Source organism: Diorhabda sublineata, chromosome X (assembly GCF_026230105.1).
Source record: "Diorhabda sublineata isolate icDioSubl1.1 chromosome X, icDioSubl1.1, whole genome shotgun sequence".
NCBI classification, from domain to species: Eukaryota; Metazoa; Arthropoda; class Insecta; order Coleoptera; family Chrysomelidae; genus Diorhabda; species Diorhabda sublineata.
In genome coordinates this window covers 21,347,386-21,635,743 of record NC_079485.1, presented here as the reverse complement: position 1 = coordinate 21,635,743, position 288,358 = coordinate 21,347,386, and the positions used below count along the sequence as shown (strand labels likewise).

At 30.9% G+C, this 288,358-nt stretch overlaps 7 protein-coding genes and 1 long non-coding RNA gene across 36 annotated transcripts in view; 4 read left to right on the top strand and 4 right to left on the bottom strand.

Moving 5' to 3' along the window:
* Nucleotides 1-18,403, top strand: part of LOC130451421 (neuronal acetylcholine receptor subunit alpha-7) — a 52,076-nt gene extending 33,673 nt beyond the window's left edge. For 5 of the 8 annotated variants that reach the window (XM_056790418.1, XM_056790420.1, XM_056790419.1 and 2 more), the window contains 4 exons: nt 2,612-2,687; nt 4,452-4,843; nt 5,149-5,417; nt 9,463-10,854. In XM_056790418.1, the coding sequence (XP_056646396.1) occupies nt 2,612-2,687; nt 4,452-4,843; nt 5,149-5,417; nt 9,463-9,754 (1,029 nt within the window). In that variant the 3' untranslated portion in view covers nt 9,755-10,854. Of the gene's footprint in view, nt 1-2,611; nt 2,688-4,451; nt 4,844-5,148; nt 5,418-9,462; nt 10,855-18,189 lie in introns of those variants that run through there. The other 3 variants (XM_056790425.1, XM_056790424.1, XM_056790426.1) reach the window with 1 other exon arrangement.
* An 8,465-nt stretch (nt 18,404-26,868) lies between these two features.
* On the top strand, nt 26,869-49,167 carry LOC130451389 (acetylcholine receptor subunit beta-like 1). Its single transcript, XM_056790368.1, has 10 exons — nt 26,869-27,348; nt 33,396-33,532; nt 34,331-34,375; nt 34,430-34,539; nt 35,214-35,304; nt 38,875-39,222; nt 40,556-40,749; nt 45,777-45,938; nt 46,115-46,355; nt 46,978-49,167. The coding sequence occupies exons 1-10, from the start codon at nt 27,273-27,275 to the stop codon at nt 47,140-47,142; spliced, it is 1,569 nt and encodes a 522-aa protein (XP_056646346.1). The 5' UTR covers nt 26,869-27,272; the 3' UTR covers nt 47,143-49,167.
* An 11,966-nt stretch (nt 49,168-61,133) lies between these two features.
* LOC130450773 (putative autophagy-related protein 11) lies at nt 61,134-98,376 on the top strand. The gene is made up of 16 exons (XM_056789396.1): nt 61,134-61,537; nt 61,966-62,231; nt 62,410-62,525; nt 79,065-79,249; nt 79,840-79,937; nt 80,558-80,671; nt 80,997-81,259; nt 81,547-81,973; nt 82,029-82,100; nt 82,180-82,256; nt 84,633-84,718; nt 85,389-85,769; nt 88,211-88,358; nt 90,673-91,230; nt 96,512-97,213; nt 97,622-98,376. The coding sequence occupies exons 1-16, from the start codon at nt 61,337-61,339 to the stop codon at nt 97,798-97,800; spliced, it is 3,873 nt and encodes a 1,290-aa protein (XP_056645374.1). The 5' UTR covers nt 61,134-61,336; the 3' UTR covers nt 97,801-98,376.
* A 2,929-nt stretch (nt 98,377-101,305) lies between these two features.
* Nucleotides 101,306-126,310, bottom strand: LOC130450772 (uncharacterized). Its single transcript, XM_056789394.1, has 3 exons — nt 126,146-126,310; nt 106,016-106,102; nt 101,306-104,584 (listed from the first exon to the last, which is right to left on the bottom strand). Exons 2-3 carry the CDS (start codon nt 106,091-106,093, stop codon nt 102,788-102,790), a joined length of 1,875 nt encoding a protein of 624 aa, XP_056645372.1. The 5' UTR covers nt 106,094-106,102; nt 126,146-126,310; the 3' UTR covers nt 101,306-102,787.
* A 9,424-nt stretch (nt 126,311-135,734) lies between these two features.
* LOC130451375 (actin depolymerising venom protein gelsolin 1-like) lies at nt 135,735-159,168 on the bottom strand. Its single transcript, XM_056790353.1, has 8 exons — nt 159,052-159,168; nt 153,471-153,714; nt 143,448-143,522; nt 143,319-143,387; nt 139,028-139,445; nt 137,414-137,825; nt 136,229-136,475; nt 135,735-136,132 (listed from the first exon to the last, which is right to left on the bottom strand). The coding sequence occupies exons 2-8, from the start codon at nt 153,702-153,704 to the stop codon at nt 135,962-135,964; spliced, it is 1,626 nt and encodes a 541-aa protein (XP_056646331.1). The 5' UTR covers nt 153,705-153,714; nt 159,052-159,168; the 3' UTR covers nt 135,735-135,961.
* Nucleotides 159,169-164,259: 5,091 nt separating this feature from the next.
* LOC130450873 (uncharacterized) lies at nt 164,260-167,134 on the bottom strand. Its single transcript, XR_008910637.1, has 3 exons — nt 167,059-167,134; nt 166,170-166,953; nt 164,260-164,660 (listed from the first exon to the last, which is right to left on the bottom strand). It is a non-coding gene; the product is annotated as an uncharacterized LOC130450873 (long non-coding RNA).
* Nucleotides 167,135-167,557: 423 nt separating this feature from the next.
* On the top strand, nt 167,558-182,048 carry LOC130450872 (polynucleotide 5'-hydroxyl-kinase NOL9-like). 2 transcript variants are annotated; one of them, XM_056789571.1, is made up of 3 exons: nt 167,558-169,055; nt 170,148-170,591; nt 170,649-171,079. In XM_056789571.1, the coding sequence occupies exons 1-3, from the start codon at nt 168,289-168,291 to the stop codon at nt 171,010-171,012; spliced, it is 1,575 nt and encodes a 524-aa protein (XP_056645549.1). In that variant the 5' UTR covers nt 167,558-168,288; the 3' UTR covers nt 171,013-171,079. The 2 variants fall into 2 exon arrangements, with proteins under 2 accessions (XP_056645549.1, XP_056645550.1); XM_056789572.1 differs by lacking the exon at nt 170,649-171,079 and adding an exon at nt 179,623-182,048 and having other exon boundaries at nt 167,568-169,055.
* Nucleotides 182,049-182,199: 151 nt separating this feature from the next.
* LOC130450870 (twitchin) lies at nt 182,200-265,359 on the bottom strand. 21 transcript variants are annotated; one of them, XM_056789570.1, is made up of 60 exons: nt 265,031-265,200; nt 257,382-257,737; nt 255,939-255,960; nt 254,492-254,654; nt 246,950-247,091; nt 245,891-246,029; nt 245,555-245,758; nt 245,198-245,499; nt 244,752-244,975; nt 242,954-243,532; nt 242,673-242,852; nt 241,924-242,205; nt 241,737-241,868; nt 241,506-241,556; nt 241,400-241,447; nt 240,176-240,337; nt 239,307-239,348; nt 238,645-239,223; nt 237,320-237,355; nt 233,466-233,600; nt 232,788-232,961; nt 231,792-232,040; nt 231,619-231,663; nt 229,407-229,445; nt 225,345-225,495; nt 224,964-225,028; nt 223,572-223,743; nt 221,659-221,795; nt 213,815-213,940; nt 212,424-213,474; nt 211,105-211,452; nt 210,752-210,919; nt 205,985-207,181; nt 204,956-205,564; nt 204,593-204,895; nt 203,788-204,536; nt 203,573-203,708; nt 202,628-203,515; nt 201,952-202,533; nt 201,586-201,888; nt 199,747-201,516; nt 198,626-198,907; nt 198,245-198,550; nt 197,888-198,190; nt 196,059-197,831; nt 195,285-196,002; nt 194,487-195,232; nt 194,128-194,430; nt 193,731-194,009; nt 193,423-193,528; nt 192,987-193,192; nt 192,468-192,928; nt 187,767-192,336; nt 186,037-187,510; nt 185,745-185,971; nt 185,258-185,548; nt 184,514-185,182; nt 184,149-184,448; nt 183,103-183,479; nt 182,200-182,915 (listed from the first exon to the last, which is right to left on the bottom strand). In XM_056789570.1, exons 2-60 carry the CDS (start codon nt 257,692-257,694, stop codon nt 182,658-182,660), a joined length of 26,646 nt encoding a protein of 8,881 aa, XP_056645548.1. In that variant the 5' UTR covers nt 257,695-257,737; nt 265,031-265,200; the 3' UTR covers nt 182,200-182,657. The 21 variants fall into 21 exon arrangements, with proteins under 21 accessions (XP_056645548.1, XP_056645528.1, XP_056645527.1 ...); XM_056789550.1 differs by lacking the exon at nt 229,407-229,445 and having other exon boundaries at nt 265,031-265,221; XM_056789549.1 differs by lacking the exon at nt 229,407-229,445 and having other exon boundaries at nt 264,846-265,200.
* Between the last annotated feature and the right edge of the window lie 22,999 nt (nt 265,360-288,358).

Here is a 288,358-nt window from a genome sequence, read left to right as displayed (position 1 = left end):
ATGAGTTGCGTAGATATGGGGGACATTCTTCGATGGCTGTCATGGAACAAGCATATGCAAACTTATTCGACGATAATCACTTGAAAAATTTGTTAGTGTTACAGGTCTTCATAAAGTGACAGCAATACTTCAAATTCCCAAAAACTTTCTCAAATTTTTTGAAGCCCTTGTATGGATACATTGAGATTTCATATATAGCGATTTTATTGTTAATTGGTAATATTTCTCTATTTCTCTTGGCCTGTACCATACAGTATCGATCTCTAGATGACACATCATCCCAATTAATTGAAAAGGTCAGTGAAATAAACAATGTGATCAACCGGTAAACACATTCGTGCAGCTATTTTTCATAATTTTCGATATTGATTATAAGAGTGCATCAATGAATTTAATACATATTGAGGAAGTCCCTTCCTTCATCACAATAAAAACTAGTAAAATCAATTCAAATGCGGGCGATGTTCATTCCTTGCTGTCAAAAATCTGTCGTTGTGCCTGCAAACATCGTTGATATACTCGAATGTATTAAACAAGATCGTCATATTATTGAGCCGTAAAAATTTTTTCTTTGTAGACCCCGCATAGCCTGCATTTTCAAGGAAAGATCGCGTCGTCTAATACATTTGCAAAGGCGCATCAAATTCAGAAAAAAAATATTCCTGTTCTGCTTGCAAAATCAATAATGGGTATGTTCAAGTGACCAACTTGTTACTATGCAAAGTGATCTCAAGAATTTAATATTTTCAAACTTTTCACTACAATTATTTTTAAAAACAATATTTCTATCCTCACAAAGAGACTTACTGATTTTCCAAGCTGAAACAAAGGGCCCTGGTTATAAGTTCGCGTTCTCTATATCAACAAATGTACATTCGCGCGATTATCTTTCTGATGTCATCTCTCTTGACTGCTTTGTTATAAGACGTGTTTGATACTTGTCTTTCATATTCTTTTTAATAAGTAGTTACTAAGAAGAAAAGGAAAATATTTTAATCAATTATTATAATCTATTTATATTATATTCTATCTATTTATATTATATTCATTTTTACTTCTTATTATAAACAAATATGAGATATTTACCCTGTGTAACTAAGTTGAAATTTCTGCAACCGTTGATACTACTCATACTAAAGACTTTGTCTACTCTACCACTATACCAATACTCACAATTACACTGACGCGCCTTTCAATAACCAAATAATCGTTTTTAGAAGGTAAACAGTTTACATTCAATCTCTCAAGACAATAACTTGGTGTGATTGTGTGATGCTGTAGGGGTCACAAAATACACACTAAGGAGAAATGTAAACTTATTTGTTAGTTCTAATTTCCTGGTTTCCTGAATTCACGATAAAAAACATCTTAAAACTAGGACACTTTTATTTACAAAATAATATTTAAATACATTTTCAACTAAATCAAGGAAAATTGGTGGCAAACAATATCAATTTCAAAATGAAGACTGACAAAATACAGATTTTTCTCACAAATAAAATGAAAAATGTAATATGCAAACAAATATTAATCAGAACTAAAACAGTAATTTAAATTGCACATCATAAGAATGGTAAAGTACCATTACTTTGGGATTCAACAAAAAAAATATAGCTTTAAATACAAGTGAGCCCCAGAACATAAAAGAAGTTTGTATATACAATATATATACAATTTACACACCTTATTTATCATCGGAATCTAGACACTCTTTGAGGTTGTCTTCATGCGGAACTCAAGCTCTAATATGGGTTGCTAACCTGCTCTGATGAGACGTAATGACGTCGAAACTAGTCGGTAGTTACAACCTTACCTCAACTGCGAGCCATTGGGGATGTTAATATCTACAAAAGGGTTGATTGACACTCTTCAGAGGAGTTGTAATTCAATATTCGTAGAAGCATTAGTCAGGAAAGTAGTTGTTTTCTCCTTTAAAGAACGGCAGAATTTACTTTCGAAATATTTAAACTTAACTTCTAAACAGTAAAAAAACCTGACTTTTATTTATCAAAACGACTAATTTTCTCTGTAACAATAGAGTCTAAAAATTCACTCACTTGAAAACTCCAATGGCTCTTATGGCACGGTCTATCACCTTGATGCTCTTCGACGATCATATAAGTATCTGTCTACTTTACCTGTATTTGCAGCATATGAATATTATTAGGTTACTAGACGGTCTTAAACTTTGACGTAACTATGATCTTCATAAATGGAAGTAGACAATGTAGGCAGATGAGAGGTAGCAACAGATGGGATAGCTTTATACTTCAAATAGTTTTTATTGAAATTTGTAAAATCACTTTTCAGATCAGATCAGAATGATTTTCACACAAGCAATAATTTGATGTTTAGCATTGAATTTAACAGAATTCTTCCCATTTAGAACACACATTAGGAAACCGTTAGGGAAATTTAAACAAATGATTATTTATCTTGACAATCAAGATTGACAGTAATGACACATTTTATTACACGAGCGCCACGGCTGGTAAGTGGCAGAACTAAATTTGTGCTGCTGAAATTTAGATGCAAGTCGGCCTTCTTATTGGTTTTTTTTTTGTGGTGTGAACAGTGTGCTTAATACATTCACTCAGTATTTTTATTGCAGTTGGATCTTCAACTACAAGATGACGCTGGAGGAGACCTAAGTAGTTTCATAACAAATGGAGAATGGGATCTGCTAGGTGAGTAAATGAATTATTATCATATTTATTCACACGATAATTTTGTTTTGTGCAATTGGTTAAATATTTTTTCCGATCTTTCTATAATTATTTTCTCATATAGCAATAGAATGGCAGCATCAAAAAATCTGTTAAAAAATTTGGGATATAGCCCCAGCATATTGTGAATGATGTACACCATGATTTAAATTCCATTGGAATCCGTTCTATCAGTTTCCATGCAAAAATGCTATCCATTGGAAGTTGTGCACAAATCAGTTTAGACAAACACTATCACAAACAATCAAATCAAAGTTCATCATGAAGCGCCTAGAAACTCGTCAAAGAAAAAAATTCTACTTATTTAGAACAAAAGGACATACAAGGGAACGAGGAAGCAAATAATCGGACAAAAAAGGAGAACCACAACTGTTCGGTTTTCCTCATCACTTCAAAGCAGAACTGAAAAAATTGCCGAAAATTCTTGTGGTAGTATATAATCGCTTTTAGGCTGTTCCTTCGGAAATTATTATCAAGTAAGATCCAGCATATACATCGACCTAAGCGGAAACAATCTACGATATTCAAAGGGTTTCTGGTTTCTGTCACTTGAATGAACACTTTGAAAGCATAAAAATGAAGCAGGCTTTTTGAAGAAAAGGGTGAGGCACATGAACATATAATTTCTGCATGTACTAAGACATCCAGTACCGTTGCCCGAACGAGATCGAAAGTAGAGAACCAACGTCTCCAAAGCCTTCTTAAATTATAGCATCCGTCAATGCTTTGGAACTGTACTAAGAACTGTTGCGTAGTTCAGCCTAGCTCCAGCAAAGAGGGTATACAATAGATCATTTAGGTCGGCAGTACATGTACAAACTCTTTGTATCTCAGTCCAAATCCAGAAAGGTTGTGAAAATTAAGTTTCATCTCATATTATGGAATTACGCTTACATGAGAACTTTACACTATGCATTTGAAGGAAACTTCTAATCTTGTATCATTAAATAAATATACAAGTTCTGGTAGTTAAGTAACGAGACGGATTTTTAGCAACAGAACAACGAAACTTCTACCATATAATATAGCTCTATCCATACCTATATATTGTTTACAGCTACATGTGATCATCGGCTCTCTATCAGATATTTGTTTCATACACATGTATTGATGGTGCTCGTTATAAATACGGAGAAGCGAAATCTCAAGCAATGCGTAGTGATCAAATTACATATAAAATTGGGAAATTTGACAACTGAAATTAACAGTATTACTGTAATTGTTTCGTTGCCATAAAATAACAAAAGTGTGTCGGGAAAGCATGGAAGACGAAATGCAAAAAGGGCGATCGGTCGAGCTGTGCAACGACATGAGCGTGCAGCGTGTATATACAACTTCTCTTATCAGTTCGATTGGTAGCATAAGAACTGATATCAACCGAGAAGTCCTCAAGAAGATTATTATGGGTAGTGTCGGAGGTTCTAATCAAAGAATTCCGGAATTGCTGCCTGGTAAAATCGCTGGAGTGAGTGTGTTAGTGCGGAAGAGAATAACTTTGAAGGAAATCGCCGAATAATTTCATGATCAATAATTTCTACATCACGAATATTGCATTTAAGTATCTATAATGTCTCACTTTAAAGTGCTATTGAAAAATATCAATTGAACATATTCATAGACTTTAACATTAGAATTTATTTTTATTAATGATTTATTCAGTATTTCCATTATGGGAAACAAGTACTGAAAACGTAATATAATGATTTACCCTTATTTATTTTTTAGGTGTACCTGGAAAAAGAAACGAGATTTATTACAATTGCTGTCCAGAGCCTTACATTGACATAACATTTTTTATTCTAATTCGAAGACGTACTCTCTACTACTTCTTTAATTTGATAGTACCATGTGTTTTAATCGCGTCTATGGCAGTTCTTGGGTTTACTCTGCCTCCAGATTCGGGTGAAAAACTATCACTCGGCGTAACCATTTTACTTTCTCTCACTGTATTTTTGAATATGGTTGCTGAAACTATGCCTGCTACTTCTGATGCTGTTCCACTGCTTGGTACATACTTTAACTGCATTATGTTTATGGTTGCATCTTCTGTCGTATCAACTATTCTTATTCTCAACTACCATCATCGAAACGCTGATACCCATGAAATGTCGCAATGGGTAAGTTAATAATATGAATATATAGGGAAAAAATTTTTTTATTAATTTTTCTTATTTATTTTTACGACGTATTTTGTTTACGTTGGACTTCCTTTATGTCATTTTTCGCTCAAATTGAAAATGATCACCGCACCATATATACATATAAATGTCTCATGATAAATTGGAATAAAACAACAATTCTTTAGTTTCCTAGCTCACAGATTTAACTACATTTTCATTCAAGTTCTATATTATGAGTTTCCAAAACATACTGTTATATACTTGTGTTAAATACTAAAATCATCTAGAATTCTTTGTTTTAGATACGAGTGGTATTTTTATGTTGGCTTCCATGGATTCTACGTATGCATAGACCTATCGAAAAAAAAAATAATTTTGTATCTTCACCGAATAGATCTGAACCTTCTGAACGAAGAACGATGCATTTTCCTGAGGTAGAAATGAAAGAACGATCGTCGAAAAGTTTACTAGCTAATGTTTTAGATATAGACGATGATTTTAGGCATAATTATAGGGGAGGAGGCACACCTACACCACTTCAGCCTGCGACGTTTTTTAGAAATGTTTATAGGTACGTCTGACACAATATTATAGTTTCTATGGAAATCGTATCAGATCATAGAAATATACGAGAGAATTTGAGGTTAGGTGTGCTCATTTCAACTATCCCAGCATGTTTAAAATTAACAATTTCTAAATATTCAACAATTCCCGACGCATTTCGTGTTGAGAAAATAAAGTAATATTTGATATTTTCTTTCATACACACCACAACCTTCAAAAAATGTATCAATTCAATCGAAACAATTCTCAGTGTATCCGTGCTATATTACATATTATATAGTATATGAGCAAGTAGATATCAAGCAATATATAATTTAGGAAAGCTTAAAGTTTCTTCAGTTAGTCTGTTGTCACTACCGACCATAAAACTAAGCGAGGAAGCGTCATTTACTGATATCTTCGCTAGAAAAAGTTTTCGCTTTTTTATGCTGAAAACCTTCTAATTTTTGTTTCATGAATGCTCGTAATTTTCTATAATTTTCTAAATTTATACCTTGATGTGAGGGGATCATACTTCTATACATTGAATAATAAAGTTTATAGCATTGAAGATTCATATCTCTTCCGGATAATTCAATAAAGTATACTAACAAAATCCTTTTAGAAAATGAATTGGTATTTTTTTCTTCTGCCAGTTTAAAAAAGATTCATAAGCCATATTATATACTTTCCTTGTCTTTCCTGGCAAAACATTTAATGAGGTAACTTCAGCAGTTTCTCTAATTTCTAAAGGTGTTTAAAAAAAGTCATTTTCTACATTTAGTTTTAGTTGGTTTTTATCACTATTTAACTCAGAATATCAAAGTGCTGAGAAATCTATGCACACAAACAATAATTTTGACAGGTTTAAGTTAAATTTATTTTGTTTAAAATACTACTTCGGTGTATTGTTTTGAAAAAGTGGTATATTGAAAAACAAATTTAATAGATGCTGATGGCTCAGTGTAGATACACCGGGGATTTCAACTGCATCTCCCAGCTTCGAATCTGGTCTAGAAAAATTCATTTTTTTTCATTTTTGCGTGTGCAGAGAACTGAATTAAAAATATTTAGTGGTTCGATTAAATTTTAGAAACCGATTTTTTGTAGTAAAACAATGTAATATTGTAGCTAAAAAAAGATACATCTGTCAACAGCAGAAAGGATTCATTGATCACAGCTTTAATTAATGTGTAATATTAAGATCGAGTAAACAGACCTATAATGGATACATTTTACAACAGTTGTGGATAAAATATTTAATACGAGTAACATAAATCAATAAAAATATCTCCCTTTGATTAGATTAGAGTAGATTAGATTTGAATTGAAAGATATCTTTTTATTTTTAAATTATTGGAAGAAAAATATAAATTTGGAAAATGGACATGATTCTACAAATCAAAATCAGAAATAACTTTATTTTTTATCTATCTTTACTCCGTAATATCTTATGAATCATCATCCTCATTATGTGAGAATCTTATCATTTTGCTCCACCGATTTCTGTAATTGAAATTAGGAGATCGAGTTTCTTATTCGAAACTTATTTTATAACTATATGATTACCTACAGATACTGATTAGGAGGTGTATGCTCATATCTTCCACGTCAACTGCTTTTGACCATACACAATTATCGATCGTATAAAACAATCTTCGTAAAAGATCCTTTCTTAAATTCGTATGACCAATATTTTCAAAAGCTTCTGAAACTTCAAATTTTTCTAATTATACTGAAAGGTATCTTCTGAATCTTTTGGAAATGTTAACAAATATTTTTTAGTACTTCTTCTATAGCATATGATATAAAAAAATCCATCTATTGAATAAACATTCATGAAGCCTGACTAGTTAAGTTCAACGTTTTTCTCCCATTTAACTCTTATTTGTGGGTCTTATGAATTTAAGTAACATAACGCAAGAGGGAATGGAGCAATACGGTGGGATAAAATTCGTGGGACACCGATTTTAGAAGTAATTGAAATATGTCAAGTTGATGAGAAAGCATCTGAATAGTATGTATTCGTTTACAAACAGCTTGACTCTTTTTGAATTATTTCAGACAGATAATTTGTACGACGCTTCGATTTTTTCAATTGCATTGTAAATAATATAATGTCCGTCCGTAGCATTCCAGAACAATTTTAAAGCTACTAATATAAGAATACTACACACTTATGACATAGTCAAGATATTGTGCTTCGAAGTGTTTATATTACCAATATACGTCACGACAAATAAGATTGATTTGACATTCGAAATTATAATAAGTATGTCGTTTATTAATAGAACCTCTAATTGGGGACAAGAAAATTTGCCCTGTATAAGTGATTCAGTAGTTAAATTGTTGGGAGATTTTGCCTCCTCAATACTCATAATTTCCTTGTGCAAAATAAATGCTGTTGATTCATCTATCAAAGTAATATCTATAGGGGTAATGATTTTTCATTACTTGATCCATTTTTTCTTATAAACGTGATTACAACAATGATCAAATTAACAACGACCTGACCATCTTGGAGCCACTCAAACGCTAACAGTTGCGAACCTGAAGTGAGAATCCCTTACTCGAATATTAAGGAGCACCTTAAGTTATGGGAAATACATATGCAATGAAAATTGAGAATGTGATACGGACTGCTGGTTCTGTGGAATAAACAAGAGGACTACGATACACCGTTATTGTAAATATGTACACGGATAATTTGGCCTCTTGCAACAGCCTTGCCGTCGAACCAATTCTGAAAAGCCCCCATATGTTAAGGCAAACGCGACCAATGAATAGATATTGTCATTAGCTATGTTTTATTACATATTGAAATTATTTTGTATTGGTCGCAATCAATCTTATTTCTCAAAATTCTTTTCTCAAAATCTTCTTTTCTAATTATATGTAACAATAGACAACGCAGTGGTCTACAATGAATGATTAGTATTTCTTTCTTCCAACGGTACATCTAGAATTGCACTATTCACTTTCCATTATCGGCACTAACACTACACCAAACTTAATGGTTCCAAAAGAGATAGGGGTTTCGTAGATGCAATAAAGGGTTCAAATGTCGCTGAGAACTTTTTTATTTCTGTAAATGTCATCTATTCACTTGTACTCAATTAACACGTTAGTTTGCGATGCTTCGATAATTACATAATAGAGTTAAACAAAAAATAAGTAAAAAAATATTTTTTCTATGTTTTGGTATTAGAGCAATATTATTCTCGCACACATTTTCGTGTAAGTAATGGTCATTTCTTGTAGTAGGCTGGTGCCCTTGAATAAGTTTCATTTTGACAGCTGACAGGACAATGCATTATCCGGACATGTGAAAGGGTCGTGTGAGGTTATTTCAATTTTAAGATACTATTTACAGTCAATCATGATGAGTTCTTAGACAAAGTAAATGTAGTCATGGAATAGGGATTAAACATACAAATTAAGAGTGGCTAAATTTCTTGGAAAGACCTAACCTCAGAATGAATGATTTAAGCAAACTTTTAAATTTAAATAATATTTCCAAAGTCAACTGTCAAACTTGAATCAATGCTACGAACCGACTACCTACGTTATGGTGTAATTTCCCTAATGTATATCTTTAACAATTTTTCCATGAATAAATAATGTGAATACAAGCCGAAACAGAAAAAAATAGTGTAGAACACTCGTAACAGAGAAAGTATATCGCACCTCCGCTAAAATAGTGTTAAAACTCAAAAAAGCAAACTATCCAGTAATAAGATTAACGGTTAGTCATACCTTCGTTTTTCACTTTTTGGAAGATAATTGAAAAATTGAGATAATTTGAGATATGATTTTCAAAATTTCTAGCACCAATGGTACAATAAAAGAGATTTTTCGAGTTTTAACACTATTTGAGCGAAGGTGCGTTATGAGTAACAGCTTTCTTAGAATACTTTTCTAATTAGGCAAATCTTATGATGTATGCAACTAAGCTTCGTCCCATGGTCGGTAGGTACAATGAAATAATTGAAAACATTTTGGGTTATCCAGCATTGTGTGTTGATTGACTGTTGAATTGATAATATTTATATTGAAATATAGTATTTATGTAGACAAAACGAGGAAGGCGGTAATGGTGGTAATGATGGTGGTCCCCGCCTTCAAGAATCCATAGGTGCAAATCATTCATGCATCAGTGCTGATTACGAGCTTGCTATGATTTTGAAAGAAATACGATTTATTACTGATCAATTACGGAAAGAAGACGATGCTGCGAACATCACCAAAGACTGGAAATTCGCTGCAATGGTGGTAGACAGACTGTGCCTTATTATATTCACTCTGTTCACTATCATCGCCACGTTAGCGGTGCTTTTTTCGGCACCTCATATCATTGTATCGTAGCCAATCCCCGTCCCGTTCCAAATCTCAAGCATATTATTCCTAGTTCTATTATTCTCAACAGATTCCCGCATTATAAATACTACACACCAGCCAAAACGAAATTAATCGACCCTTTTTAGTTCGTGATATTTACGAAAATGTAATCGGCTTCTTATCGGCACATATAGCTCAATAGCGTAAATGTTCAAGAGTGGTTAAGAAATAAACATAAAAATAGTGCGGTCTTCATCAAAATATAATTTGAATGGACAACTTGCATAAATTTATCAGTTAATAAATTACCGCCGTAAATGTCAAAATAAAATCTGTTTCAACCACACAAAAAATTTAATCTTTAGTTGTCATATCACAAAAAATAAGTAGCAACACTTAATTGAGTTATTCATAGTTACATTGAGAATTTTTAAATTTCACTCAAATTGTTTAGGTCTTTTCTGCTATTGATAGCTCTTTTATTTATGTTTTCAATCATTTAGAACAATTCTCTGTTTCAAGGATGTTTGAATTTTCTTTAATTAAATTAATGTTTTCTTATATTTCATGATATAAATGGATTTTAAATCTATTTTTTAAAAATCCTATATAAACAGTTTCAAAATCATTACAAGAAACTTCGAGTGAAATACTTTAATACATTATATTCTTTATGAATTATTAAATATCATATTTATTGAAATAAGTTGGTAGTTGCTAGAAAAGCCATATACATATAGTAAGGGTGTTCTACCTTTTGATATTCACGATCAATTTATTCCTTAATTGATCGTAGTATTTGTTTATTATCATTATTGTCAGGATAATTATTTTCTCCTAACGCAGTTTCTGCTTTATTGGCTATGCATTTGAATTCAGGTTTTTATTTTTGTGTTTATTTTATATTGGGACATCAAGAAAATATATTCCATTACTTTGTTCAATCTCCACTACACCTCATAATATATATATATATATATATATATATATATATATATATATATATATATATATATATATATATATATATATAGCACGTCATTATGATAATATATATATGTCAGGTAGGAGTAGACAGGCCGATACCAAGGAATCGGATCACTTCTTTCCACAAGAACAAATAACCTTTCTACCCCCCCTATATATTTATATTATTTGTATTTATATTTATATATATATATATATATATATATATATATATATATATATATATTTATATATATATATATATTTATATATATATATATATATATATATATATATATATATATATATATTTAATTAAAGAATATTCGACAAACCTTCCAAATGTTTATTTCTTAATCACGAGGGGTTTATAGGTTATTGCTTTTGATATAAAAATAGTTTATTACTATATTTTCAATATCAATTTGCATAAAACTATTCTTACTTATTTTTACTTTAAGAATTGCAATTAAAAGTGGAACTCGCCGAAACTATTGAGTTATTTGATATGGCTAACTGATAGTAAGCAAAAGGGTAGTTTTCAAATAACAGCTATAATAATTCAATTATTTCGCGTAATACACCAAAGGATAGTTATATTATTTCTATAAATATCCAAACCCCCTCTTGAAAAATGTATAAGCTTTTTAAATATTGGAGATTTTTTGCAGGAATTTTTAATTTACTAATAATTGAATAATACTTCTACTGGTGTGTAGTTAACAATGAGAAGAAAGTTACTGCAAGTTTCCAAAAATTTATAAATTTTTATACTTATATGAGTTTAGGTTCATGTTAACTATACACAATTGAAACAATCATTCTGTGATAGTTCAGTTTAAGGTAATTCATTAAGAATGTTCATTATCGGAACTGTATGATCTAAAACTCAAAATATTATGATTGAGATCAACATGCTTCGTTGATTGAAATATCTAGTAGTAGCTAGTTTCCGAGATACCGGATGCCGAAAGTTTATATATGGATATTCATTTTCGTATTAACTAGTTTCCACAATCGCCACCTAAATTTTTTTTGAACTTTATTACTGCTATATATATATATATATATATATATATATATATATATATATATATATATATATATATATATATATATATTAATTATTATTAAAATTTTTTTAAACAACTCATTAACCAGTTAAGTTTCATGAATCAAATAAAAGTACATTTTCAAAAAATTTTAGGCTTCTAGATATATTTTTTATAAGATTTACCAAATGCAATAATTTTAGTTAGCGCTCATTATTGGCAATGCTAAAAATAGTGCAAATTGGCAATTCATAAGCCAAAAACACGTAAAATAAATTTTTAAATAGTAATTGTGGACACCTGAAATATTATTTGGAAAATCAAATTCCAACACCCAGTTTCTCGAAAACTATATTTATATACATAATTTTGGATTAAATCATGATATTTCGCAATCCTAGAATATACAATTCAGATATTAGACACTCTCCATGAATCACCTTGTATATTATATTAGAAAAAACATCCGAGATTGGAGATCTTCTCCGGTGTTCTGGACTTGTGAAAAGAAAATTGACTACAGAATAACATGAATCTCTTGATTTTTTTCATATGTTCAAATTATTAAGGAAATTATATTTGTATTTGAAATTTTATTTATTTTGATCCGGTTTTTCATATTGAGCTCAAATTGTCATCAACATTACACGTTATAAACTCTCAGTTTGCTTACTGCGAGGAGGAAACTCCTCCTTCATATTAATCATAAATTAATCATCAAGAAATATTAAATCTATGTTCCAATACTTTTTTAAAGTTATGTTGTTTCATCAACTAACCTATGTTTGAATAACAAAACTGATCGGTGTGTTCATGATTCGAATTCCATGTTAAATAATATTCAAACGAAAGTTGAGGCTTTATAAATAATTTGGTAATGGCAACTAATTGAAAACCAAAATAAACTGCAGAGCTAAGAAAAATTTCGAATGTTGGTAAACACTCTTACTCTTAGTTCTCCCTTTTCACAATAATATCAACGAATGATTGATTCATCGAAACGTTTTTCGAACATATTTTCAGAAATTTTAGAATATTTTCAAAGCTCGCCGCGGCGTATTGGCCAGTAATACGTTCATATAAGATAATGAGTTATCGAAGTACAACTTATCTTCCCATAAATTCGTTTCTCCCGACAAGTTTACTATCTTGAATACTATATATTGCAATAATATTATTTTCATTTATTTATCACCTTCTGACAAACGTATAATCAGAGTGTACAAAACTTCGATAATAAAAAAGCTGTCAACATCACCTACACTTTTAATTCAATATAAGATGTTACTATTGGTTCCAAACAATTTCCAAGAAGTAAGTTCGAAACTTGTTTTCGATTGTTTCGCGTGTCTTTTCACTAATAACAGTAATTGTCTAAATTTGAACAGGAAATTCAAGTCTTTCGTTACTTGTAAACACGATTCGAATGCACTTTACTACTAATTTCACGTATTTTAGTTAAAATCCATTCACCGTAAGAATTATCTAACATTTCTAGGGCTTCCGTAGATACATTATATAGTTTGAAAGAAAAAATTGACACAATTTTTTTTTTTTTTCGATAATTCTATCGAAATACACTTGAGCTCAAATGATAAAATGGATCACTGTGAACACATTAAATGGGCTTTTTGAATTATCAATTTCTTGAACATTCGAAAAATAGATTCTTTGGACTCAATTTTCAATGTGACTTTATATATTAGGTTTAAATCTGCGTAAGTAAATAAGCACTTGAATCATAAGAAAATTGAATCCAATCTATAATATATATATATATATATATATATATATATATATATATATATATATATATATATATATATAATTTACGATAGAACATAACACAACCGCAGATTCTTCAACATCACTAAATTGGTTAAATTTCAAATAAATATAGACTATCTTTTCCGAATGTTACAACACTGTCCTTACTCTGATTTTCTAATTTTAACTATATTCATTTTTCTAATATTTTTTGTTACCCGTAAAATTACCGTTTTTCACAACATTGCGCTAACAGAAAAATATATAATTATTATTTTAATAGTTCCAATTTTCAGATTGTGATTTGATTTGATTAAAAATTACGATTTATCAATATATACTATTAAATTATATAGCACATTTGATATAGCTGCAAAAATTCAAATGAATATGGAAATATAGCTATTATTCTTTTTCATTTTTATCCTCCCCTATTTTGAAAACGACCCTATCTGCGGTCGTTCTATGTACCCATAAATATCCTTTAAACAGTTTGATATCCACTTTTTCCTCGAGGCTCTTTAGCTTTAATTTATTTTTCGGACAAATACTACTACATGTTGCTTGCTTCAAGTTTAATTTTAAAGCTTATATTCTATTTTTTTGTTCTAAAATATTTGGAATAGCACGATTTCAATATTTGCGAACAAAATATCTTCTGAACAATATCGTTAAATTATCAAGTACAATAGCGTAAAATGAATATGCTCATATTACGAATAATCTTTTTTAGATTGGGTTACGTTTCAGAATATATATATATATATATATATATATATATATATATATATATATATATATATATATATATATATATATATATCAGCAATAAAAATTATCCAGACCGTCAATGTAAAACTGTTTTCTATAAATTTATGAAGTCTGGGAATACCGATAATTCTATCCTGAAATCCAAAGCAAATGTGGAATGTGTGGAATAATTATGTTTCCACACGAATCCCCACTTCCTATTACTCCAACTATCATATCTGGACTCAATTTCAATTCTATATAAACCATTCACAGATCTCCACTCATATCGTCACTTTTCTTTAACATTCATAATTTGTAACCTAATGGATAAAATTATCAATGAAAGGATACTTTGGTATATATGAAGACACAAAATAATCTATCTCGCTCAGTCATTGCAGATTCCTTCTTCTCTCTCCTGCTATAATCCGTGAGAATGAACTGCCAGATAATATTGCAAAAGAAGCTATGACAATTAACCTCTACAGTGACTCAATACAAATTAACAATAGCCTGATAACCAAGAGAAGACGATCCATACGCGACCGTTATACAAATCTCTGGGCAAATTGGAACAATAAACTGAACTAACTCATCATTGATATTGTTAAATAGTCATTTGGTGCGATATAGATTGCGAAGAAAAAGTAATGTACAATTTTTGTAAACGGTGGAAAGTTTGGATTTTAATCTCCAAATATTCTGATGTAAGTGTTAGATTAGATTAGAAAATGTCGGTGGAATCTATTTAGAAAATAGCAGATTATCAATTTTTCATGAAAAATTTATCCAAAATTTCATCAATAGATAAACCTGCATAGTTTTCTTGGATAGTCGTTTATATTTAGCTGCAATAATAATCTCATTCATTTTTCTTTGGATATAGATAGTGTTAAAGAAGTTTATTTCATTTTTTAGATCATCACTATCAAAGCCAATAACATTTTCAAAATTTTTAACGTTTTTCCAAAAAGCGGTATTTGAACGTTGAGCTGTAGCCTTCTTAGAAGAAAAATGATTGAATTTGGTTACGAGGATGAGGAAAATGAATTGGAGCTCCTTGAATTATTCTCCATAATTCCGTTTCAAATTATAATGTCCGTTTTCATATGCCTATGATAGTGAGTCAGTGCTGGATACACATCAAAAACGGCTTGCCAGCGAATGCTCCACATGTTTCCGATCGCTGCCTCTATTGGTAGGTAGTATTAGCGCTAAGCGCTTCGTCCGCTGATTGCGACCAACGAATACAACAACCACGGTTACCAATCGTCTCGGATCTCTCGGGTCAGTCCCTATTTCCATTCCCTTGTTCTGTGTCTCCTTTGTCTTCCCCTGGGACACGGATTGTTCCGGATTTGGGAGTTAAACAGTAAAAATGTAATAGAAGAATTGATGCTTTGTTACTAAATCGAAATCACTTTCAACAAACTGTCCTCTAGTGGGAAAGTTTGAAAAAGTTCGTAGAGGAAGCCGAAATACAAAGGCAAGAGCTTGTTAAACATATACCAACTAAATGGTTGTTATTAGGCTCAGCCCTTGAGAAGATTATAAAATTTTATTCTGCTCTTGTTTCGTATTTTCTCGCTTTTGGAAGACTTTTGCCCAAATGCGTTGAAACGCTTTTGGGCTTAGAAGATTTGGTCTTAGATCAACCAGAAACATTTGAACATTTGAAGCTGCCAAGACTTCTCCAGAAAACTCAACCAAGCGCTACTCTTTGCAACTATGAACAAAAACAAATTATTGCTAGGAAAGAAAAACATTTTTTGTTCCAATCTGAGAATGACCAAGAGTCAAGCAGATGTAGACGTTTTTCAATGTGCAGTTTCCGATTTCCAAGTCAGTGAACGTTCAATATTCGTTCAGGAGAAATCGGATCAGATTTTCGCTAGTGCCAAAAAAGCAAATTTTTAAGCGCTAAAAAGGCTGTTTAGAAACTACTAAACATATTATTTAAAGATAAGTTGCATTGATTTTTTATCTAATTCTAAACAAGATAAGATCTCGATAAAAGCTGCAAAAAATATCATTTGAAAAAAATAGTGATTGATGAAGAATGAAGAAAATACTACACTTAATCCTTTTTTTTGGTTAATTAGTTAATTTTTTGTGTTTATAAAAACTTATTTATTGATTTATTGTCTCGGAGTTGGCAACCCTGACAATAACAGTTTACATTCAGTACTGGACTTGTATGATAATCGATATAACATTCCATATTTTTGTTAGATATCTAGATTAAGGGATTTTTAAAATGTTTGCAAGTGTCCAAATATCAATACATGACATTTCCTAATTAGATTTTCCTTGAAATTTGAAAGGAGTGAAAGTTGGATAATTGACAGTCAGAAAAATAGCTATTAAAATGACCATTTGGCTATTTAACAAAATCAAAGATGACCTAATAACATCATATATATTAGAAAGTAATATTAATTCGTCCTCAGGGTAAACCTTGCTTATATTAAAATTCCACCTAATTGCATTCAGTAGTCTAATTCGATGGAAGAAAACACTACCAATTCCTATTAACACCAACAAACAATATTTTTATTGTTAGACCTTTTCATAAAAATTTTGTTATGCAAATTTTCTTTATGTTGGTGTCCTTGGAAATATTTTCGACTTTTTATTTTAGCAGAATTAGCTTGATTTATTAGCTTTATAAATAACTCAACTTCTGTGTCATCATAAACATTTAACCAAATATTGAGAAAACAAAAAATTCGAATTTATTTGAGGAAAACTTTGGATATCATAATTTTGTAAGGATTTTATATGTAGTACTAGTTATTTTCATTCGATTTACCGGGCCGAATTATCAATATTAGAAAGTATTTTCTATTTTGTAATAAATTGTGGGTTAGATCGCGAACAATTTTGAACATTGTCTGAATAAAATTTATTTATTTATATTTAAGGCTGGATTTAGAAGATAAACAATGAAATAAAACAATTTTAAAACGTGTCGGATATAGTCCAGCATTATTTCTTGTTACTTAGTGAATAAATATTCTTAAAATAATAGAGATAAAAAATTTCTGGTAAAAATAAATAAAAGTCACACAGTGTTTATAGTGACGTTATATCTAAAAAACTATATCTAAAATTTATGACGCTCTGTAGCGTCGATTAAAGTAAAAAATTTACCTTACTGTTATTTAGTCTATAACTTAGAAATAGATTTTTAATCGATATCCAAGTGAATGGTAAATGAGAGTAATCTTATCAAATATATTTGACAAGAAAAATAAGCGGTAGGAATTATTTTAAATATGTCAATAGTATGTCTTGATCAGTTTTTTGCTAAATAATATTAAGATGAAAGTATAACGTCTATTGCACTTTACTTTACGCTGTTTTAAATCCAGACCTGAGTAAATGAATTAGCTAAACTAAATACGGGTAATTCTAGTAGTGAACTTACCAATTTTATGTTCAAACAATGCAATTGAAAATAATGTATGTGAACATATAAGCGCTTAGTGACATCAGTATCTCGTAATGACTGAGAGTAAAAGGTACTAACGCTTGTCGATTTGACAAAATTTCTTCTATAATGAACGCGATTTGATTGTAACTTTTTCGATAATGTTCGTAAATTATAAGAGTTATTTTATGAAATACTTCTTCCAATAATATTAATATTAACTTAAAGATGATCGGATTAATAAAAAAATCTTTGAATATGACAATCCACTACTGGTCTCTAACCAATAACTTATAAACATAGTTTGAACTGAGTTGTTGAAATTTTAAGCATGTGTCAACATCTAATCAACAGGGACAATACACTTTCAGCGAACCATGAACAATTGGAAGAAACGATTGTCTGCTTCAGCTTATTATAAACTAATGAACCTTTCAATATTACATTCGAAGTGGACATACTTATCCAATCATATTTGTTTAATTTTTTAGTGGTTGACGCTGCCAGTTTAATATCCTTTTTGCATAGATTCATAAATCCGCTCTTGGCTAGAATAGGTTACGGTTAGCGATATAGGTCTAAGAAATAATGACGACGAGAAAGAATCGTTAATTTCAGCATAGTTATACATCACTACAGATACAGATGTTGTAAACTTCATAACATAGATTGAACTTTGTTAAATGATTTCAATTAAAGACTCAAAAGGAAATTGATTGTTTTATTTAAATATCTATGATTGAAAAACTCCTTATACACATACACTTTGATATATCATCTAAAAGAATGAAAAGAACAAATTGATCCCAATTAGCAACATATGTGTCGTCTTTAGATGTTTTCTGCATGAGGCCAATATGTCTTTATATCAAATATGTACCTACTCATATTTCATTTGAGTGGCATTGAAAACGGTCAATACAATAATGGAATACAACAAATAAAATATTTGTACAAAAAGCAAATCACAAATAATGCCGTTTGTGAAGTTCATTTAATTGGAACATGAAATTGGAGATATACATTACATCGTTCGTCGCATCTATACCATTATTAAACACATTAAATAAGTTACCAGATAATCCAATTAGTATCGAAACCAGAATGATCAATTTATTTTACTGTCTTACATTCATAAATTCCTGCGTGCTATTATGAATGTATTATAGCAACTATAATAAATAAAAATATTGCTAGACACAATACGTTGTGTCAGTTATACGCTCATCATAATATCTAATTAACGACTTACCAGTTTCAAATTTGTGTATAAAATTGTTCTATTATTAGATAAACATAATTTAAAACTATATAAGTATGAAAATTTTATTTATTCAACATATAAGCAAAAAAATGTTGATGTGAGTACTAATGAAATTGTCATAAGTAATGTTTTGCCATATAGAAGTAAACTGGCATAGTAATTTCCAAAAATATGCGAAGAGGTAATAATTAAACGCTATAGAAATATTGAATATACACACTTATATGGAAATTTCTCGAAAAAGAGAAGGTACTATATGTTTATATAATCAATAACATTGGAATCCTAAGACACAGTAAAAACTATATTATTTCTTTCATAATATGTAAATAAATGGAATTTCCCTCCAGTCAGGTAAGGATCATCATTATTTCTACCAATGGGCTGAAGCCCCAAAACTTCTTATACAATCCCTTATGTATATAGGCATAATTAAATGTATCTCATTCCATATGACCTCCATTTCATGTGGAGGAGTCAGCAGTGTTTGAGGATGTCGCTGTAAGTTTCTCAATCTTCCACCGATTATATCATAATATATGCCATTGGGTAGAAGATTAATTTGACCCTCGTCTGATTATATGTGATCAAGCGTCATCTTATTGAAAAAATGTATTTTGAAATATCGGGAAATAAAAAATCAGATGAGGTTCCAATATTTTTTAATTGACTTAACCCAAAAATTCTCTGCCTCACCCTATGCCGTACATCATATATGTTTAGACAGAACCAGCATTCATAACGATAGTGTTCCATTCCTAATTCAATGCTAGTCGTTCTTGGCACCACTGAAGTCACATAAACAAGCCATTTAACGGACACTAATAGTTATGGTGTCAATCTTTATATTACGAGTCATCTCATTAACAAAATATCGCTTGTCTATTGAATGTAACGAAGAACCGAACCGATATTTCTTCTATGACAATTATGAATTGCATGCTTTGTCCAGGCATTTACTGGTAATTTTTGAAGAAAGCGGCTATGGTTGGATGTATTTTCCATGACTACTCGTACAATCGATAAAAGATCGTGTTTGTTTAGAATGTTTTCAAACCTTTTTTCACCCACCGACGACTTCAGCTCTTCTTGATATCCTTTTTATTCAGATACCAGAAGATTGCTATAAATAAATCAGTGAAATAAAATAAACCAACCTTCCATAAATACTTTTTATGTTCTTGGTTGCCAATCTTGAAAAAGGGTATGGCTTTTGTTTAAACAAGTTCTTTCCAAATGTATATTTGCTTTCCTTCCCACCGGAATTTTACTACTGATCGAATATAATTTCTCGGCCAACAGATAATTTTCATGTGGGAATATTGAGTGCAAAAATCCTTCTTATTTAAGATATTATACTTTTACATTTTTATGCTTAAAATAATTTTAGAAGTAGTTTTCTATTTTAATAACATCTGGGTAGCACATTTTCAACCTTGTGAAAGAATATATTTCAGTATTTCCTAAAAATAAAGATCAAGGTGTTCGAGCTACAAGTCATAAAACCAGGTATAAGGTAAATATAGATTAGATAATAAAAACCTAAAATATATTAAGTTGAGCGTCAACCATAGTACAATAATTGTGAGTAGTCAGTGATCTCCGATCCTTAGCATTGTAAGGACATACCTTCGAAACTCTAATAAAAATAAAATAATCTTTCTTATTAACGTATTTAATTATTTTTCATAAATAAACCGATTATCGAATCCATAATTCCAACAGGTTATGGTCGCAGTTCACGTTTTTGATTAATGAAAAAAATATTAAAATACAAATTAGTGGTTAGGTGATTCTCAGTGAAAATAACTGTTTCCATTTATTAAAATTATTGTTTAATACACAATATGAAAGATTTTAAATCGAAATGAAACATACAATATTTATAACAAATGGTATAGAATCGGACTTCTTACAATGGTGTGAAACGCCTATCCAAACTTACTCGGAAGACAATATCACGTTGATATTCGTAAAATTGAGATTATTAGATCAAGAAATTAAGCTATTGAATTAAAATATTCATAAGTAAAAAGTTTCTTTATATGGAGCAGAAACTGACATCAAACGGAATAATATAGATTTTAGAAAACAAAAAATAATCGTGGAATCGTCAAGTCAAAGGGACATGGTGCAAATAACAAGAAGAGTTCAAAGTATCATCATTACAGAAGGAGATGGAATTATAAAAATGAATGTCGTTACTACTTGCAAACTTTAAAGTATAAACCAAATACAGAAAAACCGAAGACAATGGAAACCATCCAAGCTGATCCACAGAAAGGAGATGATGTGATAAATCGCGAGGACCTAGCTCTAACCTTTTCTCACCTGAAGACACCCATCAAAATTTCTATTGCAAAGAATGGAGCTTCCATTACTGCAATTAAGATGGGAACCATCGCACTGACGAGCAATACAAGAGTTCAAGAAACAATCGAGAATGTACTATACTGTACAGTCCTGACGTACCGTATAATTTGTTATCAGTGTAAAAGATGCAACAAGCAGGGTACTTGGTAAACTCCAATGAATCTGAAGTAACAGTAAGCCGTAATGGTAAGACGGTAATGACTTGTAAGCAAAGAACAATCTATTTACTCGGGAATTTTCTGTAAGTGAATGCTTTAAATTATTTAAATAACGTATCTAATTCTGATTACAAATTATGGCATCAGCGATTCGGCCATATCGGAAAAGATTAATTTAATGAAATAAACAATAAGTGAATGATGTTGAAAAATTAAGTATTATAATACGTAATAATTATTTAGGGGAAGCTAGCATAAATGGTGAACAAGCGTTCCTAAAAATAAATATTAAATTACTTTGTATTGTTCGTTGATGAATTTAGTCATTACTTTTTAATTAGACATAAATCTGTTGTATTCGCAATTTTTAAAGATTATATAGCAAAGAGTGAATCCAGGTTAAATTTAAAAATAGTAAGGGAATTTATATTCAGATAATGGTGGAGAATATTTATCTAGCGAGATAAAGGATTATTGTGGGCAAAATGGTATAAGTAATCATCTCACAGTACCCCAAACTCCACAGTTAAATGGTATATCTGAAAGGATGGTCAGGACCATGCCAGAGAAAGCGCGAACAATGATATCTGGTGCGAAATTAAATAACATATTTTGGGGCGATGCAGTTTAATATGACATCTACTAAATCATTGAAAGTAAATGGAACACAACATGAAATGTGATATAATAAGAAACCGCAATTAAAATATCTAAAGGTTTTTAGTTCAATCGTATATTTAAAACCAGTAAAAATAAATTTGATGAAAACTCATCGAAGATAATACTGGTAGGTTACGAGCCAAATGTGTATAGAGTGTATGAAGTGGAAAATGACAAATATGTGGTAGTAAGAGATGTAATTGTAGATGAGACAGATTTTGTTGAATCAAAATAAAGATTAAAATTACTTGAAGGTGAGGTCGATCCAGGTAGGAGAACTGTGGTCCCTAATGATGCGTTAACCTCAAGAGACGACTTTTGTAATAAACTTGACAATAGTGAGACAGACCGTAATAGTAGTAGTGAAAATACACAAAATTCAGTAACTCAACTTAACGACAAATAGACAAAGTTGAAAAACAAACCGATAATTATTTATGTCAAGATGGTAGTGTAGTTTTTGGCATTGTGTTATCGCACAGCCGTTCTGTTACTATAGCTATTTAATCTGCTAGTTTTTATTTCCTCCGCCGGCTAGTTAGGTTAGCCGGGATATTGGTCATTGGAGCCGGTGCAGCCATTATTTTATCAGAGACTTTCTGTAGGTCTAATTTTTTAAGGTTCCATCGCGGGTCCTCGTTCCTCTCATTGTCGTTGTACTGCGTTCGTACACAGTACAACGATCATGTTTGGACTACGGTGGGCACTGTCACTTACGTCAGTGTCTACCTGACCTCCAACTGTTCCGCAGCTGACTTCGAAAGGAAGGTTGTGCTTCCTGGAGAACATTATCAGAGATATACCTTGAGACGTCGTAGGCGCAGGACTTCTCAATGCAAAAGCAATAGAATGGAGAATAATGCAAACTAACAGTCACGCTGGGCTGATCCTGGAAATAGCTGCATGACTGGATCTTGTGGTTACAAATAAGGAAAACACTTCAACGTACAGGAGACCAGGGTTTGGATACTCAATACCTAATGTTACAATGACCTCACATAGAATATTATGTCAAATTGAGGGATGGCGAGTTTCCGATGACTATACTGCCAGTGACCACCAGTACATAACCTTCGTTGTCACAGAACATAGTACAACGACAACGAGATAAACGAGGACCGCAATGAAACCTTAAAAAATTCTTTGATGAACTAATGGCTGCACCGGCTCCAATGGCCAATATCCCGGCTATACTAGGATATTGACTAATGGTCAAACTGAGGCCGGAGATCCTCCTCGACCTATTCAACACATTTTTGACAACAGGCACCTTCAGCTACCGGTGGAAGGTAGGGAGTCTAGTTCTTATTCCTAAAGGCAAAGGTGACCTGAATACACCGACTGCCTACCGACCGCTGAGCTTACTAAATACTACCGGTAAATTATTCGAACATCTACTGAGACTAATAGACGGGATACAAACAGGAGGCGGCTTGTCAGACCTGCAATTCGGCTTCAGAAAAGGTCAATCAACAGCCGGAGCAATCCAGAAAGTGGTCGACACATTTGGAACTGGACAGAAACTGCCACGTGACGCGATCAATCGTGATGCTAGCACCACTAGCCATAAGGAATGCCTTCAACTCGGCTAGGTAGGTGGACATCCTAGAGGCACTTAAAGACCGCTTCGGGATCTCAGACTACTTGACTGAAGTGGTGGAGGATTATCTGAGAAACAGGCAAATAATCTACGAGACGATAGAAGGACAGGTGACAAGACAAATTACCGCAGGGATTGCTCAAGGATCTATACTGGGACCTGACCGATGGAATAGTCTATATGATAGTCTGCTTAGACTGGAATTTCCTCTTGGTGTGCTTCTCACTGCTTACGCCGATGATATCATATTTGTGATCATCGAACAATCTGCAGAATTAGCGCAGCTTAAACTAAACCCGACAATGAGACGAGTAGCTGATGGATGACAGATCACAGACTATAACTCTCTACGGAAAAAACTGATCTTATGTTCCTCACAAGGAAACGGATACAGACAAGACTGCCCATTGGGAGTGACCTTAGATACGAAGATGTCTTTCTAGCCCCACATACGTAATACAGTTCAAAAAGCGGCCGAGAGAACAGCATTTGTGAGCCACTTAATGACGAATATTAACAGACCACGGCCGGAGAAACGAAGGCTGCTGATGGCCACAACTCACTCAATTCTTCTGTATGGGGCGGAAGTCTGGTTAGACGCCCTGAGAATAAAGAAATACTGCAAAGCGCGAACGATGGTACAGGGACAAGGTGCACGGAGAATCGCTAGCTCCCACCGGCATCGGACTGTCTCTGCAGAAGCTGTCCTTGTGATGGTGGGTATAATTCCCGTGAACCTCCTGGCTTTCGAGTGTAAAAGCATATACAGAAGCAGCTCAGATACAACACGACAGGATGCAGCAACAATCGAACGCTCTAAAACAGAGGTGAACTTCTAGGTTACCCGGCTTATGACAGGACACGGCTACTTCCAACGGTATCTTCACAAAATGGAGAAAGTACGAACACCTGAATATACGTATTGTGGAATCGACTCAGATGATGCCGAACACACGTTCTTCGTGTGTAACCACTGAAGAGATTTAAGAGAGGAGGTAGAGGAGACTCTCGGCAGCATCCTGATAATATCGTCTGGGTGATGCTGCTACCTATACAGAGAGAATTCTTATGCAAAAGAATGTGGACACCTGCCTGGTATGATGATATCATAATAGAAACGTAAAAAATGGAACATCATACACGGATAGACCCACTAATCAGAAGTAAGATCACAATAGTCCCTGGTTGGACGGAGATAACAAAAGATGGCAGTTTAGTGGGTAAGCTACGGGCGTCCCACCTATCCATCAGCTCTCCTGGTGGAATCCGTTACTTGGATTTCGCATCTTCTTAAAAAAATCCTATAATCTACAAAAGATCCAAGCATATTAACATCAAATATCAAGCCGCTATCAAAGGTCAAATTCTTGGAGTTGAGAGCAAAAATGGTATTGGAAGATTCATTAATAAATAATATCTAGATATAATATTTTCTTTGGGTTTCCCTTATCGTGAAGGTAGGTGTCGGATCATTATGTGAGCGGTTAATAATAACCATCCCAGACAAAGAGTTAACGGAAGGTATGTCCATTAATATTAGATGTAAGGTATTCAACTATTGTATCTAGGAACCATATTATTATGAATAACTGAAGAGATTAATTTTTGAGAAGGCATGTGGAAATATTGAGTACAAAAATCTTTCTCTTTTAAAATATAATACTTGCACATTTTTAAGCTCAATATAATTTTGGAAGTAAATTTTTCTATTTCAAAAACATCTGGAAAGCACATTTTTAACCTTGTGAAAGAATATATTTCAGTATTTCCTAAAAATAAAGAGGTGTTCGAGCTACAAGTCATAAATCCGGGTGTAGTAAGTTTAAATATAAAATAGATAATAAAAACTCAAAATATATTAAGTTAACGGACAACTATAGTACAATATTTGTAAGTAGTCAGTTCTCTCCGATACTTAGCATTGTAAGGAATATCTTAAACCATAATAGAAATAAAATAATCTTCCATTATTTTTCATAAATACGCCGTTAAATAATCCATAAATAAGATAGTAAGATATTTAATTAAAAGTGAGAAAATAATATCTAAATATAGGTGCTTTAGTCGTGGTATTTTTACATCCTGGCACAAAACACGATTTATATAGTTTAATAATAATGGTTATTTTAGAATAACCCAGAGAATAACTGTCGTATTTACTTTGTATCATATGTTTATGTATTTATTTTATACCTATTATACTGCAATATGGCCTCCTTACTAAAATGTTTCAAATACCTACAAAATATTTGAGTTTTCAATAATTTTTTTCGCTATGAATGTTAATCAAACAATTAAAAAAAATATAATGAAAGTTGTATATAAATTATCCAAAAATATTTTTTTCTCAAACTATGCAAGTACCCTATTTCAACGTCAGCGTACTACACATAAGGACTTCGCTTATATGTTAGGTATTTTTAGGATAGTTCTGATTTAGTCTTTTATACATACTCCTAGAGACAAAATTACAGAAAATCTAGACATACGATTCATCTTCTAGCTGTTCATTTCAAACAAAAAAAAGTTTTCATTAACTGGAATAAAATATTTTTATTACTATCTAATAAATAAACAAATAAAAGTCATATTTTGAAATTTTTCCAGAGTGTAAATTTTCCGAATCTATTACTTATACGTGTATTCTAATATCAATACAACGCGCAGGATCCCTTGGAACAATCAGTCGATTGATATTGTTTTAAATCGCTGCGGTGCGTTGCGCTAAGCTGGGAGGACAGGTGTAGGGGTGCACCTTGGGGTGCCGTCTTGTGTTTCGGTAGTGCCATCTAGTACAAAACTAAGCATAGTATAAATCAAAGCGGACTCGTTCTTCATTCTGGATTTTTTTGATTTGGCAAGTAGATCTCACTTAGCCACAAACAATGATTCTGGATTAAGAAGGTTTAATGAAGTTGAATTGAATGTAGCATTATTTATAATAAAAACATAAAAAATTATATTAAAAATGTGAGAAAAAATTTTATAAAACTAAAAAAAGAGTTTTTCAATCATTATATCACAAACATATTGTTTGGTATTTTAATATATCACTATTACATTTGGAGATATTAGTTACTATAACTTTTAGTTACATTTACACAGATCTTATACTTTCATGTTTGGATGGTATTCAGTATTGATAATTATATGAAAGTGATTTGGATTAGAGAAAACTGAAAATATTCTATTGAATTTTGTTAGGGTAACGTGAGGTATCGATTGGCTAGTTCAGCCCTCTATCGAGAAAGCAGTATAACTTCGACGTTAATATCCTGAATCACGTTCTTCTCTCATAATAACAAGGAGGGTGTGAAACTTTGTCCTTGGGTTACAAGAAATGTTGTTACGGCTCTATTAACATGTCGAAATTAAACTTGCGGGAAATAAGTGCGGAAAGTTTGCAGCTTAGCTTACAGTTTGAACTGTTGAATGCCAGTGACTATCATGAATTTAATAATCGTGCTCAAGTAATGGATTTGAGATATAGAGGCCGATGTCGATGATCCTGTGAAAATCATGTGTCTCATTTTATGGAAGGCTGTGGTGGCCCGTCTTCGAGTTTTGTTGATAATTTCTTATCTTATTATTGTAGGTAAGTAAATACGAGAGAGCACACCCACTGTCATATTGAAGATAATTTGTAAACATAGCCCCTCCCCTTTCACACTTACTTTTAAACAAAGGATGTATACAAATATAACGTTAACGTTCAATAAAAATTATATTATAAAAAAGATTATAATTTCACAATGTATATGTGTATCACTTACACTGAAAAACCATTACTGAGAATTTTTTTAAACTGTTCACTCACTCTCACAGTGATAGATTTAATGGTTAGTGTATATATTTCATAAGTTTTATTAAAACATAATACATAAAAATATATCTGTTCCATATATTTCCACACACTTGTTTGGTAATAGATTACTTAAGTATATTTCTCTGGTATTTGCGTGCAATGAGGATTTATATGTCTTGTCCGCATCACCATACTTTTTTAACATTCATGTTAAATATGCAAAAAAATTGGTTTGTTCTAGCAATAACTACTTTGGAACATAATAAAGTTTGAATATTTTCTCATTTGCAAATAAAGTGTCATAATTCGGTAAATGAATCCAAGAGATCCATTGTATTATAACAAAGAGAAAAAATTGAATTTCAAATTTGTAAAAATATTATTTATTGTTGTTAATGACAAGAACTCACAAATTAAGGTAAAACATAGCAGTTATTTTAGCTCATCCTAACTTATATAATACATACCATTAGTTATATTTTTTAATGGGAATTATATATATTCAACTTTTGAAACTATATTTTTTTAAATTTTATTCACAATTAAAACACAAGTTACAATTTTACAAAATGTTGAATGAAGTTAATTAATCTCGACAGTCGAATTAACAAAATTCGTTGAAAGGTGTTTACAACAATTCGTTATAATAAAATAAATGCTGATCAAGTGTTAATGAAATATAATCATTTTACTTTTTGAAATATCCCCGAATTTTCTAGATATAACTTCTCCATCCCTAAAAATGAAAAATAATGGAGTTATTTTTCAGGTTCTATTTTCCTTATTCAAATTTGCATTCTTCTTTTCTTCAATCTTCCGTTTTCCTAAAAATCTTCCTTTGAACCAAAATATTAAAATAACTACAAAGTATTATTATTACTGAAAATAGTTCATGTATCATATGGCTTTGTGGATTTCCTATATCTTGAATTGGTTTTATAATTTTAACAATTTTATCGATTTCATAAAGTTTTTCAAAATATATTTTACTTAAATTTGGTGACTTGACATTTGACTATTTAAAAATTTAAAATTCCATTTCGGCAAATTTATTGATTTTCCCTTAATTTTAATTTACTTTACTTTAGTTGAAAAAATTTCGTTTTCTATTTGAATTAGGAATCACTAAAATTTGTTAGTCACTTGTTCTAATATAGTTTCTTGAAGGTTCACATCACTAATATAATAGTTTTTAGGAGAGCTGCCATTTAACAGTTCTAAAGTATCTACAATTGTCTTGACAATTAAATTTGTCCTTACAATAATTTTTCTTCCAAAATAGGACATTCTTCTGTAATTAATCTAGCTTCTTCTGGAGTTTTGGTCAAATAGGGATTTGAAGGAATAAATATTTTTTGATTTTGGATAATAGGTTTTAAATGAAAAATTCGGTAATTTGCGATTTTAGTATAGGTACATGGGTAGCAAATATTATTTTAGTTTTGGATAAGGTTACTTGAGAGCCCACAAAGAGATAAAATGTCAAAATATTACCGAATTTTGGAATTTGTTCTTTTTTATAAATATTTTGTAATTATTTTATCATTTCTAAAATTTCTTGACTCGAGTTACTGAACTACGAATTGTATTAAATTAGGAAAATGTAATTGCATTTTTAATATTATCAATTAATGTGATTAGATTTTGACATTCCAAATTAATTTTTGAAATTGTGCTACAAAATATAATGAAATTATTTTCAAGTTTTTGTTGGCTAAGCCATTTGTTTTTAATTTTGTTGTAAAATATTTATTGCATTATCATATCTTTTTTCATCATCTGATTCGAGAGTTCCAAAAAGCCATTTATCTATTTTTCCTACAGCATTTATTAATCCTCTTTTTGACCTAATATGTTCGTTCCATCATTTATTCAGCTAGGTTATGGTACGAAAGTATATTTTTATATACTATATAGATCTAAGTGAAATTAGTAAGCAAATAGGAAATTTAAAGCAATATTTTTATAATTTAAGAAATAGTTTAACAGAACAAATGCAACCAAGCCTATGCTTTGCATAATCCTAGATTAATTGGTAATAATAGATTATTTACTTGTGTAATTTGTATATATTCTGCCTTGGTGCTCTGGTAAATCATTAGGAGTATTATTAACGTTGTCAATTTCATTTTTCTGTAACAATTTTCCTTTATTGACCTCAAGTTTTCTAATTTTGTTTTTGTGATAAATTCCTTTGTCTGTTTCTAAAATTATATCCTTTATATCTTTTATAATATCAGCTTTTTTACATTTAGGTAATTTTGTTCTAATTTATGCTACATCTTTGTTTGAATATGAAGGCGAATCATTTCTTTTTTCGTTTCTTTTATTAATTATTTTTCTTTAACTTCAGCAACTTTATCTCTAATTTTATCCAAGTGATCATCTAAATCAAAATGATCTGGATTATTTATATGTCCTTTAGTTATTTCATAAAGTGTAAATTGTGTAACAGAATAAATATAATTATTGTATGAAAGAATTGAATAAGTTAATTGGGTGTTCAGTCTTTATTAGTTCCATTCAAACAACTAAAATGCTCAATTAAACTGGAAATCTTTGATCATATAATTTATTAGGTAATCTAGAACAGAAACACCATTTATACTTGAAATAAGATATGCTTGATCCTAATGTGAGATAGGTGCATTTTCACATTGGTTAGTAATGTCGAATAGTAATCTCCAGTTATTGTTCTACCCTTATCCAAAAAATCAATCATGATTACCCTATGGCAATAGCAAAAAACTAAAGCAACAACATTCCATCGATTGTTGCTTTATTTCTGGATCGTAGAAATATACCCAAGTCTCATCCATAGTAACAATTCTCTTTAAGAAGTCTTCATCGTTTTCAAATCGAGTACAGATCGAACGAGATGCTTCTACCCTTGCACCCTTTTGTTCAACATTTAAACATTTGGGAATACATTTTGCAGCTATTTTTCTCATGTCCAAATTGACGTGAACTATTGATGAACGCGTTCGTATGAAATATTCAGTACTTCAGATATCCATTTTAGCCCCATTCGACGGTCTGATAAAATCATGTCATGAACTGCAAATATATTTTCGGGGACTGACACAGAAACTAGCCTTCCCGATCGGTCATCATCTTCAATGGAAAATTTACCGCTTTTCAAGCTTGCAGTCCAATTTTTCACGGTCGCATACGAAGGACATTGATTACCAAGGGTATTAAGCATATCTTCGTAAATCTGCTTACCTCTTAACGCTTTTAAATACAGGTACTTCATTATGGCTTTATACTCCAATTTTTCGATTTTCACAATTTCGGTGGACATCTTTTTTCTTTTAATTTATTGCGTAACTCTGGTTTACTTTTTTGACGTCAAACTTTACACTAACACTTCTAATAAGTTATTGTTCATTGCTGTGGTAACGCAAGATTTTGTTTATGCATGGATCTGGTCTAGGCTAACTAGATATCAATACATCCTCGTATATGTTAAGTTTATTTAATTTAAATGCAGAATTTCGAAAATATTTTTGTACAGTAGCAATAAATTTCTCGGGTTTTAAAGGTTCGATGAAATATAATGCATATAATTGTCCAAGGTCAATAAATTCTTGTATAAAATGAATTATGTTTTGTTTTGATTAATTTACTTATGTATGACGCAGTTTAATATTTTTTTCATTCTTACTTCAGTTAAATAAACAAAATTATGAATTTCTTATATACTCCAATCAATAATAATTTTTTTACATTAAGTATTTGAACTATTCTACGTATTATACTTAATTTGATTCCTATTAATTATAAATCTAATCTATCCTTATAAAATAATAAACAAAAAAGAAAAGTCTTATTATAAAAATCCATTTAATAATTTCTTGAATTGTGTACCACTTCAAATAATAATACTATCTATGTTTCCAAAATAGTTGTTCTATTATCTTCACATATGGCATTAAACTTTTTATTGAAATATTTTAGACTTATTTTATCATATTTCTTATCAAATTCTTTGTTAATTGTTTCGTAATTTTCTTATTTGCATTGTTCATTTCATTATCAATCATATAATTTCGATTCTGTATATTCAATATATTTGTATTTAATTCAGGTTCTATAATATCAAATTCATTCTCTAATATTTCATTATCCATTTTTATTACTTCATTCTCTTTCAGTATTGTATCATTATTCATTTCAATTATTTTTCTTTCTAATTTCATTGCATTTTCTTTCACTTAAATTTCTGTACCATTTTCATTTACATTTAATTCATCTAAAACAGTATACTGTAATTCTTCAGATTCAACAAAATTTTCAAAACATCTAGGGATTTCTTCTATTTCCTCAATTTTGTCATCATAGTCATTATACAATTTTTCTGATGTTAAATTTGGTTTTTGTTTTTGCCATTGGAAATATCCATTATTATTGGTATTGTTATTTCTAATAGTTATATCAGTAAAATTTCTCGATGTTGTAGACATCGGTTCTGGTTTAGGTAATTTATGCGCAGGTATTAATTTTTCACATCAGTTAATAAGCTTGCTTATAGTGTTACTATTTCCGTCATAAGGTTTAATGTTCTCTAAATTTAATTTAAACATTTTCCAATTCAGGCTTTTGAGACTTACTGTAGCTATTTTAATTGAATCTAAATGTTATTTTCTTTAATATTTAACTTATTATATGTATTTAATAAATTTTCTAATTCGTTCATAAAAATTCAAAATCAATAAATTATCTCTTTCTTACTCTTATGATAGATAAGGATAGAGTAAAATACAAGAAATAAGAAACTTAGCACTTACAAAGATTTGAAGGCTGGGTCCTATTCCTTGTCCCTCGTAGATCGTAGGTCTTCGCATTTGTATTAAAAGATTAAGTCGAGTTTTTATCTAGGTAGATCGTAAAATAACATGACCGCACGAATCCTACTACAACTGCGCCAATTATATATTTAACTTTCCAAACTTTATTTTTAAAAATTTTAATCACAATAAAAACACAAGCTACAATTTTACAAAATGTTGAACTTGATTTTGTACAGAAAAACAATATTTTCTACATCACAATCTAAGGGCACTTTTGGGAAATATCATACATCTTATGGTTTCTCCTTCCATTTCGTATTCAGTACTCTATCTTAGCGTTTCCACAATTTAATGATTTACGTAAATCAACACAGAATCTACTATTTCATTTGTTTATTATTTATTACATTTCTCATCATCTCCATAGTGAACACTAAAAACGCTAAAAAATAAAAGTTGTATCCATATATTCCTTTTGCCAGAGACAGTTTGTTTAAGAAAATATTTTGTACAATAATATTTGCAATACCTATTGAATAATATATGAAAATACTAAAAGGTAATTCTGATATTTAAAGTCAACGAGAACATTTTGATCTTTTCATATTTGGGTCTACCCAGGATTTATAATAAAAAACGATTAATTGTTATGGCGTTCCCAATATATAGTTGATATTATCGTGTTAATACATTCACATTATTTGACTTACACACACAATCATAACCACGTTGTTTCTTTTCTCACGTTAAAGAGATTAACAATTATTGTAGCAAATAAGGTGTTAAACTTTTCATTTTGTCATATATACTTTAAAAACTGCAAATGCGATAGTTATTTCATAATTTTATACTATTAAATTTCGTTTGTCGGAGAAAAATCTAAGTATAATCAGATTTGGTTCGATCTAAAAACTCACAAGAAATATGAATGTACAGTACTTCTAGATATTACGTTGTATTTAGTATAAGAGTATCAATATAATATAAGCAATATTTAATAGTAAGGGCGCTAAATATTCAAATTGATCAATTATTTTGATTTAGGAAGTTGTTCTGAAGATGAAGAGCGGTTAGTTCGTGATCTCTTTAGAGGTTATAATAAACTTATTCGACCTGTACAGAATATAACTGAGAAAGTGGACGTCAGATTTGGTCTAGCATTCGTGCAACTTATCAATGTCGTAAGTACTAACATTGTTTAAAATCTTGTTCTTCAGTTGAAATCAAACACAAAACATTCTAAATAAAAATAACATTATACTCGTTCATACGATAAAATAAAAAATCAATTTATGATAGTATTAAAATAGGTAAGAATGTTAGAAACCTTTTAAACAGTGTCTCTAAAGTAATATGCTTCGAGACCAAATATAAGGTCAACTCAAGAGAACATTTCATAAATATTTCATCAAAAAAACAATAATAAAATAAGCAAGTTTCGAATTAACAGGCAATCTTTTGATCCAAAATTGCTCCAATGTCAAAAGATGGAAGCCATCTTTCATAGACGAATCAGCCTTCATTTCTAGAAAATTTCCTGAACTACTTCTGGTAACTGTAACATATCGACAACAAATGGATTTCTTGCCATGTGCCATATTGGTGGTCTTCATCAAAATATAATATTGACACCATCAATAGATCACCTACATCATGAACATCAAAATAAGAATAAACCAAAATAGAAATTTGTTCTAATAAGAAAAATCAGCCCTTACATCTCAAATATATAGCAGTAATCAATTAAATTTATTAGAATTAACAAAATAGAGCTGTAAATTTTACTGGAATTATTTAGGTCTTTTTTATCATTTATAGCTTTTTCATTTTTATGAATGTGAACCATTCCAATTAACCACATATATAGTAATATATAAATGTCAACTGCCAAATAAGGAAAAATGGAAAAAATAATTGCTGGAGATATACCATAATTTATCAAAATATTCAGAATAATTTCTGATATACTTTTTTTGTAGAACGAGAAAAATCAAATTATGAAATCAAACGTCTGGCTGCGATTGGTAAAGTGGATGTTTTTAATGTTCAGTCCCTCCATACTCATGATATTATTACAGGTTTGGAATGATTATCAGTTGCAATGGGATGAAGCTGACTATGGAGGAATTGCTGTTCTTAGGTTACCGCCTGACAAAGTCTGGAAACCGGATATAGTCTTATTTAACAAGTGAGTAATTTCCTACTAAGTTAATAAGAAATACCACATACTCGTAGTTTGGGTTGATACCAATACTTCAAAAGTGCGTTTATGGAACATTTCAAATAATATACTGCTGGATTCGTTCGTTCCACTTAGTCCAGAGCGTTATAATCGTAAACCCACGTGGGATGGATTATCATCGATCAGAGATTTGAGCGTTGGGGTAAATAATAACAAATGGCAAAAAAGAAAAAATAAAGCGAAAGCTTGTATAGGTATGTTAGATTTTATCATTGTCATTGAATTTTATAGTGGATTGTTTTACTAATTGACATTAGTAAGATTTGGTGATATGTCACAAGAATGCTTCAAAAATACTTGTAATATCCTTTACCGCATAATGAGATAAATTCTCATGGTTGCAATATTTGTTGCTTTCAGCTTTGAAACTTCCACTAACAACGCTCACTTCGACCCACCTCTTTACATAGGTCATAATGAGCATAAGTTATGATGTCATTAGTGACGTTTCCGCCGCGACCACAATGTCGTAGTCGCCACGTGAACGTCCAAAAGAGTATTTCAGGCGCTGTGAACGCTTAGTGGAGTGCGCCTTTTTAAGTCTTAATGGCAAATTTTGTGAAACTCGAAATAGTTATTGTAAAAAATATGCTTAAATATGAATGAATCATTATTTTTAGTGCTGATGGTAACTACGAAGTTAGATATAAATCGAATGTATTAATTTATCCTAATGGTGAAGTATTATGGGTTCCACCTGCAATATACCAGGTATGTATGGAAAAATATAAAAATAAATATGAAAAATATACGTTATGCTACAGACGGTGAGTCATAAGTAATGTCAGTTTTCATAATATATGTGAAAATTCCTTCGCCTCAATTTAAACATGTAATAAATTGTTAAATTAGTCTTTAATTCTATGAAAAGTATAATTGCTTTGCCTTCTTTTAATCATTCTCTCTTTGTTTATTAACGACACAGTACGTTTATATGAAATTGAAGGGGAGGACACAGGTAATGAGCGAATGACACAACGTTAGTTTAATCGTTTTGATAGTGGATGTCTGATGCTTGAAGATCGTTCACGCTAAGGTCGTCCACTTGCGTGAGATATTGAGGTTGCAAGGGAGGCAACAGAAAACCACCCCAGTACAAGCACTTGCTGATTTTTGGACTATTTTGGATCTTCTAAAGATACCTTCTCTTACCAAAAAATGATCGTTTTATTAGACGCTTTGTTATTTGCGATAAAAATGGATTAATATAAACAACCCGAACATGGAAAATCAGAGGTTAGACAAAGGACAATTACCAGAACTTGTCACAAAGAGAGATCGATTGAAGCGGAAAGTTGTTGTGTACCTGGTGGAATTATGAAGGTTTATCGTAGTTCCAAATCATTACAGATGGTTGAGCTAACAATGTTGAATGATATAGTGGACAGATACGAATGTATGAAGTTTTATTCGAGAAATTAATAAAATAAAATTATAAACTTCAATTGTTTAGGTCTTCTTTATTATTGCTAGCTTTCTTGTTACTACAGATGTGAACCATTTCTAAAAGAGACCTCGGGCACTGAAATTATAATTTTTTGACACCAAAGGCTTTGAACCTCAGACCTGATAAAGGTATCGCTATACTAAAAAAAATTAAATTACTTAGTAGGTATAATAGATATAAATATGTATACATAGAAGTATAAAGATATAAATTACTTATAGACATACTTACATTAAAATGATCTTCATAGTAGTATTCTTAGCTCAAAATGAATCCAACCTCTTCAAAGCTTTTATCAATTTCTTTTGCATTTGAGCAATATTTGGAACGTGGAAAAACAACAATTTAGATGTCTTGGTGATTGTAATTATATATATTCGCACAATACAATCTTGATTTTCTGGCAAGTAGATTCATTGTCGTAAAAAAATTATAATACAATATTAACATGATATAATTCGAAAATTAACCCTCAAAATGAATTCAAACGAATTCTTTAGAATAGTAACATTAATATTGACATCAACCGGAACGTGAAGTACCTATAGTAGCAATACTGTATTCAACAATAATAAATTCCCTATTTATACATATTTATCACATATCAAATCAGTTGTTCCTAAACTTCCCGGAATCTTTAAAGGCATAATATGAAAATTACAAATAAACATCTTACAATAAATTCAGTTTTTAGTTAAATCATAGATTGAAATGAAAAAAAATTGAATGGTTTGATTTATTCCTTGTGAAAAAAATTCATTGGTCAATCTCAAAAGGCACTCACTAATCGGATTATATTTTATGCTGAACTTGCTGAACACATATGAAGACCATTATATGCATTATCAATTTGCCAGAATTTTAACTGAGGAAAATAACTACCAAAAACAACATATATTGCCTTAGATATATCAATATTAATAATGATTGCATTAATGACAAACTGATTTAAATAACTTGAGTGCAATCTATCCATATTTTTTGGATTTTTAAAAAACAAATATAAAAAAATCAACGTCATTCGTATCCACCTGTTTTATACATGCATTGGATAACAACAAGAATACTTGCCGAAAGCTTGTAATTATAATTTAATAAAGTGTTCCTACGGCCAAATTTGCTGCAATACCCAAAAGTTCAATTGTGGGATTGAAGCAAATCAAATACGCAAGTGTACTTTTATAATATATAAACCTATTAGGTAAATATACCTTTTTTGATTAAAACTTCTTGAGCTTTTGGGTTGATTTTTATTTGGATTATATTTTATCTTCTGACTGATTATTAAAAGAATTATAATTAAAATATTTAAAAGATAATTAAAAATGTGATATAAATTGGATAAAATATGAAATCAAATGTTTTTCTCATGGTTCGTTAATGCAGTTTTATTTTTTTTTATCGTATTGATGACCTCTTAGTCTCTTTTCTAAATACTGAGATGTTTGCCCTATGTAAACAGCTTCACAATTAGTACAAGGCACTTGATATATAATATTACTTCTTTTGTTTATTGGTGTTTTATATTTTAATTTAGTGACAGGGGTACAAGGGATGCACTAACACGGGGCGGCAAAGGGCAAAATGTATCTAAAGAAAATAACAGAACCTCATCATGCAAAAAATATTTAGTCGCAAATAAAGAATAAGTCGCTTGCGGCAAAAACGACAGGATATATTAATAGGTACTTTTCTATCCTACTAGACTAGAAATTTACCCTAGGCTCGCCCCTGGAAGTGTGGTGATAGTTTTGGTTCTATTGTAATTGATCGTGTGTCCGGTATGTACACGATGTTCGGCAAGGGTGGAGGAAATATATGAGTGAAAGACAAGTGTTTCTTCGCCCTGAAGGAAATACTTCGGTTTGTTTGGCCAATATTAGAACAGGTATTGAACACACTGTTTACACTACCACTACATCAACACTCACAATTACACTATCTGACGCGTGTTTCGATAACCAAGTTATCGTCTTCAGAGACTTACGGTAAACTGAAACCTAAAAATTAATTCTAGCGAGAAAACCTCCTTGGAGTGAGCCTTCACATTTATTCCTTGACTACTAAACTATAGAGTGGGCTGTAAGGAATTGGCCCTTTGTCCTTATATAATTTTGTCTGGCAGTGTGTTCGGCAATACATGATTTTTGGTCCGTCCATATTTTAAATGAGCTATGTGCTCTTTAAACAGGACAATAACGGATCTCTTAGTCTGCCCAATATACCTCCCATCACAATCACCACAGCTAATTTCATATATACCACTCTTTTCCAAATTTGGTATTTTATCCTTAGTAACGGGGGCAGGAAATTTCATACGCTCCAAGGTGTTCATTGGATATTTTATCTTTGACGGATCTGATTAGGTGGTAGAGTTTCTGATTGGGTTTAAAGATTGTACGAATACCGTGAGGCTTAAAGATTCAGCAAATTTTGTCTGTTACATCTCTGATGTAAAGAAGGGATTCCCTCAATTGAACCTCAAAACTGGTGATATAAAAGTATAAAAATAATTCATTACCAGTTTAGTACGTTATTAATGTTCTTTTCAACATTATTCAGAAATAATTAGTATTACTCATCTGGTTTTTAGTGTGATGCAGCGAATCTGAAAAAAAAAAATTTTCTTTTTTTAATGTTAAATCTGAAAACGCTTAATATATACGATACATTTTTTGAAGAATCCAAAAAAATTATATATGGGGAGATGCGTTTACAATAAGAAAGTTGACATTGGCTCTCTATTTATTTATCAATGAATTTATTCCATTTGGCTGTTCCATACTTTTTTGACGATTTGGTTCAATACCAATTTTATTTTTCCTATGTTTCAGAGCTCCTGTACTATAGATGTAACATATTTTCCTTTCGATCAACAAACATGTATTATGAAATTTGGATCCTGGACATTTAACGGAGACCAGGTTTCATTAGCCCTGTACAATAATAAAAACTTTGTAGACTTATCAGACTATTGGAAGTCTGGAACCTGGGACATAATCGAAGTGCCAGCCTACCTCAATATTTATGAAGGAAATCATCCTACTGAAACGGACATCACTTTTTATATTATTATTCGTCGGAAAACGTTATTTTATACCGTAAATTTAATACTTCCTACTGTACTAATATCTTTTCTTTGTGTGCTTGTCTTCTATTTACCAGCTGAAGCCGGAGAAAAGGTATGTTCATTTATTTTTCACTTTATAAATATAAAATATATATTTCTTAAGTCTACGATCTTTCTATAGGTTTTCGTTAATAAATGATCTTGAATTTGGATCTCCATTTATCAATAATCTAAAAACAAGTAAAAATGACGTTTTGACATATTTTCAGCTCTATCAAAATATATTTTGATAAACGAACATATTTATAAAGGTTGTTAAACAGACTCTTATGCTAAATCCTAACCGTTGCATTATTTTCTATCTGATTACGCTCGTTATTATCTGCTCATTATACAACACGAATATTTTATTATTGCCCTTCATCTGTTTTTGTATTAGTATATTTCTATGACGATTTATTCCACTTTTCAATCACATCTTCTAATGCCGCCGAGAATTGGATAGCGGATCCAATTCTCTTTGTTCTCCAACATATCTAATAATATTTTTTGTGTTCCTATGTGTTGTTGGTATTTTCCTAAAATGATTTCTCATTTAAACTTTAATAATATTTTAGTTCGGTTGTGAGTATTTTTCATATTATATCTAATAAATCTCTATATCCACGTAATTATCACGGTTCTCTGTTGTATAACGGCAAAATCATTGTATTATTTTAGCTCACTGGTATTCTTCTGGTCCTCCTTGTTTTTCATATTAGATAAGGAACTTTTTCTCTTCTTTGCTGTAATATGATTATTGTCTGGATTTTTGGTATTTTTCTTATTATCGTTTTTCCTGAATCCTTGCACTCCTCTGTTTAATATTTCAAATATCTTTTCATGTTCATTATACTCCCAAGATAATAAGAAATAAACATAATATTCAGTTAAAATTTATTATTTAAAAGAATTTAATTAATCTGAACTAACTCAACATATTCTGTAGTACCTTATAGCGTAGCAAAAAGACTCCAGGTTTAGCATTCTTCAGATTTTGGATGAAATTTATTTTATTTATCATTCCCCATACCATTACTTCATAGTAATATTAATTTTGCGAGTTTTATGAATAATAATTTTGTGCTTTTATGAATTCTATTAACAAATCAAAGAACTGAAATTATTCTTACTTATGGGAAATATGGAAGATGCACAAGGAAAACAACAATGTTAAATGAAATATGTCCAAATAGTAAATTAAATCCTAAATATATACTAAAATTAAAGAAACTTCTTTACAAATTTCACTGAACAACCATTGATATGCACTAAAAAATATAAAATTACCGTAAAAAGCAGACTTGTATTCAAATAATTCTGTCGTTTTCTCAAAACTTGAAAAAGAACTGCGCATCTTTTCTCCTATTCGTAATAGACCTGTTAATTGTTTCAATTGTTTTCAGGTTACACTGGGTATCAGTATTTTGTTGTCACTGGTTGTATTTCTTTTGTTGGTATCAAAAATTCTTCCGCCAACATCACTTGTATTGCCACTTATAGCAAAATACCTTCTCTTCACTTTTATAATGAACACCGTCAGTATTTTAGTAACAGTCGTGATAATAAATTGGAATTTCCGAGGACCTCGAACACATAGGTAACTTTTTATTAGCACTCACCTAAATGAATAATTTTGTATATTAAGCTTAGCTTTTTCAGTAGAATAGTTTACTCATTATATAAGTAATTCAATAATCATATAATATTAGTGAAATATGCTGGAAAAAAATTAACATATTTATGAGAGACATGGGCATTCCATTATAAATAAAATATTTTACAAACAGGTAACGTTAACGATAAAAGTCAATAACGTCAATTAAAAAAATCTAATTAAAATAAATGAATATGTGGTAACTAGCAAACTTTCTGTGCCATAGTTGCAGTTTCAAAATTCCTTTAATTAATTCATTACCAGTGAAATTCACACCATTATTCATTTTTGAGTGTTTTCTTTATCTTTATCTTTATTTTACATAGAGAGAAGTCAAGAAAAGAATTATAAATTCGAAGGTTAGTTCATGATAACAAATATTTATAAAGATATATTTATTATTCTTATATGCTCCAATGCGATGGTAGCTTTGTCAGACTAAAATTAATTAAACGAAAAGATATAGGAATAATGTTTTTTACATTTCTGAAAATGAAAAAAACTGTTATTTTTTCTGATATGTTCGTCAAATTGAATCAAAAATTATTTTTGTTCAAGGTTTATGAACAAATATCTATTTCTTTAGGCATTAGTTCTGTAGTCCATTGTTAAAGAGAAAAAATGCCTCCAAAAAAGAGGCCTAACACAAAAAAAATAGTTGTACTAACTTAAGTAGAGGAACGCACCGTACAAAAAGAAGATTGGAGTTTCACGTTTCTGAAAAAATGATACTTCGAAACATAGTCACGGAAAATTCCAATCTGAGCATGTCTATAAGGAAGGAATGCTCAACAACGATAAATATGTGTACTTCAAAAAGGGCAATTGTCTCAAATGATCATCATAGGTTGAGCTATATCAATAAATAATGTACATTGAATATTAATTTTCTAAACAACACTCTTGTTACCAAATATTTTTTAATTGGATAATATATTAGGTTATTAAACCATTTAACTACGTTGGAAATGAAATGAGTGAGAAACTAATAATTAGAAAAAAGTTAAACAATTTGTCTCACTGATTATCACTGTTGGCAAATTTAAAACCATGTTAAATTCACGCATTATCTTTTAAAACTAGGTTTGGTCCTTCGACTTTTGAAATGAATTATTAGAAATTGTTAAAAGATTCATTTATTAGAATCTTTACTATAAATATAAAATGCTTTGTTTGTAAAGAATAAATTTGATTTTATGTACCATCGTGTTTCTTTATTGTTGATTTTTTGCTTGACATTAAGAATTTTTAGGTTTAGTTCAATCTAGGTTGTCATATTTCTTATGATAGAATTGAATATTTGAATTATTGAAGTAAAAAACACCAATTAATATCAAATTTACAGGGGCGGTCTCACCAATTACGGAAGTTGATAAATATGGAATAAGAGTAAATAGAGAACATGTCATTGTTAAAATATTTGCTATTCTAGGTCGAGAACAATGAAAAACAAAAACAATCAGATTGTGTGATTGTGATTGTTGGTATAGTGGTAGTAGTAAATAAGTGTTTCTAGGGGAGAGTTGGATAAAATGGGGTACTTATTATATCGTGCTCGTTAATTTAAACAGTAGTGAGAATACATTCATGTTTCTAATATCATGGTACACAGTTATATGAGTGGATTAATAACTAAAACGCATTATTCTTAGATTTCAATACTTTTGTGAAAATAAGGTGTTTTTTAAAAATTTGTGAAATACCCCATTTTATCCAACTGGTATACTAAAATGAGGTAGTGGGTACTGTAAAATGGGGTACCTCCTATTAAACCAAATTAATATTATATTGTATATTTAAAAAATAAAAAGTTTTCAAAACTCGTATATTACATATACATTATATACAAAAATCACATTCGTATTGCTCATCATCTTCGTCAATCCCGGCACATATTTCATGTGCCCATCGTTTGCACTTATAACACATTACTCAACCTTCACAGGATTTCAAATTAGAGAATAGTTCATTACAAATAAGACACGCAACATTTTCCTCTTCGTCTTCTGACGAGTCACTTGCTTCAAGGGAAGGTTCCATTTTCTTCATACAACCTTTTACTTCTTGATTTACCTTTTTTCCTCCTAGTTTGATCATTTTCTATATCTTCTGGGTCATTCCATTTTGAAAATTCGATTTTTCTTGATTTTCCTTTCAGATTCTTAACTTCCTGCTCTAAATTCAGATTTCTTTTCACATGCTTCTTCTTTCGAGCTTCTATTTCGGAAATTAATTCATTTTTATACGGTGACTCAGTTAAAACTGCCGTTTTTCCCCTCTTTGTGGTTTTAGTTCTTGCTGTTTCTTTATTGAAATGCGGAACTGGTCTAATATCTTTAGGAGAAATTGCAAATGCAGCTACAGTAGCCTGTTCAAATGAGCTTGGGTTAGACAGATTTTTTTCCGAACATGAAGTGCTAGACAAATCTATATCCATAGTCATATCGGAATTTAATAGTCCTGCAATTTCAACTGTTTCCTTTTGAATAATGGGAAGTGGAACAGCACCCGAATCATCATTTTCTATCGTGTCAGTAGTTTCAGCAAGTTGAAACATCCAGTCTTTGAACACACTACGATCTATAGGGAAAATCCCTGTCTTTCTGAATCCATTAACTGCCGCTTTCATGAAAGCAGTGCCGAAAAGCTTTCCAACCTGTCTGATAGTTATGACCCTTCCAGGGTTCAGTTACATCCACTTTCTACACTCTTCAGAATAATAAGTGCTAACTGGAGACAAGAAGGCTGCATCCTATGATTGCAGTGTGGAGGGAAGCATAATAGAATGACGTGATTTTTTCTTGCCGTTTCTATAAGCTCCAAAGATTTGGTATGGGCTGCGTGCCCATCTAAGAGTAGAACAACTGGATGTCCTTCTGCTGGCTTGGCAAAAGTAATAAAGCGCTTAAACCAATTTAAAAATATCTTTTTGCATCCAACCACTTTCGTGATATTCGGCTGAAGTCCCTGGTGGTGTACCTTCTAATAGCTCTTGATTGGCTTTCTTTCGAGGAAATACAAACATGAAGGGCATATAATTTCCTGCGGCACTCATACAAGTTTCTGCTGTAATCAAAGTTCCTCGCTCCCCCGAAACAACACTTCTAACCTGACGTTTACCCCGCAGGGCGGGAACTTTCAATTGCTTCTTTGGTTAGGTCACAGTCGTCACACCAGTTTCATCCACATTGTAAATTCTATCTGATGAAAACAGGTATTTGGCGAATAATCTTTCTTTTAAATGAAAGAAATTGTTAACTACTGGTCTATTAAAACCTATCGCTCGAGCACGAAATGTTGCTTCTGGAGATCTAAGCCTCAGTTCAGGATTACGCTTAAGAAATGAGTACAGCCAACACTTTCCAGCCATCTGTTTGCCTCCGTTGAAACTGTGCGGTAGGTTGTTCCTCTCTGCAAGTTCAAATGCAAGACTTCGTAGTTCCTTTAACGTTAGTCCAAAAAATCTATTTTCCATTAGAAGAGCATACTCTACAAGTTCCTTTTCCTGTCCTGAGTTAAACACTGGTTTACGACTTCCTAATGAACCTACAATACGTTGTATAAATAATAGAAACAACAGTATTAAAATGATTATACCTTTCATGCTTGCATCGGAAATACCTGATTTCGCTTTCTTAACACGATTCTCCAATGTAGTCCGGGGTTGTCTGTATGCCTTTGAAGCTTTGAAATAGCCCATGTTTCCATTTATCACCTCTTGAATTGCAAGGTGCATGCTCTCCTCCGACCAAGACTGGCGGTTTGTTTTCCGTTGATAATTACTAGCCATATTGTATAAAATATTGAACAACCTGTTAGGAAAAGCTACATGAGTGGAAATATCACATTTAATTATAGAAACCACACAAATACCCGAACAAAAAAGCAAATGTGTCGAAATAGAGACTATTAAAAATAGTTTTTAATAATTAAAAAAGGAAATGTGTTATAAAAAAACGTAAGCCAAATTAATATGAATTACGAATAATTTCAAATGTTAATTTTTGTCCATAAAAACTTGAGTTCATTAAAATTTCCCTCTTTCAATCACGCATACATATTTAAAACAACACGATGATAATAAATATTCAAATATTTGTGTGTAGCAAAAGATTTCTGCTATAAATCTTCTCGAACTGTCTTTTCAAAGAACCTAATAAATATTTCCTTTTATTGGTTTTATCTATTAGAAGTATTTGTCGTTCTGCAAATAGTTTCAACCAAACTAATAAAATTTGTGCTGTACACACGAAAAATTGGTGACAAGAAAAAATGTTATCGAACATGACCACGGTATTTACAGTTCTACTTAGTCCAGAGCGTTATAATAAATTAAAAAAACAGAAAAAATAAAGCAAAAGCCTTAAGAAGTTACAATTTATAAATCTTTGAATTTTTTAGTGAAGTGCTCAACTATTTCCATTCAAATAAAATCAAAACATCTTTTGCAGCGATATTGGGACTTCACAATTTTTCAAAGTTGTTCCAATTAAATATTTTCCTTGCAAGTTTGATGCAGCATTGCTAACTAATACGAGTACAGGTGTATCTATTTATAGTATATATTTCCAAACTAGTATTTTGAGAATGTTGCGATATAACAATTTACTTAATAAAAGAGAACAATTTTATTGTGGGCCCAGAAATTTTAGAATCTCGCAATTCAGCTCTCTTTTGTCATTACATTGAATTTAGATATGCTATATACAACCGTGTTGTGACATTTGTTTTGGATTGACATAGAGTAGGTGCCAGTAAATGAAAAATATCTACATCCATTTTGAGTAATGAAAATAGATGTTATATGACTGTATGTGATAGAATGTCATTTACCGATTATTGTTATATTGGATACTTAGTTTCAATTATTGACAAATACGAATAATGTATTTAAAACGAAATTAATTATTTATTTTTATACTTCTAATAAAAATTTAAGTATTACAATAAAAATGTGCATGTTCTTGCAGAATGCCTTCGTGGATTAGGTCAGTTTTCCTTAATTATCTCCCAGCAATATTACTTATGAAACGACCTCGCAAAACCAGATTACGTTGGATGATGGAGATGCCTGGTATGGGTGTGCCGCCACATCCATATGGATCACCTACAGACATTCCCAAAAATATAAGGTGAGTAACGCCAGACTCCACATAAACATCATTTATTTCTTTTGTCTTCATCAGTATACCAAAAACAAACTTATTAGGTTTTAAAACTGGAAACAAACCAAGAAAAATTTTTAAAAATTTCATTCATTAAATCTAGCTTCGTAACCACAGTGGGAATCAATTTTTCATTTTTTTAGTTCCATAGAATCTCAAAGTAAAGTGGAAGTAATGGAATTGTCAGATCTACATCATCATCCTAATTGTAAAATCAATAGAAAACCGACCGCAGCTGACTTAAGCGTGGGAGCTGGGGGTGATAGTTGTAGAAGAGAGAGTGAAAGCTCTGATTCTATTTTATTGTCTCCAGAAGCATCGAAAGCAACAGAAGCTGTAGAATTTATAGCAGAGCATTTACGCAACGAAGATTTATATATACAGGTAAACACCTTATCTAAAACTGATTATTTCACCTGCTCTATCAAAAGACATATAACAATTCAATTATGAATTGTACTTACAACTCTCACACACAACTACCTGATATTTGAACCGTTTACTTCTCTACACCTACCAAATGATAACAGTACAGTACAGAGTAACAGAAAAAGTTAATTTAAACTTGCATAATATTTCAATTTACTGTAACGGACATTAACATCATGCTGCGTTGCACATTGTAATGCCATGGTATCTGTTGTTAACAAAGTTTAAAAATACAAATATTTAGAATCGGGAAATATTCGAAAAGTTCTGCACATAAATAAATAACTACAATAGCATAAGTAACACATACCGAATAAAAAAATATAATCTGCAGAAATATGACTAAAAACCAAACGAAAACTAAAAATACCAAATACCGTGTATGTAAGATGTTTCGGCGGCGTTCCAGTCTACTGATAACTAATAATTAAGTAGTAGTAGTAATAATGTTTTTCGTGAAACTTTTCGTATTGTATTGGTTATATAACAAAAAAACCCTTAAGTTCAACACAGGTAGACAACAAACTTATGTTCATATTACCAGACTGTATGTTGTTATCATTATATAATTTTTCAGACTAGAGAAGATTGGAAATATGTGGCGATGGTGATAGACAGACTTCAGTTGTACATGTTTTTCATAGTAACTACAGCAGGAACTGTAGGTATCTTAATGGATGCTCCTCATATCTTTGAGTATGTTGATCAAGATAGGATAATAGAGATATACCGTGGTAAATAAGATAATCATCTTGGCTAATGAATAATGTGGCTTCCACAAAATGGCCTACGAAGCTATACTAGAAAGTGATTAAAATATATATAGTTTGTGCATAAGAGACAGTTTCCTACTAGTAATTGAATAGAAACTAAAAGGTTAATAAAACTGACGAAAACTTCGAGGAAAATAGTATAGTTAAATCAAAATAACTTTTAACGAAATTAGGAGCTCTTGATGTTATCCATGATATTTTCTTTTTAAATAAAATTAGCAGCATCCCATTGTACAATACAGTATTATGCAAAATATGTCCAAAATACGTTACTATTGTTGAACCTCAAGTATTTAAGTCAGGATAAAATCATGTGTTCTCTACTTCCAGCTCAACTTTTAATGTAAATATTTTCATTTCATTAATTGAAATTATATTTTTAAGAAACACTTTTTTCTTAATAACTTTTTTTTTGTTATCTTGGTACGAAATAAATAATTTCAAATTGTTACTAAATTTATCATTGAGATTAGCAAAATATAAAGTTAATTCAAATATTTTTGGCAAATGAGATTATTATTAGCTTTGTCTCTTTTTTAATATATTTTAGCTTTCACTTGAAAATGACACATTGCCTATGACATGGAAAAGTTCGCTTGCGTACCGAGCTATAGTATCAAAGTTTTAATTTAAAAATTGCACAATTAACTTTATCATCTTAAATTCGAAAATATACTTAGATATTCAAGGGAGGTTTTTTCAGTGATAAGCAATGTTTGTGAACCGTTTTTTACTTTTGTACCGAAAATAATATAATTGCTTGCACACTACGCTTTACTGACAACTAATCATTCGAGTCATAACCAGCTTTTTTTCTTAATTCAAATATATTTGGATGACATAAAGGTCGGACTTACGGTTCATTATATTTCAAATATATGTACGAGGGCGGTTTGATGGAAATGTAAATTTTCAAAGATTGACAATAGTTTCGCTAGAGTGATTTAATTATTAGTTTTTTGGAATTTTTGGAATGACTGGAAACCCGTTGGAATAGAATATTTTTCACATTCATTTTTGTCATGGAAACCTCACAAATTCTCATGAAGGCAAACTTTATATATAAAAGTTGAAAGATATTTCGAGTTGATTCTAGTTTATACATTATCTAATATTTTTTCTAAACATAAAGTTTTGATATCTTCCAAAGAGGATGGAATAAATGGTTGCAAGCTGATACAAGAGTAGCCTACATCGAATGTTTAATGTTCGCCTAGATAAATTATTATGAGAATGATCTTATGTTTTAGTAAATTTTTCATAACGTACAGGTGTCAGCTAATGTAGATTATACAATAGGTCAATTTATTCGCATTTATGTATGTATGGTTCTATATTAATATCTAGCACTATATAAGTATGCCTACAGTAAAATATTGCAACGGCAGTAAGTTAGTGTATAGTTGTTAATACTAAATTTAAACACAAAGAAGAGAATGAAATTCATATAATCCCAGGTAGAGTAACAGTAAATCAAATTTATGTCATTATAATACCCTATAAAAGAAACAGAATGATCCGCGAGGTGGGTTTATACAGATATATCACATTCTGGTGCTAGCAAAGCTATGCCTAAACGTGATAAAAAACAAAATAAACAGGAAAAGACGAACATATGCAGATGTTTCACGATGTTGACAATATACTTGAAAATAATTATCCAAAAGTTCTGTCAAGTGACACGTTCACATTTGGGTTGCTTCGCTCTCGTTGGAGAAACAACCGTTGAAAGTACTTTATTCACACTTTTGGCCAGGGTCACATCTATACTGATGCTTCCTAGACGTTCCTCTAGATCTGCACGAGATATTTTACTCTATGTAATCAAATAATTCAATTCCCGTATTTCATATATATATATATATATATATATATATATATATATATATATATATATATATATATATATATATATATATATATATATCAAAATACTATTCCGCCGTTCTTCAAAGGGGAAAACAAATACTCTCCTGGCTAATGCCTCGACGAATATTGAATTACAACCCCCCTGAAGAGCGTGATGTTAATAGACCTTTTTATCGATATTAACATCCCAACGGCTCGCAATTGCAAGGAGAGGGTGTAACTACTGACTAGTTTCGACGTTATTAACTGTTATTAACTACTATGTCTAACTACATGTACCAAATGCGACTCTCTTTAACGTTGTTTCAAGCCCGATCAAAAGGTGTTAAAATGCTCTGATCAGACGTAATAACGTCGGAACTAGCCAGTAGTTACACCCCCTCCTGGTAATTACGAGGCATTGTGGATGTTAATATCTACAAAAAGGTCCATTTACATCACGCTCTTCAGGGGGGTTGTAATTCAGTATTCATCGAGGTATCAGCCAGGAAATTAGTTGTTTTCCCCTTTGAAGAATACATTTTCGAAATATTGTATTCGAAATTATTTTAGAGGTTAATAGTAGAAATCCTTTATTTTTATTTTGGTACATTATACAGATATATATATATATATATATATATATATATATATATATATATATATATATATATATATATATCGATGAATTTACAAGCGAGAATTACAGAGCCCCTTTTCCTGGGAAAAGAATATTGTAGATATTTTCCGACCCATCATAAGAGGCTTAAGTGCACTGTAGGAAATCCGACAAGAAGCGACGATAATTTATTGCATTTTCATCAATTTGACGTATTAAATTATGTATTGAATAATATTGAATATATTGAATATCAGATTAACAAAATGTTTCTATTGAATTTTAATTTTGTATTCACAATATTACTCAATTTATTATGTAAATAATGTATTAAATTGAACTTGGATGAGATTCCTAATAACTTAATTTTATTGGTAGCCGCCTTATAAAATTTATGAATAAATTACTCTGTAACATTTTTGTGAATTTCATAAGAAATCAGAATAATCACATCCAAGGAGCATTATAATTGATTTTAATAAAATTTTTAGTAAACACAATTCTAAAGTTTTTTCAAGTCCTTTTTTATTAATCAATGGAAATATAGAGAAAATTAGACATGGGAGACATAACTATCGGGATGAAAAATATCTAGATACTACAACATTTATTTTATGAAAATATACATATCAAAAATTTAATAGACATATTTACCTAATTTTTACCCTTCCTCATTTTTATCCATTGTGAATCTTAGAGCGAGAAAATTGTGAACTTCAAATCATACATAATATAAAATAAAAATTCACAAATGAACCATGAAAGTTTCTGCACAAGTAGCGCTGGTCAGTGTTATATTTAGTTCGAATTCGAGATGCTGAACGAGAGAGTTTGGACCGCTTTTATGACAATAAAATATATCGAAACCGATTAGAGATTTTGATACCTCTCTGCATGCGATTGTGATCCATAAGAATATTGATATATTTGACTTCAAAATAAGACAAGTTGCAATCTGGGGTTGCTATATCTAATAATACTATATTTTCTATTCAGATTTTTTTACCATATATAAAATCGGCAAACCAAAATTTCTGGAATCTTGTTGAGGAATAATTTGAATCGATTCTAGTTTCTACATTGTTCGATATTTTGTTTCAATCATACATGATTAAATACCTTCTATTGGTGCTGAAATAAGTAGTTGTCAGCTGATACAAGGGTAGCCGTGGTTGATATGTGAGTAGCCTACATCGAATGTTTAGAAAACCGCAAAGTACGTTCACCTAAATAAATTATGTATGTTTAAATTACTTACAGGTGTCTATTATTAATGTAGTTTGTACTTAGGTCACTTTATTTGCATATAAGTATATATGGTATGCCTACAGTAAAATATAGCAACAGCAATAAGTTAGTAAGTATTTGTTAGTACTAAATTTGAATGAAAAGAAAAGTATAAAATTCATACAATCCCAGGTAGAGTAGAGATAAAGTAAATTTATCATTTTATAATAGTCAAGAAAAGAATCACATTGAACCGTGAGATGGAGGATAGAATCTTTAAACAACATAACATAAAAATTGCGACCCAACAATACCTTACAATCCATACTAAACACACGCTACACTACATCAACAGCATTATATCTGTAATTATTATCGACTTCACAGACGGGAGGTAAACTGCTTAACATTCTCTATAAATATAAGATCAAGATGCCTAATGTAATATTGTAGTTATTGCTATAACTATTTTTAATAGACTACAGGTGTGTTGACGTCACACACCGTCATTATTAGGGCACCCAGGGATCTCTTTCCAAACTAAGTTTTAACTGCGTTGACGATCGTATATGTACCTTCTGGAACAAAACACATTACCATCTTATACCACAGTTAAATAATTACAGACTATTTATAGAAGAAAAATAGTGAACCAAAACAATGATCAGTGCATGACCATCACGTGAATATCCCAGGCAAAACGGAGCGCGACAACGTTATTGGTCCACATCATAGGCACCATAATATACCACAAATAAAAAGCCGCGTGAGAGGGGCCGCTAGATCAGGTGAAGTACAGGGACGGAATTCGACATCGCATTAGGAATGCAGTGAGATTGTTTTTTATTTTTGTCTGTTGTTTAATTTTTTAAATATGTCTGATACAGATATAACTGATGAAGTTGTTGATATTTGCTATACTCCGCCCAAGAAAATAGCTAAAAAGCTTAATTTTAACGCTAGCAATAAAGAAATAATTATGAATATTAAAAAAAAATGAAATGCAAGAAATTGGCGACAGACTGCTGATGACATTATTTCCAAAGCGGCAAATATTTCGGGAGTACCTTTTTGAAATGTCTACCGAATCGTTGGTGAGTACAAAGCTAATTATTCAGCCGCCGACCCAAAAAGTATCCATTAAGAAAAAAATTAACAATTCAATTGATGATTTCGACAGGAGTCCTATCAGAAGAATTATGTATAATTTTTTTTTTTCAAAATAACTTACAGTGGATAAAGTTCTGAGAGTAGTAATGAAGAAAAGAGCAACATTTTATAATTTATTAAAAGAAATAGGATTTTAATATAAGAAACGAGAGAGGAACAGTTTATTATTAGAAAAAGCAAAAATAATTGCTGAAGGCGAGAATATAATACAGAAATTTCGTAAAGAAAATAGAAAAATTTACTACCTATATGAGACTTAGGTAAACGCTGGACATACTAAGGATAAAGTTTGGGCGGACTTTTCCATATAATCCTCAAACAAGCATTCTTTGATGAACTTTCCACCGGATTAAAAAAAACCATCAGATAGGTAGGTAATATTTCAAAAAACTATTTTACAAGCGTATTTATTTCTTTATTTATCTGTCTGTTAATTTTGATTGACATATAGAAATTTAATTTTAGGAAAAGAACAGAGACTAATTATTTGTCAGATCAGTAGTAAAGATGGTTTTCTGCCAGATGCTTTATGGGTATTTGAATAAAAAAAACCGGAGACTATTGCGAGGAATTGGACCGGGTCTCTTTAGAAAAAAGTTTTATCGAAGCTTTAAGAGAATTGTGTTGTCCTATTAGACAATGCTTCGTATCACACATATCACAAACTTGAGAAAACTCCAACAATGGAAATAAGGAAAGCAGGTATTCAAGAATGGCTTACTTTTAAAAATATCAATTTTGATGAAACGATGGTTAAGGCAGAGCCTTTAGAAATTGTCAAAAATCATATAAATAAGTATAACTGAAACATTATTGGTGAAATGGCCAAAAAACAAAATAAAACCTTTTTACGATTACCGCCCTACCATTGTGAACTCAATCTCCTTGAATTAATCTGGGCAGATGTAAAACAATATATTGCAGCAGAAAATGAAACATTTAAATTTTTTGACGTTAAAAATATTTTTCACGACGCTATTCAGAGAATTACATCTGATAAATGGAAAAAGTGTATGAAACATGTCCAGGAAAAGATTTAAACCAAAATGTTGGATATAGACATTGTCATTGATTTGCAAGTTGAGTCCCTTATTATAAATGTTGACTGCAGTGGAAGCTCAATGTCATCTGATAGGGAATAAGAAAATGTGTTTATTGAGGTAAAAAATGAAGAATTTATTTTAATGTTTCAATACACATTTTTAAATCAATGTGTTCCATATTTTGGCCGTTTACTTTGTATCTATTCCAAACTTCACGCTTACATTGTAGATTTTTGTAATAAAAATTTATAATTTATATTATTAATATAATATATATAATATAATTACGAAACCGCAAATTCTTTCTCAAATGCGGTCCTGTTACTTTCTCGGCTTTGGCGTTTTTGACTCTCGTCTCGTGCACTATGCGTGAATATGATTTGATTTAATATTTTTCTTCGATAGATAGAATATAAATACTGAAAAGAACACACGCAACCTCACAAAGTTTGATTGGAAAGTGAACTATAACAATATGACGGCCGTGAATTGATTACAAGTTTTACACTAGTTGTCTATACATTACACCTAGCTTTTCAGCTCGAATCAAGCTTGTAGTGAGAGTGTTTTTGTTCATAGCTTTCCTTCTCGATGGATTTCCGGGATTGGGGAGTATTAGCCTTTGGAATCAACTGGGGATGAGTAAGCAGGCTCAGACCACAGAATCGGATTAATCCACTATTCCCATTCACTTTTGATTTGGCTTCAAAGTGAAAACAGATACGTCTTGAATAATTCTCCTAATTTTTGGTCTATTCCAATAAACATGATAATAAACATTAAAGAAAAAGCTCACAAACCAGAAACAGTAAAGGTACATGATTTCAGCTTCAAAGTAGTCCACACCATTAATGCATGCAAGATATGGTGAATATAGTGAAATAAAATTGCTAATAAAACCAAATTAAAACTAAAAGTGCAATAAAACTATGGAACTAACAAATAAGGATCGACGATATGACCTCTCACACAAACAGTATAACCTGTATATATATGATGTCAACTGTCTATGAAAACAGTTTCATCTGGTGCCCTATTATTTTAATTTATGTTACCAGTTCTTCAGCTACTCATGTCCACCGCTACTAAGTAGCTGATGGTCGATTCACTTATTAGTTATATAAGATCAATATGAAAATTATCTGGATTACAATGACTTTTCCATTTGTCTTGTGTCCCTCAAGCACATTTTCACGGACTATAGACAATACTCTACTATATATCACAGTTTCATCTCAACGCCTTTTGTGTAAACTATTCTGTAATTTCCATATTTTTTGGCACATTTTTTACAAAAAAAATAATTACTAGCGTTTTGTCTGTCCGTATCCGTTTACCTCTACCAATTGTTTTAGAAGGGTTGGATCCTTCCAGGAAAACAAAATATTTATTTATCAGAATCACACAACAAATGTATTTTTGACAGAAAATATTAGGTTTGTGGCTATATACTCTGTATATTGGCCTCAGTTGATTAGTAATTCCTTGCATTATGCAATTTGAATCACACTATGTTCAAAATGTTTTTGAAATTTTCCGGGAGTTTTTCGTAGGCAGAAGTGGAAGATAAGGGAGTTTCCTCTTTGGTTTAAAAGAAAAGGGTCTTCTAGTGGTAATCCATAGGGTGAAAAAAGTGTCGTTGGTAGAGGTTAAGTTCGTTCGAATTTTCCTCCGAGTGCCTTGAAACCGATCCACCTACGTGCTCTTTTCAGAGTATCATTCAGATCGAACCAGCTGAAAGTGTGATGAATCGCACCACTAAATAGACGGCTTCTCTACGGGTCTCGAGGAGTTCTCCTCAAAGCCCTAAGTGGAAATGTTCCGCTCATGGTGTTGTGATGTCTAAAGAAGATGGCTTGAGTTTTATGAGAATTAAGAGTTACCCTCCATTTCCTGTGTTCCTCCATTTTTCGTGTAATTAGAGTGAAAAAATAAACAATAACTGAAAATTTTACAAACAATTCGGATGCAAATTTTTTCCTCTTATTTGTTGCCTTTTCTGAGAAAGTTTACCATAGTCATGGTAATATATTGTTACGCCATCAGGAAATAGAGATTTCAACGAACCAAAGTCTCAGTAACTTTTTTAAAAAAGCTGATATTTTGATGGGAGAATTTTCGTTCAAAAATTAGGGTGCTTTTTCGATATTTTGTTGTAATGACGTGAAAAAAGGAATATTTCAAATCAAATAAATTACAGTGGGACATAAAAAGATAACACAAAATTTCTAGAAACAAAAATGTTTTTTGTAAAAGGTAAAAATCAAAAACTCGGTTTTTTTAATTTTTCTCATAAATTTTGAGATTGTGTAAAAAAAGTGATAATACCAAAGCCGTAGATCTTATTACCTAAAACTTTGCTATAAACCTATTTGAGATAAACCAATTTTTATTCTGAAAAACTCAACTCATTTCCCTTCCCCACCTCAGATCGCCCGTAAATTATTTTTTCTTCCATTTTTATTATATTTTCCTGCTTTTCCAATAGGTTTCAGCCTACTATAATTTTTTTTGTCACTTTCTATTATTTTTAAAGGCTTCTACCCTGGTCTATGAAAAGGGAAAATATTTATAAATTGAAATGCCCCGAAAAAAAGCAGATTTTCGTAGCCCCCAAAAAATTCCCGAGAACTTTTTATGGCACTGTTCACAGGAATTTTCAAAATTCTTTTCTTGGAATATGTGAAGTGAGATCTAAATTGGTGTCAAGTTCAATGGTCGGTCTTGAATTTTTTTTATAACAACATAAAATATAATTTCTTCTTATAACTCAGGATAATATATTTGGCTAGTTTTCATATACGAATTATATTACAGCCTTCGCAAGTTCTGAACCTGTTACTTGTCTGTTCTCATTTCATTATTCCGAAAATTTGTTTTGCTGGTAGAAACTAGCCATCGAATATAATAATGTGTTTATGAGAACTAGCCAAATCAAATCTTAGGCTACAATATATTATAGTTATATGAAGAAATGATATTTTATATTTTTATAAATAAATTTCAGGACTGACCATTGAACTTGGCACTCATTTAGATCTTACTTTTTTTGTCGTTGAAGTCAACAACCAAGATATATATCATAATATTAAACTTTACTACGCAGGTACTTACTTATAACAAAATTAATAACAAATGATGACGGATGACCCTACTCAGTACAGACCTATCACGTGCCTACCCACTTTATATAAAATACTTACAGCTTGTATCACTAACAGAATTTATAGGCACGTCGAGGAAAATAACATCTTAGCAGAGGAATAGAAAAGTTGCAGAAGAGATCATCAAGGATGCAAAGAACAGCTTATCATGGACTCTGTGATACATCGGCAAGCACAGAAAGATCACTGGAATATACACATTCCTTTCGTGGACTATAAGAAAGCGTTTGATAGTGTACCTCATTCCTGGCTTGTGGAGGTCTTGCGGACTTACAAAGTTCACCCAACTATTGTGAGCTTCCTTTCAACAACGATGAGGAAATGGCGAACGAATCTACATCTTCAAATCGGTCCAAATTCCCTCAGTACTGACGAAATACCCATTCGTAGGGGAATATACCAGGACGACTTCCTGAGTCCGTTGTGGTTCTGCCTTGCAATGAATCCCCTATCTACCATGCTCAATGATACAAAGTACGGATTCAACATTAAAGCGAACAGAGACACTAACTGTACCATCTACCATCTTCTCTATATGGACGATATCAAGCTATACGCAGCAAATAAGCATCAAATCAATCACCTTCTCGATATAACACATCGATTCTCCACCGATATACATATGGAATTTGGACTGTCTAAGTGCAAGACTACATATCGAGAAAGGTATTATCATGAACGGAGATGTGCAACTTCCCAACGGAGATATCGTACAGGAAAACGGAGAAACCTACAAATACCTAGGATTTCAATAGGCTAAGCTGCTGGACCACAAGCAGGCAAAAGCTAGAATCCAGGATCAATACACCAAAAGACTGAAGTCACTTATGCAATCTGAATTAAATGCAGGCAAATTAGTCCAAGCAATCAACACCTATACCATACCTGTTTTAACGTACTCTTTTGGAATCCTGAAGTCGACGAAAACAGAGCTAGAAGGTATTCAGAGGTTGACACGAACAATGATGATGAAGAACAACAACCACCACCCGAAGTCATCCACTATTAGAACAACATTCATCCGAAAGGAGGGTGGAAGAGGCTTGATCGACCTTATCAATCTGCACTCTCGACAGGTAATGGAACTACGTGAATTATTTCATATTAAATCGGAAGTATCAACTCTGCACCGGATTATATCCAAAGCGGATAAGAATTATTCACCTCTCAACCTCGGATTGCCAAAATCTGACTTAAATATAGTATCGAACACCGAGAAGCTGGAACAGTGGTCACGAAAGGCACTACACGGTAGACATCATCATGACCTCAACCAATCGCATGTTGACAAGGAAGCTTCAAACAGATGGCTAACTAGCGGCAATCTATTTCCAGAGACTGAAGGCTTCATTATGGCTATCCAGGATCAAGTTATTAACACCAATAATTACAAGAAAAATATTATTAAGGATCCGAACACTCAATCTGACAAATGCTGAAAGTGCCAACAAACATCAGAGACCATCCAACATATAACATCTGCTTGTAGTGTATTAGCTAATACCGACTATCTACACCGGCATAACCAAGTGTGCAACATAATCCACCAGAAACTGACCAACAAGTTCGGTCTTCTCAATACGTATACACCGTATTTTAGACTCTACTGCAGGTCCATTATCACCGATAGACAGATGACGAATAACAGACCTGACATCGTGGTCGTTGATAGAAGAGTCAATTCAGACCTTCTTGTCGATAAAGCTATACCGAACACTCATAATAACTGGCCAAATACGCGGATCTCGCAATTCAGATTAAACAGATGTGACACAGTGAAAATGTGGAAATAGTCCCAGTTATTATGTCAGCAACTGGCGTCGTGCCTAAGACCCTGCACGATAGCATCGCCAAACTGGGATTGCCAAAAAACACCTTCGCCGACATCCAGAAGCCTGTATCATTGAATACTAGCCACACAGTGCGCAAGTTCATTATGTGAACCGAGCCTAATCCTTTTGATACTTTGTATCCGGGATAGGTAAATAATACCGGCTCTAAGCTGAGTAGTGCATAAGTCTTTCGCATAATAATAATAATAATTATTATTATTATTTTTTTTAAGAAAAATAAAATTCAGGAATATCGTTTCACAGGTAATTAATAAACAAAGTATGCATCCTTAGATTATTAGTAACCATTTATTTCATTGTTTGAAAATTATTTGAACTGTGACAAGGATATATTATACCTACTAAACATATGAAGATATTAAAGCTACTTTCATTTGTTATTTCAATAATTTTAATTCAGATCTTTATATTTATCTTGTGGCATTAAAGAAGTATACCGGTGGCGTAGACACAAGTCGTATCCTCGTTGCATAAAATACTATTATTATTTTGTATTTGTAATTGTACCTGTTGCAGTTTATTGTGAGTTATATAAATAATAATGTATATTATTACTTTTAAAAATATCTTATAATGAATGTGAAATCTCATTTTAACATTATTTAAATGTTACAGCTGTCCTAAAGATTTGGAAAGAAAAAAAACGTATCCAACGGTAGATTGTAGAATATGCTTAAAGCATTTTGACCAAATGTGGTTCTACAATACAATACTACTATGTCAAACGTTGTTTGCTCAATGAAGCAGTCCCCACTATTTTTTCTGAACTGAATAAATATGTTCAACCATCAGTGGTACGTAATTACTTATAAAATTCTAATAAGAAATTTATTGCACTGAGGTTTCGATAAAAATGTATGTTGAAATCAATATAATTCTTTACATTTCAGGCTCCTAAAATAAAACGATCTGTTTCTTAGGAGCCTGGATCTTCAACAGCACCCTCAACTGTAGTCATATCCCCAGCAACACCTGAAAAAAGATTTGGAGGAGAAAGGACTCAAAAAAATTATTAGAAAAAGAAAAGGGGATGCTACTAAACATTATGTGTACCGTAAATAAAGAAATTCTGCAGAGATGTTTGGGAAAGCGGAAAAAATATCCACCAACGTAGCATAATGAGAAGAGTTAAACGTGTTAAGCTAGTGTTGCGGTGAAAAATCTGAGCGCCATGCTTTATGTAGTGTAACAGCCGAAGCGGACCAAAACCCCAGAGCATGATGTTCAAAAAACCCTTTATTTTTCATGATTTTGGCATAAAAATATTGCTCGTTGTTCTTATATCCATATTAGTTGTAATTAGATTTAAAAAGGTTTAAATACAATTTAAATTAATTGTAACAAAAAACAGAATGCTTTCTTTATATTTCAATTATTTATTAATGCAATATTCTTATTGTCTGTGTTGACGAAAGTAATATATGCTTGACAAAAAATTTTCATTTTCTTCACCAGACCTCAGTACCACACTTCATACATATGAAAATAGCTTAGCATATTTTGCACTCAACCCAGTTCAATTCTATAAACCCATTATGTGAAAAACAGTATTATTCCATCTCAAAACTTAATTAATTCTATAACAACTGCATAGGAATATGATTTATTTCAATTATTCTTTTTAATTTGAATAGCTATTAAAGAAAAACTAAAAACATAATTAACTAGTAATATTTTCGTTTCCAATTGTAATGCCTTGATACACCACTGCACTCGCACTCGCTTTGGGCTAAACAAAAAAGGCAAGCTTTGAAGGATACGTGTCCTCTCGTTTTTCCTAATCAAAGGTAAGAACTCAACAGAGTGAAAAATAATAATAAGGATAGGTTTTTGAAAATGCCGGTACTACGAAATCAATTCCCTATAAGTAATACACTATAGTAATAATTCGATCATTGATATAATTACTGCATAAGTCAAGCTACAGTGCGTCGAAGGAAGGTAGAAAGCGATATTACTCCACTAATTATGAGTTGGAAATGTTTGTGATATTCATTCTGAACGAAACCAGTATTATTACTATATATAGAGCAGCAACTGGTCCTCTTTTGACTGTAAACCATCGCAGGCGACGTCTTCAGATGTAATGTTTAGACTACGGATGAGTCACGATTCTGTTTGTTTAATGATCGTTCTTTGATAAGATCAATGTAATAATACAGAAAATGTCAGCTATGCTGTGTGCCTGTCATACTACAGGGTGGCAATACTTTGGAGACTCATACATACCACCTTTTAGAACCTTATGTAGTAAATAAAACGTTATTAATGCATGATAATGCACGACCTTCAAGACCTAGATAACGATATGTTTGGTTGACCAGTCGAGTACTCATCGAATTGAACATTTATGGGACAATTTAAGTTAACAGGCTAGAACTGTACAAGATCCACCTTGAAGTCTAGGTGAACTGCCATTCTGACTAACCGGAATACGGTATCAAATGGATCAAATTGCAATCAGAAACATAAATTCAAGTATGCAAAAAAGATGTACAGCAATAATCCAAGACAGAGGACGTAAATAAGCGTTATTTTTTGAGGTTGGTTAACACATTATTCAATAAAAGTTTGGCTTGAGACTTCGTTCATCCAGTACTTTTTATTAAAAGTTATTAAAGAATTATCATATCACCGATTTGCATAAATTTCACTACGACGTATTCAAAATTTTCCATAAACATCGTAACAAGTTCAAATAACCTGTAAAATGTAAGATAAATTCGAGGATGAAGATCCATTGCGGCCTAAGCATTAGAATAGTAGTAAAAAATCTGGAAATTTATTTATTTCTTTAATATTCATTCAATCTGATACAGAGTGAATTAAAATATTAATACATTATTTTCTCGGTTGATTGAAATGAATCATCCTATATTTTATGCACGTATCGAAAAGTACTACCATTGTATAAAGAATAGGATTCTTTATACAATGGTATCACATATATGATTTATTTATATATAAATACTTCTTCCAACCAAAAGATAGCGCTCTTTTGAGCTAAAAGTTGTGATGAAAAACTTCTATGAAATAGATTTTCTCCATATCTGAGGGAGACGTTGACAAATGAAGTTTGAAAAAAAATAACTTAAGCCTAACGCTAAACTTTAGTACAGTGTGTTTTAATATCAAAAGAATACTTCAATTTGAAGAAACTATATGTTATGATGTGTTAAGTTGAATACTGGTGAAAATTCTTTATTATAATTAACCAATCTGATACTTGAAAAAACATCATGAGCTCATTTTCATCTTTTATAGAACTTTTAGTTAAACAAACGTGTCGTCGAGCTTCACACGAATTTGAAATGGGATCAAAACATTCATCAACACCACAAATTGTTACCAATGAGGGAGATGCCACTGGAATATATTCCCTAGAATTCCTTAAATGTCTTTATGATAAGCCTAGAGACAACATTTTTAAGCTATTGAAGGTATTTGTTCTATCGAAACTTGCATTACAACAACACATTTACAGATTGATATAACTTGTTAGCGATATTCTGTATACTGTGCTATCAAAATCTCGTTTCTAATAAATTATTACAGTTACAATTAGACAAAACTTGATATAACTGTATTTATGGTTTCAACTTTAATACAGTGTCAAAACTTCTAAATTTTCTCAATAATAAGTATGCGATGAATTTTTAGTATTTCATTTCTTATCTGTCTTTATATGGTGAAAATAATATACCATAATTATATTAGTAATGAAAAACTAGAATAATTAATTTATATGTACTGTGATTATTGGAACCTAGGTATTGATATTGAATAACCCATCAATTTAATAGAATATTATAAAGCTGTATATTGCTTTAGTTGAAAGTGCTAAATATAAAAATTGAATTTGTTTTAGTCAATACATAATAATGATCCAAATAACATGAAATGTAATGGTTTAAACTGGTTAAATAGCAAAGAATTTTCAAATGCCGAAAGAAGAACTCTGTTAGAATTCCTTTCCAAGGTGAAAGATATGTCACCGTGTAATTCAAAAAAATGGATAGATTTACACCATTATATGCATTATGTTTATAGAAACTTTGCTAGTATAAATCCTGATCCATCTACAGAAATATTATCACCCCTTTTTATTGGGGAAATGAGAGACTTAGTTAAAACGTAAGTTGCCTACAATATCTCCAAAAATTATAATTAACATAAATATCAATAGTATTTTTTGGGGATAATAATTAAATTGTTAATATTATAAATCCTGTAGACTTCCATAACCCAAACAATAAGTTCACTAAATTATGACATATTTTAAAAATTTCTGTCATTTTATCAACTCTTGCAGGTTGTTAGAAGAGGACGAAAGCCAACTATACCTAAGGGTATTAGCTCTACTAAGGGAATATTGTATTTTTGCACAATGGAATTACAGTAAATCTGAAGGGAAACGCCTTATAACCAGTAAGTTTAATATGTTTTTGCCCCAGCCTGATATTAATCATTTTAAACATATCTAGGTAGCTTCTTTTCTATTCTTTTGCTGCTCACTGTTTTAGGTATGAAATAATTGTGTTTCCTTTTAGAAAATTAATATTTTTTATATGCACATGCATTATCACTCTTGAAATCCAAATTATTCAATTTCCAATGTACAGGGTGTTCATAAAGTAATATTGATAATACTTGTATTGTTATTAGGTTTACAAAAAAAATATCAGTCAATTAGAAGTATATAAGATGCACTGTTATTCCAAAACAACCTATTAACTTATTTTTTTCTCACAATACTACAGCTTGATTAAATTTTAAGTTTTCCATAATATAATAAATTATATGTTAAATCTGCCAAATACTACCTTTAATGGTTCCAGAATTAGTCATTTGGAATTGAAAACTAAAAATTGTATATTTCAAAAAAGTTGTAGGTTTTTCTGTTATTAATTTTGAATATTTCTATTATATTTCTTATTGTCCTTTGTGAAAGTTGTTTACCTTTGAATTTAACTATGTTTATTGACCAGGAAAAAATAACAATTCTTATAGTGAGAGGCTATATGGTGATTCTAAAAAATGTATGATGATATATCCCACTTATTTAATGGCAGTTACCCAAATTGCAACTGAAATTAGTGTGGACAGTTACTGATGAAAAATCATTGGTATTGGATTCATCCATAACATCATTAAGAAGATAAGTTCCATCCTTAAAGAAAAGAATTATTTGAAGATGATAATTACCGCAAAATTGTGAAATCATACAAAAAAGAGACATAGCTCTTATTTCACAGTAAGACTTTGCCAATGAATCTACGTTTATTTTAGATGGTACTGTCAAACGACAAAAAGGAAGATACTGCAGTGATACTAATCCTAGACGGATGGAGAAACACAACTTTGGAAGGTAATGTTTGGGCAGGTATTGGCACCAATACCTGCCCCTTGTTGTCAAAAGCAATTGGAGCGAACCAAAGTATTTACATTTGTTGAGAAATAAAATAGTTCCTGCAGTAAGAAGTGCAGTTGCAAACAATTTGAATGATATTTTTCAAAGACAGATTATTGAAAGAAGGAACCCAATAGAGTGACCAGCAATATCTTTTTCAAACTACTTTCTGATGATATCTAAAAAACAATTATGTTCAAGACACCATCGGATAATGGGATGAAATGATAAATAGAATTCTGATAACAGCCTGCTAAATCACAAATCAGCAATAATATAATTCCATGCCAGCTTCTTTTAATAGACTTACTGTCAAATAGAAGGAGGAAAAAAAATTAGAACAACTCATTAAATAATATTAATAAGTTAATTATTACTGTTGAGCATTTATGTAAAAACCGTTTTTGTAAATTATTATTTTCAATAAAAGAAAGAAGAATATTAAGAATTGCATGCAATAAACTTTTAATAGATCTCTCTTTATAACACTCAGAAATGATCGATTGTTAACTTTGCAGTTGGACAGAGGAAAATTAATAAATGAAATTCAACATCGACATAAAAAAAGACAAATCATTATAGACACTTTAGTTATGACAAAGTCTAAGATATCATACAATTGACAGTTTAATAAATATATATTGAAAATGTACATGTACAAGCTAATTTGAAATTTATATTTGAAGGAGTATACATAAATTGGAACGAAGTCTTTGCCAGGAAATTGATTAGTTGAAAATTGTGGTGTTATAAATTTTGTGGTTTATTTTAAAAATGATTAAAATTCATCGATTTTTGAAATAGATGAATGTATATAAATTTTATATATATATATATATATATATATATATATATATATATATATATATATATATATATATATATATTATAATGTCTTAGACCTTTTGATATATTATTGCACATATATGTTCTTGATATTAGGTTTCTTCTGTTTTAAAATTAGTTTTTTTGATAATTTTTAAAAGAAAGATAAATTCTGACGTTTCGACTATTCTTTCAGTTTTTATCAAAATATGATATTGACACTGACAATGTGCTTATTTATATTGAGCTATAGATCACCACTATCATGAATATCAAAATAAGGATAAAATCAACTTAGAACTTTGTTCTAATAAGAAAAATTAATTTTTTCTTGTTCCCTACATCTTAAATATATAGCAGTAATCAATTAAATTATTTCTAGTTTTATTAGAATTTACAAAATAGAGCTATAAATTTTACTCAAATTATTTAGATCTTTTTTATCATTTATAGCTTTTTCTTTCTTATGAATGTGAACCATTTCTAAAAATTTCCTTTTTCGTGTATTAGATTCCGTTTCAAGAATTTTTGAATCTTTATAATTGAATTTATGTTTTTTTGCTATTTGATGGTTCGTTAATGCAGTTCTATTTTTTTATCGTATTGATGACCTCAGTTTATTTTCTAAAAACTGAGATGTTTGCCCTATGTGGACAGCATCACAATTAGTATAAGGCACTTGATATATAATATTACTTTTGTTTTTTTGGTGTTTTAGATTTCAATTTAGTCAAAAATTTGGATAACGTATTATGCCTTTATGACTTACTTATACTAATGTCATATTTAGTAAAATAATTTGATAGTTGTTGGGAAAGTCCTTCTATGGTAAGGAAAATGTTTTATGTTTCGTTTCTGTTCTGTTTTTTAATTGATTGTTGTATCTGATCATCCTTTTATTGAAAATTTACCTCTTTTGAAGCTTGCAGTCCAATTTTTCACGGTCGAATATGAAAGACATTGATCACCAATGGTATTAATCATATCTTCGTAAATCTGCTTATCTTTTTTTCTTTCAATCTATTACGTAACTCTGGTTTACTTTTTTGACGTAAAAATTTACACTGACACTTCTAATAGTTTATTGTTATTTAACGCAATTATTTTGTTTATGCATGGAATACATCCTCGTATGTATATATATATATATATATATATATATATATATATATATATATATATATATATATATATTAATGCATCTAAATGTTCTTGATTTTAGGTCTCTTCTATTTCAAAATTAGTTTTTTTGATACCTTTTAAAAGAAAGATAAATTTTGACGTTTCGACTTTTCTTCAAGTCTTTATAAAGACGATTTATTTTTTATCTTATTAATTATAAGATAATTAATAATAAGATAATTTATCTTTCTTTTAAAAGCTAAAAAAAAAAGAAGAGACCTAAAATCAAGAACATTTAGATGCATTAATATATCAAAAGGTTTAAGAAATAAGAATTTGAAGAAATTTATATATATATATATATATATATATATATATATATATATATATATATGTGTGTGTATATATATACAGGGTGATTCATTAAGAATGTCCAATCTCTGAACTGTAGATTCTAGACCTCAAAATATGATGCCTCAACATGCCTTATGCAAATATTGCTAGTTTCCGAGATATCGCAATAATTTTTTATGTTTTCACAATTTCTCTTTGAAAATTGGCAAGTTTACGTTTTTTGGCATGAGGAATCATAATTTACACTGTAATTTAACCTTCCTAATAGAGGGTGCTAGTTACACTTGTTTGTGTTAATTCAATCAAAGTAAACTTTATTTGGGCCAAACTTACAACTAAAATAATAAAAAAATATTAAAAAGCGTTAAATTCTACAAAAAAAAAGTTACTCTTCTTTGATTCGTGTTACTCAATCAGTTATCGAGTTATTTGCTTCTAAAAAGTTCAATAAATTCTAATTTTTTCATAAAAAAATTTTATTATTCCTTAAATATGTAACAATAACAAATTTTTAAACAAAAATAAAAAACTTCAAAGCGAATGCTCAAAATGCCCACCATTTTCTTCAATACACTTTATGGTCCGCTTTCGTAAAGATCTCTTAATATCAAATAATCCTTGTCTATTATTTTTAATCACATCTGCGGCTTCTTCTATTTTTCGTCGCAGTTGTGGAAGAGAAGTAATTTTTTCTTTGTAAACTAATGCCTTCATTTGCGACCAAATTGAAAAATCCAAAGGATTTAAATCAGGGCCTCTTGGTGGCCAAGCAAACTCACTTCCACGACCAATCTATCGATGCGGAAACTGTCCGTTTAAGTAATGACGAACTTGTAAAGAATAATTTGGTGGTGCTCCTTCGTGCAAAAACCACATATTTTGTCTTAAAGCGAGAGGTATATCCTCTAGTAATTCGTGTAAATGTTCTTGAAGAAAATCTAAATAAAGAGGTCCATTTAAATTGTTTGGCAGTTCAAAAGGACCTATTAAATACCCACATATTACACCACACCAAATGTTTACCTTAAACTTGTGCTGAAAATGTGTTTCCCTCATAGCATGTGGATTTTCAGAATCCCACAAATGATTATTTTTATAATTAAATATTCTTCGTCTGGTAAATGTTGCCTCATCAGTAAAAAGAATTGTATCCGGAAAATCTGGGTTAACATTTTGTTTCTCTTGCAAAAAATGGGCAAATTGTAGATGCTTAGGTAAATCTTGAGGTAATAAATTCTGAACAGGAGTGTAATGATATGGATGCAATTTTTCCCTCTTCAGTATATATAGATGATTGGCTTATACCTGTTTGCAGACTTAATCGGCGAGTACTGATATCTGGATTCTCCGTAACACAAATTAAAATTTCATCTTTTTCATCGGCAGTGATTTTTTTTTGTAGCACCGTGATCAGTTTTAGAGCGTAAAGACCCCGTTTCACCTAAGCGGTTGTAAAGATTTCGGTATAGTTTGTAATTGGGTTGCCTTCGATTTGGGTATAATTGTGAATATCTTCGAGCCGCAGCTGGACCACTATAATTTGACTGAGCAAACACACAAATCATATCGCCCATCTCATTATTGGAATAATCGTTAAGCATGCATTATTTGATAAATAACTATCACACTTGTTAATTACTAAATTGTTAATAAATGGTAGGCTAATGTATTACTATTCTTATTATTATCATCCAATTTTTGCTTCTACACAAACTGTCTAAAAGTGACACAATCCTACTTGAAAAGAAAACGAAATATTAAACCACGGCTTAATTCACGAATGTGATTTTGATATTAAGAGATCTTTACGAAAGCGGATCATAAAGTGTCTTGAAGTAAATGGTGAGCATTTTGAGCATTTGCTTTGATGTTTTTTATTTTGTTTACAAATTTGTTATTGTTACATATTTAAGGAATAATAAAATTTTTTTATGAAAAAATTAAAATTTATTGAACTTTTTAGAAGCAAATAACTCGATAACCGATTGAGTTACACGAATCAAATAAGAGTAACTTTTTTTGTAGAATTTAACGCTTTTTAATATTTTTTTATTATTTTAGTTGTAAGTTTAGCTCAAAAAACGTTTACTTTGATTTAATTAACACAAACAAGTGTAACTAGCGCCCTCTATTAGCAATGTCAAATTAGAGTGCAAATTATAATTCCTCATGCCAAAAAACGTAAAATTGCCAATTTTCAAAGAGAAATTGTGAAAACATAAAAAATTATTGCGAAAATCAAAATTTAAATTTAAAATTTAAAATATTTGCATAAGGCATGTTGAGCAGAATCATCATATTTTGAGGCCTAGAAACTACAGTTCAGAGATTAGACATTCTTAATATATATAAACTTGGGGTTTCGACTTTTCTTTACATCTTTATCAAAATATGATATTGACACTGACAATTCGCGCATTTATATTAATCGATAGAACATGAATATCAAAATAAAAATAAAATGAAAATAGGAAATGTTCTAATAAGAAAAATTAATTTTTCCTTAGTCCTTACATCTTGAATATGTAGCAGTACTTGATCAAACAAATTATTTGTAGTTTTATTAGAATTTACAAAATAGAGCTATAAATTTTACTCCAATTATTTAGTTTTTTTATCATTTATAGCTTTTTCGTTTTTATGAATATGAACCATTTCTAAAAATTCTCTTTTTTGTGTATTAGATTCCGTTCCAAGAATTTTTGATTATTTATAATTGAATTTATGTTTATTTGATATTTCATGGTTCGTTAACGCAGTTATATTTTTTTTTATCGTATTGATGTCCTTTAAGTCTATTTTCTAAATACTGAGATGTCTGCCCTATGTAGACAGCGTCACAATTAGTACAAGGCACTTGATATATAATATTACTTCTTTTGTTTTTATTGTTTTAGATTTCAACTTAGTGAAATATTTGGATAACGTATTATGTCCTTTATGACTTATACTAATATCATATTTATTAAAATAATTATATATTATATTGAAATCAAGAATAAAATAAAAACTAAATACAGTAAAAGCTCTTTATTCGGGGTTATATGTTCCAAAAATATGCCGCGAATACAGATACCGTGAATGGTAATTTGTATGGGATTAAGGGGGATACGTTCCTAGGCGACAAAATAAATAAATAAATACATAAAAAACAAATATATAAAAAAATCAATTTTATTTAAGTTTTTGAACATTTTGATTAATTATCTTTGGGCCTAGGCAATGGTTTGAAGAATTTTGTAATTTTCTCTTGCTTTGCAGTACTTGTTGAAGCCTCTTCTTCAATAGTTAACATTTCCTCCAAGTCGGTTTCAGTCAAATTTTCATCTTGCGATTCAAACAATTCCTGAATGTTACTTGATTCTATCTCCTCGAACCCATATCGTCTTCGACCACAATTTTTATAACGAAAGTGAAAGAGGAAAAAATAAAACACGCAAAGCGACTTCTACAATAGAACGGAACAGCAACATTTAAAATATGCATATGTACTGTAACGTACTGTACGTTACAGTACTTCATTATTGAATAAAGGTTGCTTTCATTCTGTTTATTTACATTCTAAACAACTCCGATTGCGGCGAAGGCGGCTTATGTCAAAGTCGTCGGCAATATTATTTAACAACATACTTTAGGCAAAGCTTTTATAAGATCTATTTTACTATTTTATTAGTCCATTTGACGACATTTACAAAGGATATTGGGTTGGATACCTATTGAAATCCTTTTATTATTATGTATGTACTTATTAGATCCGCGAATAAAGAAATTTTTAGCTGCGAATATAGGAATTGGGTTACATTTTTTTACTCCGCGAATAGTGAAAATGCGAATGAAGGAAGCGCGAATAAGGAACTTTTACTGTATTGTACAAAAAATGGCCTTGAAGATATCTTATTATAACTCATGCCATCCCAAATCATAAAAAAACAGCGTCGTTATAGGATCAACAAATAGAGCATTAAAATAACATCTCCAGAATATCACCCAGAAGTAATAAAGAAAATCAAAAAAACTTTGAAAAATAATCAATATCCAGAAAATAAAATTAGTAGAATCATCCGACAACGTACATATAAAGTACACTATAAGAACAATATAAATCCAACTACACAATTAAATTCAAGTAAAGAAAAATATACATATACTCCCCTATACATACCAACTATAAAAAAAATTGAAATACATTTTATCGAAACATAACATCAATATAAGTCTTAGATTATACAACACACAAATCATCTCTATTCACTACAGTAAAAAACAAAACTAAAGACTCTAAGAAATTAAATATTATATATTTCATACAATTTCTAAATTGTTCTAAAAATTATAATATAGGAATAACTACACAATACTTGAACAGAATAAATGGTCACAAATACACCAAAAATGCATCGACTGTTCTACACATGAAAAAAATTAACATTATGAATTTGATTTTAAAAAAACAAAAATCTCAGGCCAACACACGAACTACCAAAAATTATTAATCAAAGAAATGATATACATAAAACAAGATGAATGTTCAGTGAATGATAGACAACATATAAAAAACCCCATAAATTTATTAATTAGTTTATTTCACTCTACCTGGTATAATACCGTTTTATTGAAATTTCGAAATTTCCGCACATTTATTACCCCTCCCGACAATAATACACTTCCTATGCGTGCCAAAACCCCAAAATCCGCCAACAGGTCCCCTATAATTACGAAGTCCAGGCGACTAGCTTTCCAGTTAGCTCAAGACCAGCAGTGAATGTGTTACTGCCAACAGTGTTCTTGATGCTTTCCATTTCCTCGGTGAAATTCCAAGGAGTAGGTAGATTGAGGCCTTGGAATCAACCAAAAAAAGGGGTGATTTGTTGCTTGGAGTAGATAGATTGAGACCACGGAATCAGATCACTTACCAATGAACGAATAACCATCCTATCCCTACCCTTCTCTTGATAATGGCTCCAAAGTGGGAGCGCCGAAGCGTCGAGAATTTTCGAAATATATATATATATACAGTATGGTGCAAATGAAAGGAGTAAATTAGTTATTTCGTAAACCGGCGACGTTAAGGAAAAATCCTGAAACCCGTCGATTTTTATTTTAAAACGGGCTATTCGTAGGGGTACCTTTTTATTTTTGACGTCATCTGTGCGAGCTAAAAGCTAGCTAAAATTTTTAAATGGAAATGTGGAAGTAATACATTTTTAATATGTATTACTCATTAATTACAACGAAACCTAAATTAAGTACTCAAATTGTTTACCTTCAGCTAAAATACAATGAGAAAGACGTGCCTCGAACCTTCTCTATAACTTCCGGAGTTATTTGTGCAATCTCAATACGTATTCTTTGGGTTCATTGATATTGTGTAGTCTATTTTTGTACACTTTACTTTTCAAGTATCCCCATGACAAGAAATCAAGAGGAGGCGGCCATTCTATTGTTTCCACCGATTGGGAAAGACGTTCAAATAGTTGCGCGCTAATACAGCATAGTGTGGAGGCGCATCATCTTACTGCAGCCATAAATCATTTCTGTTTGGAAACAGCCGGTTCAATTCAGGTAGTAAGAAGTTTTGAAGAAATTCTAAATATTGAGAACCTGTTAAAGTTTCTTCGAAAAAGTATGGCCCAATAATCCTATTATCTATTATTCCCGCCCAAACATTAACTGGGTATTGAGTACGGCACTCTTGCATCCAGTGTGAATTTTCTGTAGCCTAGTACCGATAAGTTTGACGATTGACATGACTGTTTAGTGGAAATGTAGCTTCATCCGAGAAAAGAACCTTTTTTAAAAATATCGGATCTCTGTTATTTTGTTCTATCAAAATTTCACAAAACTCAATTCGTCTATCAAAATCATCTTCCATAAGTTCTTGTACCAAACTTACTTTGTAGGGATGCCACTTTTCCTTCTTTAGCTTTCTAAGAACTGTTGAATGGTCCATGTCATTATCTAATGCTACTTGCCGTGAACTGGTATGGGGATTATCTTGAAAGGCTAACAGAACATATAGTTGTTTGTTTTCTGATATTGGTTTTCTACTACCTTTAGGGAGGTCTTTGACATGACCCATTTATCTGAATTTCTTCTCAATTTTGCTTATAATGGATTGTGAAATTGGTTCTCGGTTGGGGTATTTATTATCAAATAACATACATACTTCTTTCTGCGTACGTGCTTATCTCCACAACCAATCATTATTAGAATTTCCATTCTTTGCGTTTCAGTCAGCTTTATGTTGGAAGATACAAAGGCTTCTTGAATTCGTCTAATACAATAATACTATTAATCATTTGACAGAAAGTTAATTATGTCCAAGTGTTAATGTTGATGTTGATAAGGCAACTAGATTTTTAAAAAAGGTAAAAATTAGGTAGATAAGACATTTCATTACGAGTAACGGCCTTTACAAAATTTATTTTTGTGTGTCAAAAAATACATTATACCAATACTTAATACATTTTATTTAGAAATCTGTTGAAATTTCATAAATAATATTTGTGACAATACCAAATCAATTACTGTACATATTGATATGGCTGAATAGGTATTTAAAAGAACTTTCAAATAATGTATTATAACACCCACATTTCCATTTAAAAATAAAAATCGACGGGTTTCCTTTCATTTGCACCATACTGTATATATATATATATATATATATATATATATATATATATATATATATATATATATATATATATATATATATATATATATATAAAGAAGTCTTTGCCAGCTATATTATGACTACTACTAATAGTACTATAATTACTACTAGTAATTCCATTTGACATCAGCGCTAGATTTATCCAGAGAATTAATTGACTATAATACATTGTATAAAAAACTTACCATTGATCCAACACTAGAAACAACTAATAATTGTAATAAATTTATAAAAAAATGTTTAACAAAAAACAAAGAGAAAGTAACGAACTATAATGGTATTTCTGCCAAATTCTACTGTTTACCAAAAATTCATAAACCTACTCTTATCAGCTAGACCAGTGGTTGGCAAAATTATTTTCCAGAGATATGGACATTACAACAATTAAAAAAAAAATTAGAGCCGAAACGCTTATTTAGTAAAATTTTATTGCACTAAATAAAACTAAATTTAATTCTTATTAAATATTTGTGTGACCAATGTGCTTGCATTTCCTTGGAAAGTTTGAGTAAGTAAGGTTTGTATGTTTTGTTTCTAATTTTAGGCATGATTCTAAGCTCTTATCAATAAGACGATTTCTGAGTTTAGTCTTGATAATTTTCATGCTTTAAAAAAATGTTCACATATACGAGGGCCGTTTTTTTTAAACTGATCGCTCTGTGCAGACGCTACGTGAAATGAAGACAGCGGGCATGCGCTGTAGGCGACTGTGAAGCTCTCGCACTACACACTCCGCCATTATTGACATTCAGGCGTCGGTCAGCGTTGTGCTACATCCACGTAAACATGTCCGCTGTTATTGATGCTTCTACGAAGTGTGATGTTTTATACAGGCTGAAGGCCATACTGCTACAGAAATTCATCTTTGTTTACGGAATTTCCAGAAGTTTCAAGATATGTTTGATACTCTACCTAAATTCATTGGTGGCAAGTTTCTTTGAACAGGGTATTGAAAAACTTGTCCACAGATATGACAAATGTCTTAATCTCTTCGGTGATTATGTCAAAAAGTGACCGTAAGTTAACTAATCTTTTGGCAATAAAATTATTATTTTCTATGAATTTGTCTTTTATTTATAGCTTATCGGAGGTTTAAAAAACGGCCCCTTGTATATGTAGAACTGAAAAGGGAAGAACAGCAATTGTAAGTTTTTTCAGCTGATCGTAAGATTCAGGAATATTATTCCAAGCGTTGAAAATGATCATGTCTTCCTTCTTCAGGTCATTCAAAAATGAATTGTGAACTAAGATCACATTTTTTCTTCTCCATTATTTCCAATTAATCAATGTATGCACTGAACGGCTCACATGGTAACTGCACTAAAAAAATTTTATTCTCCATCATCAGAAAACCAAAACTTGATATGACCAAAAATGGAAGAAAACTTCCAACATTTGGACAAATAGAAGTTATCGAAAAATTTATTACAAATTTTGTATCGAATCCACAAACATACATCATATAAAAATCATATAAGATGTGCAGCTAGATTAAAAAGTACAAGTTTTAAATAAGACAGAAAAAGGAAAGATACCGTAGATAAGAGAAAACTGTTCACACTGCAACTGCTAGTCTGTGATGCCAATTAATACCGTTTAGAAAGAGTATGCGCACGAATGCTTGTGGTACCTTTGAAACACACCGGAGTATGCCGAAAACAGACGAACAATTTCAGATGGTAGCTAGTACATGATTTGGGTTTACGTTTACAAAAATTAATAAAATTATACTCGATGTTAGTTGTGTATCTTTACAACAATTTGAAATTTTAATTACTATCTATCTTTCAACTTGAACGAAAAATTATACATGTTCTCGATTTATAGAAGAATATTAATTTATCAAAATAAGATGTAACTATTTTCTTAGCAAGTATTTTTAAATGAAACTATTATTGTGCCTCCCATGGCAGAGCCTCACTTAATGTTACAGAGAGCCACATGTGGCTCTGGAGCCGCACTTTGCTGACCACTTAGCTAGACCTATTGTAGTATCAATTAACACTCCTCTCAATAATTGGTCAACTGAAATTTTGATAAAATCTTATGATTGTAACAACGTTTATCATATCAAAGAATTTGAAGTTAATGAAACTTTTGATTATATGGTATTACCACAGAATTACGTTTTATTCGGATCATAAGTTATATGCCTCTTTAGTAATTTCCACTTAAATATATGTCTTACAGCTCTACAACATAAATGAAGTGATGAATGAAGTAAACATTACAAACTTAATAAAGAAACTCTATTGGAATTATTAAAATTCATTTTTAATTATACATATTTCTCTTATAATTATAAAAATTACCAATTATCAACAAAAACAAATTACACTAAGGTTATTTAAATCAGGTAAACTTATTAAAAATTAAATGCACCTTATTAACCTGATTTAAATAACCTGTAATTTATGCATATCTTTTAGATTTTGAGAAAACAAATTCTATAGAAAAATTCAACGCCATTAACAACTAACTAACCTCACCTAACCTATTTTATATTAATTATAAATTAATTTTACCTTAGTTTCTACATCCCAAAAATATGTATTTATTTCGTTAGATGTAATTTCTCTAAATACAAAGGATACGATAACGAATTCATAGAACTATCACTTACAATAACATACCTCAAATATGAAAATGACATATATAAAAAAATTGATGGGAGCTGCCATTTCAAGTGTTCTAGCATAATTTGTAAAGGAAGATCTTGAAGAAACTGCCATAAGTTTGATGATAGATCTATCCAACTATCAGATTTTTTATTTAAAAGCTTACCCATTCAAGAAGCAAAAACTGAATTGAAAGAAAATAATTATTTCCACAAAAAAAGGGTTAAAAAACATATTCAAGGAAAGAATTAACAGATTCTATAATCAATATAGAAACAAAATATAAAACATTTTTTTTCACTATATGTACAAGGATTTTCCTGACAACTATCGAGTTATTCTAATAAAGACGCTGTCTGCATAGGGCAGACATCTCAGTATTTAGAAAATAGACTAAAAGGTCATCAATACGATAAAAAAAATAAAACGGCATTAACAAAACATGAAATATCAAAAAAAAATCATTGACCTTTCTTTTATAATCGATAACACTTATATGATTTCCGAATTGCAAAATGCATCTCCGCATAAACTACTAACTCAAGAAGAAACTGGCAAATTTTGCACTTTTGTACTTAAATTTATTTTTATTAAACTTTGTATCCTAAGAATTTTTTTAAATTCCCTTAAAATTTATAAAATAATTTTCCCTTGTTTCTCCGTTCTCAATAAATTCCCAACTTTTTTTTGTTTTTCCAACAAGCACAGTTTCCAAGCTTATTTTTCCAGAAATCACCAAATGCTTTACACAAATCCAGATATTGATATATTGACTATTAATAATTTTACAACCCTAGAAATAAATTATAAGTTTATGATTTATAACATTCATTGTCTTTCTCTATAGTTCACATATTACATAGTTACTTCATTTGTTAATATTTCAAGTGTTCATTTAATACTTATTATAATATTTTGATTGATTTAATGTCGATATTAGTCCATATTCATTCTAATAACTACATTTCTACAACTACTCAATTTTTACACATTGAATATAAATTATTGTAAATAAACTTCTGTTTAATACGTTTGTTTGAAATTATGAAACTGATGTCTTCTTTAAACAAAATGCACTATCAAAATCCTGACTGTTTATTAAAGGCAAGAAAAAAACTAATATTCTTCTTTTTTTTAAGTTATACATTTAACTTAATGCATATATGGAGACTGATCATGATAATGATTACCACAGACCTAATAACACAATTGTGTTATTCGGTCTATGATGATTACCTGTTTTGGGTATTATCAGTTTGTGTTGAAAATATTCTATTATACATATATTTACGGGTTCAAAGCATATAAATTGATTAAAAAAATTTTAAAATTCGAAGTGTCTTTCTCTATTAAAAGGTGGCAATACTAAAGATACAATGCCTCTATTATCGAATATTAAAAATCGTACTCCATATATTACACCATCGTCTGATTTATTGGATATTTGCAAAACTTGCGAACATATTATACGAAAATACCAATCAGAACTAACTAAAGAACCAACAGTTTTTGATAAATAAATTTTTTAACCATATTGGAATGTAATTTGATAATAAAGTTATGAATGATCAAATTTTGGCAAAGGATATTTTGGATAACCATCGAGTTTTATTCAAATACATGATTACATTACGTATTTGAAAATGTCTGTAAAAATGTTTTTATTAGGCAAAAACATACAAAAATTTTATTATTAAAACATCAATAACTATTAATGTGTATTTTTTTACTGTCATACCTATGTATATAATAAATTGATTTTGCTAAATATATTCCATGCTTCAGCCTATTACTTTGTAATCTTGATGTAATTGTAATATTATTATACCCTATTTTTATACCAGGAAGACCGTTTCAGGAAACTTGAATCACACCACTAGAAATTACTAGAAAAGTTACTAGATTGGAAGTGATGACATAAAATACTAGTCATACTAAAATTATACGTTTTTCATTTAAATTATTGAGCAAAGCTCAGTTCCACAATGCATTCATAAATAATGGTATTAACATTATATATATATAATATTAATATATATATATAAAAGTTATATAAATTAATTAAAAATTTTAAGCTGCAAAAGAGAGGTGGCTTATGTATCCATTGTCTGAGAGTTAATTAGTTACTATGCTACCATGCTACTTTCCGTCTTGATTCCTACCTCTGCAATACGTCGGCCCATATGGCAATGCCATACGTAATCATCCATGTGACTACTATCGACAACAAAGCTCCATTTATCTGTTTTGGACGTTCAGCGTAAGTCGAGATAAGATGTTTCTCACTCCAGAAGCCTTTACACATACGAACCTTGCTACTTGATGTTCAGTGTGACATCGATAATCACTCCCAAGATACGTATGAACGGTAATCTCGTATTCCCCAATTTGCAGCTCAACTTCTTCCACATGTTTCCTGCTTGTAATTAGCACCGCCTCTATTTTGTGCTCTGCTAGTATCAGGCCAACTGAGTTCATCCACCTACAGGAGAACCTTATCAAAAATAAAATTGATTCAGGTGATCGTACTTGATGTTCCATAAGAGAGGCCCTAGCACCGAACCTTGGGGTACCCTTCCAGTGATTTTGTACTCCTCGGTTGGTTTTCCAACGGCACTAGAAACGACTAGTGATCGAAGGTGCTTGCTTCCCAGCCAATCGTGTTGGTTTTCCTGACTGCTACTCCTTTACTCCTGTTTATGGATAACTCCAAGAGTATCGTGCTATGATCAATGGTAGTATACATATCCGAACCCTATCAGGATTAGTTATCTCTAACGAGGCTGCTGCTCACGAAAGTGGGGTCCACTATTGAGCTCGCCTATCTTCTGATAAATATAGACTCTTCGCCGCTGTTCAGCAGGAGAACGTCTACTACCCCAGTCGACGGCCCAAAAATCCTATTTTGTCGTGGTTTCGTCAATGTCTTTGATCTCGAGCTCTTCTCAATTCCTCATGCCTCTTCCCCAAGAATATCGGATATTGCTTTTTTCAATTCCTGGCCTGTGTCAATACTCCCTTTAGTTAGGGTGATCAACATATTCCCTGTGCTTTCCTGCGGATTTTGTCCACGCAAGACCGAGCCTGCTCAACAGAAACATGATACTTTACTGAACTAAGTACCTTAGAATACTAATCCTTTTCCTTCGGGCGAATAATAATTGCGTTTGGTTGTGCTCCTATTTTCTTTGGCTCTATCTTTTGCGCTGTCTTAAGGGCCGCTTTTTTTCCTAACCTCCAGTTAGAGGTATTATTTAGCTCCGCCTTTTTGATTGGTGGACTTGTGGTTTTTTCGACTATTTGGGCGTTTTGCTGTCCAGCTCAAGTAAGTTTCGCTTTCTTCCTACGTCCGTTCATATCCGCTGACCTCCATTGGATGGACCTCCTCATCCTCGATCTCCGTGACCTCTGCTGTTGTTTCAGAATAAGTTCGGATATGCGCGGTTGAAAGGTTTGCACCAGTAATGTTGGCGTGGATGTGGAAACTCTACGCAAGTATCTTCTCAGGTTCTCAGCTTCCTGACGGCATTACTACTGCATATCACCTCACTCTGTGTACATTAATTTTGAGTTGAACGAACTCATGCAAGTCATTTATAAGCTTTTCGAGTCGGTCCCAATATTTCGTTCTCGTTATCTTCTTATTTTCTTTTGGAAGGAGTACAGCCATTCCCTATGCGGCGGACGCGTCCTGGTAATCTTTGGTCTTCTCGCGTAGATGTTTTCGTCTCTAGTTTCTATCGGAATGTTGCTTCCCCCAGAATGGGGCAGCCTACCTTAGCAGGAAGGGATTATCCAACTAACGTGGGACCCTCCTGAGGTAATATATTTTTACTTTCCGACATTTTATATTTTTAACATTTTTTACAATGGTTTGTTCGAGAGTGTGTGTGTCTGTGTAAAATCTTTAGTGCTTTAGATCTGTTCACAAGCATTATATCTAAAACGTCATATTTTTTTAGGATTATTCTACTATTACGAAGCTATGTTATCAGCTGCCAAAAATTTAAGTACAGTATTCACTGAGTTTGAAGTAATAATTTATAAAAATTATTCGGTATGCTGGATAGACTTCAACACTTGTGTTTTCATAAGATATTTTTTTGATACAGATTATGTTCAAAACAGAATTCACCAATGTTTAGAGGTAAGCTATTCAGTCTGAAATTTTATTATGAAAAACATTCATACGATTTAAATGATATAACACATTACTTTTTGAAATCAATTAATTCTTCTCATTTGCTGACTAAAGCCTTTCACTTCATTTAATATATATTTTTTTCCAACTTCTATTATTGTTATTATTAAACATGTTTCTGCTATCTCCTCGATTTAAATTCAAAAATTGATATTCATAGCTTATGCACTTTCTTTATCTAAATAGATAGATAAATAAGCTGTTGCAAAAGATACTGAGACTACTACTTATACTTGCTACTAAAATGGTTTAAGCTAAAATGCCAATTTAAAACACTACAGAATAATTGAACATCTGTACTGCCCCTCTGTTGTATGACATTTTCAATGAAATTTCTAACTTTACTCCAACAAAAGATGAGTTCACGTAACATCATGTTATTAACCAAGATCTGGTAGTCATATTAGTTAATACTTTATGTTGTGGTTTATGATGTTTCCAATATTCCTGTTATTGTGGTAATTTTATAATTCAATGAATGTAAGAGGCTTATTTTAAGAAGTGTATACGATTATTATAGATAACAAATTTTCTAGACTCAAATTAGTCCCGGTGATACACCTGCCATGTTTGGACTCCTAGACGATTTAAAGAATTTGTGGATAAGGGAACAAAAAAGGATCAGGAAAATTAAGTAAGTCAGTTTTTTAAATTGGTAACCTCTTGTAATTTTTTTAGACCATTTTCAGTTGGGGTCTCTAATTTCTCTTGTACCCATTTCCTTTTACATTTTCAGATGTCAGTTGGAGGGTCTAGGCACTCACGTATCCCTTTCAACCGCTCTCTTTTGCCATCTAAACCCCAGTTTTTCCTGTTTTTGCCCCCAGTTTTTTTTTATTTGGTCTATTCATTACTTTATTGCTCTCTTTTTTGTTTTATTACTATATCTTGTGCCACTTAGTTTTTCCCACTATTTTTCTTTAGTGGTCCATTTCCATTGGGCTTATTCTGTAGTTTACTTTTCTCTTAATTTCACAATGTGTTGCCCCCTATATTATAATTGGCAGTTGATATATTTTTTTCATTTTAACATCCATATGCATATATTCTTAACCCCATATTGCTTTATTTAGAGCATAGTAAATTCTCGTGATGGTTTCACTGTCTTCTTGTTATTTGACTATCCATTATAGAAATCTTCGAAATTTGTCGTGTTAAATGTTGTGGCGAATTTTATTACATTGTACTATGTGAATAAAATATACAATTTATGTAATTTTGTTAGAATAATCTTGAAGTAAAAAAATATTTTAGCGATGATCATAGCTTGGTAGAGGGCACTGTTGCATATTATATTGAAGAAGCTATGATTGGAAATCATAAAAAAGTATTAACTAGCAACTTTTGGATGGAAAGATCCCAACAAGAGTAAGTAATAATGTTGCTCTATTCAAGTTATTCCATAACTCCATATAAATTTTATTGTTATTTTTTGTTAAAAAATGAACAAATGACTCACAAATTATTTTCAAAGAAACTTCGAGTGATTTTGGAGAAAAAATTTTATTAAAAAATGTTAAGGTTTAATCAAAATTTTCAATAGCTTAAATTAAATCAAGAAATGATTACCCACATTGTAAACAATTAAGTGAGAGTTTTGTAAATTAACAAAAAATGTGTATCCATAAAAAATTATGTATTGAATACGATTACCCTCTCACTTTATTATCAACTTTACTGTGACAATTTTTAGGAAAAACGACTTAGATCTAAAACGGCTGGATCATCACTTTTTTCGATTATTAGGAGATCCATTTTTTCACCCAGCTGGTCCTATATTGGATAGAAATGGACAGTGTATCTGTGAGGAATGTCTAATTGCAAAGTATGAATGTATGCTAGACGCAAATGGAGATCAAGAAAATGAGATGGTTTTGAAAAGTTCAAATCGTTTAACATATTGCAGAAGGTGTAGATGCCTTGTGGACCTGAACTATTTTCATCGACATATCAACAGTTAGTTTTAAATTTTTATAATAATGTTAATAAAGTTAATACAGTAACAGTCATTATCAAGTGAAAAAAATTATCATTTTATTTTCACTTCATTTTTTAATATATTGTTATGTTTGATATAAAGAAAGTTTTGAATTTAAATATTTTGTGTTCTACACGTTTGTCTGATCCTTGTTATTTTTGACTTCCAGTCTATAAGTCCATAATTATGTCATATACTTCAGTGTTGTTGACCCTACTCCCATTGGTGTTTGCTTTAATAATTAATTTAATTATACTACTTTTAGATCACGCCAATACTGATGATAACAATAAGTTAATGGTCAATGGCATCCATAGTTCTAGAATACTAACAGAAAAAACTAATTGTACGAAACTGAAGAATGGTGGTGTAGCTATTTATGAAGATATTTCTAAAAAGAATATTGATGAAAAAATATCTACTCCCAAGGTTACAAGTAATGCACAGAGTTTTAGAAATACATGTGACATACATTTTTCTAAACCTTTACATGATCCAAATGATCTGAATTGTACTAAATTGGCATTTGAAGAATTTCTTAAACAAAGAAATAATGAAAACTCCAAAGATGACCAAATCTTTAATAAAAATGTCAGGAACTTCATAAAAATTAAAAAAGATATATTTAATAATACCACTAATATGTCTGGAAAGGTTGTCTTTGATAATAGTATTTTAAAGTCTCCTAGTTCGTAAGTGAGTACATATATGTTCTTACACCATTTTTGTTATGACTTTTATTTTCAGGTTATCTAAAAAGAACGGTGAAGTCGATGATAAAGTCCAAGATAACCCAAACATTCCAAATAAATACGAAAAGTAAGATTATTTTGTCTTGATACTTTATGTCATTTGCCATATTTTTTTCAGTTCTACATTTATTCTTGGTACATTTTAGGCCTCTAATAGCAAGTACAAAATCGACAATAGCGAAAAATACATGTGACACTCCATGTAAACATGATGAAACGACTAGTAAGTAAATTGATGATAATTTCAAGAAATTTACATGTAATATCTTGTAATAACTCAATTAAATTAGTTGTTATTAAATAAATTAACAAAATTTTGTAAATTGTATAGTTCTTCAAATATCAATTGCAGATTATAAAAACCATCATATATACCTCGTTTTATAAATTAATTATTTTTTTACTTTTAAAAATGTGTATATCTTATGCGAGAAATTATTCATTAAAAGGTAATTGAATCATTATGAACTTAGAAAAAAATCATCATTATACCTCGTTAACTTGCTACAACTGCATATTAAATTATAAAACGTAAATAGACGAGTAAAATGTACCTGCCTGTAATGGAGTTTGGTTTTAAAAGGGTACCAGACGTGAACTGGGCCATTTTTGTATCCCATCCATCCGTTTTTTTCTGGAAAATGAAATTTCAAAGCAAAAACAATAAAGGAAAATAAATTCTTTGCAAATAAAACAAAAGAAAAAAAATACATTTCAATTCTAAAATATCATTATAAATAATAATGGTAGACAGAATCGTTTGAACTAGTCATCATTTGATCGAATTATGATGGGTTGTAAAGAGGGTGATACCACCTTCTTTGAAAACATTTCGTAATTCTGATTTTATGTTTACCCATATTAAATCTATAGGTTTAAATATGCAATAGTAAGTAGGTAGTCTGAGAAGAGTATGACCCTGTTGTTTGCACAGCTTGTCAATATGATAAATTGCCTCTAATTTTAGACCTTTAACAACAGTAAGCAATTCTTTGTTTATTGGGCATTTTTTACGATCGCTGACAGGAATAGGAATATTTTTTTCAGACTTAAATGCTAAAATTTAAGATTTGTTACTACTACTATTTGGTATCTCAAGAAGTTGTCGCCAGTAGTAGGATGCGTTCTCCATAATGATTACTGGTGTCCATTAAACCACTTTTCAAATAATTCTGCTGTCATATCTTCATGATAATGAGCTGCACAGTTTTTAATTTTTTGAGCAGATATTAATGAAGCATTAGGCACGAAACCGACTTTGCTTCCAGCGTGTACTATTATAATGCGTTTCTCTTTATAACATGGCCCATTCAAACAGCAATTTTTACTATTGTCAACCCAACCAAAATTTATTACATCGTGATTGTCAAACCATGTTTCATCTAGATAAGTTATGTGTCTATTAGAACTTCGGTAGTTTTTTATCTGACGCAAATAATCTTGTCACCATCGAACGATCCTTGACGATTCGGTTATTGCCATCCGTTTATTTAGTTTTTTGTGTTTAAAACCACATGCTGACAAAACTTGGCGCAATGTTTCTAAGCTGGTATAATTGTATTCTGAATAATTTGCTATATTTTGCTGTATTACTTCTAATGTCGCAACCCTGTTTTCCTTATAGACTATAAATTGTCCTATATATAAAATCTTGAGTAACTTTGTCAACTGATTCGTGACTACTCGATAAATGGAAAATTTATTTACTCTAGTTAATTCAGCAATTCTTATTACGATTGCATTATCAGATTGCTGAATATTGTCCTTTTTTAAACATTCAAATATATTTAAAATATCTTGCTGCGTTTGTAGAACTAAATCTTTATTATTAAATTCATACCTGTTTTTATTCTCACTACACTGTGCAATTTCATTGTCTTCATTCGCCCATGGTCTAAAGAACGCCTAAATTTCTATTTATTTAAATAAATTTATTAATTAAATCAATCTCGCCAAGCGACGCCAATGTCTGTACGTTGTGTACATACAGCTTCGGCCAATATTAAGATTAATTAAGATTCGTTGTTTTCATTGGTAAACAATTCCATGTGGTCGGACGGTTTGTTAGATATTTACTGAATTTTATATGGTTAGTAAACATTATTATTTTTCAATCCTCAATTTGGTATGAGTGCTGTGCTTATTCATGAAATATTGATTGATCCTCGCATAACTGTCTTCTGCAATTGATATTGAAAGAACTATATATTCATAATATATATTTTATTATTATAAAAATTGACACAAATTTATAGTCAATTCAATTAATCTTGTTGATAATCTTGTTAACATAATTAGATAATTAGGACTGATCTTAGAAAAAGGGTGTGTATCTAACGAATTAATGATACAAAAATTGGACTGCAAATAAATCGGGAACATAAAATTATTACCTAAAGGTAAAGTTTCTAGGAAAGATTGGCAGTAATAAAGTGCAAGAGGTATGAGATAGAAGATCGAATCGAGAGAGAGGATAAAATTCAGAATAATTACCAGAATGTATCACAGAAATAATATAACATTAAAATCATGAAATATATTTTAAGAACTAATATAATAACTATACTGTTGGCTATTATACTGATATTTCTTTGTCTAGATATCTGCCAAGGACATGATGAAGTGTGTGACCATCAAAAAGAAGCCAAAAAATGTGACTGCACTTACTGTGAAGTTTTTGGATCGGTAATCTATTATTTTATCAATTTTTTCATTTAATTACAATCTCGCACTATAAAAGGGTCGTGGTAGGAGCTTATTAAAATTAAGCAGTTATAGGAATAAATTGAAAATATAATTATAATTAGCATTTTACTATAGAGATAGATTGTTCTCTTGCAGAGGTGAATTTTCCTGTAATCTTTATTTCAAATAAGAATTGTGATCTGCATATGCAGTTAGGCACATAAAACATCTGAGCAAAGATCATTATTTGTTTAATAATTGTTGTTTCAGTTGATTAGAATATTGATTGAGGTTTGATTTTTTCCTTCAATTTATTATGCAAATAAAAGAAAGTCCATTGTATAAAATATCTAAATTTCAATTGTAAATATGTTTTCTCCAAACATGAAGTTGATAATATTTATCAGCTCTATCAAATGTTCAATCTTTTGAATTATGTGTTCCTGCGCAAAGATATATTGCAATCTAAATCTTTGTTATTATTCACAAAACTATAATATTCATGAATTCAAGATTATATTAAAGATGTTTCGTTTATTTTTTCCCTATTCCTTTGAGCATAGAAACAAATGATAATTTTAATTTTTTTTTAATTATTTTATGAATAAGAGGGTATACAATTTCAGTTTTTATTTTATTGTATTAATTAATTCAAACATTTATATATTAGACCGTAGGAAATTATACACATAAAAATAATGAACTAAGGAATAGACTACGAATTCGACTACACCAGAGACGAGAGAAAAGAACAAAAGACACTTGCAAAAATCCTCCTTCCAATACAAATGTCAGTGCTACTAACTCGGCCAAAATAAAGACTGCTATTAGTAAATTAGAAGAAAGAGTACCGTTACCCTCTTCACCAACAAATATACCTCCTACACCTTCCATCAAATCATCTGACTCCTCTATTGCAACATCCTCGTCAACTTCTGCAACAGATGATATACATGGATTGGTTAATTACATTGAAGGAAACTCCGCTTTAAATAAAATAGAGTTAGCTCAAAAAAAGGCTGCTAAAAAGGCTCGACAACGACAAAAAAAGGTATTTTTCCAAATTCACTAAACTATACTATAAAGACATTATATGAAAGTTGAATGAATAATTTCGCAATGCGATCTAAGTTCCTTCAAATACTTGCATAATTTCTTGTATAGTATATATTTATATATAAATATTTATACCTAATATGAACTATTTACTTATATATTTTTCACACATTTATAAATACAGTGTAGTCCGTAATAAGCAACCGTTTTTATCGACTTGAGTACAGGGATAGATTTTAATGAGCCATTATGACAATACATCCTTTATTACGACTCGGCTTACAATGACCGACCGCTTATAACGACGGAATTTCAAATATAATTGTCTGGTTACAACTACGAGCATTGACGTGTTTATAAATGAATCGTAGGTATTTCTGATTTAAATGCGACTGTTTATTTTATGGCAATAATTAATTTGTGGGTAACAAGTGAGTACGCGCACAAAAATGACTTCTACTAAACCAAAAAATTCATTGAAGAAAATAGTGTAATAATACAATGAATAGAAGCTGCTGGCAAGTCGAATGTAACGATTGCTAAGAAATTCAGTGTAAATCATTCAACAATATCCACAATTAAGAAAAATAAAGACAAGATAGAACATTTGTCCAATGCGAATGTTTTTAAGTCGGAACCCATGAGGGTGTCGACTCACGAATACGTGAACGTAGCACTATTACAATGGTTTAAGCTACAAAGTAATCTAGAAATACCTTATGCGTCAACAAAAGGCACATTTTTTGTTAGACACCTAAACATTCTCAATTTTAATTGTTGAGCGAGTTAGATTAATTGTTTCCAGAGAAGACACAATATTGTCGCCAAAATTGCTGAACAGTTGTTGTCGGTTGCACCAAGCGATGTGACCGAGTGGCAAATAAAAGTAAGGACTGATTTGAGAGCAAAATTTATTGACAACGAAATATTTAATTCAGACGGAACTGGATTATTCTATAAACTAACGCCAGATGAAACTCTAAAATTTAGAGGTAACAAATGGTCGGGAGGAAAACTTTTGAAAGACAGCATAACTGTGATGGTTGCAGCTGACATGAGAGCACAATAAAAAAAAGTTGATAACTATCGGCAAATCAAAGAACCCAAGATGTTTAAAATATGTACGATCTCTGCCGGTAGGTATGAGAGCAATCGCAAGGCTTAGATGACATCTATTTTCAGCAAATGGGTACGCGAGTGGAATCGTTAACTGACTAATAAGAAGAAAAAGATCCTGCTTTTTGTTGACAATTGTCTAGCTCATCCCTCAATCAGCGACTACAAAATATGCATTACAACCTATAGATCAAGGAATAATTAGAGCTTTAAAATCAAAATTTCGTAAAAACCCGGTTCTAGAAATTGCCACCAGTCTTGATACAAATGAAGACACCGGCAGTTGTAAACATCAGCAGATTACAGTACTGGATGCCATTCTAAAAATTTAAGACGCCTGGAACAAGCTTACGACAGTTATAAACACGCTATCTGGGCGAGATCTGAATATAGGACTGCTAATAGAAAATGGAGAACTTGCATAATATTCTCTGATGATGATTTCGCAACGTGTGAGGAGCCAATTGACGAAAATATTTTACAAAATATTATCGTCAACGGTCAAGATAGCGACGATAATAATGACGACGGCCAGGAAGAAAATTGTACCACTCTGAGTTCCTATAAAGCTCTAAAAGCTACAGAAGTGCTAAATGTTTGTTTGCATAATGCCGTCCTTATTTTTTACTATAGAAACAAAAATGAAAACCAATGAAAAATTGAAGACTTTTTGCACTAGGTGCTTTGTTATTAGTTAGCTACATGTAATATATATATATGTAGATTATAAAGACCGGCACATTATGTACTTAAATTATGTAGTACATATGTTGGTTATTGAAAGTGATACTAGCTTTTTTCATTCTTTGTTAAGTGCATACGTGTGTGAAATAAATGAATATTTTAATTTAAATATTTTTATTTGCTAGTCGCCCAAATTTTAATAAATACATTAAAATGAGATTGATAAAAATGAAAAATGTCTTTTCGTTTAGTATGGCCTCCGATTAGTAAGAAGTAATATGACCAGTCACTTGGCCGTCGTTATAACCGGTTTTTAATGTACTATTTTAAAACCAAAATGTGGAATATCGAACTTGTTGAGAGATCCTTTCTTTTTAAAATCATAACGTTAATTCATTTATTATGAAAATCATATTTTGGAATAAGGCCACTATACATTATATATTAGACATACTTTTATTATTCTTGTCTAAACGTTTAATGTTAATTTAAGTGTTATTCCAAAATGTGCTTATCTATTTTATATCCCATATGTACTGTAATTTCAAACTTTACTACACCTATGAGGAAGTTGATATGCTGTAATCATTTAATTAAAAAATGTTACTTTAAATAATTTTGTATTGAATCTTCGAGGAGGAAGAAAGGATTAAATCTGAAGAAGAACAAAAGAGACATGAGCAAGAAATTAAATGGAAAGAAGCTGAGAGAAAAAGGGAGCATGCAAGGAAACAAGCTGAGAAGGAAACATCTAAGGCTGCCGCGGAAGCTGCTGCTACTAAAGGTAAAAAGTGTTTATGATGAAATGTTTTTATTATTTCGTATTTAAAACTTCAAAACTTGTATATTGACAGATAAATGTATACATTTTTCTCAAATATCTCATTAATTAAGTACTTGTTTTATATAATCAAGAAGTGATCCTATTCCGTGGTCTCATTCTGCCTATTTCAAGCAACAAATCATCTCTTTTTAGTGATTTCAATGCCTAAATCTGCCTACTAATTGGCATTTCACCAAGGAAATGAAAATATGACATCAAGAAAATTGATTCTATTATTATGCTCAACCTCGATTGTGAATTGAAATTTCTCATGATAAGAATTGAATTTTTTACTTATGTTTTCAATTTGATTCTTTGGTACAGCAGTAATGCAAACATCTACATATAGGAAAAAGAATAGAATATTTATATCAAGTTTGCTTAGTACCGTTTCCTAAAGATCTTGTGGTTGTGTGCTATAACACTTGAAATGGAAGCTCTCTTAGCACAACTATCAATTTGTTTGTATATTTCATTTTCATATTTGAAATATGTTGTTGTAAGTATGAGTTCTATAGCTTTTATAAATTCATTTTGAGGTATTCTGTATATTCTTTGATTTTGTCCCATTTTTTCATTAATATATTTTTCACAATGGTAATAGGAATATTTGTATATAAAGAAACCATTTTTAACGAAATAAATACATATTCATATTAAGAAACCTGACATTCCCTTTCGACCGATTGTTTCAAGTATTCAAACTCCTCTCACCCCATTATCTAATTATTTGAAAAATATTTTGAAAAAAATTTTATATCAAAACAAATACTATATCAAAAACGCATAGGATTTCAAAGAAAAAAATTAAAAGTATCGAAATTCCTAATGAATATGTATTTATTTCGTTAGATGTGGTTTCTTTATATACAAATATTCCTATTACCATTATGAAAAATATATTAATGAAAAAATGGAACAAAATTAAAGAATACACAGAAATACCTCAAAATGAATTTATAAAAGCTATAGAACTCACCCTTACAACAACATATTTCAAATATGAAAATAAAATATACAAACAAATTGATGGTTGTGATATAGGAGCTTCCATTTCAAGTGTTATAGCATTGGTAATGGAAGATCTTGAGAAAACGGTTCTAAGCAAACTTGATATAAATATTCCATTCTTTTTCCGATATATAGATATTGCATTACTGCTGTACCAATGAATCAAATTGAAAACATAAGTAAAAAATTCAATTCTTATCATGAAAAACTTCAATTCACAATTGAGGTTGAGCAAAATAATATAATCAATTTTATTGATGTCTCATTATATAAAATTAACAATAACAATAACAGAATGGTATACGAAACCAACTTGGTCCTCAAGATATTTAAACTTCAATTCGTCTCATCCTATGTAACAAAAAAGATCAGTGATAATAAGTTTGGCTGATAGATCTACCCAATTATCAAATCCAGAATTAGATGCTTAGCTATTCAAATAGCAAAAACTGCAGAAACTGAAGATACTACAATCAATTTAAAAACAAAACAGAAACGAGACATCAAAACATAAAACATTTTTCCTTACCGTATGTACAAGGACTTTCCCAACAATTATCGAATTATTTCAATAAATATGATATTAGTGTAAGTCATAAAGGACATAATACATTATATAAATATTTCACTAAATTAAAATCTAAAACAACTAGAAACAAAAGGAGTAATATTATATATCAAGTGCCTCGTACTAATTGTGACGCTGTCCACATAGTGCAAACATCTTAGTATTTAGAAAATAGACTAAGAGGTCATCAATACGATAAAAAAATAGAACTGCATTAACAAACCATGAAATATCAAAAAAACATAAATTCAATTATAAAGATTCAAAAATTCTTAAAACGGAATCTAATACACGAAAAAGAGAATTTTTAGAAATGGTTCATATTCATAAGAACGAAAAAGCTATAAATAATAAAAAAGATCTAAATAATTAAAGGAAAATTTATAGCTCTAGTATAGATCAAGTACTGCTACATATTTGAGATGTAAGGATCAAGATAAAATTGATTTTTTTCATTAGAACAAATTTCTAATTTGATTTATTGAAAGAGCAAAAGTACGCTATCTTTTGATAACTTAATTAAATTTGAGTCAATGTCTGACTATTTGTATGAATAGAGTTTAACAACTTTCAAACTACTAATTAGTGCTGGTTTTACTTTAATACTGCTATTTATCAATTAAAGTTATATAATATGTACTATTGCTTATTACTTTATTGAATCAATGTGTAATCAAATTTCATTTTGTTTTTTAGCTCTAAAAGAACTAAAGAAGAAGTCTAAAAAAGAAAGACAAACTGAAAAAAGGAGATTGGCACAACAAAGGCTCGAAATTGAATCACCAGAAGAAAAATCACGCGTGATCGAGGAAACCATACCAGCCATGGTAACAATTAAAAGAGTAGTTGAAAATGGTTGTAGCACTCCAACAGTAACAATTACTTTGAAGGGCTCCACTCCAGATCAAGACAAACTTCTTTATACTCTTGTCAATGGAGCCGACAATACTAGTAATAAATCAAATGAAATGGTTGATACCAAAACAAATAAGGCACTTAAAAAAAGGAAGAAGCAACAAAAGCAAGCAAAACCAAAATCTACAGAGCCAGCAGCACCAGAAGTTGTTTCAAAAGAACTTAAAGTAACAGTCTCTGTCGAAATGAATAAAAATCAACAAAGCAATAACGCAGCTAACAAAAAATCTCTAGAAAATAACACTAAGAAAGTAGATGACAAGATTATGAAACAAAGTAATACAAATCCCAGTCTCCATCAGAATGATATGCCTCTGCCTATTTTATGTTTACCACCAGGTAAATGCTCTTTTCACGTTATAACCATTTTTGAATTTGAATACTTCGCATATTTCTTTTTTTTTTTTCTCCTACTGATTATCAGGTATATTTCATCCTAAATAGATATTAGTCCAACAATTATATAAACAATTTATGTACTAGCCGAGGATAGTTACATTTTAATATATTAGAGACACGTTGTATAATGAGCCCTAGTGCGTCTGCTGGTTCTTATTCAATTATGCTAACCAAATTTCCTTGGTAGCTGGCTGGTGTATTCTTCAGCTCAAATTAAAGCCTACAAATAAGATAGTGAGATGGAAGAACATCGAAACTAGTCGGTGTAATTGACCTCTTTCCTTGAAATTGCGAGCCGGTTGAAATGTGGATATCAACAAAAAGGTCAATAGATGTCACGTTCTTCGTAAGGTATGTAATTTGATATTCGTCAGGGCACTGGCCAGGAAAATAGCTATTTCCTCTTTCAAATAATAACCATATTTTGAATAACTCATAAAGAACTTAATACACTACCAAAATATTTCAGCGGTCTTAATTGGCGAAGACTTCATGGCCAGTAGAAGGCAAAAATTCAAGCTGATCTAATGTTCACACAAAAGTAGGTCCAATAAATTTTTTGTTTCATGTTCGAGCATTTTGTTATCATGTATTTTTACCCGACTGCCAGGAAGGGTTATGTTTTCAACGCGTATCTTGTATGTATGTAATATTCTTTATTACCTTGTATCTCCAGAACTGCTAAACGGATTTTTACAATTGAGGTATCGTTAGATTCGTTTCATTAGCCCAAGTGTTCTTAGATAGGAGATATTTTAAAAAAACCAAAATGGCGGATTTTGGACGCCATGTTGTAAGGTAAAAAAATTTTTTTACTACCAAGCATATCGAGTTGGGTATCAAAATGAAGGATTTTAAACACTGATCGTAAATATAAAAAATAGCTAATTAAAATAATTCAGACCTGTGCGGATAGATGGCACCACTAGGTTTTTAAAACGCGGTATCGTTGTGTTTTCTTAATATTACTTGTTATGGAGCATCGGTCAGCGCGCAACAAACAATTCGGATAGATGGCGCCACTAGGTGTTTAAAACGGGGTATAGTTGTGACTTCTTGTTATCCAAGACTAATATATTTACTACGAGGACGGACCTACGTTGTTACTATAATTATAATTGTCTTGTGCGATTTAAATATCTTCATTATTTGGTAGTAAATTATAATAACATAATAAATTATTATAGGTTCACTAAGACCTTGTACTTAGTTTTGTATTTTATTCACATTCGTTTCGTTCGATTGAATTAGTTTAAGTTGTAAAATGTAAATACTTATCGAGTTAGGTTAGGTTTAGTTTTGAATTTTACTTCCCGAGGGAGCGTTATTCAAATTCTAGTTAGGTACTGGTACTGAATAGGGCCATTTGACGATGGAGAAGCTGTCAGAATTTTCCCAACAACTAGATTGGTTGATGCATATAACGCGACTATGACAGAAAAGTTAGAAAATCTCACAAAAGTATACACCATTAGTGTTGTAGACATCTCATTGGATCCTAAAACATATGGTCAAATACCACGAGAGGAATACTTACCTGAAGATCCTAATAAAACAGGTGGTATACCAAACCAACTCAAATTAGGTGTAGGCTCTCGAGCCATGCTAAGACGGAACATCAATGTTAACCATGGGCTGGTTAACGGTGCTATGGGTGTTATCCGACGTATAGATTGGCCAGCACTACGCAGAGAGCAGTTGGAGCCGGGAGAACTGCCACAAGCAGTATTTGTGGAGTTCGATGACCCAAATATAACAGGGAACCGACCTGGTATTGGAGTCCGGATAGAGCCTTGTGCTACAGAATTTGATGCTTTACGTGGTAAAGACAAGATCGAGCGACGAATGCTTCCCTTAATTTTATGCTGGGCAGTGACGGTGCATAAATTACAGGGCACAACTTTAGACCAAGCAGTTGTAGATTTAAGTAGAAACTTATTTGCAAAAGGTCAAGCTTACGTTGCTTTGAGCAGAGCGAAGACTCTCTCTGGACTTGCTATTAGTTTTGTTGACCCTAACAAATTGCTTAATCAACCACATGACATAAACTCATTCAAGGAATTAATCCGGTTACGTAATCTTAACTAAAAAGACATAAATAAAATAATAATTAAAAAAACAAAAAACCCGCCTGCATGGATAACTACAATTAAAAGTGGTTTTTTCACTTTTTTGTAACATTATAAACAAGATTTCAATCGGAGGCATGAAATTGAATGCTATGATAAATTATTATCATATCAAATTCTGTTTATAATGTTGCAAAAAGTGAAAAAACTACCGTGCTGATATTTCTAAGTGTACAATATGCGGGGACATTGATTTGGTACTGTTTCAATTTATGTTTCTAGTTTTAAGTACCTAATCATTATTTTTTTAAAATACCTTATCATTGAATTTTCATCTTGTTTCAGTCTTTTCAGTTGATTTTTAATTGTAGTTATCCATGCAGGCGGATTTTTTATTTTTTTTTTAATTATTATTTTTCATCTTTTTCTTTATTATTTAAAGTTTAATTGAAACAAAATACAAATAAATAAACAATACTGGTGTAACAGCTTCTTCAAATTATATGAAAATTAAATTTTCCTTTTTCGATGTATCGGGATACAAATAAGACATCAAAATGCGGCATTCCATTGGTTTTACAATTTTCTGCTTTATCACAATTGAGCTCTAGCAGCAACACTAAGATTTGGACATATAAGAGGAGTTCGATGGTACAATAAATGAAAAACCAATTGAATGATAAAATGCGATAACATGTAGAAATGTAGTGGAATACAACTTAGATAGACTAGTGAATGCCGTATGTTGATGTCTTATTTGTAGCCTGATACATCAAAAAACGAAAATTTAATTATCATATAATTTAGAAGACGCCATTACACCAGTATTGTTTATTTATTTGTATTTTGTTTAAATTAAATTCCAAATAATAAAAAAAACACAAAAAAGACATAATAAAAAAATGCTTGAACATGACCCAAAAGACTGTATTGGACCTACTATTGTGTGAACATTACATCAGCTTGAATTTTTGCCTTTCTACAGGCCATGAAAGGTCTCTTGGATTCATATTTTCACGACATCTCTCGTTGTTGGTGGAATTTGGGATTATATTTTTCAACCTGTCCCATAGATAGAAGTACAAACAGGTGATGTTTGAGGATCAGGATAACTAAGGAATCAGACCGTCTAGTCTAGTCAGACAAAAATATATTATGCCGCATTCGTAGTAGCACATAAAAACCTATCTATGATCATTTAAAATGTTTAGAATAGTGGTACCTGATATACTCAATCGGCAAGACATTTCTATCTTCACAACAAGGTAGCTTTATCATTTGCAAAAGGGGTTTTTATAGTTTTGAAGCGTTACTTTTTTAAGTAACGAACATGAATCATACTATATCAGTTTTATTTTGGTGATTGATTTTCAGGCGTTTGTGTTTCTTCTACAGCCTACTCTTCAATAAATTGCATTTGCTTATTATTATTGATTGTTATGCTCTTACACGATTTTATTTCAATTATGTGTAACTAAGAATGCATTTATTTTTAAAAAATTATATAATTCTATAATCAAATTTTGACAAAATAGTTGTTGACGATAATCTGAGAAATCTAAAATATCTTGGTCATGGTCTTCTTTTGCAAAACATGTTTCACTGTAAGTCTCTATGATTAAATGCTTTAAATATACAGCACTCCGCATACTTATCTGGCCACGTGCAAGAACTAAAATCTAATGTAGGTACCAAAAAAGAAAAAATATTATCTCAAGATTTAGAAAAGAGATGGAACGAATACTAGAAAAATAAAATCATTGGCAATGGTTCATGTACATAAAAATGAGAAATATCTAAATGATACAAAAGATCTATACAATTTGAGCCAAATTTATAATTATATTTTTCAAATTTCGATCTAACTAGTGAATAAAGAGAATTAATAAGGATATAAACACTATAAGACAAACGATAGAGGAACAGAGATTAGAAAATAAATACTACAGAGGAATGAAAAAAGTGTATTGACAAATAATAAAATATGATATTCAAGTCGGGAAAGACATTGGAATAAATAAATGTTTTTATCAATAATGTAGCTTCACTAAATTATCAATGTAATTATGAACATTCATGTGAATTCGTACAATTAGGAGATGAAATTGAATCTATATATTGTACTTATGGTGAAATTTGTATGGAAACATTGCTACTATTTTAATTAATTGTGGGCCAGAAGCATCATTAACAAACCAGCGATCGTAACTAATTGAAAGTGGAAATGTCATTTGACCTAAATGTGATGACGTCATTATTTCTACCTATCTGCAATTTAATAGCTTTACTAAACAGGGGAATGTATTTGTAGTAAGATGAATCAGCTACATATAAGAGATAACAAGCGACATATGTAGCAAGTATCTAAGGATTGAAATTTCATCGACTTGATTTGTTTTCTTCCCAAAAATTATAATTTATCCCAGATTTATAAAATATTTCAACAAATAAGCAGTTTAAGGTACTTTTTCATTTTGAAATTTGAAGTATGTTGTTATGTTAGTTCTATAGCCTTGCTAAATTCGTTTTCAGGTATATCAGTGTGTTTTTCAGTACATTTTTTTATAAACATTTTCCACATTTGTAAAAGGAATCTTTGTATTTAAAGAAACTATATCTAACGAGATAAAAACCTATTCATCAAGAATTTTGTTATTTTTGCTTTGAAATCACATATGTTTTTGATATATTATTTATTTTGGTATAAAATGTTCTCAGAAATATTTTTCCAATAATTAGATAATGGGGTGGGAGAAGTTTCAATACTTAATACAATGTTTGTCAGTTTTGTGCAGTTTTGGTAGACTATATACAGGGTGTCTTAAATTCATACGACAAAATTCAAGAGGTGATTGCTAGTATGAAATTAAGATCTTTTACTTTGCAAGCTTAATATAATGGTTACGCTAACTGGCGACATTTTGGAAATATGAGAATATTTTACATAATCTTTTTGGGCCAATTTATTGCAAAATCTTTTTGCTGCAAGTCTTTATGATTAATAGTATCCATGAAACAGGAAAGGTATTTCACGGATCCTTAGCATCAAAATGTTATTTATTTAAATGCATCTAAAATTAAGAGAATATATGTATGTACTTCCAATATGTTAATTACTTAATATTAATTCATATTCTCTTGATATATTATAGGTATCACAATAACAAAAGTAGAAGCACCAGTATTAAGTTATAATAATCAAGCAGAAAATAAGGAGGGTCCAAATGGACCCACAATAAATGTTGGAAAGTCAGGAGTTATAGTAGTAGATACTGAAAAATTAATTCAACAAAAACCGAATACAGTGATATCAAAATTGAGTAAAAATGCGAAGAAGAAGAAAAAGAAGAACAAGAAACTTGAGGGTACTTCTTGTACATCTCCAAATGATGATAAAAAAATGATAACATTAAAGAATCCGATATTTCAGTCATATCAGCAACCTCAACAAAACCAATGTTTTGATAAAAATGTGGACAATTGTACGCCTGCTGCAATTTTTACTAATGAAAATGGTATGGTAACTATTCGAAGTACTCGTTTACATCAGTCTCTATCCAATGGAAGATCTGTAAATCCCACACCTTTGACTTCAATCCCTCAATTTCAAGAATCTTCTGTTAGATCCCATGTGCTCAATCAATCGCAAGGACCGGCAGATGATGTAATCTCTGCCTTTAATGCTCAAGAAATTCTTTCTGGATTACCTGGAATAGAAATAACCAAAGTAGATAAGAAAAGTAAAAAATCTGAACCTGAAGTGAGTAAATCTTGTGAAACTGCCCAAGTTTCCATCATACCAGCATCAAATGGTGGTGATAAATTCAGTTTAGACAAGGATGATTGGCTATATGGTTAGTAAAGCTACATATTATATTTTATGTGTGTGTAATTTTGAAAAGAAAGTTTTCCATGAAAACTTAAGTGAAGATATATGTTGCCGCAATTTTAGATATTTGTTGTTTGAACTATAAGAACATGTTTAAATTCTCTTGATTAAAAATAATGCTATTTCCTTATAATTTAATAACAATTATGAACAAATTATTTACTTTTTTTCTTTTTGCACTATTCCTTCCAAGTCATAAAATTCTTGTTCATTCCACTGGAATATAGGTTCAAGTGATTTTAGTTGATATTCAAAATTTGGTGGGAAGCATAGTTCCCATTATGCGTTGTTTAATATTCCCCTTAGAAGACATTTAACATATATTGTGTTAACAAAACACACATCACATTATTATATGCTTAACTTTTTCCAGAAAGTGTTTTTACGCCCAAAGATGTATTAGAAGATGATATGGATGCAGAAGAATTGGAATTAGAAGCGTTTAAGCGCTTTTGTCAGCAATCTGTGCCGCCAAAAAGGAAAGAAAAAGTTGCTCATTTAAATGTGGCTGATATAGTGGTGAAGAAAAAAACTGATGCTAATTTTATTTGAGTTGCCTTGAGTGACAAAGGAAAGTTTTTTATCAAGAAGATGTGATAATTTATTATTTTATTTTTTGGTTATTTGCTGTATTTATATTATTAATATGAAAATCTTGTATTGAATATCTGATGTAATTATTTTTAGTTAGATTTTTACTTCTTTCTCGTTTCTTGGACCCACATGCTTTAAGCTATCACTGAAAGTTGTTGTATTTCATCTTTTATTTTCAAAATGAAATAAAAATATTTATTATAAAAATGATGAAAATTTTCATGTTCAAACTATTTTTTATTATATAAAACTATATTTGTTGTATGACCTGTTTCTATATAATAGCGTTTTGATCATTTTTTATCAATTTGTTGATAATGTCCGCATAAAAAACAATCAAAAACTGTATGTGTGCGTGTGTATTTGTTTACATAATTTAGAAGTTCTTTTCTTTCTTCAGGATAACAAAACAAAATTATAAAATTTCTCATCCGAATACCAATATTCTACATGTTTGTAGAAAATTATTAATACATTAAAATGTCATAATGGAACAAATTCTTTAATAAATAAATGAGGATGTGATTGGAAAAACGTTTGGACACGTCGATTTTTATTTCTAAAAGCACATTTCAAAAAAATCATACAGTTTGTTTCTTATGACAGTGGCCAATACCATCTTTCTTAATTTGAATGCAATCCTCTATTCATTTTTTTAGTTTCTTCAGAATATTCTAGATATAATTCATGTTCAATGTTGTATACCTATTTTTAACTGTTTCTGAAATATTAAGTATTTTCATATGCATTACCAAAATCGACATTAAGAAAAGAAAATTATTTTATTTCAAACCTAATAAAGAAAAATTGGTTTACCTGTATCGCAGTAGTGATCAGTGTCATTGCTATTGTTGTTTAAATTTTGGTAACTGTACATAATAATATTAGAAAAATGGTTCATTTAACAGAAATGCACAAAATAACTATTCTACTAATGATTGGTTGTGGAGATAACACACGGGCACCAATGGAAGTTGCTTGTTTAATTCACAAAATATTTTCAAATTTGCCGCCTATATCGCAAGGAACAATTAACAGAATAAAACAGCAGTTTCGCGAGCTTGGTCGGGTTACATAAATAAAAAAGTGACTGCCAATGCAGAAGTTATGATACCAAATTGGATATTATACTTGAGTTTCAAGAAAACTCATAAATTCTGGTCGTTATCCACCCATCAATTATTAGAATATTAAAAGAAAATAAAAATGATGGCAAATGATAACAATATGATCCAATTAGAAGAGACCTCAGTTTTTTGTCTGAGATTCCTCACTGGATAGGAAAAGAACATACGCAATATGCTGAGAAGCCAATGTGTGGACAGGAATTGTTGAAATCATATCTTAGATACCTTTTCCATCAATAACAACTTGAATGGAGATAAATATTTGGAACTGTTTCAAAATAATGTTCCAACTTTGCCATATTTATATACTATTCCAGTAATCCCAAAAGTCCCTGTGAATATAATATGATTTCAGCATTATGGAGCACCGCCACCAAATCAAAATCTGAACCAAATTTTTCTAAACCGGTAGATAGGGAGACGTGGATCGATGGAATAATCAGTAAAATCTCCTGATCTGATGAAATTAGACTTCTTTTTATGGTGATATGTCCAAAGTATTGTATATAATACTAAACCTTTCAACTTAGATTACTTAAAAAGACGAGTCACGCTTGAGATTAGATCAGTCACGCCTGAGATTTTAGGTATTGTTAGATGGTATTTCTATACCAGATTAGCATGTTGCTGAAACGTTTTTGGCGTGCATTTTAAATATTTCCTACATATTTAAGTGTTTTTTTTTAATTATTTGTTTTTTAGTGTAATGTAGCGTATTTGTGAAATAAAATAATTTTGTTTTTTTTTTCATGGTAATTTTTATAATAAATCTGAAAACTCAATTTCCGAAACAATGCAAGATAGATTGTACATGAATTCTATTTAGCATTTTCTGAAGAATCCAGAAAATAAAAAATGTAGAGGAAGTTGCATTAAAAGGTATAGGTATTTATCTTCTAAACGTTCTTGATATAATGGTCTCGGAAATAAGTCGAAACGTCAATTTTTATCTTTCTTTTAAAGACCTAAAATAACATTTATTTCTTAAACCTCATGATTGTTTCTAAAACATCTTGATTTTAGGTCTCTCTTGGTAAAAATTTTATGTGTTGACTACTTTCAGTGTTTATCAAAATATGATTTGAAACTGTATTAATTGCTGCTTAGACATTTTATTGACGTTTCGGTTTTTTTCAAAACTAAAAGTAATATCTTATAAAACAATGAGTAGAAGTGCAATTCGTTCAAGTATATAGCACCTCCTATTTAAAAAAAATGAGAAACTTACTTGATGATAAAAAAACCTACATGCTAATGAAATCAGATCTAACAAATCAATAACAAAAAGAATAATAAATTAATAGATTCATGGGAAAAATGAATATATAGCTCCAGACATTGCAAAAATACTCAAAATTCGTAATGCTTTCTCACCAAAAATTTCTGGTTTGCCAAAGCTTCATGAAGAAAATATACCACTAAGACCAACAATTTCATGTATTATATTTATCTAGCATTTTGAAAAAAATCACAAATAAGACACTATATAAAAGATTCTTTCCATTTTGAAGAAGATATAAAAAACGTACAAATCCCGGAAGATTATATATTAATCTCTCTGGATGTTGTCTCTCTATACATAAATATACCCACTTTTTTAACTTCAAAAATAATAAAAACAAAATGGAATGATATTAAAAAATATACTGACATCCCTCTAGATGAATTTATATATGCTTTGGAACTAACCCTTAATTCTACTTATTTCTTACATGAAAATCAAAAATTATTTAAAAAAACTAATTTTAAAACAGAAGATAACTGAAATCAAGAAAATTTAGAAGCATTTATATATTAAGATAATGAAACTTAATTTTTTTTAACATTAATTTATCCATATATTTGTATAGTTCGTGGATATGGTGTAAGAACTAAAGAATACAATGCCTATATTCACATTTATTTCTAAGTGTTTATAATTGAGCTCAGAGAAATACAAACCTAAAGAATATTCCTATAAATGGTATCCAACATTTTGTCACCTACTTCGATCATAAATATTTATCAATAACTAATTTAAATTAAAATAATTGTAGTTATTGATAACATAATCATTATTTTCTAATAATGTTTAATACATTAGTGAACGCGTTTATTTCTCAACTTTTAAATTGATGGGAATGTAAATGATATAATTATTTTGGTTATCAGAGGTCGAATATTGACACAATCAGCATATTCAAAGCTGAGAGTTTATAATTAATGTGAGAACTATTTGCAAGAAATTTCCTTGTGGGGTTTAAATTAATTTTTTGTTCACTATTTGTTTTAACAATATAGTACACTATGTAGTTATGTTATAAATGAATGAAAGGGATTCAATGAATAGAATTTGATTTAACTTAACAATTTATTCCACTTAAATATTTTATACTCTAAAAATTTTCAGACAACCAAAATTGCAGAGTTTCTCTAAGTTAACAATTTTTATAAACTTTCAAAATAGAAAAGTACATTATGACACTTAAAAAAGACGGGAAATATAAATGTTTGAAATACCTTTTAACTAATTATATATTATCCCATCTTGAAAATCAAATAGTTTTGTTACATATAGTAGATGGTACACAAATAATATTGTTGACGAAGGGCTAAATGCTTTTCCCAACTAGAGAGTGGTGAACTTACCATATGAGAAAAAATAACCTTAAAAAATCTGGTAAAATAGAATAAAAAATATTCACACTTCTGTTTTGAGTATATAGTTGAATTTTTATTTGTAACATGTACTATGAGCTATAAGACTAGGATGTTCTATAAAATTGGTTAGCTTTTGTGAACGGACGACAACATATTAAAGCAGGGCTAACATTCGAATTGTCATGTAACAAACCCTTATATTTTAGTGGGCTCAAATATTATGATTGATTGATTTTTATTACATAAATACTACTTAATATAATATAAATAATTTGCTACAACTAGAATTAGTTCATGTTGCCAAGAGCAGATTATTAATGCTCTTGCTAACACAAATGATTTTAGAACATGATAGAAATAACAATGGGATTTGAATTATTCGCATGTTTTTTTATCATGTACCATTTAGAAAATGAGATGAATAAATATTGATAATAAAATGGCTATATGGTGGGAGGAAAAGTTACCTATTTCGTATCTAAAATCAAATCATGAGAAATCATATTGAGCATTAACTGCTTGATAAGTACGTAGGATTCTGAAATAGGTTACCATTCAAAGCCAATACTGATGTCCAAATCGATACTCTTTTTTTTTCTTCAAAAACTAATTTTTTCAAGCACTGTTCATCTGTCTACATCTAATTCTATGTACAGGTCTTTAAAACGGAACCAAATAAAAAGAGTTGTTTCTCACGACTTGGAATTTAACAAAAGAGAAATTTATTTTATTGTTTTTGATTTTTCAACAAAGTTTCTCATTTGAATTGTAAATATATCAGAAAAGTGTATATTTATTATGTATACGTTAATTAGGTCAATTTAAGTAGATGTAAATGCTTCATAAGAACCAGGAATTTTTAATATAATTGCGACATAAAAAAATATATGTCACACTGCATCTACTTTAACCTTTCATGTTTTATCACGTGATAAATCTTTGGAAATTTTAAAACACAGCAATTACAAATCTAATAATTAAATATTTGAGGTCTCTAATCTGAATATAAATGACAAACTAACAGCTCAGAATCAGTTATCCTTTAAACCAAACAAACTTGTTTAAAAATTATTGTTTGACCCCAACAGTTTGATATTTTTATTTTACAATATTACATTTCTAGGATTTCTTTTGTACCCGAAGAACTTTTCTTGTTGATTTTCTTACAAGATCTGTTTTCAATTAGAGACTTTCACAAACTCCGCATTGTCATATCCTCCACTAAAATATTGACCAATTCCTTTTTTGTCGATTGCACGTACTCGTACAAATAAGAAAGCTGCGACAAGACTAGCCACAATAAGAACAAGCAACAACATTACCAATCCTGCAACAAAGCTTGGAACAGACATGCATATGGTCTCGGAATCTTGAGACGAAGTAGATTGTATTACTACCGTTTCGTTGCTTTGTGCAGCATTCAAAGCAAAATTCACGTCTCCTGGCGCCACTACTTGAATTATTCGACTAGTATTAACGTCAGTCATCTCTTGAGCTTCACGTTTGTATACGTGACTCACAATAACAGATAATGTTTCTGGACTGCGCCGTTTTCTCACTCCTTGAAGTTCACTAGGTGGATTCTCAATCAATCTAGGTCTGCCTCCCAATGTAGCCAAATTACCTTCAAATTCCTCAGCAATGCCACTCTTTCTCTTCACTGTATTGTAAATACCGTGATGCCCTAGAGGTGGAGGAGGTAAGTGAAGATCTGCACCAGTTTGTCCTAGAACTTGAGGTGCAGGTGAAGAAAGATTTGGTGGATTAGAAGTCGATGAAGAAGATGTTTGAGCTTGTGGAGGCGGCACTACATCTGTATTTTGTTCAGAATAAGCACCCGTAGGGCCAGCTGGGTGCCTAGGATCTGGGAAAGCAGGAGGTAATCCGTATTCACTAGGTGGTGGAGATTCATATTCGTTATTCAATCCAGAATGAGCTCCAAAATCTCCACCTAAGGCGTTTGATACAGGAGGAAGACCATATTCAGTGCTTAAACCTAAACCATATCCGCATTTTGGCTCAGGACAACTATGTCTACATACTTGGATAACACACTGGAAATGTACATTCATAGAGTCAGGAAATTTAAATGCTTGGAAATATGCAAACGATACAACAGAAGCAGATGGCCCAAAGTTCTTGATTTTTTGGAATTTACTCATAATTTTAGGTCTTACTACACATCCATATTGGTCAACAAGTTGAATAGGCGCTCTTTTTCCATCATGAGCTACGCAGTTTCTTACTAACATATCAAATTTATTTTCATCATCTTTTATCGCTAATACCATCGTCATGGTTTGTCCAATTTTAACAATACCAGATACTTCTGACGCCCAAGGCCCTTTTCCTACTTGAATTTGCATCCAACACTGTAAGTTGTCACCCAGAAAATTAGCGGTAATTGCATGTAACACGTCAACTTGAAACGGTCTAAACGTAACAGCTTTTTCATAAAAATCATACCACGTACATCTCAATTTACGAGCTTGATCCCAGACTTCCTGTACGTAAGGATCGTACTGAATAATTATTGTATTTTCTACATAACTGCCACTAGGCGTAGCACCACCGTAACTAGCAGCATTATGATTGACCGAAGAGCTCATGCCACAACTATTTAAAAAGATTTCGAATGTAGCACTTAAATGACCTGTGCCTGGTTTCAAATGAACACAATGAGAATCGCTGTAAAAACCTTTAGAGAAAATCATTCCATAAAAAGGACGGTCGAATTCCATATTTACACGCATATGAGTTTTTTCGCACTGCACTTGTAAATGTTTTATTTGGGGTTTTTCCGGTGTAGTTAATGGCCATGGGTCCTCATTTGGATCTCCTCCACCCCCTCCTCCCCCCGGACTCAACAATCCTGCAGGAAGGTAACCGGGACCAGACAAAGGTGCGCCGTAAACGGCTCTATGTTCAAGAGGTAATGATGCCGAATCCGAAAGTGGAGCATCACAATGAATTTCCTAGAAATTAATAATATATTCATTAGTGAAGATATTTATTTCACATGCATAACAAAAAATAAGCGGGTACCAGTATATAAACGAGTAATAAAATGGAAATCATGAATATAACTCGTCAATTTTACACTAGAATTTAAAGTATATATTATGAAGATAAAAACGTATTGTGTAACAACAAATTATTATTTACAAATAACCTGTTTGAATATTTTAAATAAAATTTTCACTTATTAGTAAAAATATTTTATGAAAATATATTTTTTAAGTAGAAATACAATACGTTTTCAAGTAAGTAGTACTTATCATTAATCTACGCATTTTAGTAAAACATGAAATGCATATATTATTCATTCAAATGTGTTGTATACGTTCAAAATCGTCCCTGTTTGAAATAATATTTTCATATCAACTAATAATATATTAATCAGAACGTTTTTTACAATTATTTTTCAGAAATAGTACTAGTCATGAATTCTATTTATATCATTTGTCGGCCGAAATACCCGTGAATTACAGGCTGAATGTTTTATTTTTGTTAAATACACCCTAAATTATCGGATATTTTAATTTCAGCCTGATATTTATTATTTTAATGTATGTATTTATTTTTTTCCTTCACCCTACATGCAGTTGAAGGCTTTTTTTTGTTAAATATACAATATAATCTACCATATTATTCAGTTTGAGCCATCCCATAATGAGTTAAATTTACGTATTTATTATTACACTTGGATCAAACGGACCCGTAACTACCTTGCCAGCTTACATTCACTCCTAAGGTAAGTTCTGTCAGCACAAGCAGAATTGGATGGAACGGAATGACTATTCAAAATATGCAGCTGGCTCCCGGACTATAACAGGTTTTGTGCCTGACTTTTCAAAGTATCTCATCAAACCTACTAACCTACCTAACCTGTGTAACCTAATTCCAGTAACACATCTGCTGATTATTAACACCCTTACGCTTTCATCTTCTGGTGCATATTGAGCTGAATTTAAATGAATTGTTTATTAAAAAAAAACAGGAATTTACAGAACTAAGTTCGATGAAAACAGTACATAAAAGGGAGGAGATGACATTTAATTTTATACCATTTTTCTTGTAGTTTCCTAGTTTTGTGTATTTTTATTATTCGCAACTATGTTAAATAGCTAGTACATCTAGCAAAAATGCAGGATAATATATGGGTCTAAAGAATGTAAGAGAGGGATAATTTTACTCAAAAAATGTGGTTTACAAACTTCAAAAAGATCTGAGGAATATGGTGGTCAAGGACTAATAAATAAACGAAACGGCGAGGACAGTGGAAAATATGAAAGTGAAAGATCTCGAAGGTCACTAGGTTTGCCGTGTGTGTATGTATATACAGTGTGAATTATGGTTATATCAACAATATTTATTGACCATATTGATATTGAAAAATATCTTACCCTCAATGTAAGTAGAACTACCAGGAATCCTAGAATGTTTGGTGATCTTGACATGATGTTTATTGTAGCAGCGTTCATAGAGATTTTCTGTAACGAATAATATAAAAATAAGAAATTAAAGAAATTTATAAAAATGTCTTGACGTATATATTATTTCATTCGGTAGTACTATAGAGATGAATTGGATAAGGAAACGATATGATATCAATATTTTAGCATCATTACTAAATAAATTGTTTTTTAATCACATTAGTGTAAAAATACTATATATAATGAATATTTATTCATTAAATCTTATATAGAAATTTATTCACTATCAGTTACTTCCTAACAATTTTCTTGGAAAAGCCGCAGACGTTTCTTATGCTGATGCCAATATTGTATTCACTTTGTATTTTTTTATTCTATTTTATCATTTTTAACTAAGCTATACTTTTGTTATCATTAAAAAAATAATTTTGCTTAAATTTGATGTTGCACTTATGTACGTCTGAAATATGAGATTAATATAATTTCCTGATTTTGTAAATTTACTTCTATAATTGGTTCATTTATTATAAAGATAATTGTTTGATTATCCATCTCTACAAATATTCAGCTGACAGTACGACTCTGACCGACTAACATACCCTGTAAGCACAATTCAGCGACCTGCATAATTGTAAATAAGCAAAATGCATCATTTAATGGAGTGGAGTAGTTTTCCATTTTATATGCTCCATATTGGAGTAGAAGTATCATTTTTATTTCAGATCAAATATTAAAACGCAACATTACCTAACAATAGGCGATAGTTTTTAAATTATGTATTAAATGAGTTAAAAATTCTTGTCTTTCAACATTATTTTGGAAAATGCAGTATTTATCATTTTCAATTTTCTTTAATTTGAATGATCTTCACAGAACCGTTTTTGTCAAATTATGAGAAACAGCTTTTTGATGCTTTTATCTAGGTTGAGGTTCTGGATGGTTATCAAGATAAATCAAACCGATGTACTTTAGCCACAAATAATATAACTGCCATTCTATCAACAGTATTTGAAGAGTATCTGCAAGAATTTACCATCACAATGAACAATATAGCAGTTTGTAGATATAATATCAGTTTTGAAAGGTATACTTGCTGTATTTCAAGAACATTTATTCTTAAATATACAGTTTTATACACATAACTACTATACTACATAACTACTATTTTGAGGAGTAGATCTGCGAGTTACTATAGTTACGCCAATTAATGTGTCTAACATTATCATAACATTGATTTTATTATACTTCTGGTAACATTTTTCATGTGCATAACAATATAATAATAATGGCTCTCAACATCCCTGATAGGGTTGCGCCTCAAACATGCTCTCTAAGGCTCTTATTGGAGTGGATCAGTTATCATAGTCATTGTGTACAATTGTTCGCCATTTCCCGACACAATTTCCTATGTTGTGTCTTTCTTGCCAGTTTATAACTTCTAATCTGCTTAGGTCATCTTTCACCTCCACCATTTTTTTTGTTAGTGTCTTCCAACTTAGTTATCAGCTCTATGCTTGTTTCATTATTACTAGGTGCTTTTCCATTTTATTTATGATTTCCTTAACTTCTTCTATTGTTATTTCTTTTGATAAGGTTCCTTAATCATTCTCCTCCTGTTCCTCGTCCTCTTCTGTGCTTGGTTTAGTTAGCAAGTCCTTGAAGTAATCTATTATGTAGTTTGTCCGCACATGCTGCTCTGTACGATCTGACATCTCTTACTGATTTGTGTTTTGTTCTATTCACCATCACGTGATCTATTTGTGAGCATGTTTTTTGACCTGTTGATACCCAGGTAATTCTGTGATTTTTGAGGTGCCAAAACTTAGTACTGCTGATAATCATTTTTACTTGTGGTACTAGATTACATAACCATGTATGTTTTTTTTCTTCTATTTGGTTTAGATATTCCTCCTTTCCTATTCGAGCATTGAAATCTCCTAAAATTAATATTGTATCTTGTTTTGGAATATTCTCTATTTCTCCTTTTATTTTTTCATAAAATTCTTCTTTGTCCTCCTTTTTACTGTTGTCAGTTGAAGCGTATACATTTATTTTGAGAGATCGGATGGTTTTGCTTAAATTTTTAAATATGTCAGCCTTCCATTTATTAGCCTGAATTTCAGTACTTTTTGTCTTAATTACCCAAAAACAATGAAACCTACTCAATACTAGCTTTGCATTTCGTTACCTGAGCATTGGAAAAGCTAAATTTTTCATTTTCTATAATTCCTTATTACTTCCATCTTGTTGCCTATACTCCGCATACTTTCTTAATTCCAAGCCAACCCCTTGCAGCTTTCCTATTCTTAGCATTGTTCTAATGTTTCATGTACATATTTTCATAACTTTTCCATGTTATGTCCTTTATTTAGTTTTTTGTGTGTTTTTATGTTGTTTTTCTTTGTTACTTATTAATAATTTATTCCCTTCTTTATTCTGGGTCGTTAACCTTTTTTATACATTGTTTTTCACATAATCTGTAACTACTTTTTTTCGTGTTTTTCTTCTCTCTTGTTTATCCAACTTTATGTGATTCCCTTTTCTTTTTTCTGTCTTGGCCAAGTCTCTTATTAGCTTCTGTTCTTTTTCACTATCTTCGTTAAGTTTTTATGAATATATATTCTATCTCGAGCCATATTATTTAGTTTAGTTTTATTCTCCAAAAATTTTTTTGTCCTCTTCTAGCTGTATGAAGCAGGTTTTTAGACCTATCTTTATAGCAGACTCATGTGAGCTTCTACTTCTATATATTGTTTCAAGAATTTTTCAATACGATCCTTTAACAATTTTTCTATTTCTGTATCTATAATTGATAACTATTTTTTCCCTGTCTTTTTCTATCCATTCTATGCCTGTTTAAACATCTTTTAGTCCTTTGATTTTTGCATTTTCTGTTTTTATTTGATCATTTTCTACCCTTGATCTTACGTTTTCGTACTTTAATATGAGTATTTCTTTTGAGAAATGTTTTTGTTCCGTTCTTCACCTTCAATTTCTTCTTTTATTACTGTTCGCAAATCTTCCATATTACTTTTCATTTGTAGTTTTGGTTCTCAAAGTATCTTTGAGACTTCTATTATATTAGCTTATTTTCGCACAGTTGATTTTCCGAGTAACTTGCTTTTTCTAAATTCTTTTTTCTCCCTCATAGGAGTTATCTCTCTGGCTTTTCTCTTTAACAACTCATCCAGCAAGCCCAATGTTCTACGTGTATTTTTAATGCTGCAAGCCTACTCTGTTCAACCCGCAACCCACACCGACTTAAAAAACTCACTGCGAGTAGGGGTTAATATTATTACTACTGATCCATTAATAATCACCTATTATTTATCAGTTACCTCTTAATAATTTTTGTTGATTGTAAATTACCAATATGTGACGCCTGTGGTTGTATTTTTATACCCTTATCTACTATAATTCTGTATTTCTGTTTTGAATTTGATTTATTACTCACTGAGTTCCGTTGGTTTATTACTTAGTTGGTGGAGTATTCTTATGCATATTAGCATTTTAAACCACTTAATTTTTCACATTCCATAAAGACCGATAAAATCACGTGTTTCTTCCACTTCTATCAGTGACATAACAATATAGTTTGTTAAATATTCTACTACACAGCGACCAAGTGAAATTCAGAGTGTTATGCGACGAAAAGTTATAACTATATAGGTCCCTCCACACTCTCGCGAGAATCTCACGAGAATGCAGGAAACATGTGAGAAATGCGAATGTGGAACCGATTCGCGTATTTTTCTCAAGTTCTCGCGCTGTTCTCCATCTTTGCCGGAGAACAGTGCGAGAAAGAAGCGCGAAAACGTGAGAACAGGCAAAAAGGTTTATTGACTCCACACTCGCATGTTTCTCAGTAACGAAGCGAGTCGACGATTTGATTGATTTTTCGCCACTTCTTTTTAATCATTATTTTCTCTTTGATATACGCATAATTATAATATGCAAATGCGCATAACATTAAACTTGCCACAGTCACTTCAGCGTCCATCGTTATCGAGCGGAGAACTGTAGTGAGAACTTTGTGAGAGTGTGTACCCAAAACAAGTTCTCACTACGTTCTCGCTGAGAATCTCGTGGATATTCTCGCGAGAGTGTGGAGGGGCCATAAGAATTTAGTAAGAATAGTAATAGAACTCCTAAGGTGTGTTTCTAGATATTTGTAAAGTTACTCGTATATCGATGAATACATTCATTAAATATGTGTTTCAAGTATTCTATAATGTTTGTACAAGACAGAATAATGAGCTGTATATTCAGGCTGTCTCTACTATTATATACTATACTATATATTGTTTCGATGTTCTTAATTATGTCTAAAACTAAACTAAAAGATTATTTGTTGAATGAAACTATAATTAACGAGTTTACATATGAACTAACGTTGTTATCATAAAACTTTAAAATATCATTATTTGGATGAGAATCACTTTTCAATTCGTTAACAAAGAAGTTATTAATTTGATTTTAGCAAGTGATAAGTGCAATATAGTACTAGAGGCTTTTGTGATACTTATGTTTTTTAAAAATTTTCCATTTTTCATGAGATTTTCCAACGCACAATTTGAAGATGTAAATTGTATGCCTTTCTCTCGCGGACGTTATGTAATTCCTTAGTTCCTTATAGTAATTATAATGTCCTATCAATTTTATTTAATTATATTTCCTTAGAGCTTCATCCCTTAATTTTGCATAAGTTTAATATTTTGTGTTATCCGGGGTTGTTTAAGACGAGAAAGTAATGATTTTTTCTTTAATGAAGTATGATTATCTATCAATGTTATAATGTTTTGATTTGAAACATTAATTTTTTTATCTATTGACTCGATTTCATAAATGTAGGCCTAAGCTATATCTTCGAGATCACCCTGAAATGTATTCAGTTTAATTCTAGACAAATTTCTAATATTTACATTGTTATTTTTTGTTCAAATATTATTTGTCTTAAACAGAATACATCAGTAATTTTCAAAAGATTTCTATTTAAAGTCGCATTAATATTCAACAAATTCACATTTAAATATCCCAGACAAAAAATATTGTCAAATCTTTGTGAAAATTTATCAGATTATTCTAAAAGTTACGAAGGAATTCATTTTGATAAGAATTGAGAGGGCGGTATAATAGACCATTTTGTTTACTTACATTAATACTCATCCAAAGTTGTTCAACAAATTTCCAACTTTCTTTTAAATGTACCTATGAATTATTATTAATAAAGATCCCCACACGTCCTAGTTTTACAGGTAGTCATTTCTGATGAAAGCATATACTTCAATATTTAACCTATGCTCATGTATTCCTGGATGCAACTAGGTCTCTGTTACACCAAATATATGAGACTTTTTCCAAATAATTGTATTTTTTATGTCATTAATCCTCGGCAACAGTGAACATATGCTCTATCAAATATACTCGTAATATACAACTAAAATAATAACTTTTATTACTAGCCACTTTATTTAATTTGAACTTTAAATCTAAAATTTTTGTATATAAAAAGTGCAAATATCTGAATTATATATTTTGCTTATTATGACTCATGATAGAAACCTTAGATTTAGGACTATAAAAGACTTTGGTTCTCTTGCGTTTATGATCTGTGAATTTATCCAATATATTGTCTTCCTTCTGACAAATCTGTGTCTTCAGTATTGACTCCCTTCACAACAGTTTTTAGGTTATGTTCCATTGCTCTTGTCTGATGTCTTCTTAAATTTCTTCGTTCTCCACGATTTTCGTAGTACTTCCTTTCATATTCGATATTTGCGTGAGTAAGTATTATCTCTTTAATTCTTGAATTTTATTCTGAATAACATCAATTCTATTTTGAAGACCAGTTACTCTATGTTGAAACTATTTTTTAATCATCAATTTGTTTATTAACGGTTGAGTTTGGAGCTCATTAGTATATATATTATCTTTATTAATTTTTTTTTCAACCTTATTTTAATACTATTAATTTTAAAATTTTATTGTTAAGACTGGATATGACCAACAGAAATATCGCAAATAAATCAAGAAATAGAGCAAAAACAATTATTATCAAAACACTACTGGTGTCGATAGATTATATATGTTGTAAAAATGTTGAAAATGCTACCACAACTACAAATTATAACTTTTGCTCAACACAAACATCTTTAAACGCAGAATATTTCATACTCTTCACTACTGTTTAATGCTTCAGTGGCGTACCTACGTTCAGAAATTACAAAAAGTTTGTAGTTAAGAATCGAAACTCCTGGATTTAGACACGTTCATTTTGAGTTGAACGTTTTGTCAGCTATTTCAAAAAGAGTAATGAAGATCCAATATACTTACTACATGTCCATTATCTCTGGTAACTAAATATGGCGAGAATTACGCGGTCTCAATTCAAAAGCTACTTGATTCATTCTCTTATGTCATAATACACTGGTTTGCTCCGCAATGAAGTATTTTACATATATTTATGAGTATAATCCTCTACCCCTAACATACCTACCTGAGAATATATATATATATATATATATATATATATATATATATATATATATATATATATATAAGCATCTAAATCTAGTTTTTAAAAGAAAGATAAATTTTGACGTTTTGACTTATCTTTAAGTCTTTATCAACATTTTTAAAAATTCTCTTTTTCGTGTATTAGATTCCGTTTCAAGAATTTTTGAATCTTTATAATTGAATTTATGTTTTTTTTATATTTCATGGTTCGTTAATGCAGTTCTATTTTTTTATCGTATTGATGACCTCTTAGTCTATTTTCTAAATACTGAGATGTTTGCAATATGTGGACAGCGTCACAATTAGTAGAAGGCACTTGATATATAATATCACTTCTTTTGTTTTTTGTTGTTTTAGATTTTAATTTAGTGAAATATTTGGATAATGTATTAGTATGACTTATACTAAAATCATATTTATTGAAATAATCCGATAATTGTTGAGAAATTCCTTGTATATATCGTAAAGAAAATGTTTTATGTTTTGATGTTTCGTTTCATTTTTGTTTTTAAATTGATTGTAGTATCTGTTTATTCTTTTCTTGAATATGTTATTTATCATTTTTTCCGGATAATTATTTTCTTTCAATGCAGTTTTTGCTTTTTGAATAGCTAAGCATCTAAATTCAGGATCTGATAGTTGGATAGATCTATCAACCAAACTTATTATCACTGATCTTTTTTGTGACACAAGATGACACGAATTGAAGTTTAAATATCTTGAGGACCAAGTTGGTTTTGTATACCATTCTTTTCTTATGTTATTGTTAATTTTATATAATGTGACATCAAGAAAATAATTTAATATATTTGAGATGAGGAAACTAAGGACAAATTAATTTTTCTTATTGAAACAAAGTTCTAAATTGATTTTATCCTTATTTTGATATTCATGATGAAGGTGATCTATAGATCAATATAAATAAGCAAATTGTCAGTGTCAATATCATATTTTGATAAAGACTTAAAGAAAAGTCGAAACGTCAAAATTTATCTTTCTTTTAAAAACTATCAAAAAAACTAATTCTAAAACAGAAGAGAATTAAAATCAAGAACATTTAGATGCATTAATATATCAAAAGGTCTAAGAAATTGAAGAAATTTATTTATATATATATATATATATATATATATATATATATATATATATTCATTGTTTTTCAAAATAATCTCCATTAAGATCAATACACTTTCGCATGAGTTTGAACCAATTTCCATTCCGATTGAGGTACCTACCTCCAAAACATGTGATTTGAATACAACAATCGCTTCTTCGGTTGTGAAAAAAAAGAGCAGTTCGCATTGTCGTGGTTGAGAATGATTCGTCTTCTACAATTAGTTTTCCTGATTTTTTCGAACTATTCTGGCAAACAAAAGTTGGTGTACCATAGGCCGTTCAACGCTACTCTAATGAAACGAGGGCATTTCTTCGCATCAATCCACACTAGCGATTATCAAATTACATGATATCCAACGCGAATAAATCTTTTTGGCACATGACGACCTTGTAATATTAGTTTACGCACAGCATCGATGTTTTCTAGCCTAACAGCTGATTTCGGACGGCCTTCAAGAAATTTATTATGTAGCGAAGTGCGATCACGACTGACTTCGGAAAACCAGTGAAACACGGTGGCTGCTGAGATGGTGCTTAATCATCAAAAGTCGAAGCGAGTAGATCGGCACACTGCTGTTGTTTTAATCCATGTCAAAATTCATAAAATTCATTGCACGAAAATGTTCGCGATTTAATTCCATTTTATAACCAGGATAAATGTTTCAAGTATTTGCTAACAATTCAAATAGCACTCATATGACAATACATTCTGAGCATCTTCATGGCCAACATAATAATGGCAATGTCATATTCACATCAGTGTTGCGATATCTCAAACCATAAGTAGCTACCCTCGTACAGTAATTTGCTGGCACGCTGTTGTGGTAATAGTAGTTGTAAACCAATGATGCGGAATTTTGTAAAAATCAAGTGTTGAAAATTATTACGAATAAAAGCAGGCTAGTAATTTAGTGACAAGTGCAGTAAGTAGTTGATGAGATTGTAGTGTTGAAATAAATGTGGATTCAGCATTGAGCTTAAGCTCTTGTAATTATGCCTTACAGTTCATATAAAGTATACGGTAATTTAGTTACTTGAAAATGGCATTATTTTATTTGTGGTGGAGACGTGAGTTAGTGATTATAAACACTCCATTAACTGGATTTATACGAGAAAACGACACGAACTTATTTGATCATTCGAATAAATATGAAGATATACCTGGAGGACTAAGATCAATTAATAAAAAAAATTGATACAAATACTAGTTGACATAAACCAGAACATTTACAATGATCGATAAAGGCTTTTTCGAGATCCAGGATCCTTTGAATTTCAAATATAATTTTCAGATAAGCGAATGCATATTGGTAGGGAATTGGAAAAGTTTCTAAAACCAGAGAATTGATTACTATAAAAAGTTTCCAATACCATCGAAAATATCTGAGAACGAGTTTCAGCAAACTATTAAAGAACAAGAGTAAACATTCGAAAAATCATGCAATAGGAATTCAACAAAGGCAAATCATGATCTCCATCTCTACAGCTCTGATAATTATCAAACATTGAGGAAATGATGGAAGTTACACAAGAACGAAAGGAACAACTCTAAAGTGTGAGATAATAAGTTAAAAAATCCCTGAATATAGCTAGTTTGCCCAACAGTGAATTGAGTAGTTTGTATCACCTGACCTCAAGCCAAAGGAAAAGAGCGATTGATAGATCAGTAAATATTAAAATACTAGAAGTAATGACATCAAAGAAATGTCAATGGAAAGAACGGAAAGCGACAAGGACTGAGATTTGATGAACTAAATCAAACTCATTGAAGCTATAAAAAGCAGTCGAAAGGATAGAATGTGTTGATATAAAGGAGCTAGACATTAGGCAGCTATACTTGCAGTTATCAAAACTGTAGAGTCTAAATATTAATAAGAAATTGTACAGATTACAGTATGTTGTTTCTATAAAAAGTGAGACCAGAAGACGATATACTACGATTTATTCATAAAGGGAACCTATTGAGCTGATTTCAGTTACCTTTTCCGACTTCTATCGTGCATAGGAAGTATCTGAAAAGACTTAAAAATTCAAAATGCAGTGCAAAATCATTTCAGTTAAAATGTGTATCATTTAAAATCTCGCATCAACCTTGTTACACACCAATATTTAATTTCCCTTTACTATGTTCGTATCTGAATAGTAGCAGCTGTGCAGATTCAATATATCGTTATTGGATAATGTGGTTTCATGAATTTTTAATGGTTTAACTAGATAATGCAGATTATCATTTCACATAATAATGGATCAAATTTTTTTCTTCAATTCCTGGCGTGAAGCAAAATTTCACTTTTGTTCACTAAGATTAATGCTAAATTCTCAGAAACAATTTATACAGCTCACTTCAATACCAGTTCCCAATTTTATAATGCAACAAATATGAACCTTGCCGATTGCTTGAAATCTACCATCTTCTGAATATTTTCTTACAATGTTTAATATATGGTACTTTGAGGAATTTCTGCAAATCCATTAAAATGGATAAAATGACTTCAGAAACTAAAAAGTAAATACCTTCAGAAGATTTGTGATTAAGACTTTTTGAATACAGAAGTTTGAACATAGACATAAGAAATAATGACAACCATTTTGATTATTTGGAATAATTAAGTTGTAGGTAATTTTTGTCCCTCTTTCAATTTCTAAGAGCGATAAGATGATGGTTTACTACAAGAATTTGGACTTTACCAGAAAAAATCATAGGTTGCACTAATAAGCAGAAAAACATTTTTGTACTAAAGTTTTCATCTAGGACATGTGGTTTATAAGATATGGTCGGTCGCTCGTAAATGGATCATACTCCATATGTAAATAAGTACGTCACCTTCATTTATTTCCATTTTATTTACAATAAATTCAACTTCATCTTATTTATGAGGTCTCTTGTTTATAAATAAAATATTGAAAATTAAACTGTTCATTAACAACTTTCTTATGATCGCGAAATGTTAGTTACACTACTACTTGATGAATGATAGTTCTACTTTGCTAATATTCTTGCTCTACGTCCTTACATTAGTAGCCGGTTGAATGAATAATAATAAGAGAAAATGCTGGTGCCAAAGAAATCGAGCAAAGTTATTTACAATACCGAACTATTACTTCCGGCCCACTTCTGTGTATACGTGCACATGAAATCTTAATAGATATGAACACAAATTCAATTATTAATTTTTATTAACACAAATAATTGATGCGCATTATTGTTAACAAGAAAGTATTATCTATTTAAAAAAGTGTTAATAAAAGTTAAAGAAAGTGTACAAGAAAAGTTGCGCATTTTCAATTGTTCTCTACCAGTAAAACTATGAATACAATCTAATTGTTTGTAAAAAAGGAAGTCGCCATAATAGCATAATTACTATATTTCCTCTTGAAAATTCTTTCTTAGTAGTAAAAAAATGAAATTGGTTTAGCATTGATCTCAACAGTATCAATGGCATATCAATCCTTAACACAATTTAAGAAACAGTACGATTTGAAAGATTCTGGGGAGATATTTTCATCATGCTCAAATACAACAATTAACACGAATAAAAACGAATTTCCCGTGTTTAATGACATTTTTCTCGTTATATATGAAGAGGAAGAAAGAGAGAGAGTAAGAAAAAGAGAAATGCTCTATTGTGAACAAATTATAGACAAAAATTAGAAACAAACATACAAATAACTAAATAAAGACACAAATAGAATGAAATCTTTATAAGAAAATTATAATGAATAAGAAAATTACTTTTGAAAATATACGTGTGAAAAATTTTTATTTAATGGGCATCACATGTATGAATGCAGTTTATCTTAATATGTACTAATGAATGAACTGTATGAAAATGTTTTAAATAAGTAAATTACTGGATGGTATAATTTAATATAACAACCCATACACACGAGTGAGGACTAGCCTTATGCGAGAAACTGAATTTTACAATACAATGAGATATGTCAGAAGTGTTCGTGATAATCAAATGCAAAGGATATTTATATTATTTTGTTGTTACCTCAATAATTATTTCCAAACGTTGGAAATTTACAAACAGTCCTTGTTTGTATGCAAGTAACCTAAAAATAAGCAATCGAACGAGCTAAGTAGAAAGGAGGCAACTACTCTGGTAGGCTTAATCACAGGGTACGCAGAAGTCGTCTATCACAGATTAAACACCGGTAGAACCTTTGACCAGGGCTGCGGCTACTATGTAATAGAGCTCTTATTAACATAAATAGGAAAGCACTAAGATATAATCTGGTAAGAAGCCTTGATTTAAAGCCAGTGACGCCCGGAGGATTCCTTAATTTTGGAGAGCATCCATGAATTAGGATGAGGGCGACAAGTAAGTCTGCAAAAGGACTACCCAGGCAATTAGAATCGATAACACTTTCCAATTCTATCCTAATATAGAAAATAATAAAATACAAGATCGATTACAGCATAAATATATAGATATAATATACTTACATTTATACAATATTTTCAATCCGTAACTACCGGAAATTCCTCTTCATCATCAGATTGACCATTCATAAATGCGCGAATAAAATGAAGATGAACTAGTTATTTTGGCAAAATATTGTTGGTATTTATAAGTAGGTAAGATACACCTTGTTCAAGGTATACACAATAACAGAGAAACCTGGAATATCAGTGAAAATTCTTTCATTTTGGTGAATGGATGGAGATATAAAAGTTTACAATTTCTCTGCTCACCAACTTTAATAACGTTCACTAATAGGTCTACGCATAATGATTATCAGGTTATAAGCATCCTCCTGTAAATCTCTAAATTTTTCGTCATATCCTCACCTGTTAAATCAAGGCCATATACGCTGATCTTGTGAGCCTAAATAGGCGAGGAATTTAAACCTAGTGGAGGAATAGTCCAACGTTCGTCCGGCTATGTGTACCTATCATTATTTTTCTGAAAAGATGGATTTTGTAGTATTCTAAGCAAAGAAATCAGTTAGGGCTCCTGTGCATTTCCTCAATGATGCAGATTTGAAGATAACACCAACCTGAGGTCGGTACGAAGAAATTCCACACCTTCCTACACGCATGTAAACACATTTCACACACACGCGCGCATGCTCGCACGCATTTTAAAAATGCTTTTAGATTCTGTATATCACTAAGTAGTTATTTCCCATGTTGATCTCTTATAACTAATAACATTAGATGTCGATCTTGGCTCACTGTTGTTCTGCTCACTAGTCTTGTGCCTTTGGTTGTTAGTATTCGGTCGTCCTGGCCATCATTTCTTGAACTCTATCAGCTGCCGCTAATTAGCATTCTTCGCGTTCTAGGCATGATAAACTTGTGAATTCTTCTATTGCAACGTCCAGTACTTACAGCATGAAAATAATTAAATAAAAATATGCATATTTTGTATTTAGACTTTTATGACAACCACACAATGTGAAAAATTTTTGAAATAATGTAATATTTACTGGGTTTTAGGGGTTCTATATCACTGATTCAAAATTTTCTAGTGTATCATTAACTTCACTTACATCTGTGTCTAATTCTATTGCCACAAAATAGTAATAATCTCGTATAATTTTTGAAAATGATCTATCTATCCATTATCATGGCAAAAAATCCATCTGTTGACTTACTACATACTGTGCGACAAATTGTCTTTGTGAATCAATGCATAAAACTCTCTCTATTCTTTATATACTCTGTTCTTAATCTAAAACGAATATATTGTGATACGCGAAAAAGAACTACTTTTACGTTTGATCTACTTTGGTTATTAGCTCTGGTTTGCATAGTTTGCATACTCTAAACTATTTCTTATCGCCATCTAACAATGCATTTTATGACTGAGGGATTATAATTGTCTTATTTTTTTAGCATGCTAACCAAAGCTTGATTGCGATTTAGCAGACTAAAGTTCATTCAGTATTTATTTGATTTTAAGGAAAATATCATATTATAACATATTTCTACAAGATCTATCAGAATTACGAGGTATTTATATTTTCTCAAATAAGAATAACTTGCGAATGACTGAATTTTCATTATTCATTAAACTGAATAGATACAAGTTTATTGATTCAATTCACCAACAAATATCCATCAAAATTAGGTACTAACACATTTATAGAATAGGCTAATGCGCATGAACGTGAAAATAAAGATATGAAAGAATACAGTGAATTTTAAAGAAAAAGTAATTAACGATAGAAGCATGAAAATTGGTATGTTGGGCAATGATGCCAAAAGAAAATTTTAGAAATCGGGAGCCCCTCGAAATTCGCTATAGGAGGGGTAGGTGGTCGATTTTTGAGGTTCCACCCCCCGTGAAAAAGTGGAGTGAGCAATTTCAACGTTCTTAAGTCCGATTCTACATATTTTAACCCTCCTGAACATGAATATGTCATTCCTTTCAAGATCCGACCTCGAGAAGTGCTCCAAATTTCAAATTGAAAATATCCCCATTTTCCGATTTTTGTGAAAAATACACACGTCAAATATAACATTTTAACGTAAATATGAGCTCGATATGTCGAGGGGGGGGGGGAACAGGAGGTACCGCAAGTTACCTAGTTTCGAGGATTTTTCATGTTTTTTATACGTTTTTTGAATATTTTCTTCTCTGTACAAGATGTGGAGAATTTTGAAGCATTACAAATAGTAGATATGGTGACTAGAGCCTATTCGTTATTGAGCCTTACTACATTTGCTTAGCATTTAAGGAGCCGAATACCAAAGAAACAAGGCTTATCATGAGGTTGCCCTCCCTTCTCCCATCACTCCTTATTCAAGACAAGAAATGAACGCGGTTGCTCTAATAATACAGAATTCTGTATTGTACCACTCTTTGTGCAATTTGCCATGCACATTGCAGCAATTCCGGTTGTATATAAAAAATAAAGTATGTTTCAAAATTATATTCGTAAACTTAAAAGGATTTTCATTTTAAGAAGGAATGATGGGGGGTTTCTTCGGTATTTGCATGAAAAAGATTACCTACATATATCTTATTTATATTCAGGGAATTTATTTCATACAATTGCAATGTCTTAAGTTTGTAAGTGTGAAGCTTTTCAAATTGGGGATGGACGCAGGGGTCAATTTTCTGAAGGGGAATAAATTTGAATAAACCTAACGTATCTCCCAACTACTCAAAAAAAGTATGAAAAAATAGATCAAAATTCGATAGAAATAAGTTAAGTTATTTTCTACTAGAAACAATTCAAATTTTATTCCCAAATTTGTTTTCCCCGCGCCCCTGCAAAGTATTCAGAAGGATTTTGCTTCAGTATAATACTACACATCCACAATGAATTATTGTATCTAGATTCTTCGAATATCTTCTTCTTCGAATGACCCCCAATTTTTTAAAATTGTATCTATATATGATATATCACAATATCGTCTGATGGGGCTCTTCATTCTCTATTGAAAAATGTTATCGTTTTCAAGTTTATTGTAACAATTGATATAGAATATAGTAAAATCAGATACAAATTTCCTACGATACAATAAAAAACTAAAATATAATGCGAGGTTTGGTGAAATGAACACTACAAAGAACTCTCAATGAAGTAGATGATTATTTAACATATATCACGCCTGATTGACCTAATCGCAAGTGTTATTCGTTTATAAGTCATTTAAATTAAAGGTTTAGTTTTGAGCATAATGCCTTTAAGAGGAAGAAATCTAATAATGTAAGATCAGGTAGTCGCACTGGCCATTCTATCGATCCTCACCTTCCTATCTACCGATTGGGAAATATTGCATGAGGTACTGCCGGACAATGTACAGGTAATGTGGTGGTGCTCCATTTTGCTGTAACCATATCGCATTCATTGGAAATTGAGGGTTACCTGGATCACGATATAAAGTATGAATTAGTTTCGAAATGCTTACAAAAACATTAACAACTCGAGGGTATAGCGTTGACCAGTAGCGGAAAATTTGCTAGTCCATTAAGTGTAAACGTGTACTCATTAGGAAACATAAAGTCTTCTTATTTAAATAATTTTTCTCAAAATCGCCTTCCATGAGCTGAATAGATATCATTTTATAGGCGTCTATTTTATTTTCTTTCAATATATTTACATGACCAAACTGGTGAAAGTGCTTATCGATTTTACTAATTGTTCCTTGGGGTATAGGGGGAAAATTGTAATCATTTGTAAAACTTTTATTTTATGCTTTATGCGTATCCGTTGGTATTAAAATTTTTCACAATAGAGATTAATGAGCCTTAAACTAAAATTATAATATTAATAACTTATAAATCAAAACTAATTTGCTTTTCGTTGCGTTTCAAGCAAACTAACGTTACCACAGATCTTTTTAGAGTATTTTTAATAAATAACAACTACAAATCTGAGTATCGAAATTATCCATTCATATGATTCCTTTTTGTTTCTATCTTAATCCCTTCAATAAACTTGAAAACAATAGCATCTTTGAATAGAGAATTAAGAGACCTTTCAAACGATATATCACAAGCCTATACTTCTCTTGAAGAGGGTTGAAAGTAGGGATCGCATTTTAACAATGAAGAATACCAATATATAATTTGAATTTGGCATATTTCAGGATTTTTATATGTACAGTATGTGTACATACAGAGTATAAGTACGTGTATCGAAATAAGGAATTCATTCCATTTGACATTTACACACTGTATAATGTGTAAATAAGATACACTAGAGAATTCATATAAGCAAATATAACTAACTTATCGATTCATTAATATGAGATTCCAAGTTCTATTTATTAGAACCTCATGAGGAATTTGAAATAGAACGGTACAAGTTCTTTAAATAGCACGATATAAACTTACATTTTCAACAGTAATCCACTACTCACAAGACAAAAAATAATTGCATTGAATGTGTTAAGTGTACCATGCAAGGCAGGAGAGAAAGCGGTTGAATTTTATATTATAAGCTTTCCATGTAGACAAATAGAGCACGGATAATAGAAACGAATAAAAATTAGAAATTTTATTCGTTATTTACAATAAATTTCGAAATCAAATTATTTTTGACATTCAATCTCTGTAGGATTAAGCTATATAGTAGATATATAACGAATCGATTGTTAAATAATTGAATGATTTTAAATTTATTTTTTCAATTATACTACTGATATCCTCTTGGCAGATGATGCAATTTTTCAGAATAAATTTTACGAATTACATTTTTATAGCGAAATTGTTTCATTACAATATTGATGAGCATACAGCTAAGTATGTAAAAGATATGGATGTTAATCTAGATATTCTGAAAAAATAAAAACTTTGGAAAATAATTGTGCTAAAGCGAATCGATACAAGCCTTGATAATATGGCTATTAATAAAAACGAATAGATAAAATGTACACCATTACCACACTCCTATTCTTCACTGTATGAAAAAAGTTGATTAATTTATGATTTAGTAACGATACTCCTAGATTGCAATATTTGCATCATTCTTCAACCTCTTTAGGGTAGTTGGCCCAGTAGAACCTTTCCTGAAGCGAACTAGTGTCTTTTGTATGTTACCTCCAGCTGGCTCTACCGAATTTTTCAAGCAGCTGCTTGTTTCGTTTCCGTGGTACCGTGTGGATTCTTTTGAACTGGAATACTTCGCATAATAAATGTGAACTGAAAACTGCGGGAGATCAGTCTCGTAGTCTTCACATTTATGTAATTCTTTATATATCCACTGTTTTCTGTCAGACCTAGTTTGACAGTCATTATATTTTTAAGTCAAATTTGGAAAAGACAAATCCATTCATTTCATCATCCACTTCGAATTTAAAAATCATACTGTAGAAGTGTCTTAGCTATTTGTCTTCGGGTCTTTATTGTCAGTATGCATAGCACAATATATACCATAGAGGAACGTATGAATTCTACTAATAGTTGTTTTCTTGCAATACAACACAATAGGTCTACAGTGAAGATTGTACTATATCCAATGACCATGTTGTCGGGCATCCCAATTTAAAATAAACTTTCTTTTTACACAAAAAAGGCAAATTTATTTTCATATCCGGTTGAAGCTTGTAAATTAGGAGTAAAGGGTTGGATGATTCTTCATTTATATTGTTTTTCAAAATCTATTTTTTTTATTTTTATTTTGCAAAAGGTAATTTCCTTCGATGTTTGTGAATTGATTGAGGTTAGTGGTGTTACACTATATTCGTTGTACGAATAAATTTTTCTTCAGAAAAGATGTCTTAACATTGCGAAAATAATTCTAAGACTATCTGGAAATATTCTGAGAGTTTACATATTAAGGTACATTCATTATAGTATACTTAGTGAACGCTTTTACCTATAGGTTAGTAATATATTAGTATGTTATTTTTCTTCAAATTTATTGGACTATCGGAAACTTCAGCAAATGTGACGGGTATTCGGCAAGTAGTCGTCCAGAGACCTCTTGCTGAAACCAATCTTAATGTGTACAGACAGTTTGTGAACTATAATCCATTTCACGTCTTATGGAAAATAAACTGTTCCTAGAAGAATTAAGAATAAACAATCGAAATGGAACAGGTGAAGAATAAAACTTCAGTTTTTTTTAATTGTCACAATTGTGATATGCAAGGAAGTATTAAGTAGTGAATGAAGTGAAATAAAAAGACGTTTGTGATGAATTCAGATTAATAACAGAAACGGCAAAGGAACATTTCAAAAACCTGAGTCAAATTACATTTATTATTAATACCGGAACAATAAAACTGTTTTAGTGAAAGTTATGCTAATCATTTGAAACAGTTAAGAAATTTCCCATTCAATAAAAATGGTTAAAGGTCAAATAATACAAGCCTGTGAAGCCTGTAAACAATATATTTCATACATTATTATGAGTAGTCTTACACCCATAAGGGTAGATATACATAAGGATTAAGTAAGTATTATGAGTAAGGGAAGTGAAAGATACCGGCTTTCATTAAAGATTAAGACAGGATAACCATAAAAGTGAAAAAAATATAGAAATTTCAACAAAAGTTTCTTGGATTTTATTATTTCATATTATGGTTTGAGTTTGGTATGTCATCAATTTGCACGAATATATGAGACGGCTACATCTATTAAAAAAAATAATAGGTATTTCCAAAATAATAATTTAGAGCAACCTTTTCTAATTAAAAGAAAGTAACTTAAGATCCGTAATTACAATAAAATTTTTAATCACAGAAAAAGTAGTTGTAGAATCATTTCAAGACCCTAAGGCAACGCTAAATAAGGTGTGTATCTACTCGTAATTATCACTGCAATATTTATTTATTTATATGGTGCGCGATGTGAGTACGCGCAAAGAAAGCTCATGACACACTGCCTTGCTTTCATTTCAACTGTGTGCTCAATACCGTATCTTATACACAGAGATAAAACAGCTGGTAGCTATATTAATATTTTCTTGATAGGTTTATCAACCGTAGTTGCCAGATCAATAAAATGAAGCACTTGACAATCAGTAAATAAATGAACAACACTGTTGGCAATTTAATTAAAATACTGCTTCAAAATATACCGTATTAAAATAAATATAAAGTTATAGGATGCTTTAATTCTAATATAGTAGTAATTTTATGTTATTATTCAAAAATTATAATGATTTTTTTTAACTTTTTAAAATAATAATGTGTTTATTTGTGTAAAATTTTTCGGTGAGATCTCTAATTCTTATTTTTATTATATACCTTTGAATCTAGGAATCTAGTTCTTGAATTTGTGAGAAAATCCAAATTTTATTTCAAAAGTAGGTTGACCAAAAAATCACTTTCACAAGTGACATAGATTTGCGTCTGTGAAAGACTATGCAAGACAATAAGTGTGAAATAAAGAATTTTTCATTGCAAAGCTAAGTACTTTCAACATACTAAACTACACGAATGTATATCGCTATGATGTATAATAACGGTTATAAATATAACTTCATGTACATATATTTGTTTAAACATTATTTAATTTGAACTTACGAATAGATTAAAAATAGAGATTTTAAAATATACTTTAAATATTGATAGAATATTCAAATTACGCTTATAAAAACGTTTTCTATATTTTATTCTACAAAAGTTAAATTTATCCGGTTTTTCAGAGTATCTATTATTTCAATAGAATGGCATAAGCTGGCAACTGTGGATCGATACCCCATAATTACGTTAAGTTTTCAAAACAATGAAACATGAATTCGCAATGTGAGCGCTACAAAACATTGTTTTCGTAACTTGATTTTTGTAATGTCAACCGTAAAAAACTATAAAATGCAGATGATACTTGACGCCTGTGAAAGTCTAGCTACGTCTTTTACGTTCCAGTAAATATGTTTTAAATTTCTAGTTGGCTGCTCAATGGCCTTGACGAAGTAGGTGAGTACTGCACTAGGTGAAGGCCGGTCACATTTATCTCGATTGATTGACACTAATCACGATAAACTTGATCATATAATCACTCTCACTGTGCTTACAAGTAATATTTTCGAGTTTTCATATTTTTAGGTACTTACTCTAGTTATATTCAAATACAGCCTATCAAAAAACTGCACAAAATAATGTTAATCCTTAACTGCACTTGTCCATACACATAACACAACACTACCTATCCGTGACCGTCACAGTTAAAAAAAATAAGAACAAAACTCATTAATGTGTGGCTGAATGAAAAGTAATCCACCTAAAATGTTCCGTTGGTTTTATATCGACGTGAAAGTTTAGCCCCTCTCTCTTAAAGAAGAGTTACTAGTGGAACAATGATTAAAGCTTTCTGAAAAGTCCGGATCCAAATTCATTGTATAGCGATTCAGGAATTTTCACGCTTTTGATTCACTTTCTTTTCGTTGACGCATTATTTCATTGCACAATAGATCCGTTTTGACAACCTTTTAACTTTCGATTGTTGGTGTTTTACTTCATCATCCTACGGACGTACATAATTCACGTTTTTAAATGACTTAAATATTTGTGATACCTCTGAAGTTGGTGAATATTTCACAACCAAAAATAATATCGAAGGATAAAAAACATTTGTATAAAATAGATTAGAAATAAAAATAGACGGAAAAATGCAGTAGACGTCAAATTTCTATGTATATAATTTTTTAAATTAAAACATTTAAAAATAATTTAAAACCATTGAAAAAGATTCCACTTTAAATCAGTGCTTGTTCAATTTTGGGAATATTTCTATTAAAATAATTACTTTATTAAACGGTAATAATATATGATGATGTGACTTCAGAATATCCTATTTATTCTAACTTCTGTCACGAGTTTAAGGTTTTTATTGAGGTATGGTTTTTCGTATTTTTTATTTCCAATTATTCCATTTTCTTTATTACAACAAGGTACAACAATTATAATCGTGTGTAATTTTAGTGTCCAATGATATCTGATTATTTAGATTGTTTGATATATCTTTTTAATTTGAATTCAATAAATAATGGCATTGTTCCAAAACCAGACAAAATTCCTCTCTTTATTATTCTGTTGCCGAGTATTAAATTTCATTTTTCTTTGTATTGCTTAATTTGAGATGTTATTAAGTTCATTAAAATAATTAGAAATTTTTAATAAAAACTTATTAATCTATCTGTAATAGATTTTTATCATATTTGGTTTTAGTTTATTTCAGAAAGGTATAGAGTAATAAACCTCGTTAGGTATACAAAGGGACCACAGAGTGACTCAACGAATATTTAAGCCTTTTTTCATGTTTGGTATTGATTTCATTGCAAAATTCTTTCCTTGTATCAAGTGCAGGTAGTATCACCCGGATTGGGGTCAATATATGGGTTTAGCCTATTGTTGTCCATTCACAAACACTGAAAATATTGTGCCAAAGGCGTACCGGTAGGATACTCGTAAAAAGGAAAGAATTTTATTTCAACAGAATAAAAATTAGGCATTATGTACATAGTATTAAATACACTTATTTTTTATTGAACATTATACAAAAGATATATCATACAGAAATTAAATTATAAAAAATCATAATATTCTTCGTCATCTGAGAAACTGTCATCTCCTCTTTACTTTGAATTAACGGGTCAACGGTCCGATCGATCAAGTAGTCAAGACCCCACATTTTCTCCTCTTCTCTAATGATATGCTGGACTGCTTTTCGCCAGTTTTCTTGTGTCACCTCCTTAATGGCTTGATCAAACAGTAGCTTAACGTCTTTTATTTTGAATGTCGTGTTGTGTCTTGTTATAAATCCTTTCACTTGCGCCCATATAAGTTCTATAGGATTTAATTCGCAATGATATAGCGGTGTGCGCAGCACAGTTACACTATGTTTTTCTGATATATCTTTCACGGCGTATTCCATAAAACGATGTTTGTGTAAATTTGCTATAGCTAATAGTTCTTTTTTTATCAAATTATCTTCAAATTCAATACTTTTGGTGGTTAAGTAATCAATAATTTCTTGTTTTCTCCAAGATGAAGTTGGAGTCTTTTTTATGCGTCGAGAATGATAATTTGCGTTATCTATAACTACTACTGAATCAGCCGGAAGATATTTTATAATTTCACCAAAATAGTCTTCAAAAACATCCGAATCCATGCCCTCGTGGTAGTCTCCCGTATGGCACAACTGAAAGGTTAGCAAACCTTCTTTTAAAAATTTCTCTTCGCTTTCAATATGGACGATTACTAGTCTTTTTTCTATACCTGAAGGCATCTTAATACCCGTTGACAGGCCTTCCATGGAAGCTTGGCGAGCACTGGTTATATTTTTGTCTTGCCACATTTTTGATACTGTATAACCTTCATTAATTCACGTCTCATCAAGATGAAAGATTTTCTTCTGCTCTGTTCTGTACTGCTTTATACTTCTTAAGTATTTTCGTCGCCAGCCTATACCTTTCTGAAATAGACTATAGTAGGGTTTTGATCAATGTAATAGTTAGAAGAATGGTTGCGACCTAAATGTTATAGGAGATATAGTTTCCCCTAATAATATCACATTTGCAACAAAAATTGACAATATCTGTTGAAGACGTGATCAATTATATAGGTTACTGCTTGATAAATACTGGTTATAATACACACTTGAATTTCCCATCCGGTACCTCCCCTTTCAATGATCTCAGTTTTAGTTATATCAAACTTGCTCCCTCACTAGATTGCCATACTGCTAATGGTCTTTATGATAATAATCACTATCCCATTATTATATCCCGTAATACTCCTAGTCAAAATCATACTTTACTCAAGTGGTATTGACGCTTGACCGACGCCGACTAGACTAGTTATTCCTGCCAAACAGAAACCGATTTATCTGTAATACCTTTCTCAGACAATATGAATAAAGTTCTGGAAATTATATATGCTATACTATCAGCTGCCAATCTGCACATATTGGCAAAATATTTGAATCAAAGTTCAAAACTAAAGCCGATCTTACCTCGTATGCCTCTGATGAAGCTTTCTGTCCAAAATTTTTGACAAAATTGCAAGGTATTACATCTTTTAACTGCCCTTTCTCCTATTTAGAATTATCCTTAACTCCATATACCTGCAAAAATACTGCCTTCGGACCTGATGACGTGGATATCTCTTAAAAAACTTTCCCATTAAAAAGCCGAACTAGCTGCCATTTCTCCCAACTCTTTCTGTCCTATATCACTACCTTAACTAGAACACCTCAAGACATATATCTGTGGAACTAATCAAAATAAAAAGCAGAATTCTATATTGTTGGTGCTTTCGTCACAATTACTAGACAATCAATCTCAAATAAACTAACGTCACTTAATATCCACGGTCACATATTTCATTCTATTTAGAATTTCTTAACTATTAGTGTTTCATAGTCAGGGACACGTATATGCATTATCTATTCATGATAGTTCATCAAATTATGTCACTAGTATCCCTATACCCGATAAAACAGCAAACTAACATATATAATAATTAAGAAAATAGTTAAAATAAAACAACATAAACAACTCGCCGCTGTTTATAAAAATATATATAAAAACAAACTTCAAACGAATTCCGTTTTTGTCAAATTTTAGAGTTCACAGACATGACCGGCTTCACGGCCCCGATCGTGGACTTGTTCGTAACAGTATAAAGGACCATATGTAATAATGAAAGTAGAAAAACCCAATACGACACTTAACACATATTTGATCAAAGAAAAAGTGGTTTAAAAAAAGTGTAAATCACGTATAAACGAACATAAAAGTAATAAAAAACTTTTTCCGTCGACCGTGTATTTACATCCGTTATAAACATTCTCAAAATCATACATTAATAACCCTTAATAATGCATGATTTTTTGAAAAAATTAATGTATTTGATGGTGTGCATGGTAACCAAGGAAATCAGCAATATAAAACGTCAAGCTAAAACGCTGTTCGCTGTCATTATAAGTGTCTTCTGTTTATAATTGTGAAATTTGGTGGTTATAGTGTTGAAGCAAATAGAGGTGGATAAAAATTTTACATAAACTCTGCGGGAACTGACAGAAAGTGCTAATTCAGAATCATCAAGTTCACTACCAGAAAAGAGCAGAACTGTATGAAAAAACGTATATCGATATTATATTTTGGTGCAATAAGAAATAAGTAGAACATTATTCAGAGACGCTTTTGTTGAAATATTTCTCAGATATTGCAGAGGACAGTCTACTTGCAAGTTTATGGCCAAAATACTCAATACTTAAATCGACACTGAATTTGAAAAATAACAAAGACATCAACAAATTAAATTAATAATGTTTATCAAGTGAAAAAAAGAAGGATATATACCGAAGAATTCGAAAGTGTTTAAATTGTTTAAATTACGAACAGATGATGTTCAAGATTTAGGATTAAAATATCTTGTGACAGTTAAAGCATTTAAACCTACAAACAGGATATTCACCATAGTGGACAATGAACAAAAAACCCTTCTCAGTTTAATTAAACGCTATATCTCATTGAGGTCAGTACATACCTAACACAAAAGCTTTTTTATTTTTTTATAAAAATGGTAAATGTTCTACGCAGGACATTATTTCTGGCGTTCTTCTGCCTGTATACATTCAGACAGATGTTCAGATTTTTCAGTTTGGTGGTTGGTAATCCACTGCTGTGACAGAAGGATATATTGAGAATTAGTTACAAAATAAAGTTAATAGGCACACATACACACACGTACGCACGAACACGTACACAAGCACACACACACACACACACACACACACACTTTTATATCTATCAACGCGGAACTTCAGAAATTAAGGTTATTTTCCTTGTGGTGGGGGTGTAGCATACGTATTATGCATGCTATAATTAATAAGCATAAATTCCAAATAGTCTTTTATAACCTTCTCAATATATTGATGTCTCTGGATACCCCTTTTTGAGATTATTGTACATAATTTCTAATATATTTAAATATTACTATGTAGGTGAATTTTAACTGTTGCCTGGATTGGTTGAATAGGGAGCGCATAACCCTATTTTATGTTACTTTAATAATATTCCGATATATGTAATTTTCAAAAATTTGAAAATTTATACTGGGAATTTGGTAAAGAGTGTAACGCAGTTGTTCATTTTATTTGACCATCCTGTATTTAAGTATGCTAATATACAAATTTCGTCGCTGTTGGTGTAAGTAGGTATAGTGTAATAAACACATTTATTGATCTAAACAAGTCATAAACAATAACAAATTTGAGGATTGTAATTTATAATTTTTTGCTGAATGTAAAAAAATAGGTCATTCATTGTAAGAAGAATGGCCCACATATCGAGTAAAACTATACGGAAACAAAAATAATATTTGTATCTGATTAATATGATTCTTTATTTCATAATATTTATAAGTATCATATACCAAATTTGGAACTATATGGAATATGGAATTATTTACTATATATTATTTTATGACCGTAATTACCAATGATTCTGTTTCTTCTATTGGTTTTCTATTTCACCCAGTATTTTTATCAGATACACGTTTGATTGGAATTTCGAATGATATCATTTGTGATTGATGTTTACAGAAGTAAATTGTCTAGAATTTCCCATTGAGAAATTTGTAACGTTGAAATCGTCTGATCATATCGAAATGCATCAACGTCTCGTTTCCGAAAACAGCTTTTATTACACCGCCAAGTTTATAGAAAAAAGTTCTCTTAACCTTATTAGGAAGCGTTAAGGAATTTCATTCATTTTCTGCGCTATTTAATTGGTATACATTTTTAAGCAAATTTTCAAAATTTTATGTGATATGGGTAACTATACCGATTTGAATTGCATCTGTTTCATTCTTTACAGCTAATCTTGAACTTTCTTTACTATCTACTGAACTATAATCTACGACATGTTAATAAGCACTTATCTAACTATTAACACACCGTTTACCCGATGTGTTCGGGATCAGTTTATCTACTGACTTTTCACTGATAAATTTGCGAGTATTTATACAAAAAATGTCTGGATAATTCGGTTATTGAAAGTAAATGAACAAATAACAAGACCTTCTTAGAAATTAATTCTATAAAAATAATATAAACAAATCGCTGTAAGTAAAAAATAGTATCAAAGGTTTCCACATTATTTCCACGAAACATTACTGTTCAGCTTTTCTGAAGAAATATTCATTGAAATTTTCAATGTAATAAACTCTCGTTTATATTCCATCTTATAATCAAATTCCCCTGCCTTGCTAGGTTAGCTCACAAACTTAGTTTGGCTCATAAAAATTGAAAATTCTTGTGGCTTATGGCCAGTTGTGAGTTTGAATCATCTCCCACAAGATTTAAAATATTTTATAGCCCATACTATACAAGGCAATTTATAGTACTATACTTTTATCTGACGGATTAAGCATTTGGAATGCATCAGCAATGGGTATATCACTGTTAACAGTACCTTATGATAATAATGCATTCAAAGCAATATTTCCAGCTTATGTAATCAAAATAAATTCTCTATCAAAATCCAGATACTGTAAAATTTGTTCATTCTTTAGGTTTTTACAACCATGACTTGAACTTATGTTTTTCTGATATTTCTTGGTTCGTTAATGCAGTTCTATTTTTTTTATCGTATTTAGTCTATTTTTTAAATACTGAGATGTCTGCCCTATGTAGACAGCGTCACAATTATTACAAGGCGATTGATATATAATATTACTTCTTTTTTTGGTGTTTTAGATTTTAATTTAGTGAAATATTTGCATAATGTATTATGTCCTTTATAATGAAACTAATGTCATATTTATTAAAATAATTCGATAATTGTTGGGAAATTCCTTGTACATATGGTAAGGAAAAATGTTTTATGTTTCGTTTCTATTTTGTTTTTAATGATTGTAGTATCTGTTTATCCTTTGTTATGTTATTTATCATTTTTTCCGGATAATTATTTTTTTTCAATGCAGTGTCAATATCATATTTTGATAGAAAGAAAAGTCGAAACGTCAATTTTTATCTATCTTTCAAAAATTATTAAAAACACTAATTTTGAAACAGAAGAGACTTAAAATCGAAAATATTTAGAAACATAAACATATCAAAAGGTCTAAGAAATAAGAAATTGAAGAAATTTATACTGGCATGGATGAAATCATGCCTACCTACCGTAACATTGAACTTCTATATGGAACTGAAACCAAACACAATCTGAAAAATTTCAAAAATATCCTCCACAAAATTGCAAAACTGAGAAACCGAAGAATTTTTCTACACAGATGCAAAAAAGATAATTTGATACCTACATTTCTAAATTTAGAATTATCCCATATAAAATTTACAAACAGTCGCCTGCAGCATGAATATCAAAATCACGTTTTATCTATCATACAACTATTTATTACCGAATCAACTATTCTAATAAGAAAATAAGAAAATGATCTAAAAAACATAACAGTTAAAATAAATGAAGTAATTTCTATTAATATTTTTCAAAAATCTGAGGAAAAATGTCCAGAAAGGACTAAATCACTTTTCAATAAATGCAAAGAAAAAAATATTGAGAAAATTGTTAACCTAATATTAAAACAACAACCTATTGCTGAAAATACAAATGAAATAAAATCAAAATGGATCGAAAATTTAACTGATGCTGTCATACCAGATGAAGTGAAAGAAGTTTTATCTTTCATATCATATAAAAATATTTCTAGTGACAAAGAATTACCTGTAACAAATATCTTATGTTATAGTGAATGCAACACCAATCATCTAAATAACGAAATTCCAAATAAAATAAGATCTGATACTTGTAATATTATCACTAATTTCAAAAATAAATTGAAAAACAAACAACAACAGCAATATCAAATTTCAAAATAAAAAACCAAAGAATTCATCAATAAAAATATAAGTCTCAAAATTTTAAGGAACAGATAAATCTAATAAAACTGTTATCATGAAATCATTGAACGATAAGACAACAAACAAAATTGAACAAGACCCTATGAATTCTTATCAAAAACAAAATGATGTCCTAATTCGATCTTGGGAAGAACAACTTTTTATTTCGCCATCAGATGCAAAAAACTTGAAAATTCACAATTGCCTTACCCCCTAAAATATAATACTGATATCATATTTATTGAAATAATTCGATAATTGTTGGGAAAGTACAGCAGTAATGCAATCATCTACATATCGGAAAAAGAATGGAATATTTATATCGTTTGCTTAGGACCGTTACCTCAAGATCTTCTATTACCAATTGTGCTATAACCCTTGAAATGGAAGCCTCCTTAGCATAACCATCAATTTGTTTGTATATTTCATTTTCATATTTGAAATATGTGAGTTCTTTAACTTTTATAAATTCGTTGAGGTATTTCTATACATCCTTTAATTTTGTCCCATTTTTTTATCAATATATTTTTCACAATGGAAATAGGAATATTTGTATATAAAGAAACCACATCTAACGAAATTATAATACATTTTTTAGTCGAATTTTTCGACTTACGGTAGGCATGATTAGAAGAAAAATGGGGGGCACATTTTTCCCATGTTTTGAGACCTCCTGATCACGATTATGATGGTTTTTCGAATGTCTGTAGTTTATATATATATATATATATATATATATATATATATATATATATATATATATATATATATATATCTGTTTAAGCTACAATTCTTATTTTCGTCTCTCGAGCAATTGCTATGGGTCCGATTTGGTTCAAAATTAGCATACATGGCGGCGGATTGATGTTATTAGAGTTTGGTTGAAAACAAATGAATATTTCGAGAGGTTGCAGTGCAAAAAAGTGGTTTTTGACCTTTGCTCACCTCTGCGGGTCAAACGAAAAACGAATGAAAAATGAAATTTCACATGTAGGTTCAATTAGTTGCGAGATGATTTCCTGTCTAAGGTCGAAACTTTCCATCTCCACCCCTCTCCATTTTATGGTCATTTTTGTTATATTTTCTTATTTTTTGGCCAGAATTAACTAGAGGGTTCGAACTTCGCATGCAAGTAGGGGTGATGTTGAAAATTGTCTTTCTCAAGTTCAAAGTTTTCTTCTTCAGTTCTTCTAACACAAACGCCCGAAATCATTTTGATTGTTGTAATTGTTGAACTGGACCGCCTCCTATTTAATGAATAATACGAGTATGATCGTTGCTAGGGAGATTTTTTTTACTTCCCATTTTCGAAATTTCTTGTCATTATGACAATTTTTTCTTTGTTGTCAATTGGAATTGAACAAGAGGGTTCGAGACCACCGGGTCTATTGAAATTATGAATTTTCATTCGAGAGAGAGAGAGAGAGAGTTAACTTGTGAAATGAAAAGTTATTGAGGAATAGCAAATTTTCCATATAAAGAAATAAGATTGAGAATTGATATCATTTCCAAGAAATTCATTTTATGGAAAGATTTGTTTGTGTATTAGTTAAATTCTTCATTCGACGAAAAATTCGACTTTCGTGATGGAGCTTTGCTGCTCACGGCTTTTTATTTCCTACTGATATTGTCGTCGTTTTCAATTTTTCTATCAGCCTTAATAAGAGATTCTTTGGAATTCTCATGAAGTCGCCTTGCTGTGAATTCAATTCCATGTAGGAAAACACTTTTTGTTAATTTCGAATGATAGGAAAATATTGTTAGTGATAAAAAATACATTTTAAAAATCATTTCATATAGCTTTTTATAAGTATTAATCGCTTTAAAATGTTACAAACTAAATATATATACCTATACAAAATATTATCAATAATATAGTGTTAAGAACCAGTAAATGTATAATGTATCCATTATTATTTCAAATAAAGCCCTTAAATTATCATTGGCGTTGATGATAAATATCTTCAGTTATTATTAACACTCAGTTAGTAGGTACACAAAATAATTATGAAGATTCTAATTCTCTCTCATTTTTGATGAAACTCCTTACATCAGGCATATTATCCCAATAATCCGGTGCCCAGGCTGGAAAATGTTTGATAAACTCCTCAGGTTCATCACCTTGGTTAATTTCTTTTATGGGAATATCCTCACGACCTTGCCGGGACAACATTTTCTAAAAAATAATCCACTTTTATTTTCTAAAACATCATAAATAAACGATGAAAATTGAATTAAGTAGATAGTTATCCAAAACAAATGAAATACTCACATGTGCATATTTGGGTCCCTTAGCACGTTCTTCATCACTAGCACCTTTTCCTATCCAGACGAAAATAATATCGTTGGCATCCAGTATCATAATATCATCATCATAAAGATCTTCTTGTTCGTAGCGTTTAATTTCTTCAACTTTCAACCTGTGGGATCTAGAACGAATTTGACAATGATACAGACGTGCAGAAGAGCTTATAGAACGTAGCAATCTTGGATGTGTCTCCCCAAATCCTTGCCATGACCTATGTAGAAAAAAATAAAAATTGTACATTGTAAATTGAATATCGGACAATACAAAGAGCGCGATAAGTTTTTGGAATAAATTCATTATTTTGCCACCAATTTATTATTGATAAAAATCAGGTCAGTTTATTAATTTCAAATATCGTTTTTTCATTAGTGTGCAAATCCAATTTTGAAATGTGAAAATGTGGGTCTTTTATACCTTATTCTTCAAAAAATAATCTATTCAGAAAATAATTTCACAATAAAAAAATTGTAATTTTAAATTAATTAATACAGAATATTATTTAACTAAATTCAATGCCCAGAACGCCATTCACCGGTCTCTTGACAATAAAGAATTGGACCAACAAATTCTTCTTGCACATTATGAATAACTTTTAAAGCAATCCTATTAACTTCATCTCTAATTCGGTCTAGCAATTCCTAAAGATTTTGCGGTTTATCTAAAGGTGTAAGATCTATCAATCTTAGAGGCCACTCAATAGGTACTCGTATACCATTCCACCTCCCAGGAAAACACAGATTAAAAAATTGCGAACATTACGTGTAACGACGGTGCACATTCGTGTTGTAACAAGATACTATCAACTGGTAAGTCTCTCTAAATTTTTTCTCTAGGTAGTTACTTTGGATTGAACAAATTTCATATCCGTTGCCGAGTTTCCATTTTACCTCCATATTCTATAACAATTTGTAGACGTTGGGCTCCACTAGCCATAATATATTCCTAAGATTTTTTACTGGAAATTTGGTGTATCAACTGACATTTTGACATTAGGCAGACATTGTTTATCGATTGAGACTACATTTATTTTTGTTTTCTCTCTCTCTCTCTCTCTCTCTCTCTCTCTCTATATATATATATATATATATATATATATATATATATATATATATATATATATATATATATATAATACAAATGTTAAGGTACCTGAAATATTGTGTGAAAGCAGCAGGCTCAGCTCCTTGCACGATCCTTTCAACGTGTGTCCATTTTGGATGGCTGTGTAAATTGAGAAATCCATCTGCCTTACTCATTGCCTCTTTTTTTTCTCTAGCATCACATTGGCTTCCGATCCATACATACAACAACGCATCTGTTGTGTCCAAAATATAGCAGTCATTGGGGTCCAATAAGTTCGGTGATAAAGGTTTTTGTGCAATTTTAGTAACTTGTAAAGATCCAGTAGCGTCAGAAACTTTATAAAGAGTAGCAAGTGCTTCTTCTGTTCTCTCAAAACTTTCATCATCACTGCTTGTGGTATCATCCGGTACCTCGTCTTTGGAGCCTTCTCCTAAGGCTTCAAAGAAATGGATGTAGTCACTTTCTGGACTATACAGATCTAAAACAACACCAAATCACATCTATGATTGGATGTTTTCAAATATGATACTAATCAATTACTTATTTTTAAAAAGGCGTCGACGAAGATAAAGTTATCATTAAAAAAATAATGGAAAATCTATTATTCTCCAAGAAATATGAGCAAAAACGTGAAAATCAGTGTAATGACCCTATTTATTGTAGGATAAACGGTTAAAGTTTAGAAGGAATACATTTAATGGAAGTAGGTGCAAATGAAAATCGAATATATATGTCTGAGGGTCCAGATTGTCATTTGTAAAACTGCCAATTACCATAATATTCAATCAATGTCATGAAAGAATCAATATCTAATTTATATTAAAATAAATTAAATGTAACCCGGCATCTGTGTAGTTTGTGAATTTGTTATTTTTGAGAAGCCGTCTTTTGAAAAATGTAGTTTATATTGCGGATGTGGATAGATATGAACACTTTTAGCTAGCATAAACTCTTGGATAAAATGCTACTTTTGTCACGGCGTGTTGATATATTGGAAATGAGAGTTGTGGGCTCATTTTTAAGATCCTTTTATCCGCACATCGTTTCGTAAACGTTCAAATAGTGTTTCAACTATTTGATTCTCTACTTTTTGCACATTTTCATTTGTTTGTGTGTTCCTTATCTCTAACTGACTCGTTTCAATTTCAATTGAAGCCACTTCTACATAATATTTATAGTTGCTACGTTATCATCATAGGCGATACGTTATCATCATAGGCGATTACGTGACCTTCTTTTGGACTTTTTTAAGGAAACTTGATTTTATTGCAATGTTCAAGATCCCTTTTTCAATTCCCATTCCGCCTCCCTCCTTCGTGTAGATAATCAAATAAAAATATCCCTTTCTTACATTGAAGGTTGAATACATAATTTTCAATCTTCAAACCTTACGGTATTCATACAATCTTTAAGCTACGAGTACAACAGAAATACTCCCACCTAATCAGGTTTGTCAAAGCTAAACTTATATCGAGTCCAAACTAAATTGAAACCATCATCCTAATCTGCTCTACCAAATTATACTAATTCGAGAAACTCTCGAGAAATAAAATCATCCAAACTATTCAAACACAAGATACGACATTAGCATCCACTTGGGACATCTTCATAAGCCTCCATAATTTATTTATTCCTTAGTTAGAAATTAATAATAATAAGATATTCTGAATATTTACTTACCAACTATAGTTACTTTAGCTTTGCCTGCATGATCTTGATCTCTAATTTGATTGGCCGCGTTAATAGCCTTTAGTTGTTCTACTCTTCTAGCTTTAGTTCCCACGTAAACATAAATATCTTTTCCAATATCAAGAATGAAGCAGTCACCGGTGTTCATCGAAGCAATTGTAGGAGTGACTTGTTTAACTCTAATATTTCTGGAGCCTTTAACATGGAAAAGTCTTTTTTCAACGGCATTAGAATCAACATGGTGGAAACCCGAGTTAACACCTCCAGGTAAATATCTAATCCCACCATTCTTGAAATACGACAAGAACAATTGAGACTCATGATCTTGAATTTCTCGATGTTGAATGGGCTCTCCATTGAGTTGTTCATCTAACTGGACAGTATATATGGCGGCAGAACCTTGTTCATCCTAATTAAACAGAAATTTCTATACATCTCATCAAATACTGAAATGAATTGTTTTGTTAATTTTAGTTACGTGGAAAACTACCAGATAAGTCTAGAGATTCAATTTATCAGAAATAGACTATTGTTCATACATTGTATTGTACTTGGAACCGTCATAACAAACATAAGTTGATGATCCACAATATAATAAGTATTTTATTGAACTGATGATTTTGCTGAATTACATATTTCTAGTTTATAATTGCATCAATTTTTTGTTAATCAATAACCGATATTGTACACTGTAATTTTAGTTGTTAATAGTGTCGTTTTGCTGTTTTAATGAAGTATCTTTCTTAAGAATGACTTTTGTTTATGAATATCACTTCCTATTCCAATAATTCCACAAATAAAAATAATTGAAATTGATTTTACGCGAAAATGGTGTATAGCTTAGTGGAACAATAGAACTTTTTTCTGGCAAATACCTTATAGTTTTACAACCTACCGTAAACTATGTCAAAAAAATAGTAACACACAAGATTTTACCAAAGCTCATTGTCCTCTCACTTTGACACTTGTGACAGCGATAAATCATGAGAGTTTATAGTAAACAAATTATAATTGCAGGATTCTACCAAATTTGAAGTTTGTAGGTACCGGCTTTTTTTCATCTAAGTTAGAATTTTTGTAACCATTGGTGATATTCATACTGTTTACACTATCACTTCAATAATCACGATTACACTGTCTGACGCGCGTTTCGATAACCAAGTTATCGTCCTCAGAGACTGAAGGTACACTAAAACCTATTAACTTGAGTTACCTGTTTAATACTAAATTTCCCCACCAATAAACCTTATCCTGCAAAAATTAATTCCAGCGGAAAAAGCTCCTCGGCGGGAATCTTCACATTTATTCCTTAACTACAAAACCATAGAGTGGGTTGTAAGGAATTTGTTCATATTTATTGGATAATTTTTTTTATTAATTTTACAGTATTAATATTTATGTCAAGATTATGACTGGCAGCGTGATCGGCAATACTCAATTTTTCGGTCCGTTCATATTTTAAATGAGCTATGTGCTCTTTAAAGCTAACATTAACGGATCTCTTAGTATGCCCAATATACTTCCCGTCACTATCACTACAGCTAATTTCATATATGCTACTCTTTCCCAAATTTGATATTTTATTCTTAGAAGTACCCAACAATTTAAAACCCATTCTGTTAAAAATTTCTTCCAATCCCTTTGTATAAACCGTAAACAGGATTGAAAGGTACCAGAGCAAATTCATCTTGTTTTTCATTTTGATTTTGGACAAAGGTGGTTTCACATAAATTAAGCAATGTAGAATTTCAAAAGAAACATGTTCAGGGTTATTGATTCAAAATATAAGATGTCTGTTTTAAGTAAGAAATTGAAAAAATTAAAACCACAGTCTAAGAAAATTTCTTCAAAGCCTACCAACATTGTGGAAAACTTTTCTTTCCAGACAGAAACGCGGTGGACCTGTTGAATAACGGTTAAGGTTTTACTGTTGTGTGTAGCGGCGTGCAGAAGTCAGAAGTACTGTTAGGGGTTTGAGGAGGAAAGGTTACTTAGAAGCAGATAAGGGAAACAAGGTTGTTATATTGGATACTAAGGACAATTTCGAGAGAGTCGACAGCTTAAAACAAGACCTTATACCAAAATTTCAAAGAATATTCTGAATAAAATGATCACAAATGTGAAAGAGAAACTTATCCGTAAGTAACCCAACATTGCCAAAGCTCTATTGCCTTCCCAAAATTCACAAACCTGGGAAGGCAATGAGACCTATTGTTTCAACAAACAGAAACAAAAACAGAATGGAGACTGCGATTTGGCCAATCAAAAATTTACAGAATTTAAAGAAACTAAAATTTAAATCTTTCTTTTTTAAAAACCCGTCATAGTACCACTTTATTGTAGTACTGGTTGTATAAAATCAAGTAAATAATTTAGCTTTGCAGATTTTGAATAAAATTGGAAAATATATCTTCAACTTTTCACAAGAAATGATTTTATTTCAAAATATCTAAAATGCATATGAATAAAATGGTATATAAAGACATTTATTTGTTTGTTCCTAAGCAGCCTTGCTGATATCTTAAAAGGGCAAAATAATAAAATGTCTAAAGACTAAGAGATTTCCACTGGCTTGAAAGTGATTTTTGTGATCACATATACTCAAAAAAAAAGCTTGATTTTTGACAGATTCGTTTTGCCCATATTTTAAAAGAAAATTCAACTATAAATTGATTATAAAAAAAATTTGCTCCGCCGTATGCATCAACAAAAAAATTATATACCTTTATCAAAATTTCTGAGCTATTCTCTATACCTGAGTTGCCTAATAATTTTAAATGAATAGATGATCAAAAGGAGAACAATCAATTGGTGAGCTTGAATATGATCTTTTTTGAACCTAATGATTGTCATAGCTTCAGAGACTCTTGGTTATCAAAACGCACACCTGTAAAACTCCCTCCCCACAAACATTGTTAACAACATTTCTCCCGTATATTGTCCAGCATCATCTTAATTTATAAACGTCACCCACTGTATCATGACAAGAGTATCCCATTTTCTTTGGGTTTCACAGTTACTATCGATTGCGATCTTGGCGAAATTATTGGATATATTGAAACCTCCTTTCAGTATCTTCCCCATGACACTAGGAATTTCGTCCGGGAAGCATGCAGAAGTCAGATCTCGAAAAATTTGTCTATTAAGAATAAAAATCCATTAGTCAGAAAAATAAATTTGAATACTGTCAGGAGTTTGAGGAGGAGAGATTGTTTTTACTTAAAAGTGGACAGCTTAATCGAAACAGGACCTTTCACCAAAATCTCAAAGAATATGCTGAATAAAATGATCACAAATGTGAAAGAAACACTTGAAAATTGTAAGAACCTTGAGTCAATGTACAATGTTTTATCAATATTCAAAGCACATATCAAGAAAATTCTTTCTTCTTATTATGTAGGAAGTTGATTATATTTTATTATCATAGATTAATACATTAATAATCAGATACAGTAAATATGCTGACATCCACAGAATGTTTTCTTTCTTGTGATTAATAATAAATTATTCTATTTCTCCAACTTTAAGTGTAATCTGCAGATTCTGTTGTGCAGAGGACGAAACCTCTATCCACGTTCTCTAGAAGTGTGAGACACTACGGAACTCCAGAGCACTACACCTGGGAGCGTATGAAACGAAGATATCTGGCAGCTACAGCCATCCCACATTCTGAAGAGATCCTAAAAGTCTATATCAGTTAATCATAAAGCATCAGGAAGATTAATAGTCGTTTTCTTTGGGCTCTAACTATATTTATTGTTAAAATATGAATTACTGTTTATCTCCTTGTTTAAGATAAGCACACTCGTGTCGTCACAATTGATTAACCGAAAAAACTTTCATACTTTTTCCTTCTTTTGCCAATAAATTCCCACGCTCATGTTCGCTTTCTTTTTATCTATTCTTCAATTGTTTTCACAAGTATCACTGAATGATAGTCTATCATCACTCGATTTAATAATGTACAAATTACACAATAAAACTTAATTTGTAAAACAGGTGTGTCCTTAAATTATTCTTTACCACTGTTTATTAACACATTCATGTCGTGAGGTCCGTTTTCTTATAAAATTGTCACTACTTATACCTAAATATCTTAACTTAATATATTATATATTAACTACTTCCTTACCTAATATTTTAATACTGCAATTGATGCTTAATTTGATTCACTTTTATATATATATATATATATATATATATATATATATATATATATATATATATATGTATACATGTATATTTAATTTAAGATACATCCGTGTGCAGATAAGAACATTACCTGACTAGTTTCGGAGCCTAACCAGAAGTGTAGATCGTATTCCTTGGCACCATTATTTCGTATTTTTGTCTGTAAAAAATAATTATTTATAATCTAGAATTCCAGGAATTGCTTCCATTTAATACCTACATTTAGGATAATATATGAGTCTCCTGTGTACAATTTTCCATATTGATTTTTAGGATAAGCAACTGGTTTGAAATCCTGCAAAAGAAATTTAGAATTAGAACATTAAAATATAAACTTCTTTTTATACATAGGTATCAATTCTCCAATTAACTTCTCGTTAATTCCAAATTGATTTCATTACTCATCCAATTTCAAAATTTTTAAATACCACTGAACTTATAAATTTCCTTAGAATACACATATAGAAACTTATATGGAATCATTGTGTATTTGCGACAGAAATGCTTCTAGGGTAAAAACTGTTTTTTTTGTTGCAAGCAAACGGGAAAAAAAAAATCAGTCTACTTGTACTCTCGGTATATTAGGAATGGTTCAAAACCCTACCACAGATAATGAGCATTTCAAAGAGTGCTGTACCAAAAACATATGTAATGTATTTCGGAAACAGATTGTATATAGCAACAACTGCAAGTGTTTCAGTGAGTCCATTAGAAACAGACCTCGTGCTCGAATGTGATACAGCGCAAATCAGTTATGAACTCCTCAATTCTCCGAGCATAAAAAATGAACCATCTGAATTGGGTTTTATAACAAAAGTGGACAATTAAAAATTGTACAATTTTTTTATATGAAACCAAAGTGGGTCTTAAATCATATGACAGTAGAAATCGGGTTCTTTACTTAAATTATTTAGATCTTTTTTATCATTTATAGCTTTTTCGTTTTTATAAATGTGAACCATTTCTAAAAATTCTCTTTTTCGTGTATTAGATTCCGTTTAAAGAATTTTTGAATCTTTATAATTGAATTTATGTTTTTTTGATATTTCATGGTTCGTTAATGCTGTTCTATTTTTTTCATCGTATTGATGACCTTTTAGTCTATTTTCTAAATACAGAGATGTTTGCTCTTTATAGACAGCGTCACAATTAGTACGAGGCACTTGATATATAATATTACTCCTTTTGTTTCTAGTTGTTTTAGATTTTAATTTAGTGAAATATTTGGATAATGTATTATATCCTTTATGACTTATACTAACATCATATTTATTGAAATAATACGATAATTGTTGGGAACGTCCTATTACATATGGTAAGGAAAAATGTTTTATGTTTTGATGTTTCGTTTCAGTTTTGATACTTTTAATTTTTTCTTTGAAATCCCACGTGTGTTTGATATAGTATTTGTTTTGATATAAAATTTTTTTCAAAATATTTTTCAAATAATTAGATAATAGGGTGAGAGGAGTTTGAATACTTGAAACAATCGGTCGAAGGGGAATGTCAGGTTAGTGGAGTTTATATGGAGTATATTTTAGGGGGTAAGGCATTGTGAATTTTCATTTTTTTGCATCTGATGGCGAAATAAAAAGTTGTTCTTCCCAAGATCGTATTAGATCATTATTTTGTTTTTGATAAGAATTCGTAGGGTCTTGTTTAATTTTGTCTTATCGTTTAATAATTTCATCATTTTATTATTATAATCTTCTGATTTCATGATAACAGTTTTATCAGATTTATCTGCTTTCAAAATTTTGAGATCTCTGTTTTGATTGACAAATTTTTTGGTTTTAGTTATATTTTGGGGTTCGATATAGCTCTGTTACTATTTGTTAATTTTCGATAACTACGTACTATATTTAAATGAACAATAATATATTTGATGAAATATTTGTTAGAATAAAATAATAGTGTTTCTAATAATGTAACAAAATTTTCTAAGAAAAATATTTAGTAGTCGTGGATAAAATGAATTATTCTATTCGCGTATAACGAGTTATTATTAACTCGTGAATAATATACTATTAGACTTCATATTTTTGACACGAAATTTACATTCCAGTAGTTCGAGTGGTACCTGCCGTATGGAGATGCTTGTTAATATTGATCTTGAACTTTTGTATGTTGTAGTGATTGAGAAAGATGTGCTTTGGTAGCTGATTCAACAGGCTTGCACTTCTCTAAAAAAAGGAGTCCCGATAAATTGACTTCTGGGCATCTGTAGACGAAATCGGTATTCATGAGCTACATCTGCATGTCAAGTAATCTTACAGATACTGCTATAGGTGGGATTATGTTGGACAATTCGGAAAAGCATTTGTCTTAATATTATCAATAAAACAGAGTCAACGACATGTCTTCTATGCTCTGAACTGTCAAATTTTCTGGTTAACTTTGGATCGCCTATAAGCCGAATTGCTCACATCTGTCGAGTTGAGTATCCCCAGGGTATTCTTGGGAACCGAGCTCCAAATGTGGGAGCGATACTCAAAATATGGATAAATATGTGCCTTGATGAGGATTGCTCCCAACCTCAACACCCAACAAGTGAATTTGCAGGACCAAATCCTGAGCCGTAGCACAAGCCTTCTTCGTAAGGATTTGGATGTTAGCCGAGTTTGTTGGGGCGGCTGATAACAAAGTCACCAGTGTGCTATCATCGGCAAAGATTTCGATCTAGTATCAATTTTGTCGAGTAGATCGTTAATGTAGAGGTGAAATAGAGTCAGTGACAAGATGCATCCCTGGGGAACACCAGCGTTGACCTCAAACCTTTCTGAGTTGTGACCATCAATTCAATTAGTGAGGATGCCTTCGATATGTCCAGAGTGATTGCTCGATATTCTCCATATTTCTCTATAGCTTCAGTCGATACATAGGTGACATAGGCCAGGAGATCCCCGGTTAATCTATCTGTACGAAAGCCGTATGGATAGTCGCTGATGATGTTACCAGACTCATGATATCTCAAGATTTGCTGGCTTCTTTTCCTTTTTTTAGTATGGGTTGAACCCGAGCAACTTTCCAATCTGCAGGGATTCTATATAAGTCCGTTAAAAAACTATAACTAGAAGAATTTTACTACAAAATTGTTTAAAACAAGGTAAATCAAAGACAGACGCTTTAAGCAGGATAGATATTGACCCTATTCATTCAACAGCACATATATGAACAAATTCGACGAAAATCTCAACCGAAACTTAATTAAACCATTCTTCTTCCACTACCAAAATGGAGGTCTAACGAAAAAATCTATCTCACCAAACATGCTTTGGTATGACATACGTACTTCTGATAGTGAAATACATACATGAATACATAATGAAAGTGAAATTTAAAACACGATTGGGTATGTCACGCGAATGTGTTTATCACATTGTACATTAAAGCAAGTTATGAACAATATTTCACCACGATCCCCTCAACGCAATAAACTTTTTTTTAATTTACATATTTCCAAATTATAAATTCATTTTATTTAGAAATGTTTCACACATTTAAGAATAACTTTAAAAAAAACTTTATTATCTACACAATGACAAGAAATTGAACTTTCGTACAATTTTCTGTTAATGATAGTTAAAACTTTGCGTAGATGAGTAAAAAAGAACAAGAATAATTTAATTATGTTGATGGTTATAAAAATTTTTAGTAATACCAGCGTACCCGACAGACATTTTATAGACAAATTTAAATTGAAAATTCCAACACACTATTTATTACAAGAAAATAATAACATGAAGTAACAAAATATTTTTCTGAATTTGATCGCAACTCCAACTGACGGGATAAACTGGAATTATAATCAAATATTTTTGGATATTCGGTAATGCGTAGTCTGTCAGATCCAATGCCAAATAATTTAAGATCAACAATTTCTTATTAATTCATTAAATAAGCATTATCCATTGAACCACAGTGTGAATCTAAATAATTCTCTTATCCTCTGGAATAGACACAGACACTCAAGATCGTGGAATCTCGTGTCCACTGATAAACTTTCTGTAAACGATGAAGAATTTATTTATATGATGTATGTTATTAGTTTCTATATTAGAAAATGGAGTTTTCGTTATTGTTATAGTCTAAGATCCGAACCTAAATCCACCTCCACCGAGCTGATAATAGAATAAAACTTATTTTATAAATTTAGTATATTACTTTAAGTACAGTATAAAATTCTCTTATTACCTTGATGTTACAATATTTAAAGAAAAATCATTTTTTAAAAAATAATTAAAAATACCCTGTGCAGGATTTTTTTAGAGAACCCATTTTTAATATATTCTCTAATATATTAAATTTATTATAAAATATAATATATAATATAAAAATTTCAACAAATTGATAGATATTTGTTCTTTAATATAGATTAGATACATTTCAATCACAACGGTAAGGTCACTTTTCTGATGACAGTATTACCAGATTTTTTACGTTGTCAAAGTTGGAATTACCATTTTTCATTGATTTTTATTTAATCCCATACAAGTTCTATTTGCTTCAACATACAATTATAGAGTGCCAATATAAATACAATTTCGCCTCGTTATTACGTCATTCCATCATATCATATATATTTTTTATATTTTATATATTTATCTTTATGACATCGTGCTAAGTTTAGGAACAATATATTCAAAATTGGTTTGGATTATCACGATAAATATGAGGGGATGAATGCATAGATGTTTGAATACATTCAACTTTTCGAACCAGAATTTGCAGTCTTGCAGTGTAAAATAACTTCATTTCTAAACTGTTGACCTGTTACTTTTTTCAACGCGTTACACGTATCGGTTCTAAACTCCGGTTATTATATGGAGTATTAATCATGAGTACTTCGGTTCCAAAAGTTTGATACCATCGATCTTTTACTTAGAATAACGATTTTGATATATTTTTTATGAATTTTGTAATCTCTGCAAATTTTGAATTTAGGTTGTCTATCAAATTTATTTTATTTCCGTGGGTATGTAGGTGATTTCTATGATAAATAAACTTTCATTTTGTGGAGAAAAATAACGTTATCTTGTTTTATATCCTGGTATATACGTTTATATTATTCTGAAAGTTGTTCCATTCTAGTACCATTGTTATAAATCCGTTATTTCATCTTCTGCTTAGTGAACTTTCACTACTGCTAATTCATATTTTTAAGGGGTTTGTTCATGATATTCCATATTAAATCATTATAAAATTCATGAGTCATTCTTGTTTAAAGTGATTTGTTTCTCATATCCTTTTCATTTACTATGTAATTAATTTTATTTTGAGATTTCTTTTCAACAACAAATTTTTTATGGATATCTCAATAGATTATTTCGTTTAATGAATTAACACATCAAGAGATGATTATGAAAACTCACATGGTGTGTTGATATAATTTGAGTTTTATAATAATAGTTCCTGCATATGTATACAAACATTCTAGTTTTTGGAGATACATTATTTTTAAACAGTTTTAATTTCTTTTTTATTATCTATGTTACTGCTGACTGTTCCACAATACCAAACTTATCAATCGATTGTTTTCCCTAATATGCTCCAGATAATGAACTAAAATTACTTTAGTATTGATCCATCGAAAATACGCTTTTTTATATTTGTTATGACTACAGTGGTCAGGAATGTATTGATATCATGGAAATAAACATTAAAATCTTCCATGTTTGCTTCTTCATTTTTTTGAAAGTTGGCTGGAAACATAATTTTTTTTGTTAGTAATTACTTCATATCCATTGTTATTGTTTCGTATAAAACACTGACAATAAATATATAATCCTTCATTATGTAGAATATCAAAATATACTCTTTTTTTCTTGAAGTGCTTCTACACTCCAACAATTTTCAGGCGAGGACAACTCACCAGTAATTTGACTTTATTGTTTTTCAAAATATTCTCCATTAAGATCAATATGTGTAAGGGTTCGCATTCTCGTGGTGGAGAATGATTGTCTTCTGCGGCGTGTTTTCGAACACTTCTGGCAAACAAATGCTGGTACACCATTTATAATTGACAGTTTTAGTTGCTCTAATTGAACGGTGACAACATGTCCAGTTATTCCGAAAAATCAGGCGATCATTTGCTTCAAAGTGCTTCTGTGCGCAAACAACTTTAGTTGGATTTGGATCGTCTTGAATAACCATACAGTCGATTGTTGTTCAGTTTCGGATTCATATGAATAGTGGAACTAACGCCAAGTATGCCTGAATCTCATGGTATGCTAGGTGAAGATCTTGCAATATCAGTTTACGCGCAGCATCGATGTTTTATAGCACAACAGCCGATTTTGAATCCTGTAGCGAAGTGCGACCACGATTGAATTCAGAAAACAAGCGAATTGGTGCTTCATCACCAAAAGTCGAAGCGAGTTGATCGGCACACTTTGTATAATCCACGTCGAAAGTCATAGAAAATCATCGCTTGAAAATGTTATCGATTAATTCCATTGTTTGACCGAGATTAATCTTTCAAGTATCTGTAAACAACTCGAATAGCACGTTCGAGTACGTTCACCACTAAAAATGTCAAACTTTATGATGGCAAGGTAATTATTTTCTATCTATCAATGATGATTTTATGTATCTGAAATGATTTGTTAGGAATTAAGTCGTTGTAGTTGATTGGAACAAACATCATGTTGCATAAATGTCTTTATTCAACTGAAAATTATGTACAGATCATGCCCTCTTAATAATCTCATCATATCAATGGATATTTGTCCTCGTAAATGTGTTGGTGAATTTCACCGTAACGTTTGTTTTAATGTAAAATTCTATAAATAGTGGTTGATGATACTCCTGTGTTAGTTTCACAACGACGTAGTGAAATTGTCTTTTTCATATATTCACAAGCGTAACATACTCTCTGATGTGAAGTCGTATATGTATTTTGTAGTCACAGATTGTATGGAATTGAGGTTCTATCTTTGTTGGAATTTTATATTCACTATTTTTTTGTATCACTCTTAATATAAATATCTACCTTCCTACGTTTCCTTTTATTTTTTAAATTTTAGTAGAAAACACAACCCTATTTTTCTTCTTATCTCATCATTAAGCCTCTTCTACCCATTTCATCATACTTTTCTATTCCTCCATATTTTCTTAATTTGGTCAATTCCTTATCTTCTTGTTCACATTCTGCGATTTTTCCTTGGTTTCCCTTCCTCCGTCATATTCAATTCTTTGTTGACTTGTAGTTGTTGACTTTGTTGTACCTCATTTAACCGTTTCTCTTTTATTTTTGATTGATTATTTTCTCTCCAATGTTTAATTTCAATTGCCTCTAGTTTATTTCTACGCAGTTAAGGTGCAAATAATACTTACTCCCACGTAGGTACACTCAATCGGATAGAACGAAGGGTTACACTACCAAACCAGGCGCAAATTCATGACAATAATTTGAAAATTTCAAATTTTCATATCAACGTCGAATCTCTAATTAGTACAAAATAAGTGAGATTTTTATCATATAATAATAGTAAAAACGTCATTACATAATCGTCACATATAACGTCCTGAAACCTTTTAACATACTCACTGACCAACCTGTTTACATTACCACTGACGCGCGTTTCAATAACCAAGTTATCGTCTTCAGAGATTGAAGGTAAACTAAAACCTATAAACTTGACCTACCCATTTATACTAAATTTTCACACTGATGAACTGCCTCATCTTTGATGTATTTAGGAAAAGCACTGCTACGTGCAGGTACAGGCTGACTCTTTCCAGTGTATCCAACATAGGGTGGCCAGTCTTCATTTCCTGGTACATAGTCAGATTCATTCTCCACTTAATATCGGAAGATACAATAGGAGAGAACTTTTATTGAGGATGCGGCTGTACTTGAGGATTATGATAAGAGAATTGTAGATAGATGGCATTTTTATCACAATGGTGTTGAAATTGTTTGATAAATACTGCAATACATTAAAACAAATGTTGGGTAAGCCCAAGGATAATATACCAGACTTGGAAAAGAGTGGCATGTATAAAATTAGCTATGATGATGGTGGCAAAAAGTATGTTGGCAGGCTAAGAAATCGGTTGATGTTAAATCTGAAGCGCACGTAGCTCAAAAGTATGGACGGATCGAAAATATAGTATTACCGAGCACGTTGTCAGTCTTAATCATGGAAGAAATATAAATAATGTGAAATGTTAAAAAATGTATCCAGCAATAAATTGTTGGATATATTTGAAAGCATTGAGATTGTAAAATGTACGCTGAATACAAAGGGCCTAATCCTTAGAGTACATTCTATAGTTTACTAGTTGAGAAATGAATGTGAAATTCTAGCCGATGTGGTTTATCCCGCTGTAATTGGTTTTTTGCGGCAGGAAATTCAATGGTAGAAAAATTTAGTATAAATAGTTAGGTCAAGTTGATAGGTTTTAGTTTATCTGCATTCTCTGAAGATGATAACCTGAATATCGAAACGAGGGTTACGAAGTGTGTTGGTGAGTGTTGGTGTAGTGGTAGTGTAAACAATGTGTACAGTATGAATATCCCCAACGATTTCAGAAATTTTAACTTAACTGCAACTTAGTTTTCAAATATATTCATATTATCAAATGTTAGTAAAACTATATTTGTATTATAATACTACAACCATAATCCCACGAATAATCAAACATAATATACTGATAAAGACCTTTTATCTTCCAAATGATAACAGTCACTTCCTGAGAAACATTGCTTTATTTTTAGGTTAATACGATACATAAATTTCTTTTGATATAATGGTATTATTGAAACTATTATTTTATACCCGATTTCTATTGAAATCGTCAAGTTACAATAGCATGAAGGCCTGTACAAATCCAATTTTTGTTTGGTTTATAACCAAAGATTTTTTTATTTTATGAATAAAATTAATCAGGTTTATTCCAATATTAGTGGATATAATTATGCTGGATTTATTTTATTAAAGGAAAAGTAAATTCAAATTACTTAATTTCTCTTCAAAATTATCAATACCCATCAGAACTAAAAAAGCCTTTTTTGAAATGACAAAAGTTATCAGGTTGCGGTAAAGACAGATCAATGAATAATGGGTGAATCGCAAGGCATTTTTAATTACAAAGCCGATGAGGAGGTCACACCTCCGCTAATGGTGGGTCCACATGATACAGACTTTTGTTTGTACAGATATCTGTACAGACTATGAAGTCGGAGTAAAAAAATTTACCCAAACATCTGGACAGAATGTCTGTACAGACTTTTCATTACCTAGTCAAATAAAGTATTTTCCAATAATTAATTGATTATTAAATAATTATTTGGGTCTAATAAAAATCACAGTAACAGAAAGATACTCCAATTCGAATAGATCTATGTAGATATGTATATTTAATTGAATAGAGTTATGGATCTTTGATGATAAAATCTTGCGCACCGACTGACTGTACTGACTAGTTTACACAGACTAAATTCTATAGAACCGAGTATATAATCTTAGCACCCAGCCACGCCACAGTACTAATCAATTAATAAAATTACGTCTGAAGGAATTACAACTGCGGATTAGACATAAAGTTTCCCTTTAAAAGTGCGTAGCTATTACCTGGTAGGAGCATTGTAGCATATCTTTACGGAGTACACACCGATATTAACATCATACTTATTCCCTATTAGAAAAGAAAAAACAAAATTCCCCTTAGACGTCACGTGCGCTTCACACATTCTAATGGAATATTTTTAGTATGCCATGTAGTATGATACCATCTATATTTTTTGAATGTAATGTTACCTTCATTTCATAAAAATATTGAAACTTTCAAAAAATAATATTGAGGAATTTTAATGTATAGGCATATACTTACTATAATCCAAATATTTCGGTTTTTTGTTATTTATTTGAAAATTGAATTCGAAAACAATGTATAACGAACAAAATCCAAACTTTTATGATTATTATGATTTATGACATATTTGAATGTGTTGATCTCCGTATATTATTATTATTAAAGATATCGAATTTTTATTTTAACATTCAATATACAGTCTAAATTCAACAAATATGCTAATTCAAATCCCACAATAGAACATATAGCAAATTTATAAACTCCTAATTCTTGAATACAATTTACGTTATTTACATATAAAAATACATAACTAGTTAATCCTTTGAGTTTCAACAATGACTCACTCATATAAAAATACAGTTAATTCATAAATTTGAGAATCACATAATATATTAAGTCGCGAGGTGGTCTAGTTGAAACTCACCTCGATTCTCCAGATTTGAAGGCCAGCTTGTTGGCCGGCATTTTCAAAAGCGGGGTCCATCAATTTCACTTTTTTGCCGGTCTGTTGATTAGGTCTGCTTGTGAATCCGGTTGGCTGTGAGAACTGCTGTCTTCTATTTGTTGTTGCACAGTCACAACCTTGTAGATAAACTAAAAACGCGATACACAGAAATACACCGCTACAAATCGCACCCAATTTCAACATTTTGGGCATGCGTGGATATCTGTAACAATAAATAGGGGAACAAATGTTTGATATTGAGTATCATGTAAAGACGTTACCTATATTTTATGGCAGTAATATTATATCTGTCATAATATTAAAAACTATTTTCGTTTAGCTTCCAATTTTATATTGATCGGGATTAGATATTTAAAAATTCGGAAAAATTATAAAATTCTTATAGTTGGTGCTTTTTTCGATACTCTGCTAATCAAAACGCTTCATTTACAATCAAACTTATAGCTTAATCAATATTTCAATTTTTATTTCAAACATTACCTTTCTAATGTCTATCGACAGTTTTTAACATTTTTTTTACTTCGAATGAGTGTAAAATTAAATTTTTTGTTCTGAGATTTGAAAAATTAAAATTCCTTTTTAAAGAGAAACTTATATTTTAATTACAATAGACGTAGTCTTACTATGAGGGTTAGACAGAAACTGAAAAAATGTTTTTTAAAAGCTAAAGGTAAGTGTTTTAACTATGATAATATATTTTATAGTTAATTTCGTATAGATTGTCGAGTTTTATTTCCATTAGGTTTGATGCTTGATAGTTTTTTTTTGAAAACTGAATACTTCAATTTCCGACAGATTAGAGATTTTCCTTTTTGAATTTCTCTCATGAATGAATATTTGAATTTATTAATTGTTAATTTGCAATTTTCTGGAATACTTATCAACGAAGGCGATTGAACTTGAAATATTATGCGAGTTAAACAATAATTAGTTCGTTGTTTGAATTTTATTGATAATTGGATTTTGGTTATCTATTTCATTCGCGTAACATCCAATTTGCGATTGTCCGTTCAACAGTTGCAGCATGCAATTGTCGGCAGGAAAGAATTCTTGAACACAGTAGTAGATATACTCCACCTTTGGACATTATTCTTTCTCCGACTCAGAATTAACTGCCAAGTAGAGGTAAGTGAGAGTGAACACAATATTCTTTTGGATAACAGGCGTAAAATTCTTTTGGTTTTAGGATATGGACATGGATTGCGAAAATTAATTTAGAGCTGAAAAAGGTCACTTGGGTTCCAAAAAATGTATAATATGTTAAGATATTATTGAGTTCAGGAATTTGATCCTTTTCGTATTTTTGATTCAAATGTTTAATCAAACTTAAAAGCTCGTGAATTGATATTATAAAACTATGAAGATTAATTAACTTTGAAAATAGGATAGCATTTTCAATATTATCTATAAATGATATTATATTTTGGCAATCAAGATTATTTTGACTAATTGTTCCTTGAAATGTAATGCATCTACTTAACGAATCGATTTGGTTTAGAATGGACGCTTGAAACTTTCCTAGATTGTTGTGTAGGTTTTGTTTGCCAAAGTGTTGTCTGTGATTGATTATAATAGTCAATTAACTTCTTAAACAAAGAGGTTGGTGAATTTAATTCATCTGTAAAATGCTTTTGATTTTCCTGTGTAAGTTTCATTGCATTGTCATGTTTTCTGAATTAACCACCTCAATTGGACGACCAGAATGTTCACCATTTTTGGTGTCCGACCGACCACGTTTAAATTCAGCAAACCAATAACAAATGGTTCTTTTCGATAGAGCAGAGTTCGGATTACATTTTAGATGTCATTGAGGAAATTGTACAGTATTTATTTTCATCAAGAAGCAAGGATACATTAACACACGAAATTGTTTTGAATCCATTGTTTAGAAAATAACAAAAGAAGCTTCACTTAAATGGTTGTCACTTTTTTCTGACTAATCGAAATGTCTTGAAATTTTACACATAGTCTTTTGAAAGTTGGTACTCCATAAACGTCATATGGATTTGATAATGGCAGCGCCATCTATGCATCAGACACACGACTTATTGAGTGATGTAATATCTTAATATCTCTCTCATAAAAAAGTTCAGTTATTATTTTAAACTATTTTACACCACACGTTCAGGTTTTGTGGATACTAAATATGACCTTCCATCTAATGCGAATTGTTATCCGACCAATACTCGTAATTACGACGATTTATAAATCCGTTCAAGCATAACGTTGCTTCATCAAAAAACACAATGTTGTTCATCTCCATTTAATGCTTGGTGTAATTAAGCTATAAGAATAAAATTTATTTGTTTAAGTATCCTTGTTAAAGATCTCTCACTAATATCGTAATTTATTATAAGTTTTGATATTGAATTTTCAGGTTAATCCAGTACATTTATAATTACACTGAATTCATATCTTCATTTGTGTCTGTTTATCTCATTAACAACCGGGAGTATCTTCACACTGCCATTTCATTGAGTTTCAACAAATTTCTAGACACTGTAGACTTGGAAATATGAGAAATTATATCAACATATGCATTATTAAACAAATTGGCGGCTTTATATATTGATCTCTTTGTATCTCTAATACAAGCAACCATAAATAGTCATTCTTCCATTTAATTCTGACATAATTAGCTAATAGTGCATTAATTTCAAATATCTTATAACATCGAATATCATGAAACAATTGAAACAAACTTAAGTTTCAAACTTAATTGTATTATTAGAATGTACGTGTTTACAACAACACATTGGAAATAAATGTCCTTTGACAAATACGTCAAAATGAATAAAAATTTTTTGGCATACTGCAATGATTACTTAGGATATTAATATTAGTACTGAACTTGATGTTGTTGAACCATAATTTATAAATTCAGCAACATTATATCTACTCATAAAAATTATGCATATAGGGTGATGTATTTGAAATATTACCGATGACATCATATCTCAAAAAATGTAACAGAAAATATACAATTATTAGATAGTAAACAAAATATAGAAAAAGTTTTATAGGAGATAGTTTTTCATGAAAGTCCATTAAACCACAGATCCAGTGTTCCACCCATTTTACTTCACATTTTATGTTTGGGGATGGAGAATTATAGTAATCAGCGTACGAGAGAGGATCATAGTTTGTTCTGAGTTCAATTTCGGTCTGATAGAATATTAACAAGTAAAACATTTGTGCGCACTCATTCTATCCGTACCGATATATAGGATATTTCAGTTGAAGGAAGGAAGAAAGTGGAAGGTTCTATTTTCAGTCCGCCCTGTATGCAAAATAGAAAACAATTATAATTTCATTCAAAACGAAGTTATTTCATGATATAATCGGCATATGTTAGGTATAATACAATATTTTTCTCCAACAATCAACGTCTTTGGCAAAAAAGCATTCCTACGATGTCGCATCAAACCTGTTTTACCGATATTGTCCCCTATGACTTTTTATTTTCTAAGATGAAATCACACCCCAAAACAACTTACGATGTTGGAGGAGAGGCAGTCAAGGAAGCTGTAACCCTGGTTCTAAAAGTGTAAACTTCAGACAATTACCAAGGCTTCGAATCGTGGAAGTACCGTTGGATCAATTGTGTAAAATTGACGCAGACAGTAATAAAATTTTGTGTAGAGCTTTTCATTGATAAATTCCCAGTACATAATTACCTTTTATAATAAATAATTTGACAGTTTCCAGCATTTATAAGCTCAAGCTATAATATAATGTATTGTCTTCTCTCTATCGACGATTCCTTCATTAACATTCCAAAAACATAATACTGAGAATATGAATAATTACTTGGTAAAAATTAGATTCAATTTTAAGTGATGCTCTTTTACTATCGGAGACAAAATTTTGAAAATAACTACGTCAACTGTATTGAAAAATGTGCTAATTGATATATGAAAACCAAAAATGTTACGCTATATCACAACAGCAATTTATGAATTTTTAAGATGATTTATTTTTAGTCAAATAAAATGTCGAAACCAACTATAAATAACGGAATTCTTTAATATGATCAAAAGTCCACTGGCGTACAAATTTCAGGTAAAAATGATATTTGTGAGATATCTCAACATGATGATATAAGATTTAATGGTTGAAATTATAATTTTAGAAATTTTCTACTCGTTTTCTACTTTTATTACCTACACTTTTATAAACAATACGTCTAATAAAACGAAAAATAACTGCTCAAGTAAATTGACATAATAACGATGTTAACACATCAGTCAAAAGAAATTGAAAAAGAAATATTCTTAAAAAATTATCGAAATTTGAAAATCATACTCTAGAATTTGATACTGCTATCAATTATGTTTCAGTACTTGGAAACCAGAAGTCTTCCGAAATAAATAAGAATAAACCTATGTACTGTATGAAATATTTTTTATTTTATGGTTATCTATGTAAAAAGGGAATTACTTTTGAAAAATCACTCAATACAAATACACTCTATTTCGTTCTTGGCATATTTATGAAGAGTGACTAGAATTTCCCATCAGTGCGCGGCAAATAAGATATGTAAGGTTTGACATTTCTCATAGAATATTTTCTTTCAGTTCATCAATTGATCGCGAATTCATTTCATAAACTATAATTTAAAGGTAGCCCCTTAAGAAAAAGTTTATTGAACTTAGGTCTTAACTTCATGGCGGTCTCCTCTTTGACTTCACTTTGCTAGGAAAAAGTTGACGGACATGGCAGTGTATGGTATAAGTAGTTACGGCATCCTATTAAAACCAGGTGCGGGTATAGAAGCCTGGAAAAGTCTGCAGCTTTGATGTAAAAAAGTCCTCGATCATTGCCACAAACCACTCCAAAGTAATAGTAACCGAGCGACAATGTTCGTTCTCAAAAAATTATGAGCCTATGATGCCATGCGCTGATATAACTGTGACGTTACAGCTAATCAAGAATCTTTCATGTTTGATTCGTGGTTTTCTGCTACTCCAGTAACGACAATTTTGCCTGTTGTCATTGCCGTTTATGTGGAAGTGAGTCTGAACAGTGAATAACATGTTGTTAAACAAAATAAATTGGTCCATAATTTCATTCATGAAATTTAGTCTACTGGTAGAATCCATATGTTTCAGTTCATGTAGTAACTGAATTCAATATGAATGAAATTTCTTCTTTTTTTAAAATCCACTGTACTGTTGTTCTGGGAATATAGAACCCCATAGAACGCTTACGAAGAGAATGGATAGAATTCGCGCAAAACACTGGTAATTATTAAAACATAACATGCCTTGAGCATTCAAATTCAAAATTTCTTATGGTCATGGATCAATAGATATAAGTATTATACAATAAATAAACTATATTAATTCTATATATTAATATTAGAATATAAGAAATTTTCAATTGTTTGTACAACATATTCACAATTTACAACAAATATTTCAATTACTTGTTAATCCGTTTGCAGACTGAGTACCTGTTACTTGTAACAATTCTAATAAGATATGTGCGAAGTATGTGTATTATTAAAAAGAATAACGTAAAAATAAAAATTACTTACAAAAATTTTATGTTAAACACCTGTTACTCTCCTCTACTTAGTACTGAATATGAATAGAACATAAACCTAGTATTATATAGCATTGACCTCTATATATAGGAGGTCATCATATCAATTAGATTAGTGTAGGTTTCTTGAGAAAACATTGTTTTGTATAGAGATAATTTGATATTATTCCGTTTAAACATGTCAGTAACAACCAACATTTACTTACCAGAATAACTTTCGTAAATTAATGAAATTCTGTGAATTTGAATCAATTAATTACAGAATAAACCTAAAATAATTTTCCTGTGCTTCCTTGAAATAAACTGAATATTATATTGATAATATCTTGGAATTAAATTAGAATTATTTGAACAATTTGTAATGTCAAAAAATAATTTCTGCATAAATGCATTCTCCATCAATTTCATGAATATTAAGACATTTGAACACACTAGTCCTGAATCACTCATATTCAACCCAAACTTCTGGAACAAGTACAAGTGACGAGTTGTAACCAATATATAACAAGGCAAAACATTTTTACTATGATATAAAATTTGAAATTGAAATATCTGAACACAGATGGCGTTGCCAAGCACTTCCACAAAAATATAGATGCCGATGCAATATATAAAGTTTTTTCAACTCGGTGATGATCTCCCATATAAAATTTTGATTTTTGATCTTTTTTACAACGAAATGTCCCTAGTAAATCTCCTTCATGGATATCATCTCTAAAATGTGGTGTGTAAAGATGAGCTCTAATTTCTGGAGTGTGAAGAGAAAAACTTTTAATTTAATGATTTCTGTCTACTCTTACAATCCTAACAATAGTTATACTATAAGATGGAATTACTATCCTCTAAGTCATTTAACAACAAACATATTTTTGAAAATTAATGTTTTTGGTATAAAAATATTACTTAGAATCCTAATTTATTGAACATTTATCAGTCTTGTAGTTTATTTCCTTCAGCCAATGGATTCAGAGCTTCATTATATTAATTCTTGACAACAGCAATGGAAAAATGTGTCAGTTGTTCTCAACATAAATCAGTCTATTTTTAATTTTTTGTTGCGAAAATACATTTACATAGTAATTTTTGTTTGATACAGAAAACTGTTTATCATTGTTTTTTGATGTGAGATTTTTGGCAGATATATGGATCTGCAAGTTTTTTTGACTCAGACTGATATCTATGTATCTACAGTTTATTTTAATCTCATACGTCTGAAAGACCAAGTATTTTTTCTTTATTTAAAAATACAAGTTCTTTATTTAATTGTTTGTAGAATCCTTGAAAATGCTTAAAATTACTATTTTCAATAAAATATACTAAAAATACAAAATCAACATTTTTTGGGAAGCTCGACCACCCAGCAAACATTATTTTATTTCGGTAATATTCGGCAAACGTATCACAGAATTCGTAATTTGTGAATGATTCAAATTTCCCTCCATTCGTGTTAGTTTATGATCATCGACTTTAAATAAAATGGGTTCAAGCTATACTCCATTTCTTACACTTTCCATAATGCGCATATTTATGATCAGGTAATCAGTATCATTGTAGGTGTCTCATTCCATTTCTTTATCTCATATCAAGATCCATGAATGTTTGAGGAAGACACTGGAAATTTATTAATATTCTATTGATTATGTAGGAGATAAATTTGAGCCTGGTAGAAGTATATTAGATATATTGTTATATTTTTTGATTTTTCACAGTACAAGCCAACTTCAACTGAGGTTGTCCTACTCACTATCCTGTGTCTCTGGCACTTCATTTCGACTATATTGGTGTTTGATAACATCTGACAGTCCCTACTTCCCTAGAGAACAATTCTTAGATTAGGGAAGGGAGAGGATACCACACATTTATATCTGGCAGTGTTTTTCTTTTGTTACCAAAACTTATCAGTCCACCATTTTATTTGTGAAAATCAAAGCGGATACACGATATAAATCTATAGTTGTTTTATAACTGAAAAGTTTTATTATTCGAGGGTATTTTACAATTATTATAATGATAAAGTGTTGTGCTTTCGGCTGTAAAAGTCACAGCCAGAAATATCGTTTAACAGGTAATTAATTGAAGTATGCATCCTTCGAAAATTATTTGAGCTGTGACAAGGATATATTATACCTACTAAATATATGAAGATATTAAATCTACTTTCATTTGTTATTGCAATAATTTTAACTCAAAACTTTTATATTTATTTTGTGGTATTAACGAAGTATACCAGAGGCGTAGATGATGTATTCTATAATAAATTTTTTGTGGAATATATATATATATATATATATATATATATATATATATATATATATATATATATATATATATATATATTCCACAAATATTACTGGGTGTTTCAAATTAAATGTGCACTATTGCTAACTTTTTTAATATTCTAGATACGAAGTCGGTTAATTTGGCAAAGTAGTAGTATTTTACACGCTGATTGAGATGGTGAAATCAGTAAAACAATTGCTTATGCCGTTTTCGAGTAAATCAGAAAAATAGAATATTTTTTAATGGAACACCCTATATATTTCTGGCTCAAACTTTTCCAAATAATTTGCAGAATATAAAAGCTCCTATACAATATTAATATTTATCCTTTTGACAAGTTAACGGTGTACGTCAAACAAAAAACATCATTTCATGCATCAGAGGATTACACTGCTGTCAACAAACATGTAATTTGTATCAGTCTTTGTGGATTAAGATTTAAAACCATAAGTATAAAATGGTGTTTACGCATTTAGAGAAATGCAATATGTTAAATATGTAGAATATTTGTAGAAAAAATAGTTTTCAAGCATTGGAACCGTATGGTCAAAAGAAAATTCAGAAATAACGAAATTGTTTTTGTAAAGGTGAGAACTAACAAACAATTCATAATAAGTGAACAAGTAGAAGTAAATGTGTTGGCATATTTTGAAGCCTACAAAAATGGTTCAACCAGATATTTGGCAAGGGATAGTGGTTTAGGTTTATCTACAATTTGGAGAAACATTACTACCCGGTAATAATGAAAGAAGATTGATCTTTTCTCAATGATTTGTAAATATGTGTAATCAGAATTTTTTAAAATCTATTTTATGGACCGACAAAGCAAATTTTTCAAATAGGGGTATGTTTAATCGTAAGAATATGCACTATTGGTGTCGAGAAAATTTATTTATTGCTCATCCAAGAAATCCACAAAGACAATTCAGTATTAATATATGGTGTGGTTTAATTGGCAGCAAAATAGTTGGGCCAGTTTTTTATGAATGTACTTTGACAGGCAGGAGATACGTTGATATGCTATCAGAGGTACTGGAAGTATATTTGGATGATCTCAATTTAGAAACACGTAACCAAATTTATTTTCAACAAGATGGAGCTCCTCCCCTTCAGGTACGCGAAGTCAGAATATTGTTGGAAAGACTTTTGGGTGGATTGCTACAAATGGTCCTACACGTTGGCCTCCTAGATCTCCTGACATAATTCCGCTAGACTTTTACTTTTGGGGTTATGTCAAGAACGAGGTCTATAAAAGAAGATATACGAATCTGGCCGAACTTCAAGATAGTATCATTATAGTATCCATCGACGGCAGAACCGTGTTAAAAGCTACGCAACGTGTAATAAAGAATACTCAGAAATTTATTGAAAGAAACGGCGATATTTTTGCACATTTAATCTAATTTGTATTTGTTTTTTATACTGTAATAAAATATTTAGATTATACTTGAGTTTTATCTCAGCAAACTTGTTAAAAACATAAATATCCACAACTTTTAATAAAATCGAATTTAAAAATAAAGTTATCGGAACATCGTCGCGTTCGACAAATAGCTGCTATTTCTAACCTAAAATTTTGTCTTTTTTATGAAGTAGTTATAAATAATTTTTATTTTTTTCCTTGATAAATCATGAGGGTTAACTATAGGTTTCATTAAACACGACTTTCTTTGAAACTCCAATATCGTCCTCATGAGAAAACTAAATCTTTTGAATTTAGACATCGTATACTAATCAAAAATAGAATATAATTTAAAAAAACTGAAAAATGCGCTTTTAAAGCACATCAAACTAAAAAAATAAAAACATTCTTTAAATAAGCTTAAAACAATAATGAATGAGAATACTCTTAGTTTGATTTATTGTCAAAAATAAAATTTTTCTTTGAGTTTCAGTTAATATTATTGTGAATCTCCTACAGAGAGTGCACGGATGTAAATTCTCGAAAAACATTAAAAGATTTAAGTTGTTGGATTCTAAAGTAATACTGCTGAAGATAGTATACTAAATTTCCAATAGAGGGCAGACATGTAAAATTTGGTGAGAAACAAAATGTCTCACAAGAAAAGTTGATTTTATTAAAATCGCCGTTCCTAGACTTCCCTAATAATGTATATTTTTACTCTTAAAAATATTTTATATTAGATATATTTCATTTTAACATTATTTGAATCTTACAGCGTTCCTAAAAATTTAGAAAGTAGAAAGACGTAGATAATATATATGAAAATTGGGAACCAACAGTAAATTATCCAATATGTTCAAAGTATTTTGATCAAATGTGGTTCTACCTAATGAGACAGCCCAATCCAGTTCTTCTAAACTGCCTTAATATTTGTAAGTAACTACTTTTAAAACAATTCTAATACGAAATGTATTGCACTGAGGACTCAATAAGAATGTATGTTGAAATCAATAGAACTTCACATTTCAGGCTCCCAAATAAAAATTATCTTTTGCTCCAGAGCCTGGATCTTCAATAGCTCCCTCAACTGTAGTCATATACCCAAAAATCATTTGAGGAGAAAGCTCTTCCGTGAGGAAATCCGAAAAACAGAAAAATCGTGATAGTTTAGAATACTTGAATAATCATTAAAGTGCTACAAAATATAAATAACTACTTTGAAAGATATTATTGAAGAACTTTACAAAAGAATATTAGAAAAGGAGATGCTATTGAGCAGTTATGTACTAAAAATACAACAGAAATGGTTTAGAGTTAGTCCACTTTGGTGTTCGTTGCCATGTTCCCAATAAGGAAAGAATATATATACCTTGTTTAAATTGTGACAGAAATATTCTATTTCATGAGAAAATGTGTATTTTTATTCGCTCAATTTCCAATCGAAGAAATACAGGTAAAAACATAGATAATCAAATTAATCTGGAACAATTAGGATACAGGTATTAATTAGGACAATAAAACAATATCTAATATAATTTCATCTCCTTAAGTACAAAGTAAAGTTATGGGTCTCTATTTTTTTTAACAAATAAACGTTTTACAGTATATCAGAACTATTAATTACATTGTGACTAGAGAAAGAAACGATCATCGGTTCTATTAGATTATCCACAACCTTATCTTGATCATTTCATCTTATTTTTTTATGACATGTGCAACATAATTTTGTTAGTAAATGTTTGTGTCACTTTCCAAGTCTCGCATTAGAAGATCCTTCACATCATTTATGTTAAAAGTAGTCTTTTTGGTAGTCACTTCATTTTCCACTTGAGTCGAAATCAATTCTATAGGATTTAATTCACAATGATATGGTGTAAATCTAGGTACAATTTTATTACTTTTCTGTGCCATTTCATCTGTAACATATGAATAATAATAAATAATAATTTTTTGCCAAAAAAATTACAATATTCATTCATTTTTATTTTACAATAATTTGAAGTATAAAAAGAACAATGAAAAGGAAATAAAACGTTGTTGGCCCATTTACATTTAGAAATATTTTAACTGTGGTATAACTTTGCAATACTCAATAATAAAAAATCAAAAGAAACTAAATATTGCGCATGGGATTATCTTCTGTTTATTTTAGTATCTATGTAAAATGTATTAGGTAAGTAAATAAAAACCTATCTGCATTTAAGAGAAGTTTTCTAAACACACTTTTAATAAAGTCTACAGAATGAATAATTTTTGAATATATCTTATACATTTCAGGCAAATAATTAAATAGTTTTGCTGCAAATTAGTAACAACATCTTTGACTAAAAGACTTATTTGATCATATAGTTTGTAGGTCAGAACTACTTTTTGTTTTCGTATTTTAGTTATAGTCAATATTATGTAGCATGGTAGAATGTGTTTATTTTCGTATAGATTATTAAATGATATCACATAGATAATACCTAAGTATCTGTTAATATTCTTTAACAAGTTGTGATTATATTACTAAATTCATCGCTAATAACAAACATGGTTGTTGCGAAATACTTGAAAAAAATTATATATACATATGTAATATATATATATATATATATATATATATATATATATATATATATATATATATATATATATATATATATATAAATTGAACTTATATCTAGCAGGTTCCCTTATATGTTTAAATAAAGATAAAAGAACTGACCTGATAAATAAAAACAAAAAGGATCATGTGTCAGAAAATAGTTGAAGTGATGAATTTAAAGGGTTACAACATAATATTGATACAGGAGGCAGAAAATAAATACAAATCATTAGAAAGATCTTATAAAAATGTAATGACTCGATAACAAACAGGCAGAAATAGAATATCATGACCCTATTAGACGTATGTACTAAATAAAATATTAGTATATATGAACAATTGTTTAACTTCAAAATATTTTGATTTTTATCACAGAACTACTAGGTCAAAAACATAGTATAGAACCTTTAATTTGATCAGGAAAGAAAAGTACAAAATTAAGAAATTACTTTGTAAGTATTAAAAGAAAGACATTTAAACAAGCAATATTTTACAGCATATTAATTGTTACATTAAATAATTACAGTCAATATAAAGATTGATATATGTTTCTTTATATAATAAAATTATTAGACCTACAAGAAATTACATACATACACAACAATATTAAAGTACAAGAAACAGAACTGCTTTGCATAATATAGCATAGTTTTATGTATATTTTACTAAAAATAAATGTTTTTTTATAGATATAAATTTAATGTACTTCTCTTTTTAATTTATATAAAATAACACATTGGTGAAAATTTATTTTGAATTTTTATTATCAGGTTAATTGAAGACATAATTGATCTCATTTTCATGTCTGTTTCATAATCTTTTTCAATGAAATTTCTACCTGTATTTTCTATCTATTTTGATGTGCTGTACTCTTGTAACTTTTCCATAAACTGGATGTATTATTAACTCATTGTTTTCTTCATTTCTTTAAACGTTTGCACTAGATCTTCGTTATCCGACGAATGTAAAATATCAAAAAGTACTAAATCCTTTTCCATTATTGTTATTACTACGAGGCCTTAATCACATCAGAAAACCTCAAATACAAAAATCAAAAAATGCTCCCTTGCTATCTGAACTATATCGTTCTTTGTATCCTATCAAATTAATTTTATATCCACGTTGTTTATCGGGATTATAGAAAAAACGTCTCGCGTGGTTATATCATTGGAAAGCCTGTAAATATTCCAAAATTTTCGGTACATACGTGGAGGTATAAATAGATGCTAACTTTAATCGAGTTGTGATCGCATTTCGGATGATTTTTTAAAATTTCCACAGCTCTAGATGAACAATCGTACGCTATAACATCGAAATTCAACTTTTCCTCTAGTAATGGGAATATAAAATTCCCAATGCCACACCCTATTTCAAATAAAATCCTTCTCGATGTTCCACCGTCGTTTATTAGATCTTGATACTCTCGTGGTCCAATGACGATCTTTGAAAAATTTATTTTCGTTCCTTTTATAAAATAAATCCCAATGTTTTCGAGCTTCTAATTCAAGCATTTTTGCTTTATGTTCACTAATTAAATGACTATTTTGAATTTCAAGTTTTTCTTTATCCGCAGGGGATAACGTTTTTGAATGTTCCGAAAAATCATCCTCCTCCATTGATTCCTTGAAAAATATTTAGTATATAAACTAGATGATAATATAAAAAGCAATATTCAATCATATTAAAAGATACCGATGATCAAAGAGATAGATAAAGATTAAACTCACGAACTTTACTCTTCGACATATGCTTTGAAAATGATTATACTAATAAGTAATAATAGTACTACAAAGGTAAGACCCTAACTGTCATATGTCAACAGTGTATGAAATAAAGCAAAACAAACATAACTATATGTTCATGTTAAAACACATTTTTCATGAAAATTATATAAAATTATGCATGTTTATTTAATCAAACAATATAAAACCTTTTAGTATATATATGGAATAAAATAAAAAGGGTGAATTTGTAAATATTATGATTGTGGATAAAGTAGATCCGAGTAGTGGAATAAACACTAAACAAAAAAAGAAGAAAAATGTTTCTAAATTGTTTTGTGATCTTATAGAATTGAAAACAGGTTTAGTTATGGCGAATGAGTTAAATTAGGCATTTTAATTGAATAAAACAATAACATTTCAATGATAAATACAAATATTGAAGAGAAGAGTTCGCAAGTGTTCGTAGCTGTCAAATGAAATCTGATTTTGATTAATGACATTTGACAATAAATAAGAAAAGAAGAAAAATGTGGCACGTTTAATAAAATTAATACTTAATGAAAAAGTTTTGAATATTTATAAATGAATGAAAATTACTTAGATAGTGTGAGGCAGTCGCTTTACGATCGTATGAATTACAGAAAAGATTCAAACGAAGAGGAATTACAAATAAAATCGAAAACGAATTACAAATAAAATCGAAAACGAATCGAATACATTATGGAGGTCATTTTTTGAAAAGTAAATCGAAAAAAAATGTAAAGTTAAACAACACTGAAAGTGAAGATTTGTTCGAAGTATCTGATAAACATGGTGCTAAAAAGAAAAAAAAAAGGTCAGAAAAAATACTATTATAGATTTCAATTTATCACCTTCAACGTCGGAAAATTCCGTTGTTTCTAAAAAAAAAAAATTAAAATCGGTTCAAAAAAACGGAGAAAAGCAACAAAAACCGAATTTGATTCAGATGAAAGTTTCGATTTTAATACATACTGTAGTTCAAGAAAGCATAGTTTTAATGAATCCTTAATAGAACCACATAGTGGAATAGATTATGAATTTCCAAAATCTAGTAAAACTCGTGGAAAAATAAATAGTAAAAAGGTAAACGAGAAAAAGAACGCGAAAAAAATTGAAAAAATTATCAAGTCTACTAAATTGATTAAAAACAAAAAAAAAGATTCTACTGATTTTTGTATAGAAAATAATGATGGGGCTTGTACAAGTAATTTAATGTTACTAAATGAACCGATTGAGATTGTGGAATCACCTGAAATGATACAAAATGAAGTACAAGAAACACCAAAAGCAAATTTTTTATGTTGTGATAGCAAAGAAAAGAAAATAATGATTCTTGACGAAAACCACTCAATTGCATGTTACGGTTTCTGTTTATTAAAAGTTTTACATGGAAATTTGGAAATTTCGGGTTATAATTTGCCAAAAAACCGCGAAATTCCCTTATTTTCTCCACAAGGATCCTCCCTGTTAGTTATTACAAACATCACAGATGAAAAATCAAATGATACTATAGAAAACATTGCAAAAACACTGGATAAAGTGAATTATCTCAAAGATATACAAATTAAGGAGACTACTGCGGTTTTTATTTGCACAAAAGTAAAATATTACAATATAGAATTTATAGAAAACCATATATCTCAACACATATTCCCTAAATTAGATAATTTGATTTCATCCCGAATTATATTTGATCCTAAAGAACAGTTCAATGTTATTAATATCAACCCTGATTGGGCGAATATCGTCGATTCAGTAACTACCCTAACGAAATTGCTTATAGTTGGTGGTAAAGGTGTTGGAAAAAGTACGTTTTTACGTTATACTGTAAACAAGCTTCTAACTAGATTTGATAGAATAAACATCATCGATTTGGACCCTGGACAATCGGAATTCAATCTACCAGGATGTATTTCTATTGTAAATATTACAGAACCCGTTCTAGGACCTAATTACACCCATCTTCAACAACCGGAAAGGTAAATTAATAATTTGGGTAACTTTGTAATGTCGTTTTTTTTTGGTTTTACAAAAAAATACTGGGTGTTTTATGATATTCCAAAAATTAGAAATTTATTGAAAATTGTAACTGATTTTTCATAGCTTTTAATGAGATTTCACCAAAAATTGAAAAGTGAATAATTCAATTGTGTTTATTTTTAATTAATTCCACCAAAAGCTAAAAAATTATTAACTTTATTCTCGTATTTTTAGTGAAATTCCACCTAAAATTTAAAAAAAAATGATAATTCAATAGGTTTTTATTATTATTTTAATGAAATCCACCAAAAATCAAAGAATTAGTAAAAATTCAATCAATTTTCATTGTTTCCATGACATCCCACCAAAAATTATTAAAATTTAGTGATATTCCACCAAAAATTGAGAAGTAAATGATATTTCGAATTGTGTTTATCATTATTTTAGTGAAATTACGCCAAAAACCGAGAAATATGTAAAAATTCAAATTAACAGCTACAACTATTTAAGTAAAATTCCACGAAAAACTGAAAAAATATTGAAAATTCAATTAATGTCATCTATTTTAACAAAATCCTCCAAAATAGACCTGTCATCCGTAATTTATAATAATCTGTACGAAAAAAACAAACTTAAAAAAAAAGATGATTTTTCATGTTTTTACATCTTAAAATAAATCACATACTAATAATTTCATTAAATCGAACATAAACTGAAATTTGAGCAGCGTTTCTTAATTTTTGGTCGAATATCATGAAAACTACAAAACAAAATTGAATTTTCAATAATTTTTCAATTTTTAGTGGAATGTCATGAAATGATAAAAAACAAAATAAATAATTTTTTTTGCAAAATGCACGTTTTTTAATGTAGATTAACAAAAAAATATATGGACATCATTTGATGTTTTGCAAAAAAAATTAGGAACGATTAATTATATATAAAATCATATGGAATCTTAAAGTAATATGTGTCCCATATATTTTTCCATGAATCCATAAAGTTATAAAAAAATTATTGAAATCGGATATTTTGAAACCAAAAAAAAACGAAGTTACGAAATTTGGATCGAAATTAATAAAATGTTCCAGATCGTATCTATCTAACATCAACATCGGACATAACCCGAAAAATTACATAAAATGCATCAAACTATTAATGGAAAATGTAGTACAAGATGCACCTATAGTGATTAACTACATGGGATTCGTACACGGTATAGGGATAAACATAGTTTCGTCCGCTATAACCTTCATCAGACCAACCGACGTAGTACAACTAGATAGTGTCAGTGGTAAAAAAAATTTTATAACCGACATTAACCCTCGAAGTGTACAAGCGCATTGTGGTTTATTCGGTGGGGATTCCACGGGGTTGGATTTCAAAACTTTCAAAATAAACTCGTCGTCGGATGGTATCAGCGGATGGTCACTGGAACCTAGACAAGTACGGGATATGTGCGTTTTGTCTTACTTCGGAAAACTAATTAACCAACAAACCGATTGTTTAACTAACGAAAATGTTCCTGTTTACAAGTAAGTATTGAAATTTCATTCTGATTTTATCGATTTTTCCTTTTTTTTCTATTTTAGAATAAGTTTATCGAATATAAAAATCATTGATGGTCAAGGAAACGAGATACCTGCGGCTACCGTTAACGCGAATCTCGTCACTTTATCAACCCAAATACAAAATAATGAATTTTTCGAAATAGTCGGTTACGGTATTGTTAAAGGTATCGATAATAAAACGAAAATTTTATATTTAATAACCCCGGAAACGTTCGATGTATTAAAAAATGTTTTTTATATTGTACTTACCAGTTTATATTTACCACCTTCTGTTTACATGACCTCCAAAGATGATAATGGGTGTATACCTTACGTAATGGACGGGGAATACGAGTCGTTAGGACGAATTACCAAACGATCTTACATACCATTCAATAAAAAATAAATGTAAAATCTTTATCGACATATTTTTTTATTATGTGTTAAATAAATATTAAAATTTCATCATGAAATTTCATTTTTTTTAATGTCTCATCAACTACAAGGTTATTAGCGACATGTCAGTTGTTCATAATTCATCATACAGTTGAGTGTCTTTTAGATATTTGATTAAGTCTGCGGTACTACAATTATTGTTGCTTCGTTGCTATCTGCTGCTTCTTTGGCACATTTATCTGCTTTTTCATTTCCTGGGATTCCTCTGTGTGATGGGACCCAAATAATTGATACATTTGCTTTGGTTTGGTGGATAAGGTGTAGTTGAGTTTTAATAAGGATACCTATAGAGTGTTTGGGAAAGAGTTGTTGGATGGTTTGTATCGAGCTCATGGAGTCTGTGATTATGGCTATTCTATTGTATTGATTTCTTCTAGCGATGATTAGTGCCTGTAATATGGCATAGAGTTCTCCAGTGTGGACGCTGTTATGTGAAGATAGTTTAAATATGTGTATTTCGTTTTCTATTACTGCGGCTCCTAGGCCATTAGGTGTTTTGGAAGCGTCGGTGTACGGAAAATGGTATTCTTTTTCCGTTAAGAGTACGGAACGATTGTGTTATTAGAGAACGGTTTGTTTCTTCTTTTTTTAAGGGGTTCATGTCGACGTTGATGGTGGGAATAGGGAGGGGGAATATTGGTATTGGCGAATTTTTTCATAAAACGGAATATTTGTTTGTTTTCGAATAGGTGTTTGACGCGATCTGTGTTAATTTTTTTATTAATAGGGTTATTTTTATTTGACAAGACTGATGTTGCATAGTTCATACTTAGTTGAATTCTTCGGAGTCGGAGGGGTGCTATTCCGGTGAGACAGTAAAGGCATTCGATCAGTGTTGTTCGGAATGAACCGGTAGCGATTCTCAGTGAAGTACTTTGCAATGTGTCAAGTTGTTTAATATATGTTTTTTCACATGATGCATAGGCGATTGAGCCTTAGTCGATTCTTGATCTTATGAGTGTCTTATATAGGTTGGTCAAACATCTAGAATCGGCGCCCCATTTATGGCTGGCTATTGTTTTTAATAAATTGATGCCGTTTTGGCAGACTTTCTTGAGGTGATTAATGTGTTGTTTCCAAGTAAATTTTTTATCGAAGATAATGCCCAGAAACTCAATGCTTTCCACAAATTCCAAATTTTTACCTTTCAAGGTCAGTACGGGCGTTTCTTGTATATATTTTCTGGAGAAGTTAATACACTTTGTTTTGGTTTCGGAGAATTTCAATCCGCTATTGTTAGACCAGTTGTTTAATTCGTTTAGTGCAGTTTGTATATGTGTTTGAATAGTAGTCAGGATTTTACCTTTTGCAAACAGTATCAGGTCATCGGCATACAATCTTTCTTTGACTAACGGAGAGCATCTATAGAGTATATCGGAGATCGCAATAAGAAAGAGGGTGGAGCTTGTTGTGGACCCTTGTGGTATCCCATTCTTTTGTATTTTTTTAACAGAGAGGTTTGAGTCTATTCTTACTTGGAAGTATCTATCCGTGAGAAAATTGTTGATGAAGTGTCAAATGTTTCCTCTTAGGCCCCAATGATGTAATTTTGAGATTATGTTGGGTCTCCAAACCATGTCGTACGCTTTAGAGATATCGATGAATACTGCTATGCATTCTTGTTTATTGGCCAGTCCTTCGCTTATTTCAGATTCGAGATCTATCAGGTTATCGGCTGTGCATCTGTTTTGGCGAAATCCGCTATGCTCTGGAATTAAATCGTTCTGTTCTAGTACCCAGAGAAGTCTACGATTGATCATTTTTTTCATGATTTTGCATAAAACGTTGGTTAAGGATATTGGTCGATATGAGTCTGGGTTGGTTCTCGTTTTGTCAGGTTTCAAAAAAGGTATTATCACAGCTTCGCGCCAACCTGAAGGGAAGACTTTATTGATCCAAATGTAGTTTTATAGTTTTAATAAGTATTCTTTGGTGGTGATGGAAAGTTTTTGTAGGAATATAACAGGTATTTGGTCTGGACCAGGAGCTGTCAGTTTTTGTGATTTCAGAGCTTCGTGTAGTTCTGTTTTGTTGAAAGGGTAATGGATGGGATTTGTTTCAGTTTCAGGAAAATCTATTAATTTTTCTTTCTTGATATCTATTGTAGTTTGTATGAATGTTGGGTCATAGTTTGAATCGCTAGAGTTATGTTCGTAATGTGAGGCTAATGTTTCTGCTATTTCACTTGGTTTTGTGATAAGGGTGTTATTTGTGGCTAAGAATGAAATTCTTGGATGTTGTTTATTTCCTGTCATCTTTCGGATATTTTGCCAAACTAAGGATGATGGGATTGAGGATGTTATTGTAGACACGAATTTAGTCCATAATTCGCGCCTACTCTTTTTCATAATGTATCTTGCTTGAGCTCTTTGTTTTTTATATTCGATTAAATTTTCTGTTGTGTTGTGTCGTTTATACTTGTTAAAAGAGTGTTTATATGTTCTGATTGCGTTTTGACAATCTTTGTTCCACCAAGGTAAGGGTTTGTGGTTTACTAATGATTTACAATATCCTATGTGTGTTTTTGCTGCTTCTATAATAGTGGATGTGAAGGTTTCCTACGTTTGTGCTTGACGTGTCTTCTGTACTGTTAAACTAAGTGTTTCGCTAAATTTTGTCCAATTGGCATTTTTTAGGTTCCATTTTAGGTTTGATAAACTATTATTCTCCGGGTAATTAGATGAATATGAGATCCTTATGGGAAAATGGTCGCTTCCAAATAGATATGGTATTACATCCCAGGTTAATGTAGGTGCTAAGGCTGGTTCGCACAAAGAGATGTCTATGGCTGATTTGGTTCCTGTATGTATGTCGAGCCTTGTTGGTCTTCCGTCGTTCAAGATGTTGAGATTTAGAGAGGTTGTCATGTTTTCTATCGATTTTCCTTTGGCTGTAATGTGGTTCGATCCCCATGGGGGGTTGTGGGCGTTAAAGTCGCCTAAGATTAATCGAGGATTCGGAATAATTTTTATAACTTGTTCTAATTCTGATATATCGACGCTTTGGTCTGGAGGTATGTATAGACATGATATCATATATATTCTTCGTGGTGTATCTATTGCTACGGTTATCAATTCTAAGTTGTTTACGGTTGAATTGATTTTATTGTGGACATATATTGCTACACCCCCAGATGCTTTCCTATTATTTGTCCGGTTTTTGTGGAAACAGGCATAGTTTTTTAAGTTATAATGATGTTGATCTTTGAAATTTGTTTCTTGTAAGCATATTATGCTGGGTGACAGTTCATCAAGCAGTAGGTTTTTAAGCATTTCGAATCCTTTGTAGAATCCTCTCAAGTTCCACTGTAGAATTGATTCAGCCTTAGACATTATTCCTGAGATGATTCGATTGACGTTTCGGAGTAATCTTCGATTTCTTGTACGATGGATAATGGGTGTAGGTTTAGTTGTCCCATATTTTTTTCCTGATCCTTGTACTGATGCTTTTCATTCTTTTGTTTCTATAATATGGATGTAGGTTTGAGAGAAGTTTTAGAAAGCCTTTTGTGTCTTCTGTATATGTTTTTGATATACTCAGTGGGTCTTTTGATCCTATTGCGTTTTCGAAGAAATCGACTGTTTCCGCGTAACTTAAAATTTGCGTTTCTTCTTCGAATAATGGTTGTACTGACTCCATTAGTTTATTGTAATCACTTTTTTGTGTGTCCGTTTTGTTATCTCTTACTTGTCTTGTCTTTTGCTTGGTTGTTTATATTTGTTGGATTAGTTAACGTCGAGTTGGTGGAGAGTGGTGTATTGGTTGTTTGATTAGAGATGTTTGTTGAGCTTGACGTAATGGGTTCTATTTTTGATGGTGTTCTATTAGGTGTAATGTTTGTTGCTGCATTTTGGCAATTATTAGAGTTATGTCCTGGGTCGTTGCATATAGAGCATGAATGGCTATCATGTGATAGAAAGATTCGGTATGGAGTGTTTTCGAAGTTGATAAGAATTGAGATTGGTATTGGTATTTCCGTGGGAGACATGTAAGTGATATGGCGAAAACTTAGAATGTGTTTAAATTTCGGATTAGATGTACCAATTTTGAGGAATGTGATTGAAGAAGACAGGTGAAGGCCTAATTGTTTAAGTTCTTGTTCGATAATTTGGTGAGATATAGTTGGGCAGACGTTGGACAAAAGCAATCTTTTGGAAGGTGTTACAAGTCTATGTATAGGAAGAATCTCGTTATTGACTTTAATCTTTCCATTGCATATTGTTAGGAGCTCGTCTACTTCTTCTTTTGTTGATAGGTATACGCATATTCTATTGTTGGTTATTCTTGATGAAAATATGATTTTATTGGGGTTGATGATAGCGCCTATGGCTATTAGGTATTCTTCTAGTTTTACTCCGTTTAGGGAGCTAATTACTATTGCTTGATGTTTTGTTGGAAAATTTGTTTTTTGTTGTTTAATAATTGATGAGTAAGTTTGTTAGGGGTTGTTTGGTGGGGTAGTATAATGATAGTTTGTGTTCTTTTCATCTATCTTCTTTCGTTTTGATTACCTTATTTTGTACTTAAACCGGTACTGTTAAAACTATCGAGTTTGATTTATACTGTTGTACAAATGTTAAATTCGTTGTTATGATGATTTGAGATTTGCTTACTTTGATGTGGATATATGAGGTTGTCGATTTTCACTAGTGTTTGTAATTTTTCACTATCACTAAGAAGAAAAATGTGGCACGTTTAATAAAATTAATACTTAAATGAAAAAGTTTTGAATATTTATAAATGAATGAAAATTATTTAGATAGTGTGAGGCAGTCGCTTTACGATCGTATGAATTACAGAAAAGATTCAAACGAAGAGGAATTACAAATAAAATCGAAAACGAAGCGAATACATTATGGAGGTCATTTTTTGAAAAGTAAATCGAAAAAAAATGTATCTGATAAACATGGTACTAAAAAGAAAAAAAAGGTCAGAAAAAATACTATTATAGATTTCAATTTATCACCTTCAACGTCGGAAAATTCCGTTGTTTCTAAAAAAAAAAAATTAAAATCGGTTCAAAAAAACGGAGAAAAGCAACAAAAACCGAATTTGATTCAGATGAAAGTTTCGATTTTAATACATACTGTAGTTCAAGAAAGCATAGTTTTAATGAATCCTTAATAGAACCACATAGTGGAATAGATTATGAATTTCCGAAATCTAGTAAAACTCGTGGAAAAATAAACAGTAAAAAGGTAAACGAAAAAAAGAACGCGAAAAAACTTGAAAAAATTATCAAGTCTACTAAATTGATTAAAAAAACGCCTAACTTAATAAAAAAACTTAAAAAATTGTAGAATTGTCAGGTAATTGAAAAATTATTTATTCGGAGATTTCAGAATTTCAGAAATCAATTATGCTTTTTTCAGAGTATTGCCGAAATGTTCGTTTTATATCCAAAAAAATAATTTTTCACTTTACTGAAAATTCCACGTTGTTTATGTAATTTACATACCTAAAAGAAACGAATAATGTTCTATGTTATATTTATTTGAAAATAAAGTAAAATATTATTTACAAAATTTGTCATACAGAGCAGCCACATGCTAGCAGACGATATGTTTACATCGATATTGATTGGTTGCATCATCGATTACACAGAGCAATTCATTAGTCAGCTGATTGTCTTTGCAAAAAAATTTAAATTAGCGCTAGCAGCGTCAACTAACTACCTTGTCTAAGAAGTAAACAAAACTCGGTTCCAGATCTACCATTTGAGTGTCACACCTTGCTTTGGCTTCTCTGACTCGCATCTCTCAACGCTTCCCTGTTGCGATCTTCAGCAAACTGTAGTTAACAGTGCGTGCTTATAACAGTTACACGGTTTTATTGTATTTCTAGAAAGTATACACTTTGTTAAAGATATTATTTGAAATTCGTTTTTTTATCCATCATGTCAAATAGTAAAAGAAGAAAATTAGGTGATGAAAACAGAACATTTAATGTAGAATAGGTGTTAGATTTTTTCTTTACTGCTGAGAAAGATAAAATGATGGGTTTGTTGTGCAATACAGTTTTAAGTACTTTGAAAAAACCGAATGCAAATAAACACTACATGACTCGTAAAGAATATAAATATTTCGCTTTAGAAGGTGATTCACGAAAAGCTGCTCTTCAAAAGTTGAAAAATGAGAAGCATCATCAGCAGGCATCTTTTAGTGTCTTTGTAAATCAAAATTACGCTGCAGTTACTGTTACGTATAAAATATCACACATACTTGGAAAAAGGGGTAAACAATTTAGTGACATTGTTGAAGCAGTGAGTATGCTAGATCCAAGAAATGTCGACAAATACAAACAATTACCTATTTCCAGAAGAACTGTAACAGATTGACAGCACGAATAGAGCAACTTCATACAATTATACAATATGAAGATGTTTATTTTTCAATTGCTTCAGATGAAAGCACTGATAAAACAGATTCGACACAAGTTTTATATTTTATTCGTGTTATAACTGAAGATTTTCAATGTTACGAAGAACTACTTGCGTTGGGTACACTAACTGGAAGCACTCGCGGAGCCGATATTTTCGAAAACTTTAAAGAAGTATGTAATAAATTACAATTGAATGTTAGTAATTTAGTCAGTGTCTGCACCGATGGCGCACCTTCCATGAGAGGCCAAAAAGAAGGATTCGTTGCTTTGTTCAAAAAGGAAAACTTAAACTTGAAAAAATTGATATCGTTTCACTGCATTTTGCATCAGCAAAATCTTTGAGCAAAATCTACCATTTTGCAAGACACTCTGGGTAGAACCATTGCCATTGTCGACTATATTTGCGTAAATGCAATGCGTCATCGTGAATTTCGGCAAATGCTCTCTTTAGACGAGGAAACGTATAGTATTGACCTACCATACTACTGCAAGGTTCGCTGGCTATCAACAGGTCAAGTTTGGATAAAAGTTTTGTCTTTACGACGACAAACTTTTATCGAGAACAAGGAAAACATTGTGATCTATCAGATGAAGTATTTCTCAGAAACCTTTCATTTTTGTCTGATATGATGACAAAACAAAACAATTTAAATATTTGCCTGCAAGGTGAAACGAGGTATATTTATGAAATGTGGCAAAAGATCCAAACGTTTAGAAAAAATTTATCATTTTTCAAAACATTGCTTTGTCGATCGGAAATATCTGCACAATACTTCCCGGAACTAGCTAAAATATTAAATGAGCAGAACTGTGAAAATAAAGAGTATACTAATAGATTTTCTGATTTTGACGAGCACACTCCTGCTATGAAACTGGCATTTGAACCACATTTAATAGATATATCCGAGGCTCCTGCAGAACTACATAGTTAATACAGTACAGTACAGAGTTAATTGATTTAGGGGAAGATAGTATCATCAAATCCCTTTTTAACGCTAAAAAGGATCCCATAGAAATCTGGAAAAATGCTGTTGAATATCCAATTAAAGCTAAGCTGTGTGTTACGAAGCTTGATCCAAATATACAATTACTGTCAAACAAAAAACAAAGCCAAATAAGGCAGTAACTTAGTGAATAAAAAAATTGTATCTTTGTATTTTTTTATATTATTTTATATGTATATTATATTTAGAATTTTGTAGTACTATATTTTATTTTTTCTATATAATGCAATAAATTGTTAAATCTATAGCAAAACTATAATAATTTCACAAAAGTCACTTTCTTAGATCAATCAGCTTATTATGCGGCCTCTTTTATTGCTGCCTAATTTAAATGTGGCCTCTAATGGTAAAAAGGTTCCCCACCTCTGGTATAATGCCATGTTGTTACAAAAATCTTCAGCCTTATCCATACCTTTTTCAGCTTTTGACTTTAGATCTGCTCATGTTTTATCATGGTACAAGATGACGGTATCGTCAGCAAAACTCAACATTTGGCTATAGTGAATAAGTTATTTATATATATTATGAAAAACAAAGGTCCTAAAATAGTTCCTTGTGGAACTCCTGTTTTAATTTTCATTTTTTCACTTATTTGGTTATTTTTACAGACCATCTTATCTCTTTTCAATAAATAACTTCGTATTAAATCTAGCGGCACTTCTCGTATTCCTATATCCTTCAAGGCACTGAGTAGCTGAAGGTGATTAACAGTATCAAATGCCTTGGCAAGATCTAGGAATACAGCTAGAGCTTTGATATTATTGTCTAAAAGTTATAAGTTTCTGTAGTCAAACAACCTATAGCATCAGAGGTGGATATTCCCTGTATAAAACCATATTGTTGGGAAGAAATTAATTTGTATTTATCTATAAAGGATGTTAGTTGTTTATGTAGAGCTTTTTCAAATATTTTATATAAAGCAGTAATTAAATATATTGGTCGATAATTCGTTAGATTTTTTTTGTCACCTTTTTTATATATTGGTATTAGAACGGATATTTTAAATTCATTTGGGCAAATACATTTTTCAAATATTTTGTTTTTGAACAAATTAATAAGTGGAGCAATTTTATTCTTCACATTTTTTAATATTTCCGTTTTAATCTTATCAAATCCGGGTGATTTATTTGTCTTTAAAGAGTTAATAATTAATTTTATTTCATTATCTGTTACAGGCGTCAGATAAAAGGATTTATTAGATATATTTCAACGAGGACTTGGAGTTTTTGGTTTACTCACATTTTTGGAATATTGTTCACCTATTTTCGTAAAAAATCTATTAAATAATTGTGCTTTTTGTGAAGTATCAGAAATTACTTCTTAGTATTTTGGAAAATTGTATCGGAAGTTACACGTAGAAAATTCTTGAAGGGCATTTTATAAAAACGCAATTGTATCAAATATTGTAAACACTGTATCAGCATTTATTTTATTATAAATAAGACTTTTGTAAACAACTTAATAATGTTTATAATTAGTTCGCTCTTGAGATTAATTGTATTCATTCAAATATTGTAAAATAAATTTCGAAAACCGAAATTTATAAGTCGGATAATGTTTTTATAATTTCTTCAGTAATTAGTTTAAATTTTTTTTTATATTCAATTTTTTAACATATTTTTTAGTAGTTGGAATAATATATAAATGATTTTTTTTTCAAATCAAGAGAAGGTAGCTTTATAATCGTGACAATTAAATCTATTACTGCTGCAATTAAGTTATTTTCTAAATGGTTATTTGTTTTAATTAGTATATGATCGATGCAACTACTGATTGCACACATAAAATCAAATTTGCCTTTTCCAGATTGATTTTCCAAACCTATAGACAATCCTTTAAAAAAACATCTATTTTGAAGTTTGTATCCAGCCAGGTTTTATCAAGTTAATGAATGGGTATCTGTTCTTGCATATACTCTTTGATGGATTTATTTACTTTTCAGACTAAATAAACATTTTTTTTGCTTTCTTTGACATTCAATTAGGAGTATTGAGTTTTACTTGAATATGGCTGAATTTGAGTGTGACTATTGTCAAAAGACCGTCTTGGAACATGAGACATATATACTCCAGTATAGTGAGGAGTGTCGCAGAAATTTTTGCATTAGTTGTACTGGACTGGACAAGACCGTAACAGAGTTGCTCTATCATCAAAAGTACCACAATATAAGGTTTTTCTGTTTGTGATTCTTTCACTCTAAAATATCAAGATATTTATAAATTAGGAATTAATTTCATGGACAATCATGATAGATATGCTTAAGTCCAGGTTCACGACTCACCAATGTTGTCAGAAGAAATAAATGATCTGAGATAAAGTATTAAACAAATGACACTTATGCTGGAAAAGTCTACTGTCAAGAATAAGACAAATATTAGCAATAGACTACAAACCGTAGAAAAGACGATATCAACGCAAAACCGACCATTCAAAAAACGAAAATACAATTGTTCTTTCATCTCCAGAAATTATCTCATCCTCACCTCATATAAACCCTGCATAGGAGGATTGGAATTCCGTGGTAGTGTCCAATATTCCGCTTCCATATACAGCAAATCAGCTTGCACACTACGCGAAAGAAAAACTAAGAACAAACGACTTAATACGATGCTTCCAATGCTAATAACTACGCATAGTTTGCAATCCGATTTTAAAATTTGGTGTACAAAAAAAATTAGTTGAAGTAACTCAAGGATATAACGCCACGAGAAACAAATACTGTGTTTAACAGTAAACTGAAATGGACAGTGTGAAGAAAGAATCTAGCTTTATTCGAAGACACTGAAGGAGGTCAAAACTGTTAAAATAGGTTCTGACAGGTAGACTATAGCTGCTTGTAAGTCTCAGAAGATAGAAGGGTCTAAAATAATTATAGAAAAAAATGCGAAGAGACGATTTCTCACATGTGGAATCATCGGATCCATATGTGAGAACTCGAGTTGGCTATCTAAAGGATATGGTTAACCTGGGCGTTCAACACGTTCTCGATCGCTACCGGTAGGTAGCAGTAGCCCTACAACCACTAAATGCGACCATTGATAAGCATAGCGTGATAGACAAAATGTTCTGTGTATTGTGTTTTTTTCTAAATAAAAGTTGTCACAAACAAGTGGATTAATTTATTGATAATACCTATTTTACATTTTTACTTAATGCTTTCGGTTACAGGTATTGGTTGTTCCTACATATTTCCTCCTAAATATAATGTTAGTTTAGATGCTTGATATCATCCTAATTTTTTAAAGTAAAATGAAACTATGTTGATATTTTACAATGTTTCTCATTGGAAATAATCATTGTGCTGTATGGTTACACTTTAAAATAAACAATCTTGTTCATCCATATTCGATTGTTTGGTATTTGGATTGATTTTTGGATCATAAATACTTGCTTAATATGATTTTTTAGAACAGAACCATTTCATATCTTTAAATCCATCGGAGTTCACTGACAACTACTCAATGTTTTGTGAATAATTTGGTAATTATATCAGGTATTTAATGGATCTGACATCGATAAGATTTTAAGTAAACAAGAATTAATTAGCCAAATATTTATCCATGTCCTCACCCGTTTATAGTTATTACTTTTGCTCTCCGAGAAACTACCTTTCGCCACGTCTAATGCTTGAAATTTGTTTATTATATTAAATATTTTAAATTATGAATGAAATCAATACTCTGGTGACGGGTTTTCGTTGTTTTTTCTACATCTATTTTAAAAATTAGCTATGGCCAAGAAGTCCAACATGGTTCAAAAAATAACATTTATTTTTCTTGTTTACATAATATGGTACAATTTTGATTGAGCATAGCTTAAGCAATATGTATATTTTCAATGATACTTAAATTAAAACGATGATGTCATGAAAAAATAGCTGAAGCTCTTTCACACTAATTAAAATAAATATTCACATTACATACTGGTAAATTGAAAGTCGATAATTCTGCTCCTTTTAAAAATGAGAAAGTCGCTTGATCTGAATTACTAATTACCTAATTTAAAACTTAGTACCGATTAGGTAGATTGATAAAGTAGAGGATGCTAGTAGTAAACGAAGTAAAAATTAGGTAACTACCAATATCTATTAATTTTCATATAAAACACTTAGTATACTATTATTACATAAATGTTACGTGAACATAATCTTGGAGCAAGTCGTTCGTTAGTCAGCGTTATTGTAGCGCATAGAGCTTTGAATTCTTGAATTTTAAACTTCGCTAGATGATACGACGTTAAGTGAGAAGGCAGCAAAAGTTTCTCCTTTCTTTCCAATTGCTTTTGCTTGGTATTGTCCAATGTCATTGGAATTGCATGATAATATTTGTAAAGTGTAGCGTTTTCCGTCAGCGGTAAAGTTGTATTTAGCGCTGCTTGCCTTTATGGCTTTTCCATCTTTCAACCAGTTTATCTGTAATGGTTCATCTTCTGTCTCAGCTACAAAGGTTGCTGATTCACCTTCAGATACCTTTAAATATAAAAGATTTTGAATAGAAAACATAATGTCTCTCAGTACTTAATATTATAGGTAGATTACATTTCGGTTTTCATAGTAGAACAGGGTAAATTTGACCCAATACTAGGTATTTATACGCAAAAAAATGATTTCTGAATTTACACCACTAAGATTATATCAACGGAAGCACAAAACTTACCGTGGCGGAAATCGGGAATGTTTTGAAAACGGGGCTTTTGGGTTGTTCCCCTGGAACAAGAACATTTAGTGTACAACTGCTGAAACTTTCTCCAGCATCATTAAAGGCTTCACAAGTGTAGACGCCAGCATCTTCAGGAAAGATTTCGGCGATTATTAATTTATAGATATTAGCTTCATTTGTGTATTGGAAATCTTTGGATGGTTTGATTTCTTTGTTGTTATGCAACCAGACAACATCAAATTTGTTTGCTCCTATAATACGACAAGATAACGTTACTGGTTTCCCATCATCTACAAAATCAGATTTGAAATGGTCCACTATTCTTGGTGGTTTATCTTCAGACTTTTTCTTGCCATTTTCTGCATTTACCATTGCTGAAAATAAAAATGTATTTTTGCATAAACTGTCCAACTTACAAATATACTAAAAATTTTGATGCAACCGTAAAATATCAAAATATTAACTCAAAATAAAAATTATAAACAAGTAAAATTTACTATAATTTAATAAATTAAATTTTAAAAACTAGAAATCGTAAAGTATCTAAGTAAACTGATATCTAATATTATACTACTCTGTCATATTTGACATTTAAAAAAAATAATTCTAACAAGCACTTTTTTTTCATATTTTGTGGAATTTATATAATATTTATTAATTATTTTTAATTAATAAATTAATTTTAATTAAGTTTTTTCATAATATAACATAACATAAACATAATTTTAATAATATATATATATATATATATATATATATATATAATTAAAATCATCTTCACGCTTCGCTTCTGAAGCATTATGAAAAAACTTAAAAATAATTAATAAATATTATATAAATTCCACAAAATATGAAAAAAAGTACTTGTAGAATTATTTTTTTCAATTGTCAAAAGAGTAGATTAATATTAGATATCAGTTTACTTAGATGTAAGCTGTACATATATATATATATATATATATATATATATATATATATATATATATATATATATATATATATATATATATATATATAATAGAGAAATTATATCTCGAACTTACGTTTAATTTTAAGCTTGCACTTCGTTTCGGCAACTCCTACGGAATTGGTAGCTTTGCAAATGTACTCTCCTTCATCTTCTGGATATACTTCATTGATATGTAATTTTGCGATTCCGTTCTTGTATTTAAGGTCAACAACTTCGGAAGAACTTAAAACTTTACCATTTTTAGTCCAAACAATTTGAGGTTCTGGGTCTCCTTTCACATGTGCTGTGAGTGTTAAGCTGTCTCCATCAGTAATTGTCAAATCAGATAAACTTCTAGTAAATTGTGGGATATACATGGTTGAATCGTCAGGCACTGAAAAAAATTTTGAAAACAAATAAATATATCGTTCAATAAATTTAAATTGGAAATCAACTTACATGCTAATTCCTTAGTTGCATTTCTAGATCTGTTTGGACTTCCCGTAGAATCCAATCTGCCATATTTTCTAGACGTCCTTTTATCTCCATCTCCCACGCTAAGATTAGATGAAGAATGTGCTAAACTATTCATACTAGGATTATTCGATTTGGGTTGCAATGGATTAATTGAAGGAATGAGTTTCTTTACAGTTACCGAAACTGGAGCTGGTTTTATGGGTTGTTCTATATGCTTTCTGTCACCAGAGTATAATATTTTGTTGGCCAACTCTGTTTGTTCTGGAGTACTTGTTGCACCTTCTACTATTACTACACAAGAAGTTTCGTCAACTCCATGCTGGTTAGTAGCTATACATGTGTATTTTCCTGAATCAGAAGGTCTACATCCCACTATTTCCATGGTTATAACACCATCAGAATGGGTCATTGAATATTCGTATTTACTAAGTTCTCTTTTGTCTTTATACCATTTAACAGTTGGGAAAGGTTTTCCGCTCAAACAACACAGCAATTTGCATGTATCACGTTCTTGCATAACACGAGGTCTAAGTAAGAATGTGAAACTTGGGGCACATTCTTTTTCTTCTCTCCACAAGGTATATGGTAGTGCTTCTCGTTTGCGTATAACTGGCGCTTCTGATTTGTATTCAGGTATAACTTTAGGAAGTGCTGCAAAAATAGTAAATGTTAAAACGGGTATTTGAAAAGTTTGGCATATGACAAAATAATGTGATGATAACTCACGTTGAACATTAAGGAATACTACTTCTTCTCTAGCACCATAGTGATTTTCAGCTCTAATAATATATTCTCCTCTATCTTGTAGTTTAGCTCGGTTTATCACAAAATAATAATCATCACCAGCGTACCTCTTCATGAATTTGACACTTTGTCTTAATTCTACGTTATTATGGTACCAACTAACCGTAGGAGTAGCAACACCAATAACCCTACAGTAGAATTTAACACTTTGTCCTTCATAACAAAAAGCACTTTGAGGTTTGATGACAAATCTTGGTGCAGCTTGTCTGCGATCTATAATGGAAGGAATGAAAAATTTGCATTAAATTCATATTGTGAAGGATATCTGACAGTTGTTATAAGAGTTAAACTGGTTGTAAATAACAACTTTAGTGTAATCAATGAAATTATAAAATTATATAATACTACATAATTAATCATATAAAAACTGTTTCATTGTACAGAACATTTGATTTATCAGCGAACTTACCAAAGTAGGCATCATGTATTTTATATTTTTCTATTAATAGTTTTCTTAGAGATGAGTACTCTGAAAGTCTTCCAATAGGTAGTGCAAATGAATTCCAAGCATCATATTTAGAACGAATCTTGTCTCGTATATGAATATATCTGGATTGGTCAATGACATCAGTCCAATCACTATGGTCTCCACTGAGCCATGCATGTAAGAGACATTCTTGAGCAGTCATTCGTTTTCTACAATTAAAAATGGAATAAGATAAATAGCATATGTTGAAATAAAATGGAAGTAAGTCACTTACTCTTTATTTTTAAGTAGTAATCTACGAATAAAATCTTTGCCTTCCTCAGAAACATTGGCAAACGCTTCTTCATCGAAGTCCCAATCACAAGCCTTAACATTTTTCAATGTTTCGATGTCGTTTTCACCAGCAAATGGCGATAATCCACTTAACAGAACATATCCTAACACACCAACTGCCCACATATCTGTATAAAATCCTACAGGTTCCCTCTCAACAATTTCAGGTGCTGCAAATTCAGCAGTACCAGTAGAAATCTTAACGATCTCATTAGGATCTAGTTTAGTAGCTAATCCAAAATCGATTAATTTGATATTTGTGCTTTTTCGTGTTTGGCACATAATGTTTTCTGGTTTGATATCAAGGTGGATGATATTTCTCTCATGCATATGCTTGATACCTTCACAAATTTGTCTCATGTAGTTAATTACTTCAGCTTCAGACATTTGATACCCTTCTGCAGTTATTCTTTCGAAGAGTTCACCTCCTGATAAGAATTCATAGATTAAAACCATCTCGTCATCATCTTCGAATGCGTCGTGCAAATTAATTAGTTTAGGATGATGTAACTGATTCATAATATCAATTTCTTTTCTAATAAGTTCTTTCTCCATTGCATGGGAAACTGGAATGAATTTTGCAGCGAAAATGTTACCCGTCTTCCGTTCTCGGCATCTGTGTACAACACCAAATGCACCAGTCCCGATTTCTTCCAAAATATCGTAGTCATCATACACTGATCTAGTTTTAATTTCAACCGGCTGTGGAACAAATTTTGAATAAATATCAAATACATAATTATCATAGTCTTTAACTTGCTCTTTATGAGATTCGCGAATCTTTTTACCATTTTCATCAACCTTGTATTTTTTCTTTTCTACTTGTTTCTTTATAGTATCCTTCATTGTTACGAGATTACTAAGATCTGACGGATCAGATCGCCCATAAATGTTTTCAGCATATACTCTGAATTCATATTGATGTCCTGGAGTTAACCCACTTACTGCGATAGTGGTTAATCGTGTGTTTCCCACTCTTATCCAAGTCGATAACGGATGCTCTCTCCTTTCAACGAGATAATTCGTGATATTGCTACCACCATCCCATACAGGAGCTTTCCAGGTTAGTGCTAAAGAGTCATGGCCAATATTATCAGCAGCTGGAAAACGGGGTGGATCAGGACGATCAGCAATTTGAATCTTTATAATAGTGGTATCTTGTCCCAGTTCATTTTCGGCTGTGATTCTGTATGGTCCACTATCTAGTTTGCTAGCATCACGAATAGTAAGAATAGCGTGTCTATCTTTAACTTCTACGTGGTAATGACCTCCTGATTCAATCAATTCACCTTCTCTTATCCACGTGATTTTTGGTCTGGGAAAACCAGTGAATGGAATTTTAATAACAACATTTTCACCTTTGTCAAAGTATGCAGAGTCACGAAAACGTGGAGGAATGTTCAGTTTTGGAGCAGCTAAAAATTAGTCAAATTAGGATTATTTCTTGATAAATCCTCTTGATTCTAGGTCTTTTCTTATAGAAAATTAGTTTCAAAGAACAGGTTGAATTTTAAAGTTTCGGTGTATTTAGGATTTTTACCTGTTCTTTGAAACTAATTTTCTATCAAAACAGACCAAAAATCAAGGAGATTTATCAAGAAATACATATAGAATGGTCTAAGACGTAGAAAATTTAAGAAAATTAATTGAATAAAAAGCTAGATAACTTACTCATTATCAATAATTCAGCTCGTGTAGATTTGATTCCAGCTTTGTTACTAGCTCTGCATACATATTCATCGGCATCTTCACCAAAAACATCGTGAATTATAAGATGATGTACTTCTCCTTCGCTATAAATATGGTATCTTGAACCACTGGTAATTTCTCTAGCTCCTTTATACCAAGTAATGTGAGGTGTAGGATTTCCAGTAATTGTACTTTCGAATTTAGCATTATGATTCTGAATGCATTGAGCATTCTTAAGAGGTTTGATAATTTCTGGAGGTGTAGCCGCAAGTGGATCTTTGATTTCAACACTATTAGAGGCACTAGACGGTGACGAAATACCAGCTTTATTCTGAGCAAATACTCTGAATTCATACTTACGACCCTCAATCAGATTGGAAATATTAATTTGTGTTGGTAAGCAAAGTGAAACATTCACTCGTTGCCATGTTGCACTGCCAACTTCACATTTATCGATCCAATAACCTTGAATTCTAGCTCCTCCATCAATTTCAGGTTTGGACCATTCAAGATTAACAAAATCTCCTCCTACTTGGGTTACTTTAGGTATTCCAGGGGGCCCAGGTGGATCAAATGGAGCTCTGACTTTAACTGGATTGACACCATCAAGTGGCGGCCCTGCACCATTGTCGTTAACAGCCATTATTCGGAATAAATATTCTTGTCCCTCTGTTAGTCCTTGTACAGTGAAGTTAGTATCTTTACAAGAGCTAGAAACAGTGATCCAGTGGGTTCCTAGGACATCTTTCCTTTCAACTATGTAGTGGGTCACCCTTAAACCACCATCATAACTGGGTGGTTTCCATGCCAAACTGCAAGTATGTTTTGTAATTTCAGTCGTTTCCAGTGGGCCATTTGGTGGACCAGGTAAACCAGTAATATATACGTTAAAGCTACCTGATGCACTTCCACTATCATTTTTCACAGTTAAGTTGTAATTTCCGGCATCATTTTTATTAATATCTTTTATAAATATAATAATATAATCATCGAATACTGTATATCTGATGTGTGTAGAGTCATCGACAGTCTGTCCATTCTTCAATAAGATAACATCAAGAGGTTGGTCACCTGAGTAGTAAATTTTGATCTTAGTGTTATCTCCTTCAGCTAAATATAAATCATCTGGTAGACGTTCAATTCTTGGAGGTGTTCCAATTTTTAAACGAGCTGTGGTTGTTACTGCTCCAAGAGTGTTACTAGCTTCGCAAGTATAATCACCTTCATCAATCCCAAGAAGGTCTAAAATGTGAAGGAATGCAGTTCCTCCTTTGATTTCGGTTCTAAATCTACCAGAAATTTTAATTTCACGACCATTTTTAATCCATCTGAAGCATGGTTCAGGTTTTCCTGCAGATTCACATTCTAGAGTGACCGATTTACCAAGAGGTGCTAATGTGTTGTTAAGACGACGTATCCAGTACGGTTTTTCACCTCCAAGAACTTCACAAACTTTAACAGGTGTGGTACAATTACTAGGTTCACTCTTTCCGGCAGTGTTTATGGCGAAAATTCTAAATTCGTATTCAGATTTATCCATGAGACTGAGAACTGTATAATTATTATCAGTAACATTGTAATCATTACATTTTGTCCACAACGGAGAACCAATTTCGCGTTTTTCAATAATGTAACCTGTAATACGAGACCCTCCGTCACTGACTGGTGGCTCCCAAGTTAAATCTACGTAACCTTTACCGACGTTAATTACTTTAGGGTTTCTTGGAGGAGATGGGACATTATATTTACCTTTCAGTTTGAATGAAGTCGATGAAGCTGAAGGTTTACTAAAACCTGCAGCATTCTTTGCGCGTACTCTAAATTCATACTCATGTCCGCTTGTTAAATTGAATAAGTCAAAATGAGTGTCTTTGATTAGATAATCGCTTGCACTCTGCCAATGTGTATCATGAACTATATCACGGTATTCAAGTTTATAGCCTTGAATGCGTGAACCTCCATCATTATTAGGTTTATCCCAACTCAAATATATTGTTGATAAATCCCAGTCAGTGACGCGAGGAGCACCTGGTGGCTCAGGAACTGTAAATGGATATTTAGCAGTAACAGGTTCTGCGCTCTCTAGTGGTGCACTCACACCATATTGATTTTCTGCTCTAATTCTGAAGCTATATTTTTTATTCGGTTCTAAACTCATTACATCGTAATGTGTGTTACGTACAAAACTGCTAACTTTCACCCAAATACCGTTTGTGTCAAGTTTTTCGACAATGTAATTTGTTATTGGTGAACCACCATCATCTGTTGGTGGCCTCCATGCTAATGAACAATTATCAGGAGTCACATCGGATATATCAAGTGGACCTTGAGGTGGTAGAGGCTTATCCACAACTAATACTCTGCATGAAGCAGAATCTGAACCTTCAGAATTGGTCAATTTAATTGTATAACTACCAGTGTCAGATCGCTTAGCGCATTTGTTGACAAAAATACAGGCAGTGTCAGTGGTATCCATTTTAATTCTACTATCAGACATAATTTCATCTCCATTAATACACCAAGATGCTCTAGGCTTAGGTGTAGCTGTGAATGGAACAGTGATTTTGAGCTCTTCTCCAGCAATCACAATCATGTCCCGAATACTTAAATCTGAAGTTATTTTTGGTGCACTGGGAGCTGCTCTAGCACATATAGCATCAGATGCTGAACTCCAAGGTCCTTGTCCAGCAGCGTTTATTGCCGCTACTCTAAACTCGTATTCGTGATTTTCGATCAAATTAATGACTTTAAAAGTTGTGTCTGGAACTTGAGCATGGCATGCTTTAGTCCATTTATCTTCAGTAATTAGTCGTTTTTCTATTACATAACCGGTAATTGGAGAGCCACCATCATGTCTTGGTTTAGCCCAAGTTATCGTAATGGAATCTTCAGTAGTTTCAATACTTCTAGGTACCCCAGGAGCCCCAGGAGGATCAAACGGATGTCTAGCTTTAATAGGCTCAGATGTAACAGCCGGTTCTGATTGTCCATATTGATTCTCGGCCATAACTCTAAAATCATATTCTTTTCCAAGCGTAAGATTACGTATTCTAACAAATGGAACTGTAACATAACTACTAACTTTAGTCCAAGTTTGTGATTTAGCTTCTTTTTTTTCTATGTTATAATTCGTAATTTCGGCGCCACCGTTATCTTTAGGTGGTTGCCAATAAAGTGTAAGTGCATCTCCTGCAAATTCATCGGCCCGTAGGTTCTCGGGTTTTCCAGGTCGGTCTAATACTTTAACATTTATGGTAGCAGTATCAAAACCTGATGGATTCTTTAATTGTAATCTGTACTGACCACTGTCAGACCTTTTAGAATTCTTTACGATAATACTAGCATAATCATCTGCCAATTGTGGGAATACCCGACTATCAGATTCATCAAGAAGTTTGTCGTTAGCAAACCATGATGCTGTGGGTTTAGGAAAGCCAACGTATGGTACGTGGATACTAAAATCTTCTCCAGCTCGAACAGTAATATCCCTAACGCCTGCTAAATCCATACGAGGTTTATTCGGCTGTTCTTCCACTTTTACGTTGCTACTGGGTTTACTAGGTTCTGATTTACCTACATCGTTGACTGCTACAAGTCTAAATTGATATGTTTCACCTTCAATTAGATTTGGTACTGTATAAATCGTATCATTAACTGGTGTAGAATTAACATCGTCCCATTTATCACTGGTAACAAGTCGTTTTTGTACAATATAACCTCTAATTTTAGATCCACCGTCATTTCTTGGTGTTCTCCAGGACAGAGTAACACTGTCTTTTGTGATGCGATCAGCTTTTGGTGGCTCGGGAGCATCTGGTACGAATTTTTGAGTTTGAGCAGTAATTGGTTCAGTTGGTTTACTTGGCTCTCCAGGACCAGCCTCATTGACAGCCACAACACGAAATTCATATTTATTATCTTCTCGCAAATCTTGTACAGTATATTGTACATTAGGAGTCGGATATGTATTAACCTTTATCCAATCCCCTCCTCTTTCACGTTTTTCTATGTAATAACCAGTAATTGGTTTACCGCCAGTTGCAGTCGGTGGCTTCCATTTAAGTGAACAAGTAGATGAAGAATAGCCAGTAACTTCTGGTTGACTCGGTGGACCAGGTGGATCAAATGGACTTTTGGCCACAACTGGCTTACCTTCCAGTGGTTCAGAAACACCATAAATATTTTCAGCTCGAACTCTAAATACATATTTTTTTCTCTCAGTTAAACCACGTGCAGTGAATGATGGTTTGGGACAAAAGCCTGGACATGGACGCCAACTATCTGTGCCGAATTCGCTAACTTCTACGATATATCCAGTAAGATCACCGCCACCATCATCATTTGGTGGATTCCAAGATAACGATATTGTATCTTGAGTTGTTGCTGTGTATTGTAACGGTCCTTTGGGAATTCCAGGTTTATCAACAACAATAACTTCAATATCTGCCTCGTCAGTACCATATTCATTTGATGCTTTAATTGTGTAAGTACCAGTATCGTCTCTATTTGATGATTCAACACGAAGTCTACTATTTTCACTTGTAGTTTCAGTCTGAAATTCGAATATTATATTACATAATAACAAAGCAAAAAGAGTGTAAGATACAATATAGTAACTATTAAATTTTCAACTATAAACGTATAGGTTCATACGTTGGCAAGAAACACTTTTCGTTTACTTACATATACTCTGTTAGATTCGGGAATGTTAATTTTGTTTTTAGTCCATTCACATTTTGGAGCTGGTGCACCAGAAAGTGGAATGTTGATGTTGATTGGTTCTCCAGCACGAACTTTAATTTTACGGCCGATAATTCCATCAAGCCAGAGTTTGGGCTTTTCTTTCATTGGTTTAGCAGTAAATATGCTAGAAACATCGCTTGGTTTTCCGGCACCGGCAGCATTAACTGCCGATACTCTGTATTCATATTGATGTCCTTCTTGAACTCTGTCATCATAATATTCTGTATTTCTATTGGGCTCTTTGTTCAGATTAACCCATCTTCCAGTCGCCCTATCACGACGTTCTATATCATAACCTATGATTGGTGAACCTCCGTTGCTTATAGGAGCAGTCCATTTTATTCTGATATGGTCTTTGTCACTATCAACTAATTCTGGTTTGCCAGGTTTTCCAGGTACGTCTAAAATAATTATATGAAAAATAAAAATTGTGTATGTATGTTTCAATAAATAAACTACCATATTGGTTTCTAACAACAATGGGCTTCTCAGTCTCCAATGGATCTGAACGTCCTTGCATATTTTCTGCAAATACTCGGAATTCGTATTTGGTTCCTTCTAATAATCTGGGTACAACTGCATGTGTGTATTTAGGATTAATGTAGTTAACTGCTGGTACCCAGCCACCGCCATGTGTCAAGTCGCGTTTTTCAATAACGTAGCCACTGAAATAGTTTGTAATATTATATAGTTGAATACATGAGTTTACTTTTATTTTTCGTAGGATACGGAACCAGACAATCAATCGACGGCACTCTTTCCATACAGTTTTACAAAAACAATCAAAGCAACTTAAAAATAGCATAGGGTCGAATGTTATTTACATATTCTATAGAGAAATTTTACTGTCATTATGTTTATATAATGAATAGAAATAAATCCATGATATACTTACGTAATCTCACTACCACCATTATCTTTAGGTGGTTTCCATGATAGTGTTACACTTTGAGCTGTAACTTCTTCATATTCAATTGGTTTCTGTGGAGGCCCAGGACGATCTAAAATTTTATTTAAGAGATTTTTCATTATCATCATAAAAGAACCATTTCAAAATATAATAACATACCCTTTTAATCTTCAAATGAGTGACATGTAGTGAAAAAGTAATTATTACTATAAAAAAGGAATCATATATCTATTACAGTTGCTTACCAGACTATGGCGATCTGTTTTCCTATGTATGACTTTATTGAAACTTACCTAGTACAGTTACATGGAACGATCCTTCATCAATTCCCGAATTGTTTTTTAGCAATATGTGATATAAACCACTGTCTGAACGTTTAACGTTCACAGTATGTATAGTTGTGTGATAGCCAATTGATGTAACAGTAGTACGTTCATCTGCTGTCAATGGCTTACTTCCAACGCTCCATGTAACTAAAGGACATGGTTCACCAATGAAGTCCACATCAATATGTAAAATAAGTCCAGCTTTGATTCGAATATCGTTGAGAGGTGTTTTAATCTTTGGTGCCACTAAGAAAATAAATCAACTTTAAATTGTTAATTAATGTCAATGAGATTTGGTTTGATTGAAAAGTTTAAAAAAAGTCGGATTGAAATTTATGATAAATTGAAACTTTGTACAACTTACGAAATCGAGCTTTCGCTGTAACTGAATCAGATGGTTCTGATGGTTCACTCTGTCCAGCAGTATTAGAGGCAATTACTCTAAATTCGTAGTCTTGTCCTTCTGTTAAATCAGGTACTGTAGCAATATTTTTGCTCGCTGGAACATGCACAGCATTTGTCCAGTAAGGACTGCCTTTCTCTTTTTTCTGAATAATATATCCAGTAATCGGAGATCCACCGTCACTTTTCGGTGGAGTCCATTCAAGGTCAACATGATCTTTATCCCAATCAGTAACAGCTGGTTTGCCAGGAGCAGAAGGTTCATCTAAAATATTATTTCATGTTATTGGTAACTATTATTCACTACAATATTCGCCTTACCAAATTCATTTTTGGCAATAATACTTTTTGGTGTTTCTAATGGTTCTGATTCACCTACTGCGTTTACAGCTTTTACTCGGAAGTAATATTCCTTACGATGAATCAATCTTGTGATGTCGTGCGAGGTGATAGTTGCCATGCCAGCATCTGACCATGTTCCCCGTGATACATCCATTTTTTCAATAATATAATGTAAAATAGGTGATCCTCCATCATCCATTGGTACCTTCCAGGAAATTCTAGCGCTGTCTTTCGTAACACTAGTGATGTCTAGTGGTGGTTGTGGTGGAGTAGGTTTATCTATTACAGTGACTTGTGCAGATGCCGTGAAGCTTCCCAAATCATTAGTTAGTGTCAATGTATATCTTCCTGCGTCCGATCTCAAAGAAGAAGAAACATCGAAGGACACTTTATTGTTGTAGACAGCCATATCAATTCTGTCACTTGAATTAATTTGTTTACCATTTAGGGTCCATTTAGCAACAGGTTTAGGTGATGCTTCGATAGGAATGGTCCATCCAAAACGCTGCCCCGCTTTAACAGTAATATCCTCCAACAAATTTTTGTTAAATATGGGAGCTTGGAATCTAGGTTTAGCTGTAATGGGAAGACTTGCTTCACTAGGCTCACTGTGGCCTCCTTTATTCACGGCTATAACTCTGAATTCATATTCCTCTCCTTCAATTAAATTGGGTACTGTTGCTTTAGTTGTTTTACCAGGTACGTCACAAACTCTTTCCCATGTTCTGAAATAAATATCTCATCGAGTAATCTTTGCATGTACATTAAATTACTTACCCATGTCTAGGTCGCTTTTCAATAATGTATTCAGTTATAGGAGCACCACCATCTTTCTTAGGGGCTGTCCATTCAATGTCTACATGATCTTTATCCCAGTCTGTGGCTAGTGGAACACCGGGTCTGTCTGGTTTATTAAAGGGATCTTTAGCTGTGATAGATTCAGTTGTCTGCAAGGGAGCCGAATCTCCTTCTTTATTGACCGCTTTCACCCTAAACTGATAGTCGTGTCCTTCACTTAAATGGTCAACACGCATAGATGTACCTATGGCCTCTCCACATGGTACCCATCTCATGTTCTCCGTATCTAGTTTTTCTACAGTGTAATGTGTAATTTCTGATCCACCATTGTCTTTTGGTGGTTTCCAGTGGAGAGTTATAGAGCTTTTAGTAATATTATCAGCTTTGAGAGGACCTTCTGGAGGAGTAGGAATGTCGAGTACAGTAACTTTAACTGTCGCTACATCTTTACCATTAATATTTTTCGCAGTAAGAGTATATGATCCACTATCAGATCTCTTGGCATCTATAATCTTTATATTCGTTTTGTAATCTTCATTTATAATTTTAACGCGCTCATTGTTGAATAAGAGATCTTCTTTATGTTTCCATTCTTTTGATGGAGGAGGTTCTCCGATAACAGGAACATTGAATTCGATGGAGGATCCAACTTTAATTTTAAGATCTGTGAAGTAGTTTCTATCAATTTTAGGAGCAACTGCAAAAAAAAATATAAATTTAATGCTTTATATTTATCACTCTCACTATACTTACGGTTTTTAGGTCTGGCAACATGTATCTTTGATGCATCACTTGCATCCCCAGGTCCGGCTTTATTAACACATCTAACTCTAAATTCATATGGAGTTCCTTCTATAAGATCTTTAACTTTCCCCTTAGGAATATCTCCTTCAATTTCAGCACATTTTTCCCAATTAGGATTATATTTATCACGTTTTTCAATTATGTATCCAGTGATGGGCGAGCCTCCATCATTTTCTGGCTTGTTCCACTTAAGTTCAACAAAATCTTTGTCATAGTCAATAATTTCAGGTGCACTTGTTTTACCAGGCTCATCATAGGGATTCTTGGCTTCTACAGCTTGACTTGTTTGTACGGGTTCTGATTTACCCTGTCTATTAACAGCTCTGACTCTAAATTTATATTTATGACCCGGTACCAAAGCTTCAACAGCTAAAGATGTTTCTGGTCCATCAGTTTCTCCAGCTTGTACCCAGCGACCTGAAGCTTCATCCATTTTTTCTACAATGTATCTTTCAACGGGTTGCCCACCGTCGTCAGCAGGTGGTTTCCAGCTGAGTTTAGCCCCATTAGCATGGATATCGGACACTTTTAGTGGTCCACCAGGTGGACTAGGTACATCAAGTATAATTACTTCAACATCAGCAATATCTTTACCATTAACATTTTCTGCCGTTATGGTATATGTTCCCGAATCAGCACGTGTTGCATTCCGTACACTTATTTTTGAAATATATTCTCCATGTTGTACCTTCATTCCATCGCTGGATTTCAATTCTCTGTTTTTATTTAACCATTTAGTAGTAGGCATTGGTTCTCCAGAAACTTTGACATCAAAGCTGAAGTTTTGTCCCGCACGAATTTTAAGTTTATTAAGATTAGTTCTATCAATCATTGGTGCCATATTACGGGGCTTAGCTATAATAATTGGTGTTTCATTACTTGGTTCACCGGGCCCTGCTGCATTGACGGCTTTTACTCGGAATTGATAAGGCTGTCCTTCTATAAGATCTGCTACAGTAGCTTTAAGTTGATCAGCTGGCACTTCAATAGCTTTTTCCCAGTCGCCAAACTTATCTTTCTTTTCAATGATATATCCAGTGATAGGTGAACCACCATCATCTTTTGGGGAAGTCCAAGCCAAATCAACGTGGTCTTTATCCCAATCAGTAGCTTTGAGGTGACCTGGGGCACCAGGTTCGTCAAATGGATTTTTAGCAAGTATAGTTTGTTCACTTTCTAATGGTTTAGATTCCCCTTCAGAATTCACAGCTGTCACTCTAAATTTATATTCATGTTCTGGAGTAAGACCAGTTACTTCAAAATTAGGCTCAGTAGCTCTTCCACATGGAACCCAGCAACCCGTTTCCGGATCCATTCGATCGATTTGATAATATTCAATTGGGACACCGCCATCATCTTTAGGTCTCTTCCATTTAAGTTTACATCCGTTTTTGTTAACATCAGATACTTGTAATGGTCCTTGGGGTGGAGTAGGTTTGTCGGTAACCGTAACATTGATTACATGTGTATCTTTTCCAGAACTATTAGAAGCTGTAATTTTATATTCACCAGTGTCATCACGGTTAACAGGACGAATAGCCATTTTGGTGTTATAGTCCACATTGTCAATTGTTGTACGATTATCATTCTTTAGAACAGTACCTTGGAAGCGCCATTCAACTGATGGAGGTGGTTCACCAATAATGTTTGCCTCAAATTTAAGTGGTGATCCTACAGAAAGAGTGACATCGTGAAGATATCGTCTGTCAATTTTCGGTGCCACTGTAAATAAAACAAAATAATATATTTTTTGAGTCTACTTTATAAAATTTACTTACAGAATCGTGGTTTAGCAATAAATGTTTTACTTGCATCAGAAGGCATACTTAACCCAGCTTCATTTATTGCTATCACTCTGAATTGATATTCATTTCCTTCGATCAGGCCTGAAATAGTTGCTGTAGGTATGGAACTAGTAGTTTCAAGAGCTTTTTCCCAAATGGGACTATATTTATCTTTCATTTCAATTATGTAACCTGTAATAGGTGATCCACCATCTGAAACTGGTTCGATCCATTTGAGATCCACATGATTAGCTGACCAATCTGTTGGTTCTGGGGTTCCAGGTCTACCAGCAATTGCTGTGATAAGAAATGTTGTAATAATACTATGTTTACATTTATTTAAATACTTACTGTAAGGATCTTTAGCAACAATAGAACCGAGCGTTTCAAGCGGCTCAGATTCACCTTCTTTATTAACGGCTTTTACTCTGAATTTATATTCATGTCCAGGTGTTAAGCCGTCTACCTTCATTTCCGGTACAGCACCGGAAACTTTACCAACTGGTAGCCATATTCCTGTTTCGGTATCGAACTTTTCCACTACGTAGCTTTCAATTGGCTCACCTCCATCATCTTTTGGTTTTTTCCACTTCAAAGTGCACTTATCCTTATGAATATCTGACACTTCTAAAGGACCCTCAGGTTGTCCTGGTTTTGCTGATGAAAAATTGAATTACAAATAGGAAAACAAATGATATATAAAAAATGAATGAATATGTATAACATACTTACAAACCACAGTTATTTCGATTTCAGCCTGATCTTGTCCATATTTGTTCATTGCAACAATTTTGTAAACTCCAGAATCCTTGCGTTCGGGTTTATCGTTAAATAGTTTGGAGTTATATGGAATATTATCAACGTGTTTATAAGAGGTTTGACATAACGTTTTGCCATCTTGATACCATGAAACTTCAGGCGCTGGTTCGCCACTAATTTTAACATCAATGTAGATAGGTTCCCCTTCTTTTACTGTTATATTGAACAAGTTGCGTTGATCAATCTTTGGAGCCACTGTAACACAAAAACTATGAATGAATTTAATTAATCAATGGTGGCATTCAGCAAACGAAACCATATGTCCCAAACTCAACACGTTCTGTAGCGGACGCCCCGTTAATGAGCGCTTTTAATTGGTGCAGCGGTAGTGGAAGTGACAAGTGAAAAAGAGAACAAAAACTGAGACAAAGCCTTGGATTATTCTCCATAACATCGTTTTGAATTATAATGGCCACTTATATATACATATATGGAAACATCTCGTAATTTAAAAAAAACTAGACAAAGTACCATCACGTTTATCACTTATAATGTAACACTTCTTATATTAAGAAAAAATTATTTTTTTTTAATAAACTAAACTAACAATTAATAGAAATGAAAAATGACTTGACAGCGAGCGTTCAACAGTTCTCGAGTACTACCGCTACCGGTAGCTGCATGTGACCAATAATGAATAAATCTTTGATTCCAATAAAATAATACTGAGTTAAAAAACAAAATTGAACATTTAAAACATATTTAGCAGTTTTCACAGAAAATAAATTCTTTGGTTTTCATTAAGTAAATGTCTTCGTCTTTATGAGAATGTTCTTCTCTTACCAAACATTTGAAAGATGACTAGCCAATATTTATTTATTATAATTAGAATTGATTCCAGTAGATCTTATCTCTCAATTATATAATGAATCAAGTCTGAAGCCAACAAAGTTCCTCGACTCTTACTTCTCTACTAATTCATTTTTAGGGAATTTAGTTCAATTCATTATCATATTATACGAGTAATATGATTTTCAAACTAAATTAAGCTTATTAATTATAGTCCTACTAAATTTTCAACTAGTTTTACTTACATCGTCTAGGCTTCGTAATCACTGATTGAGATGGTTGACTTGGCTCGCCAGGACCTGCAGCATTTACAGCACGTACTCTGAATTCATATTCAACAGCTTCATCCAAAGTGTCTGCAGTGCCTTTTGTTTCATATGGTCCGGTTTCACCTACTTTTATCCATTTTGGAGTTCCTTTCTCTCTTTTTTCAATAATATATCCAGTGATAGGAGATCCACCATCATTCACAGGTGGAGTCCATCTTAGATCTACTCGGTCCTTATCCCAATCTGTTACTTCACACTTACCAGGAGCACCAGGTTCGTCAAATGGATTCTTAGCCACTATTGTTTGATCTGCTTCCAACGGTTCAGATTCACCTTCCGCATTGACGGCAGAAACTCTAAATTTGTATTCTTGTCCAGGCTCTAGGTTGTTTAGTTCAATTTTAGGATCTTTAGCCCTTCCAGCTGATACCCATCGGCCGGTAGATGTATCCATTTTTTCAACAGAATAATATTCAATTGGAACTCCTCCATCATCTTGTGGGGGATTCCATTTAAGAGTACATCCTTCTTTATGAACATCGCTAATTTTCAGAGGTCCTTCTGGCTTAGAAGGTTTGTCCAAAACTTTAATCTCAATGCTCGCTTCATCTCTTCCTGAATCATTTTCTGCTTTAAGGGTTAATGTACCAGTGTGTACTCTTTTAGCCACCCCGATCACTAGTTTTGTTTTATAATCCTCCAAATCTATAGTAATATCATCTCGATTTTCAATACGAGCTTTGTTGAGAAACCAGGTTTTTATTGGTGGTGGTTCACCACTAACTTTAACATCTAATCGAATATGCTGACCAGCTTTAATTGTAAGGTCTCTAAGATTGGTACGATCGATTTTAGGTGCAACAAATCTGTCTTTAGCTGTAATTGTTTCAGAAGGTTGTGAAGGCTTACTCTCACCTCCTTTGTTAACAGCTTTAACTCTGAATTGGTATTTTTGTCCTTCCTGTAAATCAGGTACCCTAGCTTCAGTTTTGTTACCAGGTACTTCAAGAGCTTTTTGCCATTTACCTGTAACGGGATCTTTCTTTTCTACAATGTACTTTTCAATCTGTGCACCTCCGTCATTCTTAGGAGGAGTCCATTTGAGGTCAGCGTGGTGTTTAGTCCAATCCTTAATGTCTGGTTTACCAGGAGCATTAGGTTCGGTGTACGGATTCTTAGCAGTTGTTGGTACATCAGTAACTAAAGGATCTGATTCACCTTCAGAATTTATTGCCTTGACCCTGAATTGGTAATCTTTTCCTTCGTTAAGTCCAATAACGTCAGCTTCGGGTGTTTTTGTAGTAGTAACTGGTATCCACCGTCCACTTTCAACATCCATTCTTTCAACGACATATCCGCTAATTGGCTCTCCTCCGTCGTCTTCAGGTGCTTCCCATTTGAGTTTACAACCTTCTGCCGTAACCCCAGATACTTTAAGAGGCCCTTTGGGCTTAGAAGGTTTAGCGATAATCTGAAGTTCAACATCGACTGTGTCTACGCCTGAATCATTTCTTGCTGTTACAGTATAAATACCAGTATCACTTCTTTGTACATTCTTGAATATGAAACTGGTATGATATTCCTCATTATCTATTTTAATTCTATCATTATTTCTTAGAGTTTGATCTTTCAATGTCCAAACAACAACTGGAGCTGGTTCACCTTTGACATCAGCTTCCAAACGTAATAATTGGCCAGTGCGTAAAACTTTTTTCCCCAGATTTTTGCGATCAATTTTGGGAGCCACTACAAATAAAATTAATCAAGTTTTGACCACGTTGTCGTAAACTATATTCTATTAATCAATATACTTACAAAATCTTGGCTTAGCTATAACTGGTTTAGACGGATCACTTGGCTCACTAGGTCCAGCTTTGTTAACTGCAACAATACGAAATTCATATTCATGACCTTCTTCTACAGTTTCTACTCTTCCAATAGTTTTATCTCCGGGTACAGACGCTGCGTCGATCCATCCACGACCAGCCTTATCATGCATTTGAATAATATACTTTTGAATTGGCGCTCCTCCATCACTAACTGGAGGTTTCCATGACAGTTCGACGAAATCTTTGTCCCAGTCTTTAAGATCTGGACGACCTGGTTTACTAGGCTCATCTTTAATAAATAATTAATTATCATTATTATTTTTGAAGGAATGTAATCTACTTTCGAACTTACCATATGGATTTTTGGCAATGATGGTTTTTTCGGTTTCAAGAGGTTCTGATTCACCTTCCTTATTTACAGCTTTAACTCTGAATTTATAAGGTTTACCTTCTTGTAATCCAGTGATATTTGCTTCGGGTTCTGTACTTCTTCCACATGGAATCCATTGACCAGTAAGTGGATCAAGTTTTTCAATTTCATAATGGTCAATAGGAGAACCACCATCATCATCTGGTTTGTTCCATTTGAGTTTACACTTATTTTTGGTAATATCACTAACTTCGAGGGGTCCTTTAGGTGCTTTAGGTTTACCAAGAACAGATATTTCAATTTCAGCTTCATCTATGCCTACTTCATTTTTAGCAATAATGGTGTATTTTCCTGAATGCACACGTTTTCCTTTAAGTACAAAAAATTTAGTATTGTAGTCTACATTAGTGATTTGAATTTCTTCAGTTGATTGTATTTCTTGACCATTAAATAGCCAAGTGACTGTTGGTGGAGGTTCACCTTGAATATTAATGTCCAAACTTATTGACAGACCTGCTTTTATTGCGAGGGGCACTAAGTTTGTTCGATCTATGAGAGGTTTCACTAAAAATAAAATCAAATTTATTAGATATAAATAATAAAACACATGACTAGGTTCATAATATTTTCAAATCGTTTGTTAAAAATTCCTACTTACAGAATCTGGGTTTGGCTGTATGCCAGTTGGTTTGTTCAGAAGGATCAGATATACCAGCCTTGTTTACAGCTCTTATTCGGAATTTGTATTGATTACCTTCTTCAAGTTTAGGTACGGTTCCATTACATTGCGGTCCAGTTTCAGCTACTTTCACAAATTGTCCTCCAAATTTATCCATTGCTTCGATAATATATCCAGTGATAGGGGATCCTCCATCTCTAACTGGTTTATCCCATTTAAGTTTAACAGACTTCTCATCCCAGTCGACTATTTCTGGAAGACCAGGTGGAGCCGAGATATCATATGGATTTTTGGCAACAATTGCTATATCGTTCTCAAGAGGTTCTGATTCACCTTCTTCATTGACGGCTTTAACTCTAAAGTTGTATTTTTTGTTTGGTTCCAGTCCAGTAATTTCATGATCTAGTTTATCAGCATCAACAAAGCCTGCTGGTAACCAACGTCCTGTTTGAATATCCTGTTTCTCAATAACATAGCCAGTTATGGGTAAACCACCATCATCTTTAGGTTTATTCCATTTAAGTTTGCATCCTTCTTTATGGACTTCTGTTACGTCAAGTGGTCCTTCTGGTTTTTCGGGCTTGTCTAATATAATAACTTCTACAGTAGCTTCATCAAAACCAGAATCATTTTCTGCTTTGAGAGTGTAAGTTCCAGTATCTTTTCTTTTTGTATCACTAAGTGTAAGTTTGGTGTTATAATCTTCGTTCTCAATTTTAACAGAACCGATGTTTTCAAGTGGTTTATGAGAAAAACTCCAAGTGCAAACTGGTGGAGGTTCACCTTTAACATCGACATCGTATTTAACGAGCTGTCCAGCTCGCACTTTGACCGTGTGCATTTTTTCACGATTAATTTGTGGACGTACTAAAAAAGGAATTGATTAAATTGATGAAAAAACAAACAAATGACATGAAAACTTACAATGTCTGGCTTTAGCTACATGAGGATTCGTAGCATCACTAGGTTCACCTGGACCAGCTTTGTTAATCGCTCGAACACGAAACTGGTATGTATTTCTCTCTTTTAGACCGGGTACACGTGCTTCACATGTTGGTGACTGATAGAATGTATGAAATAAATTGAATAAATAAAATTTATCTTATACTGGCAATAATGAAATTTCAAAAATTACTTACATCTGTAGTATGAATTTCATCCCACGATGTAGAAAATTTCTCTTTCTTTTCAATAACATATCCAATAATTGGAGCACCTCCAGTATTTTTAGGTGGAGTCCATTTCAAATCTACACGATCAACATCCCAGTCTATAATTTCAGGTACTCCGGGCTTACCCGGAATATCGTATGGATTCTTAGCAATAATAGAACCATCAGTTTCGAGTGGTTCAGATTCTCCTTCATCATTAATAGCTTTAACACGAAAATCATATTCATGTCCTTCTTGCAAACCTTTAACATCCATTTCGGTATCATTCGTTCTTCCAACTGGAACCCAACGACCAGTTTGTTTATCATATTTCTCTACTTGATAACCAGTTATAGGTTTACCACCATCATCTTCAGGTTTTTCCCATGTAAGTTTGCAACCACCTCTGGTAACATCGGTAACCTTAAGTGGTCCTTTTGGTTTGGAAGGAGATGACAACACAGTCACCTCAACTTCAGCTTCATCAAATCCGTGTTCATTAACAGCTTTGATTTTGTATAGACCCGTATTTTTTCTAATAGAATTAGTAATATTAATTTTAGTATTATAATCGACATTTATAATTTCAATATTTCCTTCCGACTTGACCTCTTCATCATTGTGAAACCAAGTGCAAGTGGGAATCGGTTCACCTTTGATATCAATATCATACTTAATAGGTTTTCCAGCTCGCACGATTATGGGCTTAAGATTAGTTCTATCAATTCTAGGTTTAACTACAAAAGACAAGATATAATATTTAATTTAACCTGAATGAAAAACATCAACTTACGTGCTCGGTGTTTTATAATTTGCATTTGAGATGCATCTGATGGAGTTCCTGGTCCAGCCTTGTTAACTGCGATCACACGAAACTGGTATTCACCACGTTCTTTTAAATCATCAACACGAGCTTCCAATTGGTCAGCGTGTACTTCAACTGCTTTTTCCCAGTCAGGTTTGAATTTGTCTTTTTTTTCTATAATATATTTTTCAATTGGCGCTCCCCCATCGTTTTTGGGAGGAGTCCATTTAAGATTTACACCTTTGTTATCATAATCAATGATTTCTGGAGTACCCGGCTTACCAGAAGCATCTAAGAAAAAATTTTAAAAATACAGTTATCAGATCAAAAATTTTAATGAATAAACCTTACCGAATGGATTCTTTGCTAGTACTGGCTTTTCAGATATAAGAGGATCAGAATCACCCTCTGCATTTACAGCTGTTACCCTAAATTTGTATTCAGAACCTGGAATGAGTCCTGCCACCTCAAATTCTCCTTTACCATCAGGTGAAATTCTGTCTGCAGGCAAACGACCGACTCGTATCCATTTTCCAGTGGATACATCCATCTTTTCAATTTCATATTCTTTAATTGGACTACCTCCATCGTCTTCCGGTTTCTTCCAGCTAACTTTACATTTTTCTGCAGTCACATCAGATACTTCTAAAGGTCCTTCTGGAGCTGCTGGTTTACTTAGAACAGTCAGTTCAACAGTTTCCGTGTCTTTTCCGTTAACGTTTTCAATGATGAGTGTATATTTTCCCGAATCTTTACGAACGGTATTAATGAGTGTGAAATCTGTGTGGTAGTCAGAATTTTCAATTTTTATGCGCTCACTATTTGATAATGGAATGTCATCTCTCCACACCCATTTAACAGACGGTGGAGGTTCTCCCATAAAGTCAACTGCCCATTTGTGGGTACGACCAGCTTTGATAGTAATAGCTTTAAATGTTTCACGATCAATTCTTGGTTTTACTGTAAAATAAAACGATATATTTAGCTGGCACTTTTTCGAGAATTAAAATCCGTACGATATGTTGAAACGTCTCAATTCCAAAATATTTATGGAATAAACTTTGAAATCAGATTAAACTCCTGAAAATAGTCAATAAAATATAGAAAATAATCGAACCTAAACCTTTTTTTATTGTAGAGTTTCTCCTGGAATTTGAAATGAATATGATAATCTAGTGATCAAATCAACTATCACTCCAACATAATTTCACCTAAGAAATGAGGCAAACAACTTTATATTGAAAATAATTGAGCAGAAAACAAAAATGGTTATTCTAAAATAATCGTAATTTCATAAGAAGCAATCTATTAGTATTTGAAGCATCAAAATATTCTTTAGGAATATTAACAACTCAAGCAAATCAAGCAAAAAATTCTTACAGTTTTTGTGTTTGCAGAGATGATTAGCGGTTGGTGCTGAAGGTACACTAGGCCCAGCTTTATTGTGTGCCCTTACACGGAACTGGTATACCATGTTTTCTTTCAAACCAGAAACAACAATTTCAGGGGTATTGTCAGAAGTTTGAGCAACTTCAGACCAATCAACAGCAAATTTGTCTTTCATTTCTACTGTGTAATGGGTAATTGGACGACCCCCATCACTATCAGGCTTGGACCATTTCAGACTTGCACTCTTGTTATCATAATCAAATATCTCAGGTTGCCCTGGAGCTCCGGGTTCATCATAAGGATTCTTTGCTAAGATGAAATCGTCAGTTTCCAGAGGTTCTGACTCTCCTTCTTTATTTTTAGCCCGAACTCTGAATTTATATTTTTTCTTAGGAGTCAAATTTTTGAATGTAAAATTGTTTTCATCGGGACCTACTTCACCAGCAGGTATCCACCGTCCGGTATCCATATCCATTTTTTCCAGTACATAACCAGTGAGATCAGTACCGCCCATATCCTCTGGTTTTTGCCAAGCAACAGTAACATGGTCAGCACGAATTTCTTCAATTTTCATTGTTTTTGGAGGTGTAGGTTTGTCTAGTACTATGACCTCTGTAATACCTTCACAAGTCCCAGAACTATTGCTGAGTACTAGTCGGTATTTTCCACTATCTGCTCTTGTACATCTACGTACTGTAATAATGGTGTTTTTATCATACTTATCAATAGTAATTCTTTCTTCAAGATCTGGTTTTATTTCTTTTTTATCTAAAAACCATTGTACTTCTGGTTCTGGTTCTCCACCAAATTTAATATCATATTTAACTACTTGTCCTTTCTTGATAATAATGTTATTTAGATCATTGCCAATGATGAATGGTTTGACGAATCTGCATTTAGCTATAATAGGCTTAGTAGGATCGCTCGGTTCGCCTGGCCCAGCTTTATTTATAGCCCTTACTCTAAATTCATACTGACTATTCTCTTTTAGTTTAGGTACTGTGCCTTTAAGTTGATCGCCAGGTACTTCAACGCCTGATTTCCAATCCTTAGCGAATTTTTCTTTGTACTCAATAACGTAGCCGGTAATGGGAACTCCTCCATCACTATCTGGTACTTTCCAAGTTAAATCTGCATGATCAACATCCCAATCAACAACTTCTACATCTTTAGGTTTGCTTGCTTCATCTGAAATATTCCTTAGTTGATAAGTAACTATTTGTTTCAACTTGTGTTGCTAACACTTTTCTAATTTAATATTGTATTTTTCATATATTTTTGATTCGTTCAAAGCTATATAAGAATATTTATGATGTTTTGATATGTTTCAACATATTTATAACATTTAATAAATCTACAGTAAGTAAATCTATTTAACTGAACAATATCAAAAGTATAGTCGTATTAATAACTAACAACGAATTAATGTATCACAAATTTAAATGAAAAAACTTTCGTGAAATAAATTGCGACATTTATTGGAAAGTAGAAATAGATAACAACAAAGTAATCTTGTATCTGTAATAGTTGGCCGCTGACATTGCTGTAACTCACTAATCATTTCCTATTATTTCAAACGATAACTGTGTTTCCACGAGAATAGTTAATTTTGCTTAATAATTTGAATAACCTACAAAATAATCTCTTCCGAAATTTTCAATTTCCAATAGCTTAATATATTTCTTAAACTTATTTTTATAGTCTTACAAGATGTATTAAATTATCAAATCAGCAATGGAACAAATAACTAGTTATCAAATATCACAAATTAATTAAGGTAAATACACAAAACTAACATAAACTTTGCCCAAAATATTAACAGTTACAAATATTATATCATTTAGGAATTATCTATGAAAATTTATTACACTTTATGAAAATTCAGAAAATACAAGAAATACTAGTTCGCATTACAGTCCCACCAAATTGGAGTGAGAAAATAACAATGTTTTGGATTTTGTCCTGCCATCCAAATTAAAGGTGTTAGCAACACTTAAGACACCAATATAACAAATAAAATTAACATATGGTGACTAGAATCGGAATACACAAATGGTTTACGAATTGAATTTTATAGATTGGATGTACATTAAAATGCAGTAGTAACTCACATACAAGATGATCACAATGATATATCGTTTTTTTTTTCAAAATACGAATATTCATATCAGACGATAATATTTCAAATTTCAAGTTGCCAAATAATTTTTGGTTATACAATGCGGTCCATGGGTATGGAATAAATTCAATTTTAGCGTTATTATGCGATAAGAACCTAAAACATGTCAATTTTTATTTTTTAATTGACAATTTACAGTATGAAAATATCATTTTCCTCCAGCACCCCTTCGAAAATTCTGAATAAAACAGCAGGTCGTGTGGTACCTTGTTAGAAAGGGATTTTAGTCCTCTGTACGGCAATATAAAACTTTTCAAATTTAGTGCAATCATAACTGAGATAATTTTTGCGATGTAAAATTTTGATAATGTCTCTATTACAAAACAACGTAGAATGAAGATAATATTGTCGCATAATATTTACAATGTATTTTTTAATGTACTTAACAATTAAATTAAATGTTCAAAATGACCACCATTCACTTCTTGACAATTAATCGAGGCGATTTTGGAATTCTCGTACATTTTGTATGACCTCAGGGGTTATTCTGTTAAATTCTTCCGTTATCCTAAGTTTGAAATCAGCAATATTGTCTGGTCTATTAAAATATACTTAAGAAACGATCAGGTATTTTCGTATCTGTTCTGCTAAACATCAGGAAAATATTTAGTAGACTGCAGTCATTTACGTATTTAAAGTTACTAAAAGACGTCAGTATATCTAATATTTGTGTGCGTATTAAATTTAATTATGGTTCATTTGTTCGAGACTCAAAGAATATACATTTTAATTATGATTGTTTGTAGTATGTGTGTGTGTGAATTTTTTGATAATAAATACCCTTGTCAACACGTTTCGCAGCCTACCATTTACAAAATTGAAATAAAGTTTCGTGAAAGTGGAAGAAATATTGAAAACCAGGTAAAAATGTTTAATTTACTGCATAATAATCCCATAAGACAACTCGCCGCCGACAATGATGTAAGTAAATCATCTATTTTGAGAGTTTTGCATAAAGAAAAATATCACCCTTACACAATTCAGTTGGTTCAGTTCAGTTGAATGAAGATGATCCTGATGTAAGGCAAGAATTCTGTGAATTGATGATGGACAGAATGAACGCAGATTTGTAGCTCATAAACAAAATATTTTTTTCTGATGAAGCGATGTTTCATTTAAACTGAACGATTAATAACCAGAATTTTAGATATTGGAGCATAGAAAATCCTCACTAGACTCAATATCCTAAAACAGTGAACGTTTGGGCTGGTATCATCAACAATAAAATAATTGGCCCTAATTTTTTTGTCGGCACAGTTAATTATATAAAGTTATATAAAGTATATTTCAATAGACCAGACAATATTGCTGATTGAAAAGTTAGGATAACGAAAGAAATTAACAAAAATCCTAGGTCATATAAAATGTATGAGAATTCCAAAATGGTTGTCATTTTAAACATTCAATTCAATTGTGAAGTACATTGAAAAATACATTCTAAACATTATGCGACATTATTATCTTCTTCTTCTAGACACATTATCAAAAATTAATTTTCTTAGTTATGATTGGACCAAATTGCTGAACAGAGGATCTAAAATCCCTTTCCAACAAAATGCCCAAGACCCCCTTCTTATTTAAAATTTTCGAGAGGGTACTACAATTCAGAGGGGGTACTGGAGGGGCATATTATTTTCATACTGTAATTTTCAATTTCAGAATAAAAATTGATCTGTTTCAGGTTTTTTTCACTTAGTACATAATAACGGTAAAATTGAGTTTATTCCATGCATATGGACCGCATTGTATGTTTCAACAATTGCCATATATGTTATTTTTAAATATGTTAAAAAATAATAGCATAAAGTAGGTATTTGCCATCAAAAACTATCTGAAATAATAACAGGGCTCAATATAATTTTTTCATATTATCATGAGTGCTGTAATAATTTTTATAATCCCTGTGGCCTGTTTGGATAAAAAAAGAATAATTTCTAATCTTGAGAATGACATTAAGCAATGTGCAGTGGGTTATAATTGAAAAATTAAACTATAATAAAAAATCAAGAGGAAAATACATTTTTTGCATTAATTATTTAGTTATTTGCTTGAAAGTTTTTTGACATGTCATACTAAAAATAGCGTATCAATTATTGTTTTTGACCTTCCAGAACAAAAATAACTGATGATGAAAAAAACAAAAAGAATCTTGGTATTTTCAAGGATGATTCTATATTTTTGTATTTGCTTCCATCTCAATTTTTTATTATTATAATCAAATCTATATTTAAATAAGATGTAACACTAAAAAAATTAAAAATAACATGAAGTTTAGTCTCAAAAAAGGTCAGTGATTATAAATTTGGTCGATACACCAATTTAGGTGCACAGCTATTGAAAAATCAAACAATTAACGAAAAAAAACCGTTATTTATTATCATAATGTGTCTATCTTCACTATATGTACGAGTACAAAGATTTTCTTATTTTAGTAGTCTTAAATCTAAGACAACAAAAACAAAAAATAATATTATATCGGAAGTTATTGTGAAAATATAAAAATCCTTGAAATCGAATCAAGTTCAATAAAGAAAACTGTTTTGAGTTTATGTACATAAAAAGGAAAAAAAAATACTCACCCCAAGGGTCTTTAGCTAATACTGGTTTACCGAAAGTAGCAGGTTCACTAGGACCAAGGGCATTTACAGCCCTGATTCTGAATTTATATTCCTTCTTAGGAGTCAGTTTCTCTACTTTGTATGTGGTTGGCTCGTTAGCTTTCACTTCACCAACATTTTCCCAACCACCTGTAATGAAATTAAGATTTTCACGGCTGTTAGATTTAATAAATGGGACAAGACTGGTTTAATGAAGGAGATTAATTAAAAGCTACAAGCAACGAGTACTATACTCCCGCAAAATTAAACAAAGCACCTTGTAAAAAAGCTATGGTAGCTACTAAATTGTTGTATTAGACTTTAGTGGAACTTACTTTTGAGAGATAAATCTTGTCTTTCAACAATGTAATGTAAAAGAGGAGATCCGCCGTTATCTTTTGGTGTTTTCCACGATACCTTACAGTTATCTTGAAAGACATCGGTTACATTAACATCTTCTGGTGGAGTGGGCACATCTTGCATTATAATGTTCACATCTTTAATGTCTTCTCCTTGTCCGTTAGAAAGTTTGATTTGGTAAGGGCCAGATTGATTTCTTGTAGGTTTCTTAATTTTGAACGTTACTTTATCATCTGTGATTACAGTTTCTACATCCTTTACTGGAAGTACCTTTCCATCCTTGATTAATTTAGCCTCCAAAAGAGTTTGTCTTGTTCCCTCAACTACAAAAGAGATCAGTGGAAAATAGCCATAAAACTATAAGTATTATCAAGGGATGAAACGTGGGAACAGGTAGAGCTACCAGAGGATAAGAAATCAATTGAGTAAAAATGGATTTTTAGAAATAAATCTTACTAGCTATGGTAATTTATGTAAGTTGATTAAAACAGCGTTTTTAAATGAAAGCGTTGATGAATATATTTATATGTGTGAAAAGAACTTATCTGAATTATTTAAAACAGTCTTCTCGCTGTTGGTACAGAGAATTTAACTCGATCACAGTTTTATAAAAAAAAACAGCTACTCAGTGCATATATGAAGGTTATGTAAATATAAATGCTATTTGATTTATTTACGGTGATAGACGTCAAGTATTTTGTTGCACTAGAAATTTTAAGGATTCTAAAACTGGAAAGATGTTTTTAATTCAAATAAGTTATTCTAAACAAGTCTAAGTAAAATGTTTTGGACCACAAATAATGAACTCAATGAGTATACCAGCAGATCCCAATGTTATAATATCAGGTGAACAATTGGATTATAATTATTTTCAGCAGTAGTTTAAAGACCAGATATTTCACATTTGGAGGGAGTAGCTAGTCACTTCATGATGATTACTCTATAGGGTAATTTTATCAAAAGAAATTTTTTAATATAAAAGCAACAATGAACTATGGATATGGACTTGGATAATAAAAATAAACACGTTGTTATTTCATATCAGCAGCACGAACTTATTATTAACAACCAGTGAGTCATTAAATTGAAATTAAATTTCAAGAGTTCTATCAAAGAATTAAGCATATGATTTATAGTTGAAGTATAAAGAATGAAGTTTTTTGTTTTATTTTCTTTTATATTTTGAACTATCACATGGTATAGAATAATATACAGTACAAATAATAACAATATTGATGGTGAAAGTAATTTATGAGATAAATAATGAAAAATTGATACAAATCGCTTCACTTACTTTTGTATGGTACTTCGAGAACAATAGGTTTGCTAATAGGTGCGGCAAACTCTGATGGAAAGTCGATTTGAGGTTTGCTTTCACCTTTTTTCACACTCAGTTGCATAGCAGATTCGAGTTTTCCAGATACACATTTAATTTCACCATTGTCCTCCATATCAAGAGTATTGAAGACCAGTTGATGTTTACCTCCTCCTAAATTCTTGATTTCAACTCTATCAGAAGGTGTAATTGGTTTGCCATTGAAAAGCCATTCACAAGGTGCGGTTTGGTCTTGTAGTTCAATATCTATAACTAATTTCTCTCTTTCAACGGCAACTGTGTCTTTAAGTTTCTTGTTAAAACGATTCAAATAATTAACAATAATTTCAGCCTCAGTTTTGTCTGCATTCGTTGTACAAGAAAACATACCTGCATCTGTAACCTTAGCATCTTTAATAACAAGTTTTCTTTTACGTCCATCTTTACTGATAACTAGTCTTTTATCAGGTTTAATCTCTTCTCCATTCTTGAACCACTTAACATCGCCCCCGGCGTCGTTAAGTTCACAAACAAGTGTTATATTTTCTTTTTCTACATGCTGCTGATGTTTAAGTACCTTTACAAATTTGTATGGATACTCAACAATGTTGACTTTAGTTTGTGTTTTTTCAGTTTGTTTCTCAAGTTTACATGTATATTCACCAATATCTTCAAATACAGCGTCTTTAATAGTGAGACGGCATACCCCGTTAATGTCTTTAGAGATACTGTATTTGTCATTATCCTCAAGTTTGTTGTCTCCTTTGTACCATCCTACGATAGCCAAACTACTGCTAACTGTACAAGCAAGTTCTAATTCGTGTTTAGTATAGCCATCATATTTCTTTTTAAGTGGTTTGGTAAAAGTGTAGCTTGGATCAGGTTCATCTACTGTGAGAAATGCAGTCGAGCTGACACCCCCTATTTCAATTGTATATTTTCCAGTATCCTCCACTTTCGGGTTATTAATAATCAGTTGATATACGTCACCATCATTTTTAAATTTATATTTGGAGCCTGGAAACAGCTCCTAAAACAATTTAACTAATTGAGATGTATATTCTAACTATATTTATCATTCAAAGACAAATAGAAGGAAAATTCTTTCATTAAATTAATTTTTGAACTGAAATAAAATATCTGGGAAAATATAAATTAAAAATAATTCCAGCATATCGATTGCAATTTTAGTTATTATTGCCTATAATTTGGAAGTTATATACCTAGAAACCTCAATATATAACTCTTAAGAGTCCAGCTTAGCAGTAAGAAAAGGAACTACCAAAATTTTATTAATATATTCATATATTCTAAATTTAAAGGAATGTTACTATATTTTTATGTTCTCAGGTGCACATGGCAGAACTTACATCTTTCCTAAACATCCATTTCGGTTTACAGTTTGTTTTTGTAAAAGCAGCATCAAAAACTACTTTCTTATCCTTGCCCTCTTTGGCAAATTGATCCACCAGTGGTTTTAGGAAACTTTCTTGTTTCTATAAAAAAATTAGATATATTATACTTCAAGTTGGTTATTTCATGTTAACTGCTATTATATACAAAAATATATTGAATCTTTTGTGTGTACAAAAAATGAGAAAAATATGTGAGAACACCAATATCTACAGAACATAAATGAACAAGACACAACATTGATACTAGGAAAGGGGTTAACTCAACTTCACACAAAAGTATTATGTGAGGCCTTTTATTAATAAAACTCCAAAGCTTTTGTTTTTTAGAACAATTTTGACGTGAAGCTACATATATGCACGAGCGAATGAATATTAATCCACTCTTTTTAATGGAAAAGATTGGAGTTTTATAAGATATCGGCCGCAAGTGTATTGATCTATGATATATGTACAGAAAATTATATACTATCAACCACATATAATTTGGTGGATAGTCAAAATAACATTTTTCCAAAAAATTGAAAAGATTCAGACATCACTTGAGAGATATATACAAGGTGAACGTGCATAATGTTACATCAAAAATGGTAAATAAGGATTATTTTGATTAATATCTCGTCTCGTTTTCATTCTATTGAGAATAAATGTTTATTTTATCTATTTTACTTTCAATAACCAATGCCTAACTGATCACTAACATTATTGATAATCACATGTACAGTTTTCATTAAACAACAAAAAATATTGAAGTTTTTTATGATTTTGATTTTATTATTTATATTAGTATTATCTTTTGGTAATACGAGTATATATTCATTTGTCAGAAGTAATATTTTAAATATAACTATATTATCACTATTCTTTCATCCAAATTCCAATCAAGTGTTGATTAATAAGTAGATATTTTTCAAACGGAACCTCAGCTCAAGTGTTTTGGTGCCTTTGTTCTACTTTAAATTAATAAATATATTGAATGGTAACACTAACTGTAACAACCAAGCTAAGTCTACCTATCAGTTCAACAAACTATTCAATACAACACACTGAGTTAATAGCAGATAATAAATCGTTACTTGGATTTGGTTCTAATACATCACGTGTGGTTGCCATATTCCCTAGAATTTGAGTACTACTGAACCTTTTTTAACGGACATTAATATCAATGAGTCAAAAATTTGTTTGTCTAGAAAGACGTTATTAAATTAATTAAAATTACGTTTAAGCTAAATTTTATATCTAGTTATATCATTTTTGACGAGATATTGCAGACCCTTTACTGTGTCAAAATGGTACTGATTTTTTCACCTAGGTATTTATATTGCTATTTTCAGCTTTTAGCCATTGTTTTTTATTATTCATAATCTTAGGTAGCAATTGATATTGGATATATTCAAATAGTTTGTTTTCTGCAATTACTGATACAAAGCAATTTTGAAAAAACGTAGCTATACATTCAACACATATTATAATTAACAGTTTAGTTCCATTTTGCGTTCATGTTACTATACAATTATCTGATCACCTGAGTAGTTGAAGTCATTTCATATTATTGGTCAGGTAGAAATTAATTAGTGTTTTAAAACCAATGAGAATTTGTTGTTATGACATTCTTTTACCAATATGTTAAGCTTGCCATACCATTACAATAATAATATGATTTTTCATATTTGAGAAAAAAGAACACGTAATTTTCTATATAATATATATATATATATATATATATATATATATATATATATATATATATATATATAATATTAATAATTGTATTAAGTTCTTTAGATAGTTGTTACTATTCAATAATTATGAATTAGTTATTGGTTAGTTAATAAACCTGTGTAATAGAAAACGAGACGAGTATAATAACCCTTGAGTTATTGATTGAACAACAAGAAAAGAGAGGAGTGTTTCATCCGACCTCCTTTTTTTCAAAGTGGTGTAGTATTGGCCAGTCTGGTATTAATTCAGCCAATGAAGGCCTTCTGGAAGGAACGGAATTCTACAAAAAGAAAATTGTAGGTAAAGTACACCATCTTGACAAAGTGCAGAAATTTGGTGACGAGATGGTTCATAACAGACATTTTAAGGATAACATATTAGTTATTTTGGGAGGTAGTGATATTGTTATATTTAACATAACAAAAAGATCAATAGGTATGGCGCTTGGAAATTGTTATGAAAAAATTAATGTGCTCATTTAGATAATTTTGTGTAAGTTTGTTGATTTGTTACTTAATCGAAGCTAGCAACTCCGAAATCAGTATTTCACATTGAGCAAAAAATCAAAATTAAAGAAATTATTCTCTGATTCAGAAAATATAAAAAGTTACTGTATATGAAAAAATTACTCAAAGAGATGGAAAATGTGCAAGAAACTACATCTTAAGACTGCCACGAAAACTAACGAAATTTTTATACTATTTTATTCCCAATAGATTTTTGTAAAATTGAAATTGATAGAAGGAAGTTGAAATTAAAGGCTTACTATAAACGATTTCACGCATATTGACTATTAGTTGATGTCAATTATGCCAAGGATTTCTGAAAATAAAATCAGAATTGAGATAAAAGTCTTGTAAGGTGAACCTAGTACAACAAACAATCCTACAATAAGTCGATTTCGGAGATGAAACCAACGAAATATATGAGAGTGTAGCGAACAAGATTTAATCAGAGATTTTATGGAACATCAATCAGTAAAGGCACAATCTTAGAACTTAGGGTAAAACTAGAAATTAAGCTAAAATCTAAACTCTGGATTTATCTCTAGAATAAACAAGGGTCCTCCATTTTACAGGTCACAGTTAAACATACATTTTTCTGTCAGTTATTATATCGCTCAGGAATATGACCCAACTTTATTATATATCAATATTCTTATACTGGTTTTAAAATGTAATTGTTTAAGGAAAACATAAACAAAAATGGACAAATAATAAAAGATATCTTGCAACTTCTTTAACAATGAGTTAGGTAGTGCTTTTGGTCAACCAAAAGGAGTCGAATCCAAAAAAGTGATGTAATGACATGGAGAATGAAACAGACTGGAAGTAGTTAGCAAGGGAATTCAATTACAAGAATAAATAATTGGTAATGTCTTTGCTAGAACCATTACACATTGGGACAATTTAAAGAAAACCACCTGTAAAATGTTTGCGACTGAAAAGAAATTTTTTATGGAGCTGGTGGAAAACCTTGCCTCTCTTCAATTACTGTGATGGATAAAGCAATCAAAGACTTCATTGGGATCTCATATACAGGCCTAAAAAACTTTTCAGATAGTGAAAGATTGAAATGTGATAGTAGAGTAAACAACATCCTCGTAACCGAATTAAGGCCGTTGCTACAATAAAGTTTGATCCAACTAAATACTGTCATATGCTTCTGTTGATGAGAGTTTTCAATTAAAGGACGAATAAGAATTTGTCCTGGCACGTTAACTAATAATGGTGATAATTTAACCAACCAAAACACTTTACTCAAAAGAATATCGTGAAAACATGAAACATTTTTAAAAAGCATGAATGGACTCCTGAGTTTCATGTCTCATTAAAGTTTAAACTACCTTCGAACCACCGGTAACGTTTAAAGTATGGTTTGTTGGTAAATGCCGTCTATAAAACGGAGAAAAGTTGGTATCTGTGATTTGAATTGATGTTTGAGGTTTAAATTTTACTTTTAAAACTGCATTTTAATCTGAAGGAAAAGAAAAAGACGAAGTTTGAAATAATTGAAATATGCGTTTTGAGTTTATACCTAAGTAACGAAATTTTATCCATGAATTTAGCTTGTATTCCGAAATATTCCACTATCCTGGCCAATGGTAATGAAATCATCTACTGGCGAGAAAAATACGAAGACACCAAAGATAATACTTATAAGGGTAGTAACTATTTTGCCGGATAATATTATTGTGATTTTTTGTAATTTCTTTTTTGTCGTTTTCATATCATTACCAGAATTTCTATAGTCAAGTTGCTTTATAAGGATAGCACACATTTTGTTATTGTCATTAGTTCAAACTTTTTTAATTAAATTTATAACTTTTCTTTCCAATGAATATGTTACATTTCTATAAATATATTACAATGTTGGGAACGTCAAAATTGTAAACCAGCAGAAGCACTATTTTAAATATAGCGCCGATATATAATATCAACGCGCTGGCACATATTTTGGAATACATCTAAAGTACAGCGTTAATTAATGAAATCATTACCTCTGGTCTGATATATTATTTTGAATTCTTAGACCGTACAGTGGAATGGATTTTTACTCCTCATATTAGGACTGACGTCAAACAAAGCGTAACTTAGATTTGCTTTTTTAAAAAGGGTAGATTAATTTTTCAAAAATCGTATCCAATTTATCAGGAGAGAATTTTTTTAGATATTAATAATTGATCTCGATACTTTGGAAATTTTTGACTCTTCTGAAGCAATTAAAATTGTATCCAATTCATGTGAAATAATCGAAAACAATTTTCAAAATAGAGAAGCATTGAAAACACTTTTCGATTCTTTTGGAGTCATGTGCAAGGTCGTTATGTTAGTATTTTTAAATATTTTGTCACTTTCTCGACCAAAATAACAGTACATGTAACTGTAAGGTGTCATATCGAGACAAAAGTTGAGTTTATTTTGTATGTTTTATCCAACCTAGTTCGACTTCTTAATTCATTCATGATTTTTCGTACACTGTTACCTTCTATTACGGTAAAGATTGAAAAATTACACGCCAATAAAATAGAATTGTTAAGAGCTATAGCCTACAAATAATAGTTTCAAAATATACGTATTCAATAAAGTGTACAGATCAGTTTCATCAAAAACATGCATATAAAAGTTTTATCTTAGAATAAATAATATAGGAGAATAATAATTATCCAACCCATCAGCAGAGTGAAAGAAAGAGAAAATTTCAACCAACGATAGAATACACGCAAAGCAATCATTTTTATCAACTACATAATTTAAACAAATAATGAATGTAAAATTTGAAAATAGAAAATATTTATCTGAAAAATAGAATATAAATCTAGGAAACAGTTTGGAATAAGTTAGGAAAAAGTATAATACATTGATGATGATACAATTCAAATACTTTAGCTGGAAGTTAGTAACTTTTATAAACCAATGCATCACCGAATACTTCTATTTCCTTTCAATAATTGAGCTAGTTAAAACAAATTCGGATTGATTCACTGGACAAAGCAGTTCGTCCCGCCCCATACACCAAAAATCAGAAATATTTGTGAAGAAGTGCGAATGACTTAGTTACACGGTGTCCCAGAGGTGTATAGGAGGCGTATAGGAGGGCCAAAAATATGATGATCATTTATCAACTAATTTTTAAGTTGACTTACATTGATGACCAAACTTAAGACGATTGGGAGCAATTTAGCTCTATTCCAACCTGCATCCCTCGAGAGTTATTGGGACTCGAAGAAGGGCCTAAAATATCGGCAAAAATTCATTTCTTTGCAGCCCTTCAACTCAAAAATACCAAATTTGGTACACTGTTTGATACTTTTAAGGGCATAATGGTAAGTAGAAGGTGGTCGAACTATTCTCGAGGATCAATTAAGGGCGATCTAACCTTAAAATTACACATAAGAAGATAATTTAATCTCAAAACTTTTTTACTCTATAATTTTTCATATTGCTATTATCAAGGAAATTTGACAATTTATAATTCAGTTCTTCTAGTAATTGAATTGTTATAATGTTATATGTTATCGGTGTCAGGGTTTTGTGAAGGAAACTGTAGAAGGAGTCTGAAAGAATATGATTCCACACAGAGAAATATTTTGTTTGAAATGAGTGTACGAGATGAAGAACTTATTTTGAATACCATTGACGAACAACGGCATATTAGCACTAAAGCCGGATAAACGGAACTTGTAATCTAGCGGTTCCAAAATCATTTGTAACATGCCATTCGGTTTGTTACGTTTTTTTTCAAACATTTTGAATATTCCTTTGTTCATGTATTGTGGCACAGTAGTCACTTCGGATTTATTTATTAAAAATTCATTCGAATTTTTCCTCTACCTATCTACACTTCAAGTAAAAGTGAATTTATGGTGATTATGTTCTCTATGTTTGCTGGTAAGTTTCTTTGCTTTTTTTATTGTGCTAACAAAAATTTCAGATATCTTCATGGATTTCCTTTTGTTTTAAGCAAATTTTATACGATAGTTTTCATATGAATGAATAGAATAGAACAAAATCCTGTTTGGATATATTTTAAAAAATTTAAATTTAGTTTTTTCATATGCTAAAGCATATGGAGCAAATTTATTCTTTTATTGGTCTATTTCCGTAATTGTCATCTCTGCTCCCGTTTCCTTTCTCATTATATTTTTTCCCGCAGCTCTACAGCTGCCAAGTTGGGAGGTTCCACAATAAGGCTACAATCACCAGACTACAAACTCAACCTCAACTCTAAAATCTCTTTAAGCAATTACAAATCCAGCAAGAAACCACGTGTTATAGCGTATATATAAAAAAGAAAGATTTTGATGAAGCGCTAAAAAATAAAATGACATTTGTACATGACGGACTATTTGCTGATAATTAAAGCCGAAAATTGTGGAAGCTAAAAGGGCATTTTGGGTCGTAGACTTTATTTTCAGTTCTATTAGAAGTTGACTAGCAGAAGACACAATTTATTGTCTCATATATAATGAGTTAATGGATATTTAGGCAATTATTACTAAAAATTATTATTTATTGTAAGTTGATTAAACTAAAGAGTAGTAATTATACCTGATACAAACTCATTATTGTGATAATTTTGACATTCATTAGACAGATTCATCAAATCGTTGTGTAATCTTAACGTTGGATTGGAAATAATTTCCATTTTTTATACCTATATGCTTCATTTTTTATGAATTATGTGTATTTGTATGTACAATACACTTAATTAAGTTAATAACAGTTTTTTTTAATCGAAAAGCGAAAATCAGTCTGATTTGATAAATCCGGGTGGATCCGATCCGGCCGGATCAATGAGAAAAGAATTTGGTGAGCTGCAAAGAAATCATTTTTTTGGGCCTTTCTTTAATGCCTTATAACTATTCCTATATGCAATTTGGAATAAAGGTAAATTGTACCCATCCTCATATTATGGGCTCCCGTACAGTAAAAAATACGAAATAGATTAAGTGCGAAATTATTATTTCCCCGAGGAGCAGATAACAGCAAAGGTTAATTTAAATCTATTAATTGTGAATGTATTGTTTATACATATGATTCTAATAAATAATGAACACTATTAGTGTGAGCAATAGTTAGGGGTATTTTACATTAGTTTGTTCAACAGTTTTATATATGTCATCAATGTAAGTCCATTTTAAAATTAATAAATATGTTACTTTCAAATGTCTTCCTCCTATGTTGAGATCATGAGTTTCTTATTACTCATACCATTTTTTTATTTTGACAAATAACAAGAATATTAATTTTTTTATATAAGAATATTACAAAAATTTTTACGTTTCTATGATAAAAATAGGAAATTATAATCTTTTAATTATTCGTAATTAAGTCAAACATTTACAATTTCGTCAATAGTAACTTTTCAATGAAATAAGTTGATTATTCTGGGGTTTTTGCTATTTGTATGCTATTTTACGTACATATATTCTTGCACATAGATTTTTATATAAAAATATGAAATAACACAACGTATTAATATACGAGAATCATAATCTCAAAAATTGACGCTAAAATAAAATGTATTGATTGAAAGATAAAGGAAATAAATTGGTTACTAAATAATAAATACTTCACCTTTTCAACCTTCTTTAGTGCAGGCATAGGTTTTTCCACTTCCTTTAAATCTCCCCAATCTGGATCTTCTTTGCCTTTATCCCATTTGGCATACTTTCTCTTCATAAGCATAGAGCGGAAATCAACACCTCCGGCACCTGAATATTAATAAATAGTACAAACTAATAATGTTTGAAATAACCTTAATTTTGCTGTATAGCTGGTTAATGTCCCAATATATGCATTTGACATGAAAGGATCCAAATAGAATTTAAATGGAGAATGTAGCACAGCGAAGAGGATTAGGATAGAAGAGGGTATCAAACAAGAGAGTATGGTTAGAAGAGGCGGGTGAAATAAAATCAAATATTGACATAAACTTTATCAGGCAAAAAAGAGTAAATAAAATATAAAGTCTTGAAAAACGCAAGCATAAAGTAGAAGACAATGAGGAATAAATAAAAGAAGAGACGCAAAATGAGGAACTGGTAAAGGAACTAACAGAAAAGGAAAAGGTGGAAGATAAACGTAAGTGCAAAGATTATAGAGGCAACATCACTTTTAGATGTGGTATACAAGCAGATATTCTCTGTAAAAGAATAATAGGTAGATTCTAGGGACATAAGCTAGGACTACACGGCATATTTATTATTTATATACTTTACATAGGTATAAAGCCTGGACGCGAAGAATCTAACAATGTTTTATTTTTTGGTGATTCAGATTTTAGTGATGGAACACCAAAAAAATGTCACTATTAAAAATCAAAATATTTTGAAAAAGAGTGAAATAAGTAGAAACCTCAATTTTTATCTTTCTTTTAAAAAATTATGAAAAACAACTAATTCTACAATAGAAGAGAAGAAGAGAGAAGATTGTTAAATTTCTTTATCGAGGCTTTAAAAATTAATACAGTTAAGTTGTTACAGTTATTTTTTTTAAATTAAGATAAAACTTTAGAAGTGGAGTTCAATGTGAAATTGTGAATGTGAAAATCATCGACACACATAATTTCTTCTAACTCTCAATAACCACACCTTTATATCATAAATCATTTTAATTGCAATATAAGAAACAATCTTGCCTCTTCAACCTAATCATAATATCAAATAAAGCATATCCCTAAACAATTACATAAATAAAAATAAAAACTCTAAGAATGAGGAAAAATCACTTCAGCGAAGTTGTCTTTTGGGTAATGGGGCAAGAAAGAAAAGGTGGCGAATTATATCTTTCCCACACGATACAAAATTTCCTGAAAGGGTTTAAGTCACTGGTAATTACTCAATGACTTCATCACACCTAAACTACATAAAATTTAAAATATTATCTTTTGCACTGAAAACAGCAGTTGGCATTAGTAATGTTGGCAAAACTATTTCTTAACTACAAAAAATAAAATTAAAAATTACTTAAAAAACACCCAGTCCGATAAGACAAATTAGTTGAACTTGAGAAAAAATAAGAGAAATGGATTATTCATAAAATCCATAAAATAAATCAAAAAATAAATAAATCAAAACCAAAATTGATGTTTTTCACAATTACAATTTTAGATGGAACTCAACTAATAGTAAGTTTTACCTTAATTAAAAAAAGTAGCTGTAACAATTTTTGTACCCTTGATAAAGAAATAAAACAATTTCACAATTTCGAAATATTGGAGCAGTAAAAAAGAGTTTAACTTGAATCAAACCATACATAATTAGCTGTTTCCTGTAACAATTAATGTTTTACGAATATATATATATATATATATATATATATATATATATATATATATATATATATATATATATATATATAGGATTTTAGGTCTCTAGTTAGAAAAAATCAGTAAAACAGATAAAAATTAAAGTTTCGAGCTAATTCGGTTTTTATAAAAATACAGTTGAAGTTCATATTAATTTATTGACTTGTCTAACCGTACTTACCAGCAACAAAAAGTGTCATTTCAGCAGAATCTTCACCATAAATATTCGAAATAATTATTTTGTAGGTACCTTCATCATTGGGCTTCACTTTTCTGATACATAGGGTGATCAAGTTTGTTTCGCCATCGGTTACGTATTTGAATCGACCACCTTCAATAATTTCAGTCATTCCCTAAAAAATAGGAAAATGTGGCCATTTCAGTTGGAATCAAAGTATTGAAACCTCTAAATTTTCTATATTATTGACAATTTATGAACAAATGAAAATCAAATAATACAAATTGTTATTAGACATTGAAAATTTACGGAGACGTACCCCAAAAATATAAGAGAACTTCGCAACATAGAGAAGGAATGAGACAATGTTCCATAAGTTGCCACTGCCAAAGCAATACTGGTTAAAAAAGAATAATGATGTTAAATTGTCGGTTTAAGGAATTGGGGAATACCATATAGTATATAGCTGTTTTAGATGCCAAGAACACATAAAAGAATAATTTCAAAATGTTGAATTAAATGGGATATGCTGTCTGCAATAGATGCTGCTCAGAATGAAAATGGGAAGAAACGACACTTAAAAACAACATACTCAAAAAAAAAGCTGCATTTGTTACAATTAGTCCTAATATTTTACGGTCTTATATTAATCACTAGAGATGTGCTGTTTATCGTACATCGGAATATTCACTAAAAATTTAATAAGATAAACATCAGCAACGATTTGATGTAGTAATGTATGAGCTCTGAGCTATGATTATGAAATCCAGATGCGATCAGTAGTTAATGGAATTCAAGACTTCACCCGTAACCGACAAAGTTGTAACTATCGGAGAATAAAAAAAGATAATAGTGTATGAAAATTAGTGATTATTTGTCTCTTAAATTAAGCATGAATATTTATTATTTGATCGAAACATTCTTCGAAACTCCAATTTTAGACAATCATATTGTCACATATCTTTACCAATCTACTGATTTTGTATAGACAGTAGAATTCATATGTTATCTATACTTCTTCATACATCCCATCGTAATCAATCACTGGATCTGATTTTTATTCCCCACTTAAAAGAGTTTATGACAATAATAATCAAGGCCTCATAAACAAACCTTGATGACTCATGTTTATGGAATATTTACCAAAACCTATATTACGGTATTTAACGGTAAAGCTATTAAAGGCTTCGAAAAGTCTGGGATGACTCCTATTAATCCTATCATATTTTGCCAGGAGAATATATATCTAATACGATAAGTAAACGATACAAAAAAACTTTCGAAATTCACTTTAGATTACGAAATAATAGAAGTTTTATATTCAGCAGAACGTCTCGTTATTTTTATAATAACTAATAATTTTTCAATTTATAATAATTTCCATATAGATTATACCTTATAGAATTTGAAAGTTGGTGCTGGATCACCCTCAACTTGAACTGTCATGTAGGCTGTTTGATCTAGAATAAAAAGTATGATGTTATAAAATGAAAGTATGCGAAACCCTCAAATTATAGGAAAACGTATTGGCTTTTACTGATTGTCAATATTACTTGAAGTGCATTGTTTTCAATAGTTGAAGTGTAACTCGATGAAAATCATTTTTATTTATAATTTTTCAATCTAGCTGGACCGAAGTTTTATTTTCAATTAAGTTCACTCGTCCCATTTTATCCAACATAGTAATTGTACATAACGATGACATATCAACAAAAATATTTTACTTCAATTTCAAATATTACTATATTTACTATATAAGAATTACACCGTTCTAACCTTCTATTGAGGAATAGTTTTCTTGGACATCGATTATTTGAGGTGCTGCTCCTTTATTTCCTCTAGGCGTGAGTGGAGTTGAAGCTTTGTTTACAAGATCCTCTAACTCTGCTAAACTTGGACGACGTACATCTGAGCTTGGTCGCCGACGCTATATCATAAAAATAGCATTACATTTGGTATAAACGATATTAATAAGCGAATTTTTGTAGGATGGATAATCTTATTCATTTTTGGATATGTAGCTTATGTTTCTACATCATTTCATATAATTCAATTGTACAATGAAAATAATCAATTGGTAAAGAGGTCGCATGTTATTGTTATGCTTAATATTTATTATATATAACAATATTTTTTTTCAAATCTTTCTTCAAATATAGACGGGTGAAACTTAAATAACCTAGAATAACTAATTTAGAAGACTATTTCATTTTTGCAAATTACTAGTCTTCATAATATATAGTAAAAGTCGCAATAGAGTATATTGTAATGCGGCAATTATCAATATTTATTAGTTCCCCGATAATAAATATCTACATAGGTATTTGAAATTTCGGAATATATATTAAAACGAGTATACTTTGTTATTTCATTACCACATCCTCACAACGCTTATATTTATATACATGGCGCTTCAAAAAAGGTGACCTCGTCTCTAGGATAGGTAGAGAACTGAGCTCTGTTAAAAATTTACGTATACATATTTTTTACGATTTTGCCGAAACTACTAGCAGCATTGCAATGAAATTTTAAATGATTATCTTTTGAAAGGTGATACATTCCATGAATTTTTTTTTCATATCTGACTATCAGAGAGGTTGTAAATTACACGCATTGCACAAATAGTATTGAACATATTTTTTTGAAACTAAATTGCTTGATAAAAATTTTGAGTGAACTTGAACATCACTTAATTCTACACCAAAAAGGTAATCTTTCTACAACTCGATACTCTCCATCGTTTTCTGAATATTTTCATTTGGATATTATGAAGTAACAATCGCGGCTGGTATGAAGTAATGATAAAGCCAACAATTAATAAAAAAATCATAAGGTTGTCACATAAATCAAAAACAGAATGGGAGTTGTTTACGTGTGACTTGTGTCTATAATTTTCACCAATTAAAAATTGGTCTAAGCTATTCGCTGGGGACGAGAATAATTTGACGGTGACCACTCCAGAAAACATTTGTGGAAAAAATTGTTCTCAGTGACCGACGCATGAATAGACAACAAATTGCAGCACAGACCGGCATTTCCAAAACAAGTGATATAAGGATTCTACATGAGCATTTAAATGTGAACATTAGTGACATGTGTGAGCCTCTAATTCTCAGCGCACTGCAAAAACAGCGTCGAATAGAATGTTGTGAGAGTTTTAGAGCTTAGCGAGTACCTTGAAAGTATAATCCAATCATTTTTAACGGGTGATGAAACTATTGTTTTTTAATATGATCCAATATCCAAAAGAGATTCCACGGAGTGACATCGGAAAGGAGAGTCCATGTCAAAAAAAGTGTCACGAAAAACACTAAAAAATGGCTGCAATATTTTGGGACTGCGGGAATATCTTTGGATTGAATCAAATACCATTGTGAACGTAGCATATTACTCTGTATACTAAGGCAATTGCTTCAAAACAATATTTAGAAAGGATGCGGCAAATTTAGTCGAGGTGTGTGCTTGCTTCAGGACTTCAGGCTACTGTACACGTATGAGGCTTTACAGAAATTGAACGCCTACCAAATATATTGAAAAATTATCATGGTGTTTTATTTATAACCTTTCTTTTTATGTTAGGCAAGAACTCATGGACCGTATTACGTATATTTCAAGCTTTCGAATATTTATTGTATTTATTATCAGGACTGAATGGCAATCCCACTAGGAGAACCCCCATAATCTAGCTCGCAAAGACTTCGTTCCAATTCATATATGTACTACATTTCTTCTAATTTCTTCCTATTTAGACTTTTTTGTATAGTTTTAATGATAAATTGTCTTGAGTTTTGGTCTCTTAATATTTCGACTTGTGATCTGTATCAAAATTTAATTATATTTTCAGTTATAGTTTCAATTTAAGGAGACCTAAAATCAGACAATTTATAAACATAACTCAATTTGCACTGTAAAATCCATCCTACAAGCAATGAAATATGCACATTTAAAATTACGTTTAGCGTAGCTAAGGCTATTAATATCTTTAATTAAAAAAGCGCATATTTGTTAACGCACATTTAGCGATTTATTAGAGCACGTAATGCGAGTATATACACTAAGAAAAATGTACATATGATCGCTATATATCCATATATGTAATTTTTTGTAATAACTATTCTAAACAGGTTTTAATGTTTAAAAAAACCCCTTGCAAAACACTTGATTAGCACACTGAATAAAAATGACCACAAAAAATATTGAGAGCCACTGAAGGTTGTATACAATATTAGAGATATGTATTCATATATATAGATATAGAGGAAAATATATATAACAGGTTTCCCAACAGGACTGGGATGGGACCTTGAGTTTCAAAGGGGTCAAGAGAAAATTTCAAAAATTGGTGATTACTTAAGGGCCCCACAAACGTATATTTTCAGAGAGTTTAAGTTTCACAATGACGAATTTCTAAGGGCGTGTTCATCCCAAAATGTTCGTGTATCATTCCGTTTAAAAGAAAAAATCCTCAAATCGTAGTTATTTTGAGAAAGAAGAAATTCTCGGGTTTATTAGGATTTTAATTATAAAATTAAAATTGTCAACCATCGTCGATTTCACAAAGTTCTCAAAGGGAATTTCGAACTTTTCAGAGCATATCCCTAGCGATACTGATGGTCTATATGATTAAGCAGATTATTTGTTGTTTGTAAATTTGCTGGGTGCATTGGACAACCCTCAAAAGTAAATAGAGGTGGCCACGCAATTTAATTTCTTCTTTCAATCCAATTTTCTGCAGTGTCGACATATGACCTTTTGTTATTAATTTCCATTAACATCACTTCAATTCCTGGGAAAACGGAGGAAATATTTTTCCTCGACAAAAGAAATTTATGTTATTGTACTTCAGTTGTTACAGATTTCGGTTTTCCATTTCTTGTTTTACACAATAAGTGCCCTATCCATTAAGCCAGAAATTATCAGAGAAATTTGAGCAATTTGGCACCAGTTTTCTAGCTTATTTCAACTTCAGAGTCTGTGTGAAATTATTTTCGAATAAAAAATAATATTAAACGATTTAATGAACCCAAGAAGTATAACATTTTGTTATAGTCAACGTGTTTCAATATCAGCTTTTGCGGAATTTCCTTTTCTCACTATCTTTATAATAAGGCGAAATCCAACAGAAAATTTTGCTAAAAAAACTTACTAGGTGTATGGAAATTTCAAACTATCTCAAATTGTAGTTTTCAAGTCCCTTTGTGATTTACAAATTTTCAGCATTCATATATACGACTTTTTTAAAAATTTCAATTCTAAGATCTGTATAGATAGGTATTCTTGATCAAATACTAATGGTTTGTCAACTATTTTCATAAATAACATATTATTTATTAAAAAATAAATTAGGGTGGTGCGCGGAGTATGATAATATATTTTTTTAATTGAATCATGAAAACGATATATGGCAAACTAATTTCTGATAAGATACAAAAAGTGGTTGATAATTGAATATAATTTATAAATTATGGGAATGATTGACCTTCAGGATGTCTCTCTTCAACATAAATTGTTTTATTCACATTTTTTTAAATCTATACATGAAAATTAGAACATTGTTCGAGAAGTTCAACAGAAGTTTGTATCTACGTTAGACACAAACATATAAACATTATTGACGTTGGGAAAAAGTCAAATCGAAAGTTATGTTAAACCCTAACCTGGTCCTCAATAACTCCTGGACGTCTTCCGGTTTTTTTCTTTAAATAAAAAACAGAGAGCTCAATACATGAACAAAACAGAAAAACAAGCCAATAAACAAGTAAAGACATTCTGTTAAGTTGTTTAATTGTTTCCCACCCAAGGTCAGTTTTGTGTTTTTATCTTTGACACAAATCTCACCTTTGGATCTAGAACTTCCCCAGGTCGCAACTTTCCTCCCTGTGGGCATAACAATAAAAATGATTCTCTATTTCAAAATCATAATATAATCATAGAAATCTCTTAGTATGCAGACATAAAGGAAGAGTAAAATAGGCGTTCATGGCAAAAAAATTGATAATTCATTATTTAACCTTAATAATTGGTATTGAGAGATATAGAGATGTAAATAATTGATTGTTTTGGAAGTAGTTGATTTTTCTTGTGATAATACCCAATTCCACTCCCATAATTATGTCTACATACGATAAATTACACGGTATATGTTCAATATAGTGATATATACTCGGTGGCCTGCAAAATAAGTGTTTGGTGGCTGCTGACGGCTGGTGTTCTGTAGCAATTCATGCGAGTTGCTTATTTGAAACAGTCGATCACATATGCATTAGTTCCGTGCAATCGCCACAGCTTGATTTCGTGACTTAGAATTTATTTTCAATTAGAAAACTCTGCAATACACTTACAAATCTTAGTTTTTCATTAATAACGAAATATACGACTTTATAACATCAATTAGAATCAAGGTAATAGTTCATGTTATTATATCAAGGAATACATGTATTTTCTTTCAAGTTTCAATTCCATTTTCGAATTATTGTCCCTGAAATATATACGATGGCTTCGCTGCGCACCTGACCCACTTACAATTAAAAATTGGTAAAGATATCACTTTTATTTCCAATATAGTTTCTAAACCTGTTTGGGTTATTGCGGCTGTTGCAATGGTGAAATATGAACCATTTTCAGCCGAATACATTTTTCTTTTATTACCTCACTAAATTGGTACAATAATCACCTGTAACTTTGGATTTTTTTCACAGGAAATCTAGTAAAATTACGCCTTCAGTATACCAAAATATGGTTAACATTACTTTCCCTGTGGCAGGTTGCATCTTGAATTTTTTTGGCAATCATCATGGTGATTAATGCATGATTTCTTCATTGTTACTGGTATTGTAAGAAAACTTTCACATGTGTAAGAGATTGTGGGGGCTCCACTTGCATGTTTATCTATACACAACTGTCTACTACATTTAAACCTTTTTGCTATGTGAGTTTGCATTATACCTAACTCGTTTAAAGTATTTAATTACCGCGTGTTACTCGACACGATTCGTTTTGACACTGAGACGTAGCCCTCTCGAAATCGTGCTTCTACTGTAGGCACGCTTCAATACGTTCAGTTTTTTGCATGAGTCTATACATAATTTGATGTAAGAATAAAAGTTGAATCTTAGGTGGAGCAAATGTATCAGCCCAGTTAGAGGGTAGTCATTGATTTCTAGAGCTGATAGGACGTTCATAAATAAAGATATTGTTTTAAGTACACCTTTAATTTGAACTGAACAATAAGGGAAATACAATTCTGAATATGTGATTTGCGACAAATATTTTTAATTTCCAAAATGGTATTGATTAGATAGGTTATATTTTGGGCATGCTTATATGTATCAGGATCCCATTCCAAATGGATACCGAGTAGTTTTGTGGGAGTTATTACAGCACATTTTAGAAAATTAAGTATGTGAAAATTATTTATTTGAATATTCTAATAATTTGATAGATATCACCATATTCGGTTTATTTAAACGCGGATATAAACATGTATTTTATTGTAATTGTTATATTTCTGCAATAAATCAAGTATATAATAATAGAAATTAATAGAAAACTAATCATCATTGATCACTGGAAAAGATACATAAACTACTTCTTTTATCTATGAACTGCCTTGTATTCATAAAGAAACGGCAAGGAGGGTGACAACCTGAAACCGTTTATCCTAATGTTTTATAATAATCCCCAAAATATGAATTCCCTATAAGAAACCGTTTGGCAGATATATGGGGAAGTAAGATTGTCATTTCATCATTTTAAAGGGTCAATTATTCTTTATTATTCAAATTTAGAAAAATGTGTGTATGAAGCAATAAACCTTATTTTTTAGGCGTACTAGCATCTCTAGAAATTAATATTCACAATATGGACTACCTAATATGAATCGAGTATTATAAGATTTGAAACTATAATATATTTGAATAAAATTTAGTGGATATTGCAGAGTTACTAAAAAGCCTTAGAGAAGATATTCTTCTTTACACTTCCACGTCAGATGTGAATAGTAAATTAAATAAGGCGCAGGCATACGTTGTATATTATATCAGGTTGTTACCTTTTTCTCTTCTAAAACCTCTCCTGGACGAAGTTTCCTACGTTCCTAGGACATAAAATTGTAAACATAAATATAAAAAAGATGGGACTTTTCCACGACTGGACACCAACAATCACAGCTAGATAAATTAAAAAAAAAAACGTTTAATGTTAGAAATAAATGCGACAAATTACCTCGTCTGAAATGATGAGACTGGCACGTCGTCCCATTGCTTCTGGTGGTATAAGAGAGCCTCTGCGACTTCCTGGCCCAGAGCCAGGCTCGAGAGATTTTTTTCTGGGTTCAGGAGTTTTCTCTCTACTCACTTCAATTTTAGGAGCATCAGGAGTTTTTATTTGAGGGAGGCTAGGTCTAGGTTGTTCAAGTGTTGAGGCTTGGTCGGGAGCTTTTTCTTTACTTTCGAATGCTAGGCTTGGTTTTTCCTATAGTAAATAATTTTTTGAGATTTATTTCTAAATCAAAAACGCCAAATAAGCACGAGCAAGCAGCTTTTATTTGAATAATTAAGGTGAAATTAAGTGAAAAAGGTGAGTAAATACGTAAATAAAGTGATACTACTATTTAAAGATTGAACAATTTAAGATCATTTTTACTTGTGTGGATCCGTATCGCCAAAAGTACTCCTGTTTGATAATGTAGGCCAAACATTACAAATCATACATCGCCTTCCGTCTACGTCGAAAAATATAGATATAATGGGCGATTATTCTTTACAAATTCTGCATAATAGTGTAATACTATCAATTTTTCTATTCGTGTTATCTCTAATTTCTTACGTGAAATAAAATCTCAATTAAGATTCATCGTAATTTTATCCAAGTGGATAATTTCATGATCAAATAATTACAGTTGAGACTATCGTTTTCCACTTGCAGTTACTTGTGTAAAATACTGAATTGATAACTGGAACTTTGATCGACTCCAAAGGGGGAACTCGTAGGGAATGGGAGAAACAACATAACTAATAATAACATAATAACTAATACATATGACATATTTTTGCAAATATAAAATAATAACTAGTAGTTGTATTTTTAAGAGAGAATATGTTTTGAACTTACGAATATTTATAGTTAATAATTGATTGTATTATTGTGGATACGACTATTCTAAATTAATGGCGTATATGGCAAAAGTTTTTATAAGCACAAGTTTGTATATAAAAGTACCTTAGATAATTTGGTTTTTTCTCTACCAGCGTATTCAGGTTTCTCATGTTTTTCGAATGTCTCCAAAACAGGTCTTTCATAGTCAGGTATATTTTCCCACTCATTATAATCATATTTCTCTTCTTTTTTAACAGATTTTTTAGCTGAAGTTTTCTCTTTATCAGCTCCAGTTTTCTGTTTCAAACATTATGGAAGAATGTTAATATTTAATATTATGATAGATTGTATATAAAAGAGAAATAATAGTTAGGAACCAGAGAAGTAAGAAGATAGATGAATGATGAAACAAACAATTCTACTTCAATTTTAGCATTTTGAAAGAAAAACATTTATCGGATTGACAAATCGAATGTAGAATTACTTATTGTCATAAACATTTTATTAGACGTATATCTACATACAGAGTTTTGATTTCGGCAAGTCAAGAAGAAAGTAGAAGCGATATATATTTTGACATTTCAAAAGTTTCAAAAGCTTCATAGAATAATTAAGAAATAGTATGTAAGAATGGTTAATTAAGATGACAGATATATAAAGAGAAAGTAAGAAAGTTATTAGTTACAAATAAGACGATAGAAAAATAATTATAAGAAGAACAACGTATACTCAACATAAATAGGAACATTTACAAAATAGCTGATAGAAGAGTGAAGAAAAAAAGATATGCCTGTGAGTTACCTTCAAATCTACTTCGAGTGTTTCGGCTTTTTTAGCTTTTTTACCATTTGATTGCACGGGTTTCAATTGTACATTTAAAAATGAACCCGTTTGAGTAGCTGCTTTCGGAGGGATAATCCGTTTGGGTTTGTCATGCTGAATAATTGAAATAATATTCATTATCATGAGCGTTGTTGTAGTGGAATCGTGGCAAAATTAACACCAAAGTGTACTAATCTTAATATATTGCCTAGCTTCCGAATTCTAATGAATTCATCATCAAGGACTGAAATTATGGTCAAAGTACAATAACAATGTGTTAAAGTACTTTTTATCATTGCTATTCTCTTATAGATATTCTTACATTGCACTTTGAACATAATTTCAGTCCTTGATGATGAATACATAATTATATAGATATAGTACACTCTGATATCCAATTGCCACATTCCCACCACGAAAACGCTTATATATGTATATATATTTATAAGCTAATTAGCTGAAAATACCAGAAGTGATAGTGTTATTGTCCACGGTATTCTCGACGGTCAGCATATTACCGTCGAGATTAAATTTAAGCTTCGATTTTAACTATTTTATTATTTTTTTTTTTTGTTTCATCTTTCCATCTCCTTGGTGAAATTCCAAGGAGTAAGGCACCCTACCCTCTCTCTCTCTTGATAATGGCTCCAAGTGGGAGCCGAACGTCAAGAATTTTCCACGTACCTATATATATATATATATATATATATATATATATATATATACAGGGTGTGGCTTAGAGATTTGATCAAAAGTAATGGCGGATCGGATAGAATTATGTAAAAAATGTAGGCTCCATCTTGCTCACTTTAAATAGAAACTGGTATTTTTGTTTTATTTTTAAATTCTGCTCAAAATATTCCCTATTCCTATATATGTGGAATTATTCGTAATTTTTTCAAGTGAAATATTAATTGCATCATTAAAATTCTTTAAAATATAAAAAAAGACATTAAGATGGTGTTAATTAAAACAGACAATAGACCACTTGGCGATAACCATGACAATTATACTAATAAATTGCGGATTATACAAAATATGGACAAATAAAATTAGTATTATATACATTTTATACTAAGTACTATTGAATGCGCAATAAGTTAAAGTAATTTTTAATATTAACGTATAACAGTTAAAAAAAATGATGACACAATAAATTGGACCTTGAAAAGGGCGTTTATATTTCTGTTAATATTTAGAAATTTCAAAATTTGTATTCATATATTCACCAGCTGTAGGAGATGTTTTATCTCTTATTTAACAAGTTGCAAGTTTCAATCTAATTGTGATGACTCCACGATCAACGGAACAGAATAGGTTTGTAAAACTTAGTCTTAAAATTAGATTGGTAGGTGCTGATATTGGGTTTGGTTAAGTGATATTTCCAGCTTTTCAACGTGGACGTAACCAATAATATGGTTAGGATGGAGTTCGTGAGTTAGTTGGTTGAATGTAGAAATTAGATACATGTACGGTAAACGAAGTACCCTTGAATTAGAAATATACGAAGAGACATACATCAACCAATTTAGTTTGAAATTCTACCTATCAAACTAGAGAGTTTTTAGTCAAGAATTCGCTAGAATTTATCAATAAAGTAAAGAATAGAGAAATTAAATATAGGTAAATTTTAATCTCCTTTGATGTAAGTTCATTATTTCCCAGCGTGTCCACCCCATATACTTTAAGGTACCTAGAAAGTTTACTGAACTCTAATAATTTTGCAGCTGATGCAATAGAAGAATATCTACAATTAGCGAAAATGTGTATGGTCAAAAACTATTTCCAGTAGAACAATAAATTTTACGAACAATACTCTGAGCTATTCATGAGTCACTTTGTAAAGAAGATTAGTGAAGATTTTAGTATTTTCCCAGGGTAGGGTATTTGGACGATAATTTCGCTATACTCAATACGAAAAAGGTGAATGTAGAAGACTTCATTTCAAAACTGATTTCAAAATGCTCATTTATCAAGTTTACTTATGAAATGGAAGATACAGAACAGTTACCATTTTTAAATACCTTAGATGGTAATTAACAATAGTAATAGCCTAGAATTTGATGTATTTAAGAAAACTACCGCTACAGGTACATCCAGTCCAGGTTGATTATTTCTATTGAATCCAACATCAGATGGTGAGTTTCCATTTTCTGGTATATCGGTCGATTTATTCCACTTAATATCGAAAGATACAATAAGGAAAGAACTTTTCTAGAGGATGTGGCTGTAATCAACGGTTATGATAAGAGAATTGTAGATAGATTAATTAACCTTCATGGCATTGAGAAATTTCTCTGTTAAACCACCTTTTTCCAAAATCAAAATGAAATTGTTTATAAATCCAGCAATACATTAAAACAATTATTGGATAATACCAAAGATGAAATACCCGATTCGGAAAAAATAGTATTTATGAATTTAACTGTAATGAGTATAACAAAAAATATGTTGGGCAGATTGTTAATGTCAGGTTTAAAAAGCACATAGCTCATTTAAAATATAGATGGACCCAAAAATCGAGTATTGCCGAGTACGCTGCCAGTCATTATCAAGGAATAAATATAAATAATGTGAAATTGTTCAAAAATTGCTGCATACATTTGAAAGAATTGAGATTGTTAAATGTTAGAATAGTTTAAATAGGGACACAATGCCTGTTACATGCAGCTTTTTTTATAGTTTATTTTTTTAAGGAATGAATGTGAAATGTCCTGCCTTAGTGGTCTTATTTTTCGCGAGAAGAAGTTCATTTATAGGAACATTTAGTGTAAATAGGTAGATCAAGTTAATAGGTTTTAGTTTACCTTCAATCTCTGAAGATATTTGGTTATCGAAACGCGCATGAGACAGTGAAATTGTAAGTTTTGGTGTAGTGGTAAGTTCAAACAGTGTCTAATGTTATTTAATTACAGAGGCCATGCTAGTTAGGTGATAAGTCCCTTCTTATCAAATTCATAAGAAAATATTGTTTAAATGTTCGGGTCTCGAAAATATAATTACATTTTTTGTTTAGATATATATCACAAGTCTGTTTCACTAACATATTTCAGAATAGTTGTCCTAATTTTTGGAAAATCTATTTAGGTTAAATAAATTGCATGGTCAATACAATAAAATTTCATAACGAATAACTCAGAATAAATTAATATATCTAGGTATGGAGAATGATTAATAAATGATAAAGTACTATAAAAAACGATATTATTACAATAATAAAATAATGGGAGTTTCAATTAAGAAGATTGTCAAGCCAAGTTTCTACTAACCCTTTATAAATAACAACAATGAGTGGTACTAGAAAAAACCTCTCACAAGTATTTTCAAAAATTTTTGACGCTAAACTATCCGCGATAATGACAGAACCAAACTGCTGTGTGTATTTGACATTTAATTTTGTTAGGCAGTCTTCAATTTTATCATGAATGAAAATATGATACAAAATTTTGCATGATTTTTGCTAATAGCTTTACTAATGTCTTTAAAAATTATTTTCTAATGAATATTTCAATCGTTGTTGTAAGTATGCGATGTCGGATGATACCTATTTGGAATGCGTCGCAACTCTATTAACCAAATCCAGTTAGTTTTGTGGTATTGTGATTTACGGATAATCGTTAATAAAATATGAAGTAGGTGAATACATAATTTGAACAATGAATTAGTAGGTGAACCAATGTGAAGACTTGTAATTGGGTTTTATCAAAACCAAGTCCAGTTTCGCTAAAATTTCTGACGTTCGTAGTAAATGGATATTTTATATATTTGGTATACTGGTAAGATATGTGTAATTTGTTTAAATAATAATCGTCGGCTCAGATTTTTATACCTACCTTTTTAATGCCAGGAATTTCTTGCTTTTCTTCAGACTGTTGATTTCACAGTTGTGGGAAATAAGACATGGATTAACATGAAACAAACGATGTCATATTAGTTAATTTGTAAAATGAACAAATAACTCATTATTAAATTCTTTCAAATTCCAGTACCTTTTAAAAAAAATATATGCTTGTGTAATAATCAAAAACTACCAATACTCCAATTATTTAAACGTTGATTGCCTTATACAAGCCTTTCATTACTCTAGCATGGTTGATTAACAATAAGGAGTGATTGTTAAAGATTGTGGAGATATTTGTGTTTAGTTGCTTGAGCTGGGTTGACCAGTGCTAGACTATGCTTTTTTAGCTTATTTTCTTTTCTCAAGACACCGCTTTTAATAAGTGGCGATTAGTTGAATCTACATTTCAAGTTTCTCTTCTCTGATAAACATGAGTAGAAATATTGATAATGATATAAACATTCTTACCTGTTGGAAATAAGTATAATTGCATTGTGAGTGAAGTTTACTAGCAGTTTCCTTGGTGCTTTTTTGTCGCTTTCTTACTAACGTACAAGCAATTTATGTTTATATTAATAAAAATTGCGTTGTAAATATGTCAAAAATGTCTGTTGAGTATTCCGTAAAATATTAAAAAATAGTAAGGAGTGGAGTAAGCGTTTCTCCACTGTTAATTTGTGAATAGTACCAAAACACGTCTGCAACATATAAGAACTTAACTGTTACAATCAAATATATTATACTCGGCCTCATAAATCTCATTTAATAAAAAAAATAACATGGATAGTATTTTAGAGTTTTTGATTACTACGTAGAAATAGTTAAAAATTTAAGATCGTGCATTATACAAGCTTCATAAAATAATCATAAAATTTATAGTAAAGCATTTCCTCCAATAAATTAGAAGACTTTAAACGAATCAAGAGAAGTTCATGAAATTCTTTAAATCATGAGTCTAAATCATCGAGACTTTTGGCTAAGAGATTGAACCAACAATAATCGAAACTAAGAAGCCCGTACGATATAAAGAAGCATTTTTACTAAAAAAGTTTCTGACATACATTAACAAAAATTCCAAATACTAAAATATTGTTGCGCTTGTTCTAACTGAGGTAAATATTTATTTAGATAAACTGACCAGCAGAATATTTTTCAAAATCAGTATTGCTTTTTATATTTAACAAGATGTCATCTTGGAAAATTTTTCATGTACCTAACATACAAAGTACATAAAACTGAGTTTTAATGTAGTGCAGTGCAGATGCATGATTGCGTAGTGTGTGAGTGCAAAAAAGTACCAAATTACTTTCCGAGTACCTTTTTAAGAGACAAACGCCTCGCCTCAAGATCTGGAACAGCGAGTTCAGTTTTCTGAGGATCAGATTTCTTATCGAATGGGCGAGAAGTTGAGAGCTTATTTTCTTCTTTTGGTTTTTCCATATTCTCTGAAAGTGTAGATCTCTCTGCAGCTTTTTGAGGTTCTGGAGTCAACGACTTACGTGTAATTTGGTTAGGTGATAAAGTGTCTTCTTTTGGTTTGAGTTTGGAGGGTTCTGGTGTGAGAGACTTACGGGCGGGTTTATTAATAAGAGCAGAATTTTCATTAAGCTTAGTTGTAGCCTGTGTCGATTTTTCAGGTTCATGTATTAAAGGTTTACGAGTAGTATTTTCGATAGTAGATAGCTTATCGTCTTTAGATTTCTCAGAATCAGATGCCAAAGGTTTACGAGTGTCAGTTACATTAGAGGTTAGTTTATCGTCTTGTTGCTTTTCGGTTTTAGATTCTTTAGGTTTTATAGATTCCACATCCTTGGGTTCTCGGTTTTTAGCTGTTTTACTGTCCAGTTCTGGTTTAAAACCACCTTCTATGTGATTGGTGGAAGTGTCAGGAGTTTTCTGTGTATAAATAAATCATTGGTAAAATTATGTGCTTGTGTAGCTACTATCAGAAAATGATTAAATAAAGATAAAATACTCACCGCTTCTTTTGTAGTTTCCAGTTTTTTTGTATCTTTTGTGATCTGTGGAAGATGGTTTCTTCTTTAGGATTTGTATTTTATTATAAATTAGTTTAAAATAATTTTAATATGAATACTAACAATTGAAAACCTTTTAAGGAGGAAAATAATAATATAAACATAATAAATCGTTGCTGTAAGCTGTCAAAAAATGTTTGTCTTACGAACAAAAAATGTTTTTTTCTAAGAATTCTAGTTCTAAGATTTCTGCTACTCCCGTAAAAATTTTTTGAAAAATCAATTCCAATATTTTTCAAGTACAACCATGTAATGTCCACTTAAGTTCAAATTCATAAATGATCAATTATGTGCAAATGCAAATGAGGTTATTTGACAATAACATTTTTGAGAAAATTCTCGCTCTTCTGATACCCAATGTATGGGTTTGAAGCTACATATGTATAATATTATCTTCCTATACAACTTATAATGCGGATTAACCAGTACTATGCTATGGCTAATACACCCGAATAAGTGGATTTGTTTTTTATGATATACGGTTGGGTGGTTTTACCTAATAGTATTCAGAACAGTTCAAGGTGTGAATTTTAAATATAAAAAATTTACTCATATTGAACGTAATGAAATGAATATGAAAAAAAAACGAACAAACTTAATCGGAGTAGATTTTAACATCACCTCTCAAAAATCAAAAATTCTAAATATAAATATAAACAAAATATTGTAATGTTTGTAGTTGAAAATTATCGATAATGTGTGTATAAAATTATACTACTCATCAATCATCCCGTTTTCAATTGTTGAACAAATTAAGCAAAATTTTAAACATTTAAAGTTCAGTACTTTTATGCATTCTTATGCATTGTTACCTTTTTCTTATCATCTACGAATGATGTACGCCTGGATTCTGTCTTTATTTCCTCATTGACATTTGAGAATGAAGATTTTCGACTGACTTTTCCATCTTTAAGCGTTTTTTCTTCAGTTTCAATTATTGAACTCCTACGTGATTCTATCTTAACTTCTTTGTTCTGTACAATGAAGTTAACGAATTTATTGATGTGTCAAGGACACGGTATAACAATATTAATAGTAAAAAACCATTTATAAAGCAGTAGTTTCTTAAATTTTTCAGTACGATAATAAATGTGAGTAAAATAATGGAAATTACATTCCAGATTTCCTTATAAGTTCATGGAAAATTTAAAAGAGATATATGTTTGATGGTAATTTTGTTTCAAGCTTTATATATATGTGCATATGGTTAATATAAATTCTAATGAGCACTTATAGTTTATTTTTTATTGGAAAAACTACACTTATTTGGACTACGCTAATGTATTTACATTAAAGAATATTATCTAAATTATCATTGGCTTCTGTGTTTATTTCAAATTATACAGTTTTATATTTTGTTGCGTTGAGAAAAAAATTAAGTGTTGATGCTTAGTTTCCAATCTAAGTCAGCTTAACATTTGTGATTAGCTCTGTCAATGTGTACAATTATTAGTAAAAGTACAATTTTATATATTTATTTCTCGAAAAATGAAATTTTAGTATTATGATTAAGAATGCAATGTGAGTAGTGAGTGAGTATAATACCAGTATACCAAGGAGATAAATACAATACAATTAAGATATATATATATATATATATATATATATATATATATATATATATATATATATATATATATATATACGTATCCCACAAATTTATTTAGAAGTTCTTGGTAAAAAAGATTACTCTAAATCGGTTGAGAGACTGTATTTTGCTGCTATGATATTTATGGATATTTGCATTAAAGTAGGAGGCTATTTGTGAGCACACCATGCATAATTTTTTTAATGTATAATTCTTATTCTCACGATTCAATCTGTTTCAGTTCCCCAAATCATAACCCCAAGAACCACCAAGAGCCTCTAGGAATATTTTAGGTAAAAGGTTTACTTAGGATCTGTTGCGAAACTAGACATAGTAGCAAGCATTCACGCTGCTGTGATATCTATAGACTAGACCATATTATAGAGGGTTCGAGATTCAAAGACAAATTGTGTAAATATAAGCATAAAAGTAGGGGGCATGGTCTTACCTGTTGTGTTGAAGTCCGTGTACTTTTCTTTTCAACGCCTCTTATTTCCTAAAGACAAACACCTACATGTAAGACAAAGACAGTACAAAATAACATTTATACTAACCTCTTTCTTTTGGGCAACGGTTTTTTCGATTGCCTTCTTCTCTTCGTCCTTCTATTGAAAAAATGATTGTTAATAAATTGTCAGATATAAATTATAGAAAGCTTATTTGAAAAACTAATATTGTCGTTACCCCTTTAATAAGTTCACTGATATCAACAAATAATATTAATGCTCCTCATAATGCGTTAACTTTAGTAATAATAATATGAATAGAGATGTAACAGATGATACCTTGTCAATAAACTTCTCTTCTACCTTCTTTTCCTCCGTTTTTTCTATCTTCTTTTTTTTTGTCTCCTCTTTTTTCTCTTCTATATTCATCTCCTCTTTTTTTGCCTCTTCTTTCTGTTCAGTTAATACTTCCTAAAATTAGAATAGTCATTATAAAACACCGATTGTTTGAATTAATATTATTCACCTCTTCTGATTCCTCTTCTTCTTCCTCTTTAACTTCTTTTACTTGTAGTGTAGCACTTGTTTCATCCTCACCAAATTCATTTTTAGCCACACATTTATATGTAGCAGAATGTGATGTTTTACATTTGCTTATACTTAATTTTGTTACAGTGCCATCAAAAGTTATTTTTATGTCAGAAAATTCATTAATTACAGTCGTATTCTTGTACCATAATATTTTCACAGTTTTATCCTCTATTTTTAATGAAGTTATGAAATCAACAGATTTTCCTTCTTCAGTTATCTATAATAAATAATAAAATTTTAGATTTAGCCTTGAAATATATTCATTCACTATATCGCATCAGTGTATTCAATCAATTTTATAGAAAATATCGCAACTTTTCTTAGATTCATCAATATATATATATATATATATATATATATATATATATATATATATATATATATATATATATATATATGGGGTGATTGGTAATCACTGGGTTGTTGTGGTAAAGAATAATTAGAAGAACATATAATTTAGATTTAGAAATTAAAAATATTTTTAATTTCTAAATTTTCTAATAATAAAATATTGATAAAATGATCTGATTTTTATAAATGTATTCATACCATCTAAGTATGATGATTTCAAGAAATCAAATGTTTAACATTGTAATAAGAAATGGAAAATATGCACGATACAAGTAATTAAAAAAAAATATGAGAGGAAGTATATTTTATTCAAATGTGCTAACGAATACTTACGATGTTTGTCAATCTGGTCAATTTCGGTTTTTCGCCTTTCGGTTTTTCATCAGGAGGTAATTCAGTAACTTCAACAACTTGTGAAGTAGCTACCCCTTTTTCGTTCTTAGCTACCAATTTGTACAGACCTTTGTCGTTCTTTTGAACTTCATTAATTTCGAGTTTGATATTAAATTCGCCCTGTAATTATAAAATACTTGAAATTATTCTCTCTAAACTTATTTGATATTACAAAACAGTTGAATAAGTAATATAACAAATTTTATAAAAAACAAGCTTACATCTTTGATCTGGTCAACGTGTACAGTACGTCTGTGATCTTCTTTAATAGCTTCATCTTCTTTAAACCAGGTACAGTCAGGAGCGAATTTACTAAGTACCTTACATTCTACAATAATTGTTTTCTTTTTAATAATCTTTATAACTTTAGGCTTTTCTTTGATAACAGGAATGATTTCGATGCTTAAACTGAGGTTGGCATTGAGTTCACCAAGTGAATTTCTAATATTGCACTTATACAAGCCAGAATCATCAATTCCCGGATCTTTCAATTCTAATTTAACAAAGTAAAGATCTTCTTCCGTTTCTTTGATACTAATTTTAATCTTGGTTGATTCTGTGACTTGTTTGTTTTCTCGGTACCAAACTATACTTGGTTTAGGATTAGCACGGACTTTACACTCCATGACAACGAGTTTCCCACCGTCATGTGAGGTGATTTTTGGTTTTTCCACGAACGTTGGTCCTTCTCCTTCCGGTTCCGATTCCGCTTCAATGTTTAAATTTAAGTTTGCATTACTTTCACCATATTCATTTTTGACGTGACATCTATAAGTACCGCCATCTTCTGCTGCAGGATCCTATAAAAAGAGCAACGTTACGTCAAAACGTTAAAAATCATTTGTTATTTATTGAAATAAACCAAAAATCAAGTATAATTATTCAAACAAATATAAAAAGCGAGTCTCCAGTATTTATAGGGTCTGTAGTGAACAAAAGTTTTTCAATTCTAACAAATATACATAATAATATCAGTTATCCCTGCAATCTAAAATTACTTATTGCCATACATTCCATTCAAATCTCGGATTTTTTTAAAACGCCGAAATATTTGATCAAATTTTCAAATTTACTAGGAGCAATAGGTGAATTTTAAATATATCAATTATTTGTAAAATGGAGCTTAAACAGTCAATATAAATTGAACTATCGTCTGAATTGTGGTTCTATAATTTTATATAATACAGTGTTCAAATACTAACTCTGACAAATTTTGAACATCAATTAATTTATTATTTTAAAAGGAAGCTCGTGTAAATGAAAAAGCATTCTAGTTTTTTCATAGTGCATGAGGATTCCCTACAGTTATCTCTACCCGTTATGAAGTTATCAATAGGTTATTATGGGAGACCCGAAAAAAGAACATCAACAATGTCTTGAAAGATATCCGAATAGTAATTTAAAACATGAATCTGACCTGAACCTAACTTGAAATTGATTACTTATAATTTAAAACCAAAAAATTTTGCAAAATATTTGAGTTACTAACTAATGTACGTTTTCTAATGGGCATTTTAGCAAACGTAATTGTCGCTACTGAAGCAATGAAAAATCCCAATTCATTATGAAGGGTCATACACAGGATCTATATAAAGTGGGAGAATAGTAACATTTATCGAGTTGATGAGCTCGTCTTAAAATTGCTTCAAGAAATAATAGACCTTCTGGTTTTGAGAATAAAATTGATGTGATTGGTAACATAATTTTCCAAGAAAGAGTATCTACCTTATTAATTTTTAATAAGATTTTAAGAAAATTTAATACAATGAGTTACTTTTTATTGATGTTCTATTGCAAAACGTGAAATACATTCAGTAGTATATTTGATCTATCCAAAAGTAATAAAAAGAAAGTATTAGTTTTTAAAAAGGTGTTGAACTTTAACATGAAATATTAAAAAAGAACTCTCTGATTCACTTTTTCGTCACTTCATTCTTGGTAATGCAATTGATAAAATATATAATGAGAAGAGAAAATATTTTGTTTAGCATGCATAAGTGAGCTGTGTATTATCTTTACCTTGATTTCGAGTGACAAGTCATATTTGTCTTCTTCAATATCAACAATTTGGATTTTAATTTTTGAAGATTCCTTGACGACTGTGGTTCCTCGGAACCACGTGACGTCAGGTTTCGGTTTAGCTTTACATTTACATTTCATAGTAATGAGAGTACCGCTCTCATTAGGTATAATTTTTGGTTTTTCAAGAAAAGATGGCGCAAAACCGTCAGCGCTATCTCCACCTGTAACACAAACATATTAGAAATGTTCTTAATGAGACAAATTTTATCAAAGGCCATGCTCATGCAAAATGACAATAACACAGGTTCGAAGACAGAGTGTTGTTGGCAAGACGTCACTGGAACAAAGTGGAAATGAATTACGGAATTGGACGTTTCACAAACATATAATACAGATGTACATAATAATTATACATTTTGATCGATTTTGTGAGTGCATCATACCTTGGAAGTTCAATGCAATGTTAGCGTTGCTTTCACCGAATTCATTGAATGCATTACATCTGTAATGACCACCATCTTCGCGGGTGGGATTCGCGATTTCTAAAGTAAGAAGATATGTATCTTTACTAGTGGTTTTTCGGAGCATACGCACACGCGCACTGTCCGCAATGCTTTTCTCGCTTTGAAACCAAGATATATCTGGATCGGGATAAGCCTCGAGGAGACATTCCATGATAAGAACATCTCCCTCTTGTTTAATTGTGGGCTTTTTGGGAAACCTTGGTGCTTTGCCATCAGGTATTCTATAAGAAAAAATAATCGTAGGAATTATATTGATATATGTTTGGTCAGTCTTACTTGGGCTTTTCTATACCCTCAAAATTTAAATTTATGGTAGCGACGCCGGTACCATATCGATTAATCGCAACGGCGCGGTACTCTCCACGATCGTTTCTTTTGACGTTGGCTATTTCGAGTCGTGCTATGTAATAAATCTTCTCGTCAACTTCCATTGACATTGAGTACCTACTGTTTTGTTTGATTTCCTCCTTTCCGTGGAACCTAATGAAGTGCGGAAATATATGTTTCGATTTCAAATGCAAGTGCTAATATTTTTTTATATTTTCTTATTCATTCACTGATAATTGAGTTTATTTCTATATTTAAAAAAATGATATATTAATGTATACATACCACTGAATTTCTGGCTTCGGCTCTCCGACGCATCGACACAGGAAGGTTATGGTAGATCCGTCCTCCGTCTGCCGAATGAGTGGACGCTCCGTGAAGGTTGGTTTGATACCCTCTTTTTCGGGTACTGGTGCCTCATCGCCTAGTGAGCAGAAACTCTTCTAAACTGGCTGTATCAAGGTATATGACAGCCAGCAACACTCGCGCAACTTACAATGCTTACCGAAAAGGAAAAGCTCAGCTTTTAATCATTCAGTGGTGTTAAAGAGTGAAAGAATATTTTTTATTGTGTAATACAATTCTGAAAAAAAGTGTCACATTTGCAAGAACATGGCCTTAATCTTAGTATTAAATGTTGTTATCAAACAAGTGTTGTTGGTGCATGTAGTAGTTTCCTCTTAGTTTGGCCTAAAAAAACTTAAAACTCAGCCTATGTGCCTGCCAGGAATTTAATAGGTGGTATCTATATCACTTTCGTAGATTGCGATCAGTTACACTCAATCTAATCTAAGCTTCAACTCACACAAAACTAGTACCATATCTTTAATGTACATATTAGAAATTATTTGTTAAAACTGCATATTAAAAGCTGAGCTGAGATTAAGCATCGGTTAGTTCATTGTACTGTGCACGAGTGCCGTGGCTTACTTGTCCATGAATTGCTGCTATTAGAGTTAATTAAGGAAGAAACTGACTGCTTGTGACTATGTATAAATTTTTAGTGAGTGAGTGAGAGTTTTACAAATACATTTTTAATCGATAACTGTAGGTGTAATTGGCAAGCAGAAGAAGCTACACTATCGAAATTGTATTAAAAAGGTGGAAGTTTTTTCACAGGTTTTTGATATTATTGGTTGTGTATTACTAGTTGCCTTAAGTGTCTGTTATGGACTTGCTTCTCTATTTCTTTGTGAGAGAAGATAGAGCCAAGATTCTTCTAATTAATTTTTAAGGTTATTGGCAAAATTTGCTTGTTGCTTCCGAATTTAAATCAGTACTAGACAGCTGAGGCTGACAAAAAGACACACCAAGCAGAAACAAGAAGCGATACAAAAAACTTACTGTCGAAGTTAAGGCTGATTGTTGCATTACTTTCCCCCAAATCATTTTTTGCGGTAACCTTATATTTGCCAGCATCCTCTACCGTGACATCAACTATTTCAAGGGTCGCAAAATATGAGTGGCCATCTTTATCTATCTTCAACTGAAATTAAAGTAAACAATACATCTTAATTCTTCATATTTTGTAGAAATAAAATTGGAGAGAAATAATTGAGTAACATTCCATTGATGCCTTCCATTGTTTTAAATTTTTGGTTTCCAGCAGCGAATTAAATAATTTATGAAAAAATAAATGATTTTATCAAGAGTATTGATATTTCTAGAAATTTTGATAATAATAAAATCAAATAAAAGTACAATATCTGATATAGAAAATTGTAGTGGGAAGTTATTAATTGTAAATAATAATAATAATTTGATAAATGTAAATACATTTTGAGCTTTATTATATTAATGAGCTTATAATGCATCTTTCTAATTATCAAAATAAGAAAAATAAAATAGGAAAAAATATTGACAACTTTGAGACATCTTTTCAACAGCATCGTAGTAATTATCATAAAAGAAAAGAATTTTGAATAAAATTTTTGGAACGTCTTGAAATCAATTCTGAGAATTTGTGAGTGATGATGTTTGGTACATCCAACAATTATATTATCTATTTATGAAAATACTTTGTGAGGTGCAATATCCGCAAATGTAAAGTTGTATTGTTTCATGAATCTTTTTAATATCAACATTTGCTTTATTTAAAATTCTAATAAATGGATGGATGACTGGATGTGAAGCGATGGAAAAAGTTTGAGTGCTATTCCTCTGTAAATATTATAAGACTTTCTTTTGGTTCTCTTCTAACTAAAAACTTTTTATATTATTCGACCTATTGGTAACCCTACTATTGTATTTTCTTCCCGACTAACATAAATAAGTGATTTTTCATTTGCAGGTAAATACATTCCAATTACAAAGTCATTGTCCAGTTTTCCTTTCAATTCACATTGATTTTTAGTAATTAAATTTCTGCCAATAATCCATCCGAAAATTTAGAATAATTTTTGAAATTCTCTGACCTTTGTAACACTTTTCATTTTTATTGCATTCTGTAAACTACCAAGTTGTTTTTGATTTACCTTGTTACTGATTCTAATTGCTTTTGCTGAATCTGTGGCATTTCACTATCAATAACTAAAATAATTTGAAAGTGACAGGTTCAAATAGAAAATATTCAACACTTCCTTAAGAGGCTAATTGGATATTTTCCGAATTATCCACATTGAGAAACCTTATATTTCAGAGATTTTGTCCTTTGGTTTCCTCGTCCGCCTCTATAATTTTGGTTCTGATAGTAGTCTTTGTAGCCATGGATCTTGTAGCAACGGCTGTTGTTGGCTGCTAGTCACTTTGATTTCTGTAGTAATTTTTGTGAAAATTGACTAATTTGATAATATTCTCTATTATCATTATACTTAATTTCTTGTAAATGATACTGTTATATTGGTTGCAGCGGTTATTTATTTTAACTTCACATTAACATTAACTACTTTTCAATGAACAAATATTATTTTTTATACAATGTATTTTGGAACGTTGTGTTTGCTATGGTTTACATTTACTGATATCTTTGTAATCGCCTTATATTCTTTTTACGTCACACTTGGTTAAACATTTATTAACTCTTCTTAGAATAAATATTTTTCCCTCCTTTCTTCCCCCTGTTATTTAATTGCAACGCAATTTGTTGTGCTTTATTTTATCCGTATAATGTTCCTTTCCTGTTTTAGAACAATTTGCCAATTATTATTGCTTTCTTTTTTTTCCAAGTCAAAGTGTCATTGAAGAATACAGTCGCTTATTATACTCATTAATTTTGCCTTATTTTTCATTATTTCATTTTTTCCTTTTTGTTATCAAACTTTAAGATACGTCTTCTTATTCCCGTTTTGTTTTATAGATCACAGATTTATTCTATACAATTTATTTAGGATTCAGGTATTCCTTTGCATTTATTTTGAATCCATACAATCCCTTATTTTCTTCCCTTCCATTTCCGATGTCCAATTTGTTTGTATTGGAAGGACCGATTTGTTGAAATGATATGGACTGTATTCAGTTTATATTTTATTACATAATCTTGGATGGATCAATATCCATAGGTTTAAATGCAAATTACGAAATATGTGATCTTTCTTTAATTATTCCTGGTTGTAGGTAAACACACACCTTTTTTGACAGCGCGTTTACAAACACTATTGATTGATGTTATCGATGTACGTTCTATACCGTCACTACCTTGATGAGTGGGCACAACACGTCCCATTTTCCATTTTAAAGTTGGCAGATTTTCTTGGTTGTTGTATTTGATACCCTTTAGGTCTTGTTTGTAACTGATTTAAATATTCCATCTCGCCCAAAAATATTGCCGGATCTGTAGAATAGGATTCCAGCTAGATAATCTGCGATAAGATATATAGTGCAAATCGATTAGAAAGTCACCTGGGATTGGTGTCTCCCGGATCATTCGGATCCTGAGATACGGGAAATATTGGTCTGGAATTAAGACAAGCTGCAATGTATGCTAGCAATGTATGAAACTCTCTATATTAGAGAAGCGTCTTCAACTACACGGCGAGGATGATGTTTAACCCTTCTAACCGCTCTTTTCCATAACCCACAAATGGGAAGATTTTGGTAGTATGAAATTAAAATGAAATGTTTCATTAAAGATAAAAATGCCTCTGTTGTTAATTCCTTTACTAATTTTAGACATATTGCTATAGTTTGGAAACAAATAAAAATAGCTATATATGCCTTCATTTTGCGTGCATTCCAATAACGACTTTTTTTTATTAAGATAGGGCCGGTGTAATCAACCCCTGAAACGTAAAACGCATGCAATGACTGAACTCTTTGATTTGGTACCCATTTTTTGGATTAAATGTTTAGTGTTTACTCGGGAACATCGTGGCCTCATGTCCTCAATATATTTCTCTTTCATGCATATGTTTCATTATTAATTGTGTAATACGATGTTTTTCGGCAAGGAATTTTTTTATCTTAACTTTGGGAGCATTTTTAATCGTCCAACTAAACCAATAAGTCTATTATTATTAATAAATGGATTTCACTTGGACAATATTTTGGATTATAACTGATTTTGTTCATTTAATTTTAAAATGTCTTATTTTGAATGTGTCTATAGCCGTACTCGCATTTTCCAGCTCGTAAGTTGTTAATGAATTTACTTGTTTTGTTTCTACAATTGTTTATGAATCTAAAACAATAAGCTACAATCCGTTTTAATTTGAACAATGACGAAAATTAAGAAATAATTGGTAATTCTGGTTCAATAGAAAACAAGTTGGTTGAAAATAAGTGTTTTCTTTCTAGAGTCAATGAATTTTTGGTAGTTCGTTGCGTATTCAATTTAGACAATTGTCCAAATATTGTATAATCCAATCCGGTCCATACCACCATGGATTGGAATTTTTTAACTGTTGAGCGAACATACCTCTAGTGACTGTATCGCCTGGATTATGCCTTGAAAGGACGTGATGCCATTCCTTCTGGGTACTTACAGTTTGTATTTGTGCAACTATATTATCACATATTGATGCCAGTGACTGTGCGATTCTGCTAACCAAGCTGAAGTTATTTTATATTTAAACTGACTATATTAATTTGCTTTGCTTAAAAGCAGTGCAGCATCAAGTTCCAAACTGGGTAGAGTAATTGTTTTCTTTGTGCGATTTAACTTTTTGAGCATAATAAATTTGATATGTTACCCGAATATCTTTTACACTCAAATAAATACTGCACCGCACGCTTTTGCAGAACTGTCTACAAAACCTTAATTTTCTATTGACTTAGGTAGGTAGCATGTAATTATTTTGCGAGGAATGCTATAAGTGTTTAACGTATATAATTAATAATAATAGGTTTTCATATGAAATCGTTGGCAGATTGACCTTATACCTAAGTTCGTCACTAGGGTAATTCAAAAAAAAATCCAAGTAGCTTGACTTCATTGTTTTTATCGAAACCAACTGATTCAATACTATCAGTGATTTCTGGTGAAATTTATGAACTATTACTTGCCCATTTACATGAATTGGATTCACTCGATAATAAAATAGAAGAAATTTGATTGCGTTGCTACTCGTAATTGAATCGTCCATACTAACTACTAAAAAAGGAGCACTAGTTAAACCGTATGATACCTTTTTTAGGCGAAAAATTTTGATAGATTTTTTTGGGTTAAATCGATATAAAATTCGTTGATAACTCTGGTCAATTTGGTTTATTACTACCATTCTGTACATTTCAGTAATATCAGCAGATAAAGCAAATTGTTGTGTTCTAAACCTACAAATGATTGAGAGAAGGTCATTTTGAATATCTTGACCGATTATTAGGCAATCGTTTAAACTTTCGTTTTCATACAAGCGTTAAATACCACCCGCAGTTTGTTTAAATACACGATGAAGGGGTAGGCACTAACATCTGGACTTTTCTAATTCTCTCTCTGCAGCAACCTCCATGTAAATCTTCCCCTAAGAATTCTTGACAAGACGCTTTTAATGATGGATTGCTTTCTAATATTTATTTAAGGTATTTGCGAAAAGGCATTTTAAAAAGAAATTTTCCGTCTGAATTTGATGGGGTGCTTTCACAAAAATGTTTCTCACAATATAAATTGGATTCTAAATAAATCTTTATTAAGTTTTCTAGAGATAAGTCACCATCTAAGATCCAGCCTAGTTTAGTGTCTTGAATATAGGGTTGGTTTTGATTTAATTGAATCGGACAGTCCACTTTTTTAGTCACGAAAAATTGTTCATCATCAAAATTTATATCGGACGGGAGCTCGATCCAAGTTTTATTAAAGGTTATGGAATTTCTTGGTGACGTGATTTGGTTTGAAACTATGCAACTCGGATATGTTCCGAAATCTGTGAAACAAGATTTAATAGTTATGTTAACCTTTTCGGAAACTTAAGGTTAGATTAACGCCAGTTGTACTGTTGGTTTTGTTCTCTTTTAGGCTTAGTTCTTTACAAATTTTGGCTGTCATGATGTTTGATTCTGAAACTTGGTCTAATAATGAAGGACAAGTGTGAAAGTTATCAAAACCATCCATTATTAATACAATTGCGGTATATAGGATAACTCTATTTGGATAAGTGCCATGTAAAGTATTTACTGGTGGAACATAATTATTAATGTGCAGTAGTGTATGATGTTTGTTGTTATATTCCTTATGAAACGAAATTTAGTCACATCGATCTGTAGTGTGGTTGGATCTTAAATAATTACTACCACCCGTTTTAATGTTATTGCCTAGCCCCAATTGCAAAATTTCCTTGCACTGATAACTGTTGTGTGATTTTTTACAAAACACGCAATTATTTTTTGTAATTAAATTTATGAAAAATCTGTTATGATTATTGTTATTGTTGTGGTTGTTAGTTATTTTGGTAAGTTTGATTTGGAACTGTGAAATTTGCGAGTTTTAAATTTTGAGGAATATTTTTATCTATGCTAGTGACACTAATATTTCATAACGTTTTTCTAAAAATTCATTTAACGAATGAAGCAAATCCTTTTGAAGAGTAGATTATCATTCCTGTTTGGTAGTCGAGTTTTTCGGTAATAATTGCTATTAATAATGCATCCCATGAATCTACTGGAAGATTTATACACTTATTATTATTGATTATATTCAATAACTAACATAATTTGATATATGGGGATTTACTTAGAGGTTGAGTATTTGAAATGTTTAATACGTGTTGATGTACTATCAGTCGTTTATTCTCAAAATTTTTTTCCAACTAACTAATGGCGTTTTCGTAATTATTATTAGAAATATCCGATGATTCGATGATTCGATGGTGTATGCGATTTGGTCATTTAAACAATCGCAAAGATAATGAAATTTGCGTATTTGTGACAAATTTGTAACGTCGTGTACTAAGGCCTTGGAAGAATCATAAAAAGAGAACCAATCGCTATTATTACCAGAGAAGGTTGGTAGAGTTAAAGGTTTCAAAAATGTGCTGCTTTCTGGATCCGTACTGTTTTTGTTTATACATATTTATAACGGTTGAAGTTTGATGCGGCATTAGAATTATTTCAAGAGAAAATCGACTTTATGTTTCAAACGATTCTATAACAATGGTAATGGTTTTATCTTGTTTTTATGTGGGTGTAAACATTAACGCTTCAATATCAGTTTGTACTAAAAAAGCTCAAAAAATTTTGTTAAGATCTAAAATTCGCGATTCTAACGAAAAGGTATTGTTGCCGTCCATAAATTCGTTAACAACTGTTTGATGTCGAGTATTAGAACCTTTAAGAGCTTGTGTTTTGTTCTTAAGTTCTTTTAAAGTCATTTTTAGTTTAATTTGACATCAAAATGAAAGTAAATTTACTCGATGAAGCTTGTCCTGGTAGGAAAGAATAAGAAAGGAAATGAGCTACTAACTTTAATTCCGTCGACTTCTTGGTCAGGAAACTGCTTAACTATTGATTCTGGGGTAGATGTCCAAAATACTCGTCTTTTGATTTTTCAGAAGAGATGTTCGAACAAATTGTCGATAGTGTTCACTCATTCAAGTTGATTCCATCGCTTTATTAAAATGATTACGACTGATTTTAGTTTATGTTTTGTTTATTCGTGTTTATTTCTACCGATCGAACTAAGACTGGTTACATATTCTCGTTTATACGACTACCCTGATTTAATGAGGCCCTCTTCTATATCTAAGGGTGGGAGATGCAATACCCATTTCTTATATATTACAAGAATTTTGTACATATCTCTTATATCTCAGTTCATCTTCTACTTCGGCAGTCTCCTTCTTTATATCAGTTTTCTCTTTTTCTCTGAGAATTGATTTTCCAGTTTTAGTCTATCATTAATAACTACTGTTCGGTATTATAATTTCAGTTTATTCTATTTTCATAGTTCACGCCAATTTCTTTCAGCATCGCCATAATTAGGTCCAATTTATCTTCCTGCTTTGGTTTTTCTGGCGTTTTAAATATTTTTAATCAGTTTATAGTTATCGTCCATAGTTATTTGTGTTTTACTTCGTCACTATCTGTTGTGAACAGTAGCCATAAGAGAAGCACTCAACCGAATCAACTAAACTCTCTTTCAAAGTGATTCTTCTATTTGTATGAACTATACTCTATATTTTTGATTTTTGAATATTCATTTTCCCCGAATAAGAAGTCTGGCAAGGCCGGAATGACTTCTATGTTATTAGCTACGCCATTTCGCTAGTTACAGTTGTATTTTGTTTCAATAAGACTAAATTACAAATATATTCAAAATTTGGCTTCAAACTATTTTGAATCAATTCATTTTCATTACATATTACGAAAATACAACGAATAAAATGAGCCTAGTTGACAATTCAAGTTATTTTTTATTTTATTTATTATTTCATATTAACCAAGTTTCTTTTTAACGTAAACATCTATACATTGTAAATGGGTATTAAGAACTAATAAATACAGAAAAAGTTATTTGTGTACCTTGTGTCGTAGACCTTCGCTGACTGCCTTGCCATTATGACACCAGCTGACGGTTGGACGGGGATCTGCCTGTATTCGACATTCGAATAGTAATTTTTTGCCATCATCTTCTTGTCGAATCGCTGGTTTTTTAGCAAAAGTGGGTGCTAAGCCGTCTATTTGTCTATAAGATAATATAAGTTAATTTCTTATTTCTTAGACCTTTTGATAAACTTATGCTTCTAGGTCTCTATCAAAATATGACTTGACACTGACAATTTGCGTATTTATATTAATCAATAGATCATCTACATCATGAATATCGAAATAAAAATAAAATGAAAATAGAGATCTGTTTTAACGGAAAAAAAATGTTTCCTTATTTTTTACATTTTACAAAATAGAGCTGTAAATTTTACTTAAATTATTTTGGTCCTTTTCATCATTGATAGCTTTCTTGATCTTATGAATGTTTACCATTTCTAAAAATTCTCTTTTTCGTGTATTTAATTTTTTATGGCGTTGTTGACCTTTTAGTCTATTTTCCAAATACTGTAATGTCTGTCCTTTGTACACACAATTATTATTACAAGATATGTGATATATGATATTATTTATTTTGTTTTTAGATGTTTTTGTGAAGATTTTAGTTTAGTGAAATATTTGGATAATGTATTATGTCCTTAATGACTTATACTAATATAATATTATAATGCTCAGCCATACAAATAACCATTTTCAATTCAAAGATAATTTCTATCAATAGCTGAATGATTGCACAACGGGATTTCTAATTTCTTCCTACTTCCCACTGCAAATTGTAATGGAATATATAGAAGAAAAAGTATTGAAAACATAAAATTGAGTTATTTATTGATTAAAATCCAACAATGTATTTTAATGAATTGATAACATATAAGATAAAAATTATATCAATTTTCTTTGATATTTGTTTTGCAATTTAGATAAGAAATTCGCTTGAAAATTAATCAAAATATCAAAGTAAATCAAACAAAAAGTTGGGAATAAGAAACATTTTACTCGAATGTATCTGTTCAAGAGAGTATTAATAATTAAAACAATTATAATGTAGAGTCTCAGAGATAGTTGAAGAAATATTATATATAATATTTGCATAGAAAAACTTTGATGAAATATTATTGGATTCAAATTTCATTTTTACGATTAATCAAATATCAAACTCAATTATCTTAATAATATGAGAATTTTAATGGAAAATATACTTTTAATTGATTGAGAAATTGCTTAAATTTATTTTCAACCAATATATAAAATAATATCTCTAAGATCATTTTATTTGTAGTATTCCTCTTGATCACATTGAGTTATATGAAGAATTATTTTGGAGAAAATTAAGTTGATGGAAAGTAGTGGACAATTTCACTTCATTACCATTCAATACTCTTCTGTGGGATTAATCAGAATTATATTTGTTCTCACTACTTACTTTTCTTTTGGTTCATCCATTGCTGAAAATAAAAAACAATTAATAGTACATTATTCCGAAAAAAATATGCATTGTTGGTAAGACATCTAGTTATCTAATTATATGAAGTTTCTTATTCAGTAAACAATTTTTCAAATTACATTATTTAATTTTGGTTGTGTCAATTATTATTCGAGTATATTGTTGGATAAAATCCTTAATTCTACGAAATAGAATAGGAAAAAATATAACGTTCATAAAAAACATTAATGTTTCTAATAATTTCTACAGAATATAGATACCCCTACAATAATATAGGAAATACCATAACCTTCATATATCTGAACTGATTTTACTAATGTTAGTTTCAAAGAGTCATTAGGATAGATTCCATAATAAACTTGATTTTCATTAAAAAGAAGAAACATAACATTCACAATTACACTGTTTGACGCAGGTTTCCATAAGTTATTGTTTCCATCAATTGATTTTTTTGTACTGGTATTAATCGAGAAGTATCAGTAACATACGTTACTGAAGTGATCAGCATGCTTATTGCCTTCGCCTACAGTTCAATTAGCCCTCAAGGATCCGAGGATCATTGGTTAAGTAACTCTGACATAGGTAATGAAACTTGTTTCTATTGAAAAAATATAGAAATTGCCAGATATTCACAACTATCTAAATAGTTTCAATATCTTGAATATTGAAAATACCTACCCTCATATGTTACGAGAATATACAAATTCAATTCTTGTCTTGGAGAATTATGACAGAATAACCCGCCAAGTTATCGAAATTGAGAAATGCCAAATTCATAGTGAAATTTTTTTCGCAGTCCTATTATCAATATGCCAAGCAATATTAAAATAAACATATCATTGCAAGGATGTGATCTCTTATTCTACCACAATGTCAACTATGAGATGTGGAAAATAAATAGAGCATACAAGAGAACTGATTTTAGACAAATATGAAATTGTTTCATTTTCTTCCTACTTTAGATCGAACGTGAATTGCTTTATCTCTACATTTTATTAAATCTTTGGAAAGTGATAGCAGCTTTTTTCAAATTGGATTATATCCATGATGTATATTGGACTTTCATATTATGAAAGCTAGCAGAAAAAAACGAAATTGCTATATTTTTTTGGTTCTTCATTGAATTTCAACTTCGTCTGCGTTAGTGTTGTGAATATTGTGAATTGTGAAATACACAATATGGTAGGTTGAATAACTTGAATTGATATTTTTCACTGCTAAACTTTGAATTGTCTCGAAAAATGTAACTGATTGAATAGTTATATATATAATCCACCAAAACTTGCAAATTGTCATTGGTTGTGGTTAGTGCAGTGCTTGTCTAACTATATATGAATTATCATTTCTAATTGATAATGCTATATATTATCAATATCATTAATTTATGCACGAAAAAAATATTTTAGACAAAATTAAACTTACGGCTAAAGTTGAGATTGATGGATGCCGCAACTTCTCCCATGCTATTTTTCGCTTTAACCTTATAAAGACCAGCATCTGTTTCAATAACATCATCTAATTCGAGTACAACTAAAAATTTATTTGTGCCTATTGATTGTATTTTAAAATTGGTCCTACTATCTTCCGTTAGAGGCACGTCACTGCGAAACCATTGGATTTCTGGTTTCGGTGCTGCCAGTAGCTGGCATTCAAATATAAGTTTGTTTCCATCGTCCTCCTGCCTCAATTGAGGCTTTTGCGTGAAGCTGGGAGCGAAATCTTCTGCCACTCCCATGCTATTACTTTTCTATTTCGATATAGATGACATGAACTCGGCCCTGTAAACAAATTATTGATTATTATTCGAACAATCTCAAACAATAACTAACTATTTGATGAATTTCAAAGACACACATAGTTTATTTTTAATCTTTGGATTATACCTGTATTTATAACCATTTAGGTAGCTCAATATGTTTTAACATAAGTTTAATAATGTTTTTGTTAAAATTAGAATAATAATAACAGGAATGGCAGAATAAAGAAAATTAAAATAAGAATAACATCATCAACAAAGAAAATTTCCATTCAAGAAGTTTTCATCTAATCAAATGAAATTTCACTGCTTGCCAAAATATTCTTTATTGTAGCTTGTCCTTCGAAAGAAGTCAAAATTATTTGGCCAAAGAGTAATGAAAAAAAGTCTAAAGTCAAAATAACGTTAAAACTTCATATAGAATCCATAAATACATCCAATATAAATGAAAATTTTTATTTTCATCATTTTTGTATCTTGAACCTATTGCTAGAATAATGGTTATTCAACCATAATTTTTTCAAGGTTGACACACTATATGGAAAAGTTTGGAATTATTTCTTGCACTTTAAGCTAACTAAGAGATACTATTGTTAAAATTTGATAAAATGAGCGGTTTCGATGATATTTACAATTTTATCAAAGCATTTCGCACTTTTTACCGATTTTTACCCATTTTGATAAGGATGTCATACGTAACGAGGTAATAGTGAATTATTGATACCATGCTCAAAATTTACCTACTTTACTAAAATATGTGATATTAAGAAATGAAAATATTAACAGCTCTTTTCAAATAAATTAAATACACACGCAAAGAATGTTATTAGTTGTTTCGAACAAACAAAAAGTTATTCAAACTTTGATAAAACATTGAAGCATACAAATTATAAACTATTGGAGTAGAGCTGATTAATGACCAACAAAAAACTGGTTGGTTTGATAAATGCCCAATATGAGCTCCTCCTCCTTTGACCGAAGGAAGATTGTTTGCTTGCACTTGAAAGAGCAATTCCATATTAGGTCTAATAGAATTGCAGTGTAACATAATTTATATATTTATATATAATTTAATTTATATATAATATAATTTATATATTTTAATTTATATATAATATAATTTATATATTTTAATTTATATACAATATAATTTATATATTTATATTTATATTTATATTTATAGATATTCGGAAAGGTTTCCGCGGTCAGGATTATGAACAAAAGAACGGCTCCCCCTTTGGAGCCATTATCAAGAGGAGTATTCTGATTCCGTGGTCTCAATCTGCCTACACCAAAAAAGATTCACCCCCTTTTTTCGGTTGATTTCATGGCTTCTGCATTCTCCTTGGAATTTCACCGAGGAAATGGAAAGCATCAATAAGACTATTGACAGTAAAACATTCACTGCTGGTCTTGAAATAACTGGGGAGCTAGTCTCCTGGACCTTGTAATTATAGGGGACCTGTAGGCGGGTTTTGGGTCTTTGGTACGCGCGGGAAGTATATTTTTGGCGGGAGGGGTAATAAATGTGCGCAGATCGGCTTCTAGGGGATTTTAGGAAATGTTGTTGGCCGGAGTGGCGTTGGAAAGAATTGTCATATTTCAAATTTGAATTGATAAAAAGAATGGTAAAGTCAGTTCAAATCACGAATTCCTCATTTCTATAATTGTGTGGTAGATGTGGCCCACTCGCATCGCTCAGTGAGATACCACCGCATTGGATCTAGGCTACGTGAATTGGACCTAAAGGTTCCAAGATGGAAAAGAAGAAAAGAATAGCATGATTGCACCTCCTAGACCAAAATATTTTGGACTTCAAATAGCCTACTATTCGAATCTCTAGGTGGAGGCTGGCATGGGGGATCTATCAGGCAAATCAGGTAAATGTCTGCAATATACGAATTCGTAATTCAAATAGAAACGCTATGTACCAACATCTAAAGTCGAATTAAACTGATATTCTGGCTCTAGAAGAAACAACTGATTTGTACAACAACATCAGATCACAAACTAATTACAACATCTGAGTTATAAATCCGAACTCAGAATCCACCTAGACGACGTTAAGTTTGGCATTATAGATCGGCCAAATGGAGCATTTAAGGAATTTTGCTACTTTTCGTATTGTATAGAGAAATACCTGCAAGCAGACCATAGATGCTTGCAAGAAACGATATAATGAGAACTTTCCGATATATAACAAAAGCGGTCAACCAAGGCTTCATTGATTGAATTTAGAAATCGAGATGTGGCAAAGCTAATCGTATTGCAAACTTTTCCTCTCTCATATACAGATTGAAAGCTTGCTATCGATAGACAAACCTCAGAAAGATTTGAGGTCAACGCTGGTGTTCTGAAGGCATTGTTATCTACTCTCTTTTGCTATACATAAACGATCTACTCGGCAAAACTGCAAAACCCAAATCCGTAGGAAACAACAGATCACCACCATCAATACCGATTTTTAAAATATTCTAGAGTGGGGTGGAAGCCATATGATTGCTGGTACTGTAGCTCAAGATTTGGTCCTGTTTGGACATAAAATATCACCATTACCACGAATTCGCTTGTTGAATATTGAGGTGGGAAGCGATATGTCCTGGCATAGTCACAAAGACGAATTAACCAAAGCAGCTTCATAAAAACTAGAATAATAGTTTTACCGATACTACCACGGCAGATGCTCTTGCTCTGAGTTGTCCGACATAATCTCACCTAGAGCAATTTTTGCAAGACCTATTCGACGGGCAGACGTGGTCCATGAGTTCGCCTGCAGACGCCCAGAACGTCAAGTTATCGGAATTCCTTTCTTTAGAGAAGTGCAAGTCTATGGAATCAGCTACCAAGTCGCGTCTTTTCCGAGCACTAAAGCCTACAGATGTTCAAGATTAATATCCACAGGCATCTCCATACGGGAGGCACCACTCAAACTACTCGAGTGTTATAGGGTTTACCCTTTTGCTTCTGTTTTTCGCGTAAAAAATGAACCATTTATTAAAGTCTTTTGTATTTGTCTCCAATGTGGTAAAAGCCAATTTATGTGCTCTGTAGTTCATCCGAAACGAATAGCTTTGTATTCTCTAGTGAGTCGAGGCACTCTTTAAGGTCTTTCAGATTTTGAATTACCAGAAGCAAGTCTTCGATGAAATCTACTTCTAAAACAACCTTCAAGAAATTCCTTTAAAAAGTGTTTTGACGGATAGAGAAGTTATGTTGGGGTTGCACAGTACAAATTTTAACAAACTCCATGCTAAAAGCAGATAAAAACCATCGCGTATAACGCTTCAAGGAAACTGGACAGAAAAATATATCGAGCGGTTTTCGCCATTTTGGGGTTAATTTAATTTACTTTTAAAAAACCTACCCAAACTTTTATGCTTCCATTTAAATTTGTCAAGAGAAATCAAAATATCTAAAATATATTAGAATTTATATATTTTATATTTCTGGTAAAAAGTACTTTCAAGCAACATCAAGTTTATAAAAATCGGCTAAGCAGAACCAGACTTACAAGCATTATTTCCAACAAGGTCTCACTCTTTCCACTAAAAATTGTTTAATGAAAAAAGCGCAGAGTTTGTTAAAGAATTCGATTATCGTATATTAAGTGCCATTTTGTCATTTAATTGGGTAAATTTCAAAAAATCTTGCTTTTTCAATTTCATATTTTCCAATATGCCCTTTAGTGAATATCTGATGAGATAATAACAGCATCGAAGACGATGAAGGCAATGTAGGGAAGCAGCAAGATATAGATATACTAAACAGATAAGTAATGATAAAGATTAAAATAAAAGTAATTTATCAGCTATACTATTTCCCAGTTTTAATTACAATGAAAAGTATTTGGTAAGTATGTAGAAAATGGATTTTTCCAACTGAAATAATTCACTTCCTGTTGCAAGTTATTCTTGTAACAAACAATCCAGGCAGGTCAAATGGTTTCAAAAAAACATTGTGTTGACGGATTAATTACAAATGTCAGCAATGTGAATAAGTACTATTAACCTAAGTCTCAGTGTGGCATTAAATTGATAATCATGGTAGTCCTTGAACATTATTGAAATAGGTTAGAATTGTGTTTATATGCCAATGCAAACGTCTCCTCTTTAGATGTGGTAAAAAATACTTTCATTAGATGACTCTCATTGTTAAAATTTCAAAAAAGTTTAGACGTTTTGTTTGCTGAAGTAACATTATGCAGAGTTTCTTCAAAGTTTCAATTGTTTCTTCACTACGTCATAATTTTCATTTTTCAATAAAAAAGCATTAAGTTTCATATATATTTTTGTGGATGGCTCACAGAAGTATTGATTTAACATGTTCCATATTGTTACTCAGATTTATTAGGTTTGTGAGAATAATATTGAAGAAATATAATTTATTTCCTGTTTAAGTAAACATTGCAACAAAAAATGGCAATTAAAAATCTCCTAGATTATTAATCTGTTTTCACCAGATCCCTCATCATGTATCAGAGATATGAGCTAAAATTTTAAATAATAATAAAGATGGCAATTCATCAAATAACAATAATTTTCCACAAGGCGATGACCTAAATTTCCCTAATTTTGTAGATTTTTTGGTAACAATGTTTGTTTTAAATTATAGTAGAAATAATATTCTGATAAAAATGAAGGAAAATTGTATGGGAATGTCTTCACAAACTTATTTCACCAAATACTTTTTAATTCTAAAATTTTATATATTGTACAATCTCACTGCAAAGTGGTAAAATTGTATTGATAATGTTGATTATATTTGCAGTGTATTACACTAGAAATTTATCTATTATTTTCTTCAGATAAATTGGTTTAATACATTTTTATTAATTTGATGGTTTCAAATTATTTTAATACAGTTACCACTAATGGATGATTATAATTAATGTGAACAAAATAGTCTTTCATTTCACCATTCCGAATTTACGGTACAGTAGCAAACAAATCATTTTTTGTTTGTTTTTTTGTAATTATTGAATGTCTGTAAGTGAAAAGAACGAAAAAAAATTACTATAAATATGTATCCAAGAAAAAATATATTTCGATTATATCTTTGCTAAAGCGTCTACACCAAAAACATTGATAATGAAGATTTGTGAAGAAAGTAACCCATTAGAATAATAGTTCTGTATATTTTTGCCTGATGTGAAGATGAATGTGCTTGCGTTGGCACTGAAGTGAGTAATTCTAGATCTTCTATTTTTGTGTGAGCCCAAAGTTTTTCTAGAACCGTTAAAAGGTTGGCGCTGAGAGTATTGAATACCCACTCTTCTAACAATATATCGCATAGGGATCGCCAGTAACGAAATTGCCTATCACCTCTCAAAAGGAACTGCCTTTACATCTTGATAAAATATCATCAAAATTTGTAAGGATCTCAAATCTAACAACAAATATATACCAGAAATGTATGGCCAGAATATTGGGAGAAAGCAGTCACAGTCTCTATACATACGAAATGGTCATAATAAGAACACTCAGCATTGACTATACTCGTTATACTGTTATGGTTACCTCATATCCCTTAAGGTGAGATTCCAATATTACGAGATTCAAATTCATATCAACCGCATAGTTAGGAATTGCTCACTATTTGCTACCTAAAAACGTCATTTAGTCTGAAATTTAACATCCAACCAATGATACCAGAGGTACAGTTAGTAGATAAATTATAGATTCAATGTGGATTTCCAAACTATTAACTTTAAGATGATTCAATGTATTTTCCATTGTTTTGTCTTATATAATATATCTTAACTATTATCAATAATTATACCAACAAATGTAACCCGTGCCAATAACTACTATTTGTGCCGAATAAAAAAAGTTACATTGATTTGAAGTCTGAAGTCAATTAAATTGAGAACTACTTTGATATTGTTAAAAGTTTATACTTGAACAAAATCGTTGAGAAAATTTTTAGAAAATTTTATCTTCAACTTTTAAGTAAAACAAAAGCAAAACAATTTTTATGAATGTTCTTTACTAATAGACTTTTTACCAGAAGTGTTTTTATAAAGCTCATTTTTAACATTTCATATAAAAAAGTAAGTTTCTATAATTTTTCAACCACAAAAATGATAATAATGAACGGTCTCCAGTAATAAATAATGCGAATGTTTGAAAAATTTTCTTACGGCAACTAATTCTATTATCATTATTCGTCCAGCTATATTGTGTTTTCGTTATATAAACAATATTTTATGATTATGTACAACTTCAAAATTATAGATCATAAAATATTATAATTTAGTTGATAGTTTATTTGGTTACAATGAAATTGATTTCAATACTTTCTAGTTACTCAAGCCTTCTTTCAGATATTCAATTAAATAGACATCCAATTGAATTTAATTTTAAATTCTAAACTCACTTGCTGCAATAATTTCGGTAATTAAACTTTTTTAAAATATAATAAATGTGCCTGTTACACTTAACTATAAGTCACCTTGTAATAGTTAATAACAAAACAGCAGTTAATAAATAATAATAACATTGTTTTTCGTACTATAAGAAGAATTTTACGAAATCCATTTTAACGCGTCAAAGCTAAATGGGTTAATGTGACAATCGGTTCAAAATTAGGTCTGTTCTCCACACAACACTCAATGCAAGCTAGTTTACTTTTAGAACGTATTGGATGTCCTACAAAGACCGATATTTCTCGAGTTCCAACATTTGGATCAAGATGGTCCAATGATAGCTTTGAATGCAGTCAAGGTTTTAATGCGCAAGTCAAACATTAATCGAATATCAAATTTCCACAGTTCTGGAAAATACTAAAAAACCAAATAGTTAAATAAACGGCCATCATCTTTTCAAAACAGTTTGTGAATAGTGAGAACGAAAAAATTTAAATTATATTAATAGTTAAAAAATATACTATGATATTTGATACCTCTACTCTTATAACTTGAGAATTTTTGATTATTATTCATTAGTTATTCTTATATTCATGTAGGAGCATCATACATTTTTGATAGATTTTATTTGACAAAGTTTCTAAGAAAAAATGACATTATAAACGTTCATGCAACGGAAACTTTTATAACTAAAACCTTAGACGTTTGGAATTCCAATCAAAATGAGAGTGAATTTGTACAAAATGATTTTTGAAAAAAATCTTACTCCATTTCAAAAGTTACATGAAGTTTATAAGGTTGGTGCAAATTTTGTTGATAAAACTGTGGAATTTGCAATCTTCGAGCATCAATTGTGGTTTTATAGAACATCCATTTTTAATGTAGGTGATATCCAAAGGAAGTTTTCTGAGCACAAGTGAACTGCACTTAAGAACACTCACATACACTTACTTCTTACAAAGGAGTTGTATTTTGAAGATTTTATAACACTTCACTTCACTGCACTCACTGGCTAACGCGTGGTATTATAATTTTTGTCGTATGCGTCGCTGCGCGTCGTTGCGAGCGTCGTTCGTCTATCTCAGAAATTGCTTCGAGGCCTCTAAAGCACTGACTAAAGATGTCTAATGGTCACGAATCTAATCTAGAGTATGACGCATTCCCCGCCATCAAGAAAATTCCCCACTCTTAATTAAAAATAAGTTTTCATATGTTGTTGAAAAATTCCACCCCCACCATATGCGCAATATATGTCTCCGTCTACTCTTGTGATTATGACTAAGAGTAAGAATATTTTTTAGGTGGTTGTAGGATCATTACCACATGCGTTTTTAACACATTTCATGAGTTCTATTTCTACTACTTATTCTAGTTATTTTCTCACGCGAAATCTCAAGTACTATTTTCATGTAGATATAAATAAGTTTTCATTTTCACCTATCATGTTTTATGTTTTGGTTTGGGCAACATTTTGACATAGACATAAAGAGAATGAAAAATTAGTTTATGTTTTCTATATTGAAAAAAAGCCTATTTGTTTAGTTTTATTTGCATAATGATTATGTATACTCGAAAGATGCGTAATTATATGTTATGCTTTGCACACATCGTATATGTGAGAAATACTTTAGTGTCAATCACTTGAAAGTCCCTCCCTAATAAACATATAATTTAGAAAGTACCGGGGATTGCTATTGCAAAAATTGTCATTTATCCATAACACATGTCTTTCATTGGCACAGTTGCAGGTCTCCCCGAGATTCTTGTGCGGCCCTTTGCCACCTAGTACAAAATGGTAGAGTGTTTTTTCTTTTTTCATTTAGAAGAAATATTGGGAATTAAAAAATTGTAGAAATGTCAGGTAATTGAAAAATTATTTATTCGGATATTTCAGAATTTCAGAAATCAATTATACTTTTTTCAGAGTATTGCCGAAATGTTGGCTTTATATCCAAATAAATAATTTTACACTTTACTGAAAATTCCACATTGTTTATGTAATTTACATATCTAAAAGAAACGAATAATGTTCTATGTTATATTTATTTGAAAATAAAGTGAAATTACAAAATACTATTTACAAAATTTGTCATACAGAGCAGCCACATGCTAGCAAACGATAAGTTTACATCGATATTGAGTGGTTGCATCATCGATTACACAGAGCCATTCATTAGTCAGCTGATTGTCTTTGCAAAAAAAATTAAAGTAGCACTAGCAGCGCCAACTACCTTGTCTAAGAAGTAAACAAAAATCGGTTTCAGATCTCCCATTTGAGTGTCACACCTTGCTTTGGCTTCTCTGACTCGCATCTCTCAACGCTTCCCTGTTGCGATCTTCAGCAAACTGTAGTTATCAGTGCGTGCTTATAACAGTTACACAGTTTTATTGTATTTCTAGAAAGTATACACTTTGTTAAAGATATTATTTGATATTCGTTTATTTATCCATCATGTCAAATAGCAAGAGAAGAAAATTAGGTGATGAAAACAGAACATTTAATGTAGAATAGGAGTTAGATTTTTTCTTTACTGCTGAGAAAGATAAAATGATGTGTTTGTTGTGCAATAAAGTTTTAAGTACTTTAAAAAAAGCGAATACAAATAAACACTACTTGACTCGAACATAGATATTTCGCTTTAGAAACTGCTCTTCAAAAGTTGAAAAATGAGAAGCATCATCAGCAAGCATCTTTTAGTGTGTTTGTAAATCAAAATTCCGTAGCAAAGATTGTATTGTTGAAGCCGTGAGTATGTTAGATACAAGAAATGTCGACAAATACAAACAATTACCTCTTTCCAGAAGAACTCTAACAGATCGACAGCACGAATTAGCGCAAAATGTAATAGAACAACTTCATACAATTATACAAAATGAAGATGTTTATTTTTCAATTGGTTCAGATGAAAGCACTGATAAAACAGCGGCACAAGTTTTATATTTTATTCGTGCTATAACTAAAGATTTTCAATGTTACAAAGAACTACTTGCGTTGGGTACACTAACTGGAAGAACTCGCGGAGCCGATATTTTCAAAAGCTTCAAAGAAGTATGTAATAAATTACAATGGAATGTCAGTAATTTAGTCAGTGTCTGCACCGATGGCGCACCTTCCATGAGAGGCAAAAAAGGATTCGTTGCTTTGTTAAAAAAGGAAAATTTAAACTTGAAAAAATTGATATCATTTCACTGGATTTTGCATCAGCAAAATCTTTGCGCAAAATCTACCATTTTGCAAGACACTCTGGATAGAACCATTGCCATTGTCATGCTCTCTTTAGATGAGGAAATGTATAGTGTTGACCTATCATACTATCGCTGGCTATCAACAGGTCAGGTTTTGTCTTTGACAAACTTTTATCAACAACAAGGAAGATATTGTGATCTATCAGATGAAGTATTTCTCAGAAACCTTGCATTTTTGTCTGATATGATGTCAAAACAAAACAATTTAAATATTTGCCTGCAAGGTGAAACGAGGTATATTTATGAAATGTGGCAAAAGATCCAAGCGTTTAGAAAAAATTTATCATTTTTTGAAACATTGATTTGTCGATCAGAAATATCTGCACAACACTTCCCGGAGCTAGCTAAAATGTTAAATTAGCAGAACTGTGAAAATAGAGTATACTAATAGATTTTCTGATTTTGACGAGCACCCTCCTGGCATTTGAACCACACTCAATAGATATATCCGAGGCTCCTGCAGAACTACAAATGGAAATAATTGATTTAGAGGAAGATAGTATCATCAAATCCCTTTTTAACGCTAAAAACGATCCCCTAGAAATCTGGAAAACTGCTGTTGAATATCCATGCCTTCGAGAATATGCTCGCCGTTTACTTTCCTGCTTCGGAAGTATCTACTGTTGTGAGACAACATTTTCTCTCATATATATATATATATTATATATATATATATATATATATATATATATATATATATATATATATAATAAAAAAAAATTTAGAACGCAAATTACAGATGCACATTTAGAGGATCAATTAAAGCTAAGCTGTGTGTTAAGAAGCTTGATCCAAATATCCAACTGTCAAACAAAAAACAAAGCCAAATAAGTCACTAACTTAGTGAATAAAAAAATATCTTTTATTGTATTTTTTTATGATATTTTTATATTATTTTATATGTATATTGTTTTTAAAATTTTGTAGTATTATATTTTATTTTTTTTTATATAATGCAATAAATTGTTAAATCTATAGAAAAACTATAATAATTTCACAAAAGTCACTTTCTTAGGTCAATCAGCTTATGCAGCCTCTCTTATTGCTGCCTAATTTAAATGTGGCCTATAATGGTAAAAAGGTTCCCCACCTCTGGTTTAGACCATCAGTCCAGATGTGGTAGGTAGATAGGTCCAGATTTGTGTCTTTCTGGCGGATCATATACTTACCTAACTGAAGTGTATGAGGAGTCTATTCAAATTCGAGAAAGTCGAACTTTTTACTTCATGAATGAAAACTGAATGATTGTTTAGTTTCCACAATAGATTTTCGATGATGTAAATGTATTCTTGGAGAATTATCCAATAAAGCAATACAAGTAATTTTTATTCATTTTTTTTACCTACATCGCCAGTCACCTAAACTAATACTGCGGCAAGAATTACGTCCCCTCCAAATACCGAGACGTCGATTATGCTTTTTTGTTGATTTCGATATCTCTAATGGCTTGTTATTGTAAGGAGAGAGGCATAATCCGCTGACCGGATTCAATCTTGTTGGTTCCTTTTGGAGCAGTCTGACAACCTATTCGGAAACGTCACTCCGAAGTAAAGAAAACACCGGTCAGGATTGCTATTTCGTGTTAAACGAAAACAACTGCCACATGAATTAAAACATTTCTAAAAAATTTAGGTGATAGTAATAATTATAGCAGCGCTGGCTATTGTTGTTTTCAGTTCGGATTAGAGATTTCGAGGAAGAGAGTGTAAGGACGCTTTAAAGATTAAAGGTTAAAACCAGTCAGCGGCTTACGCAATTTTTGATTTAAAAGCAATTAGCATCATATAGATAAAAAGGTCGATTGGTATAACTTTTTGAAGATGTAATTCAATATTCGTCGGGGCATTGGCGAGGAATATACACAGAGTTAGTCGATCAAATCTTACCAAAAATAGAACAACGATAGTGACTTATCGCATAATAAGGTATTAATTTAAATAAGTTTCATAAATTTCGAGTATTTAATTGAACAACATAATTTGGTATAAATGTATGAATTTAACTACACATTTACTGTCACTGTCACTAAGATTTCCGGTGATTTTTGATATTATTAAAGCTTGTTAAAAAATTTAAATGTAATTTTAACAGATCTATCTTTTACAAAGTGAAAGATAGAACTTTTCCTTTTTCACTTATAAATGTTGTTTACAGTATCCCATGCAAATAATTTAACAAAACCTTAAATCTTTATCCAACAGAATCATCACCCATAAAAGCGATTACAGACTAACTACATCCTGAAAGATGTGCACAAACTGAAGGTGTTACTTCAATTGATCACCAGATGGATTTTAACGCTGTAAACGTATTAATAAATAACAGAATCGCAGGAAGAACCTTCCTTGAAATGGCCAACATCTCAGATAAATAACTGTATTATTATGAAAACTGACATTAACCATCTTATTAACGTTTATTCCTATTTACTTTCATGATACTCTCATCATAATAATAAAACATCATTGAACTTGGTATAACATTCTGAGATTCGGTATAAAATAAAATATAATAGAATTTTCATTGACTGGTATAGGAAACCAATAAGTTTTGAAAAATATATCAGTTATCACTTATATCACCCACTTAAAAATAAGATTTATTTAGTCTTCAAAATTTTTATCCAATATTCCTTAAAAAGAACCTTAAAATGCTTTTTTTGAAAACTCAACACCAACATCAACCAATAAATTGCCTGACATTGCTTAAGTTGTGACAAGAAGTACGTTGGTCAGTCGAAGAGGTCAGGTCACTGACTAGTCGGATAATTTCTCACAAAAACGATAGCAAATTATATTCTGACAGGTGTTCATTAGCGATACGTGTCTACCATTAGAGACATAATAAGAATGATGAATCTGCCAAAGTTTTGACAACTGAGAGAAACTAGAAAAACGTCTATTTCTATATTGCCCAAAATGATCAATGCATTGATAAGAAAACTGATTTAAATAACCTTAGCGTAATCTATGCATATCTTTTAGATTTCGAAAAAACAAATTCTATAAAAGATATTCAACACCATAAACAACCGATTAAGCTTACTTATCCTATGAAATTCAACTTCTCCCATAACCACCATAACCTATATAAATATTTATTGTCATTGATAATCGAACCAATAAATATAGAGCTTTATCTATAACTACCTAGCCTATAAAAATTTAGTGAATACATTAGCATTCGAATGCTCTAAAATATATGAGTCAGTATACTTTGATATTTAGATTGCTACAGTCCCACTACGAAAATGAATATATATATATATATATATATATATATATATATATATATATATATATATATATATATATATATATATATATATATATATATATATAAATTTCATTAATTTCTCAGACCTTTGGATATGTTTATGTTAAGTTCAAACGTCAATTTATTTCTATCTCTTAATAATTTTAAAAAAAAATTTAATTTTGAAACAGAAAAGACGTAAAATCAAAAACAAATATATATATACATATATATATATATATATATATATACATATATATATATATATATATATATATATATATATATATATGTATATATATATTTGTTTTTGATTTTACGTCTTTTCTGTTTCAAAATTAAATTTTTTTTTAAAATTATTAAGAGATAGAAATAAATTGATATATATATATATATATATATATATATATATATATATATATATATATATATATATATATATATGTATTCATCGTCTGTGAAATAATTAATTGAAATTAATTGAAATAAATTCTTGTAAAAATTTTTAATAATAAGAAACAAAATTCAATATTAAAAGTAACTTTTATAGAAATATCCCAGTTGCATTGAAAATCAGTTTAAAATAACAGGTAAAGAATTGACGTTTCGGTCAGTTTTTTTGTTTACCATTCTTTTATTATTATGTTATTATTGATTCCATAAAGTGCCCCATCAATACAACTAATTTTATTATTACGTTCAGTGTCCATTGGGAATTTAAGTTTTGTATGATAAGAAATGATTATTTAAATTTTATTTTTTGTGTTAATCGCTAAAATTGTTTGTGGTATTATTTTCCAATTATATCCACTGACGAGATGAACTTGTTCGCGTTAGGTTCAGGGTTCAGGTATGAAAATAATATGAATTTTAAAAGATTTTCAATAATATGAAATAGTAACACCGCAGTAGTATAGAACACCTTTAATCACAATATGTACAAGCTCATCAGTAAATGAACCAAATTTCATGTTCCTTAAAATATGTTTTGGGTGACCTACTTTTAAAAGTGACAAAAGTTTTTATAGCTTAAGAAAGTATTCTTCTTTACTTTATTAAAATAATTAATTAGCTATTGTATTTTACCTTGGGTGGTTGTTACAAATTATTTTTTCTTCAAATATAAAAAATTATCATATTGTTGTTTAAATAGTGAATACAACAAATGAGTTCAGAATTGTTTTCAAAATCAAGGGATAACTAATTTTAACAAGTTCAATTTAAAAATTATTTACTTTGCATGTCGGCCATAAGATGTACAGTATAGTTAGCGTATTCTCAGGTAACTGTTGCATGTTTACGTTGGTGGTATTAAAAAACCAAAAACCAAACCGTAAAACTAGGAATGATCAGATAAATGAAAAAAATTATTATAAATAACTAGTTAACAAACTGTATACAATTGTACGAAAATAACCGTAGGCTGTAGTATTTTTAGAATGAACCAAAGCAAAAGCGATGTAATTTTATCCACGGGCCAGAATTGTGCCAAACCATATAGGGCGGCCGACGGTTGGATAAGCATCGGCATCGTACACTGACGCCGACGTCCACGTAGCCTCTGTTACACCACGGTGTTCAGATGCTGCCTTCTTAGAATACAGACACATGGACGTTTCTCTGTCATACGCATTCATTAGTGCCAATTTACACGAATAAAACTATTAAATATATTGCGAACAACGTATTTTCAAAACAGTCTTAAGCAATATCATTCATAAATACACTATGTACACAGATTTATTTATTTATATCATGAAGAGACTTTGACATAGTTAGGTGATAAAATTTAGGACAGACGCAAGGAAAATACAATTCTTATGAAAATATATCGGAGAGACGCGATATTGCTAGCGGTGTTATGTTAGTTAATTATAAAAAGTTTTTGCTTTAAGAATTTTTGAATTTCTGCATGTCGCTCCAGAATGGACTATAAGGAATTGAAAACATTTGTGATATAAAATCTAGAAGCCGGGCATAACTAAATAATTCGCAATTTGTTTAATTCCGCAGCTTCTACCAACCACACAGTATAAAAACATATATAATATAGATAAAATAGTAATAAAATTTCATCAGATATATTCACTTGGATTAAGTTTGAAGTTATTTGAACATCCGTTGTAATTTTCCATTCAAAGGAGGTATTGACAAGCAACAAGCAACCATGGCACATACCTTGCAGATAGCTTTTTTATATGTAAGCAAAATATTCCATACCCGCTTGGTTGAAATATTTACTCTATTAGCTACCTTACGTACATGTATTTGGTCATCGGTAAGTACAATGGCTCGCATATTATTCATTGTTTTTAAAGTATTTTTAGTAAATGATAATATCGGTCATTATCCGTGTTCTTATGGCCAAATTTAACAGCAGAAAACTACTTACAAAACATTCTATGAAACATGACATCAGAAACATGATGAAAACTAACAGTAAAAAGGTCCGCTTCCATCAAACCGCCCTCGATATACATATTCTGCGACAATTACTATTAGTGGTAGCTTATTTTTAAATTTATAATTAGGAATTAAATAAGATATTTTCGAATGTAACTTATAGGACGAGCAAAGTTAACTGTTGGCAATTAACAAATTGAATTTCATTGAAAGGTGCTCTGTTAAAATGCTTGTTAGAAAAGTTGAATTCAGATTACTTGACTTAAGAGCTAACTAGATCTAGAAAAAACAGAACATTTTGTGAGAATTCAGACACAGTATTATTTTACACAAAATTAGTAACTATGCAAGATTTATTCAAATGCAGAAGAGAGGAAGATAATAATTATAATATTCAAAAGCATTCGTTAGCGATTTGAGATTCTAGTCATTCATAATAATTTCCAACAAACATAAAAAGAAACTACCTATTGCAACAAACTTTTTGAAATTCTTTATGGTCTCTTCGTCCTTATAAATGTCCACTTATGGACTATGTTTAACAACAACAACAAACAACAAGGTTTTCGACTGAAAATCAAGTTCTTCACTGTCAACCTCTTGTCGTACCTACATAGTGATAACAAAACATAGCCGAAAGCGATAGCTAGGAAACAATATTAAAATCTATTAAAAGTGTTAGCCGAATTGTATTTTTCATATAAAAGCATTTGTATCAATGTTTCTTGGAAGTAAGAGTATTCAATTTCATTAAGAAATTCCAGCGTCCTAAGAATTGAGACAAAATCACATATTACAATTTATTTTTTAACATTTTAACAATTCTTTGACTAATCAATATATTAAAAATTGTTTATGTAATGCCTCCATCGAATTCAAGCAGCTCCTGAAATTACAATTTCGGTGAAAAAATGTGAAATATTCATGAATGAAATGTTATTAGACGATATATTGGTACCGGAAATAGCTGTAGTAGAATTGAAACCGACAAAACTTTTTCGTCAATAGATTTCAAATAATTGAATTTTAAAGTAATTGGAATATTTATGAAGTTTCCATATTTAAGTATTGCATCAAACAAGTCTGGATCTAAGTTTATAATATAATATAATAAGTTTATAAAATACTACCCTTGACTAGCAAGGTATCTATATTTAATCGAAACATCTCTAAAAGGCTTCTTTCGAAATGACTATCTGTAGTTGAGTTCTCATTGTAAGAAATGGTGTCAAAAGGTTTCTATTTTAGCACCTTCTGACAAGAGTCAGAAATCGGACCTTGATGTTTGAAATTGATTGAAAATGCTCATTAAGTCACTTTTTAATCGATCATACTACTTGTAAATTATATTCAAACTTTAATGCACAGTTCAAAAATTATGAGTCACGACAGACGCTGAAAATTCAATTTCACTAAAATGGCTATAGAAGTAGACTGTTAAGCCGGAATGAGTTCATACTTGTCACTGCTTGTCACAGGAAAGTATGAAATTCTAACAGAAATAAATACAGGGTTAGTAATCCCTCCTTGAAAAATTTAGGAATGAGTTGAAGCCATTTAATTGATCACAGGTAAAAGCGTAGCTTAGGGATGCAAATATCCCCGTATTTATTTATCCGGTAAAATTTTGACAATAGTCACCAATTATAAAAAAAAAGGCGAATGATTATTTTCATTAGGGACGGTAGTACCTTCGAGGTAAATAGAAATTAGAAAAATTGGAGAGTAAAAAGTTATCAATCCAATGGCATTCACGTCAATTATTAAACCGTATGTGTGGTTCTGGAAAATGGATGAGTTTCAGGGCCACCTTATCATGGCAACTGTAATAATATATCCATTATAGGATGCGTATAATTATCTTGAAAACGTTACTAATATATTCAATACATTCCTCATTCTTTTCGAGAATCTCTGTTCTGAGTCATCTTAGAATACATTTTTATTATTTATTTTATCTATAGTATATCTAAAAATTGGACGTTGTTCGATTCTGAAAATATTTATAAACTTAAATTTAGATGGGTATGGGTATGATTAATATAAATGCTATTGTGATATACATAGATGAGAAAAACGTTTGTAACGCTTGATAATATACGTACATTGATATAAATGATTTTGATTTTCCAATTAAATCAGCTGTTTTATTTTCAAATGAAATACTTTGCCTGCGCATACTTATTCTACTAACACAAAATTTCAAAAAAATATGTTTCTATTTTTGTTACAAAGCGGCCAATGTCTAAAATATTAACGATGCTACAGCCACTATTCCAACTGCTGTCATGCGGATTTTGTATATCGTGTTAGACGATCTCATAATTTGGCTATCAAGCCAGATTGACCTAAAGAAATATGCTAAAAATATTTCTGATGAACGTATTTGTTATTTCTAGAAAATTCTTGTTTGTTCAACAGTTGGGCTCCGTAAATTTGGAAATTAAAAATATTCATTTCAGATAATTCCATCTAAAAAAAACGATTTTTTAAAATAAATGAACCAAAAAGAAATTTAGATGCATTTATATATCAGTAGAAATTTACCATCATCGACTGAAAATATTTCTTTGTTCGACATAGTAAGAAAATTATTCTTACCTTTCTACATAATAATATCAAACATTTAGAAAAAATACTCATACACCAGGAACCAAAAATCAGCCATAGTTATTTCATCTATAACGATGATGCCGAAGATTCGAAGATTTTGGAGGTGATTTCTTATGAATTTGATGCCCTGAATTCAAATAGGCTATTAGTTTTTGCCTATCAGCTCGAATTTTTAAGAAATCAACATTTTTGTGAATGATACATTACACTATTTTAAAAGAAAAACTATGGTTTAAAGAAACAAATTAAACAAGGAAGTTTTATTATATTACTCAGATATTACAGATATTATTTATTATATACAATAGAAAACAGAGTCATCATTTAAACCAATTACTCACTAAACATTTCGGAAACTTATTTTGCGTGACATTCTTGAATGTATTTTAGAAGAATCCCGTTTTAAAGCCCAGCAGTAATCTGCCATCATGTGAGTATCCTATCTTCCTTGATAGCGATCCTCCATACATTTTATATCTTGGTGAAATCTTTCACCTTGCTACTCACTAATGTCACCTAAATTATTAGGAAAACGGTCTAAGTGGCTGTGTGAGTAGTGCACCTTAATGTCATGTTACACCCAAGTGATCTGAAATTATTCAGCATCTCATTGTTTAATTCAACATAGTTTTCAGCTTTGTGTTTACCCAGAAAATTTTGGACAACTAAAACAAATGAATTCCAGGATTTTTGTTCAATCTCAATCATTGAATTTATGAAGTGAGGGTCTCCTCAGCTGTCTTATTTGTGGGCCACAAATATTCCTGCTTTAATTTTTTATTTACTCAGCTGAGGCATTTTTCCCCTATATAAGCAAAACATGATCCATTCTTATCAAGAGCCTTTACAAACTGCTTCATTAGACCCAGCTTGATATGCAGTGGTGGAAAGATGATTTTCTCTCGTGGAACTAAAGGATCATTGCAAGCTTCTTCTACTTGAACTCATTTTATTTCTATTCAAGAACACAAATACAGCAATTCACATTAACAAAGATTGTTACGTTTTAGATTGACTTTTCAACAACTCGTTACTAAAGAGAAATTTCATACGACGCTAACTTCTATCTACCTGCACCGCAGGAATTCACAAACTAACCTCAACTCTCAACTGCAGTTGAAGTTTTGAAGGTCACTTCAGATACTGGACAGCTCCATCTATCGGATTTCTATGGAACTAACTGGATGACACTTATTGCAACGTTCGAGCGAAAAAAACAAGCAAAAAAGGCCGCATTTGGCTAAGAAGAAATTGTTCCATTCTATCAAGACAATGCACCAGCTTGCAAATCCGTTGGCCAAAATTGATAAATTAAAGTTTGAATTGCTAATTCATGCAACCTATTCGCCAAATTTAGTACCTTTGGATTATTTTGGGTTCTCAGACTTGAAAAAATAGCTCGGTGGTCAAAGGTTTTTTATCAATGAAGAGGTGATGTCGGCAGTTTACGGTTATTTTGAGAACCTTGACGATTCTTATTATAAAAATGGTATCAGACTTATTGAACATCGCTGGAAAAGTGTATGGCCTGAAAGGAGATTAAATTGAACATATATATATATATATATATATATATATATATATATATATATATATATATTTCCAAAATTTTTGTATTTTCTTTATTGGGTCAGGTACTTCTTGAACCATCCCATAAGCTTGAAATCGATAAAGTCACTTCTCGCTATTCAAATAGATCATGTTGAGCAATGCGATCAAAAGAGATCCATCGGATATTCAGAAAGATTTCGTGGGTAGGATAAAAGGTAAAAAAGTATTCTTGTGAGTTTTAGACAAATAAATAGTCGTATCTCATACCACATTGTATATAACATAATTACCATCAAATTGAATATACTTATGTTTGTAGTTGTCTTTTAATGAATAATAGATTAGGGAAAGAAAATTTTCTTTTCGTATTTGGTAACAATGGATGAGTTATGCACCTATCTCTTTGATGTGGTGATCAAAATGCAGAGTAAGAAGTGGAAACATCTCCGACAAAAACTTTCGAGATGCAGCTTTCAGCGGGAAAGTTATGCTAAACGTATTTTGGGTTACTAATGACGTAAATTTTGTAAATTTCTCAAAAAAGGCAGCCACAATTACCTCCAGATTTTGCTTGGCCAGCTGTTTTTGAAACCTTGAAGGACACTTGCATGGTAAATAATTTTCTTTGGAGAATGCAGTCAAATGCAAGAAACTTCAGCTTTACTAATTTTTTATTATCAGGGTCAAGGGATAAGCTCTCGTAGAAGTTAAAAATTAGTAGGATTAAATCCCACTTGTTAACAGTTTTTCAACCAATCAGTTATATATCTCATATTGTTAGTCTTCTTTTTGTAATAAATGAATTAAAATAATAATTATTTTTCAAAATAATAATAAGTTATCTCATAAATATTATTATTTTCAATTCAATTTGTTACAAAAGAAAACTGACAATAAGGAAAATATACAAGAATCTATGCCTGTATAAATTTTACAACACTTATACTTAAAAGTATTAAATAGAAAAAAGCATTGATAGATAAGTGAATTTATCTAAAAATCTAGAGCTGATACAGAAAAACTGCTTCCATATTTAGATTCGGCAATAAAAATATAATTAAAATCAGCTTTTTGTAGGCCTGTGTATTAGGTTATTACATAAGTTTTTAAGTAATGAAATTTAAGAAAAAACAATATGCAAACTTGTAAATAATCTTTCGAAATAATAGAATATACAAATAATTGATACAACTAACGAATTTTTCTTGTGAACAAAGAGTTAATATTTATAATTAATTAATCATTAAATCAAACTAAAACAAGTAAAAGAAGAAACTTATAAATCTATTAAATTTAAGAATTAAACCAATTGTCAAAACCGAAGACAATTGGATTAAAAATATTTTAAATACAAAGATACCAGAGAAAGGACATTTAACAGTTTCTATCACTATATTTAGTATGGAAATTACTAATTTTTTTGTTTACTAAAAACGCAATGTTGACAAAATGTTATAAACAATATCAATGAATATTATATCAAAGACTCCTTTACAAATCATGAAACTTTTAATGATATGGTATTACCAAAGAATTATGTTCTCTAAGGTTTAGATGTAATATCACTTTTTGGTAATATTCACTAAAATATATTTTTAACACAAATGTAGTTATATAAGTAAATACAACTCACTTAATATAGAGAATCTATTAGAATTAGCAACATTAATGTTTTATAATACATATTTTTCTAATGATAAAAATTACATACAAATCTTTAGAACACTAATATCCCTTTACTAGCATATTATGTAGATGATGTAATTGTATTATTATATCATTTTATACTTTTTTGAATAGTTTCGATTTTCATATACAATTTACTATAGAAAAAGAGTATACTGGACAATCATTACCTTGACACTGAAATTATTAAAAACGGAGACAATAAAATTATAATCGATTAGTATAGGAAATCAATAAATTCTGTTAGTTGTATCAATTATCATTCATATCAACCACGTAACACTAACAATAAGATTAATTTAATGAAACAGATATAATCCAAGAACCTGATATATCTGTACAAACTTCTTTATAAAACTCATCCTTCTAATCTTCTGAAATGAATTCTATATAACACATCTGGCAGTAACATTGATATAAAACGAGATTTAGTGTACAATAATACTAATTCTGACAATAATATCTATTTAAGCATCTTAACCATATATAAAATTAGTTACTCCTAAACTTTCCTAAACATAATATAAAGCTAACTTTCAGATAAAACCACGATCTTTTTGAAACTGGTACTTGGTTCACGGGCTGAACAATTTCTTTAATTTTTAGATATTTTTGATTTTAGGTCTTTACTCTTTTAAAATTAGTGTTTCAAAGACAGATAAAAATTGACGTTTCGATTACATTTTTTCGATATAAATACGCAAATTGTCATTGTTAATGTCATATTTTGATAAAGACTTAAATAAGTTGAAGCGTCAAGTGCTCATTCCATCATCACTAAAACTACAATATAGAATGAAAATCATGAATTTTGTTAAATCTTTAGTTATGTAAATGACTTACGTTCAATTTGAGGATGGTTTCTAGAGATAGTTTAATAAGTCCAAACACGCAAAAACGTTTAAATTTTATTTGCGAAATTAGATTCAAATTGAATTTTCTTTATTAGTACCATGTATGTTATCGGTCGGTGGGAAATTGGATCGCCGAAACTATACTTATTAGTGACATTTGATGTTCTTTGAGGTGGGATGTTGACAACGACAATTGGTCGATAATGTGAATAGAGCTAATTAGATTGATTGGAGAAACTTAACGTGTTTGAGAAAACACATAATTGGCGCAGTAGAATTCGTGCGGTTCGTGGAAAGACTTTTACGCATCGTATTGATAAAAACTTTTGGTGATATCGGTGTATCAACATCTAAATGCGAATCCAGAAGAATATACCCTTCAGTTAAGAAAGAAAAATTCTGAACGTGCCAAAATTTCTTCGCCTCTCCTCACCTTTTCTTCCGAGAGCTAGAAGAGACAGTCGTCAAGAATATTTTTGAAGATATTTTTATTTCTCATTTTCAGCTTTTTTAAAACAATTATTATACTTAAATCGATATATAAGTGAATTATAAAATTGGTTCAAGTCGTTTAATAACTTACACATTGATAATATAAGTAGTGAAAGTTCAGAGTTGAATAAAAATTCAAAAATGGCCACAGCATATTCACAATCATCAAAAGCTATTAACTGGGACTAATTCAAATTGAAATTGGAAAATATCAAATTGTACGATGATGACAACACGTGAAATAAATTTATAACACGTTACGAATGTTTAATAGGAACTATGGCTATTTATAATGTAGCGCTGATACAATGTTTTTCAGATAGAAGAGGATTAGATGATATTCTAGAAGAATTGAAAAGAACTAGACCATTTTGAAACCAAATCGATTAAAAAGAAAAGTTATACAAAAACAGAATTGAATACATTTATAGCAGAATGTACAAGACCAAATTTCTCGAGTCAAGTAATCGACATCCAACCACAGCACCAGCAACCCCCGACCGACGTTCTAGTATTTGAACAGACTACCAAAACCTAAACCGATGTCTACAAAATTCAAACCAACCCACTTATGACAATCAATATGTCCAAAGCAATAATCGAAGATAAAATTTCATCAGAAGAATTATATGCTAACGATTTTGAAAATGAATCAGATGACGTAATAGTAGATAATTCTGAAAACTTAGCTCACTATCTAGAAAATAATGCACAAAATCAAAATTTCTAGAGAGTTTCTCAAACAAAGAAACAGAAAGGATAGAATTAATTGTTTTTTGTCTTATATTAATGTGACTGTGAACGACCATAAATGTCCCTGCCTACTAGTTTCATAGTTATTTATAGTTTTTATTGTATACGATAAGATTAAGAGTACACTGATCACTCCTAATGGGAACCAACCTCCCTTATTTTACTAGACACTTGAATCCCCATTAACGACCATAAATATATCCATTTTATAATTATTTATTCTTATTGTATATGGTAAGATGTAGTATTTAAGGCAGCTTGTACACGGATACTTACTGAATAGTTTTTTTCTTCAAAGTAGTGAATTGGGATATTTAACTGGCGCAGTTAGATTGGATTTCCAGATTTGTAGCATATCGAACGTAACAATTTCCTTTCAACCATTGATTGGAAATCAAACCGGTACGTACGTGGTACGTGAGTGAAGGTTTTCGCAATAGAGTAGTTCCCAAAAAATCAAAAATCTCATCCATAGAGGACCACTACGACTTTTCACAGCGTGTAGCATCGAAAGGTAAGAAAAACATTTTTCAGCCTTGCAAGGAGTGCACATCCAAGATAGCAATAGGTACTGTCTTACATTCAGTAAAAGATTGAAGATCAGAGGTAATAATTTCAGATATGATTGGAAAAATATGGCAGATCTGTAATCAGTGTATTTAAACTGCGTACCAGAGTTTGATGGTAACCCTAATGAACCCAATAGGTACTTATACGTATGCGAATCACTTATAATAGTAATAATTTTTATAATAGAAAACAACCAAATTATTTGGGATGTATAACAATGCTTTGAAAACCTTTTTGTCAGGTCTCAGATATCCGCTTAAAACAACTAAGTCTGACTCTCTATAAACCAATCCAAAAAATAATTTGTTGTCGGTGAAGATGATATTTAATATTTTCAAAGCTTTCAAAATAATGATGTGAATAATCAAAAAACAAATTGTCACTTGAACAATAGGAACAATTCTAATAATCGAAGTAATTTTGATAATGAAAATACATTAGTTAAATAACTAAATTAATTACTTTGAAAAAAATATTTATTAAGCGAAAACATAATTAATTCCTTATTAAAAATTTATTATGATGTATTATTTCATTTAACTCAATGTAACGGCATAATGAACTCAAAATTTATAAAATTGTGTCATAGAAATGTTGAGGTCGTTCATTATAATATTGTCTTATCATGAGAAGATCACAAAATTTCTAGAAAGTGATGTCCAAGAAGTGGCGTTTTGAATATTTACAACCAACAAAATAATGATCTAATCCAATTTTGGGAAGAACAACTTTTCATTTCGCCATCAGACGCAAAAAATTGAAAATTCACAATGCCTTACCACCTAAAATATATGGTTAACCAAAACTCCACACACCTGACATTCCCCTTCGACCGATTTTTTCAAGTATTTAAACTCTTCTAACCCCATTATCTAATTATTTGAAAACAATTTCATATCAAAACAAGTACTATATCAAAAACACATAGGATTTCAAAGAAAAAATTAAAAGTATAAAAATTCCTGATAAATATGTATTTATTTCGTTAGATGTGGTTTCTTCATATACAAATATTCCTATTACCATTGTGATAAATATATTAATGAAAAAATTGGACAAAATTAAAGAATATACAGAAATACGTCACAATGAATTTATAAAAGGTATAGAACTCACACTTACAACAACATATTCCTAATATGAAAATGAGATATACAAACAAATTGATGGTTGTGCTATGGGAACTTCCATTTCAAGTGTTATAGCACAATTGGTAATGGAAGATATTGAGGAAACGGTTCTAAGCAAACTTGATATAAATATTCAATTCTTTTTCCGATATGTAGATGATTACATTACTGCTGTACCAAAGAATCAAATTAAAAACATAAGTAAAAAATTCAATTCTTATCATGAAAAACTTCAATTCACAATCGAGGTTGAGCAAAATAATAGAATCAATTTTCTTGATCTCACATTATATGAAATTAACAATAACATAAGAACAGAATGGTATACGAAACCAACTTGGTCCTCAAGATATTTAAACTTCAATTCCTGTCATCCTATGCCACAAAAAAGATCAGTGATTATAAGTTTGGCTGATAGATCTATCCAACTATCAGATCCCGAATTTAGATGTTTAGCTATTCAAAAAGCAAAAACTGCATTGAAAGAAAATTATTATCCGGAAAAATGATAAATAACATATTCAAGAAAAGGATAAACAGATACTACAATCAATTTAAAATAAAAACAGAAACGAAACATCAAAACATAAAACATTTTTCCTTACCATATACCATACCTTACGTACAAGGACTTTCCCAATAATTATCGAATTATTTCAGTAAATATGATATTTGTATAAGTCATAGAGGACATAATACATTATCCAAATATTTTACTAAATTAAAATCTAAAACACCAAAAAACAAAAGAATTAATATTATATATCAAGTACCTTGTACTAATTGTGACGCTGTCTACATAGGGCAAAAATCTCAGTATTTAGAGAATAGGCTAAGAGGTCATCAATACGATAAAAAAAATAGAACTGCATTAACGAACCATGAAATAAACATAAATTCAAAGATTCAAAAATTCTTGAAACGGAATCTAATACACGAAAAAGGGAATTTTTAGAAAAGGTTCACATTCATAAGAACGAAAAAGCTACAAATGATAAAAAAGATCTAAATAATTTAAGTAAAATTTATAGCTTTATTTTGTAAATTCTAATAAATTTAATATATTTGACCAAGGAAAAATTAATTTTTCGTATTGGAACAAAGTTCTAAGTTGATTTTATCCTTATTTTGATATTCATGATGAAGGTGATCTATAGATCAATATAAATAATGTATTATTATACCAAAAGGTCTAAATTGAAGAAATTCATACATATATATATATATATATATATATATATATATATATATATATATATGTCACCTACGCCATTGCCCTTAGGTGGACAGTATATTGTGCTGATTAAGAACTTATTTTATTGTAGAATTGCTTAGCTTGTGTTTACCAAAAGATTATTTAATTCACGTTTGTAATAAAAAATATCAGTCTTGTAATTGAAGTTGTTGGTAGAATTTATGTTAGAAATAAAGTTAGTTTTTAAAAACACGGTTCCAGTAAATTAAAAGTTAAGTGGCGCAGTCAGTAGGATAGTCAATCGGAAGTTAAAGCATATAACATTCGGTTCGTTTCTACGATTTGTTGACTATTCGAACAAGTAAAGTTAAATTATTGGAACTCTTAGTTGGGCGAACTGAGTAACTCAACTAGAAGATCTGTGTTGTGCTAGAAACCGGAAGAATCAAGAGGATATTGGTTGTTCCTGTGCAGTCCGAGCCAATGGAAAGGATCTTCATTCTATTGCTGTAAGTGTTTTTAATGTCATATAGAGGAAATATTAATTATTTACTTGACACATCTGACGATTCTGACTCAAATTCTGAATCAAATAACTCAAATTCAGGCTCAAACTCTGTTAATACTAAAATAAAATTTAACTTAGCATCACCAAAACTTTTTTCTACGAACAATTTTAATAAAATGGCTACTCCACAATTATCTATTTTAAAAAAGGAGTATCTTGATATGATACCCGAATTTGATGGAAACAATGCATTACTTCCTAGGTTTATAGAAATTTCAGAGAAATTAGTAAGTAAGTTTTATAATACTGTGGATGTAGGGGATTTTCAAAATGAATATTTGATGTCCAGCATTTTAGCAAAAATAAAAGGTGAAGCAGCCATAAACATTTCTTCTTGTACGATAAGAACTTGGGAAAATCTAAAAGATGCACTTCTTAATACTTATGCTGACAAAAGAGATATTTACACTTTAAGTATAGAACTTTCAGAAATGAAACAAGGTAATGAAACGCCTTTCGAATTTTATAATAGAATTCAACATTTATTAAATCTTCAAATTTCTTATCTCACGACACATTCTAATGTTAGTGAACATTTAATTTTGGGTAATTACTTTAAAAATTTGGCTCTCAGAGTATTGCTACGCGGTTTAAAAGAACCTTTAGGCACATTAATGCGTACGAAAAATCCAGAAAATTTGAATATTGCTTTAAATGTTCTTACAAATGATTTTCAAGTTTATATGACCCAGAATAATCATCCGAAAAATGTTTTTTCACCCTTGAATACGCAAAATAATTCACATAAAAATAAAACCAATTTCCAAAATAATGTGGCATATAGGCAGCCATCTCCTAGGCAAAATTCTATTCCGAATTATCAATATACTAATCGAAATTCCGCTCAAACCCGCAAAACTTCTTACACTCCTTCTAATAGGAATAATTCAAACTTTTCTAATAATGGTCAAAACGTCTTTAAACCCAATCAGAACCAAAGATTTCCAAATCCAACTCCAATGAGTATGTCTACAAGAAATACATCTAGACCCCCTCAAAATTATCAAAATAGGTTCCAACACAATCCGAATCAACCTAGAAATTTTATCTCGGAAGAACTCCATAATATAGACGATTCTGATTGCACTAATGATGAATCCGATAATTTTTTAGAGACACCAGCCTCGGAACCAAACCAAACATTATCGAATTGTTAAACTTAAATAATTCAGAAAGCGTGTTACCCTATATAATTTTTCCAGAACAAAATCTTAAGGTTTTAATTGATACTGGTAGCACAAGATCCTTTGTGACACCAGCAGTTGCTGAGAAATATTTCAAAAAATCTTATGTCAAAAAACCCTTCCATGTAAAATCTGCCTTTGGTAGCAGTCAACAAAATTTCTGCACACTCATTCCAATCCCTAAAATGTTTAATTATAGGAAACCGCTCAATTTAGAATATTGCGTTTTCAAATTTCACGATCATTTTGATTGTTTGTTAGGATTGGATAATTTAAAAATACTTAATGCAATTATCGATTTAAATAATTATTTGCTTATGACTCCTTATAGTCAAATTAAATTGAATTACTTTGACATTAAAACTGGATCCACGAATTGTATAGTAGTGCCTCCACGTTGTGAACAAGTAATTAAATTAAATATTGAAAATGTAAAAAATGGTAATGTAATTATACCATATACACGAATTGGGAAATTAGAAATCCCTGAATGTTTAACAAAAGTTGAAAATAATATAGCTTTATGTACAATTTTAAATCCTTCAGAATCCAACTTTCGAGTAGATTTAAGCCCTTCTATTAGTGTTGAGACATTCGATGAATACGAACAAACCCTCAACCCAAATTTTAATGAAATTTATTGTGAAAATGTTAAATTTGATGTTTCGAAAGTTAGAACTGAACACATGAATTCCGAAGAGAAACAATCTGTATTAAAATTAATTCAAGAGTATAGTGATATTTTTCATGTTGAAGGAAATCAGCTCACCTTCACAAGTAAAATAAAACATCACATTAAAACTTCTAATGAAATACCTATTTATTCAAAATCATACAGGTATCCTGAGATTCACCGAACGGAAATTCAAAATCAAATACGAAAAATGTTAAGTAATAATATTATTAGACCATCCAATTCTCCATGGTCTAGCAACATTTGGATAGTCCCAAAGAAGCTAGATGCTTCTCAAAAGCCGAAGTTTCGACTCGTTGTTGACTATCGAAAACTGAATGAGATCACAATTGGAGATCGATATCCATTGCCAGATATTACAACGTTACTAGATAAGCTTGGACGTTGTCAATATTTTACAACATTAGATCTCGCTTCTGGTTTCCATCAGATCGAAATGGCTGAGGATGATATTCCGAAAACAGCCTTTAATGTAGAAAACGGGCACTATGAATATGTGCGCATGCCTATGGGTCTGAAAGGAGCTCCTGCAACCTTTCAAAGGGTCATGGACAATATCCTAATGGGTATACAGAACGAAAAATGTTTGGTGTACCTTGATGATATAATTCAGTTCAGTACCAGTTTACAAGAACACATCACAAATTTAAAAGAAGTATTCAATAGATTAAGAGAATCTAATTTTAAATTACAAATTGATAAATGCGAATTCTTGCGAAAAGAAGTAGCATATCTGGGACATATTGTCACGCCAGAAGGTGTAAAATCGAACCCAGATAAAATTTTAGCAATTCAAAAATTTCCAATACCAAAAAATTCAAAACAATTAAAAGGTTTCCTTGGACTCCTAGGATATTACCGAAAATTTATAAAAGATTTTTCAAAATTAACTAAACCATTAACTATTAGACTGAAAAAAGATGCAATTATTAATGTAAACGATTCAGATTACGTCGAATGCTTTGAAATGTGTAAAAATCTGTTGATGAATGAACCAATACTTCAATATCCAGATTTTACAAAACCCTTTAACCTTACCACAGATGCCAGCAATTATGCTTTAGGTGCTGTTCTAAGTCAAGGCAAAATAGGCTCTGATTTACCTGTGGCTTACGCCAGCAGAACCCTAAATGATTCAGAATGCAACTATTCTGTAATCGAGAAAGAACTTCTTGCCATAGTTTGGGCAACCAAATACTTCCGCCCCTATCTTTTTGGCAGAAAATTTACAATAGTTACCGATCATAAACCACTCCAGTGGTTATTCTCACTTAAAGATCCAAGTTCAAAACTTGTTAGATGGCGCTTGAAACTTGAGGAATATGATTATGATATTGTATACAAAAAGGGTGCTTTAAATACCAATAGCGATTGTTTATCCCGAATTCAAATAAATATCAATGAAACTGAATTACAAGAACCTCAATGTTCTAAAAAATTACTAGTTTATATGGACAAATTTAATAAAAAACTCTCATCAACTCCCGACGATAATGTATTGCTAATAGTTGAAACAGATAACGAAAGTAATAATAATGAGAATGTCGACGAAGATATAACTGTTCATACAAATGAGGAAAATCCTGTAATTGGTATACCAATTTCAGATTCAGCGATAAAAATCAATTAATATTTTCGGAAGTAAATTTCGAACCAGCCGTACCTACTATTATGAAACTATATGAAAATAAACAAAGAATTGTTGTGCAATTATCTAAAAACAATTTTGAGCAAGATTTCATTAATTTTGTAAAAGAATACATAGTACCAAAAACTAAATATTTTATTTATTTCGAAGACCCAATTTATGAAAAATTCAGTGTCGTTCTACAAAATCACTTTCAAGATTCTCAAATTGACTTTGTTAAATGTAATAAAAAATTAATAGATGTTCCCTTAAATGAAATTAAAGAAGTGATTCAAAATTACCACGAAGGTAAGACTAATCATAGAGGACTAGATGAAACTGAAAATCAATTAAAAACTTTGTATTACTGGCCAAATCAAAGAGCATCTATACAAACTTATATAAACAAATGTGAAGTTTGCCAGATAAGCAAATATGATAGAAAACCAATAAAACCA

Excerpts from the sequence above, each read along its gene's own strand:
- LOC130450870 (XM_056789570.1), bottom strand. The coding sequence starts at position 257,694 with ATGGGAGTGGCAGAAGATTTCGCTCCCAGCTTCACGCAAAAGCCTCAA. Across the intron at positions 242,206-242,672 it reads TGACCAGATTGACAAACATC|ATAACTGAAGAAGGAAAATC; the intron begins GTAAGTATTCGT and ends TATTTATTATAG. Across the intron at positions 205,565-205,984 it reads TCTCTGCAAACACAAAAACT|TAAAACCAAGAATTGATCGT; the intron begins GTAAGAATTTTT and ends TTTATTTTACAG.
- LOC130450773 (XM_056789396.1), top strand. The coding sequence starts at position 61,337 with ATGAGCTCATTTTCATCTTTTATAGAACTTTTAGTTAAACAAACGTGT. Across the intron at positions 62,526-79,064 it reads AGGGAAACGCCTTATAACCA|GATTATTCTACTATTACGAA; the intron begins GTAAGTTTAATA and ends ATATTTTTTTAG. Across the intron at positions 84,719-85,388 it reads ACTGTGAAGTTTTTGGATCG|ACCGTAGGAAATTATACACA; the intron begins GTAATCTATTAT and ends TTTATATATTAG.
- LOC130450872 (XM_056789571.1), top strand. The coding sequence starts at position 168,289 with ATGTTACTAAATGAACCGATTGAGATTGTGGAATCACCTGAAATGATA. Across the intron at positions 169,056-170,147 it reads CATCTTCAACAACCGGAAAG|ATCGTATCTATCTAACATCA; the intron begins GTAAATTAATAA and ends AAAATGTTCCAG. Across the intron at positions 170,592-170,648 it reads GAAAATGTTCCTGTTTACAA|AATAAGTTTATCGAATATAA; the intron begins GTAAGTATTGAA and ends TTTCTATTTTAG.
- LOC130451375 (XM_056790353.1), bottom strand. The coding sequence starts at position 153,704 with ATGCCCAAAATGTTGAAATTGGGTGCGATTTGTAGCGGTGTATTTCTG. Across the intron at positions 143,523-153,470 it reads TTCAAATCTGGAGAATCGAG|GATTTCAAACCAGTTGCTTA; the intron begins GTGAGTTTCAAC and ends TTTCTTTTGCAG. Across the intron at positions 143,388-143,447 it reads ACTCATATATTATCCTAAAT|ACAAAAATACGAAATAATGG; the intron begins GTAGGTATTAAA and ends TATTTTTTACAG.
- LOC130451389 (XM_056790368.1), top strand. The coding sequence starts at position 27,273 with ATGTGTCTCATTTTATGGAAGGCTGTGGTGGCCCGTCTTCGAGTTTTG. Across the intron at positions 34,540-35,213 it reads GATATAGTCTTATTTAACAA|TGCTGATGGTAACTACGAAG; the intron begins GTGAGTAATTTC and ends CATTATTTTTAG. Across the intron at positions 39,223-40,555 it reads CAGCTGAAGCCGGAGAAAAG|GTTACACTGGGTATCAGTAT; the intron begins GTATGTTCATTT and ends AATTGTTTTCAG.
- LOC130450772 (XM_056789394.1), bottom strand. The coding sequence starts at position 106,093 with ATGAACGCTGCTACAATAAACATCATGTCAAGATCACCAAACATTCTA. Across the intron at positions 104,585-106,015 it reads TAGTTCTACTTACATTGAGG|GAAATTCATTGTGATGCTCC; the intron begins GTAAGATATTTT and ends ATTAATTTCTAG.